The following is a 281,438-nucleotide window of genomic DNA, read 5'->3' on the forward strand; positions in this document are numbered from 1 at the left end:
TTAGCCCTAGTTATATAGTCAAGGCTAGCCTGGACTGTAGAAGAGACTGTTTCAAACAAAACAAAGCAAACAAAACAAAACAAAACAAAACCCTCAAGACCAGCCGAGCTACACATGAACCAGAATAACAGAAGCCAGTTTCAAAAAACCCCAAGGGTGGAGGGTATAGGCCAATGGTACACATGTCCAAGGCCCTGGATCCAATCCCCACCCCCCCCCCCCACTTTTTTTTTTTTTTTTTTTTTTTTTTGTGTGTGTGTGTGTGTGTGAGACAGGGTCTTACCATGTAGCTCTGACTGGCTTGGAATTCACTCTGTAGACCAGGCTGACCTCAAACTCACAGAGATCTGCCTGCCTCTACTTCCCAAATGCTCGGATTAATGGCCTGTGACTCCAAACCTAGTCTTTTGTTTGTTTGTTTTTTGTTTTGTTTTTGTTTTTTTAGCTGAGGATCGAACCCAGGGCCTTGTGCTTGCTAGGCAAGCACTCTATCACTGAGCTAAATCCCCAACCCAAGTCTTATTGTTTTTTAAGAGAGGGTCTCAGGTAGCTCAGACTGACTTTGAATTTGCTATGTAGCTGAGGATGGTCTTGAACTCCTGATCCTCCTGCTTCTACTTTTTGAGTGCTGAGATTACATACGTGTGCCTGTTTATATGATACTGAGGATCACATTCAGGGCATCATGTGTGTTGGACAGACATTCTACCACTGAGCCACATTCCTAACCCTATATTAGAGGTCTTCTTCTTTTCTTCCTCCTCCTTCTCCTCCTCCTCCTCTTCCTCTTCCTCCTCTTCCTCCTCCCCCTCCCCCTCCCCCTCCTCCTCCTCCTCCTCCTCCTCCTCCTCCTCCTCCTCCTCCTCCTCCTTCTTCTTCCTTTTCGAGACAGAGTTGTCCTGGAACTCGCTCTGTAGACCAGGCTGATCTTGAACTCACAGAGATCCACCGCCCGGCAATATATTGGAAGTGTTCATTGGTGTTGGTTAGTGGGTCCTACTCCTACCAAGAATCATTTTGCTGTTGGGATCCACATCAGAAGGGACACTACTCAGTGCCACGAAGTTCATCAGTTTTAAAACAGAATTGTGCATTTCCCATTCAGGTTCCCAGGGCCCTGGGCTAAGAACAGTCATACGACACAGACTCACGATGCCTTAAACCAAGTTCTTAGTCTCTCCCTGCAGCCCAAGATCTGCCTCCCTGGCTCAGCTCAGTGGATGCTAACTTCCTCTCTAGCTGTCCACAGAAACCTTGGAGTTCTAGAGTCTCAGGTCCCGCCCAACTTATCAGGAAGCCCAGTTAGTCTGCTTTCTGACAAATCCACATCTGACCACTGAGGTTCCCAGTCTGGGCCCCATGGAGTCACAATCACCTATCCTCCTTGAACTCCACTCATGTCCTGTGCGTGGCCTCTGCTCACCCTGCTGCAGGCCTCCAGACCTCACGTTCACAGATGAGCCAGGCAAGCGCCTGTCTTAGGGCCTTTGCATTAACTTCTCTGTTGCCTTTGACAACCATACTCTGCCCTCCGGCAAAAGCACTCCCCCCTCTCATCTCTATGACGTTTTTCAGCCAACTGTCACTCCTTCTGTACATCCTATTCTGATTATTCTATTTAAATGTGCAATTGTTTTTTCTAGCCCTCCCAGGCCCCTTCCTCTGCTCGAATGTGTTCTTATCCTTAGTGTGTAAGACCGTATTTGTCCACCATCAACTACAATGTAGGACCCACAGTGAATCTTTACTTTTTACATGTATCCCCTGTGTGTGTCCACACCCTTGTTACACAGCAGAGTGTCGAAGTCAAAGGATAGCTTTTTTTTTTTTAATTGTTTTTCAAGACAGGGTTTCTCTGTGTAGCCCTGCTGTCCTGGAACTCACTCTGTAGACTAGGCTGGCCTTAAATTCACAGAGATCCACCGGTCTCATTTTCTCAAGTGCTGGGATTAAAGGGTGCATCACTACAACTTTTAAGAATTGGTTCTCTTCTTCCACCTTGTGGGGTCTAGGGATTGAATTCAAGTCCTGAGGCTTCTGGCACGCCATCTTATCACATGACCCTGTAGTTTGCTCATTGCTGTATTTCTTGCGGCAAGAGTAAGTGATGGCACAGAGAAGATGCTCGGTAAAGTAAGTTAAGCCCCTGTCTCAAAAAACCAAAACAATTAACAACAACAACAACAATAATAGTGATAAAATAAAATAAGAAAGCAGACATGGAGGTCAGCGCTCGATGCCATGCCTCTGTAATCACTGGTGGGTGTGATGGATCATCTGTAATTCCTGTTCATGGGAGACTGGGGGTCCCCAGGGCAAGCTGGTTAGATGGACCAAATAGAGGAGCTCTGGGTTCAGACACATGCATATACACACAATTGTTTTTAGATCTATTTATTTTATTGTATGTGCACGGGCGTTTTGCTTGCATGTTTGTGCGCGTGTTGCAGGCCTGGTGCCCTCCAAGGTCGGAGTGAGTGTTAGATGCCCTGGAACGGAGGCTGCTTGTGACTATGAGCCGCTATGTGGATGTCGGGAAGCAAACCCTGGTCCTCTGGTAGAACAGCAAGCATTCCACCTCCGAGCCATCTCTGTGGTCACCCCGCCCCACCCTAACCCCACACAAACAGTAAAAGACAAACTGGGATCCCAACTCTGCTGTGAACAGCTGTGCGGCCTGGGCAGCTCACTGTACCGCTCTAAGCTGTCTGTAACCAAGAAGTCACTGAGTGCGTCTCACAGTGTGGGGACTAAGGAAACAGGTTGGAAAAGGACACCTTGTGGGTGTTTCCTAGATGTGCACGATCTAGAAGGAGTCTCTTTCGCTTGTTGGCAGAGTCCCTGGAAACTCCCTTTAGAGGGTGAGGCTTGTGTCCCCTCCCCTGACCTAGTCTCAAAAAAAAAAAAAAAAAAAAAAAAAAAGCTCAGAATCCACAGGGATCCAGGGCTGCCAACCACAGGACCACTTTTTCCTGTCCACTATTTCCCTCTGAGGTGGAAAGCAGTTCCCTGGAAGAAGTTACCCTGGGGCAGGGAAAGGAAAAAGCAGCAAACAGTGTTTTAACGGAGGCACACCATCACAGGCAGGAAAACCCCGCTTCGGGGCATAGGTGCTGATGCGGAGGAGGAGGGAACAAACTTGGATTGCTTTCCGGGCCTTCCTTGGACCTGAATGTCCACCGTCCACCATTCCATCACACATTTTTTTCTTGCCCACAAAATGGGCATTGAAAAAAAAGGTAACAGTTCGAAAAATAGACCATGTAGAAAATGGATTGGGAGGGGATGTTTGAAATGGGTCTCCAGCCAGAGTATTCTTCCTTTTTCACCAGCCAGCTCCCAGAGTCAGGATGGGGAAGGGCAGCCTGGAACACAGGCTTCCCCAGGGAAGAGCTAGAATTTTGGATTACTAATGAAGACAGTTCTGCAGGGCAGCTTTGATCTCTTGCCCAGTGGGAGGCTGGAGACTAGCAAGCCAGGGCTCCAAAGCAAATGATGCTTCAGCAGTCCCCAGCAGCTGTCTTCCTACTAGGGCGTGTGCCTGAAAATCCAGGAGGGCCTCTCATCCAGTCTGGGCTGGTGCCCCGGCTTCCAGGCCTTTGTCCTCAGTGACCAGGAGTCCTGCTTCCTAGCTCCTCCCTGCCCTGAACTGAGCTGAGCTGGGGGCCTGAGCATTAGGAGATGTGAGGCCAGTTGCTCACTGGTTCTTGTTGAGGGTTTGTTTTTGCCAAGCTGCCTGGTGGAGAAGATTGCATTTCTTGGTTATTTTTAAACCCGGGTTTGTGGAATTTGAGTTGGAAAAACGACAAGAAGACAAATAGAAAGTCACGAGAGGCTAGTGGCCCCGGGCATCCTCTTGAGGAGACTCGATGATCCCTAGGACAGTGGAACCAGGGTTCTGGGTCAGATCTGCAAAGCATGTGCCCCGCATCACATCTGCATCCCAAAGCCTCAGCTCTAGCACTTGGGGTTGCTGTAGGATCCAGCTGTGTGCTTGGAGATCCAGCCAGACTCGGTCCTGGGTTAATGTGGGGCTCATGGATTGGACAGAACACTTGACAGTTGCAACATAATTACTACAAAAGCCTCAGAGGGAAGATGCAAAGATTGAAGGAGGGGCTCCAGCCTAGCCGGGAAGGATCCAGAAAGACTCCAGAAAAAAAAAAAAAAATGAGTGGGCTGGGGCTGAGGAAAGGACTCAGTCAATGAAGTGTTTGCCATGCAAACGTGAGTATCTGAATTCAATCCCCAGAACCCACATAAAAGTGGGGCACACCTTTAATCCCAGCACTTGGGAGGCAGAGACAGATCTCTGTGAGTTCGAGGCCAGCCTGGTCTACAAAGCAAGATCCAGGACAGGCACCAAAACTACACAGGGAAACCCTGTCTTGGAAAACCAAACTTGAAAAAACAAACAAACAAACAAAAAACCACAAAACAAAAAGCTGGGTGTGGTGGGCCTGCAGATTAACCCTAGCTCTGGGAACTTAGAGACAGGAGAATCCCCAGGATTGATTGGCCAGCCTAGGTGAACAAGTGAGCTCCAAGTTCAGTGAGAGACCCAAAGACTAAGTGGAGAGCGATTGAGGAAGACACCCAAAGTCAGCTCTTAGCCTCCAAATTGTTTGTGCATGCGCTCGCTCACTGGCTCTCCCCCTCCCTCCCTCCCTCCCTCCCTCCCTCCCTCCCTCCCTCCCTCTCTCCACTCCCCACCCTCTCTCTCTCTCTCAATCTCACACACACACACACACACACACACTTGAGTATATGCACCCCACAACATTTTCATGGAACTTACTAAGTATTGAAGGAGCTGGTCAAAAACTCTTGGGGGATGAAGGGGAAGTCCGAGTACCCCACAGTGCTAATCAGAGAGGGAACGGTGAGGTGAACCTGCAGCAGCTTCACACAGGTTCACAGCTGGCAATGCCGGCCAGTATCCCACACAGGGGTTGACTGCCTTTCATGAGACACACTGTGTGTGTCTATGGACAGGGCTCACTTGTGTCTCTGCCAACGTTGTACAACTTACAAGTAGTTCAGAGAAAATGAAGAAGAGCAGAAAGTGACCCTGACAGCCAAGCTGAGGACAGACACTACATTTCCTCAAAAATGTCCCTCATCAGAGTCATCTCAAAGAAAAATGATTCTTCTAGTATTTGAGATAAGGCCTTACAAGTTACCTGGTTGGTCACAGACTGTCTTCCTGCCTTACTTATTCTACCCATGTGCTAGGGCCATAATCATGAGCCACCATGGGACCATTATTAATTAATTATTTGGTATATGTGCAAGTGTGCATGCCATGGCTCTCATATGGAGGCTAGAGGACAACTTCCAGAAGTTGCTTCTCTATTTCCACTATGTGGATCCCAGGGATCAAACCCAAGCGCCATCATCCATTGAGTCATCCCTCTGGGCCAGAAATTATTATTTTTTTTGTTTTGTTTTGAGACAGGGTCTCACTGCACAGCCCTGGCTGTCCTAGAACCTGCTCTGCCTGCCTCTGCCTCCTTCCTGAGTGCTGGGATTAAAGATGTGTGCCACCACTGTCTGGCTAAAACTGGTCATTTCAAAATTACATTTCTTTGAGGGTGTGTATACATGTGGCTGTGTGTACATGGATAAGCATGCATGTGGAGGTCAGAGACAAGTTGTGGGAACTGGTTCTCACTCTCCATCATGTGGAGGGGGGCGAACCCCGGTCATCAGGCTTGGCAAGCAACTTAACCCCTTCTTACCAGCCCCAAGTTCCTATGTTCTCTGACCATGTTTGTGTGGTATCGAAAGTATTCCCCATCCTAATTTGTTCATTCACAGATCCAGCCACCCCCACCTCCTCCACTCATCAGGGCTTGGTGGCTAGAAACGTGTGTTTCCTGTTTACAGAGGGATATGAAATATGTTGGTTGAAGGGGTTTGCTTCGGTGTTTTGCTGACTTTTCCTGCTCTATGAGATAGACTTCACAGAGTTGCCAAAGTTTTGTTTACCCTTGGAAGCAATGCCTTGATGATGCTTAGAAACTCACAACTTAAGATGTTCCATCGATACTGTTCCCTCCTGTTTGATTTATTTATATGTTCTACCATGTTCCAAAAAGAGTTTACTAAACACATATCAGGCAGTTTCTTTTCTTTCCTTCTTTTATTTATTTATTTATTTTAATTTTTAAATTTTATTTTTATTTTTATTTTTTGTGTTTTTTCGAGACAGGGTTTCTCTGTGTAGCTTTGCGCCTTTCCTGGATCTCACTTTGTAGACCAGGCTGGACTCACAAAGATTCGCCTGCCTCTGCCTCCCGAGTGCTGGGATTAAAGGCATGTGCCATCACCGCCTGGCCTTTATTTATTTTTTTAAGGTGACTGCTGAAGTCAGGACTAAGCAAAAGTCAGGAGAGAAAAGAAATCAGATGAGTTAAGAGGCAGGTTAGGATAAGAAGTTGCCTAAACACCTGTCACTTCAGGAGTCTCGTTGATGGTGGAGACATCTTGCTCAGAGCTTCCAAGCTGGTGAACCAAACAGTAGAACACTTCCATTTGAGGACTTAAAAAGATTGTTTTGGGACTAGAGATGGCTCAGCAGTGGTTAAGAGTACTAATTGCTTTTGCAGGGAACCCGAGTTCAATTCTCAGTACCAGTGTATTGGTGTGGGTGCCCTCACAAAGGTCTGTCATTCCAGCTGCAGGAGATTTGATGTCTCTGGCCTCTGGAGGCATCTGCACATACCCACACACATGCACATACCCACACCATACAGGCACATAGACACATAATTTGAAAACAATTTGAAAAATCTGTAAATAGCAGGGCAGTGGTGGCGAAAACCTTTAACACTAGTACTTAGGAGACAGAGGCAGGTGAATCTCTAGGAGTTTGAGGCCAGCCTGAGGGAGTTCTAGGACAGCCAGAGCTACACAGAGAAACCCTGTCTGGAAAAACAGAAACTATCAACAATAACAGCAGAAAACTGGGGGCTGGAGAGATGGCTCAGTGGTTAAGAGCACTTAGTGCTATTGCACAGGACCTGGAGTCCATTCTCAACACCTATAAGGTGGCTCACAACTACATAAAACTCCAGTTCCAGAGGATATGATGCCCTCTGACCTCCATGGGCACCTGCAAGGACATGGTACACTGGAGCTTCTGAAAGTACACATAAATACATGTAGCTAATAAATACATATATTTTTTAAAGCATAAAAGTTGTACATATTGGTAGTGTATATGTATCCAAGTGTTATTTTCTTTATTTAATGTATATTGATGTGAGGGTGTCAGATCCCCAAGAACTCCTGGAGTCACAGACTGTTGTGAACTGCCATGTGGGTGCTGGGAACTGAACCCAGGTCCTCTGGAAGAGCAACCAGTGTTCTTAACAGCTGAACCATCTCTCCAGCCCCTCCAAATCTTATTTAATACATAAATACATTGTATAATGTTTGAATCAGGTTAAACATACATTTCATACCCTCTAAGTGTTTGTCTCTCTTGTGTTATGTAGCCCCATGTGGCTTTGTTACATACCAAGGATGACCTTGAACTTCTGATCCTCCTGCCTCTACCTCCCAAATGCTTCTATTACAGGAACATGCCAACATACCAGGTTTTTGTAATACTGTGCTCTAATCCAGGGCTTCACACGTGCCAGCAGGCACTGAACCACATAGTTTAATCATGTCCACCAAAGGCCCACTGTGATTGACTGGGAGGCTTTCCTCAGGACAGTGCCGCTGGGAGGCAGAACCTTCAGGAGGTGGAGCCAGATGAGAGGTACTGAAGTCACTGAGGCTGTACCCTCAGAACTCTGCAAGCTGCAGGATTTGACTCTTGGTGGAAGCAACTGGCCACCCCCACACAGCTAGCATGCTGGTGGTTTCGTTGTTTTGCTACACTGGAGATCAACTCCAGGGTTTCACACAAGCTAAGCTAAGCTCCTTAGCACACACTCCTCTTTGCTTTAAGGCAAGGAAAGGTGGTTTCTCTCAGTTTGCAGATGAGAACGACTATCATGGTTGCCCACATAGTACCAAGCAGAGCTCATTTCCTGGGTGTGTGCATTGTTCCGGTTTTCAGGGCCAGTGCTCTCAAGAGAAACTTGGCTCCCCAAAAAGTCTGAGGTCAGCTTGGATGCCAGACCCTGTTCATTCATATACATACATACATACATACATACATACATACATACATACATACATACGTACATTCCTCAAGAGTAGAAATTTGTGTTCATTTTGTTCCCAGTGTGTGGCACAGAGCCAATGTCACATAAACATGCCTATGTGAATGGAGGGATCACATTGGAAAGAGTGGAGTTTGGGGGCAAGAACCAGCATATGGAACACATTGGGCAAGAAGGGCAGGACAGGAGAGGAGGCTCCAGGGTGGGCAGAAGCAGACACAGGGTTAGTCAGGCCATGGAAAGGGAGGTGCTAGAAAGGAAGACCTGTTAAACAAGGGATGATGGCCAGGTGGTGGTGGCACACGCCTTTAATCCCAGCACTCGGGAGGCAGAGCCAGGTGGATCTCTGTGAGTTTGAGGCCAGCCTGGCCTACAGAGTGAGATCCAGGACAGGCACCAAAGATACATGGAGAAACCATGTATCAAAAAACCAAAAGAAAAAAAGAAAAAGAAAAAAGAAATAGCCCCATCAAGAGAGGACAGTAGCTAAGACCTGGGTTCTGTGAGGAACGGAGAGAAGTCTGCATTTGACCGTTGTCTGGGATTCTGGGCTCCTTGTCAGAAACTGGGCGTGGGTTTGTGGACCTATTTTAGTGAGACTTTCCTTAAAGGGCAAATCCAGTTTGCCCGTTAATGTTTCCACCTGACTCTAAGAGGGACGGGACAATGTAAATTAGACCCCAGCCTCTCCAGAAGCGACAATGACCAAACACTTGGAAGACCCACTGCTTCCTGGACTTGGCTTGTGGTCGGAAGCCTTGTATTCTAAAGGTGTCTCTCCTCATTTCCATCCCCAAGGCTACTTCCAAAGCTGGCTGGACAAGTTGTGACAGCCATCTCACAGGCTGTCTCCAGCTTCCAGCTCCAGCCTCAGCAGGGTGGCCTTATGAACATCTCCCAATCTAGACCCAGTCTTGTCTCCTTTCTGCAGAAGCCTTTAGCCATTGCCTGACACTTCCAGGATGGTCCCCAACTCCACACCACAGTCAGCAAGGCCCTCTTCCATTTCATGCTTCCCCCGCCACATGCGAGCTTCCTGGTTAGCTGAGGCATAACAGGACCCTTCCCTTTGCCTAGCAAACCTTCCCTAGCTTCTTGCATGTGGTTCATTCTCCCTCGGTCCCCGCTAGATCTGGTGCTTTGCCTCCAAAGGCCCAGGGACCTGCCATGCTCCAGGTGCTTTGTGCTCCGTTCCTGCCCAATAAGAAACCCACTGCTGGCTGCTCTGATGTTTGCCTGTCTCCTGCAGCTACACTTAAAAAAAAAATACAAATTAGGGCCTGGAGACATGGCCCAGTAGTTCAGAGCACTTGCTTCTCTAGCAGAGGACCAGAGGTTGGTTCCCAGCATCCATGTCAGGACTAAAGGGCCAGGACTTTGTCCGTCCGCTTTTGCGTCCTGGCCTCATCCACAGAGACTAGCATAATGGCAGCAGCTCAAAGCCCGCCAAATTTGGCCCTGGCACCACTGATGTACTCTTCGGCCAGACCAATGGCTAATATGCTTACTATGAAATGAGAATTCCCAGGACAGACAGCATTTTCTTGAGCACACAGGCCTATGGGAGCTTTCTCCTCTCAGTACAGAGGGGATACACGACTTGCTAGGGAACCGACTAGTAAGTTGTTTCCAAAGAAGGCAAAAGGACGAACTCCTGAGGAAACAGCCGGGGACCTGTTAGTAAGGGAATAGTCTCTCTGCCATGATGCTCCTGAAACAGACAGAAGCTTCCAAATATGAGCTACCAATTGGATGGAAGCCTGCTTGTCCTGAGCCTGACTTCTCCCTCCCGGTCCAGTGGAGATGTGGAATACAGACCATGTCAGGAGGCAGCCAACCTGAGATCTTGAAGGGAGGAGGTTCCTAATCGATGACTAGGCACAACACAGCCCCGGTAAATGTCACCGGTAAAGTATGGCTTTAAGGCTTTCTGAACAATTCGAAAGCGACCTTGGAGAACGAACGGAGAAGACTCCATAAGGGAAATGTGTGTATTGCTGTGGAACAAATGATCCTCAAGCACAGCAGCTTAAAGCAGCATTTCAGCAGGGTGGGGTGGCACATGTCGGTGACCCCAGCATTTGGGAGGCAAGAGGATCAGAAGTTCAAGGTTCATCTTTGCTACATAGTACGTCCCAGGCATGCCTGGGTTTCATGAGAAGCCGGTTTTAAAAACAAAAACTAAAAGTACACTTTAGCTTTAGAAAAGGAAGGTCTTCCGGGGCCAGAGCCACAGCAGAACTGAAACCCGCCTTGTCCTGTTCGGGTGGCTGCAACAAAGCTAGGGACGCCTCATGAGCGAGGTTTAGTGTTCATGGACCCAGAGACCGAGAGGCCCGGGCAGGAAAGTCTGCAGATATAGTGTGAGGTAAGGCTGTCCTTTCTGGCTCAGAGATGGCTGTGCCTTTTCCTGTCATGACAGGGGTAGAGGGTGTCTCTCTTGTCTCTTTTTAAATATTTTTTAAAGTCTATTTGGTGTGGTTATTTTGCCTGGACGGCTGCCTGTGCATCAAATGCATGCCCGGTACCCACAGGAGCCAGAAGAGGGTATCGGATCTCCTAGAACTGGAGCAACAAACTGTTGTGAGGCACCATGTGGGTGCTAGGAATCAGCTTTGAGTCCTCTAGTCCTCTGCAAGGGCAGCCAGTGCTCTTAACCACTCTCCAGCCCCCTATTATTATTAGCATCTTTTTTTTTTTTTTTTGATACAGGGTCTCTCCACATAGCCCTGGCTATCCTGGAACTCACCATGTAGACCAGGCTGCCCTCAAACTCACAGATATTATTAGCGTCTTAATGGTGTAGGTCTGTTACTTGCTTGAGGGCTCTCAAGTTTCACAGACTTAACTTATCCCAGGTGTTTTTTTGCGCCCCCACCCCACCCCCAAGCAAGAGCTCCCAGTCTGGGCTCCTTCTTTTTCACTCATTCGACATGGAGTGTGTTCTGTCCTTCTTCCTCCACAGTCAAGGTGGGAGGGTCCCCAGGGACTGGGGAGGAGGTGGGAAGGGGGAAATTACTTCAGAGGTCTGGAAGCTTTTATGAGCATGGATCTCCCTTAGTCAGATGAAGAACCCATCAGAATGCCTCTGGAGGCTGCTGTGAAGGTGTTCTGGAACAGCTGGTGAGTCTGATGAGGTGTTGGCCCCAGGTGCTGTCAGCTGGGCGGCTCTCAGAGCTGGTCTGGTCCCTGCTGCTGTCCTGGTCTGAGGTCAGGTGTGGCTCATCATGCGGACACCTTGTTGAGCAGTAGACTTCATGCGCATTTGCACCTTTGTCCTGCATCCCTGCGGCCACAGGCAACCACGCTGGCTATTCCTCTCATGTGGTGGCAAAGCCTGAGGCCTGGATGGAAGCACTCCTATCTGAGTCCCTGCACGTGGTCTGTCTGTCTTCAAGAAGTTGCCTTGGGATCTGGAGAGATGGCTCAGTGGTTAAAAATACTGGCTGCTCTTGAGAGGACTCAGGTTTGATTCCCAGCACCCACATGGTGGGCTCACAACTGTCTGTAAATTTAGTCCCAGAGGATCTCATGCCCTCTTCTGACCTATGAGGGCAGCAGACTATCATGTAAACACTTACACACATTTGAGCAAACACTTATACATTAAAAACAAATATTAAAAAAATAGCAGTTACCTGGTCTCACAGAGTGGTGTATTGAAACCCAAGGGCTTAGTTAAGGCAATCTTGCCTTTGTGGATCACTTGCTACATTAAAAAAAAAAAAAAAAAAAAAAGAGTGGGTGGGGCTGGCAAGATGGCTCAGCCAATTAAGGTATCTGCCATCAGGCCTGACAGTCTGAGTTTGATCCCTAGGATCCACGTGGGAAGAAGTAGAGAACTAAGTTCTGTTAGTTGTTCTCTGATCCCTACATATACACCACGAACACATGCACACACAACACACACACACACACTCACACACTACACACACACATCACACATACACACACACTCACACACTACACACACACACCACACACTACACACACACACCACACACACACACATATACCACGAACACATGCACACACCACACACACACACTACACACACACTCACATACCATAGCTTGCACGCACAAAAACACTCCAAATAATTTTTTTTTTTGGTTTTTTCAAGACAGGGTTCCTCTGTGCTGTTTTGGTGCCTATCCTGGAACTTGCTCTGTAGACCAGGCTGGCCTCAAACTCACAAAAATCCACTTGGCTCTGCCTCCCGAGTGCTGGGATTAAAGGTGTGTGCCACCACCGCCTGGCTAAAAAAATTTAATTAAACAAAAAATTTAATTAAAGAAGATGGAGCTGTAGCTCAGTGAAACATGCTTACCTAACATACAAGGCTCTGTTTCAGATTCCCAGCACCCCACGAACTGGTCATGGTGGTACACACATATAATCCTAGCACTTAAGAATGTTTTCAATGCAAGTCTCATCGATGATGTGTTTAAGCCCTGGAACCCATGCTATGAAAGGAAAGAACTGCAAGGTGTTTTCTCAGCTGCACAAGCATGCTGTGGCACGTGTACACACACACACACACACACACACACACACACACACACACTCTCTCTCTCTCTCTCTCTCTCTCTCTCTCTCTAATAATAATAATAATAATAAAGAAAAATTTAAAATGTCGAGCAAAACACATTTAAATAGAACCATTTTGTAGGCTGTTGAAAGTCTCATGGGCCCTAGGCCTGCGCTTACTGTGCCTTATAGAGAATTTGGCCCTGGCAGGGGTGAGTGATAGGGCTGTGAGTGCATTTCTGGCAGGAGTGAATATAGGGCTGTGAGTGCATCCCAGGCTACATGAAGATAAAACCACATCACTCGGAGAAGTGAGAAGCATGAGTCCTGGGATAGGACTATCTAGGTTTCAATCCTGCTCTGTGGCCTTGAACAACTTACTCAACCTCTCTGGGCCTCTGTTGCTACATATAAACTGTGGGTCAAAATAATTCCTTCCTCATAAGATTATTTAGGGGATTTGTGTGGAATAGTAAGTAGATGACCTAGGCTAGACCAGAGTGCAGTCAGTGCAATAGGACTCAAGTAGAGCCAGCACCCTGTACCTATTCCATGCTGAGGTCTCTACACTCTCTTTAAGATGTTGGGCTTCTCTGTAAAAAATGTCATTAAAAAAGAACAATGAGGGCACCCCTGTTTTGATCCAGTCTGGTCATCTATAGACAGGAACACTCCTGGGACAATGAATCTTCCTGGAGCCAAGGCTTCTCACCTGAGGAGCGGTGGCTAGTGCAGGTGTCAAAGTCAGGATGGCGGTGTCATCTACACAGTGCCCTTTATTTCCTAGGGAAGCCTCCTGGGTCACACTGAGAAGCTCAGCTTCCTGCCCACTAGGAGTTGAGCTCTCCTGTTTCATGGGTGCTGGAGAAGACTTTTAATGTGGTTAGATGGTATTCCTGGGTGCTAGAACATCTGGTCATTCCTAACATAGATGTCTTTGAGCATCACTTGCTAAATTCTGCTTCATCTTCCTTTACAGGTCTGGGGGTTAGGCTTGGGGAACAGCCAGGTCTAGACCGCTGATGAGTCTGCGTGGTCATAGTAATTCGACTCTTTCCCCAGTCTGCAATGGTAGGTCTGGGCCAACAGGGAATTCATAACATATCCAGAGAGAATTTGCCAGGCTCTTTGTTCTGTTGAGTAGACAAGAAACACACCATTCTGGTTTCTTTTTTTAAAAAAATTACTTATTCATGTATATGAGTGCTCTGTCTTCATGCACACCAGAAGAAGGAATCTGATCCCATTATAGAAGGTTGTGAGCCTCCATGTGGCTGCTGGGAGATGAACTCAGAACCTCAGTCAAGTGCTCTTAACCAATGAGCCACCATTCTGGTATCTGAGCAATGTCCATTTGCAGATATGAAGGAGTCAGCTCATTGGTGGTGCACACCTGTGATTCCAGCATTGGTAAGGTAGAGGCAGGAGAATCAGAAGTTGAAGGTCATCCTCACCTACAAATTCCCAGCCAGTTTGAGCACAAGAGATGCCGTCTCAAAAAATCAACAAGAACTACTGGACGTGGTGGGCATCACTTTGATCCCAGTACTTGAGAAACACAGGCAGCCTGATCTCTGTTTCAAGCTAGCTTGGTCTATGTTGTGAGTTTGAGGTGCACAGAAGTACACAGTGATACCTTGTCTCAACCTCCCTCCCAAACCAAAAGAACAAACCAAGGAGAAAAATAAACAGAAACAAAACCACAAAGAAAAATGAACAACAACAAAATACCAAAAGAAGCTGGAAGCTGTCTAAAGAACCAAATGAAGACTAGATGCAGAGAAAATCCCAGGAAACAAACCCCAGAAGACCTGTGTAGATGTAATTCTAAACAGTCTTATTAAATAAGAAACACAGAGCCAAATGCAGAATTAAAAGCCCAAGAGGTCAGAGCAGTAGGTAGCTGGGAGCTGAGACTTAAAACTGCCTTCTTACCCTTCCTGCCGCTGCTGTCCTTCCTCTCAGAAAGAGGCCTACTTCCTGTGTATCTGCCTTTTTACTGACTTTCTGTTCTGCCTTCTCATTGGTTGTAAACTCAACCACATGACCTCCTTGTCACTGCCTGTCTATACAGACCTCCAGGTCTTCTATGGTTGGTATTGAGATTAAAGGCGTGTGTCTCCACGCTGGCTGTATCCTTGAACACACAGAGATCTGCCTGTCATGTGATCAGGATTAAAGGTGTGTGCCACCACTGCCTGGCTTCTGCTATGGCTTGCTATTAGCTCTGACCCCTGGGCAACTTGATTTATTAACATACAAATAAAATCACATTTCAGTACAAATAAATATCAACCTAGACCTGACCACCCAACCAGGAGCCCCGCATCAGCTCCCTGCTCCTCCAACACTGAAGTCACTGGTGACACATGGCTAAGTGTGATGAGGCCAAACTGAGGTATGCTGAACCTGGACAACACACACCATATCTGGAAGATCCAGACTGGAAGGAAAATTGTAGCCTGATAAGGTAGTGTCATCCCAGGGCTGGGAGGCTGGATCAAGAGCATGACAAACTCTAGCCCACTAGGGCTACATGGAAGCCAGGTCATAGGGGAAGAACATTAGTTGTGAAAGCAAGAGGGACCTGAGTTCGAATCACATAAAATGGCCATAATAAACAAATAAATAAAAATGATAGTAATAAAGGACAACACTTGACTTTTGGTCTCCCACATGCATGCACACGTTACACACACACACACACACACACACACACACACTTACACACACACGTACATACGCGTAAAATTTTTTAAAATATTTACTTTTATTTTATGTGTATTGGTGTTTTGCCTGAACATGTGTCTGTCAGATCCCAAGGACCAGAAGTTACAGACAGTTGTGAGCTGCCATGTGGGGACTGAACTTTGAACCTGGGTGCTGTGGAAGAACAGCCAGTGCTCTTAACTGCTAAGACATCCCTCTAGCCCCTGTAAAACTTTTGAGACAGGGTGTCACCATTCAGCCCTGGCTGTCCTGGAACCCACCACTACTCCTCCTGTCTTAACTGGTCCAGTGGGGCTGGAGAGATGGCTCAGTGGGGAAAAGCACCTGCTGCTCTGAAGGGCCGGGTTTGATTCCCAGCATCCACATGGTGGCTCACAACCACTTGTAACTCAAGTTTGTAGGGACCCACATCCTTTTTGGTCTCTGAGGGCTCCTACATGTATATGCTACACATATACCCCTACAGCTCACACATATGCACATAAATTAAAAAATAAATCTTTTGAAAAGAGAGAGGGGGTCTGGAGAGGTGACTCCGTGGTTAAGAGGGGCGGGCATGGTGGCACACGCCTTTAGTCCTAGCATTTGAGAGGCAGAGGCTTCTGTGAGTCCAAAGCCAGCCTGATCTACATAGTTCCTGGGAAGTTATCACTACATAGAGAAGTCCTGTCTCAAAAACAAAACAGAACACAACAAAAAGCCTGCTGCTGCTCTATCAATAGACCCAGATTCAGATGTGAGCAGCCTGGGCAGCTCATGGCTGCCTGTCTCCAGCTCCATAGAGTCCCCCTTCTGGACTCCAAAGGCACCTGCAACACACAGGGCCATTCACATACACAGATACACATGAATACTCACAAACAAAAATAATTATTTTTCTTGCTTGATAACTGTTTTGTTATATATAATTTTACTATGTTAAAGTAAAAATCTTCCTTTTTGATTAGAAAGAAAAGGGGAAGTACTGTGGAATGTCTTTCTGTATGCTGTGAATATATGTGGCTCCCATTGGATACTAAATAAAGTTGTTTTGGCCTATGGCAAGAAAGCTTGCCAGGTGGTGGTGGCACACCCTGTAATCCCAGCACTTGGGAGGCAGAGGCAGGTGGATCTCTTTGAGTTCAAGGCCAGCCTGGTCTACAGAGCGAGATCCAGGAAAGGCTCCAAAGCTACAGGCAGGAAATCCAAGCAGAGATATAGAGAGAAGGGCAAAGTTGAGAGAGACTGAGCTGCCACCCAAAGAGTAACAAGATACCAGCAGACTGGTAATGTCACGCCACATGGCAACATGTAGATTAATAGGAATAGGTTAATTTAAGATGAAAGAGCTAGGTAGCAAGAAGCTGAAGCCATAGGCCATACAGTTTGTCATTTAAAAAAAATTATTTTTAAAAGGGTCTGTTTTCTCCTTCACTGTGTTGAGGCAGTCTTCTCTTGTGTCTGCTGGGCTGTGTGCTCCACACTGGCCGACCTGTGAGCTTCTAGCTAATTCTCCTGTCTCTCTCTCATTTTGTCTCTTATCTCATTTTGCTGGGTATGGGCCATAGAACTCAGACCTTCAGGCTTTTGGGCTAATGGCTCTGTCTGTCATCTTCTCAGTCCATTGGTCCCTTAATTTTAAAAAAAATGTCATTCATTTATCTTCTACTGTGTCTTAGTTAAGGTTTCTATTGCTGTGAAGAGACACCATGACCATGGCAACTCTTAGAAAGAGTTAAGGGGGTGGCTCGCTTCCAGTTTCAGAGTTCATGACGGGAAGCATGGTGGCATGCAGGCAGGTGTGGTGTCTTAGCTGAGAGTGCTACGTCTTACAGGCAACAGGAAGTCAACTGAGCATAGGAAACCTCAAAACCTGTTCCCACAGTGACACACTTCCTCTAACAAGTCCATACCCCCTCCAACAAAGCCACACCTCCCAATAGTGCCACTCCCTACAAGATTATGGGGCCAATTACATTCAAACTACCACATACTAGTTGACCAATTTCACCTCTATGGTGTCTTTTTTGTTTGTTTGTTTATATAATCTGATCATTAAAACCAAAAGATCTATAATATTGAGCTGGATTTTTTTTGTATTTTTGTGGGGGTGGTGGTCAATGTTAAGATATTGTAATATTGTCTATAATGGCAAGATTTAACTGGCAAGCTTGTTTTTGTTGTTTTTCAGTTTTGCAGCGCACACACAATGGATAAATATAACCACAATGACAACTCCCTGTGGCCTGGTAACATCAGCAAGACTGCATTGCTCACTGTTTGTGGCCAGGCTGGCATGAACAGATCTGCCATGTGTATGAAAGTGTACTACATACCATTATGTTTGGTGACGACCCAGCCCCCTCCCCTGCCAGTCAAGATGGGAGGTGCTGTGGGGCAGGGAGTAGGAGAATCCTCGGCCAAGGCCAAGGTAATCCCTTGGTTTTTCTTTTGTTTAGATTTGTTTGCTTATTTGTTTATAAGATTTACTTTTAGATATTTTCAGTTACAAGCATGGTGTTTCATGGAGGCCAAAGGCATTGGGTCCCATTGAGCTACTGTTACAGGCAGTTTTGAACTGCCTGATATGGGTGCTGGGAACCAAATTCAGATCCTCTGGAAGAGCAATACATGCTCTTAAATGGCTGAGTGACCTTCCCAGCTACTTTTTTGTTTTTAGATTTTTAAAAATTACATTTTCTTGGGTTAAGAGCACCTGCTGCTCTTGCAGAGGACCTGGGTTTGGTTCCCACCACTTGCATGGTGGCTCACAACCATCTGTAACTATCGTTCCAGGGGATCCAATACCCTCTTTTCCCTCTAGGCACCTGTCATGCTCTTGGTACACATACGAACACGCATGTGAAACCCTCATACACATAATAAAACTCACAAAATGTATTGATTTACTCTTTCCCTCCGTGTGTGTGTGTGTGTGTGTGTGTGTGTGTGTGTGTGTGTGTGTTTTCAGAGAACATTGAGCACTCTCAGAATGGCAGGGAAAGCACACACAGGCTGTTGGTTAGTATCAGAAAAAGAGACAAAAAAAAAAAAAAGAAAGAAAAGAAAAAGGGCCGGGAGGTGGTAGCGCACACCTTTAATCCCAGTACTTGGGAGGCAGAGGCAGGTGGACCTCTGTGAGTTCAACAGCCAGGGTCACACACACACACACACACACACACACACACACACACACACACACACACACACACACACACACACACCTGTCTCAAAAAACACAACAACAACAAAGTAGGAAAAGGAAAAGTTGTGTTTTTAAAGTTAGAATTCAGGAATGCTATCAGGCAACATGTGTCACAGTAAAGGTCTGTGAGCGATGCTTCCTGTTACATGATGTAGCCCAGGCTATGCAGTAGTTGACCTGGAACTTCTGATCCCCTTGCCTCTACCTCCCAAATGCTGAAATTATAGATGCTTTGCATGGGCCTGAGGATGGGACCCAGGGCTCATTCATGCTAGACGAACACCCTAATATCTGCTTCTCTCTTTAATTTTCTTTTTGTACTTAAAAAAAAAAATGTAGCCCAGGCTGACCTTCAATTCATCATCCTCCAACCTCAGTCTGTCCAGCTCTGGGATTATGGGAATGTACCCCCATGCCCAGTGTTACTTATTCTACTTAGAAAATGAAGTGTCACTGTTGGGGTGGTGCATGCCTTTAATCCCAGCACTGGGGGAGGGGGGAGCGGGCGGTGTGCGGGTCAGAGCCAGGCAGATCTCTGTGAGTTCGAGGCCAGCATGGTCTACAGAGCAAGATCCAGAATAAGCTCCAAAGCTACACAGAGAAACCCTGTCTCGAAAAACAAAACAAAAAACAACAGAAAGAAAGAAAGAAAGAAAGAAAGAAAGGAAGGAAGGAAGGAAGGAAGAAAGAAAGAAAGAAAGAAAGAAAGAAAGAAAGAAAGAAAGAAAGAAAGAAAGAGAAAGAAAATGGAGTATCACAGGATTGAAACTAAGCCTGAGGGCCAGCTTCCTCTTCACACTCAAGTTCTGCTTCCTGATTCTAGCAGTTACATGTTGTTGGTCACAACTGGAAGCAATCAATGATGAACACTAGCTTTGTGTCATTCCTCAGGGTGTCTGTTGGTGGTGAGCTTCAGGTATCCACGGGGCAGGAGCCATCACAGTAACGTCCTAGCTGCTTTATCCCTCCTTTTTAAAAAGTGATTGACTGATTGAGACAGGGTATAATGTATCCCAGGCCATCCTGGAATTCATTATGTAGCCAAAAAATGACCTTGAACTTCTGATCTTCCCTCCTCTGCCTCCTGAGTGCTGGGGTTCTGAGTATGAGCTGCCACACCTACTTTATGGAGTGTTGTGGATGGAATCAGAGCTTTGTGCACGCTAGGCAATCACTCTTCTAAAGGTTATATCCCCAGCCATTTGGTCCCCTCTCTTACTGCTTCCCACAGGACGAGAGGTAACTAATGGATGGGTGGGAGAGAAGGAATTGAACACTCTACACTTGCCCTGGCTTGGATGTGGTCTGTTCCTGCCAAAACTGTTGAAATTCATTTCTGGTGTCACACCACTCACTGAGAGGCAATAGGGCCTGAAGGAGGTGTTGGGGTTACGGGGGCTTGCCCTCATGAAAGGGTTCTCATTATTCGAGCAGGAGGGGTTATTATGAGAGCCGGTTATCTGACCTCTTTGTCTTTCCCTGTTCCCCACTCTGCACCAAAGGTTGAGCCACCTTATGCTTCTTCCCAGAAGCTGAACAGAAGCCAGGGTCAAGCTCTTGGACTTCTAGAACTATGGGCCCAAATAAACCTCTTTCCTTCATAAATTATATGACTTCGGTATTTTGGTCCAGCAACAGAATGCACACTCAGTGTTTCTCTTCCTTTGTTCTCTTGGACAGTGTGTCTAATGCCTTCAGAACTGTAGAGCAGGCTTGACTTCTGAGGCCTAGGTTGGCTCCTGTCCAGCATTGTTTTGGCTTGAGTGGCTAAATCTGCCTAATTTTAGGATGGGCAATTAGATAGACACCCACAACCTATCTCCTTTTTCTGTCGGATTCAATCAGGAAGATGGGTATGTTATTTTCTGGGATCTTCCCATACTCCAGCAACCTCCATAGAGACACATCCAAAGGTGTTATAATCCAAGTAGAGGCCTGGACTTGACAATAAATAGCTATAACACATAATTGATTTCCATCTAATAACAGAAGCACCATACAGTTCAGATTCTGAGTCTCAAAAAGAGGGATGGGAATCCCCAAAACACCGTGTTCTCAAAATCTATGGCTAAAATATTTACACAGGGCCCCAGTGATCTGTAAGTGGTAATTTAGGTTGCACAGCCTGTTCAGACCAAACAGTACTCCTGATTTTTGGAAACTCATCAAGGAATCCATGTTTACTTAGACAACTTGGGTCCCAAGCAGCTCTTGTGTAGGCTGGATTCAATCCAAGGAGAAGCTATGGCTCTGGGACATTCCTCCCTTTCCCAGGACCACTGGAACAGACCTTTCAGCTCTCAGTGGCCCTCAGGAGGGCATCCGATGGTCTGTTCAACTGTCCAGTTCCCAGGCTGGACTGTGAAGCCCACGGACTGTCTCAGAGTTGGGCCTCCTTGGTGATCAACATAGTGAACAGTCCTGGGCATGAAGGTCTCCTTCATTTAACTCCCAAAGGCAGTGCAGACATCAGGGCAAAAGACTGGCCTTGAATTGAACCAGATCATCTTGCAAAAGGTGAGAAACAGACCATAGAGAAGCTGGGAAGACCAAGTCTGAGCATCCAGAAAATACAATCTGTTTCTAGCCAAAGCAAGAAAACAGCCCAGCCTTATTGAAAAGCAATGGAGGGGGGCTGGAGAGGTGGCTCAGTACTTAAGAGCTCTGGCTACTCTTTTAGTGGACCTAGGTTCGATTCCCAGCACTCCCATGGCTGCTAAAAGCCACTATAACTTCAGTCCCAGAGGATCCCACATCCTCTTCTGGCCTTTGTGTGCACCAGGTGTACAAGTGGTGCACGGACATGCACACAGACAAAAACACCCACACAGATACAACTTAAAAACAATAATAAAAAGGAAAGGAAAGAGAAATGATGGAGGTTCAAGTGTGAGCAGGCACAGGCATGGGGCCTATACCTCCAGTGACTGTCAGGAGTGTTTTCCTTGAGTTAATTCATAAAATGAGGTCGGCATGTGAGCAAGCTGAATGGGTGTAACACTGCTGGAGCTGAGTGGGTGAGTGAACAGCAGGGCTTCCTTCAGTCAGCCTCATCCTTCTCCGCTCTAAAGTTCTTTGATGGTTTGGATGGGACAGTTAGTCACCGTCCCTGTCCAAATTAATGGTAGACCAGGAGCTCATCGGTCAAGTCTGACCAATAGAAATAGCCAGTCTTTCTAGGCCACGTGGGTCTTAAGGGTGACCAATCAGAATCCTTCTCTGAGGCTTGGCATACCCAGCGAGACTGGTCAGTATAACCCAAAGTGCAGGAGCTTTTGTATCTGGAGGTTCAGGATCACGAGGCTGGGCAAGTTTGGAGATTCCTCTGAACGTCAGTATCTTCTTCTAGGGAACACTGTTGGGAATAGGGCAGCCTTGCGTGCTTGTGAGAACCAAGTATGTACAGTGCTTGACATGTGGGACTTCAGTAAGTCTCATTGACGACATTTGACACCAAAACTGTATTTCTTCCAACCTTCATCCTTCCTCCACTGCCTGACTTTTCCAGATAATGTCCCATTATGTAGCCAATTATGGCTTGGAGCTCATTGAATAGCCCAGGCTAGCCAATAACTCATGACCCTCCTGCTTCAGCTTCCTGAGTGCTGAGGTCACAGCTGCACACTGCCGTGCTCAGCTTGTAAAACATTTAAGTGCTTAAAAAAATCACCTGTGCTTGTTTAGAATGCCAAAGCACACGCAAGGGGATCAGAGGAGAGAGGTGGTTTAGCTCTATGGTTTGAGCAGATGCCAAAGGAAATTCACCTATTTGGTTAACGATTTGAAACAGTTCCTGCCAACCACGTGCAATGTGGGCAATGCTACTGGGTTCGTGAAAAGAGGCTCTTAATTTTACTATTTGTTTATTTTGTATTTATTTATTTAGAGACAGGATTTCTCCATGTAGCCCTGGCTGTCCTGGAACTCAGAGATCCACCTGCCTCTGCCTCCTGAGTGCTGGGATTGAAGGTGTGCGCCACCACACCTGCCTTAATTTCATTTGAAAGCTGTAAATTGCAAAAGCTGTTTATCTGCATTACAGCAATATTAGCAACTAGAGAGCGAAATATCTTTGGAAATCTCATCAGATGGTTATGGACATCCTCACGAGTTTCTTCCCCATTTTTCACATAAGCACTGGTCTATTTCACATGCCTGTCGCACATTAAGCGATCCACTTACTCCACTCACGAGAATTCACACAAATATCTGACTATTTACATTTCCTTTTTAGGTGTTTTGAGACAGGGTCTTACATAGCCCAGGTTGGCCTAGAACTCTCTATGGAGACAGACTGACCCTGAACTTCTGATCCTTTAGTCTCTGTCTCCCAAGTGCTAGGATGACAGGCCTGCAGCACCAGGCCTTTTTTAGGCAGTGCTGGGGTTTGAACCCAGGGCTTCATGCATGCTAGGCCAGTGCTCTACCCATTGAACCAGATCTTCAAATGGCTCACTTACATTTCAAATGGATCGCTTTGGTCTGCTGGGATAACAGACATGTGCCACCATGGTTGGCATCAGTTTGTGACATCTTGTCATACTTAACAGACTATGACACCTGCTGGGTGCTGAGGATGGTTCTACATGCCAGGGATTCAGCATGGGATCCCATGGAAGAAGTATCCTCAAGGAGGCTGCTGCACTTATTCACAGGAAGACAGATGGTGCAGGTAGAGCGGGCAAGGAAGAAAAACCAACACACAAAAATGCAACTGGTTTAGGTTTATCTGTGGGTTTTTTGTTTGTTTTTTGTTTTTGTTTTGTTTTGTTTTTCGAGACAAGGTTTCTCTGTGTAGCTTTGTACCTTTTCCTGGAACTCACTTGGTAGCCCAGGCTGGCCTCGAACTCACAGAGACCCACCTGGCTCTGCCTCCCCGAGTGCTGGGATTAAAGGTATGCGCCATCACCGCTATCTGTGTTCTATCTATCTATCTATCTATCTATCTATCTATTTATTTATTTATTTATTTATTTATTTAGTGTGTGTGTGTGTGTATGTGTGTCTGCATGTAGGTATGTGCATGTGAGTGCAGGTGACTGCAGAGGACCAAGGCGTATTAATCCCTGGGGTTGGAGTTATAGTTGGTTATGAGGCTGCCTGACACAGGTCCTTGGACCCTAACTCCAGTAGAGCAGCAAGTGTTCTTAACTTCTGACCCATCTCTATAGCCTCCATGGAAGTAGTGCAGTGTATGTCCAAATGTCAGAGAAGGTTCTGTGGTAACAGAAATTGTACATAGTGCTCAGACAAGAATGTAATCTCCACAAGAATATAAGGTTCTGGGGTTGGTGAGATGGCTCAGCAGATAAAGGCACCTGCTTCCAAGCCTGAGGACCTCAGTTTCATCGTTGGAACCCACATGACGGAAGGAGAGGACCAATCCCTGCATGTACACCATGGCACATGTTCACACACAATTTATTTAAAAATATGACCTCTTCCTGGTCTGACGGCACAAGCCTGTAACCCTAGCTATTTCAGAGGCTGAGGCTGCTTCTCAAAATAAAAAGTTAAACCAGGTGTGCTAGTGCACACTTTAATCCTAGCACTTGAGAGGCGAAGGCAGGAAGATACCATGAATTTGTAATGAGTTCCAGACAAACCAGCGACAGACACACTGAGACCTTCTCCAAAAGAGGTGGCTGTGGAGACAGCGCTTAGTATGGTTGAGGTCCTTAGTCCAACCCTTACTGCTGGAAAGAGAGAGAGGGAAAGGAAGAGCCCAGGATCCTGCTCATCCCTGTAGCCCCATTATTCCTCACCGAGTCCTAGTAGGTGTTCAATACATGCTTGTTGACTAAATGAACAGATAGCCACAGTCACAGGCTTGCTGGAGAAATGTCCATTTAGGAGAGCTGGCTGGCCTGGAACTCACTGACATCTGCCTGTCTCTGCCTCCCAAGTGCTGGGATTAAAGATGTGTGCCACCACTGCTGGCTTGGATTCTGTTTCTATTGGCCAACACAGGACACAGTCTTTGTGTTAGGCTCTTTGATTTAGCAGACTGGAAGAGAAGAGAGCAAGGGGTTAAGTTGGAAGAGGAAGTGATTCAGGGTCAGTGAAGAATTCAGGGTCAGCGAAGAAGTCGGCAAAGCATACTGCCTGGAGATTTTCTTGGCATTATAAACACATAGCTGGTTCTGCTCTCTGGACTGGGGCACGCTGAGTCAGGAATTCAAAGAGAATAGCAGGAGGCCAGGAGTGGTAAAGGAATCTGCAGCAGATGCAGATGCCCCAGAGACATGGTGTGACTTAAAGATGCTTCCCTCCATCACTGCCGCTGGCTCAGGGATCAAGGTCAGAGGCAGGCAACCAAATCCAGTTCCCTGGAGTCCCAGACTCAGCCTCTTTCCCAAAGAACATTAGCCTTGTTCCACCCTTGGACTCCACACAAGGCTCAGCTGAGTGTCCCAGGCGGAGGGTGTGTGAAGAATCTGAGCGTCTGTACCCATTTATTTCAGTTCTTTTGGCTGCACTTTCTGAACCCTGAAGACACTGGGCCGGGGCTTCTTTCTGTGATGTGCCAGACCTTTGTTCAACCTCACAAAAGGAAGGGAGGATGGTTATTAAAAGAACAGTTTCTGCATTCCATATTTACCCCACATGACATTGCCTTGGTCCCTAAAATAACTCTAGATCTCCGGGGTCGATGTTCCTCCCTCCCTTTCATCTGGTTATTTTGTAGCTGTTTATGGAGACCATCGCCATGGTGACAGCATCAGAACAGGTCAGACGGAACACCGAATCCTTGGGTTATTAGTGGTTTTGCCTTTGTACCCGGAAGCATGACTTTTTCACCCCAAACCATGCCTTTCATTTCTTATAAGCACTTACAGTTTCAGCTCCAAGTCACCCCCCCCCCCCTTTTGATGGATTGCCAGCGGTTTTAACCACAGAGGTGGTCCTCTCCAGGAAGAGGGATGGGAAGATTTGGCTTGGGATTCCCAACTGGAAACTGTATTTACCAGAAACCCTCTTTCCTTCAGCTACAACCTGGGTCAAAGTTTCAGGGTGTTGAAAGATGTACTATATAAACTCCAAATCTAAAGGACCTCGGGTGTTTGGTCCATGGACATGGAGATGAAGTTCAACAAATAAACACAGCTGGCGTGGGGTGGCCTTTAGCAAATGCTTATCGTCTTTTTTCCCTTTATTCCCCCACAGTCATCTTCTTTCCCAGGAACTAGTAGTAGTAATTGTTGTTGTTGTTGTTGTTGTTGTTGTTGTGGCATTCCCATGCACTGCGGGTGGAGTTGTGGCTGTTTGTCAAGGGAGAGCAAAAAGACGGACCACATGCTCTTCTTCAGATAATGAGTTATGCTTGTGGGTCCGAAGGAAATAATTAGGATGAAGGGATGCACGTAAAGATGCTCGGTGATGCTCAGAAGAAAACAACAGTGCAGGGGGGGGGGGGTGGGGCTCTACTTTATTATTGTTATGATTAGTAGTAGTAGTAGCAGGTGTGTGTGTGTGTGTGTGTGTGTGTGTGTGTGTGTGTGGAGAGGGAGCGGGCATATCAGAAGACTCCTTTCACTGTGGGCTCCAGGGATCTGAAGTCAGGCTATCGACTTGCAGAGTCCATGCTTTTACCTGCTGGGCCATTTCACCAGCCCCATGTATTGTTTTTAATCAAGATACTCCCATAAATAGACACTGACAAACCATTAAACACTCTGCCCTGGGAGAATCTTCAATGTGTAAAGTAACCATGATGAGTTATTGGCTAAGGAAAAAGCAACTTAGAAACCTGTATTGCTGCATAAGCTCATTATGGTAAATTATGCATATATGTGTGACAGAAAAAGGTTAGTTTACATTCTAAAAAGAAAGCAGCAGTTGTTCCTAGGCTGTTTTTCTTCTTCTTTTTTTTTTTTTTGTTCTTTTATCTTGCTATAAATTCCCCCCTTTTTTTGTTTGTTTGGGTGTTTTTGCTGTTGTTTGTGGCTCTATAGACTCAAATCAGGGTTTTACACACACACATTAGGCAATTGCTGCCTCTTTCACTGAGTTGTATCTCCAACTTCTAGCTATAATGGTTATGCATGCACACACATACATGTGGTGACACACTGTGTGCCCCAATAAAGCTGGCCTGGGGATCGGAGGACAGAGCCAGCCACTAAATTAGACATAGAAGTCAGGCAGTGGTGGCACACACCTTTAATCCTATCACTTGGGAGGCAGAGATCCCTCTGGATCTCTGTGAGTTCAGGGCCACACTGTGCTACATGCCAGGCCGTGGTGTCACACACCTTTAATCCCAGGAAGTAATATAGCAGGACACAGAGAGGTATATAAGGAATGAAGAAACAGGAACTCACTCTCTTGACGCTGAGGATTCCATAGAGGTAAGAACTTGTGGCTGGCTTGCTCTGCTTCTCTGATCTTCCAGCTTTCACCCCAATATCTGGCTTCAGGTTTCCTATTAAGACCTTTTAAGATTAGTGTTACACATACACACACATACATACACATACAAATTCTTTTAAGAAAGGGTAGTTAAGTTAGCCTTGGTAGGCCTGGAATTTGCTATGTAGACCAGGCTGGCCTCAGACTCACAAAGATCCACCAGCTTCAGTCCTCTGAGTTCTAGAATTACAGTTGTGCACCACACCTGGCTTTGCCTATGTTATTGAGTGATGGCTGTACATGGGTGGTCTTGGGTCCCCATTTGATAGATGAGGACACCAGGATTTAGCGGGAGTCTCTGCCGTCTGCTCCATCATGACTGCAGGGAGGATGAAGATGTGATTATGTGGGTAAGAGAGACACAGAGCAGACCGTATCTGCTACTTTTCTGATGCTGTGACAAAATGCCATGACCAAATCAAATTACAAAAGAGTTCATTGTGGCTTAATGGTTCCAGAAGGTAAGAGTTCATCTTGGCAGAAGGAATGGTAGCCGGGGACAGGAATGGGGGCAGGGGCAGGAAGCTGAGAGCTTACATCCTCAATTATGAACACTAAGTGGAGAGAGCAATCCAGAAGTAGGGCAAGACTAAGAACTCTCAAATCCTGCCCCTCGCGAGGGATTTCCTCCGGCACCCAAACAGCGGCACCAGCCGGAATATCACGTGTTTGTATATCTGAGCCAATCAATGGGAGACAGATCTCACTGGAAGCACAACTGACATTCTGAGTGGAAGAAGAAGCTGATGGGGAAGACATTCACAGCATGGTAAAAAGTGGGATTCTAGGACACTGAGATGGCCACCTGGAGAAAATAGTCGTCATTTTAACTGCCCCCCTTTGAGTGCTTGGGGACGATGGGGACATAAAGTTCAAAGGCATCATACATATCTGAAGTCACTTACCACGGGGCGTGGAGGAGGTTCTGCTGTAAGTCACAACAGCCTGGAGTCTGATCATCTTCTAACTACCTCTTCATTTGGGCTGAGGTGGAGAAGCAGACAGTGCTCAGTTCAAAGCCTGGCTTACCGTAAACAGAGCTGCAGGACCCCTGTCCAGCCTCCCCTCTCTACCTACAAAGATCAGTAAAACTACTGCACTTTTATGGCAATCCTAGTGATGTTTAGCATTCCAGACATTTATTGATCCGCTGGGAGCTATAAAGGAGAACAGCTCAGATGTGTATCAGGGAGACACTGGCTGCTGGAATCAACACTCCTCAACACTGGTGTACCTCCCTCTCCCCCAAGCACCATCTGATTGGATCCCTTCCACATTTTACCACTGAAGGGGACATAGGCTTCTACACCTTGGTGGCTTCCTTTGGATCCTCTGCATCCATTCAACTGATGACCATGAGGCAGGACACAAGGGACACATTATGACTGTGCTTTGAGATGGCACCATGTCATTTCCTCCTATACACTACTGGTTAAAAACCAGTCACATGGGGGCTGGATAATATAGACAGTGTGCTCAGAAAGAGGGAATGGGCAAGGTAGCCATGTGACTTGTTAATGCTGACATACATAGATTGACCATAAGTGGTATGAGGTAGAGAGTGAAGCCAAGATGAAGGGCCCAACAGAACTGCAATGGCCACCCAGGCACCTAGGAGAGAACCTCGGGCAGTTAGTCTCCTTCCTTCCTTCCTTCCTTCCTTCCTTCCTTCCTTCCTTCCTTCCTTCCTTCCTTCCTTCCTTCCTTCCTTCTTCCCTCCCTTCCTCCTTCCTTTTCTTTCTTTCTTAAAGATTTATTTATTATGTATACAGTGTTCTGTCTGCATGCCAGAAGGGAGCACCAGATTTCATTACGGATTGTTGGGAGCCACCATGTGGTTGCTGGGAATTGAACTCAGGTCCTCTGCAAGAACAGCCTGTGCTCTTAACTGCTGAGCCATCTCTCCAGCCCAATTAGTTTTCTTGACACACATGTTTCATGCTATGTTGGTCCTACAAGGTCCTAGACCACAGATGTCTGATCCTGTCTGGTAGGTTTTTCTTTTTCTTTTTCTTTCTTTCTTTCTTTCTTTCTTTCTTTCTTTCTTTCTTTCTTTCTTTCTTTCTTTTTTTTTCTTCCGGAGCTGAGGACCGAACCCAGGGCCTTGTGCTTGCTAGGCAAGCGCTCTACTACTGATCTAAATCCCCAACCCAGATTTTTCTTTTTTGTAAGATTTATTTTTATTATTAATTGAGGAGGAAGGACGGTAAGGAGGAAGGGAGGGAGGGTGTCAGATCTTGGAGTTACAGACAGTTGTGAGCTGCCATGTGGGTGCTGGGAATTGAACCTGGGTCCTCTGGAAGAGTAGCCAGTGCTCTTAACCCTGAGCCATCTCTCCAGCTCCAGTTTGCTTTCTTAAAGCATCTAGGGCTACCTGCCTAGAGGTATCGCCAGCTATAGTGGGTCAGGCTTTCCCACATCAGTCATTAATCAAGAAGATGGCCCATAGGTTTGTCTACAGGCCAAGCTAATGGTGGCATTTTCTCAGTTGAGGTCCTCTCTTCCCAGATGATCCCAGTTTGTCGGCCAAGTCGACAAAACAAGCCAGCACAGTGACCCATTTCACCTGCTGATGGCCCTGGACCAGGTATTCATCACTTCTCCATCTCTGAAGACGAAGTCTCATGTAGCACGAATCTTAAAAGGTCTTATTAATAAAAACAAACCTGGAGCCAGGTATTGGGGTTAAACTCTGAAAGATCAGAGAAACAGAACAAGCCACAGCTAACCTTACCTTGCCAATTCCTCAGCTAATCTCGTTTCCTCTGACTGGAAGACTCTGTGTCCTCATCTAAATAGATCTTAGCTGAACTGCTGCTAAAAGCCTAAAAGCTTAACCAGACTTAGTTCCTGGTCCTCACCACGGCTTATATACCTTTCTGCTCCCTGCCATTACTTCCTGAGATTCAAGGTGTGTGTCACCATGCCTGGTGGTTTCCAGTGTGGCTTTGAACTCGGAGAGATCCAGATGGATCTCTGCCTCCCAACTGAAAGGATTAAAGGTGTGAGTGCCGCCATTTTCTGCTCTATGTCTGTCTAGTGGTTGTTCTGTTCTCTGACCCCAGATAATTTTATTAGGGTGCATAATATATTGGGGGACACAATACACCACAGTCTCATGTGCCTTAGACCGACCTTAAACTCCCCATGTAGCAGAGGATGACTTTAAATGTCTGTTCCTCCTGCCTTTATGTCTTGAATGTGGGGCTCACAGTCATGTACCATCCTGGCTGATACACAGTGTTATGAACTGTACCTAGGGCCTTGTGTGTGTTAGGCAAGCACGGTACCAATTTGGCTGCATCTCCAGCCCTCCATATTCCTGTTTTTGCTTCAATCTCAATCTTTGTAACAATAGTGATATCAATGGTTATAGGTAAACATGCTCTCAGGTCTAGTCTGGTCCTAGAAATTGTCAATTTCAACAAAGGTCCACTTACAACATGTGGTCCATAGGTTCTTTTGAATAGAAATCAGGCTGATATATTTTATATTTTTAATATTTTTTTCAAGATAGGGTTTCACTGTATTGTGTATCCCTGGCTGTCCTGGAATTCACTCTGTAGACCAGGCTGGCCTGGAACTCACAGAGATCCACCTGCCTCTGCCTCTTGGGTGCTGGGATTAAAGGCATATGCCACCACTGCCCAGATTTAATTTTATTTTTTTTTAATTTATTTTTATTTTATGTGCGTTAGTGTTTTGCCTGCAAGAGTATCTGTGTGAGGGTGTCAGACCTTGGAGTTACAGACAGTTGTGAGCTGCCGTGTGGTTGCTGGGAATTGAACTCAGGTCCATTTGGAAGAGGAGTCAGTGCTCTTAACCTCTGAGCCATCTCTCCAATCCTAATTTTATTTTTTAAGGTGTGTGTGTGTGTGTGTGTGTGTGTGTGTGTGTGTGTGTCTGTGTGTTTGTCTGCATGTGTATATCTGTGCTCCATGTCCATGCAGTGTCCATGAGGGGGGGGGGGGCTTTAGACAATCTGGAAATGGAGTTACAGAATGTTGTTAGCTACCAGATGGGTGCCAGAAGCTGAACCCTGAACCCAGGGCCTCTGTTAGAGCAACTTTTTTTTTTTTTTTTTTTTTTTTGAGATTGGGTCTCATTATGTAGTTCTGGCCGGCCCAGAATTTGCCATGTAGACTAGGCAGGCTTGAAGTTAAGGAGATCTCCCTGCCTCTGCTTCCTGAGTCCTGGGATTGAAGGCAAATGTCACCATGCCTGGTTCATATATTTTTAATATTATTACTATAAGTGATATTTAATTTTTTTGTTTTTAAGTTTTCGTTGCTGTGAATCCCCAGCCCTGGGTTTTCTTGTTATTTTTAGTGTTTTGTCTTAAGAGACAGACAGGCTAGCCTTGAACGCAAACACTTCAATGACCCTCCTGTCTCAGCCTCCTGTAGCTGGGGCCATGGGTGCTCTCACCTTGTATTCCAGCCTTTCACCAGGTTATGCTCTCAGATCACATACCTCCTAAGCTCTTGAGCAAGTTTTGCATCTGGCTGAGTTTCATTAGGACCACTGCAATGTCTTGTCTGCAGGAGGGATGCGATCGGGTGGAGCTGACCACAGTTTACATCCTGGATGACTGGAGTTTCTTCCTGCGTCACCATTTGGCAGGTTCCATTTGTGGCCCTGGACTGTATCTCAGGAACTATGCTAATGTTAGGAGTGACTCATAGTCCCACCTCAAGGAGCCCATGGAGCAGCAGGGACAAAAGATAAGGGGAAAATAAGAGATAAGGTATACAAAGTGCATGGTTTCCATGGGAACAGAACCACAGCTCCAAGCCCAGCTGTTGAGGGTGTGTTGGAGAATACCACCTGGAAAGACAGGGGCTACTTATCCCAAGCCCAAAGTGAGAATCAGCCTGGGGTATATTGTATAGTACAGCCCAACCCTAGTGGCTGGCTGGCCGGCCAACTTAATTCACCGAACGTGAATTCTCCCCAGATGTGCATATAAAAACTCCAACAGCTGGCCCACATGTGAGAAGCCTTTCTACATCTCCGATTAGGACCCCCCAGATGGACAGGATACAAACACTTAAGGTCCAGCAGAAGGCAGCTGGGAGTTCTCCCAGGTACCTATTAGAAAATCAAAACAAAAACCCCAAGATGATTGTGCTAAACCTCAGAGCAAAGAATCCTCTTGGCACCACAGCCTTGGGCTGTGTTAAACCAGTGGTGCCAGTGCTCTGGCCTCCTCCTCTTCGTTGCTATGTGTCCTGTGAAGATGCTGAGTAGTCGGAGGGTCGATCTAAGCTCTCAAGTCAAGGCTGCCTCTTTTACTACAAACCACAGTTTTCTGTCTTCAAAAGAAGTCAGCGTATTCTCCCCTCCCCCACACTCAGTTCTACTTTATGTCCCAATACCTGGAAGTTTCTAAGACTCAAAAGGCTCTTTTACTCTCTGGTATATGCTTCTTTAAAAAAAAAAAATCTGGGACTGGAGAGTTGGATCAGCAATTAAGTCCTTGGTACTCTTCCAGAGGATCTGAGTTCGATTCCCAGCACCCACATGGTGGCTCATAACCACTCATAGCTCCAGTTCCAGGGCATCTGATGTCTTCTTCTGAACTCAGTGGACACCAGGTGCACATGTGGTACACACCCATACATACAGGCAAAATTTTCATACACATAAAAATAAAATAATCTAAAATAAAAAATTAAAAATGGGGCTATGTGTGGTGATACACACCTTTCATTAGCACTAAGGAGGCAGAGGCAGGTGGATTTCTGTGAGTTTGAGGCCAGCATGATCTGTATATTGAGTTCTAGGCCAGCTGGGATTATATAGTTAGACCCTGCCCCTCCCCCTGCCAAAGGGCCACCCAAGGTCTTGGGAAGCTGAGGCAGGAGGATTGTTATCTTGAGGCTAGGTTGGACTCTACCTATTTTAAAACAAAAGAAAAGCAAGGACTAGGGGGTGGCTCAGTACTTTCTGAGCATCCATGAAACCCTGGGTTTGGTCCCTTAGCACTATAGAAGTACATACATACGAACACACATCTGAACTACTTTAGTAACCCGAGAAGAACACACATTAAACACTTGTCACCGTGACCAAATACCTGACAGAGCAATCAAGGGAAGAAGGATTTGGGGTGCAATCCTTCATGGAGAAGGCACGGCAGTGAGAGCTGAGACAGTGGCATCAGAGGTAGGTTCTGCCCCATGGCACACCTCCCCTAGCCAGGCCCCACAACTTCACCAAAAGGGCACCACTAACTGGGGAACAGGTGTTTGGGCACAGCAGCCGGTGACAGACAGGCCGCTTCACGTTGACACCACCCCATCTTGTGACCTCAGGAAGCAGCGCCAGGCCTGTGAGTGGGAGGTGGTTTAGGATCTAAGCGATGCCCAGTTTCTGGGATAACTGCATTTTTAACCCAGAAGTCTCAGCTGTAGGCCTTGACTGATGAAGGAAAGGCCGCTAACCAGGCAATGTTGAGTAATGAATGCTCAGACGGGTCTGGTATCAGTCGATGATCAGCCAATTCCACATGCTCCTTGTTCCCACAAAGTTCCCTTCCATGTGTGATAACAAATAAGCTGCTTTGGCCTATGGCAAGGCAGCTTAGAAGCAGGCGGGAAATCCAAGGAGAGAGACAGGAAACAGAAAGGTGGAGTCGGGTGAGAGGCCAGCCTGCTGTCCAAGGAGCAAGATGTCAGCAGATCAGTAATGCCATGGCCATGTGGCAACTTACAGATGAATAGAAATGGGTTAAGTTAATTCATATAAGTCTCTGAATGATTTTTTTTATAAGTGGCTGTGGGACTGTGGGCCGGGTGGGACGAGGGAAAACTTTTGGCTATACTGCCGTCCTGCCTCAACTCAAGAGATGCTCATGGGCAACTGCTGTGTGTAAAGGGTTGTGACGAGGGAGGATGGAGCACCCTTGTCTTCTGAGGCTGCTTACAATCTGTCGGGTGGTTCTGCGGACAGGTGAGGAAAGAGTGACGTTAGAGTGGCTTGTTCATTTTCACCTCAGCTTCTTCTGCGATGATGAGGGATAGAGGAATGAGTGAGGAGAGTACTTGACCAGCCTGCACGAACCCTGGATTCCATCTCCCTTCCCCTAACACACTAGATAAACCAGGGGTGGTAGTACACACTGGTAATTCTAACTCTGGAGATGGTGGACAGGAGGATCAGGAGTTCAAGTCATCCTCAGCTACACAATGAGTTTGAAGCCAGCCTATGAAACCCTGGGTTTGATCCCTAGCATCAATAAATAAATAGACCCTATCTCAAAAACAGAAACAGAAACAAACAAACAAAACACCCAGTCAAGACTGAAGCTGCTAGTTCCAAAGATTTACCAGACGCAGGGTCCCAGGAATGGTGGTGCATGCCTTTATTCCCAGCACTCAGGAAACAAGGTGATCTTGGGAGTGTCTACATGAGGAATTCTAAGGCTACATGGTGAGATTGTCTCAAAACAACAACAAATGTACATAGTAAGTACCCATAAAGAACAAGCAGCCAGGGGCTGGAGAGATGGCTCAGTGGTTAAGACCACTGACGGCTCTTGCAGAGGCCCCACATGGTAACTCACAACTGTCTGTAATTCCAGTTCTGGGGGACCTGCCACCCATGGCAAAACACCAATGCACATAAAATAAAAATAAGTAAAGCCAGGCGGTGGTGGTGCACGTCTTTAATCCCAGCACTCGGGAGGCAGAGGCAGGTGGATCTCTGTGAGTTCGAGGCCAGCCTGGTCTACAGAGTGAGTTCCAGGACAGGCTCCAAAGCTACACAGAGAAACCCTGTCTCGAAAAAGCCAATAAACAAACAAACAAACAAACAAACAACAAGAAGCTGCAGCCGAAGCTTCATTGCTCCCAGAATGCTGACTTCTATTCATCTTACGTTGATGCTATTATGTTCATGGACCTTCACTGAGCACCTAGCATGTTCTATGTGTTAATGATATTGTGACTGACTCACATACAGAAAAGATGGGGGTCCCAGAACCATGCCTTGGAAGAGGAAGTTTAGACGGAAGTGAGGTCGTGTCAGGGGAGGTTGCAGCAGACACCAGAAGTAAGGAGTGAGCCTTTTGCTTGATGAAATTTCCAAGTCAGCTTGAGCGGTGTGAAATTGTGGGGAGACCGGGATGAGGTAAAACCCGAACCCCTTAGGGGAATCTAGACTCAATGCAGAATTATCTCTGGCAGAATGTGTGTATGTGTGTGGGTGTGGGTGTGTAGCATGTGCAGGCACAGGTGGTGGTTGGATGCATTTATTTCTCAATAGCTTCTTCACTTCATTAGACTGACTTACACTGTGTATGGGTGTTTTGCCCGCATTCTGTGCACACTTGTGTACTTTGTGCCTGCTGAGGTCAGAAGTTTTGCCCGCATATATGTATGTGCACACTTGTGTACTTTGTGCTTGCTGAGGTCAGAAGAGTGTGCTGAATCTTGCTGAATTGGAGTTACAGATGCTTGTGAGCTGCCATGAGGGTGATGGGAATCAAACCTAGGTCCTCTACAAGAGCAGCAAGTGCTCTTAGTTACCGAGCCGTCTCTCTAGCCTCTCATTTAATTTTAAGACAGAATCTTTCAGGGGACCTGAAGCTCGCCATCTTGGTTACTGCACCGGCTAACCAATGATCCCCCACATCTTCTTGTCTCCAGTCCGTAGCATTGGGGTTATAGATGTGTGCCATCAGACCAGCTTTTCCATGACTGCTGGGGATCTGACTCCGGTCCTTCTGCTTGTGTGCCAAGCACTTTGCCCACTGAGCCATGTCCCCAGCCCCCAGGAACTCACAAGTTTTTATACGGACAGGATCACAAATATGGGGGAGGTGGCTAACAGATGGGGGACCAAGCAGGCTCTGGTTGCTGGCATTATTGAGATATGTTTTATGAGGCTGATAGGAATGAGGGAGTATAGAGGGACAAAGCCCCTAGTATAGAGGGAGAAACTGAAGACCAAGAAGGTTCTGTGTGCTGGGGAGGGGGGGTTCCAGCAGGGACACAGACAGCCCTTCAGTTTATTTTGTTTGTTTTTTCGAGACAGGGTCTCACTGTGTAGCTCTGGCTGTCCTGGAACTCACTCTGTAGACCAGGCTGGCCTCAAACTCACATAGATCCTCCTGCCCCTGCCTCTGCCTCCAGAGTGCTGGGACTGGGTGTGTGCCACTACACCTGGCTAGCCCCTTCATTTTTAAATCAGGAAAGACAGAAAGACAAAGATGGAGACTTGGGAAATGATGGGGCTCCTGTGGGGCTGATTCTTTTGTGTCTGTGGGGTGTGAAGCAAGGTCTTCGGCTTAGGGTAAAATCTGGGAGGAGGACAAAAGAGGAAGCTTGAGAAACCCCATCTTAGAGAGTGAGGAAGAACGGTAGGAGGCGAGGCTCTCTAAGTCTGTAGATGTCAAGGAAAAATGGCGGCAGTCACTGTGAATTCTTAATGTTCCAATGTTCCGATCCAGTGTGTGTGGGGGGAATGACTGAGCTTCACCAGGGTTGGTTAGTTGGAAGGAGAGGGAGCAAAGGTTTCATGGATTTTTTCAAGGAGGTATGACCACTGCTACTAAGGGTGTGTGCACACACTCACACATACATTTTATCATGTGTGCACGGACGCCTGTGTTGTAAATGTGAGAATCTGGCAGGGTCACAGGTATGCAAGCTAGCGGGATGCTCATGTGTTAACGCCATCATGAGGAGGTTAAGGTCAGGCTTGAGATCTTCGAGATCTTGCTGAGTTGGACAAGCCCATAAAAGCACGGGTGTGGGTGTCTGGGAAGAGAGGAAGGAAACTCATGGGGAGAGAGGAAATCAATAAAGGAGAAGTGATATTGATAATGAGCTGTGTTTATTTATAGATGCTGAAATCATGAAAGCATGGTGTGTGTGTGTGTGTGTGTGTGTGTGTGTGTGTGTGTGTGTGTGTGAAGGTCAGTTCGTGACAACAATCAGGAGTGGCAGGTGGAACAAAATCACAGTATGAACCAAATGAGGGTATAGGGTGCAGGCCAGGCTCTCTTCCTGCCACAGCCTCCCGAGTGCTGGGGTTACAGCATGCTCCACCATGCTCGACTAGGTTAGGATTTCAGAGCAGGGGGGCTGTCTGTAAAGTGAAGATCTGATTTCTAAAGTTCTTGCCTCACACGCACAAGGACTGAATTTGATCCCCAGAACTTATGTAAAAAGCAGGCTTGATGGCGTGTACCTGTATCCTTCCCCACTGCTGGGGAGGCAGACAACAGGATCCCTGGAACTTGCTGGTCTGCCAGCCTAGCCTAGTGGGAGAGCTCTTGGCCAATGAGCACCTGTCTCAAAAAGCAATGTAGATTGTAGACGAATCTCTAAGCGGTCTTATTAAATAAAGAACACAGAGCCAAATATAGGGGTGAAAACCTTAGAGATCAGGGAAATAGTGAGAGCCACCAACCACCTTACCTCACCAGCTCTGTAGCTTCCAAAATGCCCTGACTTCCTGTCTACCTAGGTTTTTATTGCCTTGCTGTTCTGCCCTCTCATTGGCTCTTAGCCCAGCTACCTCACTTCCTTGTCACTGCCTGTCTGTACAGACCTCCAGGTCTCTATGGTTGGTACTGGGATTAAAGGCATGTGTCACCACGATTGGCTCTGTGTCCTAGTGTGACCTTGAACACACAGAGACCCTGCCTGCCAAGTGATTGGATTAAGGGCGTGTGCTACCACTGCCTGACCTTTGTGTTAATGGCTTGCTATTTCCTCTGATCTCCAGGCAAACTTTATTTATTAACACACAAATAAAATATCACCACATTTCAGCAAAAATAAAATATCACCACAGTGGATGGCCATCTGAGACCCACAGTTGACCTCTGGCCTACACACACATACACACACACACACACACACACACACAAGAGTGACAACACTCAAATATTTATGGTGCTTGTCTATCCACCCAGAGCTTGTAGGCCATCCGTCCAGTCCAGGCTTCATGCTCACAGCACATGGTAACAGATCTAGAGGTGGGATCTACCATATGGGCAGTCAACCTGCAGAGTGACCTAGTGATCTGGTCAGTGGATCAAAGACGGGCTGGCCCATCAGACTTGGTCTTGGGGATCTGAACTATGAAAGACATAAAGTTGTTAGTTAATAGATGGTACAGAGAATAAAAAGGATAAAGGTCACCAGGATAGGGCCTCATATAGGTTAAAGCATTGACCGCGTATGGCTAGAAGCCAGCCGAGGAGCCCAGTGAGTAGCTGAGGCAAGAGAAGCAGCAGAAATAGGGCCTTGGTGAAATGGTGCAGAGGTACAGCGACCTGGCACCAGGCCTGATAACCTGAATTCAGTCCCCAGACCAACAGAGGCTGACTCCTGAAGGCCCACTCCCACATGCCCACTGTGGCGTGTTTATACACCTGTTTCCCCCACAAATAATCAATGACCTGAAATGGGGCTCAATGGTGGAGATGGAGTAAGTGTCCCTGAACCCTGTGGGGTTCCTGTGCCCTCTTATTATGAGGAATTTAAAATTATGTAAGGTTCGTTGTGTGGTATGTTGTGAACACATTTGTGCATTTGTGAGTATGGGGGCCAGAGGTTGGCATCGGGTATCTGATTACTCTTTACCATACAGATACATTTTTAAGATTGAAGTATTAAAAATGAACTACATTTTATTATATACATGTATATGCCACATGTGTGGGTGTTGCATTCCCCTGGAGCCAGTTAGAGGTGGTTGAGAACTGCCTGACACGGGTCCTCTAAGACAGGCGTTCTTAACTCCCGAACCATCTCTCCAGCCTTTCACCTTATTTGTTGGAGACAGGTTCTCTCACTGAACCTGGAGAATACCAATTTAGCTAGGCTGGATGGCCAGCAAGTTCAGAGAGCCTTTCCTATGCCTCTCCAACACTACGATTAGAGGTGCACGCCCCCACACCCAGCTGTTATGTAGCTGCTGGAGAGACACACTCAGGTCATCACGTATGTATGGCAAGCACTTTACCCTAGAGCCCCCCCCCCCCCCCCCAGTATGACGTACCACTCAAAGGTTTTTAAGTAGGGAAGCAATATGCTTACACTGCTTAAACTTCCGGTTATGAATATGGGCGCTGGTTCTAGACAGCTTCGCCCTGAACTCATGGGCACATTACTATTAGCCCCTCTGGTTCCCTCATCTGTGAGATGGGGATAATAATAGTATTGATCTCTCACTCAAGGTTAAAAGCAAAGTGAGAAACTACAGACAGTGCACTTTGGATAAGGCTTCCTGTCAATCTCTTTTCTAGTGTCATTTACTTCATGCTCTAACCTCTTGGCTTTGGTTTGTTTTTGTTTTGTTTTTTGTTTGTTTATTTTGTTTTGTTTTTGAGACAGGGTTTCTCTGTGAAACAGTCCTGGCTGTCCTAGAACTCACACTGTAGCCCAGGCTGGCCTCGAACTCACAAAGATCCGCCTGGCTCTGCCTCCGGAGTGCTGGGATTAAAGGCCTGGGCCACCACACCAGGCCCGCTCACTGAATTTGGAGTTTGCCATTTGGCTTGGCTGGGTAGTCACCAAGCCCCAGAGATCCTCTTGTCTGTCACATAGCACTGGGTTACAGATATGCCCTGCTGTGCCTGGCGTTTACATGCATCGGTGCTGTGGGTCCTTATGCTTGTACAACACGTACTTTACCCCAAGTGCCATCTCCCTAGCCCCCATGTCAGCAATTTAAAAATTGGTGTCGGGGTTGGGGATTTAGCTCAGTGGTAGAGCGCTTGCCTAGCAAGTGCAAGGCCCTGGGTTCAGTCCTCAGCTAAAAAAAAAAAAAAAAAAAAAAAAAAATTGGTGCGTGTGTGTGTGTGTGTGTACATGTATGTGTGTTATTATGTGTGTGTGTACATGTATGTGTGTTATTATGTTCGCATGCAGGAACGCCTGTGTGTGTGTGGAAAGCAGAGGATAACCTCAGGGATCATTCCTCTGACACTGTCCACGATGATGTCTCACTGGCCTGGAGCTAGATTAATTGACCAGGAAGTCCCAGAAACCAAACTGGCTCAGCCTCTCTAGTGCTGGACTCTTCTACAGGGGTTTTGGGGACCAAACACAGGTGCCTCAGCACACTGTACCAAATAAGCCTTCTCCCTACACACTGCTTTTTAAATAAATAATGTCTGGGTCACACAAATAGCTTCCTGAGCCCTGTTCACGCTATAGACCAGTACACAGTAGGCTCACAGTCTTTTGGGGTCACAGTTTGTTGCTGCTCTTGAAGCTCTCTGCTAACACAATTCAGGATGGCCACAGTGGCCTCCTTGCTATCTATGGATACACTGGGGGTCTCTTTGGATACACCTTGCTGTTCTGTATGCACATGGCCTGCTCCACACTCACCTTCAGCTGTTGGATCAAATGTTTCTTCCTAAGTTAAAGCCCCCTTGGACCATCTTCCAAAATGCCACCACACAGGGCTTATCTACCTCTGCCTACCTCCTCCATCTACTCTGAAGTTTTCCACATCTCATCCCCAAAACTGGCTAGATAGGCTAGATAGGCTAACTGTCTCCTGACAGCATTCAAGCTTGACAGGGCCTTAACTTGGGGCAGGGGCACATACCCAGCATGCAGGAGGCTCCATCTCCAGAACCAAAATCTGACTTACAAGCTCTAGGCTAGCTTGAGATATTTTGCCCAAAGCTGTAATCTCCATAGTTTGCATAGTGCTTGGCCAATAGCTACACAATAAATATTTGTGGAGTAAGGACTTTCTAAGTGCCACTCCCTTTTCTGAACTCCTGTAATACTGGTCTATGTCATTCTTGAGAGACTTACCTGGACGCTTTCTCTGCTGGTGGCTTGTCCCTGAAGGCTTTCACTTGTCTATGAGCTCAGAGGTCTAGGGCACAGCCTGCCAGGGATGAAGTTTACTGATCCCCTCTCTCACGACCTGATTTGGTTTTTAAACAGAGGGTGAACAAGTCTGGTAGGTAGGTATTGTGAGCAAGATTTGCATTCTAGGTTTCTTGCATTCTAGATAACTCGAGAAACATTTTGAAAAGCGAATTTCTAGGGCCGGGGCTTCAGTTCAGCGTAAGAGCATTAGCCTAGCATGTACGAGGCTCTAGGTTCAATCTTCAGTCTGAAAACAAAGAGGGATTTCTGAGTCACTATATGGAGCGAGGAAGCGCCTCATTAGGCAATCAAACTGATCCTCTGCAGATAATGTAGAAAAGTATAACGAAATGGCCAACATTTATTGAATCCAATATTCTAATCTTTTTATCCATGTCTTCCTCACAACTACCCTGTCTGGTAGCCAGGAAGTGCGGGCAGGGATCCTTATGGCTTATCCACCTGTCATCTTTTGGTACCTAAAGGCTGCTTTCTTGGTCGTGATAGCAGGTGTTCAGCAACAGTGGCGGCAGCGCGGACGTCCCACTCCAGGTTCCGCTCGCTCTCAAGGGGCCGGGCCCCATTCCGGCGCACCAGTTCCGGGTTCGGGTGGGGCGCGGAGGGCCGGTCCCCTCCTAGTTCAGGGCCTTCCGCATCCTCCGCCCAGGGAGCCAGTGACCCTCTCCACCCTCAGGTAGCCCGAGTCCTGCAGATGTTAGATGCGAAGCTGGCAGTATGAGGGAGCCACAGGCTGCCTCGGTCCCTGCGGTACGACGCAGCCCAGGGCTTAGAGAACTGTCGCGCCTGGCCCGCGGAGGGCCCGCCCTCCCACACCAGGACACGCCCACCCGACCACAAGCCCCACCCCCAGCCCCGCCCCTCGCGCAGCGCTCCATACTTGGCGATCGCCGCGGCCCCGCGCGCTCATTGGCCGCGAGCTGGCGGCGTGGGGGGCGGGCCGGGCTGGCCGGGGCGGGGAAGGAAGGTGGCGGTGGCTCGGCGCGCGGAGGGGGGGGGGGGGGGGCGCTGACCCGGATGTTCACTCTTGGGCACCCGGGGAAGTGGAAGCGCCGGGCCCTGCTGCGGGGGGGAGAGTCACAGACGCCGGGACAGGGACCGCCGCCGCCGCCACCACCATGGTAAAGGGACCCCCTCTCCCACGGCCCTATCCCGGGACCTCCTGCGGGAGCTCCTGTCCCCTCCCTCGCCGACCCGCCGGCCCGGGGAGGGTGGGGACCCAGGGTGGGGGAGGGGCGGGGTCCGGGACCCTAGGCAGACGCCACCCCTGGGGTCCGGAGGGGGCGGCGGGAGGCTCGGGTGGCCCGTGACCCCGCCCTGGGCTCCAGGTGGAGCCCGGCTCTTTCCCCTTCATGTCCAGGCTAGTCTCGAGGATCCCAGGCTAGACCTCCCTTCCCCCGGAGGCCGGGCCAGGCACCCCTCTCACAGGCCTGTATCCCAGGGTCTGAGTGGGTCCCCTACCTCAGCCCCAGGGGCCAGGCTAGAACGGGGCTTCTCGCTGCTGTGGCCCAGGCTAGACCCCCTCCCCCCAAACTCTTCGCTCCATGGCCTCAGTCTGCACCCCAACAGCCCCTTTCTAGTGGCTCCAGCCTGGGTTTGTTTCCTTAACCCCCATGGAATCTTCTCTCCGTGGTCCTCAAGTCTGGACTCTACTCCTGCTGTGTCCACCTCCTCCACCTCCTTGACCCTGGCCCTAGCGATCCCAGACTTCTCACGACTTAGCTTAGTCTGCGTCAGCCTGGCGCTGTTCTCGCCCTCACCCTCCCATCTACACCCTGCTTGCTCCGTGTCCTGCTCCCGACCCAGGTGTCCCCTCCCCTGTTCCTAGGACGCTCCCTCTTGGCAGTTTGTGGCTAGCGGGGGAGAGCTCCAGTCGGGGTGGGGGTGGTCTGGGTGCTGTGCCTTCCTAGAACTTGAAGCTTTGCCCTTCTGGGGGGGCCACTTTGGTGTGAACTAGCAAGTCAGGGAGAGAAGGGCGGCATCTGTGTGCCCGGAAGGCAGATCAGGGCATTTCCCGTGGCTTCCGCCTGGGTGCTGCCAGTGCAGAGCGTCTTGCGGGGCGCCCTGCCTGAGTGGGGAGCGGGGTGCTGACGGTGAGTAAGCCAAGTGGACAGGGATGAACGCACAATCGCTCTTGTGAGGCCGCACGCGGCCCTGGACTGGGGGACACCAAGCTCAGAGCCCAACATATGGCCTGGACATGATGCACACTACCAGGCGCAGCCTCCCTTTCCCCCTGAACTGTCAGCTTGTAAGGGTGGGAACTGCTGATTATGGAGGTGCTTCGGATCAGGTGAGCGAAACTCTGCAGGCTGAGAGTTCGCTGGTTGAACTCTGTGGTGTTTGTTTGGGTAATGAAGGCAGGCACGGTATGCGAGCAACTTATAGGTGTGTCCCCTTCATAACCCTGCCCCCCCCCCCACCCACTTGTACACTTTTGCAGAGCAGGCCCAGCACCTAGATGGAAGGATCTCACATGGTCAGGGATGCTTGTAAAGTGGACAGAGCTAAGGCCATCCACCTGCTGCATGCGTCACAGCCATGAGGGCGGCTCGCCCTGCCTGATGATGTTTGGGAATGGACTTTGAACCCTAGATGGTTTTGAGGAGCCCTATTCCTTGTTTAATCAAGGGTGTTTCACCTGAATTAGGGTGCATAATTCTGGTTGGCTAGTAAACTTTCTATATATTGATTAAAAATGTAGGCAAGACTGTTTTTCATACTATTGCTCTTGGCTGGCAACTGGCCTGGGGATCTGGACCCTGACTTTAGTCTGCATTGGGGAAGGACTTGTCCAGGGCAGTTTTGAGTGCGACTTTAAAAAGTAGACTGACTTTTTCTGTGTGTGCTCTCAGGGCCAAAGCCAGAGATGATAGTGGAGTGGCCAGAGTCCTCTAGGCTTCCGCTGTCTCCATCGTTTGACAGGTGAAGAAACGCTGGGACATTCATTGAGCCTTATTCAAAGTGTTGCTCACTCTTGGCCAGTGGAAGCGTGCCTGGCAGGCTCCAGGCAGTGGTCTTCCTTGGGTGCTGTTGTATGCCGTATATATAATGACACTGTTTAAGAAACCTGGTGACGGGGGTGCTCACACATGGCAAGGGAGCAGCAAGTATTTATTTCTGCAGACAGAGGGTGGATCTTCCTGGTCGGAAATGTCATAGACGATGTATGGCTTGCATGTGCCTGATCCCGAGCTCTTTGGGGATCAAGATTTTGGTTTTGTGCTTCTGTCTCTGTGTGGGCTCTAGACAGTACCTAAGACTGAAAGATAGAGCTTGGAAGGCTGGCCCTGTAATCTCAGCTGTTTAAGGCATTCAAGGCCAGCATGGGCAACACAGTGAGAGTGAGACCCTGTTTCAAAAAAGAGGTTGCTTCGAGTGTTCTGGCCTGTGTCTGTGGGCTTTAGCCACTTGGGCTTGGTACTCACTCACTCATCGACTTCCTCTTCGTGGCCCCCAGGCTCCTAAGTAATTTCTGCCTATTGTCAAGCTTCTACCATGCTTGAATGATCTGATGTCTGGTGTGGAGTAGTTGGGACAAGCCAGAAGTGGCAGAGTGGGGCTACATCAAAGGTAATGAAGGAAGGTCACCATGGTTTTGTTTTCTGTACACCAGGCTGGCCTATAACTCACAGAGATCCGCCTGCCTCTGCCTCCCTATTAAAGGAATTAAGAGGAAAGGAATTAAAGGCTGCACCACCACTGCCCCGCTGAGGCCTGAGATTTTAAAATGCATTTGATTTTGGAGTGGAGGCCGCTTTTTTCTTGGAGTCCCTGTTAAGAATGCTTAGGCAAATGGAGCTTATTTGCATTTCCTTAGCAGGCTACCTTAGCACTGTCCCTAAGTGCTTCCAGTTTCAAAGCACTTTGCCTTACAGGGCTCTGGCTGCTAATTTAGGGTTGTTATTCTGAGAGTTAGGATGCTTGCCTGGTGGAGGAGCTGCCGTAGTGAAAGGCCAAGGTGGCCTCTCAGGAGCTGCCACTCCAGCTCAGAAGGCATTGCAGACAGGAGCTAGCAGGAGAGGCTCCTTGTGTTGTTAAAAGGGGAAATCATGGAGTAGCCATGAATGTATCTTGGTGGTCTCCTCCTGTAAATAAGATAGAGTTCAGATGCCAGAGAGATGGCTCAGTGAGTAAAGGTGATTGCTGCTGCCGGGCCTGAGGAGCAGAGTTCAATTCCTGGGACCCCTATATAGAAGCCGAGAACCAGGTACTCCCAAGTCTTTCTCTAACCTCCATGTTCGCATAGTCCCTCCCCGCATAATACATACATACATACATACATACATACATACATACATACATACATAAATAACACTGTAACTTAGAAGAGTACATAGTCTGCCCCCAATAACAGATAAACACTGTAACTTAAAAAAATGCAATAATAAATAAATAATAAATAAATAACTACATGAACACCTAATTTAAAAAAAAAATGCATAGTTCAACTCAGAGACCTCATGTGTGTTTGCACCAGGACAGCTAGGGCTACACAGAGAAACCCTGTCTCAAAAAATGGAAAAAGAAAAAGGAGCTTGTGATCACTAGTTTAATGACAAGCCATGCCCACGAAGGTAGGTCTTCCTATTTATAACTTGAAAGCTCTATACTGTTAGATCCTATGGAGGAGGAAGGACAGATGATGGTGGCATGGTGGGCAAGGGACCTGGCATTTCAGCACCTTGCCCATCTGAAGTGACTAGGTACCATTGCTTCATTGTGTATGTATCATGTGGCTGCTGTGTGCTGCTTATGTGCCAGGAAGCAGTGGTGAGCAAGGCTGGCACGGACTTGGGCCTTCTGGCTTCCACTGTTGAGGGGCCTAGAACTGACAGACACAGCTTGGGAAGCTGGGCATAGTGTCGCACACCTATAACTCCAGCTACTCAAGAAGTTCAGGTCTATCCTGGGCAACATGGTGAGAGAGCTACCCTATCACTATTCTCTATGTTAAGGGAGAAAGTGTTTAAGATAACTGCACGCACATAAGCCTGAGTTGTGGAGGAGATGGAAGGAGCGTTTTGACTTGAGCTGGTTCTACTCTTCAGGCTTTTCAAGTGTTCTTGATCTGGTGGTGCCTGCCATGCAGGACCATGAAGTATGTGTGTTTGCAGCCTGTTTCTCCGGCTTGGTGGATGTCCACCACTGTCGCTGAACCAGAATCTGGAAACAGCTGCTCAGCCTGTCTTGCTCAAGGAGGATCAAGCTTAGGAGGTCAAGTGAATGGTGTGAATAGCAGGTCCTCTGTGAGTCAGTGGGTTTAAGTATTGACCCATAAGCCCTGCTTGGAGCAGATACTCTGATTGAAGGTGGGGTATGGAAGCCTGGAAGTGGCCACTGCACGTTCACTGGCTTTGGGAGTGGCTGGTGTAATGCCATTTCAGGCATTCACAGATTAATGTTTCAGTGTAAGGAGATGGGGATATTGATGGGGCTCTAGCCTTGTGCCACACACTGTGCCAGAAGTTGTTGATTTTGCCTTGCATAAGCTCCATGAGGAAGGCTCAGCCTTGGACCACAGACAACAACGTATAAGAAGTCAGACTTAGCGCCAGACATAGTGGTGCACTCTAATCCCGGTGCCTGGAGGACAGAAGCAGGCAGATCTCTATGCATTCAAGGCCTGCCTGGTCTGCATAGCAGCGCTCCAGGCTGGCTAGGGGTACTAAGAGAGACACTGTCTCCAAAATCACCCCTTCTCCCAAAAAAAGAGAGAGAAAGAAATCAGATTTGATTGTGTTGTCTGCATGGGTGGAGTCCCCTCTGAGAGAGAGGACAGGGGACAGAAAGCAGCAGCTCTTGTGCCCTCAAGACCTTATCACTTGTACCTTGCACTGGCTGCCTGGTGCCTGGAGTGTTTCATGGCGCTGAGTAAACCAGAAGTGAGAGTTGAGAGGTGGCTGTCTCTCCTTCGCTGGCTTCAGCATGGGGCAAACCTGGATGGAGTCCTGGTGGATGGAGGCCTCTCAGTGTATGACCTCGGTGAGGACTTCTGCCTTCCCCTCAGTTCCTTGATGTGTAGTGTGAGGGGAACATTTCATAGGGACACAGGAGAAGGAAATGGTTGTGAATTTATGGTGTGTGTGTGTGGAGGTCAGAAGATAACTTTGGGAAGTCAGCTCTCCTCTTCCACCATTGGGCTCTGGGTGTCCAACTCAGGTCCTAAGGCTTGACAGCGGTACCTTTACCATTGGGCCATTTCCCTGGCCCAGAAACAGCATTTTTAATACACTTGCCACACAATGAGTTGGAGCTATGGCTCCTCTCTGACGTATTTTGGATGTGACACAAATGGAAGCCACAGTTGCTGTCCTCTCATCCTGGAGAGGACACAAGGTGTGTCCATGAAGTTTAGTACAGCTGGGAGGGGATGGGAAGGGTCTCCTGTGGGTTGTGGCTGAGTATACCACTACCTCCTCCACTCCTCAGCCAGTTTGGGGGCTGGGCCAGGAGCCCAGGAAGACCTCGCCCAGCCAAAGAGGAAGGGGAGGCTTGGGTGGGGCCCCGTCAGCCTGAGAGTCCGATGTACTGAGTCCAAGGTCAGTGTGGTGTCAGCCCCGTGGGTTTGAGGACCACTGGATAGACAGTGAGTGGTAGTGCTTTCTGCCAGCCGCTCAAGTTGCTAAGCTCAGGGGTTTGTGTTTGGTCTGGACAGCGTGGAGCCAGTGACATTTCTCACAAGGCAGGTGGAAATTTGAGCAGGCTTGTGTAGCAGTGGAATTTTAGCCCGAATTCTCTAGCTGTGCTGTGTATAGAAAGGTTCTGGAGATGGAAGGGGGAGGGAAGAGGGTGCATTGTAGGCATCTTCTCACCACTATGGCTGTGTCTGGAGGGAAGGCATGGTGGAGGAAGGCAGAGAGGCACAGTGAGCTGGAGAGTTGACATCTCTGGTTGAGGGGTACACCTTCCCCCCAGAAATCACCGTGTGGGCCTTCTGATTGAGTGATTTGTCATTTCTGATCAGTTTAAATCCTAGATAATGGTATCCTCAGAACCTTGACAGACGGTTGACAACTGATTGGGCATTTCAGCCTGGCTAGCCCATGCTCAGCCATCTTGGATCTGTTGGTGGTATTTGTTTAGCCCTGTGTACTCTAGGTTCTGGAAACATAAAACTGTCGGAGATCCTCATCTACTGAGAGACTCTACAGTGTGGGAGGCTCTGCAGTGGCTGTAAGAACCATGGGCTGTTTCAGTCAGCTGTTTGAATATCCCACTCAGTGTATGAGACAGGCCTGGGCTACTATCATGATCCAGCGGAGGAAACCAAGGCCACCTTTTGCTGTCCTGATTCCACGCCCAGCGGCCTCTAGTTATCTTTCCTTCTTTTTAAGGTTTATATTTTATGTGTGTGAGTATTTTGCTTACATGTGTGTCTGCATGTCACATGCATGTGTGGTGCCTGTGGAGTTCAGAAGAGAGTGTCAGATCTCCTAAAACTGGAGTTATGGGTAGTTTTGAGCCACCAGGTGGGTGCTGGGAACTGAACCTGGGTCCTCTGCATGAGGAACTACTGCTCTTAACTTCTGAGTCATCTTTCCAGTTCCCCCTCCTCCCCTGCCAGCCCTTTTCCTCATGTATTCATTCTGTGGACATCTACTGAACCACGTCCGAGATTCTGGGTATGCTAGAGATAAGTGAGAACCCGGGTGATGGCCACCACACTGTGACTCAGGCTGGCCTCCTTGCCTTCCTTTACTGTGTTTCCTGCTGCATCCACATTGATTCCAACATCGCTAATGTCCCTGTGGTCCATGTCAGTCCTCTAATCCTGTGTGGGCCAACAGCGGCCGAAGCCTGAGTGGTCACTGTCCCCATAGCCGGGTTATGGTGGGATCGCTTGAGTGTGTATGGAAAGTGTAGGCAGTGCTGGCATGGTTTAAGTGTGAGAGGCGTGTTGGCTGCTGTTATGTGGTTATTTTTATCAACATGGGTAGTTGATGACTGGCTGTTCATGTAACCTCCCGGCTGGCCTGGGAGGCACACGCTAGCCCTTATGAGACGGGAGGTTGCTGTAGTTGGAGTCCCTAGCCCAGAGCTGGCAGGCTCAGGGACCAGCCCAGTTAAACCCCAGCCTGGTGAGAACACCAGTCCAATACTTCTGGCCTCGGAGTTCTTACCACGATGCGGGTCGCTGGCAGCTGTTCCCCCTGGCCCTGACCCTGAACTTCTGCTTAAACTGCTCCCTAAAGCTTCCTCTTCTTGTGCTGAACTCATCAGGCTTCTCCAAAACCGTTATCTGATTGGCCACTCTTCTAGTGGTCTTACATATAAAAACTATGGGAATCATCTTTTCCTTAAAATACAGCCTATGCCTCATGGCTAGGCTCTTCACAGTCACTCTCATTTTAGGGACCACGGTGGCATATGTAGTTGGTCCTTGGCCAGCATGTTAATGTGGTGTGTGACTGTGGTCAAGTTGTGAAAGATACCTTTGCCTGTAGCAGCAATGCAGTGGCTCTTAGGCAGCTTCCAGGTAGCACTACACCGGGTTTCCAGGTGGTTGTGAATGGTGGATGGCGAGAGAGTTCAGCTCTCACTGGCTCATGTTGTGCTGTTGCTCAGGGTTTCTTTACTGACCTTGCTGGGCTATCTCTAATTTACACGTCGTTTCCTGTATTGTAGTTTGAACTGAAAGGCCTGGGAAGGAGCGTGTGTGCACCCTCCCTCTGGTGCAGAGTTGGCCCCCGCAGTTGAGGGGGCCACTCTAGACTTTCTCCCTGTGCCACATGGGTTTGTTTTTATTGGTCCTTTGCACCTCTTTTAATTGCCTGGTGACCTCACCTAGGTTCAGGGTACAGGTTGCTATGGAGACAGAATGCCTTTGAACTCTTGATCCTCCTGCTTCCACTTCCTAAGTACTAGGATTAAAGGTGTGTGCCATCACACCAGCTTCTGTTGAGGAGTGTGTGTGTGTGTGTGTGTGTGTGTGTGTGTGTGTGTGTGTGTAGCTCAAACACAACTCCTTCCACCTTGACATGAATTCCAGGGTTTGAACTCAGTTCGTAGGGCTTGTGCTGAAAGCAAGCGCCTTTCCATGCTGAACCATCTCTTTGGCCACTGTTGAGGATTTGTGCTGTGAACTTTCTCAGTGTGCACCCTGCAGAAAGTCCCTCTGGTGAAGTCTCGGTCAGGCACGAGCACTTCCGTGTGCATGCACATGTCAGTGGTTGTTTCTGGCTGTCCTGTGATTTGAGGTGACAGCTTTGAGCTTGAGGTGTGCACTGATGTCCTGGCAGACTGCACGGTTGATTGTGAGTCTACTCCTGCCGCAGGGGGTGCCCACAATCTTGCTCTCTTATTCTGCCCACCCCAGCCCTAGATCCATTTCCTCCTGTTGCAGATAAAGAAACCAAAGCTCAGAGAGAGTGGTAACTGTGGTAACTCACCCAGGGCCCCCAGCCAGGCACTGCAGTTACCATGGGCTCCATGCCCATCCTACTCAAAAGCTCCTGCCCATTGAATTTTGCGGGGTTGGCTATTTTATTTTATTTTATTTTATTTTATATTTTATTTTTTGTTGTTTTTCGAGACAGGGTTTCTCTGTGTAGTCTTGGTGCCTGTCCTGGATCTGTAGACCAGGCTGGCCTCGAACTCACAGAGATCTGCCTGGCTCTGCCTCCCAAGTGCTGGGATTAAAGGCGTGCGCCACCACTGCCAGGCTTGACTAATTTATAGATGAGAAAACTGAAGCTGAATGGTCCCTCTGTAGGTCCAGCCACAGTGGCTAAGAGAGTTTGGGCTTAGTGTAGAAGGTAGAAGTGTTTTGGGTCAGATGGTTGAAATAAAAGGGAACTGCAGTGTGGTTACAGAAAGACACCTGCTAGCCTGGAAGCATTGGTGGCGACTTAGCCTCCATCAAAGGACCCGTGCCTCAGCACCAGGCCAGGTTTTTCTGCAGGAATGCCAGCATCCCAGGCGTCCAGAGTGACAAGAAGGCCAGCGGCAGGTTGACCCTTCATGGCAGTCCCTGTTGGGAACTGTTGGTTGGTAAGCCCTGCAGGGTTCCGTTGTCTGTTTCCTGTGAAGCACATCTAAGCCTTGGGCACTTGGTGTTGTAGGTGGCTTCGGGCAGGCCAGTTGGTTATTCTTCTGCCTGCCCAGTTTGTTTATTATCCTCGGGAGGGAAATGATACCCTGCCTTGGCTGTGAGTACTGCAGCAGTGTTCCATTGTTCCTGTCATGAGGTGTGGCTCCATAGGGACAAATTGTCTATTTGTCCCTAATGATGTGAGCAGCTTCCCTTTATGAGGGTGAGCCATGTGAGGCTGCCATTTTGGGGTAGGTAAAAATTGGTATCAGTTTCATCATAATGTGTATTATATCATAATAGAGAATACATGGGGAGAGAGCAGGCCGATTTGAGTGGGAGACCCTAGCAGTGTCCAGTCTCCTTGGATCTGTGCCTTCTCTTAAACCTGGCTTTCACAAGGCTCAACCAGATCAGAATAAAGGGCTTGATGGAACCGAGGGACTGAGCAGGGTCTGTCGCCAAGGTCAGGTCAGCTCACTCTTGATAGCCTTGGTGAGAATTACCTGTGATCCTGATAGCAGCCAGTGGGGGATGAACTTGGCCTGCAGTTACTCCAGGTTCTTGGAGTCTGTGGCTGTCTTGAGGCTGTGAGGGCATGTGGTGGAGGCAGAGAGCCCGGGCTGAGGTCCTTTTCTCTGTCTTGGCTCTCAAATGGTGAGAATAAAACCAGCTATTTTCACTGGCATGATAGTGTACGCCTTTGATCTCACTTGGTACTTGGGAGGCAGATGCAGGAGGATCTCTGAATTCCAGGCCAGCCAGGGCTACATAGTGAGACTCTGACACAAAAACAAATAAACAAAGCACCACCAGCAAAAAACCTCCACCAAAATCCAGCAACAAAAAAACAGCTACTTCTGTCTGTAGCTCAGTGGGAGAGTGCTTGCCTAGGGTGAGCATGCTGGGTTCAGCCCCCAGCACTGCAGAAGGGGAAAGCTAGTGCCCGTGGACTCGGGAGGATGACAGTCCGGTGCAAAGCCAGGCACTCAGTCTGCTGCCGCTGCACACTGAGAACTCCATGCTTCCGACACCCGTGAGCTTAGCATGTTGTTAGACCCAAAGGGACCTTCAAGCCAGCTCTGAAGAGGCAGGCTGCAAACCTCACCAGCTCTGAGCGTCTGCCATGCACCTGCGCTCTGTGAACGAGCTATTTGAAATGGGGCTTCTGTTCCAGGTGATCATACAAGCCACTCTGGGAAAATGGATTTTTTTTTAAAAAAGATTTATTTATTTATTATGTATACAGTATTCTGTCTGTATGTATGACTGCAGGCCAGAAGAGGGTGCCAGATCTCATTACAGATGGTTGTGAGCCACCATGTGGTTGCTGGGAATTGAACTCAGGACCTCTGGAAGAGCAGTCAGTGCTCTTAACTCCGAGCCATCTCTCCAGCCTGGACTTTTTTTTTTTAATCTTCTGAGCATGAATGACCACCCTTGGTGTGTCAACTATCCTTAGTACTCAGAGACTTTGAAGGAGCCAAGGTGTGATGCTATTCAGAGCTTCTTGCCAGCTCCCCTCCCCATACTACACCTGTTTCCCAGCCCAGTTTTCCTCTTTACATAGGCACTCTTGGCTTCTAGTCACTGTTGCATTTGTGAAAATTACCACAGACTCACCAGACTTAACTGCTATGTAGACCAGGCTGGCCTCAAACTCACAGAGATTTCACCTGGGATTAAAGGCATGTGTTACCACTCCATGTATGTGATTTAAAAAAAAAAAAAAAAAAAAAAAACAGTTTTATTTCTGTGTGTCTGTGTGTGCTTGTCATGTGTGTTCTTGGAGGCTAGAAGAGGACATCTGGTTCCCTGGAGCTGGAGTTCCAGGTGGTTGTGAGGCACCTGACATGGGTGCTGGGAAAAGGCCCTTCACATCTGCAGCCTTGGGCGCTATGGAACTGTGTGAGCTCCAGCTCATCACCTCATTTCTGAGCCCAGCTTCCCATCCGTGAGCGAGGGTAGAAGATTAACTAAGCATTATCATTTACAGTGCTGTCTCTCAGGCCTCACATGTGGGCACTTGAAGTGTGTGTATCAGGTAGGCCTGTGTGTATCTGCAACCAGCTGATGATTGTCATGTAGACTGTCAGGCTGCTTGGTTCTGAGAATCCTTGGACTTAAATCCTCCTGTAAATCTTCAGGGCAGTCAGGCTCCAGTGTTTGCTCTTGGGCCTCTGAGTGTTATTTCCGGGCTCACTGTGCAAGGGAGCACTGGGCTAGCCTCTGCCATTGCCATGATAGCTACCATGTCCTTGCCATACCTCTGTCTGCACATATGGAAGAGGAGACTTGAAAGGTTATGGGATGTCTTATAAGATCAAATGGCTAGTACAAGGGCAGACATGGCCTTTAATGTAAAATGTATGTATATGTGTGCTTTATGTAATGTTCAAATCCATAAGCTTATCTACTTGGACATTTATGATGAAATCATTCAAAATTCTTCTTTTTCTTCCTGAGACAGGGTTTCTCTGTGTAGCTCTGGCTGTCCTGGAACTTGACTAGACTAGCCTCAAGATCCACCTGCCTGTGCCTGAGTGCTGAGAGTAAAGGCTTGTGCCACCATACCTGGCTCAAAATTCTTCTAGCTCTGTTTTGCTTTGTTGTTGTTGAGACAGGGGCTTGGCAGAGTCTCAGGTAGACTGGGCTGATCTCAAAAGTCCCTATAGTAAAAAATGACCCTAAATCTCTGATCTCCTGCCTCCACTCGGAATCATAGGTGAATGCTACCATGCCTGTTTTGATGTGGTGCTGGGACCCAATGCAGGGCTTCCTGCATCCTAGGCAGGCACTCTACCAACTGAGCCACATCCCCAAACCCAGAAGAAACAGTTCTTGAAAGCATAGGTAACTGGTTGCTAGGCACCCAGGAGGGGTCCTCCCACTCTGTGACTAATTGACAGAAGGTAGATAGACATAGAACCATGGTTGAATCCTCAGATCCTGCACCATTTCTGTTCAATTTTAATTTGTAAAAATTTTGAAATGGTTTTATGTAGCCTGAACTGGCTTTGAATTTGCTCTGCTATCAGTGATGGCCTTGAATTCCTGCTCTTCCTCCCTCTAACTCCCAGGTGCTGGGATTGCAGCCGTACACCACCATACCCTGCTCGGTCCTGTACATTTCTATGATGAACTGGGTGCTTTGTGGGGCTTGGATCTTATTCTAGCACCACTAAGGAGAGGGATGGGGAGGAGAGGCTGAGATTTCCAAGCTTCAAGTGATGGGCTGTGTGTTGGGACAAGTGTGGGTGAGTGCTGATGCCACCGGTCAGCCCTTAGAGTTTTGCGTGCATTGTCCTGCTGAGTTCCCAGAATTCTCCTGTGCACAAGATCCTTTGTTTTTTGGACCTTCACTAGGAGTGGTGTAATGTATATAAATTGTTAACATTGGCTGAGGCAAGACTTGAAGCAGGTCCTCTAACTCTGCTCTCAAATCCTTTGCCTGCAACCTCTGTGAATCTTAGAGTTCAGCTGGTCATATACATTGTGAGGCTTGTCCAGGGACCCAGTCAAAGAAGAAATCCAGTAACAGGCTTGAACTCAAACCCAGGTTCCTTTGACCCGTGGCTCCTGACTTGTTTTCTACTTGGGAAATATAGATTGCAGTAACAGGGTGTCGAAGAAAGTGGAGGGGGGTTGCCTAGCTCGCTCTCACGCTCTCGCGCTCTCTCTCTCTCTCTCTCTCTCTCTCTCTCTCTCTCTCTCTCTCTGTGTGTGTGTGTGTGTGTGTGTGTGTGTGTGTGTGTGTGTGATGTAGACTGTGATGTGGCCTCCAAAGGGTAAGGTGTGAAGACCACATAGCAAGCAGTATGACAGATGTTCATGGCAGTCCTGGAAAAGGCAAAGTAGTCAGTGCTCTGTCAGAGGGGTCATGTGGTTAATAAGTGAAGTTTGTAGGCTCTTTGCTATGTTACAGTAGACATCTGTCTCTCTGTCTGTATTCCACCTGCCCCCATTCTCTTTCTTTTAGGGAAGTGCCCAGGAGTGAAACTGTAGGGCAAAAAGGATAGACACTTTCCCATGTTCTTCCTGGTCATGTAGTGAGTGTTCGCCTAGTGGCCTGAGCCCTGCTGCTGCCCTCTGGGGCCAGTGAGCCGACCTCATCCTACTTGCCTAGAGCAAGCTTCACTTCCTCCGTCTGGCAGTCTGCAAGCCGAGATGGCCCCTTTCTTCAGTGCGAGCCTGTATTCTTTCCTATCTAGCTCCCTGCTGGAGCTGCTGCTTGTTTGGGTTTTTTTTTTTTTTTTTTTTTTGGATGTTGGGGCTCTAACCCAGGCCCTCTCTCATACTAAGCGTGTTCTCTGCCACCGAGCTGTGCTCTCCAGCCCTAGTTACAGTCTTTTTGTTGTTGTTTCTGAGACAGGGTTTCTCTGTGTAGCCCTGGCTGTCCTGGAACTCACTCTGTAGCCCAGGCTGGCCTGGAACTCAGAGATCCACCTGCCTCTGCCTCCCGAGTGCTGGAATTAAAGGCACGCAACACCACCTGACTTGGTCACAGTCTTTTTGACTATCTGTTTAGTATGTCACTCTCTGTGATGATTTGAGTGAGACATCTCCAGTAAGTGTCTAGCGTCCCCTTTTGGTGATTGTTTGGGGAGCATTAGGAGGTGTGGCTTGCTGACGGAAGTATGTCAATGGAGGCGGGTTTTTAAGGTTTCAGTTCCAGATGTGAGCTCTCAGCTGCTGCTGCAGCTGCCTGATGCCTGCTATCTCTGCTACCTCTGCTTGGCCATCATATTCTAACCTGGAAGCAGAAGCCCAAGTAAACCCTTCCTCTTACACGTTGCTTGGTTGTGTTTTTCACAGCAGTAGAAAAACAGCTGAGATACTCTGAGTATTTTTGTGGACTGGCCTTCGAGTGTGATGCCAATGAATTGATAGTGGACACAGCGGCAGTGTAACAGCCTGGCCCTGTGTGCTTAGGGAGCAAAGCATTAGCAGGTTTTTTTTTTAATGAGCAACTCAGCAAAGCAGCATAAGTATGAAAATGCACCACCGAGGCTGTGAAAGGGGCCATTTATTGACGGGAGCCACAGCAGGGACACAGCATCATTTTCCAGCTTGTGCCTGTGAATGATCATGAGAGCATCAAGAGTACAGTCAGCCTTCTTGTCAACAGATCCAACAGGCGGAGCGTACGAAGTATTTCTGGAAAGTACTGTGTCCACGTTGAATGTTCATATATATAAACATTCTTTGGTTACTATTTCCTAAGTAACACAATAACCATGTGCATGTAATTTCTGTTATATCAAGTACTGTCAGCAATCTAGAGTGTTACAAAAACTGTCCTGGAGGGCAGGTGTGGCACACAGCCGTAATCCCAGCACCCAGAAGGAAGAGGCAGGGAGATTTGGGGTTCAAGGCCAGCCTTAGCTATGTATCAAGTTCAAGACTAGACTGGTCTGCATGAGACTGTCTCAAAATAATAAAGTTAAACAAACAAAAAGTGCAACCAGAGGGCTCAGTGATAAAGCTTACTGCTTTATCAGAGGGAACCAGGTGGAGTTCAGATTTCAGATCCACATTGGGTGGTTCACAGATGCCTCTAAACCCAGCTTCCAAGGATCCAACACCCCCTTCTGGCCTCCATGAGCACTGGAGAACACAGACACAGACAGACACACACAAATAAATGAAATCGTAAAAACAAAAATAAAAACGGGTGAATACACTGCGTCATGCTCTGTGAAATACCTGCAGCTGTGGTACCTGTGGGGGCGGCATGTGGGTGGGTGCTGTATTAGCTACTTTGCTGAGATAAAATGCTGTGAAGAAAAGCAACTTCCAGAGGGCTAGGGGTCCACAGTGTCAGGGAAGACATGGCATGGTGGCAGGAGCAGAGAGCTGGCAGAACTTACCTTTATCTATACAGGAAGCAGAGAGCGAACAGCCAGTCAGGGAGGGCTGTAAGCTGCCAAAGCCCGCCCTGCAGTGATCACTTCCTCCAGCAGGGATACTGTCTTTAAAAAATGTTTCACGGCCTCCCCCAACAGCACCACCAGCTGCTGGGGACCATGTGTTCAACCCATGAGCCTGTGGGGCCTACTGCTCCTCCGGATCACCGCAGGTGGGGAGGTGGGTGGTTCAGTAACCAAACCCTCTTGGATACCAAAGGACCAACTGTACTGATTTGGGAGTTAAAAATAAGTTTTAAGGCAACTGTGGTGATGCCTGCCTTTAAAGCTGGCATCTGGTGGGTGAAGCAGCAGGGTCTGAGGAGTTCAGGGTCATCCTTGGCTACATGAGTCTGAGAGTGGCCGGGGCCTGGAGAGTCCCAACCTGGAAATAAACAAAGCTAGATGTGATAGCACCAGCTGTACCCCCCACACTTATGGAGCAGAGAAGCTTTGCAAATTCCAGGCCAGCCAGACCCTGTCTGTAAATAAATGATAAAAATGTTACATGTTGTCCAGATTGGAAAGAGTCTGCTTGTAGCATGTGTCCAGAAGGCTGGCTTGTGCACCTCTTCCAGGCGGAAGTAGATACAGTGGCAGCTTTAAAAATAGAATTGAAAGCTAATCATGACACTGCATGCTTTTCTAATCCCAGCATTTAGAGGAAACAGGCACAAGTTTGAGACTAGCCTGGGCTGCATAGCAAGATGCTGCCTCAAATGAAATAAGATTTAAATAAGAATTTTCTATGTGTTTTGTTTAAAGATTTTCTTATACACTTATTAATTTTGTGTGAGCTGGAGCACACATGTAGAGGTCAGAGGACAACTTGCAAGGGTCAGTTTTCTCCCTCCACCATATTGAGTCCAGGGATCAATTGGTCATCAGACTTGGTGGCAAATGCCTTTACCTGCTGAGCCAGGTCATTGTTTTGTTCATTTTTTTTTAAATTGATTTATTTTATGTACATTTGTGTTTTTCCTGCGTGTATACCTGTATGAAGATGTCAGATACCCTGGAACTGGAGCTACAGACAGCTATGAGCTGCCATGTGGGTGCTGGGAATTGAACCTGAATCCTCTGGAAGAGAAGCCAGTGCTCTTAACCACTGAGCCATCTCTCCAGCCCTTGTTTTGTTTGTTTTAAAGAATCTGCATGGGCTGGAGAGATGGCTCAGCCATAAAGGCTAGGCTCACACCAAAAAATATATGTATCTGCTTTTTAACTGCAGCATTTATTTTTATCTTGTGTGGATGTCTCGGGTCTGAGTGTATATATGTGCACCACATGCATGCAGGTACCCCCGGAGGCCAGAAGAGGGCATTGGATCCACCTCAAGGCACAAGTGCCCTTAACCAGTGAGCCATTGCTCCAGCCCAGTTGTTTTGAGACAGTTTTGCTTGTGAAGCTCAGACTGTCCTGGAAGTGTGTGTCTTGTGTCAGCTCCTCAAGTGCTGGATTGCAGGCCTGGACCACTGTATCTGTTTCTTCCACATACTTTATCTTGTGTTTTGGGGGAGAAGCCTGATGCCTGTAATACTGGACATTTTCCAGTGAGTGAGTGAGGGCCACTTTCTGTCTTGAGGTTTGTGCTTCCACCTCTCAAAGTTGGTCTAGCTCCTCTGGGGTCTCCTAGGGATGCTGAGACCCTGGGTATTCTTGATGGTTTTAGATGAAGGCTCCATTATTGATGGGACCAAGTGGGCTAGCTGGTTCTCTGCTGCTCCCTCTCTCCCTCCCTCCATGGATTCAGGCTCTACCCCATCATTGGATGTGGATGTGCAGACAGACGTGGGGAGCATCATGAAGTATTGTAAGAACCCAAATTGTGCTTCAAGCCAAAACAGCCTGGAAGGTTTGGGCTCTCTGAATGAGGAGGTTTGAGGAGAACTGGCCTCACTGTATGGGAGGTAAAGAAAGCATGTAGCGGGTAGAGAAGTGCCGTGTCATGTCACTGAGGTGTTGGGGTGGGGGTGGACTGCCTCCAGAGGGCTCACCATAGTCCTTGAGGCCACAATCAGGGGCCTCTAGGACTCAGACATGGTTCCACTGACTCGGTTGATGAATGGTGGTTGGGCTTTTGGGTCTGAGCATGTTTAAGGTGTGAAGATCGTTGCTAGGTACGCTAGGGAAGAGGAGGGCGGGGCATATCTGTGTCCACTGCTGCCTGGGACTCCTTTGCTGGACTTCACTCAGTTCCTCTGTTACTTCTCTCTCCTCTTTTTGGTTTTGTTTTACCTGCTGCTAGACAAACTCAGTGTGGTGAGGGATGTGTATTTCTGCAAGGTCAGCCACCAGCGCAGTGCTTGCTGGGTTTGTGTGTGCCTTTATTATTCTCCAGTGTTTTTCTGTAGAATCCCTTTAGCTTTTCCCTGAAGCAGACACATCCTTAGAATGTCCAGTGTGATGCCTGGGTAGATGTATGTATGAGAAGCAGTGATGATCAGGCCTTAGTCATTTGGCAGGCCTACCTGCTATGAACATCCTTCAGACCCCGTGTCTGTCCAGATAGGATAGCTCAGAAATGCCGTGGGGTAGCAAGGACACTGCCAAGAGCCTGAAGTCCATGTGCTGTGTGAGTAATGTTGAACCATCCCCTCTTGTCCCCACACCTCAATCTGTATCTTGGGACATAGGAGCTCTCCAGACTCAAGAGTTGCAGGATGTGGATACCTCTAATCATCCTGTTTCCTTGGAGGGCACCCTGGTGGTGAGGGCCCACAAAACACTGACCCATACATGTAATTTGTTTGCTCAGAAGGAAGAACTTTGGTGTCTTCTCATGCACTACTTGATCCTACATGGGTTAGTGCTCCCTACCTCGGTAGCCAGCAGCTGCTGGAGTGCAGAGTAAGAGTTTTGGAACCAGACAGGGTCTTGACTCCCTCTGTCTCTCTGCCCCTTCCTCCTTCACATTGTGGACTACTGTTAGGGGGTCAGGAACATAGATCTATCTGCTTGTCTCATGTTCCCCACCCTCACCCCCAGCTCTGAATGGGTGTGGCTGGTGGTGCCTCTGCCCCAGCACCAAGGCTGCCCTTTGATGTGTGATCCTTGGCTCTCAAGCTGTGCTGCCTGGGTTTAGGTCCTGCCTCCTCCCCATTAAGGCCAGTCAGATGAGAAGAAGCAGGGAAATGCCTGTGCCTAAACCTAGCATGTAGTGGACCCACATTGGTTTATCAGTGCTGAGGGAGCACGGGTCACAGTAAGTGCTCAGTAAAAGGTTGCTGTCTTCATGTGGTTGTGCCAGGAGGTGTTCGTTTTGTTTCCCCACATTTGAGATTTCTCTGTGCTGTCCTGGAACTCTCTGTAGACCAGGCTGGCCTCGAACTCACCGAGATCTTCCTGCCTCTGCCTCTCAAGTGCTGGGATTAAAGGTGTGTGCCACCATGCACTGCTCCACATTTGATTCTTGTTGGATCCTGAACTGACCCCACCTCACAAGCTGTTCCTGCCAGAAGCACAACAGGAAACCAACGTGACCATACTGCCTGGCTGCATGTACACATGCATGCACAAGGCTCTACAGTTACAAGTCTCAAAAATCAGGGCGTGGTCCTTGCCCGCGTGGGCTGCTGTAACAAAATATGTTTGACTGGATAGTTTATAAACAACAGTCCAGAAGTCCAGAAGCAAGATTTGGTGTCATAGTCACAGAGAAAGCTCTGCAGCTGCCTTGTCGCATCTGATGGGAGAGGCCAAAGGGTCTCCACACTTCTTTCAGCCTCTTTTTAAGGGCTGGCCTCAAACCCACAGTGTAGTGGAGGGTGACCTTGACTCCTCAGATCTTCCTTGGCTCCACCTCCTAACTTGGGGATGGTTGGTGCTCACTGTTGTATCCTGGCTCCGCTGTCTGATACCCAAGTCAGGGTTTGACTGGCTTCTCAAGCATTCCACAATCATTCAGGCCCTTTCTGTGCAGCTTCTTGGGAAGACCCAGTACATCACTGATCTCTGTAGGTATCAGAACCTCTGTATCTGCTGCACCTGGGGACCTGTTCACCAACCTTTTCATCCTTACAGCTGTCTACCCTGTTCCGTTCCTTTTTTGCTGTGTAGTATTGTAAGGTATTTCATGGCATGGTTGTAGCTTTTGGGTTGCTTCCAGTTGGGGGACATTATGAATAATTTAACCATGAATATTCATGGATAAGTTTATGTGTGGACTCTCCCCCTGCATTTCTTTACACATAATAAGCAAATGCAAATTTTATATAGAAAGTGTGTTCCCTGTCCTTTGAACAGGTTTGCTACTGGGTAAGAAAACTGTCATTTTCTCAGGGTTCCAGGAGCTCAGGTGTCAAGTGGCCTCCCAGTTCCTGGAAAGGGTGCCAACCCCGCCGGACCCCCAGAATGGGATGTGACCTTGGTCTTGGGGGCTGTTGTTTCTGGATGGCAACAAGGCTTGCTCCCAGGATTGTCCTGTGTAACCAGGCTTAGCTCTACATGCTGGAAGTGGAGCTGAGGGTGAGATTGTGCTGGCCTTACTGGAGTCATATGAGAATTTTGGCATCAGAGTTTACATGTAAGGGACTTAAATACTGGTGATGGAAAGATGGCTGTAGATGTAACAGTCTTATTAAATAAGAAACACAGAGCCAAATGCAGAGTTAAAAGCCCAAGAGGTCAGAGCAGTAGCTAAGAGCTGACTGAGACTTAAAACCGCCTTCTTACCCTTCGCTGCCGCTGCCGTCCTTCCCCTGAGAAAAGAGACCTACTTCCTGTGTGTCTGTCTTTTTATTGACTTTCTGTTCTGCCTTCTCATTGGTTGTAAACCAATGCTCGGCTCATCCGCTGTTAAGTCTGTCTATGCAACTGCAGTGCCCATCTGAAAAATAGATGCTCCACATCAAAAACTCTGATTTTAAATGTGAAAAATTTACCCTGGCTTGTTTTCTTTTCTTATGCTCGGGTTGGAGGCAGTGGTTTTTTTCTGTGTAGGATTTAGGAATGCTGTAGCAGGCAGGTGGCTGCCCTGACCTTCTAAACATCTCCTGTCCACTGCAAGCCTGCCTCCACTGCAGTGCCCTCTTGGGGGCGCTGCTCAGCACAGGCTGGGTGAGGCTGCTTCTGGGGGCAGCTCCAGGGAATGGCATTGGGTGGGGAGAGAGAAGAGGCTGAACTGGATCTGTCGGTGTTCTCTGGTTCCTGCCTGTCCCTGAGGGGTAGAGACCTGCCTTAAGGCTCCCATCCACTCTAAGACTGCTGGCTTGCTGGTTCAGAGTTGACTGCTCCTCCCTGCTGGCAGGGGACACTGTGCAAGTCACTTGGCTTCTCTGAGCCTGTGAAGATTCATTTTCTCACCTCCCAGCAATCCCTGTGGACACGTGGTGCTGTGCCAGAGCCCCCAGGACTGAGTGCAAGAAGGCAAACGCTCCTTCTTGTAGCAGTGGGGTCCGCAGTGTCAGTAAGCTCTGGGGAAGGTTGTTTTTAGTTACTGTTTCCATTTGCATTGGTGTTTCGCCTGCAGATATGTCTGTCTGTGTGAGGGTGTCAGAAACCCTGGAACTGGAGTTATAGGCAGGTGTGAGCTTCCATGTGGGTGCTGGGAATTGAACCCGGATCCTCTGGAAGGGCAGCCAGTGCTCTTAACTGCTGAGCCGTCTCTCCAGGTATATATATTCTTCCCGCAACCCCCTGACCCCCAGCCAAATGAGGTTTTGAAGAGAATGTGAACCCCTGGCCCCACTGCTCTGGGTTCTCCTCTCTGGAGATGAGCAGTTGGTTCCTGCAGGTCAGTGAGGCAACAGATAACGTGCAGAGACACGGGCATGAATACATGTGCAGCTAGAGGTGCAAGGAGAAGGTGCTGTAGGCGGCATTCATTCGTGGGCCTTTGGATACCGGTGGCCTATGTGACCCTGGGTAGGAACAGGACTCCTAATTCATGAGGGACTGCCAATGTCCTCACGGTTCCAGGCCAGTGCTCAGCCCTGTTAGGAGTCCAGGAGGTGATACTTCTTCCCGCCAACGCTTCACCTTTTGTAGAAGAAATTTTGCACCTTAGGAACTGTCAAATAGGGGCTGGGAGACTGAGGAAGACAGTGGGAAGTTTAGAAACTGTTTCAAAGTGGGGTTCTTTCTCATTTTCTCTAAGTACTGTCAGAAGCAGTGCTGATGGGTTCCGAGCAGCATGTAAACGTGTAACTGGAAAGGTGAAATTGTTCCTCTCTCCCACTGTCAGAGATGCTGTGTGCATGTATGGAGATGCACAGGGCCCTCAGAGTCAGAAGAGGGCGTCAGGATCCCTTGGAACTGGAATTACAGGCAATTGTGAGTGGTCATGTGGGTGCCGGGAACCGACCCCAGTCCTCTGCTAACCACTGAACCATCTCTCCAGTCCCCTTTCACAACTCTAATGCCACCGTTTTGATTTTTGGAAGTGTCATGTCAATTGGAAAAGCCTCCAGCAGTGTATCAGTCTACAGCTGGGTGTTTGTCTTGGCTCCTGGTCCCTGAGCAGGAGACGGCTCCTCATTTTTCACGTGCAGGCCTCTGGTTGGAAAGGTGTGTTTTAATCGACTGCACTTATTGACTGCCGTCAATGCTGTTTTCCCACGCTGGAGCTGTGTGCGTTCTGTGCCTCGGATTAGAGACATGTGGATGCAGAGGCTCCCCAGGTGTACATGGTGGTTTATACGATGGCCTCTGAGTGCCACTGACTGGGAAATGAGAGCTGCCTTATTAGTGGGAATAAAGGCCGGAAGCAAGTGCCATGGGCCTGTCTGCAGTCCCCAGGGTCCTCTGTGATTTCTGTGGCTTCTTCCACTTTCAACTGTTTTGTGAATTCAGTTGAAATTTGATCTGTTACAGTATGACCAAGGGCCTAATTAGCCGGAAACCTCAGGAAATTCATAAATTAAAGAGTCCATTAGTCGCAGCACCCTCCCCTTGTGAGTGACTCTGATCCCTTTTGTTTTGCCTGACTCTCCTGCCACACTTCAGTTCCAACAAGACTTGGCTGGAATGGTGGCTTGCCTCCTGCCTTGCTGGGATGGATGGGTTAAAGAGCTAGGCTTAGTTCCTGCCCAGCTCTTGGGCCTCACCCCATCCCTCAGTCTACACCTCACCAGTCTCCGGGGTTTATGTTCAGTGCTGGTGCAAATCCTGGAGCGGCCCCCTCGACATGAGCGTGGCAGCCCTCCTCAGGGCCTCTCTGTCCTGTGGCCTGGAGGAAGGGTGCCATATGCCAGCATACCCACTTCTGAAGTCGTGCCGAGGCTCCACGCTGGCGCTTTCCCTCTCCCAGTATGATTTCTGTGTTTTTTTTTTGTTTTGGCTCGTGGATTCCCTGGGTCTGAGTGGTTCTGGCCACAGATTCCTCTCTTCCCTTTCTCCATATAGACCACGTGCATCGACCAAGTGGAACAGGTTTCACGTGGCAAGACAGTCCAAAACGAACTCTGCACAAAGTCTTGCAGGAGGAGGGGTGGTTCTGCAGCCTGCCTGTGGGAGTGGATTTGCAGATTAAGAGTACCTGTGGTAAAGAACCTAAGACTCTCTTGCTTCCTGGGATTGAACCCAGGGCCTTGTGCTAGGCAAGTACTCTACACTGAGCCTTGAGGCCACTGTTGTTGGAAAGATATTTCTGCATGCCACTCTCTGCATGAAACGAGAAAGGTGGTGTTTTGAGTTTGTTTTTGTTTTTAAGTTCCAAGTAGAGCAGCTGGCCATGCCTTGGATTTACATCTGGTCTTCTCGTGAGGGTTTTATTAATATCCAGAGAGTTCGTGTTTTGTTTTTATCATGCATTTGGGGCTGGAAAGATGAGTCAGTGGGTAGAGGCGAGGCGTTTGCTGAGCAAGCCTGACTTCTAAAGATGGCTCCCCAGAACCCATGTAAGGTCGGGGAGAGAACAGACACTGCAGTTGCTCTCTGACCTCTGTGTATACAACCCCCCCCCCCCAAAAAAAAAAGACAAAAACATGAGCTACACTAATAACATCATGCAGTGTTAACTTTAAATGCAAAACTTCTGGAGATGGCTTCCACCTGTGGCCATCAACCATCATGTCTGCTGCTGTGTCTGTCCACTTCCTGCCTTTAGCAGGGGTGAGCTCGTTTCTTTTCCTGGAGAACTCTACTGTGATGCCTTTGATGGTAAGAAAAATGTTGGTAAGTTGTTGCTTCTGGCCTTCTTTTGTACCTCGCAAGAGCTAGGGTGTCTCCCCCTGTACCAGCAAACATCTCCATTCTCCCAAGTTAGCACCCGTGCTCACCATTCAGGCTTCCCAGCTAATGGTCATTCTGAATGGCGTCGTTCACCTTGATGAATGAAAGCAAGGAGAACAGAGGAGCCTTGTGCTCATCTTGATCCTTCCAGAAGGGCTGGCAGACTATAATCCAAGGACAGTCACAGCCTGCAGAGTCCATCAGAGTATTCTCTAAGCCAGAAAGTCCTGATTCCAGTGTAAGTTATATAGGTGGGAAGAATAAGGACCAATTCCCTTGCTGGTGCCGAGGGCTTTAGAAAGTACTAGATATTCCTCCTTCCCTCTAACTGTTTCCAGCATACTCAGGCCATCTGCCTCCCTCCCTCCCACCTGAACCCAGAGCCTCATGAATGCTCAGCATGCTCTCTCACATTGAGTTCTCTGCCTCAGCCCTTCGTACTTCCTAGACTCTTTGCTTTCTCTTGGATGGACACCCTTCTTCACCTGACCAGAGGCATTAGCTGCCTCTCTGTACCACTCAGTCGGACTCACAATCTGACTTAGGCTCCAGTCCTCACCCAGGGTGCTTGTAATTGCTCTGCAGCTTGGGAGCCAATAGCTCCTGCCCTGAAACCCCACCACCACCTTGTCTGTATCAGAGTGCAGGCATCTGACTTGCCATTGATGTCTGGGCTCAGCGAGGCCTCAGGTGGCACAGTGCGTAGGGAAATCAAGTCTGCCCACAGTGGGTTTGGTGTGGGATGAGGCTCTAGGCTCCACCTGTGGGAATTACTATCTAGGCAGAAGGAACATGTCTATGGCCTGTAGAACAATTGTTCTCAAGAGCTCAGTGAGGGAATCCCAAGTAGATGGTGAGGTGGGGAGGCCCCCCTAGTCCCCTGAGACCAAGGGCAGGTGTCTTTTTTCCCCAAGGACCCTTAAAGCTCATTAGCACTGAGGACTAACCAAGTCTGAGTCTTGGGAAGCTGGCTCTGACCAGGATATTGAGGAGGGAGAAAGGGTGGATCAGGTGTGTCTCCATCAGGAGACAGCTGTGGTCACTGGTCAAGGGATGGGGGATGGGGAGAAATAACAAAATAATTAGAATAATCAATTTAGGCTTCCTAGTGTTCTTACTGGCATTTAGTATATGCTCAATGAATATTCACTGGTGTTTGCAAATGTAACCCCTGAATTTAGGGTAGTGTTTTCAACTTTCCTAATGCTGCGACCCTTTAATGCAGCTCCTCATGTTATGGTGACCCCAACCAGAAAACTATTCTTGTTGCCACTTCATAACTGATTTTTCTACTATTATGAATCATAATGTAAATATGTGATCTATAGGATATCTGATATACAACCCTGTGAAAGGGTTGCTCTAACCCCAGGGGGTCATGACTCATATGTTGAGAACCATTGGTTAGTGTGTCTTTAAAAAGTTGGTTTTAGTATAGATGTGTTGAGGACAAGACCCTTTCCAGTCATTAGAGATGACAAGTCACAAGAATGAGATGGTCTGGAGATGCACTGTCTGCCCCAAGCCTCAGCTTGTCACTGAATGGCCCTGTGTCCCTGGGCCACTGTTGAGCTGTACCCAGGGACAGCAGGCCCAAGCACTGTGGAGGGGCCAAGCCACTGAGGGGCAGCATGTGCGTGGGTGGTGTGACGATGCTGTGGCTGCCTCTGTGAGCTCCATCCATCCTGCTAGGGAAGCTCACGCACTTGTCAGTTACAGAATAGTTCATTTTCACTCTGGAACTAGCTTGTGTGACTTCTTTGCCCGTGATTTCTTCGGCCAAAGTCTTTCTTCCCTTCCTCTGCCCCAACACTCTTTTTGAGTCCTGCCCCTGGGACCAAACCCCAGACAAACCCTGGGTATTTTGAGCACCCTCACCACCACCTCGTTTGCTGAGTTGGAGGATGTCCTTCAGGCCTTTCAACAAAGCAGAAACAGCTGGTGGTAACAGGAGACCAGCCGCAGCCCTCCTGTGGCTGGAGGCCCTGCAGAGTAGGGTCAGTGATAACTTCTGCCAACTTAGTAGTTCAGCAGTCTCTCCTTGGCTGCAGATGAGAGCAGCCCCCGCAGGCAGGAATGAGTCATGTAACAGCAAAGATGATTTCTACCAATAATAAACATCTTTTTGCCATTCCCGAGGCAAACATCGGCGGTCATGTCACTGGGGCCTGTCCAAAACAAGCACTGTGTCCGTGTCTGGAGCTTAGATGCCTTCTTCAGGACCATAAGATTTTCCACATAGCAGCCTGACTATCAGCCTCGAAAGTGTGAAGGGATGAGATTCAGGGTTTTCCTTCCCAGGACTCCTGCGCCAGCCTCTGCCCTTCTGGGTTCTGTTTTCTCATCTGGGCATATGAGTTACCTATGATGATGGTCTCCGTGTGCCCTTCCTCTGCTGGCACTTTCAAGGACCTGCTTAAGGGGCCTTTTGCACTCAGCTCCTGCAAACATGTTGTGTAGCAAGCTTAGCTGGCATCACATACAGCAGAGCCACACTCTAAGGGGCCCCACGGTGAACTGTTAAGGAATTTCAGAGTTAAGCAGTTCTGTGTCTCATGGATGCTGCAGCAGGAAGTCTGCTTGGGAGTGGAAACAGCCCAAGATGCTCAGGGTCTCCTGCCCTTCCTCGGAGTGCAGGTGTGCCGTGGTGTGCTGTTGTGATCAGGAGACAACTTTGGAAAAGCAGCTCTCTCCGTCCATTGTGGGTTTCAGGGATTGAAGGCAGGTATTCAGACTTGTGTGGCAAGTACTCTTACCTGCTGAGCCATCTCACTAGCACCATGGTCTGGTTTCTTAAGGCAGGGCACAGCAAGCAAGTCCTGCTCCATGTGGCTGGGTGTCAGTCCCTGAGGGTACCTGTTTGCAGGTGTGCTGGTATTGTTTTGCATAGGGACATAGTCTCCCAGTTGTCAAGATTGCCACCCATAGTGGCATCATTTCCTTTACTCTTCTGGGTTTTCTTGGAGTTGAACTTTTGTTCAGTTTGAAAGAGCTGGGACCGGTGGCCCTTTCCCCTGCCTAGATGGGGCTGGAGCCTTGATGATCTGCTGTAACTATGTCCTCAGGCAGCAATGGTGTGTTGGATACAGCATTCTCCTAAGGGGGAGAGAGGGGTGGTGTCTTAAGCTTTCTGATCACAATAAAACAGGAATCACAAAGCTGGGTGTGGCAGAACATGAGGAGTCCCAGCACTCTGGAGACCGAGGGCATTTGGATCACAAATTCCAGATCAGCCTGAGCTGCAGAACCAAGTCTTGTCTTACAGAGGAAACAGAAGAGCTCAGTAGTGAAACTCGGGCAGAGCCCTTGCCTAGTGCAGTGAGGCCCTGGCCTTAAAACCGCTTGTAACTCCAGTTCCAGGGAATCCATTGCCCTCTTCTGACCTCTGGTACCAGGCACACATATGGTGCACATATACACGGGCAGGCAAAACACTTATACACATAAACATAGATCTTAAAAACAAAGGAAAAAAATACTAAAAAGAGAGAGGTGCAAACAGCTGCCATGAAAACTTTTCCTCCTAAGTTAAAGTTAAACTGGTTTAGAGTGTGAGCACCTTGTCCCAGCGGGAGGCGGCTCCCTCTGTCTAGCCTGGGGGTGCTGCAGTGGTGGAGGGGGTGTGGCCCTTGGAGGGCAAGTGGATGAGAAACTGCACCCCCTTCCTCTTGTCCTGCTCATCTTCCCCTGCTGCTTGCTTAGGGGCAGCAGGCTGGTGAAGGACCTGGTGTAGGGCAAGCCTCATTCGAATCTCGTGGTTCAGTCCTTGACAGGCCTTGTGACTCCAAGCAGGCTCCCCAGCCTCTCTTCCTTAGACCAGAGTATCTCCTGGGGTGGGCCAGAGGTGGTGTCTGTTGTGAAGACTCATGTTTGGGACTCCTCAGGACAGATGCCATGGCAGATGGTGTTCCAGGAGCTGCACCAGAGTTACCTTCAGCCCCTAACCATCATGGTGCCGAGGTTCAGTGGTGGCATCCCCATTGTGTGCCTGAGGGGAGGAAGTGAGTTAAGTAACTTCTGTCTTAGCAGCCCTGCCCTGGTCCCGTGACAGGCTGGCCTGCATGCCCAGTCACAGAACTGTTTGCTCTCTAAGGTTTATAAACGAATGCTACAGTCACACCCCGCTTTTGTGGTTGTGGGAAGGTTAGAAACTAGGAGTGTACATACACAAGATAAACCCTGCCTCCTCCCACGGCCTGGACAAGACATGGAGGGTGTTTCTCTGGTCTTTTCCTTTTTATCTTGGAGGTGGGATGTATGCATAGATGCTGTTTCTAATAAAGAATGTGGTTACAGACAGTAGGGCAGGGAAGTGAACGTTGTGATTCTGGGTTCAGATTCCATTCCAGCCCCACCAAGTACTAGCTGCACAGTCTTGCCAGACTTTTAACATCTCTGCCTCAGTCCCCTAGCCTAGGAAATGGGAGCGATGCAGGGACATAGTTTCTAAATATTACTTGGCCTGACTGAGCTCTCCATGAGGTGCCTGCAGGACCCCTCGCCTGCTGGAAGCGCAGCCTGCAGCTCTCCTATAAAATGGCATCGTCGTGTATGTATGTCATGCTTCTTTAAAAAGCATCTGTCAACATGTAGCTCCCATGTGGAGGGCAGAGGACACTTGACTCTTGTACCATGTAGGTCCATCCACTCGTGTCAGTCAGGGTTAGCGGCATGTGCCCTGCCCCTTGAGGCATCTCAGGGGCTGGACTGTGCTTTCTTATGAATCCAGTTTTTCTCTTTTGTACTGTGCTGTTGTGGACATTCGGAAGTTCTCCCTGAGACCTGCTTCTCCTGCCTTGAGCACCCTGGCATACTATGTAGAGGTATCTTTAGTTTGAGACTGGCATGGAGGGCCCTGTCTCCATTTCTCAGCCCCAATCCTATGCCTCCTCTTGCTGGCTGTCATCAGACTCTCCAAGAAGTCCCACTTTGTTCTTGTAGCCCTTCTGGGTTCTGACTGTGGAGTGTGACCTTTTAGCCTGGCTCAGTGGCACACAAGTATGGTTTGTGTGTGCGTGTCAGCCTCCCAGAGACTCCAAGGTCAGGCGTTTCTGTGGCCACAGGGCCGCTGGGGTTTCATCTGCAAATGAAAACCACCTGACCAGCTGCATGGGTCAGATGGGAGCCAGATGGGAGCGGGCGGGCGGGCGGGGCAGCCTGGGGCAATGGCCAGTGGTCTCTTTCCACTTCCTATTGCCTCTGCTGCCTTTCACCCTTGTCTTCTGGAGTGCCAGGTAGTCCAGGACTAGGCAGCCACCAGCCCAGAAGATGTGAACCAGAGCCTGAACATGCTGATGTTCCCCTCGGGTCTTGTGGGAGAGGAGCAACAGGTGGCCAAGGGAGATGGGAGGGAGAGGGAAACAGCAGAGTTGGTGGAAGTCTCACTGTACCTGGCACCAAGTCTTTGGTGTGAGAAGACCCATCGCAGCAAAGCCTCCCCAGGAAACACGGTGGCTGAGTGACAATTTGTTGCCACATTGGGGAGTAAAGTCAGTCTGATCACCAGGCAGGGGGAGTTATATGCGGTCATAGCTGGGTTATCATGCCAGATATCGGAGGGTGGGACACTACATCACCCATCCTTTGGTCTACACGGTCACAATAGGAACCAGGTTTGACTCATGCATGGTCCAAAGAGGAAACGGGGCAGGAGATTTTTTTGAGATTTGTGGATTAAAAGGGTGAGGGAGGCACTATGCTAATTTCTATCTCTGAACTCTCTTGGAAAGCAGAGTACTGGGGCTTCTAGCTCTCAGCCCTCAGCCTTCTGCTGTGCTGAAGGGGACTTAGAACGTAGTGGGGATGCGAGGTCAGGTGATGAATTTTGTTTGTTTTTTTGTTTGTTTGTTTTGAGGGGCAGTGCTGGTCTTGAACCCAGGCCCCTGAGCTTGCTAGGCAAAGTGCTCTTCCACTGAGCTCTAAATGTCCCGCTGTGACTACTGATAGTCATTGTTGGGACAGCACTGTGATGTTTGCAAGCAGCTGGGGCCGTTTTGAGGATTGTGAATGGGGAGAACAGAGGTCTGGTCCTGAGCTTGGGGGCATGTGCTCACCAACTGAGTCACGTGGCTGTGCCACTACATCCCCACAATACTTGGAAGAAGATCCATGGAAAGGTCTACGGTCCTTGCTTCCCCAGGCCTCCTCAAAGACAAGGTCTAAGGTTGCTGACATCCCTTGGCCACATTTAAACTCTTTCCCACATCCTTTCCAATCCTTCACACCAAAGACAACAAAAATTTTGAATGCTCACAGGAAAGGTCTTCTTATGAGGGCTGGAATATGGACCCATTGTAGTCATCAATAAGACAGGTGTCATGTTTGGGACAGTGAGGTTGTGCACTTGGGACATATATTCAGTATTAGAATTTTATCTATGGGCTGGAGAGATGGCTCAGCAGCCAAGAGCACTGCTGTTCCAGAGGACCCAGGTTCAGTTCCCAGCTCCCTCTTCTAGTATCCTCAGGCACTATACACAGACATACACTCAGGCAAAACACTCAACACTTTTTTTTTTTTTAATGTGGCTGAGCTAGGTATGGTGGTACATGCCCTTAATCCCAGCACTTAGGAGGCAGAGGCAGGTGGATCTCTGTGAGTTCGAGGCCAGCCTGGTCTACAGAGTGAGTTCTAGGATAGCCAGGGCTACACAGAAAAATCCTGTCTAAAACAAACAAACAAACAAACAAACAAACAAACAAAAAGTGTCTGGAGAAAAAAGAGCCCCCCAGAGAGGGCTAGGTTGACAAGACCCAATTGACAGATGGATTGTAGTATTTGAGAGTCTGAGCAGTTCTGCTGTAAAAAACTCAGGGTTGAAAAGATATAGAAAAGATGCAAAGAGTGCGCCACATCTTGCCTCCAAACAAAGGGTGCTTTCACTCACTCGGGGTTAACTATTAAGTTCAGCTATTTGCGTGTGCGCTAAGTATTTGAGTGCAGATGTGGTAATGGTTGCAGAATGTGCAGTTGCCTGTCTGTGCTGGGAGGCTGGCCTTCATGTCCTCACTGCAGGGGCAGCTAACCTCTGCCCAGTACCACCTTTGAGTAGAGCACAGAAGGAAGGGAACGTGCCGGGCAGTGGTGGCGCACACCTTTAATCCCAGCACTTGGGAGGCAGAGACTGGCGGATCTCTGTGAGTTCGAGGCCAGCCTGGTCTACAGAACAAGTTCCAGGACAGCTAAGACTAGAGGAACATTCTAAAAGCATTTGATGCTTAATTGCCAGTTATTCCTGAGATTGTGAAGGCGTCCAGTTTGTCTAGCGTCTAATCACCAAGGCCTCTCTACTGCATTATTACATTCCGTCATTAACGCCCTTCACTCCTCCACATGCATTACTGTAGTCGTCTTCATTTCCGCTTTCACCGTCTCCTCCCCTTGACTTGAGCGCTTGCACAGCATCACAGCACATCTCGACCTGGTGGCTCTGCAGTTCCTGTTGGAGAGCTAAGGAGAGCTAAGTGTTTTTAGCTCTCCAGCACACAGTGTGTCCTGAGCTGTGCATAGCACTTAGGCACGTGAGCCGCCAAGGTCTCCATTTCCACTCATCTCTGCAGAGAAGATGGTCTCTTCTATGAGCCTACCTTCTCCCAGGCTATGTGCCAGTTGGAGCTGACCTGGGGATCTGGTGAGCCTTCACATGATGTGTCACACACTCCTGCCCTGCCTGGACTTCTGGCAACAGAGCCCTGAGTCGGTGGCTGCCTCCCTCAAAGCCACCATCGTCTCTAGGCTTGCGATTGTGATTTTGTTTTCTTTCTTTCAAATAAAAATTCCCAGTATTCAGTGTACAGTGCAGTTCTGTAAATTTTTAGTACCTGTACAGAGTTGTATAACCATAACCATAGTCCAATTTGAGAATGCTTCCCTCACCCCGAGAAGAACCTTAGACCATTTCTACTCATCTTCCTTTCCACCCGCCCCAGGGAGTCACTCGTCCATTTCATGTATGTGGATCACGTGGATTCTGTTTTAAAGTAGTTGCTAGCATTTGTGGGGCTGAGAACTGAACCTAGGACCTTATGCATGCTAGGCAAATGCTCTGCCACTGAGCCATATCCTTAGTCCCTAACGTAATTATTTTGCTTTGAAAATAATATCTATCAGAAAACATTTGCAAGCGGTAGGGACCAGGCTGTCAAACTGTATTTTCCACAAGTAAAACACAAACTCTTGCATTTACCATTTTTTCCTGATTGTATGTATGTATGTACGTAATATGTATGTATGTATGTATGTATGTATGTATGGTGTGATCTCTGTAAAAAGTAAGGCATTGCAAAAATATAAACAAACAAATAAATAAATGCAATGCCTCTCACCTTTTTACAGAGATCACACCATACATACATACATACATACATATTACGTACAGACATACATACAATCAGGAAAAAATGGTAAATGCAAGAGTTTGTGGGTTTATTTTATTTATTTATTTATTTATTTATTTATTTGGTTTTTTGAGACAGGGTTTCTCTGTGTAGCTTTGTGCCTTTCCTGGAACTCGCTTTGGAGACCAGGCTGGCCTCGAACTCACAGAGATCCTCTGCCTCCCGAGTGCTGGGATTAAAGGTATGCGCCACCAATGCCCGGCTGGAAGAGTTTGTGTTTTACTTGTGGAAAATACAAAAAAAAAAATAAAATAAGAGATTTGTCAGGTTTGGTGGTGCATACCTGTAATTCTGTCACTGGGAGGCTGAGGCAGGAGGATCATTTTCAAGGTCAGCCTAGGCTATACAGGGAAACTGTGTTGAGGTGGGAGAGAGGAATAATTTACTCAGCATTCCCCTTTATGGGCAAAACCTCTTTTACATTTTGGTGTTTTCCCCGTCTTCTCTGAACCTATTTTTTAGCAAAGCAAATTTTCCACCTCTCCCAACAGCATCCTCTAACAGCCTTGGAAACTTCCTGTTAATGATGGCAGGTTGCAGTGTGTTATGTTATCATTGTACAGTACTACACTTGTTGGAGATCAAGCTTGCCTTCACTTTGGGCTGTTACACATATTGCTGAAATGAACATGTTTCATGTCAGAGCCTCTTAGACAATCTTTATGAATTCCTGAGTCTCAGGGTTGGTGTCCTTACTCTTAAATTGTTTTTCTTCCCAATTGGAAACTTAGTTGCAAAACTGCTTTCTCGCTATCTTGCCTGCATTTCACCTAGTCCTTCAAAAGGCTTCCATGGTGGTTGGCTCCGGACCTCAGGGGCGGCTCTGTTACATGAGGCTGAGGTAGGGAATAGCGAACTGACCTCATGATGCCAGGGGCTGTGGGACGGCAGAGGAGCCGTGCACTGTCACAGAATTTTGCTGTTTAGACAATAGTTTGGCCCTTGGCAGTTTGGTTTTCTAATGTTAAAGATCCTAACACAGTGTCTGACACTCCAGAACCATGTCTGTTCAGTATTGATTCCTCTGGGTTTTTTGTTCGTTTGTTTCCAAGACACCTGGGGAGCGGGTGAAACAGTCCTCTTCAGGTGTCGTCATCCCCACCCCCCAGAAGGGTTTCTTTGCATAGCCTTGGCTGTCCTTGAACTCACTCTGTAGACCAGGCTGGCCTGGAAAGAAGACCCGCCTGCCTCTGCTTCTCAAGTGCTGGGATTAAAGGCGTACACCGCCATCGCCCAGTGGTCCCCTGCAGTTAGAGTTCTGGTGACGGCAGCCGTCAGGCATCAGTGTGCTGCAAGGGCAGACATGCTGCTTTGCCGCCCTCTGTGGTAGCTGCTCAGTGAGTGAAGTGGAATGTGTGTGCTGTGCCCCTCTCCCTACCCCATCACCCTGTCTGCAGGCCGTCACCCTGTCTGCAGGCCGTTCCTCTATGTCTGTCACGGAGGCTCCTCTTCCTGCCCCAGCCTGGGCTGCAGTGACCCTGTGTACACCCTTCCCTCACTTGGAAGCTGAGTCCCCGAGCAGATGGACTCATGTGTGCCACCAGGGCACCCCAGTCCCTTCCCTGCAGGGTCTGGTCGGCAAGACAGGCAGGAGCCGGACGCACTTGCTGCTTTCCTGCTTGTCACGCAGCAGCGCTCTGATTTCAGCGTCTTCAGAGCCTTGGAGTTTTGTGTTTTGTTTTGTTTTGAGGCAGGAGCTCACTGTGTAGCCCCAACTGGTCTGAAACTCACAGATATCTATTTGCCTGCCTCTTTCTCCTGGGGTGGTCCCCAGGTGGCCATCAGCAAAGACCGGAGTGGCCAGTGCTGCGGGGCTGTGTAGGGGACCGGGACTTTGAAGTAACGGAAGTCCCCCAAGAGTCTGGTGCTTTTTAAGAAACAAAGATCTTAACTCAAAATTCCTGCCACTTGATAAGGGCTTTTTCCATTCCACTCCAAGTGTGTGTGGCCGCATCCTACAGGAATAGGGTGTCTGGTAATGGTTTTAAAACTCTGATGTCCACCCATGGGGCTGAAACAGCCCTGCACTTCACCTGTCTTTTCCTCAGGTTGTGTCCACTTCATGTGGGCAGGTAGTCACCACTGAGACCTACCTCCATGTTCCATACCTCCTTGAACTTGCAAGGTCTTGGAGGGGCTCAGTCAAGAATAAATCTGGCCGTGAGCAAAGCTGTGTTCCATCTTTGATTGGAACCGGATTCCTACCCTGCCCCTTGCTCTGGAATTAATCTTCCTGTGTGAATGAGCTAAGCCATGCTCCTCAGCCAGAGGCCACAGGGGAAACCGGAAGAAAGTGAGCGAACCTTGCTGGTGAAGGTGACGGTCTCCTGGGTCAGCCCCACTGGGGACTCAGGCACAGCACCGAGTCTTCTTTTTGGAACCACTCCTGGGTTTCCGAGCAGAGGAACAGACATAGCCCCTGGCATGGTCCTCCGGCCCTGTGCAGAATCTCTCGGGAGACAGCACACAGACAGACCAGGCCCCTGCCCCATAGAAGCCAGGGGCATCAGCGGTGGGAAGCCTAGGGGGGTCATCTTGGGAACCTTCCTCCTTTCCCTCAGCATGTTCTGGCTGCCTTTGGTTCATTTTCTAATAGAATTTTCTCATTACAATCTGCCTTCCCAAAGCTGCGGGGAGCATCACATTGCTGAGGTGCACAGGGGAGGTGAGGGGGCAGTGAGGGGGGGTGCCCCCTCTTCCTGCCTGAGTTGTGCCCAAAGCACTGAGCTGTGCATGTTTCCAGAGTACAGCATCTGCCTGCAGCCTGCATGTCCTGTCAGAGCCTGCTCTCCAGCTTTTCCCCCGAGCAGTTATCCCAGCTGGCAGAGCTGTGACAAGGGTCTCCATAAGTGTTCCCACGATCCTGTAAGTAAGGAGTGTGACCTTGGAGCCATGGGCCTGGTCCCTCTCCTGCCAGGGGAGGTGGTGGGAGGTAAGAACAATACTCAGATGGATGGATGGATTCTGTCTGGCCCTCTGCAGAAAGCTGAACATTTGTTGGCCATACAAACACTTGTTCTCTGGGGAGTCAAGGGTTAGGAGGGGAAAGTGAGTTGCCCTCTGCCTATCCCTGAGCAGAAAGCTGAGGAAACACCCCCATCCACGTTCCTGAACTCAGCCCTGTTCCATCTGGTTGCAGAATTTATGAGCTAACTATCAGACAAACTTGGCAGAGTGAAGCAAAGATGTTTTCTCTTTTTGTCATGAGTGAGTGAGTTTTGAAGCTGACTTTGCTGAGGCCCCTGGATAGCCGTTTATCTGGTTTCCCTGTGCTGGGGTGGGGGTGGAGGGATCCTGGGTAGATGCCTGTCTGATGCTACAGTACTAGGACATCTTTTGTGACAGTAACCCTACTGCCCCTGGTGAGGTGTCCTCTGGTGTAGGACTTGTTCTTCACACCAAGTGAAGTGTTCTTCTCACTGCAGATGGTGTGCAGGCAGCTCGGACATTCACAGGCCCAAGAGGCAGAAACAGTCGAGGCTCTGTGTATTGTCTTTCTTGGAAATCGTTCCAACACTAATTGGGAAAGTATGTCTCCCAGTGCTCTGTGGGGTTCTGTATTTAGCCATCTGTAGGTTAGCAATCTACAGTGTAGAGGTAATCAGGGGCAGCACCCTGGTCTTTCCTTCCAGTCTCTTCCTTTCCTGGCCTCAGGCATGTGGCATTTCTTACCTTTACGGAAAGTTATGAGACTGATGGTCATGTTTTGAGCGGTCAGAACTGGATGGAGGTCTAATCCCAGGGCCTTGTGACTGCTAGAGCTCCAATGATTGAGCTGTATCCCCAGCTGAGGCTGTTTACCTTTAGTGAAAGTGGTCAGATTGGCAGATGCATCGGATGAGAGTTTATCTGCCTGGGCATGGGAAGTGCCATTCTGAGGAACTGAGTGTTGGGATCTGTAGAGATGTGTTCTCCTGGCCTCCCAGCAGTCCCTTCACACAGGTGCACAGAGAGATGCACAGCCCAGACCAGCAAGCTTGTCCAGTCCCCTGTGTTCTGGCCGTGGAAGTGTCCAGGCTCATGGATCTTCGGGCCTCCAGGGCACAGTATCGCCTGTGGTGTAGAGTCCAGTACGGTTCCCTAGAGGTGGCCAGAGAAGCCCTTAGTTTGAAATGTGAGACTTTACCTTCTCATTCTTTTTCTCTCCTGTTGACTCATGGCCCACATATGTACTAGTCACCCCCGTTTCCTCTCTAAAGAATAGCACAGAGCAGAGATCACCACGATCCTTGTCTTCTGGGGAGACCTGAGCTTGAAGTTCAGAGGCTTGCCCGAGGCCATGCACACATACCTGGTGGGGTCTGAATTTGCTGACCACCTCTGTACTGCTCCTCACCTAGGGTGTTGTCTGCTTCCTCTGCAGCTCAGTGGTACCAACCCAGATGTTGAGTAACTGACTACTCCTCCTGTGGAAATGTCACAGAGAGGTGGCAGGGTCTTAGGACAAGGAGCATGAGTTTACTTAGGGCTGTGTGTTACAATCCCAAAGAGGCAGACAGAGCCCTTGAGCTTGCTGGCTAGCCCCCATAGCCTACTTAGTAAGTCCCAAGCCAGTGAGAGGTCTTGTCTAACTAGTAAAGTATGTAAGGTTGTCCTCTGGCCCTCAGTGTACGTTTGTGCACATGCACATGTACCTATACACACACACACACATACACACACACACACACACACACACACACACACACACACAGCTATAGCTATATTTTTGCTGATTTCTCTGTGGCTGTGAGGTGGAGGCTGCCATTTTGGTTTAGTGGAAGCTGCTCTGACCTCACTAGGCTGCTTTCGATGGTAGTCGGATAGCATGGTCCTCAACAGCATTGCCCAGGATTGAGCTTAGTTCCCGATCAGCAGGACATTTTGGAAGTGGGGCAGGGGAGGGTGGGGTTGGTATCTCCCTCTCTAGTTCTTTCTGCCCATTCAGGGTGTTTGACTCCTTCCCTTGACAGCTTCCTTTGAGACACTGCACTCAGCATTCGTTCCAGAACAGAGGGTGGGAGGGCTTCCAGCCTCTGCTGGGGTGGCTTGCTGACGGGCCAGCTCAGATGAGCCACGTCTGCAGATGGAAGGCTATCTGGGCACTTGGTAGAGATTGCTTTGGTCTAGCTGAAGAGGCAAAATGACAGCCTTTGACAGAATGGATTTTTCAAGCCCTTGTTGGAGGCTACCTACTTGTGTAACTTCAGGTAATGTTAACTAGTAAGCAGAGGACAGGCGTGGCTTGAATTCTGCGTAGAGACATTGGAGCCTGGCCTTTGGACATGGTTTTAGACTGTGGATTTCTTTACAGGCGCTTCTTCAATACTGCCTTCCAGTGACCCTGCATGGGAGATACTGTGGTTATTTCCATTTAACAGATGGAAGAGTTAAGGCTCCAGAAGGGACAGACTTGTCCAGACCCCCACTGCCAGGACTTGGCAGGTGCAGGCTTGACACCCTCCACTGTCTTGCTGCTGAGGTCCTGTCTGCCAGCCAGAGATTTGCCAGGCACCTGTCGTGGGTCTAGAACAGTGAAGATAGGAAGTATCTTTTTTTTACATCTCCCTGCCCCGTGGACCCTGGTGTACACCAGAAGAGAGGAGTACCAGGTCTTAGTTTAAATTTGCAAGCATGCCTGGCAGTGGTGGCACACACCTTTAATTTCAGCACTCAGGAGGCAGAGGCAGGTGGATTTCTGAGTTCAAGGACAGCCAGAGCTACACAAAGAAACCCTGTCTTGAAAACCAACAACAGCAAAATTACAAGCATGTCACATGTTGGTAAGATATTGCATTGTAGGTTTCCATCAGCAGAATAGCTTTGGTGACATGGTGGGGGTGGGTGTGAGGGACTGTCCTTTCAGGATTCTGTTCCGCTTTTCTGTACCTGTAGTTGACAGTTCGGTGTGGTGTCTAACCTTCAAGCTGGGACACAGAGAGAGCAATTCGCAGAAGTTGGGTACAGTCTTCCAAACTTTGTCACATATGGGCCTGGGGAGTAGGAAGAAGTCACCGAGTGTAGAGATGCATTTGCCTAGAGCGCCAGCGTTTCACAGCACACAGTACAGCAACTCTACTGTTACCCATACACTCAAAATAGCTAGTAGAGGGGACTTGGAATGGCCCTGCCCGAGAAGTGGTGTGTTGGAGGTAGTAGATAGGCCTTGGTCTGATCAGTACATGTTGTGGGTGAGTTTAAAAGTTAAAATACGTTTTAAAATAGACATATGCTATTGGTTTATTTTTCCTGTGCTGGGGCTTGAACCCAGGGCTTCATGTGTGTTTGGCAAGCAACTTTACTGCTGAGTTACATCCCAGCCCACCCAGTGCTTATTTGATGCACAAGTATTGTGTTCCCTTTAAGCTTCCCTTTGGAACTAAATCAAGAAACAGCCCTGTCCTGTTTGTAGGTCGAATGCTTGGGTTGGTGGAGACTTCATTATCCTTCACCCTCCACATTCTTTACATATTGCTGCTTTGAGACCTTTCTGTTTGTGCTGTGGCCAATTGGACCTGATTTGTCATACCTCCACCCCAATCCTTTGAAAGCTGTGCTGTGCTTTATTGGGGTAAACCCATGTCCAGATATTACAGATTGCATCAGGCTACCTTGTGACTATGTTTAGGAAAAGGTTTTTGTCACCTGGCCACCCCTGCTACAAAAGGCATTCACTTCTCTTGGCCAGTGCACGTGTGGACCTTTTCCAAGCAGTTTTGGAATATAGGGACACTGGATTAATTGTCTGGCTTTTGAGAAGCGTCTTCTTGCATTTCTGGTGGCATTGAGGTGGATGTGGACAGCACACATGCCATTTAGTGAAGAAGTCTTGGGATTGCCCCTAATTATGTGTCTAGCTGCCAGTTGACAAAGTGGAGGCTTAGTCGCTGGTTATATGAAACCAGCCAGGATGGTGCAGAGGAGGCAGCTGGAGACATCTGTGAACCATTAATGAGCAGCCCATAGGTGATGGCGCCCTGTGGACTCTTCTGAAGGGGCCAGGAAACCATCAACCAGAGAAACTGTCTCCAGAAGGCCTTAGTGTTTTCAAGAAATCACCTGTCAGTAGTGGTGTGTGTGAGACTTGGTTGTAATCCAAGGAGACAGATTGGTGAAGGACTGCCCCGGCCCTGCCCAGCCTTAGAGAAGACTCTTGCTGTTGCTGATTGGTTCTGAGCCAGCAGCAGCCTGTTCCTGGAAGTTGATGTACCGAGTGGAGCCTGTTGGTTCGCGGCCTGTGTAGATTGTTCGGGCGTGGAGGCCGGTCGTGTCATAGTGCTCTGGTTCCAGGGCAGGTGGCCTAAGCCTCCTGGCTCCCTTTGCTTGCCTGTGAAACTGGCGCCGCCATCCTCCCCAGGACATGGGCTGGTCATCAGTGGCTCGCCAACAGATGCCATGCTACTGTCTTTCCCTTTTCTTTTGAAATTGGTTTGCACGTTGAATATTAATTTCTTTCTTTCTTTCTTTTTTTTTTTTTGAGACAGTTTCTCTGTGTAGCTTTGCACCTTTCTTTTCTGGAACTCACTTTGTAGACCAGGCTGGCCTCGAACTCCCAGAGATCTGCCTGCCTCTGCCTCCCAAGTGCTAGGATTAAAGGCATGCGCCACCACTGCCCGGCTCCTCGAATATTCTTAACGATGAGCAGTTCACCTGAAAACTCAGAGTGGTCTGAGTCGTGTGCCCTCTCCTCCCCTCTCTAACTTCCGGTGAACCCAGGACCTGCCTTTCAGTGCTGTCCTGGTCAGGGCTCCTGACAGAACTTCCACCATACTGTTGGTTGAGGAAGCAAGCCCAGTCTTGTCCTTCAGTTTCTGCTTATGACTAAGCAGGTGGGAAAGCACAGGTGCAGAATGAAGGGTTTGTATCTGGGTCCCAGTCTTGAGTTGCAGGCCAATCTGGGCCACAAGTTGCCTCATTTAGAAGGTTTGGAGACTCCCGTCAGTGTAACAGCTCCGTGTTTTCAAGCCTGGCCGAAGCAAGCTACAGTGTGGATTCTGCTCCAGGTCAGCCAGCTGGCATAAGCAGGCCCAAGAACATGCTGGTGGAGTCTGGCAGAGCCAAGCACTGACTCGTCTGTTGTCATCTGACCTGGGTGTTTCTCTTCGTTGCCATCCCTGTTGCCTTAGTATGTCCAAGGCATGGAAAACAGACAGCCACCTGTAGAAGTGCTGGTTGGGAGTTGCTTCAGCACACAGGACATATGTGTGGGTACATAGGTGGCCACCGTCTGTGTGTAGAAGAAGTGGAGGGTACAGGAAATAAGGGCAGCTGCCTTCCACTGCAGGTAGAAGAGCCCGAAAGTAGACCTGCTTGCTGAGAGCAGAGTCTACCATTGTCAGGAGGTGCCAACACAGCTGTCGCTCCTGAGACTCTGGGACCTGTTCCTTTCAGAGAACTCCGCCTGTCCACCAGGTTTGCAGAGTGAATTCCAGTCCCCAGGAAGAAACTACCCAGAGTTCTGCAGGTGGAGGCGGAGGCTGCAAATGGAAGCGCAGCTCCAGCTCTTGTGTGTGACTCAGTCCGGGTGCTTCAGTTCCTAAAGGACCGTGTAGGAGAAGGGCCATCCGTGGTGGCTCGGGAGCAAGGCGGGAGCTGTGCGCAGGCTGCTGAGTTTCCGCTGGAGTAACACAGTGGAGAAGCACAGGGAAGTTGCCACTGTTGGGTCAGATGTCTAGGCACCTTGGGACTCTTCTAGGCCTGTTACAGTGGTCCGGTTTAGATAACCTCCCAAGGCCGTGTAAGCACTGGCAGATAGGGAGGTGGTTTCATAGTGCAACATTTCTCAGCTGTAACCTTGGGACAAACAAATGGGTCTAGAAGCTTCAGGGAGCAGGCTGCAGAGTGCAGAAGATCGAGGAGGATTGCAACTGTGGAGTTGGTCCACCCTGTCCTTCTGTCCTCCTCATTGCAGCTGTAGGGAGCTGTTGGTCCTCATACTGCGTGGCACACAGGGCTTTCAGGCCTGTCCTCTATTGGCGCTGAGTGACTTGGCAACTTCAATGACACCCTCCTTCCTAGAGACTTGGCAGCCCATGTGGAAAGCCTGTGTCAAATAGAACCAGGGAAGAATGGGCCCTAGGGTGACAGGAGGGTGTCCTGGCAGAGAAGCCCTGTCATTATGTCCCAGTGAGTTCTATGTGGGAAAGATGTGCCGTCAACATGACATTGCTTCTGCCACCATGCTGGTCACTTTAAATAGTTAATTTTTTTGTCAAGATAAGGCACATGAGCTAGCAGGTCAGGCTGTTCAGGGACCTGAGCTCCTTCCTTCCTGAGGCATCATCATTGTCATGATCTAAGACAGCGCTAGATGGTTCCTGGTACGTCACACGATGTTTGTGTTAGCCTGTTTTAAAAGACGTCAGTGAGCTAGCCATAGCAATGTGCAGTAGACCCCAGGGAGGTACCAGCCAGGCATTGCTTTGACCTCTTTACAGATGGAGACAAGTGCCACCCCGAGGGTACTTTGTTGTGTCTGGCCACGTTCATCAGTGTCCCTCCCAGGGGCAGCCATTCAATAGAAGAATCACTTTTCATTTTATGAAACCAAAATGTGCATTTTTCTAGAGTGACCTGGCGCAGAGGCTGGGTTTGCCCTCAATCTCTCCCAGATAGCCCCCAGTACAAACTGTTCTAAGTCCCAAGTCAGAAAGCAGATTCTGTTTTTAAACAATTGCTTGCTGGGTCACGAGATCATCTGAGGCCAGTCCTGGTTAAGTGAGACATGTCTGTGGTAAGTCAGCCCAGCCTCCAGGCGCCAGCAGCGCCCCCCCCCCCCAAGTGCTGTCTGTGAAGTGAGTGTTCACTAAACCTCCCAGGAATGTAAACCGAGGCACCAGCTCTGCAGGCTCCAAGGCCTCCAGGGTTGTTTACATACAGATCTTCTATAGTCTACATCTGCCCTAACCAGTCAGGGAGACCAGGTCTAATCCTGCCTGGAAATAGTAGAACTGTGAATTTCTGGTTCTCTCTGGAGTCAAATATGCCATGTTTCAAAGGATGCCCAGACCACATGCACTCTGAACTTCTCAACCCACCTCCTGTCTCCTAGACACCACCTCACCCTCTCAGAGTTCAGCAGACTGCTGTGGAAGCAGAGGTGGGGAGAAGGCCCTTTGCTGGTCTTTTCTGCACAAAGCTCATCTCTAGTCAGACTGCCCCCCAGTGGTCAGCACAAGAATCTTTGCATAATACGGTCATCCAACAAGATTGCCCAAGGCCTGGTGTCTCTAAAGTTTCTCCAGCCTTTCTGTGGGTTCTCAGCTCAGGATCATTCTGGCCAGGTCATTCTGGCTTAGGGGCTTGTATTGTAATCATAGGGATAGCCAGTCCGGGGCTCAGGGCCGGTCTGGGGCTCAGGGCCGGTCTCTTTCATAGGGCCTGAGATTCTCATCTGCTCTTACCTATCCTCTGCAGTCACTCAACATTAGTCTTGCTGTAGGATTGTTCAAACAGTCACAGACACACTCCACTTCCAAGAAGAAAGCGGTATGGACACAGTGGGTACAGTAGGGGGCGAGGATCACCAGGCACGTTGCACAGGGTAGAGTGCCTAGTTAGGGCTGATTTTGGAAAATTAGTCTCCTGTGATGCAGGTGTTGACATTTCTCTGTGGAACTCTTCAGAAACTTCTAAACCTACACAGAGCAGTGGATTTTAAAGTTAAGAATCCAGAGAACATAGAGACGAAAACACCACTGATGCAGTGATGGGGCTCTAAGCCAGGGCCCAGGCTAAACAAGCTCTGAGTGGCTTGGGAGTAACTGAGTACAAGTCAGTCACGATAAGGCCCAGTCACCTCCCACACCGGATCCCAGCTGCTCCTCCCCTCCCTGTGCTGTGCTGGCTCTCAGGACAGGAGGGTTCTCATCAACCCTCCCTTCCTTTCCTACTGCCAAGGTGCACTATGGCCCTGCCGGTCCCTCAGGAGCTGCCTGGGGTACAGTCACCGCCCCCCAATGTCCCTGGGAGTCTTCTGGGCTTTATCAGTGCTGGGATAGTGTGTGTACTGTGTTCAGCCGGGGCTTATCACAGGCTGGGACATGCCTGGCGCTGGGTGTCCCCTGCATAGGTACTTATACGCTTTCTTTGTTGATGATTTCCTGGGGACTTTGTCTCTGTGTGTGCTTAGCAGGGCAGGTTTAACTGCAGAGGACTGGATGACACTCTGGTGTCCGTATGCTCCAGGGGATATTTTAGCCTGTGGTATTTTATTTGACTGTTAGTTCTCGTCCATGTGGACATTATTTTTCTTGTTGCCAGGCATGTTAGGCAGTTTTGTGACCTTTTTTTAAGCCATGTGAAAGCCAGCAAAAGCCAAATCTTTCCTACCTCTGCTGATGTCCTTCAGAAGCTTCTGCTCTTACCCTTTCAGACCCTCAAGCTCTTGTCCTGGCTGATTTTTTTTTTTTTTTTTTCCTAATTGATTCTGATTTTTTTACTGCACTGTAAGCTCTGTAAAGACCAGGGTCTTTGTGTTCACTACTTAGCATCAAAAACAGAGCTTGTTTCCTAGGAGACAATAAATAATTATTGAGTGACTAATTGAGTGGGCAGAGAGTTGTGGAAGGTGAAGTGAAGTGGCCTTTCTTTGGCTACTTCCTTTTCATCCCATCCCATAACCACCAGTGTTCTGGGAAGGAGAGCCCAGAAAGCTTGCTTTCTGAAGGAGGGCATTTGGAAGAAGCCATGTTAGTCAAGGGGCTGCAGTTTGGAAAAAAAAGGAAGTAACTGTGGAGGAGGACAGCCTAAGAGATGGGCATGGGCACAAAGGTTAATCACTCCGTTATGCTGTGCCTGTGTCTTCCATGTCCTTTCATGTGCACATCCCACAGCAGGTGGCTATTTGGACAGTTCTGTGATAATTATGACTAAATCTCATATATCAGGCCAAGTTCCGGGCCTGGCCCAAGGTTGGCACTCAATGCCTAGTTGTCGAATTGTGAATCAAGAATGATGGTTTTATAGATGGGCAGGGGAGAGGGACCCAGCCATGTATCTTCATGTAGAATGAGGAAGGAGGGGTAGGATCCATCTAGGAGGTATCTCAGAGGGCAAACAGGCTCAAAGCCAGGCACAGATTGAAGTCACACAAACATCTAGCTACAGGAAGGAGGTCCTCTGCTGCATCTCATCCTCACTTGCTCCTGGGGGTTTCCTCTTAGTACTTCATTTAGGAGAGCTAGAGAGATAGCTCAGTGGTTATGAGCACTTATTGCCCTTCAGAGGACCCAAGTTCAATTCCCAGCACCCACATGGTGGCTCACAACTGTCTGTAACTCCAGTTCCAGGGGATCTGACACCCTCTTCTGACTTTCATTGACACCAGGCATGTGCAGGGTGCATAGACATACATGCAAGCAATATATCCATACACATAGACTAAGTCTAAAAAAATTATATACTTGGGTATCTGCTGACTCCGGCAGTAACAGGTTAGCACAGTTAGAAACTTCACAGCATGTCTTAAGACCTGGACAAGGTCATCTCCATCTTCTGATAGCTGTGTGACTCTTCATCGTTCCCTGGGCTGCCACATTAGTTTGAGGTGCATAAACATCCATGTATGACAGACAAGTTCACTCATACCTTATGAAAGGTATGGACCTTGTAAAAATGGGGGCATCTCCTGGGTTGTCTCCCAGGGATCCCCTCACCTTAATCCTGTTTTCTTCGTGTTCTAGGTGCCGTTTCCCTTAGGACCCCTTGGACTTGGGATGACTCCTAGCTAGTGGCTCCAGTCTGCTCTAATTTTAACTTTTTACAGGCTGTCAGTAGGCTTTCCCATGTTGCTTCACTTATGGGAAGTATTTAGTCATTTCCTAACCTAATGAGAGTTAAACATCCTTAGCCCCAGAAATTTGTTGTGACACGTTTCCAATTAAGATGAATTGGGACGAGCACTGAGTCCTCCTGAGATTGGCGGGCAGGAGTGGTGCCTGCCTGCGGGTGCAGTCTGGCTGGTTGAAAGGAAGGCCTTCTGCAGAGGCCCCTTGGGGTGAGCAGGAATGGCATGCTGGGGTTTTGGGGTACGTGAGGACATGGCAGGTCCTGCAGAAATCATTTCTGGGTGAGAAACACTAGCTTTAATTGACTCAGAGTTTCCGTTCTTTCTTTAAAATTACTGTGTTTAAGTGTGTGCATGTATGTGTATGTATGTGCATGCTCAGAGGCCAGAGGTGTTAGATACATTGGAACTGGAGTTGCAGGCCTTTGTGAGCCTCCTGATATGGGTGCTAGGAACAGAATCAGGTCCTTTGCAAGAGCAGTGTGAACTCATAGCTACTGAGCCATCTCTCCAGCCCCTGCCCAGTCCTTTATTTGGAGGCAGGATCTCGAGTGTCCCAGGCTGGTCTCGAGTTCATTATATAGATGAGGATGACTTGGAACTTCTGAGCCTCTGTCTGCCTTCCGGAAAGTGCTAGAATTGCAGATATGTACCACCATACTCTTGGCTTATGCTGGGAATGGAACCCAGGGCCCTGCACATGGTAGGCAAACACTCTACCAGCTGAGCACATTTCTTGCTCCAGGGTTATCATTTCTGTGAGGGCAAAATGAGATTGAACATGCTGTCTAGTTGGTGGCAGCAGGAAGATGGGAGGAGTATTATAAAATAGTGATGTCGTGTGTGTGTGTGTGTGTGTGTGTGTGTGTGTGTGTGTGTGTGTGTGTCCGTCCCCAGAAGCCATTAGTGTAGTGGATTCCCCTGGAGCTGGAGTTGTAAGTGGTTGTGAGCCACCTGGTGTGGGTACTGGGAATTGAACTTTTGTCTCTGGAAGACCAACACATGCTTGTAACCTTTAAACCGTCTCTCCAACCCTTAGATCAAGTTTTTACATATGTGAGGCCTGAATGATATTTACATAAGATGCTCCAGGTTTTAAACACATACTGCTGCTGTGTGCTGACATCCCGTATTCATTATTACCGAGTCACCATACTGTGACTGTCCCATCTCATGCACACATGGAAGCTGATGGAGGTGAAGAAACCTCCCCAGGGTTCCAAGTCAATGTGTGTGTGTGTGGGGGGGTGCAGACCTGGAAATGGAGTTGGTCAGCCCACCTGTGCTGTACCCTGACATGTTGCAATAGCTTTCAGTGCCTGTGCGCCAAGTCCATACTGCTGTGGCCTTGGCAACGTATCTTGCCGTAAAAGTGGATGTCACAAGCAAGAAGTTCATGAGGACCGAATGCCTCATTAAACAAAAGCAGCCGCACAGTTGGGAGTATTTTGTTTTCTTTTCTTGAGTTTGTTGTCTAAGAATAAATGATCGTGTATAACCATCTTGAGCAAGGGACAAACTTTTTTTTTTTTTTTTTAAACAATCTGCCATGTATGTATATGTGAAAATATAATTAGCTCCAGTTAGCCGTGTGCCAAGTCTGGTGGATACAAAGTGGGCCCCTGCCCCACACTTGCTGTGGTTGGTCGAGTCTGGATGGCAATAATCCTCAAAGGTTGTGGCTCATTCCAGCCAGATGTGGCATTCTGTGGATTCCTGTGTGTGTTTTATGAGACCCTTTGTTCGGCCTGCTCGGGTAGTGCCTTCAGAGGTCCTGAGGTGAGCTGGACCAGTGCAGGTATTTATTAGATAGGAATCAGAACCTCTTCTTGATGCTGGGGACTCCCAGGGCCACCTGCCCTCAGAATGTCCCACCCTCATCCTGATCCTCACCCTTCTCTTGACACACTTTCCTCACTTAGTTTCAAGGTGCTGGAACTTACTTCTCTGTGCTGGAGCCCGCTGTGCACCAAGTTTCCTTTGCTCTACACTGGTCTTGCCTCACTCCTCCTCTTCCCCTCCCCTCCCCTCCCCTCCCTCCCCTCCCCTCCTGTCCCTTTATCATTGCTCTATGTCTACAGTGAGTGGTACACAGTGGCCCTCAGTGAATATAAGTCAGGGGAGTACCAAGCAGCAAACTCTGAGACTTTGGAAGGTGCTCAGTGAGTAAGAGTGGGTTTTACCCTTCAGTACCCTAAGACAGCAGTTGGCACAGTTTATTATATTTTACTGGCTAGAGTGAGCCATTTTAAAGTTAACTCATTTATTTGTGTGTGTGCATGTGGCAAGGTGCACTTGTGGAAGATAGGACAACTCGTGGGCAGTCAGTTCCTCCTTCCGCTGTGCCAGTCCCAGGGATTGAACTCGGGTTGCCAAGCTTGGTGACAGATTCTTTCCCGCTTAGCCATCCTGCCACAAGCTCTTGCCTGTTTGGTATTTTAGGCCTTAGACCGCTTTTCAGAGAGGCCGGGGAAACTCAACAGGCGTTGGTTAACTGACTGACTGAATGACGAGCTTGTCATCTCATTACACACCTTGGCCCTGCCCGGTTCTTCACTTCTTTCTGATGTGGAGTTTGTCGGGGCCTCCCTGGCCTGGCGGTGTCACATGATAATGTTCATCTTTGGCTTAGAGCAGAGGTAACCCGAACTTTCTCCAAGAGCCTGTGGGAGTCAGCACCTGTAGCTGGGAGCTCTGCTGCATCGGAGTACTGAGAGGGCTTGAAGGAGCCTCCATCTTGCCTTCTCCCCTGCAGGATCGCACATAGGCAGGCTGCTCTGGAAAGGGGGCAGACTGTCTGCACAACATCCCTCCGGGCTGCAGACTCAGAAGAGCCTGGCAGAGGGTCCATTGCAGGCTCCTTGGGTCTCAGAGTACCATGAGGAAGCAGCATCAGAAGGAATGAATGCCTTTTTGAAGGAGCTCTTAGTGTTGGCAGGAGTGACTTAGATGCTTGTCTTTTGTTCCTCCACAGAGCGATCAGCAGCTGGACTGTGCCTTGGACCTAATGAGGCGTCTGCCTCCACAGCAGATCGAGAAAAACCTCAGTGACCTGATCGACCTGGTACGTACCTTCTTCATGTGGTTTCCCTCGAGGTCAAGGCGCATACTTGCTTTCTTCTGTACTGCTCTTTGTGTGGAATTCCAAACACAGGAAACCTCTTCCCTCCCAAGCCAGACCCCACCACTGGGCTCTGAGATTCCTTCCAACAGAGAGAAGATGAGTTTCATATGGTGGTCTTTCTCTGAGCCCATCTGTATTGATATAAAGTCCAGAATAAATGTTGGTTATAAAGTTAATTATGACCCCTTCCCTCAGTTACATTGATTACATTTTTCTATAAGCTTGCATGTAGGTCACACTTCTCCAGACATCCACTAAGAAAGCACCCCAGGCCCCCATGTTGGGTGAGCTTCCTCAGCCAGCCCTATACCAGCAGTGTCCTTCCTAGCTTGAAAGGTTTAGCAACAGAAAGTTTTAACACATCTGTTTTTAAAGTATTCAGCTCATTTTTAAAGGTTTTTTTTGTTGTTGTTTTGTTTTTTTTAACGTATAAAATAATTGGCTTTAAGACAATGCCTTGGATGAGCTGGCACTGAAATAGTACATAAAAAATACTAAAATGCTCAACATTATAAACCCCAGGAGTGATTGAAATCAGCTCCCAGGAGCCCTTCCAGCTTACAGAGATGATTTAAAGGGTTCTGGGACCAAGTCTGTTTTTCCCATTGTGTCCCGTGTCTTCCTGGACGTGGAGCAGTGAGGCATCATTTAAAGGGGGTTTTCGACCATTCATCTGCTCTGGTGATTTACTTTTATTCCGTTGTCAGGATTCAGAATGCTTTCACCAGGAAAACAATGCGATAGTAGGAGCTTGCCATCAATCCCAGATAAAACCCTGCTAGCAGCCAGGAAGGTCCCCAGTGCAGCCATCTCTGTTTATAGGGCCAGCAGCTCCAGCTGCGAGCAGGTGTGTGAGACAAGCATGGAGCAGCGGAAGGAGCTGTGAGCAGGAATTGCAAACTGTTCGGGATGTGAGAAGGGGATGATTTCAGGAGGTTAGTGGCCCTGTGAGAAAGCCAGCCACAGGTGCCTTGTGCTGGACTTGAACAGAAGGTGGCTGTGACAGAGTCTCAGGGTGTGTATACATATGTGCATGCCTGCTCGCCGTACATTGGGGTGGCACAGACATCCAGAAGTCAGACTTGATGTTGTCGTGACTGTCCCATCCACCACTCTGAATGTTTCGCGCAGGATGTCCGCTGCCTCTGTTGTGTGGCCTTATTTAGTCCTCAGCAGTCCTATGAGGCAGCTCTGCCAAGTGCAACCTGGGGAGTATTGGCTTTTTCTTCAGCAGTCTATAGCTGACCCTGTGTGGACGAGGCAGGCCAAAGTCAGAGATATGATCGGCCCCCCTCCACCTCCATCACACACACACTCTGCTCAGCTTCGGCAGCTGTCCTTTGAACTCTAACTCTTGTGAAAGTGTGCTTAGCTGAGGTTCATTTCAGTTGGCTAACTTAGTTATTGCTGTAGTTTTGAAATAACCCTAACATGGGAGCACGGGAGGATGAACACATATTTCTCTGCCTGCTCTCGGTGGTTAACGGGCTGTTTTGTTCTTATGGCAGCTGAAGCATCGGATTACAGCTGTTGCTTTCCCCTGAGACCCCATCACCACTGTCTCGGAGACGTGTGTGTGTGTGTGTGTGTGTGTGTGTGTGTGTGTGTGTGTGTGTAGCTGTAGACGCCAGTTTCCCTCAGGTACAGGAGGGAGCCACAGCATGATAGGGAGGGAAGGCGGGGCTGCCAGCTGCCTTGTGCCAAATGCTGGGTCAGGGTGCATGGGCACAGGGTGGAGCGGCACAAACTGCATCTGTCCTGGCACCGGGCTGCACTTCCCTTCCTAGTCTGTCTTCTACCAGGACTGTACAAGAGAGATGTAGAGTTGTTGACTGTGCCCAGCAGTTAGGGTTTGATCTTCAAGGGTTACATACATGGAAGGTTTGATCCCCTTCTCATGGATCTGTTGGAGGCACTGAACCTTTAGGAGGTGGGGTCTAGTGGAAAGAAGTCAGCCTTATGGGACAAGACAGCGGAGGAGGTTCCTGGGACCCTGGCCTCTCCTCCTTTGTTTGTGCTCCACATAAGCTGAGCAGCGTCACTCCACACACTGTGTTTCGATGTTTGGCCTCCTCACAGGCCCAAGAGTCCCAAAACCAACCAGCAGTGACAGAGAGCTCTGAAGACCCAAGCTAGAAAAATGTGACATGGTCTCACTTTAAGTTGTGGCGGAAATTTGGTCACATAATGGAAACTTTGCATGCCACTGTGTCCCTATGTCTGAGCACAAAATTTCCGTTTCTCTATTTGATTTTTTTTATAATGACCTTTTGAAGATTCATGTGCCTAACCCACCTTTTTGAGAAACTGAAGCTGTAGGGAGGGAGGTGGTGTGGTCAGGTGGCATCAGGAATGCTGGTCTCTCCTGCTCTTTTTTTTTTTTTTTTAATTATGTATATAGTGTTCTGCCTGCTTACATGCAGAAAACCAGAAGAGGGCGCCAGATCTCATTACAGATGGTTGTGAACCACCATGTGGATGCCGGGAATTGAACTTAGGACCTATGGAAGAGCAACCAGTGCTCTTAACCCCTGAGCCATCTTGCCAGCCCTCTGCTGCTCTTTACTGGGCTCTTTGGTCACCTTTGAGTAGGCTCACCCTAGCAAGAGATTGAATGTGCATGTCTTTGTGGTGTGCCTCAGCTCCCCTACTACTGGGGTCAGAGGCCTAAGCTACCATGCCAAGGTCTATTTTAAGTTGTCACACTTTAAAAATATTATATGGGGCATGAAGGGATTCCTTTCTTAGAGCTGGGCCTTTCAGGATTAGCTTCCATAGCTTCATGGCATGTCTTGAAAGGTGCCGGCTTGTGTGAAGCCAGGCTTGAGGTCACCTACCTCCACTCTGGACAGCAGACCCCTGTCAGAGAGTGGGTTGGGGATTTGGGGTGCTTACTCCTTTTTTTAATTGAAGCATGATGGATGTCAAGATAGAAATGAGGCGTGACTTCTCAACAGATTAGGGTCCAGTGAAGCATGGCTCGTTAAAGCCACACCACCATGCTGCAGAAGCCATATGTGAAGCATGGCCTGGTTTCAGAGCCCCCAGTGTGCAGTCCATGTGTATGGAGCACTTGGGCTGCCTTTCTGCTGGGTCCTGTGATCGACTGTGGAAGTCATTTTAAATACATCCTTTTCTCATTGTGGTTTTCTCCTGTTGTGCTTGGGGATAACACTTTTTCCCTCTTGAACTAAATTTGCAGAGCCCTCTTACTCTGTAGGAGTTGTTCTGTGTCCTGTTGTGCTTGGGGATAACACTTTTTTCCTCTTGAACTAAATTTGCAGAGCCCTCTTATTCTGTAGGAGTTGTTCTGTGTCCTGTTGTGGTTCTGAAGTCACGTGCAGTTTGAGTTTTTGCCCAGAGCTGTAATTTCAGCAAACTCACACTGCCTGTGGCCACGTTTCCATTGTCTGGAGTCAGGGATTTTAGAGGGGCTCACACAGGGCTCACAGCACTCCTGAGTGCTCGCCTGCCCAAGCCAGTAAGGAAAGGAGCTGTTCTTGAGGTACAGCTCCAGTTTTGAGACTGACGAGGATGTTGAGGTTTGCCTGTGGTCCCCTCCATGGAGCTGTCCCATCTACACAAGGTCGAGTTACAGGGTAGCATCAAAATGTGCCGTGTGCTTAGCAGCCCGGTCACCATGGCAGCCTGGTTTGCCCTGCTGGGTCAGCTCTCTTCTTCCCAGCACCACAGCCTTTGCTGCTGCCTTGGGATTCTGGTCCGTGCTCTGGTTGGTGGGAAGTGACCATTCTCTGCAGATGGCCAGGGCATCATTTCATTACATGCTAATTCCACTGTGCTGGAGGGAAGCCGGCTGCGATTGGTTCCTAAGTGATTTCAAAGATACCTGCACCCATGTGGGCCAGGGGTCGTGTGGTGGGAAGGAGCCAGGGGTCATGTAATGGGAAGGTTTCCCTGGACCTCTGTGGCCTTTCTCTGCACACTAGCAGCTAGAGTCAAAGCCTCTCTGCTGGGGTATATTTTGAGCTCTGAGCTGAGGAAGGAGTTTGTTTCTGCAGATTGGCACCCACCAGGCCATCCGTCCTTTGCCTTTTTAGGACCACACCAAAAATAGCCATTGATCTGTTTTACCAGGCCTGGAGGCTCAGCTCGCAAACATCAGTCACTGTGTTTTGTTTTGTTTTTTAAATTCTTACCTTTCTTCCTTCCTATAGTAAACCCAGAGGCTTCATTCTTGGGTGTTCCCAGACTTACTCAAACAAAGGGAAGACCTCAGAGCTGGGAGAGCTGCTGGCCACCCTGGCCAGGCCTAGGGAAGAGGTAGAGGAGGCATCTTGATACTTCTCCAGCCTGCTGATAACCTGACCAAGTTTGTTCTAGTATATTCCTCCTGACGGCAAGCAGATTGGCCACTCTCCGGAAATAGAAAGGGCCACGGGGGTGGGGTGGGGGAGGGGGGGGGGGGGGGTGGTGGGATGGGCTGGAGTTAGGGGACTTCCACTCCAGCCCCAGCAGTAATTGCACTTGGGACTGCTCCCAGAAATTGTCCAGGTGGCATGAGGTCTGCAGGGGCATGGTGGGACAGGACTGGTCAGAATGGCTGGATATGATTACACCTTAGGGCCACAGAGAACATCTGTGTTTGGTGTTGGGGGCTGTGATGAAGGGGGCCAAGAACCTTCTAAAAAGTATCCTCAAGTATCCTGTGTTACCAGATCCCCTTTGTCACTAGTGGGTAGAATTAAGCTTAATACTGTAGTTACAAGCTAGCGGTCAGCAGATTAGTTGGTGAGTGCTAAACATTGCTACTTTTCACTTAGTTTTGAATAATCTGGAAGCTCCATTTCCAGTATTAGCTGGAGCTCATTCTGTCGCTGGTGCAGAGACCACCCATGCCCTTGGAATCTTAGAGGTCAGGCGTGTTCTGCTGCTGAATCACCATGCTCTGTTGTTTACCTTCGCTACCAGCATGTAAGAGTCTAGGCAGCGATGCGAAACTTTCCCAATGCTGCGACCCTTTAACACAGTTCCTCATGCTGTGTGACTCCAACTGTAAATTATTTCGTTGCTACTTCATAACTGTAATTTTGCTGCTGATATGAATCATAATATACATGTCTGTTTTCCAATGGTCTTAGGCAACCCCCATGGAAGGGTCATTTGACCACTGGGCTGAGAACCGCTGGTCAGGCGGCTATTTTCCTTCTTTTATTTCAAAGACAATGTCTGATGTGGTCTCAGCTCAGGCAGGGAGGAGGTTCACTAGGTGGGTCTCCAGTGGTGGTATCTGCAGTGAGTTCAGCCTGTGCCCTGGAAGGTTGCACTTTTATTCTTGGCTCTTCCTTCCTGGGGGAATTCCACTCGCCATCACTGTGGAGCATGGTCTCTGCGGGTGTCTCCCGGAACACTGCTTCTTCACCTGTTCACGGGGGTGGGTGTTGAGAACTGCTGGACATAATTATTCTCTCTCTCGGGGTTATTCCTTGTCGGTGGGGTGCGGTTGTAGGTGCTGGTGTCAGGCCTTGCTCAGAGCTGACAGGTGGGGGGGGGGTTCTGGGAGGAGCACCTGGCTGTGGTCAGCTTTCACTCTGTGTGTCTGTCAAACAAGGTACACAGCAGGCATGCCTACCTGTGAAGGTGAAGGCTGTAACAGCTGTGCCTGCCTCCCAGATGACTCTGTGCTCCCCCCCCAACCCTCACCACCTTTGAAATGGCTTCTATTTGACTACAGCTTAGTCTCCTCTCTCCCCCCGAGTGTCCCGACAGTACAGAGAACAGATTCATGTTTGGTTTTGGCGGGGGTGGGGGAGGTGGGGGAGGTGGGGGGTTTAAATACCATGTGTTCCAGTGCATACCATGCTCACGTGCAAGGCATCTTAACATAAAAACAATGTTTTCGCCAGGCAGTGGTGGCGCACACCTTTAATCCCAGCATTTGGGAGGCAGAGGCAGGCGGATCTCTGTGAGTTCGAGGCTAGCCTGGTCTACAAGGCAAGTTCTAGGAAAGGCACAAAGCTATACAGAGAAACCCTGTCTCAAAAAAACAAAAAAACAAAAACAAAAACAAAACCCATGTTTTCTCTCTCTGTCAAAGCCCTGTCATTCCTGGGGTTTGACTGTGCCAACCTGGTAGGGGGAGTAGGGGGGTTCATTTCCTTGCCTGGACCACAATCTCTTGTGGCCCTGAACATTCTCTGGATGGTTATACCCAGGTGGGAGAATATGGTGTCCACCTTCCATCCATCCTGGATTTTCCAGGTTGTCTTATCATATTCCTCACTCTGTTCTGGGGTACCAGCCCAGGTTCTGTTGTATTGATATTTCTGAGCTTCCTGTAGGTGGCCTTGCGCTTACAGCCCCATTCTAAGGGAGAGCATTCTAGTTCAAGGTCTTCATCAGTACTTGCATACTTGGAAGGTGTGGGGAGACTTTTTGTGCCGGTTTCTGCTTTCTGCGTCAAGCAGGCAAGCTGCTCCTGGGCTCTGAAGGCTGAAGTGGCCTTGTGTCATCTGCCAGCACCACTCACTACACGATAATGGCCTGTCATGACTCCAGCCTGTCGTTGATACCGGACACTGACACTTGAGGTTTGTGTCAAGAAAAAAATGATAGGATTTGCTCTGAAGAAGAGGGGCCTTCCTGAGGCCCCCTCATCTGCCTTGCTGTCCTATAAATGTGAACGTGAACTGATTGAGTTTGAGTCCTAGTACATGCAAAGTGGGCATCCCTCATTCTATCCAATTTAAAAAAGAAATGAAGGGGGCAGACCTAGTGGTGCATGCCTTTATCCCAGCCCTGCCTGAATGAAAAAATAAGATGACAAGCAGTGGAGGAAGACTCGACACCCAGCCATAACTTCCGGCCTCCACACATGCACACACGCACAAAGAAAATAATTTTCCCTCTTGTGAGTTTAGCCCGAACAGTAAGAGCCAAGAGCCCACAGTGGTACCACAGTCCTAAACAGCTCTAGAGCAGTAACAGTGACTTGGCCAGTGGTCCAGAATATTCCTCAGGCAGGCATTTTATTCACCTTCTCTGTCACCTTTAGTCAACTACCCAGTTCACATTTGTGACTTTTCAGAGGGTCCAGGATTCAGATGGGAATTGTTTTTATTGTTCTCACATTTAGAATTCGACTCTATTCTTGGGGGAAAAAATAAGGAATGTTAGTCGGGAGCCATGAGACGATAAATTCCTTTTATGGCTCTTGTCATGGGTAATCTTCATCGTGTTCTTGTTTAATCTTAAGTCACTCTGTGAGGTGTAGATGCAAAAGCGGAAGAATTGGGGCCAAGGTCTCCTAGAGTCCATGCCTGATGTGCAGTCAGGGAGGCATCACACTGTGTTGATTCCTACTATCTCCTTCCTTAAAACAGAGCCCCACAGTAGACCATTTCTGACAGTCACTAGGCCTGGTGAACGGAAGACACTGTCTGAGCTGCCTCGTTGGCAGTCCAGAAGCTTCATTGGTAGCTTAGGCCGGTTGCTCTTGCTTTAGGCCAATAGGTTTCTGCCAGGTTGGGGCCTGATGGTCTCATTCTCTCAGCCTCAGTTCTGAAAGCAGAGGCCTGGAAGCAGAGGAGCCTCACTGTGGACACCCTTCTGTTGAGGGCACTACTTTCAGGAACCCCTTTTCCTGGCAGAAGAGGAACTGATTTCTCTCAGGTCTGAACCATACCACCTCCCTCTGTGGTAAATACACCTAGAGAGCAGAGCAGGCACCGCCTCCAGCACTGGGTCCCCAGGGCTACTGCAGCAGTGGGGTGTAGGACTAGATGGGGAGGGGGAGGCAGGGGGGGGGGGGGAGGCGTGCCTAGAAGCACTTTGAAATCTTGGGTAGATACTGTGCCTCTGAGTTTCCTCCATTATAAGATGGGGCCACTAAAACCTATCTCATGGGGTCAGTGGAAGATTCAGGAATATGCTTTCAAAGTGCCAGCAGGTGAGGCAGGGAGGTGCTTAATAAATGTTAGTTGACTAGGTGCCTGAACTGGCTTACTCTGGTGGTCAGATGGCTGAATACCCTAACTGTCATCATAGAACCCTCATCCTGTGACTGATGGAGGCAGATGCAGAGATCCACGGCCGGGCACCAGGCCAAGCTCCAGGAGTCCAATCAATGAGCAAGGGACATAGTGATCACGATGGGAAAACCTACAGAGACAACCAACCAAACTAGTGGAAACGCATCAACTGTGGGCCAGCAGCTGAGGAGCCCCCATAGTACTGGACTAGGCCCTCTGGATAAGTGAGACAGTTGTTTAGCTTGAACTGTTTAGGGAGCACCCAGGCAATGGGGTGGAGACCCCTCCCTGGTGCATGAGCTGGCTTTTTGGAGCCTAATGCCTATGGTGGGACACTCTGCACGGCCTTGGTGCAAGGAGGAGGGGCTTGGACCTGCCTCAACTGAATGTACCAGGCTCTGCTGACTCCCCAAGAGAAACCTTGCCTTTGGGGGGGGGTTGGGGGAGAAGTCTGGGGGGCAGGAGGAGGGAGGAGAGGGCAACCTGTGGTTGGTATGTAAAATGAATAAAAATCTCTTAGTAATAAAAAAAAGTGAAAAGAAAATAAATGTTAGTTGATGCTGCCTTCACCAACTTCCTAGAACCTGAATGCTGCCTGCCCACCTAGAGGCTGTGCTTATGGCCCATGCTGCCCAGTTGTTTTCACAGGTGTACCCGACCTCGGCTTCCACAGCAGGGCAGCTCTTGATGACAAGGACTCAGCTTATTTAAGCTGGAGCTGGAACTGGGGGGAGGTTAGGCCCCTCCACTGAGGCCCTTCAGTGGTCATGGGAACAATCTGCCCCCACTCTCCCTGACCTGGAAAAGCAGAGCTCCCAAGTAGGAAGAAACCCTCTGCTCCAAATTGAGTTGAGGATCTGTGGGAGCCAGCCTGGAGCCTGTGTCCACTGAGGGGGCCAGCCTGGAGCCTGTATCCACTGAGGGGGCCAGCCTGGAGCCTGTGTCCACTGAGGGGGCCAGCCTGGAGCCTGTGTCCACTATATTGAGAAGTCTAACTCCAGATTCCTAGCTTGCCCACTGCTCTTTGAGGCTGCAGAGTGGGCACCTTTGTTCTCCCGAGTGCCCTGAATGTAGAAATTGCTCCCAGGGTAGTGACGGGTAGGCTACACAAATTAAATTTTGGTTGGAGAGTCAGGTTGAACAAGGATGAGCCAGGTGATCTTGCCTTTTGGGTCGCTTCATGTCTCAGCCTTCACCCGCAGCCAGCAGCAGTGCCTGGGAGCCAGATCTTCCAGATCTGTTCTGCATTTCACCCTCCCAACACCTCGGATCTTCTGGATCTTCTACTAGAACATTCTAGTCCAGATGCACCTTCCCCAAGTGTGAGAGCCCCCAAGGCTAACCTCCCCTAAGGGTCTTTCACAGTCTCTCAATGACTGTCTGTAGCTTTCTCACCCACCTCTTTGTTCTGTATCTTCCCTTTGAGGCTGTTTGAGCCCCTCACCTGCTAATACCTCATGTCCCTCACACAGAAAGTCCTCATACGCATGTGCCAGTAGCCAAGGACTGCACCAAAGTTCCTAGCAGAGAGTTGTTTGCTTTTGTGCACATCTTAAAAACAAATGTCTCCAGTTGGTGCCCCTCCCTTGCCAGGCCACCTGGGTTATTGTACTTGCCAATCAGGCTCCTGCAGAATCCTTAGCTGGGTATCTCTAGGATGCTGGTCTGAGTTGGGGTGTCTAAAGTATGCACCTAGGTGAACTTAAAAGTGGAAGTCCCAGTGAAGCTCAGCTCTTGCCTCCTCCTGTGGCCTCAGTTCCCCCACAGGGGAGATGAGACCACCTGGTGAGTTAGATGTTATGGGCAGAAAGCTCTTGACATAGTACTTGGCTTGTAGCAGCTGTCTGTGTGGGTTCTGGGGACTGGTTTGGCATGTACTGAATGCCTTCTGGAATCTGCTTTTCACTGGAGAACTGGGCACATAGGCAGGGTTCTGGAGCCTCCCTACCTTGGGTTTAATGTGCATACCACAGGTTGTCTTCTGAAGCGGGGAGACTGCTGTGTAGTTGGTCCCAGACTCTCGGCCAACTGCTGAGCGTCATCTGAGTTGGGATCAGCCCCAGCCCGCATGATTCCAAAGAAAGCCTGCCCTCCTGCACTATCTGTGGCCACTGCTGCTCCCAGGAATACCTTTTTCCTTGTCACTGCAGGTCACCAGCAGATGGCTGACGCTGAATACAGATGCCTTCACAAGAGCTAATGTCAGTAGGCTGTGCTGCTCAGTGTTCACAGTGTAGGGTACACAGCCTATACCTCTGCAAGGGTGTCTGGGCTCCCTCATTAAAGAGGAAATGCTAATGGGGACGGAGCCGGCCTCCACATGACCCTGAAGCCAGGTGCCAACACCAAGCGGCCACACCAGCTGGGGCTAGGGGTGGGCTCCAGACACCCCAACGCTTTGCACTGCTTTTGGCCAAAGTGTTTTGGGAGGTCAGGGCCCTCATCTGGCCAGACACTTTGCTCAGTAATTGGGTGGTTTGCGGCTGCCCACTTGCTACATGTGTTTGTAGGCCTATTGAGCTGGCAATTAAGGCTCATTAGAGACCCTGTCAGTCATAATGTGCACAGAACCTGCCTGGGAGAGGCCTCCTGAAGGGCTGGGGCCATCCAGCCCTAGGCCTCTGTGAAATTGGTCTCTGCAAATGATTCTGGATGCTTAGTGTGCCGCAGAAGAGGTGTGAGCCGCTCTCGTCACACGCCAGACTGCCAGGTCCTGGTGGGCCTATTACCTTTTGTGTAATTGAAACCTTTAAGCTAAGAGCAAAATTGGAGTTACAGATGGTGGGAAAGTATCAGATGGAGGAGGCCCAGACTTGGGGACCGGACAGCAGGCCGCTCTTTCCAGATGCTGAGGCCAACAGAGGAGGCCAGGTTGTCCTTCATCTCCTTTACTTTCTGGATGTATCGAGATACTTAATCACTATTGACTAGAAGCTAAAATAGCATCCCAGTTGAGAACACAGTCCTCAGAAGATTGGCCCCAGGCTGGAAATGATTATCCTTCACTCAGGTCAGTCATATACACCCATCCCCACGTGAAGAGGCATGTGTGATAGGGAATGCTCTAGCAGTGAGCTCCTTCACCCACCTTCCTACAGCAGTCTCTCCGGCCTTCCCCCTGCAGACAGCTCAGGGTACTTGTTGGCAGTTGAATGCTGTAGCTTTCTTTATGTCCCTAGCTCCCACGGAGCCTCCCTCTGGCTCCTGAGAGCCCATAGGAGGTAGTGGTCTGTTTCCTGGGTGTGTAACCTAGTTCCTGGCCATGTGTCAACCATAGATGGACATTGCCTATAAACAGTAACCCCATCCCCACCCCCCAAATTCGTGATGAGAGCTGTACACACTTTGCAAGCTGTGTGGTCAGAGATGAACGGGGAAAGGAAATGCAGATGGCTCCTGGAACTGAGTGGTGTGACTCAGGACATCCGCCCCGGCAGGCAGTAAGTTGATCTAAGTTAGCTGGGTCTTGGTGCACCCGAAATGTCCAGGTGAGTTTATGTAAACTGTCTCAGCCTAGGACCAGTTTCCTCAGCTGCAGGGAAGGGTTTGGAGTGTCCCTTGTTCTCAGGGACTCTGCAAAGTTCCCATGGGGGAGGGGCTGCATGCATTGCAAGGTGCAGACCATCCTGAAGAGCAAGGAGGTGACAGTGTGCTTGATGGGCTTCTGGGCCACGAGAGTGGAGGAGAACCACAGCCTGGGGAGCAGTCAGCCGGTTGCCTCTCCCTTCCCATGCAGCTTGCTGAGAAGTGTGGCCCCTTCAGAAGTGGGGGAACTCTTCTCAGGTGTACCCTCTGCTGGCCTTCCTCTAGCAATAGTGGAGTGCAGGTCACCTCTGGTACTTCCCTAAGGCTACAGGGCATGTGACAGAACTTTGGCGAGCAGTCCAGGAGAGAGGCCAGTATGCTGGAGGCTCTCTGTGCATGGGGCAGACTGCTAGGGGCCATGGAGACTCGTTTCTCATGTTCAAAGGGCCTCCAGCAAGCTGGGCAGAGAGTGTGGGAGTGATGCATAGCTGTTAAGCCTGGGAATTGATCCTGGTTTGGGGTCTGGGTTTGGACTTCACAGGTCCCTTGCGGGTGGCAGGTGTAGGCACATGCTCGTCCTTCAGACTGATGTGCAGTTAGTCACAGCATGCAAGCATGCCGTGAGACTCCACTGCTCTGGGGCCTGCTGGCCTGGGGAAGCCACGCCGGGTCAGGGGCAGTGACCTTGCACTTCAGTGGAGAGCAAGTATTCTTGATGTGCCAGTGTCACAGGGCCTGGCGTTCCTGGTGGGCGAGTACTTCCTCAGCATCTCTGTAGGGAGCAGTCACTGCCCTAGAGGGCACTCAGTCCCCACTTGACACGTTCTGAACTCCCAGATTTTGATTCAGAAGAAGAGTAGGAGTCCAGGCCATCCGTTGTCCCTGATCCTATTAACCCTCCATAAGGCAGCGCTGCACTGTTGGGAGGCAGAACATCCCAGGGAGTCAAGTCAAGTGGCTGGTTTAAAGCGAGCATTGAATTGTGTGACAGCCCAAAGAGAAAGTATCAGAGGAGTGTCAGCCATTCTGAGAAGGCCACTGCCTCTTTCCTTGCTGGTGGCCATATGGCCAGATGTCTCCTTTGTGTGGAGCACAGTGGTAATGCCATTTTTCTGTGCCATTTCATGTCACCTGCCTATGCATAGGGACTTGTGCCTGTCAAGAATCCTACATCCTAGTTTTCCTAATTCTCTTTCTCTTTAAAATACCAGGAGGGTGTCCTCTCTCAGACTTAGGGATACCCACCAGTGGAGAGTGCAGCCTGGCTCCCCCTTGGCCAGGTGGTCCTCTGTTGACTTTAAGGAATCATCTGAGGCTGCTGAAGGTGGCAGGGGTGCTGTGTCCTTCTTGGGAACATTTCTAATAGAACTTGAACTTGGTAGCTGTCATTGGGCCCCATGTTCTTTCCATTCTAGCCTTGCCCAGAGCCCCACAGCTTCGGGAATCTTCCCTAATTAAAGGGGCGCCCAGCTGTGTGCAGGGCTCTTTGGTCACCACTGCCTTTTGTATTTGTGTCTTAGATTCCAGTGGTCCAAAGTGTTTGCTGCTCAGCAAGTCTCCAAAGTCCTCACTTTTGTTTGGTGCAACTTTCCCCTTGGCCTCCCATTGGTTTTGATTCTGCTGTGCATAAGAAATTTAAGTTTCTGGAATTATAGATAGGCTCTGGTTTGTTGTGTTGTTGTTTATTTGGGTTTTTTGTTTTTGTTTGTTTTGTTTTGTTTTGTTTGTTTTGTTTTTTTTGCCAGAGCTGAGGACTGAACCCAGGACCTTGCGCTTGCGCTTGCTAGGCAAGCGCTCTACCACTGAGCTGAATCCCCAACCCCAACCTTTCTTTTTTTGGGGGGGCGGGGCGTGTTTTGAGACAGGGTTTCTCTGTAACTTTGCGCCTTTTTCCTGGAACTCACTTGGTAGGTAGCCCAGGCTGGCCTCAAACTCACAGAGATCCGCCTGGCTCTGCTGCCTAGGTGCTGGGATTAAAGGCGTGCGCTTCCACCGCTCGGCTTGTTTGTTTTCATTAAAGCTTGCCATGACATTGGAAGGGGTTTTTGAGAACCTTTGCTGTTCTTGTTGATGCTTGAAGAACCCTTAGAGAGGGGACCGAGGGCCAGACTGTTGGTTTGTCTCCACACTCCGGGAAAGTGAGGAGAGAGCTTAGCCGTCCTGGGATTTCACTGCCTGGGCAGAGGTGGCTTAGGCAGCCACACAAGTCAGAGGCGGCTCTTGGAGAGAGCTGAGGAGGAGGAGGAAGGGGCTGTGATGGCTGAAAGGGGCAGCTCCTCTGCACACAGGCCCTGGCTTTGACCCGCTCTCCTAAGCTTTTCTTGTTTGGGGTCTGCCTGGCCCCTTCAGTGTAGTGTCTATAAAATGCTGTTGCTGTTGGAAACCAGAGAACCAACTAGCTGGAGAACTTCTAGCCAGGATGAATGTTCCCTTCACTTAGATTCTGTGTTTTGGCTGATAAGGAAAAACAAAAACATAAAAATGAGGTGGAGAGAACTGCCCTCCCCCCACCACCACCACCAAAGGACCAGAGGCAGGAGACAATATTTCTTCTCCAGCACTGGCAGGCCCCGTCCTGGGCAGGGAGTGCCTAGGTTGTCCATAAACAGGTTTGGTTTGGGAGACAGGTAAAAATATTTGGTGAGAGTATAGCATACTCAGTCTCCTTCCCCTGAATGTTTGAACTAGGCCAGGAATGTGGGCTGGGCAGCTGGAGGAGGCAGTTGTGGGAGGAATTTAGAGTTGGGATGCTTGAAGAAGCCAGGGTGTTTGCCATCTTCACATTGCCCCTTTAAAGTCTATGTGGGGCTGAAGAGATGGCTCAGTGATTAAGAGCACTAAGTGCTCTTTCAGAGGATCCAGGTTCAATTCCCAGGACTCACATGGCTGCTCACAACTGTCTGTAACTCCAGTCATGGGGTCTGATGCCCCCCTCTGGCCTCTGCAGGCACTGTATATACATGATATAGACACATGGGCAGACAAAACACCCATAGTCATAGTGGTACATGCTTTTAATCCCAGCACTTGGGAGGCAGAGGCAGAGGGGTGCAGCTCAGTTGGTAAAGTGTTGCCTGGTACACACTGAGTCCTGGCTTCAACTTCCAGCACTTCATGAATTGGTCGTTGTTCTGCATGCTTGTAATCCCAGAATTCAAGACAAAGAAGCAAGATGCTCAGAAGTTAAAGCCATCCTTGGCCACATAGGAAATTCAAGGCCAGCCTGGGCTACACGAGACCCTGTCTGTTTTGTAGTGATTAGGTGCTAGGTACTCAGAGCCAGGAACTAATATTGAGGAAGGCATGTGACGTGGGCAATAGGCAGTAAGAAAACTTGGACCGGCCCCTCCCACCTTCCAAGAGCAGGCTTGGGGAAGATGAGTGTCAGGGATCAGTTGGGCAAGGACTTGAACATGGACCTGGGAGAAGCTGGTGAGACTGTGATGGTCCTTTCTGCCCCACAAGGTACATAGTCTGTACTTGGTGGAGGGCAGTTTGTAACTCACAGATTTTGCTTTATAGAGTATTGTGGGCTTTTGATGAACTCTGAGACCCCTGTCCTGGGTGACAACAGAGTGGATAAATCAGTTAAGCACCAGGTGTGAAATGGTCAAGGTCTGAAACTGACCTGGAGCTTCCCACTGGCGTGTGCTGGTGGAACCCTCCTTCAGACACTGCCCTAGAACTGAGTGTGGACAACACTCTTCTCCCGTGCCTGACACACTAAGCTGCACCCTGAGTGTGTCTTCTCTGCCGTAAGTCCATCTTGATTACCCACTTACATTCTAAAGAGCTGGACCTCTATGGCTTGTCCAGAGTTCCAATGCTGTGTCAGTGCTGGGCATCTCATGCTGTGGGTCCCCAGTCACCAGAGCACTAGCCCACCACTGACAGCCATCCAGGAGCAAGACTGCCTTGCCAGCTGTTTCAAAGCCAGGTCTGTGGCTCACTCGAATTTGGTATGTCAAAAGTTGGGAAGGGATTTCTCACATTCGACATGTACATGTAACAGTGGTAATAGTGCTACACCCTACAGGTCACCATATTCAAATGAGGTTTAGGGATGACTTTCTGCGCAGGAGTCTGGTGTCCAGTGAAGAGGAGCAGAGTAGGGGCTTGGAGGAGCTGGGGGCCACACCCTCCTGGGGGCCACACTGAGAGAGCAGGCCTCCCGTAGCAGTGGGTGCAAACCCTACCACACAGTCCTCTCTTCGCCCCGTCTGACCAGCTTGACTGGGTTGGGACAACTTGCCTTCCTGGCGGCTGTGTCCTGTGTATGCCTCACAGGGATGGTTCTAGCCACATGCATGCCTCCATTCTCACACTTGCCCTGGTGGACTCTTGCTGCAGAGCTGTGTGCTGGTGTACCTCCTCTTTGCACCACACCTGACATTCGCATGTCCCCCCACTCCACCCCAGCCTCACCCAGTGTCCTCAGGTTCTTTTTCTGCCCTGGCAATCCCAAGTGTCCCGTTGGCATGCACTTTCCCACCTGCAGTCTGTTTCTGTGGCTGGCCCATGCTGCCCGCGTCTGCATTATCACTGGAGATGCCTTTCGTAGCTCGTCCTGTGCCTGCAGCAGGCACTCTAATATTGAGTGCATGGGCAGAATTGCTCTGTGGAGTGTTCCTGTCCTCCCAGTTGCTGGGTTAGGAGGCTGGTGATGGCAGACCAGTTTGAACCTGTTTGGTTTCCCACTGTGGGTTGTCTTTCTGACCCACGCCACTAGGAACACACTCCTGGCTTTCGTTGCTTTATTTTATTTTATTTTTTTCATCCTTGGTGCAGTGGGGAGGAGCTTGGACCTGCCTAGGCTCAGTGTGCCAGGCTCTGCTTTATTTTTTTTAAGCATAACTTTGAGGTCTTGGGGAAAACAGGACCCGGCTGTAAGCAGAGCCCTCTGCTGGCTGTTGGGGTTTCCGGCACCCACCCCTCCTCTGGAGTGGGGCCAGCCAGAACTCTCTCTCAGCCATGATTTCACCATCACTCATCTGCATGTGCACCCGAGTGGACAGGGTCTGCTTTCGATCCTTATCTCTCCGGTGGCGGGCTTTCAGCCAGCAGGCAGATCAAAAGATGGAATGTGTTCACTTGGCCATTTTTTAAAAAATCAGGGTCCAAGGGTTCACTTCTGAAAGACGAGGGCGCCGGGGATTAGCTTATCCAGAGAGTTGAACCACTCTGGCCTTTGTGCTTTTGTTTTTTTTTTTAAAGGGTTCATCTCAAGTTTCTTTTTCTGGTTAAACAATTTTTTTCAACATTAATAACTAATGGAGAAGAGGAAGAGGCAAAGTAGAGCCATATGACAGCACACACAGGCTTGCTTGTGGCCGGAAGCTTCTGATTGTGTCGCCTTTCATGCGATCAGCTGTTGGTGTCGATAGTAGGAAAACATGCCACTTGGGCAGGCACAGTGCTGCGATGCAGTTCTTAACCCAGCTGAACTGTGTCCCTTGTGCCCTTCCGTAGGCTGCTGGCTTGTGTGACTCTGGGCAGCTTGTGTCTCAGGCCCCCGTGTGCCCCTTCTTTAAAACAAATAGTCTCTATGAAGACCTCTCGTGGGAATTGGAGGGGATAATGCCAACAGACTTGACCCCACAGTAGCAGACACTCATCTCTTTTATGATTTATCACCATTATCTGGCATAGGGTTTTGTTATGTTGCCTACGCTGGTCTCGAACTCATAAAGTCAAGTGATCCTTCTGTCTCGGCCTCTGAGTAGTTGGGACTACAGGCTCGTGCCACTGTCCTGTCCCTTGTCAAAGTTTTCTTTGCTGTGCACGTACTAAACCCAAAGCCAGGTACCCGGTGGTTCCTGCCCCTTAGCTAGTGGCCACACTCTCGCGTGCAGTAAAGAAAGCTGTGCTCTGAGCTTCCCTCTAGAAAGAGGGCAGGCCCTGTCCTGGCAGCTCCGTGTTACTATTCCAAGTCACTGGAAACTGAGTTGAACTCCCAGCAGCCTGGGTTGACCAACACTGAGCTAGGTAAATGTTCCGTACAAAGGCCGGTGATGGCAGGTAGGTCAGATGTGCAGTTTGGAGAGCAGCTGAAAGCCATTTGTGCTAGCTCTGCTCCTCACCTTAAAGTGGACTCCTAGCTAATTTGACCTGGTTGGGCATTTATATTGCTCCGTAAACGTAGGTTCGCGACACCCTAAAGTGTGGCACAACCAGTGGGATGAGGGAGCTGAGGGGAGAAGCTTTGACTAGTTGCCTGGGTTTCAGAGATGAGAAGCCATCGTACTCCAGCGTGACCTCAGGCACAAGACCTCACATCCGCTCCTGTGGGACCTGAGCATAGATTGAGAACCCTCTGCAGCCAATGGGACGTGGTGCTTGACTAGGGGTGCCCTCATGGCCTCTGTGGGTAGCATTGACCCAGGAGCATTGACAAGGAGCAGGGGAGACTCGTCTACTGGTGGTGTTGGGACAACCAGCTCAGCAGCATTCAGTGTCCTACAGGCATCAGTTACTCCAAGAATCCCTATGAAGAAGTTGGAGTACAGGCTGAGTCTGCCTACATAAAAGGGGAATGTGATAGATTGTTAGTTTGAACAAGTAAAAATAACTGTCCCGTTTAACATTTGAGACAGGGTCAGACTAAAACGGTCTTCGTTGTAAATCTCAAATTCACATTTTACTGGTCATCTTTTATGTTTATGCACCAACCCTCAATGGGGAGGGTTAACACTTGCATGTTGGGGGAATAGCTAGTGGGTCCGTCTTGGAAAGGTGGAAGGATGGCAGGATGAGGGGCAGGACTGGCGGGTGGTACCCCAGCGCCCCCTGGGGCAGTTGCCCCCTGCCGTGCTGTATGGCCTGTTCTTGTTCCCAATGATAGCCATAGTGTTGTTGCTCCGAGATAGATTGTCTTTGATCAGAAGAAGAGGGACCAATGCAAATAGGACTTGAAAATATGGCGCAACTTGAAAACTTATCCTAAGGGACGAGAGTGGGTAGAGAGCCAACTGTGACCCATCCCAGGTGCTCGTGCGCTGTCTGTGTCCTGTGTCTGTGTCCTGTGTCCTGCATGACCTCCATGGCTTTCCACTGTGTGCTGCCATGGCAGGGGCTCAGTTGAAGTGTAAGTGCTTCTGTGGCTGGTTGGGACTTGCAAAAGTCAAGGTCAGCTCTTCAGGGGTGGCTAGTCTCTGGCATGGACTGCCTGTTCTTTCTGACAGATTTTTAAATTTTTATTTTTATTTGCTTATTTTTTATTTTTTAGCAGAGCAATGGCCCATGATCTTCTGGTTGTCTTTCTAACATTGCTGTGACTCTTCAGGCTGGGTTTGGGAGTTTGGTCTGGTGGTGGGGTTCTTTGTTTGTTATTTGAAACACTGAGGATTGAACTTAGGACTTTGTGCATAGTAGGCAAGCACTCTACCACTGAACTGTATTCCCAGACATCTATTTTTTTTTTCTTGAGACAAGGTCTTAAGTTATTCCAGTTGGCTTGAAACTTACTCTACAACCTAGGCTGTCTTTGAACTTAGAATCCTCCTGCCTCAGACTCTCAAATATCTAGGATTATAGGAGTATACCACCAGGCCTGGCCATGCTGACATTGAACTCACAGGCTCAAATCCCTTTTCTCCCTCAGTAGTTAGGACTACAGATGCACACAGCTGTGCTCAGCTGGAAACGGAGCCTCTTTCCTGACGCCTCCCATCATCTTGCCAGACTGGCTAGTAAAGGAAAGCCATCCCTCGGCACTGTCCGAAGCAGCGTGGTGCCTTGAGGTGCAAAGAGGCTGGCAGTGCTAGCCAGTATTAGCAGACAGTATTATTAGCAATATTAGTGGGACATCGGGTCCAAACGAAGAGAAGTCGGAGGTGCCAGGGCTGCCTTGACATACATGTTTTTCCTGTGCCAGGAGTCCCCAGCAGCAGCCCAGTGGCATGGTTGGGTCCTTGGTGACAAGCTATAACATGAAAGGTGGCATGCTGGTACCAGGGTCATTTCATTGGGCCCATAAAAGGCAGTCGGTACCTCAGACTCAGCTGCCTCATGGAAGCTTGTGGCACACTCCCTTCCACAGCCAGGATGTCCCAGGTGGAAGACTAGCTATACAGAGCAGCAGTGGGGGCTGGGAGCAGCTGTGCACCTTTGTGTTTATTGTCCAGAGAGACAGAGTGGAGGATCTCGGGAGCCACCTAACCCTGTATTGGGCTTCTATATTCACTGCTGGCTGTTGGTGTGAACGCTGGGCAGCTTAAGGACTCTGGGCCTCAAATCTGTAATCTCTAACACAAAGTAATGGCTACCTACTTCATGTCCTGGTGTGAGCATTCAGGTAAACAGCATGCTTTGCCATACCTGGCCCAACATCATACACAATACATACCAGGCACCTAGCGGTGATAGAGTGATGTTACGAAAGCTAACTTGGAAAGTAGCCCCACATGGTGGTTGGTTGGGTACATGGGAGCACGTGGACCACATTTATGAAAACAAGCATGCCATACTTTGACTGGAGGCATGTGTTTCTTCTTGGGAGCTGATATATATGCAAAAGAGGGACAATCCCATGAAGCAAGAGATGCTCCAGTGTCAAGTGGTGCTTTCCAAGTAAGCCGAGATGGACCCTAAAGGCAGCAGCATGCAGCATCGGAGTCTGAGTGTCCTAATGTTGCTGGCCTTTGGGATGCAAACTGCTGATAGCCCCCTCTGCTGGCAGTCCCCTTTCCAAGTTATTGGTGTGTTAGTAGCACCTTGCCTGGTAAATGATGAGGTGGGGTCCCCACAAAACCCAGACCCTGAAATGAGAAAGCCAGGACATGGAAACTGGAAGTGACTTAATAGAAAGGCATCCGCTTCTGCAAGGGCTGCCGTTCCTTCCTGGAGTATTTTGGTGGAAACTGATGTTTGTGTTGGGAGGAGGCAGCCCCAGCCTGCTCCCTCAAAGGCGATGGTGGGCATTGGCCGGACCCTATGGTTTGTTCCAGCCACCTGGGCCACAAAGCTGTCTTCCCATCAGCCTCAGCTGTGCACTCAGGTGAAGCTGCAGAGGTGAGCTGGCTGCTCTCTGCTGTGGAAAGGGTATGGACATCCACCTCTGTAGCAGATACAGCTGGCTATGAGCAACCTGGTAATGCTTGGCCAGGGGCCTGGAAAGTGCTGGAAACTCCACCCAGCATGGGGGAGCCTGTGGGAGTTCTCTGGAGCCTGGTTATTCTTTGAGTTCTTTACATTCCTGTGTATTTGAAGTGTTTGCCTTCTTCTCAAGGCCTGAGCTGGTATTTTGTGCACCAGAGACCAATACCCAGCACACACGTCCTCATACTCACAGACTACCCTGGTGGTCAGGTAATTAAAGCCACACCTGGGTTTGGAAAGAAAACTCCACGACAACTCACGACCAGGTTTCTTTGTAGAGAGATACAGTTGGTGTTGGGAACATGTGGAGAGGAACAGACAGACTCAGAATTTTGGCAAGGCACTACTAGCCAGATGTGAAAACCTGACCTCCAGGTGGCGGAACCCAGATTGGAAGTGCTACTTTAACCACATTTCTCCCTGTCCCCTCATTTTGTCAGGTCCCCAGTCTGTGTGAAGATCTCCTGTCTTCTGTTGACCAGCCACTGAAAATTGCCAGAGACAAGGTTGTGGGCAAGGATTACCTTCTGTGTGACTACAACAGAGATGGAGACTCCTACAGGTGAGCTCACACAGCAGCGCTTGCCTCTGCCGCCCCGGGGCTCCCCACGCCTTCTGTCCTCCTCCTCCTCCTCCTCCTCCTAATCCTCCCAGCCCTCCATCCAGTCCACTAACAGGCATGTGTGGGTGCTCCCCTAAGCATTGGACAAGAGGGCCTCAGTGTCTTGCCATCTAATGGAAGAGCCACACTATTTCAAAGCCAGCTGCCCTATGGGGTGGTATGTCCTTCCTTCCTCGCTCCCTTCCTTTGCCATCCACCACATGGACTGCTGTAAGAGGCCACGTTGATATTGGTCCCTGCTCAGGAAAACACATCCAGTAGCTGATGAACTATTTTGTGATCCATATAGCCAGTTCAGAGCTGGCTGGTACCTTGGGGGAGCCCAGAAGAAAGACTTTGTGAAGCAGATGATACTGGGTTAGATGTTTTCAGTAGGTTAACTAACTAACTAACTAACTAACCAGCCAATTATTTTGAGATGGTCTCACTATGTATCCCTTGTAGGCCTAGATCTCACTATGTAGACCAGGCTGTCTCAAACTCACAGAGATCCTCATGCCTCAGTCTCCCAAGTGCTGGTATTAAAGTCGTGCACCACCATGCATGGCACACTTGGGATAATTTCCCTTAAAAATTCCAAGTGTGAGAATCCCCAAAACATTCTAGGATTTCCCTGGGGCTGCACACACTGAGTTTGGGATTAATAGAGACCACACTATGCACTCTTCGGAGAGAACTGGTGTTGGAGAAACAGGGAGAGTGACTGGGAGCAGCAGTGTGGGTTCCAAACCAGCACTGGGACTTTAGCCAATCCCTTGTCATCTCTGCTCTACTGAACAGAAACAGTAGTGGTCATTCATCCAGCAAGCATACAGAAGCATCATTCTCTAAGTGTCACCTGTGTTTCAGATCCTGTTCATGGCTCTTTTCCTGGAGTCTGTCCTGTGAGGTCCAGACAGATCATAACGTAAACACATGCATAAATGATAAAGATTGCAAACATATTGCTAAAGAGAACAGGCAAAGTAGGTAACCAGGGGTATGTAGGCGGAATTTTCTGTCCTGCCAGCCAGCTTCCAAATAACCACATAGAGACTATTAATTATAAATGCTCGGTTGATTACTTAGGCTTGTTACTAACTAGCTCTGACAACTTAAGTTAACCCATATTTCTTATCTATGTTCCACCATGTGGCTCAGCACCTTTCTTCAACATGGTATATTCATCTTGTTTCTCCCTGAGTCTCCTGGCTGGCGGCTCTGCCCTTCTCCATCCCAGCACGCTTTCCTTGTCTGCAAGTCCCGCCTGTTGGTTTTAATAAGCAGGGCTGTTACCATGTAAGAAAGGATAGCTGGAGGAGTGGCCGGAAAACTAACACCACCTAACCTCTTCCTGCCTAGCTATTGGCCATTTAACTCTTTATTAAACCAATGAGAGTAGCACATCTTTACAGTGTACAAAAAGATTCCACAACAGGGACATCTTGGTCACAGTCATGCTCTAGAATGCTAGAGTTGAATCTGAATAGGTGGGGAGTGTTGCAGGAATTTTGTGTTGTGGTCTGACATTTGGTGAAGTCAGACATTGGTTCGAGAGGTGGGGTTTGCATTCAACTGGTAGGAATGGATCAGAGAGGTCCTCAGAACTCAAGAAACATTGGCCTCCGGCAAAGAGGACCAAAAAATGATGCAGGCCCTTTTGGATCCAGAAGCAGATGGAGACTGCCTCAGGTTCTTATCATTGTATTTTGTCCCTGAGTTTTATTTTATAATAGACAGTAAAAGAAATCACAATAGAGGAGCTCCCTGGGCTCTAAGGCCTGGGTAGAGGCAAGCTCACTAACATCTAGAAGGGTGTTGGGGGCAGGAGCAGGGCCTGTAGAATAGGGCCCTTGAAGGCCAGGCTGACCTTCTCACATACGGCAACTCTGGGATGGTGCAGAGCTTGTCCTTTGTTTGAAATTGAGAGATCAGAGAACTGGTTTTGCTGAAGTCCCTTTCCTTCTTCCAGTGGAGGTTAGAGGAAAGCAGGCTGGAAGCTGGGCTGAAGTGAATGGAGAGTGGTCTGTGTACAGACAGGTGGCAGCTGGAAGATGTGGTCACTGTTGATGGAAGGAAGAATCCCGGAGATGGGTGGGTGTGGACGTGCTGTGTAGGTATGAGCTGGAAGGGGAGTTCAGAGAGCTGGTACTCCAGCAAATGTACAGGGGCAACTCTTGAGGAGAGTGCCTTGAAAGTGACACCCATGTCATAGGCCAGGGATTCTCATGAGGCACGGGCTTAGTTAGGGCTTCCTGGGAGAGGTGTCATGGAGCCGATCTCTGTCAGCACTGTTTTGAACGCTCAGGGGAAGGAAGGGATGAAGTCTGGGCTTGTGTGCCCCTCCTCCAAGTCCTTCCAGGGTGCCCAGCAGAACCCACTCCAGCTTCAGAGGCTTGGGGATGAGAGCCTCCAGGGGAGCAGAGGAGGTAAGGAGAGAGCTTGACTTCCCTCTCCCCTTCTGGATCTGAAACTTCAAGGTCCTCTGATTTTCTCCACACATTTCCATCCTGTGTTTGATCGTTTGCTTAAATAAGATCCTTATGACGAGGCCGCTGCCAGCAGCACTGCTTGGAACCTGTTAGCTGAAACAAAAAGCCTTCTGGGGAAATGAAAGGCCTGACTTTTGAAATCTAAGCATTCCTGTCCATCTGTCTTTTCTCAAATGGCCTCCATTTAAGCTCTTAAATGTGTTCTGAGTGCCCCTTCCACTAAGAATATTCTGGGTAATGTTATGATTTTTCCCCCAGCTACAATTACCCCGGCTCCAGGCCTAACGGCATTCGTCTGTGAGGCAGGAGGAATGTGTAACGCACTTAGAGGCTTCTTACTCTTCAGGACCCAGTCTGCATGGGGACGGATGATCCTGTGTGTCCTAGCAGGTTGCTTTGGGTTTTGTCTAGCTTTAAAATTTCTCAACCATGTTTCTCTCTCTCTCTCTCTCTCTCTCTCTCTCTCTCTCTCTCTCTCTCTCTCTCTCTCTCTCTCTCTGTGTGTGTGTGTGTGTGTGTGTGCACACTTGAGATCAGAACCTGAGGGAGTTGTATAGACAAATTTCTAAACCGTCTTATTAATAAAGAACTCAGTACCAGCTATTGAGGTGAATTCTGAAAGATCAGAGAAGCAGAACAAGCCACAGCCAACCTCACCTCTCCGGTTCCTCAGCTAATCTTGTTTCCTCAAACTGAAAGCCTCTGTGTCCTCATATCTCAGCTGAACTGCTGCTCGAAAGCCTAAAAGCTTAACAAACTTAGTTCCTGGTCCTCATGCCTTATATATCTTTTGCTTTCTGCCATCACTTCATGGGATTAAAGGTATGTCACCATGCCTGGTGGTTTCCAGTGTGGCCTTGAACTCACAGAGATCCACATGGATATCTGCCTCCCAAGTGATAGGATTAAAGGTGTGAGTGCCACCATTTTCTGGCCTCTATGTCTGTCTAGTGGCTGTTCTGTTCTCTTACTCTAGATAAGTTTATTAGGGTACACAATATATTGGAGGACATAATATCACCACAGAGTTGGTTCTCTCCTTCCACCATGTGGGTCCTGGGGACTCAACTCAGGTCATCAAGCTTGTCAGCAAGTGTCACCTTGCAGACTCTAGGTTGCCTTTCAAAGTGAGCTATGGGCTGTGTCTTCTGTGCCTATGTGAAGGTGATGGCAGGTGGGGTGGGGTGTGGACTTACCTACTTACAGGTGTGCCAGAGATTCTCCGAGGCGGCAAGGATGAGGGAGATGGGCTTCAGGTCACAGTCCTGGGGTCTTGCCCATTGTCCTGCAGTGGCAGAGCCACACTTCGCTGACTAGTAAGTAGTGGCAACTGCTAGCACCCTTCAGCCGCCCCCTGAGAGCTGAGGAAAGAAGCATTTCTGGGTTCCCTCCCTCCCTCCCTCCCTCCCTTCCTTCTCTTCTCCCCCCCCCCCCTTGTTTTGTTGTATTTTGGAGCTAGGGCGCAGTTAGGTAGCTCTAGCTGGACTCCGGCTTGATCTTCCTGCATCTGCTTCACACTGCCAGGACTCCAGACATGTCATGCCACCCCGGCTCTGTCTTTACCCTACAGTGCTTGTCAGGGTGCCATAAAGGCAGACACCCGCAGGCCTTCTTCATCAAAGACTCAAACTAGTTCTGGTCTTGGGGTGGCCTGGGCTGTTCCTCCTATCCTGTCTGTCTAAGGTCTTCAATTCTATTGGGAGGGGTGGTCAGACTTGAGCTTGGAAAGGAGTTTTCTTGGGGTTTCTTTTGCGGGGGGAATTGAGCCTAGGTACTTAAACATGGACAGGTTTCTAGGGGCCCTGCTCTGTGTGGGCCAGCAAATTTGCAGCCTGGAGTTCCCAAGGGACCACACAACAACTCCTCTCCCTGCACTCTGAGCCATCCCTGAGAAAACTGGAACCCCCCCAGCTTCTACCTTTCGTGTGACTCATGGGCTGGATACCAGGAAGAGACAGCAGTCAGACTTCATCCCTTAACGTGAATCCTAAACTGAAAGGGTGTGAGGGCATATGACCCTGGGGAGAAAGGAGGGCTGTGTGCGTCCAGTGGGTAGCGGCATCAGGAGGGTAGTGTGAGTCCAGTGGGTAGCTGCATCAGGAGGGCTGTGTGAGTCCAGTGGGTAGCGGCATCAGGAGGGCTGTGTGAGTCCTGTGGGTAGCTACATCAGGAGGGTGGTGTGCGTCCTGTGGGTAGCGGCATCAGGAGGGCTGTGTGAGTCCAGTGGGTAGCGGCATCAGGAGGGCTGTGTGCGTCCAGTGGGTAGCGGCATCAGGAGGGTGGTGTGCGTCCTGTGGGTAGCGGCATCAGGAGGGCTGTGTGAGTCCAGTGGGTAGCTGCATCAGGAGGGTGGTGTGCGTCCTGTGGGTAGCGGCATGAGGAGGGCGGTGTGCGTCCAGTGGGTAGCTGCATGAGGAGGGTGGCGTACGTCCTGTGGGTAGCGGCATCAGGAGGGCGGTGTGCGTCCTGTGGGTAGCGGCATCAGGAGGGCGGTGTGCGTCCTGTGGGTAGCGGCATCAGGAGGGTGGTGTGCGTCCAGTGGGTAGCGGCATCAGGAGGGCGGTGTGCGTCCTGTGGGTAGCGGCATCAGGAGGGCGGTGTGCGTCCTGTGGGTAGCGGCATGAGGAGGGCGCGTTCATACTTAAGGGCTTCTCTCCAGTTTGTTACATCTCTTCCTCCTCTTCATTACTCCTTCACTTGTCAAAACGTTTTATTTTGTGTGTACGAACATTTCACTTGATGTATGTCTGTGTACCAGGTGCGTGCCTGGTGCCTATGGAGATCAGAAGAGATGTTGGACCCTATGGAGCTGGAGTTACAGGTTGTGAGCTGCCATGTGGGTGCTGGGAATCAAACTGGGGTCCTCTGTTAGAGTAGCCAGTGGTCTTAACTGGCTGAGCCATCTCTCCAGCCTCATTGGTTAATACTCTTCTTTCTGAACACCCACCCTGTGATCTCCACCTTTGGGAACCAACAAGGAGACCTTCAAACACCTCCCATTGTTCTTGCTGACCTAATGTTCTCCTGATGTGACAGAAGGTGGTTTTAAAATGCAGCAAGTCTTTGGGCCCCCCACCTTTTAATTATGTAAACAATGTTCTGTCTGCATGTATGCCTACAGGCCAGAAGAGGGCGCCAGATCTCATTACAGATGGCTGTGAGCCACCATGTGGTTCCTGGAATTGAACTCAGGACCTCTGGAAGAGCAGCCAGTGCTCTTACCCTCTGAGCCATCTCTCCAGCCCTGGCTGATTCCCTTTACTTCATGGTCTTCATGTGTGCTTAGCCCTGTGTTTTGGGTTCATTGACTATGTTCCCTAAGGAGCCAGGCACCTCCTGCCTGCTTCCATAACTGACAGCTGTCTTCTTAAAATGTGTTGTCTGAAGTCTGAGGAGCCAGTCAGGGAGGTGAGGGATAACAGCCGACCACTTTGATAGTGAACACAGAAAAACACTGTTATTTGTGGCCAAGGCACTTGGCATTCTTTCTCTCTGTTCCTCGAAATAGCCAGAGGGTAGTGAATGGTAGCCTTGTTTTCCACAGGAAGAAATGAGGGTGGAGCTAAGGTGTTAACAACTGCATTAGCCAGTCTGCGACTTCTGAACCTTTGCTCTGTAAGCCTCTCCAGAAAGCCTCTTGGTGACTCGGCCCCTGAACTTCAGGCAGCTGAGCCTGGCTCGCTGTTCACAGGCCAAGCGTCTCTGGAATGATTCATAGGACCATCTCCTCCTTCTTTTCTTCCTTCCAGGTCACCGTGGAGTAACAAGTATGACCCTCCTTTGGAAGATGGGGCCATGCCGTCTGCTCGACTGAGAAAACTGGAGGTGGAGGCCAACAATGCCTTCGACCAGTACCGAGACCTGTGAGTCCCTCTGCACGCTAGCTCTCGGGGCTTCCATGGGCAGCCTTCCTATGAGAGCGTGACTGGTGACTAGGCTGAGCAGTCTCCCTTGGCTCTGCTGCCTGATGCAGATGTGACCGCATTATTCTGTTACCATTCACAATAGTGGGGGGCGGGGGGCACGACCTATGTGTGTAAGACGCAAGGCAGGTGTTTTGCATCCTGCCATCTCAGGTCCTCTCAGATGAATAGCAACAGAGTAAGGTGTTGGATGCTGTAGTGGCACAGTCAGCACATAGTACTCACACTGAGAGAATGAGGAATTTGTCCAAGGCAGGGGCAGAGCTAAGACTCAGACACAGTTAAGATACAGTGTAGCCTGGGCTGACTGAGTTTGTGATCCCAGTGCGGAGGTTACAGAGCACACCAAGGCTCTTAGCTATAACTCCATTTGGACTGGAGCTTGGGGGCTCATGCTGTGATAAAACACTGACTGAAGCCGACTTGGGGAGGAATGGATTTGTCTGTCTTACAGTTTATCATTGAGGGAAGAGGCAGGAACTCAGGCAGAGGCCATGGAGGAATGCTGCACACTACCTTTCTTACACAATCCAGGACCACCTTCTAAAGGGTGGCATTTCCCACAGTGGCCCTCCAACTTCTCCCACATAAATCAGTAATCAAGAAGATGTCCCTGTAGTCTTGCTCACAGCCAGTCTGATCAGGAGGCAATTCCTCAATTGTGGTTTCTTCTCCTTCAGGTAACTCTTTGAGCCAAGTTAATAAAAACTAACTGGGACACATCCTCACCCAACTCTAGAGTCATTCGTGTGTGTGTGTGTGTGTGTGTGTGTGTGTGTGTAAACATACACATATATGTGTGTATATCCATATATGCACATATACAGGCTTACATCATATATATGCACATATGTAGTATATATGTATTATGTATATATGTATGCTTTTGAATACCTCTCATGGTGGGGTATTGAAGAAGAATCAATAGCAGACATTTAAGTGAATCAGGTGAAGATGTTGGTGACAGGAAAGCAGTGACATGCTACTTTTCCAGGAGGTGGCTCTAGAGCTGAGGACTAATGTCCAAAGAGTCTAGGCAGGCAGAGGAGCTTTGGCACCAGTGTCCCCAAGCTGCCACCCTGGATATGCACACACCTTGCCTCTGAAATCAGAAGCCGAGTTGAGTTGAAAGCCTATCATAATTAGCGCCTTCATAGCTTTGAAAATTCCCCCACAGACCACCTTAGAGCATTCTGGGAAGACAGCCTGTCTGTCCCCAGTTAAGTGTCAGATGGGAGTGGGCAGTGCCTCTCTGAAGTGTGTGTTGGGTCTCCACATGCCAGGATCTGGGCTACCTTGTCTGTTACTGCCAAGCCCATAGAGGCCACCCAGCCTCACTGTGACCCTAGGGGCTATATGTTTAGATTTGATGGTGAGGATGGTTCTGAGTACTTACTAGGCTCAGATCTGGGGTGTTTGACCCTCAGTGAAGTGGTTCTGAAGACTTGGTCTGTCATTCAGGGCCAGGTCTAGGTAGAGCGCACAGTGCCCTGCCTCTGCTCCCCTCTGTCTTTCTGCTTGTCCCCTAGCTCACGTGCAAGGACACTGCTGAGGGACTTGGTTGGCCATTAAGGCGGATATCTCTGTTCTGTCATTAAGGGTTCTAAGAAAGGTAACAGGATAGGCCCTTCCTGTTCCGGGTGCACCTCATCCTGGATTCCCCAGACCCTGAGACTCTTTAAGTGTACTGCTAGAAGAGGGGGAGAGTGCAGAGGCCCTCAGGGAGGACAGGGGGGGCCCCCTGCTTGGCCTGCAGTGAGGCCAGCTTCTCCCCATGTGACAGGAGAAGCAGCTCACTGGAGGAAGGTTTGGGGGTTGTCATGTGGGTCACATCATCCATTGTCTTCAGAGGCTAAGGAATTTCCCAGCAACATGTGGGAGGACTTCCCAAACTGAACCGCCCATTTCTGGAGCAAATGTTAAGAAAACAGATCATCTTTTTCTTAACTGTTTTAAGCACCTTGGTTTGATGTTTGGCCCCCATCTCAGCCTCTGGGTGGTGGTGTTTGTATGAGTGTCAGTGGCCTGGAGCCTGAGCTCCTTCCCCTGGGCTTTGGAGTAGAGGTCTTAGGTGTCCAGGAGGCCTTGGTGTGGCACTGAGGGCTATTTCTCATTGTTGCCTGGTGTGTAGGGGCAGCAGACCACGCCCATCTCTCATCATTGCTACCCGTCCCTGCCGTTGACCTATGCCCACAGGAAGTCTTAGTTGTCACCCATGAGTGAAGGCACAGAGCTCCTCCAGGGCTCATGCACTTGTCTCTCCTTCCTGTTGGAAACAGACCAATCACACAGGCCCCTCTGGGAGGAGACATCCTACCCATTGCTAGACTGTTCCATGAGGGTCCCGGAAGACAAGTTGGCTCCAGGTCTGGTGGAAATAGAGCTCCAGGCAAAGCCACCCCTTCTAGAAAGAAAAGGAGCATGTGAACATGTAGACAAATGAACAATACCTCCAAGCAGGCCAGGCCAGGCCCAGGAGGACTGGGTGACTGAAGCTGCTGTGCCCTGTGGTGGGGTGTGTGACAAGCAGGCCCACCTTAAACTTCTGAGAGTCTCCAGTAGTTCGGGATTCTTGGATTATGGTTAACCACAGAGTAGAGCCTATGCTTGCCCTGGACTTAAACCTTCAACCACCTACCTATCATATGAGGAACTTCCAGGCCTCAGACCTGGCGGAGTTATAGTCTCCTCATGGAGAACACTGGGCTGCTGGACTAACCCTCCTTTATTCTAGGAAGGCTCATACAGGAGTTTGACATTCCAAACAGAATGCAGGGGCTTAGATGCCATGGCTTTGCTGCCCATGAGACCATGTGAGGAGCATCATCAGTACACACATGTGGTCGTAGTTACCTGCTGTGACCTTGTCTTTATTGCTAGTTCTCCTTAGAAGATGGTGGAAGGAGAGAGCAGGGAGTATGTGGGGCTGCCTTGTCCCACCCCAGCCATTTCTGAGATGGGGAGCGCTCAGGGCCTCCCTGAGGGTTCTCTGCCAGGAGATCCAACAGAGACTAGATTCTATCTCCAGGCCCTGGCTTTGATCCTGGGTCTGTAAAGACTTTGACTTTGCAGGGAATTGGAGTTAATCACCCGCACATGGAGTCCGTCTGGTTGGAGTGGCGGCTGGGGCCAGGGTGGCTGCCATGCAGGCCCTCTGGCTTATAACTCCCATGGGGATGTAGCACACATGCAGGCCTGTGAATGTTTCTCAATTAGGGATAAAGGACTAGCTGTCCCCAAAGTGGACAAAGGCAAGTAGGATCCAGGGAGCCAAGCTGGGGTCCTGCATGGCTGGCTGCCTTTGAAAGTCCCTTGGTTCCCACTTTCCCTGCTCCCTGCCCCCCTCCTCACTGTACCTCTCCAGCCACCCCACCCCCCACTTCCTTCCTTCATTGCTATTCTGGACAGAAATAATCACAATGATTTTGTCCCTCCTGGGCACCTGTGGCAGCAGGCTTTAGATAAAGGGTTGATTGTGAAGCCGCCCAGGATGCCGGGCATGCTTTGCTTCGGGGACAGACTGTGAGGTACCACCTGCTCCAAGCCCTCTCGGATTCCATCACTTCCACCCTGGCCCTGGAATCCCAGCTGTTCCATCTCTCTCTCTCCTAAGTCCCAGGGTAGTTTTCTGCCTGTACAGCCAGCTCCATCTAGGGAATGTGTGAGGACAAAGGTAGGAGTTGGAAAAGGGAGCAGACAGCAAACTCATAGACTATTGTCTACTCTTTCCCAGCAGAGGCCGGAGTCAGCTCTTCTAGGCCCAGACCTTGTCTAGTTCACAGTCAGAACTTCACTGCCTGGCCTGAGACCCACCTTTCTGGGGAGGAATCTGGATGTAGACTCTCCAGTGCAGGGCAGTGTCTTCCTTACTGCTGGAAACAGGGCTATCTCACCAGCCAGAGCAACCACAGTAGACTAATAGCTCAGGTTCATCACTTTGATCTTTCAGGTTCCAGAGAAGACAGGGGACCTGCCCCATCCAGCTCTCAGTTTAGATCTGGCCTAGCCTCTGGTTCTGTCCCAAACCAGATGTTCTAACTGAAAAGGGGGGCTGGCACCACTCATTTCCAGAGCTGATTACTCCCATCTGCACCAGACATCTTACCCTGTGCTCTGCGATCCCTGGCTCTTAGCTCAGAGCAGATAATACCTTCAAACATGCGGTTGCAATTTATTGCCCTTATAAGTTAATTTTAGGGGGTGTGCAATTGATTGAAATCAAAACTTAATGAAGGCCAGAGTCTGGGGAACCAGGATCAGGGTGGGAAGGAGCCCTGTGTTCTTCCTTGTCTGGGGTCTGAGAGGATCTTCAAAAGCGGTAATTAGCTTTTCTAATCAACCCTGCTTTCCTGAAAGAATTTTACAGAGTAAAACAAGGCTAGCGTTCCTGCGGCAGTCCCAGAAGCCCATGGACCTCTGCAGGAGCAGTTGGGTGCTTAGTGGATGGCTTTTCTGGGCGCCCTAGCTCCTCTCCCCTCTCAGCAGCCATCTCAGAGCTGTGGCTGTTTCTGCTCCTTCCCGGTGTCTGACGCTGGAGCAATCCTGGCCAAGGGAGGGAGGGCAACCACATTTGTGTCTGAAAACTTGTCACCTTGGTGTCCTGGAGCCCTGGAACTACATTCCTCTGGGCTGGGGGCTCTGAGGTACAGCCTTTTTTGGATGTAGGCATTCAGTGCTCACTCCTGTGGACAGTTGGAGGTGGTGGAGAGAGTTTTCCTGGGGAAACCCTGCGGAGATGGGAAGCCATGTCTGAGCTGAGGGAGGCCTCCCCAGCCCAGGTACAGACACCACCTGTGAAATCCCACCTCAATCCATGAGTCACCACACAGTTGGGAGGACCTTGGCTCTTTTCTGCCCTTACCCACTGAGTGCCTCGGGTGTACAAGTTGACTTCTCGCCACACACACTAACTCTGCGTGCAGCAGATGGCTGTGTGGATGCCTTCTCTGTGTCTGAAAGTGGCCTTGGTACAGTGACAGGCTATGTCATCAATGTTGCCGGCCACACTGTGCTCAGCCAACACCCACATAGCAAGGCATCAAATAAATGTCTGGGAACTAGAGTTAATGATTCTTAGGAAATCCTCCCTTGGGGTACAATGAGGACAGAGGCAAGCACCGATGGTTACTCTCATGGCCACTGAAGAGGCCATTCAGCTGTCATTTATAGAGAGGCCAGGACCAGGCTTTGTAGGTTCAGCCAAGAGAGAGTCAGGACCAGCCCTGAAGAAGCACACACAGGACTACAGACAGATGGACAGAGGCCTGTACCATCTGTAACTGCAGAGAATGAGTCACAGCAGATATGGAGAGAGTAAAGATCAGGGACCAGGCTGTAGGAGGTGACTGACCGGTAGCTGGGGTGATTATCAGGTCTGTCTTGTGCGGGGGGACAGCTGGCTTGAGACTGGGGTCCAGAAAGCCTGCTGGTAATGCTAGCCTTGGCTGATGCTAGATCTTCAACTCTGGGATCAGCCTGCCATCCCCTAATGAGGCATAAACTGAATGAATGGCTTGTGCGGGAGCTGCACATCCCTTCTGAGAGCCGGAAGCCTTGGTATCTATTAAAGGAAACAAACTCTGTACACGTGGGTCCACTGGGAATGGGCCAAGAGGAGGAAGGTGTGAGCTTGTACCTGGGTCCCCAGCCTTCTCCCTTTGCTGTTCTGGCTCTGCCCCTCTCTCCATTTTGATGTCTTGGCTGTGAGGACAGCTCTGTGTTGGGTCCTGTGGCCCCTCCTAACATATCCTTGAGTCATGGCATTGTATAGCCATAAACTTGGCAAGGCAGCCCCTGACTGTTTATTTTCTGGACAGTGGAAAAGGCATGGACCTGATTTCAAAGCAGTTCTGGGCAGTTGTACTCCCATAGCCGGATCGGGACAGAGTTTGGGGAGAGGTGCATGGTCTCATAGGCACACGCTTAAGGTTGTGTTCTGAAGGGTTCCATGGATAGGACATGCAGGCTGGAGCAGAAAGGCCCAGGGAAGAAGACTGACTGGTTGGTCCCAAGTTAAGGCTCTTCCCTCCATCTGGCCAGGTGAGGTTTGCAGTTCAAGGCCCTATGCTTTTCACTACCAGGAACATCAGCCCAGGACCTTGGTCTTGGGTTTCCAACTCCTACAATAGGCTGAGGAAGAGCAGGGAGCAGAGTCAGCATGAGTTACTGGAGAATGTGCAAGAAAATTCTAGAGCTGGTGAGACCAGCATGGTACAGTGTGTCCCAAGACAGGCAGGAGGTGAGCACTTAGTGCCAGAGAGAGCAGAGGGCTCTCGATTTGGACTTTGGTCACATGATTAGTATTTGGTTTTAACATGTGTTATCCTATCTTCACCTCTGAAAACACGTCTTGCCTCTGGGGGGCACAACTTACCACCGTCTCAGCCTGTGTGAAGGAGTGGGGGCAGCTAAGGACCCAGGCCCACTGCAGCTGAGTTGTTCTAATTACATATATAGGAAGATGGGTCAATGGGGGTCCCCCTCCATCTTCTGGGAGTGGAATGAGCTTCTGGATCTCACAGCATGAGCTTCAGCCTTCCTGGGAACCTCCCACTCCCCACTCCACCACCACCACCCTACCCCTGAGCCCCACTACTCTGGGCGGGTATCTGCTGCAGTTCCCAGAGTCCCAGTAGAATGGACACATGATGGCCCCAGGAGACAGTGAAGCCCACTGCAGTTCCTGTCATCTGGCCTCCTAAGACTGCAGTCTGGGCATTGGCTGCTTTGGTGTGCACTGTCTGAACTTCATCTACTACAGAAATGTAAATGGAAAACAGGAGTGTGTGGAAAGGCCAATTGTTTGTGAACGCATTCCCCCAGGGCCAGCATCAGGGACTCTGATTCCTTCCGAATTCTGGGTCCCTGTAACCATATGGCACTCAGTCACGCTCAGGTTTCTGTGGCTCTCTGGAAGCCAGGCCCAGCTCCCCCACTGTCAAGCCCTTTGTCTGCAGAGTGCCTTGCTCCCCTGGCTGAGCTGCCTCCTAGGCTGCTGTGATGGACAGGTGATTGCTTGGGGCGAGTGATCAAGGATCCTGTCCTGCAATGCTCCCCGAAGCAGGGGACTTTCCTTTCCACATTCCTTGTAAGAGTATTCAGTGGCATTCCCTGATTTCTGAGCCACCTCTGGGTTCCTTGCCTGCTCTGGTTTTCTTACGGTGGCAGGTTTTCACACATACATGTAATTACAGCTGGAGGTTATTATCACTTCTCCTCACAGCTAGGATGTTCCACAAGGCCAGTCAACCTGGTGTGAGCACAGAATATAAGCAAGCCTTAACCAAGTCACTCCAGACAGTTGTCCCAGCTGTCTTCTTCCCAGCCTGTGACTTGGGTGCATTCCCTGCCTTTCTAGCATACAGTTTTGGTTTGCTTGGGGCCGTGTATATGTGGACTCTCACGTGCACATACATGTATACTTGTGTATGAGTGCGTGCAGGTGTGTTCTTCCTCTGTATGCATGTGTGGAGCCCAGAGGTTGACATCAAATGTCTTCTCCATTTTGTTTTTTGAGACAGAGCCCCAGGGATGATAGTGTCTCTATTTGCCAGTTGCAGCCGCACATTGCCATGGCCGGTTTTTATGTGGGTTGTGTGGATCCCAGCTGACATCCTCATACTTACATAACAGACACTCGATCCACTAAGCCACCCCAGCCCAGTCTCTACAGTTTTCCTAACTGTGGAATCATGTATTCAAAGCTTTGAGCCCAAAATGAGTTTCCCAAAAAAGACAGCTCGGGTCAGTTGAGGTGGTTTGATAGCCCAAGAATCCTGAGTGGTGATTTGCTCAGGAGACAAGCTCCATGGAGCCCACATTTCCGTGTGGAGCGTACAGAGGCAGTGCCTGTGGTGTTGAATGTAGATGCTTCGACAGATCCCCGAGCCCCTCCAGCCACACGGTCTTTCCAGAGAGGCCTTCATTATTTCCCTTTAAGTAAAAAATGAAAGGCTGTAAAGGACAGCCGTGGTCCAGATGTGCACTTCTGAGCATAAAAGCTGGCATTAAAGCTGCACATGCCTAAGCCGATTGGTATGTTTGCTCAGGGGATCACTGCACCTGTGTGTACTGGGAGGAATTTCCACAGAATACCTGTCCTGTGTCTGCGGGCAGACTGAGACATGTTCTGTAAACTGTGGCAAAAACAGCTCTTCACACACAAACAAGGGTGACTAACTAGGGTTCTGCATCATATCTGAACACAGCCAACCACAGCCAAATCTAGCTCCGGGGCCATGGAGGTGGGACTCGGCTCACAGCAAGCAGCACTTTGTGTTTCTGAAGGGATGGCTCCTGGGCAGTTCAGAGCACATAGGGGTCAAAGGGATCTAGCCTGATGCATGGCACCAAGGCTAGGTTCTTGGTCTTGTCACCTTCTCCTGTCTCCAGACATGTATCCTTAAACTGAGCGAGTTTGGAGCCAGTGGGTGCAAAAGGAATGTTGGTTACACAGACAGGAGACGGCTGGCTTCAGAAGCCTTTCCACGTCCACTCTCATTCCTGAGGTACACTGGAGGCTCCCCTCATTCCTGAGGCACACTGGAGGCTCCCCTCATTCCCGAGGCACACTGGAGGCTCCCCTCATTCCTGAGGCACACTGGAGGCTCCCCTCATTCCTGAGCTGAAGTTGAGCTGCTCCTACCAATGAGAAGCAGGTACCCTTCTCATATCAGGAGGATATAAAGGGTGGTCCGAGAAGCCAGCACTGTTGGTGTCTATGGATATGGTAGTTTTAGTCTGGGGAGGGACATGAAGGTACTGTCAGGGAGCTAGACCCTTAGTCCCTGGTAGGATGGCTCTCTTCTGTTTTTTTCTCCTTACCACCAAGTGTCATCAAACCTGAGTCTTGTCTATGTGACCTTGTCCTTGCTCTGTCCACATGCTGGTTCTAGTGAGAAATGTTCCAGTGACCATCATCGCAGTTTTGTGCTACTATTTAGTGAGGTCTCAGAAGCAAAACATGTCTATGACAGGAGATTAAGGAGGCAAGAGGAGATGTTCATAACCTAAGAGCTACTCTACTACCAGGCGCCTGTCAACAGACAATGAAGGGCGCCTACCAGTTAAGACCGCCCTTAGCTAGCTTGGCAGCCAGCCTGCCTTAGCCATTCCCTCTGTCTCTCAGAGGCCTTGAGACCTTCCTTTGTCTTGGTTCTGTCTTCAGCTTGACAGAGGTGTCAGAGGCTAGCCCCTCCAGGTTGACCTCAGTTTCCCCTGCAGGGCCTTCCTTGCTCAGGCCACACTGTACTCTGTCTAGAAAGCCTTGCAGTTCCCTAGTGCAGGAAGCTGGTCCATGAAACCCAGAACATGGTTACTCTCCTGCCTCCCTTCTTCCTCTTGTCTATTCCAAGTCACAGAGACTCCTGTGGGAGGTGACCCAGGGTGGGTAGGAGGCAAGTCACTGGCTGCACATGAGGAAACAGGTGTCATTTGGGGTGACTGCAGCTCAGCATGTGGAGTGTGGCCCAGGGAAACTGCCAGCAAGGCCTTGATGTGGCCTGCTGAGCTATTGGGCTGTGCTCCCCAGAGGTGTGGCTAACACCAGACTCTGGTGTTAGCTTTCTGTTCTCCCACCTTAGGAAGGACATTGGCAACCTGCAGGATGTTGAGGGGTAGGTGAGCAGAGCATGGTGACATAACACCATATCACAGCAGGAACACTGAGGGACTGAAAGGCCAGAACTCTTGGAGTTTATGGGAGCCATGTTCAGATATATGTGAGGAGTGTGACATCCCTGTCCCAGGTGATACTAGAAGGCAGAGGCTCCACTCATATCCAGTGTTTGAAACAGAAATGTTTGCTTTGGGAGGCAGTGTGTCTCTGTTCCTGGAACCGTGTAAGCAGGCGCTTTTGACACATGAATCTGCCCCTGGGACATTCAGGATCTACCCCTTAAGCTGAGAGGCACAGCCCCCAGATCTCAGGAATGGGGCTGAGAGGCACGCTTTGACCGCCTCCCTAATTTCCACATAAAGAAATGGTCTTTGGCAACATGTTGGTACCAATTATTATTCCTGGCTTTGTTTTGGGCTTTATTTAGGCATTTGGGGGTTTCTTTGCTTGTTGTGTGTATGTATGGTGTATGCCTGTGTAAGCAGTTGCTCACACTCATGCAGAGGCCAGAGCAGCCCTTAGGGGATCTTCCCTACTGCTCACCACCTTATGCCCATAAGATAGACCTCTCTGAACCTGAAACTCGTCTTTCAGCCAGGGTAGCTGGCTAAGAGATCCCACGATCTGCCTGTCTTCACCTCCCAACACTGAGGTTACAGACAAGCACGTCACACACATTCATGCCTGGCTTTTTGTTTTTGTTTTCGTTTATTTGTTTTGTTTTTGAGACAGGGTCTCACTATGTATCCTTGGCAGGACTGGAACTCACTCTGTAGAACCAACTGGCCTCGTCTGCCTCTTTTCCCAAGTCCTGGGAATAAAGGGGTACACCACTACATCTGACCTCAGCTTTTCTTTCTTTTTTAACTTACATTTTAATGTATTTATTGTGTGCGTGCATGTGTGTATACACACACATGTGCTGTGGGACGTATGTCAGATGTGTTGCTCTGATTGGTTAGTAAATAAAACATTAATTGGCCAGTAGCTGGGCAGGAAATATAGGCGGGACAAGCAGAGAGGAAAATTCTGGGAAGTGAAAGGCTGAGGCAGAGAGACACTGCCAGCCACCACCATGACAAGCAACATGTAAAGATACCAGTAAGCCACAAGCCCACATGGCAACTTATAGATTAATAGAAATAGGTCAATTTAAGATATAAGAACAGTTAGCAAGAAGCCTGCCAAGGCCATACAGTTTGTAAGCAATATAAGTTTCTGTGTGTTTACTTTATAAGCAGGCTACAGGACTGTGGGGCTTGGCGGGAGCTGGAGAGAAAGTCTCCAGCTATACACATGTGCATGTGGACAGCTTGGGGGGGTCATTTCTCCCCTTCCTCCATGGACTGGATTAAGTCATTAGGCTTGGTAACAGGTGTCTTTACCTGCTAAACCACGTCACCAGCCCATGCCCAGCTTTTTTATGTGGGTGCTGGGGATTCAAACTTAGACCCTCATGTAAGTACTCTTATCCAGCAAGCCGTCTCCCCAGCCCCTCCCCAGCCCCACACTTTAGTTTAATTCAGACAGAGTCTCATTGTGTTGTCTGGATATCACTTGAATTCTTGACCTTCCTGCTTCAGTCTTCTGAGTGATGTGTGTACAAGTATGTTCAGCCATGCTTGTATGGCTTGGTGTTACTTAATCTAGCTTCAGAAGGAAGTCCCACCTAGTGTCTTTGAGGCTTCCTTCCTTAAGCCCCTGATGTAGCTGGGTCTGTGGGCCTAGGTTAGCATCATGGATATCTCAGGCCTTAGTCTACCAGTCTCATGGCCTAAGCCCAGCCAGGTCTGGCTGAAGGCATGTCTCTCTGAGCCACAGTGCTGGAAGGTCAGTTCCCAGCAAGTCTGTCCTGGCCTTGGCCTTGCTGCCCTTTGAAAGGCTGTGTCCCAGGACTCAGTGCATTTAAGACCTTTGTATTCAAACCTGGCCACTGTCCCAGGACGCTAGAGCATGGACCAGCTTTCAGAGCCACTCAAGGCTAGCCAAGACTGCAGATTGGGTGGGTCACAGTTACAGCTCAGATTTCCAAAGCAAGTTTCCATCCAAGATCTCTGCACACCTCAGCATCAAACACTCCATAAAGTTTGACGGCCAGAATACCTCTTTCTACTTCTGTGAAGTGGGTCATTTTGAGTGTATTTTGTTTTTGCTTTTGTTCTGAAGTGCAGACTGTGGGCATGGGCTCTGTGTGTGGAAAGGGGTTTTCAGGGAGAAATCACCTGGAACTTAGAAGAGAAATGATTAAGATCCAGTTAGGATCTTAAGGGGACTAGAATATGCTCACATAGGTGCGTGATTATGACTGGCTTCACTGGCAAATGGCCAGTCCCTCTGAGGCTCTTGCCTTGTGCTTCCTGCCTCATCCAGTGCCAAGGTGCCCCTGTGCCTCAGTCATGTAGTGATCATCTTGTCGTTCTCAGATGGGTGGACTAGAGCCTCCTCCTCTGCCCCCCCATCTCTCTAGAGCATCTTCCTCTGCCCCCCATCTCTCTAGACCTTCTTCATCTGACCTCATCTCTCTAGTCCCAGCATGGGTCTGTTCTCCTTTGTAGACATTGATTTCTGCCTCAGCCAGAGCCACCGGGACTTCTAATGGGACTGATGGCAAAGCTGATGTCACACACACACTCTGGTGATCTGTCATTAAGTCTGCCGTGAGGCTTTCTGGGGTTCTACCCCTTCATGGCCCAACCTTGTCCAAGATAACATCTCTGTGGTCTTTCTGAGAGGTGGCTCCTGTCTCCTAATCTGAGCAGCTCGGCTGCCATGTTAGCCATACGTAGTAACTCCGCCCTGTTGTTGCTTCCCCTCCACTGAGGCGGCAGCCCTGAGAAGAGCTCCTGCATTCCTTTCTTTTTTTCTTTTTTCTTTTTGGTTTGTCAAGACAGGGTTTCTCTGTGTAGCTTTGCGCCTTTCCTGGATCTGGCTCTGTAGACCAGGCTGGCCTCGAACTCACAGAGATCCACCTGCCTCTGCCTCCCGAGTGCTGGGATTAAAGGCGTGCGCCCCCACCGCCCAGCCTGCGTTCCTGTCTTAAGGACCTTTCTCCTGTTTGACCAGACAGCTCGCTGCAGGAGCCCTGTGGTCTTTTTGTCCTGTACCCCTTCTCACTCCTGAGAAAACTGGAGCTTTTGAAATTGTCAAAACATGAGTGGTATCGCCTAGATCCCCCAGCCTCTCATGCCTGGCCATGTTGCTCCCACAGTCTTGTTGACATGCAAGGCCCCAGAGCAGGCCTGGAACGATGGCAGAGCCACCTCATTGAAAGAGCATGTTAGCATTTAAACAATATTAATACTATTTGACTCATTAAATGTACAAAGGCCAATCAAAGTACTTCCATGTGTGTGCTGTTAGTTCTGGCGCGCAACGCCTCCTGCGGCTTCATGTGGTTCCAAACAACATTTTAGCACATTCTTAAAATACCCACAAAAGCCTTTATGTAAAAGCTCATAAATGTGAACCACATAAAATTATTTTTTTCCTTGATTCATGTCACTGTGATCAAAGTACAGTAGGTAAGAATAAATTTTCAAAGCCTTGTTGAGGTCCTTCTTTAATTAATGTTTCACGCGCAGAGTAAAACCATAAACCATATAATGGGGGTACAACTATTTCTGCACCCCACGGCCGCCTCCCACCCGACAGTACAAGGAGCCCTTCTGACAATGCTTGCCAGCAAAGCTGAGGTTTCCGGGTGATTCCAGAATGGCCCTTCTAATCACCTGGGTTTCAGTCCCTTTGTATTGGACCATCGTGTTCAGACTTGCAGCTACTGTGAGTTCCCAGAAGTCCCTTTTGGTCTCTGGAATCAAGTCCGTTCTTGAATTGTTGTGGTGTTAGAGCCCTTTCTGAGGAGCAGAGTCTCGCTTTCCTCCCTGCCCCCACAGAGAACACCCCAGTTCATGGAGAGAGCTGGCAGCGTGGCCTCTGCCCTGTGGCCAGCAGATCCATATGGAAAGTCAGATGGCCAGTGAGGAGCCACAGTGGAAAAGGGCTGGGGATGAACTGCCTGGTGAAAAATGCCACACTCGGCCTGGCACCATCCTTCATAGTTACATAAAAATTCAACATCTCAACAAAGACTGGAAGGAACTTCGGAAAAATCAGATTTGTGGGAAATGTTGATTTATGGTATTGTGGGCTAATTTTTAAATTTCCTTTTTTATGATGGTCTCCAAAAAGTTGTTGGGTTTTTTTTTTCTTTTGTTTTGTTTTGTTTTAATTCAAGGAGGGGAGCCCACAAGGAGGTCACCCTTGGGCTTGCATTTTTTGCCTCCTTCAATTCCAGCATTTTGAAATTCTAGACCCAGCCTGTGTGGCCTTCAGGGGAAGCTGAGGGTACCTGAGAGAAACTGCCCAGAGCAGACCAAGCTTGGAGCCTGTCCCACCTCATAAATGCTGTTGTTTTCTGTAAGAACATGCAACACTAGGGTGGTCCTGAGGGATTCACCTTGGCTCATCTAGTGCGATTGAACTGGTCACTGGCTAGTGTTGACGAAAGCTTTCAAGGCACCAATATTTCTGCTGATCCCCGCCTAGGCAGCCTGAGCCAACACCCGGAAGAGTGTCCTGTGACAAGAACAATACTGCAGCATCAGGCTTTGCAAGCCGTGGGTGGGGGAAGGGTGGTACTGGCTGGGCTTGGGGCCTGTGCTCTACAGGGCCAAGTGGGCAGGCAGAAAAGAAGCGTCCAGCACCCCTAGCATAAGAGCATCCTCGGTGCTTTCTGCTTTTGCTGTGGGCCGCGCCTCCTTCCTTGGCTCACAGCTGAGGCCACAGAACATGAGAATACGAGTCAGGAAATCTGTTGCTACCTCAAAGCCTCGTCCAGCTTTGACCTAGAGGTGACTGGTCCATCTTCGCACATTCCAGAAAATTCCAGAATAGCTTGGTTTGTACTGCACACCTTATGAGATGTGGCTCCTAGAGTCCCACATCACAGTTTCCCTCATGCCAAGGGGCAAAGAGTGTTTGCAGGGAGTTTCTCAACAAGAGAAAGAATTACTGCCCTAGAATGAGGTCCAAGAGCCCCTTGCTGGCCATCATCCTGTATTCACCAAGTGATGTCCCTGTGCACCAGTCCCACGTTTGCCCCTCCATGCCTGTGAGCAGCATGTACTCTGCCCAGCACTTGGACACTTAGTCAGCAGACACTCACAGATGGCTACTGGGCAGGCCTGCCATGTCCCACCCTGACTGGTGGGAGACATGACCAGTTTGATCCCTCCACAATAGAGGCACAGGAAGTGAGTGGTCTTGTCACCAAGGGCTGGGCCCAGTCTCAAGGGATCATGGCAGTGGTGGTGGCTTCGAGGATACAGGATCAGAGTGGGGGTGCCTCAAGGAGTTAGGAGTGAAAGATAGACCAGCCATGGTGCCTGTACTTTGTGGATATGGGGGAAGGTTTGTGTCCTTGGCAGGAGGGGAACTTTGGTTTCATCTTCTCAGTTCGACTCTGTTATCTTATTGGGGGGTATTGTTGGTTTGAAATAGTTTTAGAGTCAAGATCAAATTGCAGAAACAGGCTGAACAGCATTTGGGAGGCACAGGCAGGGAGGCAGGCAGTTCTCTGTGAGTTCAAGACCAGCCTGGTCTATAGAGCCAAGTTCCAGGACATGCTCCAAAGCTACACAGAGAAACCCTGTCGGGGGGGGGGGGGGGGGGGGGGAGGATTTGTAGAAACAGTATGGCTGGCCTGCCCTCAGTGCCTAGTGGATGTCAGAGTCCTTGAATGCGCAAGACCTTCATATAAAATGACAGAGTAATTACACAGGGCCTACTCAACTCCTCCCATGTATTATAAGTCATTTTAGATTGCTTATGATACCCTTTGTTGCTGTGAGACAGAGCCTTGTTCTGTAGCTCTGGCTGGGCTGGAACTCACTGTATAGTCTGGACTCAAACTATTGCCAATCTTGCCTCGGCTTCTCAGGTGCTGGGATGCCAAGCATATGCACCCACCCCGCAGGCATGTGCACCAGCACTGCCGAGATTACTTGGACCGTGAAACTCGATGCTAAGTTAGCAAAGCAGAAGATGAGAAAGTCTGTGCATATTTGGTACACATGGCCTTTTCATTTTCTAACCAAAGCCTAAGGATGTGGGGCTACAGGTAGGGAGCCGACCCCCCCCCCCAAAGAACTTGTGTATTTCTCTCTCCCTCATTCTCTAGCATGTGGCTTCTTTTTAATTATATAACAACTTTATTGTGACCTAAACAACAGGTACTTGATAATTTTGGATATATTTCATTTTACTATCAAAAACAATAATTTTCACACCAGTAACCCCAGCACTCAAGAGACCAAGGCAGGAGGATTGTGAGTTCAAGGACAGGATGGCCTGGGCTTGGTAGTGAGAGCCTGTCTCTTGCCAAATAATCATTTGTTGGGTATCCACTCAACTTTTTTTTTTTTCTTCAGTGTCCTAGTGTTATTTCTGTGGCTCAGATTTACACAGTAGGCCTGTAATCACTCTCCTTAGCTTATTGTTCCTGACTGCATGAGCCATAGGCAGAGCCAGTCAGAGGGCTGCTGGCACCAGCCCATGTCTGCCTGAGGCCCACCATGTATCTGGTGTGGGTACTGAGGCCCTGTTCCCATGGTGCCAGCCCCCTGACCTTGAGAGTGTGCCTGTGGTTACCTGGGCTTGAGCTGAGGTTAGTGAGGCACCGGACAGTATGAGGGGACAAAGCTGACCACAAGGATGGGAGTTCCTGGAGTTGTGTTGGTTGGTTATCAGCAGAGTCTCAGGTCATAGCAGCTGCCCTCACAGATCTCAGCGGCCATCTCTCTGTCACCCTTGATCTGGGACCCTAGTGTACTGGCCTCTGCATTCTTCCCCTCCTGTGTTTCATCCCATCTGTGGGTTTTCAGTGTTGACTTGGACCTGAGGAGGAAGCACGGTCCCACACACTGCTCTTCATTCTGGTAGGTTCTATAGCAAGTCACTCTGAAAAAATCAGCACGATTCCTGGTATATGTGGGGTGGGGGGCAGGCTTGTCAGGCAGCCTTCCTGACAGACAGAAATGTTACATGAGGTAACAGATGATTGCAGAAGCAACGTTTCCCAGTGATGGCCAGCTCTGTCCTGTGAGGAGGGACGGATGTACTGTGCTGGATCTTGTACCTGGGAGGAAGCCGACACCCAGAGAAGTTCAGTAAGGTTGCCAAAGACACAAAGCTCAAACTCAGAGACTGATCTTCAATCTTCTTGGCCTTCATCTAAGCCCTTGCTTTTCTGCCTCTGCAGCCATGGGATGGTCAGGCCATGTCATAAGGTCAGCCTGGCACCTTTCATGGATGCTTCTTAACCCTAGACAGGTGTTTAGGGCATCATCTGAGTGCACCATTACTGTCAACAGTCTGGGACCTGGGCCAAAGGCCCAGAGCTTGGCTCAGCATCTAACGGTCCATGGGTGTTGTCTCTTGCAGGTATTTTGAAGGTGGCGTCTCATCTGTCTACCTCTGGGATCTGGATCATGGCTTTGCTGGAGTGATTCTCATAAAGAAGGCTGGAGACGGGTCAAAGAAGATCAAAGGCTGCTGGGATTCCATCCATGTGGTGGAAGTGCAGGTACAGATGACCCCCAGGGCATGTGCCACACCCACAGGGCAGCCCTGATCTCCACATGCTGTCACAAGGGGCGTGCTAGGGTATGCGCCCCCACTAATTCCTAAAAATGCCCAAAGCCATTTGGATAAAGATAAGTCAGGGCGACAGTATTTACTGATGCTGAGCTCCCCAAGGTACTCAGGGCACTGTGGCAGGTCTGCCTATAAAAACCATGGCGGTTTTATAAGGGAGGAATGGCCTTGGCATGGGTTAGGAGCTCCGAGTCTCCCTCCTCAGCTCCGGTCCACCTGATGTGATGTTCTCCGTCTCCTCCCCAGGAGAAGTCCAGTGGCCGTACCGCCCATTACAAGTTGACCTCTACAGTGATGCTGTGGCTGCAAACCAACAAATCCGGCTCAGGCACCATGAACCTGGGAGGCAGCCTGACCAGACAGGTAGAACGTGTGTTCCAAACTTTTGCCAGTGCCCACTAGTGCCAGAGCAAGTGAGCACTTTGCCCAGGCTAGGGAGCGTGTATGGCCGGCTGCCAATCCACCAGCTAAGGGGGACTTTGAGTTCACACCTACTGTCCTCTGAGCTGCGTGTGGCTGTACACCAGCTGTTTCACAGCCGGCTGCCTACTGTGGTAGGAATGAGTGGTTGCCACTTGTCACCTACCAGGGCTTGGTGTCTTCCATGCTCATATCTTGCCTAGTTTGCCAGCAGTCAGACTGCGGACTCCATGTGAGCTTCTCCCCACAGTTCAGTCCTAGCTGCCCATGCCCCAGACTGATCTCAGTCCCCTTTGTTGGACATAGAAGATTCTTGGGGAACTCTCCAGCTGTGCACACATGAAGGTTTGCCAAGTTCTACCTATCTATTGCTTACCTGTCCTTTGCTGGCAGCCATATGCCAAGATGTACCTTCAGGCCGTAAGCAGAACGTAGAACTTGGACTTCCTGGCGCTGCATGCTCTGGCATAGGCCTTTCTTAGCATCTACATCAGGAACTGCTAGAGGCACCTAAGCAGGTTTCAGACCCTATGTGCTCCATCCAAAGTTTCGTGTTTATAACCTTGACACCTTCCGGACCCTTTCCACACCTGTCGTCTTAGGAGAGGGCTTTCTGACACCTGTGCATAGGGGCAGGGAGCCTTGTGCACAGGGAGCACAGAAGAGCAAACTAAACACAGTAAAGGGTCTCAGGAGCAGAGTGCTATGAGCCTGCTCTACAGGGCCCTTCCTGTTCTTGAGAGTCTGACTGCAGAGGAGTCTCTTCTCCACAAGATGATTACACCAGGGGCTGGGATGAGGCTTGGTGGTAGAGTACTTGTCTAGAAGACTCATTTCACAGGACCAGAACCACTCAAACTAATTTTCTTTTTGATAGCTCTTAAGAGAAAAATATTGCAGGAGAGTTAGGTTAGTAACTCTTACGTAGGTTTGAATTCTGCAAGCTTCAAGGCGTGTGCATGCATTTGAAAACAACAGTGCAAGGCAGTATAGCTGGTACCAGCCTGCACATCGGGGGACTATTGGCGCCTTAGAGTCTCCCAGGCAAAACCCTCACCACCTCCGCTGTGTTAAAGGTTAGAGGCCTCAGGGAGCCTAGGTTCTCAAGACAAGCTGTCCCAGGCCCATCTTAGAACCAAGCACTAGTACCCAGGGCAGAACCCACCCTGCTGTGTGGACATGGGCCCTCAGCTTCTGGGGCCTTGACTTAGGTGGACCAGGCAAGCCCTCGGGCAGCCAGCTCCACTGCGGCCTCCCTCCCCTTCTCCCTGCCACCCAGGGAATGGTGAGAACCCCTAAACCCATCCAGAGGCTGTTTCCTGCCTTCCTTGTTGCTAGGAACTGTCTATAATTACACCTGGTGTACAGTGACCTGCACAAATATTTAATCCTCCATCTTCCTGATAGTTTAAATCAGCTATCGGCCCAGGGCCAGCATCTGGCTCTGGAGTGCCGTGCTCGGCATGGCTGCATGGCTGTCTCCTTTAACTACATTCTAGACAGTTGCTATTCCCATTTAACAGGTGAGAAAGCTGAGGCCCACACCATTAAATAATTAACTAGAACAAAAGTGACAGACCCGGGATTTGAGCCCACATGTATCTAACACAATATCCTTCCTCCCAAATGCTCTTTGAGTCAGGGCTTGGGTGACCTCCAGTTGTGAGTGGTGGGGTAAGAGGGTGGTCCCACACACACACACACACACACACTATGCAGAGTTGCCTTCCTCTGTCACTCCACAGTGTCAGAAAGGGAGGCCCCTTGGTTGTAGAGATGTCTCACCAGGCCTGTGGTGCCAGGCACTGACCCTGCATGCCATGCTGTCCTGCTTCTCAGGAGAGTCCTCCTCAAGGATGAGCAGGTCCCCATTTCCCAGTGTTGCTCTCTCCCAGCAACCTGACCCCAGGCTCTTCCCTCACTCCCCAGTTTCCCAGGCCCATGTACAGGAAGGCCAGCGGCTGTCTCCTCAGGGGTAGTTGAGGATGCTTCCTGCCCTCTTTCCCTCATGGCTTCTGGGGTACATCGAGGGAGCTGAGAGCCCCTCTTGGTGGCGCCTTTCACTGTGATGCATGGCCGCAGCTGCATAGCCCCGCTGGTCGGACACCCTGCTGGGAGCTGTCCCTCAGCTCTGCCTCACCCTCCACTGTGTCCTTTTGTTGGCTCCACTCAGAGCTGTCCCTTGGGGCGTCAGTTAGATGGGAGATCGTCTTTTGGCAAATCCCTGCAGCTGTGGGGTGGTGGGGACTGCAGCTGTGGCCTTCCTGGAAGCTCCCTGCAACCTCATTGCAGCGGCCTGCCAAGGCAGAGGCCACAGTGGGGAGGTGGCAGAAGCTGCCCCTTGGCAGGCTGCCACGGAGGCCCCAGTGGGAAGGCCAAGGACCAAGTGAAAAAGTGATACATGCCAAGTACTAGATATGAAAAGGAAGCTGTGTGGAGAGGTCACTTCGCCTGTGTGACAGCAGAGACGTGGGAATGAGGCGGGCCATAAATCTCTGGAAAGAGATCCAAGGACTCCCATCCGGGGCAGGGCTTTGCAGATGTTCGCTTAATTTTCTTTTTAGATTCTAAATATTTAGACACGAAGGTGGAATGTTGTGTTGAGTGGCGAGATTGGCCCATCGGTCGTTTGCAAGCAGACCTCCCTCCTCATGAGCCACTGGCATTCCAAGGTCTTCAGGGAAATGCCTCTCTGACCTGGGCTTGGCAGTTAGGCCAGGCAAGATTTTTTTTTTTTAAGATTTATTTATTTATTATATATACGGTGTTCTGCCTACATGCATGCTTGCAGGCCAGAAGAGGGCACCAGGTCTCATTACAGATGGTTGTGAGCCACCTTGTGGTTGCTGGGAATTGAACTCAGAACCTCTGGAAGAACAGCCAGTGCTCGTAACTGATGAGCCATCTCTCCAGCCCGGGGCAGGATATTTTTGTAAGAAGACAAAGCCCTTAGGGCCAGCTTGCCTTGGGGACACAGCTCCCGGCAGCAGGCTCTGGTCCGTGAGGTGGCCTGGACGGTGCCTTTGAGTGGTGTGTCTTCTAAGAAAAGTTGAGTATTTCCTAAATGACCTGGGACACAGTAAGCCAACTGAAAGCCTGGCCTGGCTGTGGAAGGCAGGGTAAGGGATACAGGGGCTGGGGTGCTGAGCCTCCAGGAGGCCGATGACATTGGGGTTGGAGTAGACCCATCTCAGACTTCTGAACCTTGGGTTGTGGGTTTTCCTTGGCTTTTCTGCTAAACATTATACAAAATCCACCTCAAAGAAAACTGCCTTCAGAGTCCGCCATAACTTGGCCCAGGCTGTGGCTCTGACGCCTCCCAGCCATGTGAGCAGACAAACCCTTTCACTTATCTCAAACTCCATGTGTCCCTGGAGTCGATGGTGTCCATTGAAAGCCTGTGCCACGCTGACCCTTGATCTCCACTCAGTAAGAAGTAGCTAATTCTGCAGCTCCCCGTGTCTTCTAGAATATGCAGCTGCCAACTCAAAGGTTGGACAGTCCTCCCTTCCTCTCTGGCTTGGTGGCAGGTTTGATACTGGCCTGACGCAGCCTCATGTCTATGGCACAAGCTGAGCACAAGCCACAGGGTCCTGGGCATGGTGCTTCCTTAACAAACAGTATGTGCTGTTAGGCCTACACTGGCATTGCACGTGTGTTCACTCACGGAGTGTGCAATAGAGGCAGGGCATGGAGGCTGAGGCATGCCACCTTTGCTCCTAGGTATGAGCTAGAGGCAGATGCCATGCTGCTGACCAGGCCCTCCCAGTAACCGAACTCACCCTCCACCCTGTGCGAAGACAGCAGCCACCAGATCCAAGCATGCACTTGTATCTTCCCTGTCTCGGCCGCAGAGAGGGAGAAAGGGTCTCACTTGGGACAGGCATGCTAGGCCCTGACTCCAGACTCGGTTGGAACCCTCTTGTGGAACATCTGTGCCGCCACAGAACATAAAATGTTTTCCTTCTGGCAGCTTCTTTTATGAGGGTGTAATAATATATGCATTACAAAAATAGTTCTGTTCCCGGTGGGTCAGCGCTGCCAGCAAGCTGACCCCAGCCAGGTGTGGAGAGGAGGGAGGCGGGCAAGGGGGCTATGGAAACTGCCTGCATGTGCCAGGATCTTGAGTTTAGAGGCCCCCTGTGTGCTCCTGGGGAGTCTATCTGCTCCCCCTATACACTCTTCCTTTGAGGGTCTAGTGGTTTCAGCCTTTCTCTGCTGGAAGGTGACTCCTGATTCTGAAGCACAAAAATGAGGACAAGGCGTTGAGGTGCTCACGAGACTCTACTCCCCCAGAGTCAGAGCCACTCACCCCGAGCACAGGGCTCACCCCAGTGCTGTGGGGCTCACCCGGGCTGCCAGCACTCACTGAAGTGGCCCTTGAGAGACCTCAAAGCCCTCATCCCTTCCTTTCGTGGGGTGGGGACAAGAATCTCCCTCTGTGTAGACCAGGGGGCTGAGAGAGGATGGGGGAGGGTATAGTTTGCTGGGTCAGAACCACCCACCAGAGCAGCTCCAAGCAGTCCTGAGGCTGGACACAGCAACCATTTCCATGTGGGATGTTGCTTTCTAAAAACTCCTTTTAAAATGGGTGACAGAGCCGGGCAGTGGTGGCACACACTGTAATCCCAGCACTGGGGAAGCAGAGGCAGGTGGATCTCTGTGAGTTCAAGGCCAGCATGGTCTACAGAGCTAGTCCGCTCCAAAACTACAGAGAGAAACCCTGTCTCGGAAAATAAATAAATAAATAAAAGGGTGACAGGCCCTGTCCTTTCTCTTGGGTGTGCTCCTCGGCTCCATTCAACACACACACTAACCACAACAGGCTTCTGCTCAGGGCAGATGATGCTCCTCCGGTGTCATGAAGAGCTGACACACCTGAAGTGGGACCTCGGCCGTCACTGCGGTCATGAGCACTGTCACTACTCCAGTCTTGTCCCCACGGTTCTCAGTCTCAGGAGCAAGCGTGCCCAGGAAAGTTCAGGGCCTAGCGTGAGCAACCACGGCACCGATGACTGGAGTAGTCCCACCACCACCAGCCTTTGGGCAGCTCTTAGCCAAACCCTTTGCCAGGACCAGAACTCTAGTCTGCAGTGAGTTGCAAGGCTCTCACCTTGCAGTAGATGGCTGCCTTTCCTCGTTCTCCTTGGTGGTCCAGAGCTAACTGGAGTGTGAGCATGTGCCTGTTGTGGACAGTTCTGTTAAAACCCGCCAGACCCACCTCTGCCATACACAGTGCCAGTGCCAGATCGCAGGCTGCCCCAGCCCTGCTGGCATCCTGGGGTCCCTCCCACACACCTGGCTTCACTGGCTCTCTTGTCCTGAGTTCTGCTGCACCGTGACCTATCTTTATAGCCCATGTCTCATTCAGGAGGAAGGAATTAGAGTAACCATCATGTGGGTCCTAGGAATTGAACTCAGGACCTCTGGAAGAGCAGCCAGTGCTCTTAACTACGGAGCCTCTGCAGCCCCAATGTTGAGCTTGTAAAAGACTTAATACTCTCCGGGTGCCCTGTGAAACAGAGATAGGCTGCTCTTCCCTTTGACTGTTGCTCACCTTGGGGAAAACCGGAAGTCAAGAGCAGAGCCTCACCCCTCCCTGCCAGCGCTGGCTCTGTGGTGAAAAGAGGGGCCCCTCCACATGGTTTGTGGACATGTCACTGCATTCTGCTCGCCCGAGTCTTCTGACAGGGCTATGCGTCCCCCAGGCCAGGCGACAGCTGACAGTGTCCCACAATGTGACAGTGTTGTAACGCAGAGCACCAGGCCTCACTCAAATCTGGGTAGCTGCCTGTACCTGTGCCTGCCAGGAGAGATGTGAAGATGGGCGTGGCCCAGAGTGACCTGGCCCATACGGCCCTCTGCCCTCACTGTTGTGGCCCTAGGAGCTGAGTGGGGAGTCTGTTCGCAGAACAGCATCAGGAAAATAATAGGGCTTCAGGATGTCTGCCGACTGGACTGTTTACAACCGAAAACCTGAGTCATTTGTGCTAGCAAAGTGGCCTTGTAACACAACTCCACAGAGCCACCCGAGACAGAGGACTGACGTGCAGGGCAGCAGTAGGTTGGCCGCATCCTGGAGCTGCAGCTTTCTCTGACTAAACGTTTGTGTCTTCGCAGATGGAAAAAGATGAAACAGTGAGCGACTGTTCCCCACACATAGCCAACATCGGGCGCCTGGTGGAGGTGAGTGGCCCTGGCTCACCCTGTCCTGGTGCAGCGTAGAACCAGCCTGCTGCTCAGCAGCCGCTTCCCTGCTGCAGCTGCTCCTGCCCTGCCTCGGATTTTTTCACTCGGATGCAAGTAGAGCTCGGCTCCAGGCCTACCCACCCCAGCCTCCCTGCTCAGGCTCTGGCCCTGGGAAGTATGAAGCCATGTCCCCTGACCACTGGGTGTGAACAGTGATCTGAACTCAGGGTGGAAACAGATCTCTGGAACACCAGGGGCCTTGGAGCAGCTTCACTTGTGGCCGCCGCCGCAGCCTTGCCTGTCACCACGTCTCGTTTGGAAGGGGGGTGGTTTGGACTGGAGACGTGTTCTCTGGTTTCACAGAACTGTTCACAGAGTTGGTGGCCAGGCAGTACGCTGGTGATGTGGTTTAGACCTGCTCCCAGCAGTGGTCAGAATTGGCCATCAGTCCTTAGATGTTGGCTTCCTCCATGCCTAAGGACGAGAAAGACCCAAAACAAATTATAGGTGGGGTTCTGACAGCCTGGCCATGGCTCTCAGCACAAGGGAGCAGCCTCATACCTCCCCCCTGTGGCCACAGAGGGGACTGCAGGGTGGATGGTGGCAGGTGGGCGTGGGCCTCAGGGTTCCTGTTTGCCATCTCCACTGACTCACCTCCCTTCCCAGGACATGGAAAATAAAATCAGAAGTACACTGAATGAGATCTACTTTGGAAAAACAAAGGATATCGTCAATGGGCTGAGGTAATGTACCAGAACTCTGAAGCTTCCGGGCCAAACATGGGGCTTAAATCCTGTCTACTTAGCACTGTGTGGTCTCAGGCCTCCTGGCTCCTCATCACAAGATGTGGTCAGGGATCGCTGTGCAGTTTGAAGGGCTCAGAAGCTGGTCCAGCACTTTCTGTGACCTCTACCAGCTCTGTCCCCTGGACTCATTCACCTCAACAACCTGTGGTGCCTTCACCTTGTAGTTAGCCACTGGCCATCTAGAGAATGTGCCCAGTCCCTTTGGCGTTGGGGTCTGGGAGCCCACACACAGATCCCAAAGGCACTGAAGAGAGCTAAGGAGCCTGGCTTAGAGTTCCAGTTGAGGGCCCCAGCCACTGTCTCATGCTCTGGGTTCTGCAGAAGCAGGCTGGACTCGCCGTGGCCTCTGACTCTAGTGTAGCAGAAGTGGGAGGCAGAACTCAGCTGGGGAGAAGGGAGGTGACTAAGGAGGGGTGACTGAGATAGCATTGGCCTGGGAATCACCTGGATCCTTCCCCACACCTTTCTCAGTGGCCCTTGTCCCATTCGGGAGGCAGGGTGCCAGCAGGGTAAGGAGAGCCAATGGTTGGGAAGGGCTCTGCATCCCAGCTCTGTTGTGAGTTTGTGGGTTCTGCAGTGCCTTTGGGGCCCAGTCCTCCTATGCCATTCCCTGGCCCAGGTTTCATATTGCAGCCCACAGAAAGGCAGGGTGTAATTTGGGAGTTTGCCCAGCAGGCTGATTTAAGTGAGACGGCATCCCTCCTGTTCCTCAGTGGTCCTGGGTCTTCGATCTGGCCTGACACTTGGGGTCTGTGGTACCAAATGCACCATACACAGTCTCCTGCCTGGCCAGCCTCCACCATTCCCAGTAGTGACAGAGAAACAAGAGGAACATCTGAGCCTGTGTGGAGGCAGGTGTGAACCCCTAAAGACCGAGGCCACTGCCAATGCAGACCTCTGTGGTTGAGACACGCTCTGCCCCAGTGCCATGGTGGCCTTCTCCTGTCTCCTTTGCCCATGGCTGCCGGCCTCTGGTTCTGCATTGCTCTCTTGCTGTGGCTTTATCCTCTCCGAACACTCTCTGTAGATCTCTTGATGCTATTCCTGACAACCACAAGTTTAAGCAGTTGCAGAGGGAGCTTTCTCAAGTGCTGACCCAGCGCCAGGTCTACATCCAGCCTGATAATTGAGCCGACCCAGGTACCCTGCCTGAAGGCTGTGAGACTTCCCCACTAAACAGGACTCACCAACCTGCCAAGACCTTGCCACTAACCCGTGTCCGCTCACAGCTGGTGGGTAGCCACATTAACTCATAGCCTCAGCCCCACATAGTGTGGACATGTGTGTGCGGTGTGTGTGCTCTGCACCTTGGCAAAAGCCGGGTTTGGGCTTTTTGCTCCTGACAAAGCTCAGTCTTTGGCACAACCGTGGCCTCTCCAGCAGAGGGTGCGGTGTTCACCCATCCCACTGGCTAAGGAACAGGGTTTGTGTGTCTTGCCTTGTGCTGACTCACACACCTCCTGACTGATAGAAGCACAGCCAGCTGCTCCTGCTTTCTCTTCCACTGGGACCCCACAGGTCCCCATCTCAGGGACCCTTGGGCTGTTGACTTGGAAAGCATGGCCTCCCTCTGAGTCTCTGTGAGTGACTGAGCACTCCTCCCCAGGCCAGGTCTCCTCCTGGCCACTGCTGGGCACTCTGTCCCCCTGCTGCGTGTGCCCACACAGCCTCCCCTTAATGAGCTGCAGCTGTCCTCCAGCAGGCCATGCTGACGGAAAGGAAAACAATCTTGCTTGTTGACAATGGCCAAGAACCATGACTTGGCTTGTGACAAATACAGATGTGCAGACACAGTCAGCATCTTGGAGAGGAGGAGGGTTTTAAAACAAGGCTCTTGGGAAGCTGCAGGCCCCAAGGCTGGACACCAGAGGCCCAGCCCAGACAAGGTCCTGTGGGATTTACAGTGAGGCTCCAAGTTGGGGACTCCCCTGCCACTGTGGTCTGACCCATGTGCTGACTTCAGGTCCAAGGCAGCCATCAGTTCTGGCCTCAGTGGCATCTCCAGGCCTCCCGTGTCCCAGCTGAAGGAAGCTCTTTTTGGTTTTTCGAGACAGGGTTTCTCTGTGTAGCTGCGCCTTTCCTGGAACTCGCTCGGTAGACCAGGCTGGCCTCGAACTCACAGAGATCCGCCTGCCTCTGCCACCGGAGTGCTGGGATTACAGGCGTGTGCCACCACCGCCCGGATAAGGAAGCCCTTTTAAGGGACACCGCTGCTGCCATTCTCTGGCAAAGCAGCTGGAGGTATTCTGAGGGGAGCCTCAGCCTATCAGCCAGATGTGTTCACACCCCCTACTCTCACACCACCACCCCCCATTCAAGCTCTGCCTGAGCTCTCACACGACTTGATGCTACACAAGTGTTGGCCCCTGGTGAGAGTTGGGGATCCTGAACGCCCCAGAGGAAGCAAGTGTACACTGGAGTGGTGGCTGCTCACACTAGCATCCAGTGGCTTCTTCACACTCAGGTCCTGTCCTTTCTGTCTTGAAGACTCTTCTCGGGGGTTTTACGGGTCGCCTCTCTGGGTCCTATTCCGTCTCGCCTTGCCCCTTGTCAGCACTTGAGGGTGGACTTCTGACAGTGCCTCTCACAGTGTGTACTGGAAACACTCACCGAGCATGCGCCCTGCCTCTTCCACCGCTTCTGAGCTCTCCACAGCTGCTTCAAATAGTTTAGTGTGCTCTTAATTAACTGATGCATTGGGGAAGGACCTGTCATGGGGGGCCTTTCTCCGACTCTGAGTTGTTTCCTGACCTGGAAATTAGGCTTAATGATGAAGATCCACCCTAAGATGACTTCTAAGAGTTGAGATATATATGTGAAAAGCACTTTGCAAATTTTAATTTTCTCCCAGGCTTCGTTGCTCAAGCTCTGATGAAGAGTGCTTCACCGTTTAGACTGCAGGCTTGCAGGGGTTTGCTGGGCTGGGTTCGCAACCAGCAGCACTGATGGAGAGAGCCTCTGGCTTGATCCCAGTGGCTTAGCCATGCAGAGGCTGGATCCTAAGCATTTGGTGGGGTCAGGGGTAGGAATAGGGATTGCTTCATCTGTTTCTACAGGGTAAGGAGCCAGCCTCTGCTGCAGGTGGCGGGGGTGGGGCAGATGCTTCATTAGAAGGCCCTCACTGCCCAGAGTCTTCACCTCAGCCAGAAACCTGGGCTGTGGGTCTGGGGTAGATGGTTCAGGCTGCATGGTTCCTGAAAGCCCCCAACAGCTTGAGGCCTGCACTCTGGTGTGGACCCAGGGACCTAGTGGCCAGGTCACCCACAGCCTAGGCAGAGATGACCTGCCCATGATGCCCAGCAATGTACTGAGGTGCGGGCCCCACTCTCCAGGGTAGGTAGTGCATCCTGGCACCCCGTGACGGCCCCAGGCTGCCGCCTCCTCTCTCTCCCACCTGCTGATGTCGTCTCTCTTCCCTGCAGGTCTGTGCAGACTTTTGCAGACAAATCAAAGCAGGAAGCTCTCAAGAACGACCTGGTGGAGGCCTTGAAGAGAAAGCAGCAGTGTTAAGCCTCCGCTGCACGCTAACCGGACACGCCATGCACTCGTTAGATTCCTTTCTTAGAAACTCGTTTCCTGCTCCTTCTCCCTCTTCCTCTCCCTCCTGACGGGTCACATAACAGTTTGCATCGACCACGCAGCGCCATTGCTCCCCAAGAATAAAGCCCCATAACCACCCTCCTCTGGCTCCAAGGCCTGCTTCCCACGACGTTTCCATAGAGACCGTGTGGTTCTTGTTCGCCTGGGCCCCCGTCTTCCTCCCCTCTCCCATTTATAAGCATAAATACACTGTCAGCCACTGCCCCCTCCCATCTTTTTGTTACATTGGTGTAAAAAATGTAAAACAAAAAAATTTTATGAACTAACTGGTGTGTGAAAGAGAAGAAAAACTGGAAATCTGATTCCATGTGTGTTTGGGAGTTGCTTGGAGTTGGGGGCCGGGGGACGGGGACAGCTCTGGAGGACCGAGAGATGTCCTCAGCACTGTCCTGTGCAGATGTGCCCATCCCAAGGAGACCACAGTGGGGGTGGGGCTGGCGACCGGCTGCTCTTCTGGCCAGGTGCTTTTCTGTCGATTTTTATGGAATGCAAAAGGAGTTTTTGTTTTATTTTGTTTTTTTGTAAAGCTTAAACAAACAAAAAAAAATCTACATCTTTACTTGAGCCTCCATACTTAAAAAAAAAAGGAAAAAAAGAACAAAAAAAGTAAATAAAAAGAAACTGGGACACAGTTGGTGCTGGCCTTGTGTTCTTTCTCACCTCCTCACTCCTGGAGCTCTTCTCAGCCCACACTGCAGCACATCTGGCCCCTGCTGTCTCCTCAGTCACCCCTTCACCTTCTTAGCAGCCAGCCGCTCCTTGCCATGTGCCATGTGCGCCGGTTCCTGTCTGCGGTCCACACTGATGGGAGCCCAGGCACTGAGCTCTTCAGAGCTTGGCTGTCCCCTCAGTGCTGCCCTCAGAGACTGAAGCAGGGCCCAGGCAAGGCTTGCCTAACACCTCTCCTGGCTAGCTGGTCTCCTCCCCTGGGTGTGGTGGCTGCGTGTTTGCCACACCATCTTCTGTGATGTCCCCATTCCTTAGTCCTGGTTTCTCTTACTTGGTTCTGTGGGGAGTGCAGAATTTCATGGGAGATAGAGAGCAGGCTAGGTGCCATGCATGACTCATGCCTGTAATACCAGCATCGAAGCTGAGGCAAGAGGATTGTGAGTTCAAGGCTGACCTAGCCTGAACTATACAACCATATGTTGTCTCAACTAAAAAAGAAAATTGGCACACGCTTTGTGATTATAGCACTCAGGAGGTAAGTGACTGGAGGATTGCCCCAACTCAAGGCCAGCCTAGTCCTCATGCTTGCTTGGCCTACATAGTGAGACCGCCCCAAAGTAAATACTGAAATTAGAGACTTGGGGCCAGCAAGATGCTGCCTCATAGGTAAGGGTGCTGCCAAGCCTGCCCCCTTGAGTTCAGTCCCTGGAATGGAAAGGAAAGAACTGGCTGGCATGTGCACACATGAAAACAAGTGATGTAAAAATAAGCAACAAAATAGAGAGTTGAGTGCGGATGCAACTCTGCGGCCAAGCACTCCACTCCACAGGCCACCCCACAATATGCTACTTTTAGTGCCGTATAGATGGAGCTGCTTTGAACTCAAAGACGGGGGATGCAGCAAACAAACACGAATCAACTAGTTTTTTTGTGGGGGGAGGTTGTTTATTTTAATAAAGCAACCTGCAAAGATAGAATGATGGGGGGGGGGGGCTGTGAGTGGGGCCAGCACAGCAAACTTCCCTCTGTACAGTGGGGACGCCATGACCTACCCAGGGACAAGTCAAAGAATGCTTGCAGCCTGGCTCACTCGGCGGCCCTCTGCTCTTTCCTTGCATGCATCGGTGGGAGAGCCACGATGGCAGGTGGAGCCCCTGGGGCACTCCTAAGAAGGACCGTAAGGACTGGAGGTGTAGGAGACAGTGCTTTCCCAGCATGCAACAAAGCTCTGAGGTGATTTCTGGCACCACACAAACTGGACACCGTGGTGGACATCTGCAGTTCCAACAGTGGTACACACCTGAAATCCTGGGACTCAGGAGATAGCACAGGATCAAGAGTTCAAGGTGATCAGGGCTGCAGTGATGTGGTTCAGTGGTTAAAAACACTGGTTGCCCTTCTAAAGGAGCCAGGTTTGACTCCCAGCACCCACATGATGGCTCAGAACTGTCTAGCCCCAGTTCTAAGAGATCCAAAGCCATATTCTGGCCTCTGTGGCTGCTGGGCATGCACACATGTATGTAGGCAAAATATTCTTTTTTTTTTTTTTTTTTTCAGAGCTGAGGACCGAACCCAGGGCCTTGTGCTTGCTAGGCAAGTGCTCTACCACTGAGCTAAATCCCCAACCCAGGCAAAATATTCTTATACATTGTTTTAAAAGTTCAAAGTCATCTTCATCTTTAGCTAGCTCTTTGGGGAGATCCTGTCTCAAAAACTCCCAACCTAAGAGCTGGGTGTGGTGTGGTACACACCTTTAATCCCAGCACTCAGGAGGCAGAGGCAGGGGGATCTCTGTGAGTTTGAGATCAGCCTGGTCTACAGAGCAGAATGCCAGGGCAGCCAGGCCTACACAGAAAAACCCTGTCTCAAAAAAAAAAAAAAAAAAAAAAAAAAAAAAGCAAGCCTCTTCTTGACCCAAAATACCAGCTGGGGTAAGGGTTGACCAGCTGTTTGAGTTCAAGAGCTAGGTTTTGTCATGTGTCCCTTGCTTTCTAGATAGCACTGGGAAGTTCCTCTGGTGTCCATTCACGGAACAGAAAGGAATCTGGATTAGAAAGCCATGGCAAAAGCCCAGAGCCAGGAGTCTGTCTTGGTCTAAGCCCTACCCGCACGTGTCTCTGCAGCCTCTGTACATAGTGGTGTACGCTCCAGCCCTACACATCCTGACCTAAGATTTCTTCATTCAATAGCCCAGTGACCAAGGACTTCAAAGCAGGCCCTGGGCTGACTTCCACACACACACAACCACACCACTGATGGTGGAGTGTGCCAGGACAATAATCCTTTCATACCGTTTCACCCTCACATAGCCTGAGTGCCACACAGGCATGGTAGTGCTTCCTCCCCACCATACAAGGAACAGCAGTGATGGGCTGGTAATGTGCAAACTGAAAGACTTCACCAAGACAAAAAGGCAGTGATACAGCAGCAATGGGCAAGAGAGCAGAGAATGTAGCAGGCCCTTTACCAGCTCCTCTCATGGGGTCCTCTGTGCAGGCTGGCAGTTTAATGCCACTCAACAGCTGTTTAGGTCTTGTTTTTCAAGATAGAGTCTCACTGTGTAGCCATGGTGAGGAACCTGCTTGACTCCATTTTGAAGGCAGGAGACATTATGTGCTGTATTTTTAAAAATAAGTTTCTATTTATTGTGAGAGCTGAGTTGCTCTGTGTTTCCTGGAACCCGGCCTTCCCCAAACCCAACCTTGATTTGTTTTTGAGAATACCCTGACCCTCCCTATTCACATGGTGACATTTTTTTAAACATAAAAACAGGTTATAATTCAAAAGTCCAGGGTTATTTGAAACTGGAAAATATTTTCTCTGTAGTAAATAGTAAAAATGATAACATTTCCCAATAAGCCCTTTTAAGCCAAATAATAGCTGAATTATACATATAATTATTGATTAGATTTTGGGATACAGAAAAAACATATCTTCATCTGCTCAGAGAGCTAAGTTTTACTTAAGTTGTACAAGTGAGATTCCTATTCATCTCCTTCACTGTTTGATTTACGGTAGACATTTTTCTATAAGGCTAATCCATCATCTAAAAAGATTTTAGCCTCCCCTCCTGAAAGTACAGCCAGCATATTCTTTCATCAGCTTGATACAGTACTAATTCTTATCCTAATAGTGAAATGTTTCACTAATGCTTGCCCAGTGATTGGGCAAAACCAAAATTTATTATAAGCCATAGTCATCTTAGGGTCCTCGCTGCTAGGTGGCCTCCCTGGATCTGTGGGTTGCTGTAGTTGGAGATCTTCTCTCCAGGTGCCACCAAGCCCCCGCGGTCCCATAACCCATGTTAAAATAATCACTCAGATGCTTATATTACTTATAAACTGTATGGCCGTGGCAGGCTTCTTGTTATCTAGTTCTTCTATCTTAAATTAATCCATTTCTATTAATCTATACTTTGTCACTTGGTTCCTGGCTTACCTGTACCTTACATCTTCCTTGTCATGGTGGTGGCTGGCAGCATCTCTCTGCCCCAGCCTTCCACCTCCCAGAATTCTCTTCTCTCTTGTCCCGCCTATACTTCCTGCCTGGCCACTGGCCAAACAGCATTTTATTTATACAGAGCGATATCCACAGCACTTCCCCTCTTTTTTTTTCCAAAGGAAGGTTTTAACTTTTACATAGTAAAATTACATATAACAAAACAATTATCAAGCAAGAATTATAGTTACAATATCTAGTCTATTTGTTTTGGCAAAATTAAACAATATTTTATCAATCCTATATTTATGAATCTAAGGTTTTATATCTAACTTATCTTTTATCATAATTAAAGAAAATTATACCTATCTAGTCTTTAACTACATCAAAGACCTCAGAAGAATATAATATTACCTGAGAACCAGGAGAAGGATGCAAGCAACTTTCGGGAGTCTTGCAGGGTAGACAGAGACAGCTGGCAGCCTGGACAGTCACCTAATGTTCCTTTGTAAAGTTGGGGCATCTGTCTTCAGCCCACAGGGCTAGAGTCTCTTGGTCACTTTTCTCAGTGTCCTGTAGAATGTCTGGCAGTTTCCTCTGCAAAGCAGCAATCTGAAAGGACCATTTTGTCAAGCAAAGTTCAGTGATCACCTTTCTATGGGTCCTGCATGTCCAGTTGATCAAGCAGTCCAGGCAAGAACAATTTCTTGCTCAAATGGCTATTTGTGCCTAGGTGAAGATAAACTCCATATGAAGTGTCTTCAATGCCCATCCTCCTCTCTGAAGTAAATCAGTGCTGCCAGGAGCAGACATGTCTCACTGTCCAGAAAGTCTAAATTTTTGAAAAATATTTTAAATGCCATATTCTGTAGGTCTTTGAAATATTTGAAGATTACCCATCTATCTGAAATATATCTATGTATACCTAGAAGTCTTAACTAACATGGCTATGAGTATGATTATCATAGATGACTAAATTATTAATCTATTTTTTAATTATCCATTACAATTTTAATGAGCTTTACAAACATAATACCTTAAACAAGAGTAGAAATATACACACAGTATAACAAAATTAACTTTAAGTTTGTATCAACAGACTAAAATCTATACCAATGTAAAACATTTTAAACAAGTTGTTGCTCTTTAGAAGTAAGTTCATTAATCTATCCTTTCATCCTATTATATCTACATCATATCCCCTTTTTTTCTTTAGAAAGAGATTACATTTATAATGAACCTGATTTAAATAAAAATATTGGGTTTTCTCTGTCCCACATCAGAGGGCTCTTCTGATTTGGGACATAAGAATCTCTTAACCTTTTCTTTTAGCAATATGTCTGGGTTTAGAGAAGGAGTGAGCCAGTTCCATCTCCAAAGCCAGCTTGATAATTTTGGGAAATTGGGCGTAGTTTCTCTTACTACTTCCTGCTGGAGGGGGGTGCTGTATCTTGTGGGGACACAAAGAAAATTTTATGATCATGGAGTAGTCTGTGAGGGTAAACCTCCGAGCCAGTTGCCTTGAAATCCTTCTGGATGTTGGATCATCTGGGCCAAAATGCTTCTGTCAGATGTGGGGTTGGTGAAGATCTTTTCCCATTCTGTATGCTGTCTTTTTGTCTTATTGACTGTGTCCTTTGCTCTACAAAAGCTGCTCAGTTTCAGAAGGTCTCATTTATTAATTGTTGCTCTCAGATCCTGTGCTACTGGTGTTATATTTAGGAAGTGATTCCCTGTGCCAATGCGTTCAAGAGTACTTCCTACCCTCTTCTATCAAGTTCAGTGTCGGTGTAACTGGATTTATGTTGAGGTCTTTGATCCACTTGGACTTGAGTTTTGTGCGTGGTGACAGATATGGATCTATTTGCAATCTTTTACATGTTGACATCCAGTTATGTCAACATCATTTGTTGAAGATACTTTCTTTTTTTCTATTGTATAGTTTTGGCTTCTTTATCAAAATCAGGTGTTCATATGTGTGTGGATTAATGTTAGGGTCTTCAATTTGATTCCCCTGGTCCATATGGTGACCACATTTTTGTTTGTTTGTTTGTTTGTTTTTTAATGTTTCCCTTCTGTAGAACTACTCGTGATTTTACTCCTTAAAAACGGACCAAAATGGGGGTGGGGGGGAGTATCAGATCTCCTGGAGCTGGAGTTACAGGAAGTTGTGAGCTGCCGGATGTAGGGGCTGGGAATCTGAATGCAGGTCCTCCGTAAGAACAGGATGTGCTCTCAACCACTGAGCCATTTCTCCAACCAAGTTTAGTTTTCAATAATTACTTTTAAAAGCATGAAATTCAGAATATAAACATATAAACTCACAAAACTCTGAAATCTATCTAAATTGCTTTTTTTTTTAAAAATGAGGTGTATTTTTTTGTTTGCTTTTGTTTTTAGGGTTTTTTTGTTTTTGTTTTTTTTAAGACAGGGTTTCTCTATGTCATTTTGGTGCCTGTCCTGGATCTCACTCTGTAGACCAGGCTGGCCTGGAACTCACAGAGCTCAGCCTGGCTCTGCCTCCCGAGGGCTGGGATCAAAGGCGTGTGTCACCACCGCCCAGCTTTTTTTTTTAAAGATTTATTTATTACATATACAGTGTTCTCCCTGCAGAACCAGAAGAGGGCACCAGACCTCATTATAGACAGTTGAACTCAGGATCTCTAGAAGAGCAGCTGGTACTCTTAACCTCTGAGCCTTCTCTTCAGCCCCAGATTGTTGTTTTGGTGCTTATTTGCACTTGCTATATTTAGGTTTTTGTTGTTCTTAAGACAGGGTCTCAGCATGGTGGCGCACACCTTTATGGCAGAGGCAGGCAGATCTCTGTGAGTTTGAGACCAGCCTGGTCTATGGAGTGAGTTCCAGGACAGCCAGGTCTGCTGTTACACAGAAAGAAAGAAAAAAAAAAAAAAAAAAAAAAAAACAAAAAAAAAAAAGACAAGGTCTCTGACTGGAGAGATGGCTCAGCGGTTAAGAACACTGGCTGCTCTTCCAGAGGACCCAGGTTCAGTTCCCAGTACCCACATGGTAGCTCACAACTGCCTGTAATTCCAGTTCACAACAACCTCACACAGACATATTTGCAGGCAGAACATCAGTGTAGCCTAGGCTGGTCTCACAATATTGTAAAGGATGTGATGGACACCTGCTTCCTCGGTTCAGGTCCCAAAGAGGATGTATGGAGTCTGTTAGGAGAAAAGAGGAGACACGATCTGAGGGCGAATGGGGTTGGCTGCCCTCGAGTTTATTGAAAGAAAGAATACATCTTTCAAATGGTATACTTGCACAGAGGACCGTGGCAGAAAGGAGGCATGCAAGCTGGGGTATGGCTTGAGATCAGGGTTTGAGGAAGCAAGCATGGACCTTGACAAGTTAACAGGATCCAATCATTTGTTTTTGGAAGGGACAGGAGTTCCTCTTGCTGGACTTAGGAATTTGTCTCCCTTTTTAGCAAGCAGGAACTTTCTTCAAGCCCCTGAGGAAATGGGGACTTGCCTAAACGCCTGACTTTGGGAAAAGGACTTTCTTGGGGGAACCTGACACTCTACTATAGAATATTGTAGTTTCTTGTATGGCTTAGTTATCCAATTAACTAAAGCTTAAAAGTGAGCAAAGAGGGGGCTAGACAAATATTATCGTGAACCTGAATAGACCTTGTGAGTTTATAAATATTGATTTTCAAATATCAAGCATATGTTACTTATCTAAATATTCTAGCAGCTTGGCATTAACTTGTGTGGGAGTAGGCAGTTATCAGCCTGTATGGTTCCATGGTAGAGGGGATTTTTTTTTTCCCCAAAGAATTATTTTGTTTAGAAAGGCTACCATTGTACACATTTTCATCCTTTGCCAAAGCCAGCACAAAATTTCCCAAAGGGAAAGGCGTAACAGTGAGAATCATCGAAAATGAAAGTCAAAGGGTGCTGGAGAATTGGGATCCACAAAGTTGAAATCTGCAACTTTGTCAAGCCATGTGGTCCAAGCCAAGGATAGTTGCTAGTGACAGGCCAGTCTCCTCCACTGCCAGAGTCTCAAGATGTTTTATTGAGCATCTACTGTATCCTGAGGACACAGTGGTGTAGAGACAGATGCTCTTTGCCCAGTTTTCTGATGGGGGTTTGGAAGTGGGGGTAGCTGTATCCTCAGAGCTGTGTTAGGTGTGTCTGGGACAGAAGCTAGGAACTTATCATTTGAGCCCATGGGGAAAGCAAATCCTGAAGCCACTTCAGAAGGAGTGGAGAAGCATGATTTGGGACTCCCCCTCCAGGAGAATAGATCTGGAAGCCATACTGTGCTAGTTAGTGCTAGCTGTAGTGAGGGAGAAAAATCTCAGGTCTGATTAAATAACCAATGAGAATCCTAGTCTGGGAGCTGATGTGAGCTATAGTAAGACCCTATCTCAAAGAAATAAAATAAAGCGCTCTCTCTCTCTCTCTCTCTCTCTCTCTCTCTCTCTCTCTCTCACACACACACACACACACACACACACACACACACACCTATCTGACTCACTAAGCACCCCACCACTCCTTGACCTGTAAAAAGCAGCAGAGGTGTGGGTGAGGGAGGAGAGGGAAGCCAACTTCTTGTTAGTCAAACTGGCTGTCCCCTGGGGAGCCTGAGGAGATGTGAGATGGCTAAACTCCCTTGGATGGGGTGATGGGGACACTAACATAGTTATCATTTTTTCTTTTTTTTCTGAGACAGGGTTTCTCTGTGTAGCTTTGTGCCTTTTTCCTGGAACTCACTTGGTAGCTGGCCTCAAACTCACAGAGATCCGCCTGCCTCTGCCTCCCAAGTGCTGGGATTAAAGGTGTGCATCACCACCGCCAGACTAGTTACCATTTCTTCACCCATGTGCCAGACACCAGGACATAAACCCAAAAGCAAATCTCATGCAGTCAGCACAAATAGCTTCTACGGTCAACAACACTGTATTTTGGCATTGTGGGAGAGGGTCACAGGCTGGGGAGTTGGCCCAAGTCACAAGGCTCACCAGTGGCTGAAGCAGGCTTGAGATCCTGAAGTCCCTGAACCACTAAGCAGGGACAGACCTGGCAAACATAACCAGGCTCTGCACACCTCCTACTCTGGCTCCTACTGGGGCAGTAGAGCAAGCCTCCAACTAGAGGACTCAGGGTTAGGTAGGCTGCATGGTCTGTGCCTGAGTCAGACAGGCATCCCGCAGCAAAGCACATCTCCCCGTGAAGAGGTGTCACCCCTACCGGATAAATGGAGGAGGGCTGTTCGGGCGGGACTGCCATTTCCTTTGCTCCTGCCCACACAGCTTCAGTTCACGCCTGCACCTGAGGTCATGTGCCATGTGGAGGCCCCAGATCTTCAGACTTGGAAAGGTGCCATCGGGGCCCAGGAAAGTAGCCGAGAGCCAGGTCTCGGGATGGGTCATGTCTAGACATCCAGCTGCGGCTAGCGGTCAGCTGCGCACACTGCATACATGCCTTGCCAAGGTCTGTGCCAGGACCCGCTCTCTGCAGCTGTGGGCAGAGAAACTAAAGGAGCACTCTGAGGTGGCTGCCCTCTGTCTGTCTGTCTGTCTGTCTGTCTGTCAGGTGGCCCCTGGCCCTGCATCTGGCTTTCTGGACCTAAAATAATGTATGTGAATAAGCTGGGGCTAAGAGGAAAGGTAGCTAGTTCTCTGTCCCCAAGTCACCCAAAGGTGGTGGCCCACAGGAGGGAGGAATGAAGTGAGCTGAAAGCAACCTTTCTCCCTGCCTTTCCGCCTTTGTCACTTGTGTGCCCCATCTCCTCCTGTCCTCTTCCACCCACGCTTCCAGTCACCACCTTCTCCAGGAAAGCACTGGTGTGCCCCTCTTTTCTACCTCCAAGGTGACCTTTGCTGAGTTGTGACTCCAGGACTCCTGACCACATATGGCCTCGCTTTGGGCTAACCACCTCACCCTATGCAACCCTGGTGAGCACGTAGAGAAGCATGGTCAGGCCGAGCCTCTGGAACTGTCCAACCAAACCCCACCTAGTTATCTGCCTCGCAGGGATGCCCACTGATGCACTGTCACACCACCACGGTAGGGCCCATCTATAAGAGGACATGGATGCTGGACATGGGATCCCCATCAGTCTGGACTTACTCTAGGTCCCTGCCCAGACCCCAAGCACCATGGGAGGGAGCAACAGAAACAGGTCCAGCTGAAAGGTATCATTTACTAAGTTGTATCCAGTCAGAGGACAACCCTGGGTCCCCTGGATATGATGCAGCCTGGGGTACACAGGCAGATTGAGGTAGGTGGATGGGAGGTAGCCACACCAGCTTCTGGGGTCTCAGCTACGGGTCCCCTACAGGCTCCTTGAGAAGCTGTCTTTATAACTGAGAGGTATGTCCTGGCATAGCATGATCCAACTCCAGACCTGTCTAAAAGCCAGGCATGGAGGGGAGGCAACCAGGCCCAGAGTTCCAGGCCTCCCTCAGGCCACCTCCGAGGCCCAGTCCAGGGGCAGCAGGATCACTGCCCACACTTCGCTCTTCCTGGGATGGCAGCTGAGGTTCCCATCATCTAGGGTACAGGTCAGCTTGGGAGGAGAGGCTCTCGCTCTGAGGCGGCAGCAGTGGTGTGGCTCCTGTACACCAGGAACTGGACGGAGATCTGAGGACGGCGTTAAGACCACAGCAGACACCCTGGGCTGGAGCTGTTCCCACCACTCTTCCCTGTTCTGCAGGTGACAGGGGCCAGCCAGAACCTCCTAGCCTTGCTCTTGCACCACCCTGAGGGCCATCCCTGATCCCCCAGCTCGGCCACCAGGAACCCTGGAATAAGACCATCTTCCTCTCTACAACACTAAGAGGCTGGGCCACTTTGGGCCTTTCTCTCTCACTACACCCCATGGGGACTTAGGAAATGTTGAAACAAGGGCCATGTTTACTTTCTGTCAAGTGAGACCCAAATAATATCCAGTTGAGCCACTTGGCAAACATTGACAGAGCACTCACTGAGTGCTGGGTGGGCCACATGGGGAGACAGTGCCTATTAACTCAGATGAAAGGAGAGAAACACTGAGGGGCTGATGCTTTCCGTCCGCTGTGTCCCTCAGTGAGGAAGCAGTGGAGGTCAGGATCTGAGCCCACTCACGCTTGCCTTCATGATCTAGCTCTCGTTTCCAATGCGTGGGTGCACTGACTTTTCTATTCCTCAGGGCCTTTGCACAGGCTGCAGTTGGACTCTGCTCCCTTGCTTTTCCCTGAATAACTTCTCCCCAATCCAGGTGAGATGACACCTGTTGAGGCCTCTGTTTACCCCAAACCAGGGCAGTCCAGTGGTAATACATTCCTGCTGTCTTTCTCTGCAGCACTTGGTACCACTGAATCGAAGTAACTACCTAAAACACCCGGTGCTTCTGTCCTTGCTCACGGATGGTGCTGGTCCTGGCTAGGTGCCTGACACACAAAAGAGGTGCATACTCTTGATGAACAGATGGACTGATGGATACAGATGGATGGATGGGGGTGGGTGAGTAGATGGATGGATGAATAAATGGAAAGTTGAATGAGTGAGTGGGTGGTTGAGTAGATAGGTGGATAGGGGGGTTGGATGGGCAGATAGATGGATGGGTGGGTGAGTGGGTGGATGGGTGAGGCTGGAAGGGTAAACAGGATGAATACAAGGTTGGATTGTAGATGGGAAGATAGGTAGATGAATGGATGTGTGGATGAATACATGAATGGATGGGTGGATGGGTGGATGGACAGACAGGTGGAGGGGTGAGTGTGTGGACGGGTCGTGGGTGGATGAATGGATACATGGATGAACAGGATGATGTTGGATACAGGCAAATGGAGGAGGGATAAAGGGCTGGATTGTAGATGGAAGGATGGGTCGATGAATGGATGTGTGGATGAATAGGTGGATAGATGGATGGATGGATGGATGGATGGATGGATGGATAGGTAGATGGATGGATGGATAGGTGGATGGATGGATGGACGGATGGACATGTGGATGGAGGGGTGGACTGATGGGGTGTGCATCCCGAAGCAGAGGCTGCCTTGCCCACATGCCTTTGCAAACACCACACACCTTAAAGGATACAACGGTGTCAAGCAGCAGCACACCCAGACTGCCCACGAGCCAGGGCAGGTGGTGCAGCAGGTAGCTGCCCTCACTCTGGCCCGCCTCAGGGTTCTTGAGCAGCACGCTCAGCCCGTACAGCGTGTTCCCCAGCATCACCAACGCAAACAGTGAGTAGGAAATACCTTGGGTTGACTGCCGTAGGAACTGGGGGAAAAGGAGGTGATGTCAGAGACCTCAGAGGGCTCTTGTCTACAATAGCAGCACTTGGGAGGCTAAGGCAGGAAGATCATGAGTTCAAGGCCAGGCTTAGACTATATAGCCAGTTAGGGGTCAGTCTGGGCTACAGAGAGAGCCCTGTCCCTCAAACCGGAAAGGGCTCTTATCACTCTGGATTGTATCTGTCCATGTGTATGTGCCCTGTGTGGTATATACTCTGAAATAGTTTTTCTTGGCACCTAAAATGGACCTATTTAGGGCCCAACTCCAAGCACTTCTCCAGGACCCCAGACATCATGGCTGCCTATGCCTGCTGGCCACCGGCTCTGAAGTCCTCAGGTACTCTTCATGCTGGGCAAGCCTCCAGTGAGGGTCCTCATCATCTACTGTCCACTCTCTGGCTTCTCAGCTCAGCATCTCCCTGGCACCTGACCTCCAATGTTGCTGAGACACAGTCTCATGCACTCCTCCACAGCAAGTGTCATGGGGCCAATTTCCCAGAGGCAGAAAGAGGCTCAGTCAGCTGGGTGACTTTGCCCACATCAACAGCTGCTGTGGTCAAGATCTTCTGAACAAAAACTCCTGCACCATACCATGGCTCAACCGCCAGCCCTCCTTCCGTGTGACCCACACCCCTACCGAAAGCTCACATTGGTGCGGATCTGAGGCAGCCTGGAGAGCAGGTACAGCACGCTGGAGACGGAGCCAATGACAAAGCCGATGACCTCCTTCTTTGTGAATGGCTGGGGGGCAGAGAGGCGGAAGGGGGCACTCACTCTATCTGGTGGGAGTTTTAGGGAGCACTCTCTCCAAGAGGGTGAGTAGCCCCCACAACTTAATATCTACATGATCATGCAGGGGAATGAGAGTCAGCCCACCCATGTTACCATTACAGACCCATCCCCTACCTTATTGCCAGACTCCACAGACAAAAGCGTCCGTCCCCGGAAGCCTTCCCTGGGGAGAGCCACAGGATCAGCGATGCTTAACAGTGGTGTGATACACACCGTTCCCAAGATGAACAAGAGCACAGAATTGATAGGGGTAGACACTGGATTGAGGCAGGAGAGAAGCCAAGATTAGGTATCTAGGTGACAGCAGACAGCCTGGGATGGGAGTCCCAGCCTTGCTTCTCAGTAGCTCTGTGATCTTGGACAAGTGACCTAGCCTCTCTGTGCTTCAGTCCTTCATCTGTAGAATGGGGATACAACAGTACCCTTCCCCTAGGGATACAAAGGAAAGACAGTCAGGGCAGAGGGGTCAGCACTCTGCCCTGGAACCTGCTCAATGACTCACACTCCTTTCTGGCTCTCAACCAGAGAGAGGAGGGAGCAAGTGGGACCCCTGCAGCTTCATATGTACGTGTCTCCATCTCAGCCTGCTTCAACTCAAGGTCCCGGGCCTCCCAAGGCCAGCAGAGCCTGACCTAGAGTGACCCCTGGACTCACATGGAGAAGGCCGGTTCTTGAACTTGTAATGGAAGTACAGGGTCAGCATCACAAGGTCAGCCAAGACATAATACACAGCCGTGTAGGTCTGGGAAAGAGAGACAGACCGGGTAATGGCTGCTGTCCTGGACCAATGCAACCACCCCGGCAGCCCTCCACTGCACCCCAGCTGGTGACCAGCTCTGGTCACAAGGCTCCCTGTTCCTACCTAGGTGAATGAGGGGTCAGGTGGACAAGGGGGGTCCTGCAAGACTCCAGCCTGGACAGTCAACAAAGCACCGAGTGCCAAGAGTTGAAACAAACAGCCAAGGCCTTCCTGACTGACCCTAGTTCTGTTGGCCATGGAACGTCTGTGGTTCCCAAGGAAACCCCCATTTGCTACTTTGAGGGCCCCACGCTCAAAATTTTTAGTTGGGACCCCAAACTCCTCAGAACCACAGACTTATGGTGTGGTATGCCTACATGGCAAATGGGGAAACAGACTTGAACAGAAACCCTGACTCAACCATGATGGCCATGGAGTGGCTGAGAGACATGAAGCCCCAGCCTCTCCTCCCACAGCTGTTCCCACTTGTCCTTAGCTGCCCTACTGTGCCTGGGACCCACCCACCTGGGACCCACCCACCTGCAGGGGTAGCTGGTCTGCAAGGAAGGAGCCAATGAGGTTGCAGGAATCTCCACCGATCCAGCCCAGGAGGAACCAAAAGGACAGGGCCTGGTCCATGTTCCCTGTCTTGCAGGCCTTGATGTATTGGCTGAGGAAGAGGAGGGGACACGTGCTCAGAGGCTGAGGCCTAAGAAGCCACTTTAAAGGGCCAATAAGAAGACCTTAACAGTAGGACTGTGGCAGCGATGGGCAAGAGATGGCTCAGGGCTTAGGCTGGAACCCAGAACTTCAAAGGCAATATCCTCAGAGCATTTCTTTGATCTGTGGAGGAATTTTACCAGTGGGAACCCTTACTAGCCCAGGAGCACAGCAGCTGTGTGTCTTTCCAGACAGGTCCACAACCTTGTTCAGATGTTCCCCTACTGCACCCTGGCATCTCCAGAAGGGACTAAGGGTCTGTACAAGTTTCTGAAACATGTGCCCGGCCTTGAGAAACAACTTGGCTTATTTTTAAAATCTGGTTGGTGGGAGTTGAAAGCATGGGTAGGGCAGCTGAGGTGGGTGTCACTGTAAGGACACAGCAGAGAAGGGTGGCCAGACTCTGGTAGCTGTGTCACAGGCTTTTGGTCCCTTGGCTGTCTGCCCTAAGGCCCTTTGTGCTATGGCTGGGTTGTGTGTGAAGCCAAACGTGATGTAAGCTGCTGCTGCTAAGGGGTCTGAACATGGCCTTAAGCCCCCTGTGGGTAGTGACTCCTTGAGTCCCAACACAAGGACAGTCAGGTCTATGAGGACACTGCACACTGGGGGCCCAGATGGGTGTGCCACTCCTAAGATCCACCCTGGCCAGAGCTTCTAGCCTTGACGCTCCGTTGCTGCTGTCACTATTTGTTTGGGACAGGCCTCAGACAGTCCAGGCTGGCCTCAGACTCTTCTGTAGGCCTCCACTCCTGGGTCTCCAATCTTGCTCTTGACTGTTACACATGGTGGTTCACTCCAGTTCCAAGAAATCAGACACCTTCTTCTAGCTTCTGAGAGCACTGCACACATGTGATGCACAGACATGCATGCAGGCTAAACATCCATACATACAAAAGAAGAAGAAAATTAAAAACTAATTAAAAAAAAAAAAAAAGAAAGAAACTCAGAGCCAGGTGCAATGGCACAAGGGCTTTAATCCCAGCACTCGGGAGGCAGAGGCAGGTGGATCCCTATGAGTTCGAGGCCAGCCTGAGCTACACAATGAGTTTCAGGCTGCTGGGAACAGACAATGAGCCTCTGTCTCAAAATTAATTAATAATAAATAGCCAGGCAGTGGTGGCTCATGCCTTCAATCCCAGCGCTTGGGAGGCAGATCCAGGACAGCCAGGACTATGTAGAAAGACCCTGTCTTGAAAAACAAGACAAAATAATAATAATAATAATAATAATAGTGAAAATTTTTAAAAAGAAATTCATGAGACTAGAGAGACAGCTCTATAATTAAGAGGGCATGCTGCTCTTGCAGAAGGCCAGATTCGGTTCCCAGCACCCATATGGAGGCTCACAACTATCTGTAAACTACAGTCCCAGAGGACCCAGATACTGTCTTTGGGTAGCAGGTACCAAGCACACATGTGGTGCACTTAAATACATACAAGTAAAATAACCAAACGCATAAAATAATTTTTTTTAGAGAAAACGAAAGGAGAGTCAGGAGTGGTTGCTACATGTGTAATCCCAGCAATTAAGAGATGGAGGCAAAAATATCAGGAGTTCCGGGTTACAGGGTCTTCCTAGGTAGCCCAGGTTGGCCTTGAACTCATGATCCTCCAGTCTCAGCCTCCCAGGGACTGGAACGGGGATGGGGTATTACGGGACACATGGTATGCATATGGAGGTCAGAGGACAACCTCTGGTATTAGTCCTCACTTTCCACCTCATTTGAGGTAGGATCTCTTGTTCACAGCTGTATATGCCAGGCCAGCTGCCCACAGCTTCCAAGGATTTTCCCGTTCCTGCTTCCTACTTCACTGGGAGCACTGGGATTACACACATACACCACCGTATCCATCTTTACATGGGTTCTGGGGATTCGAACTAAGATCCTCATGATGAAGAAGCAAGATTTATTTTTAGTGTATAAGTGTTTTGCCGGCATGAATGTATGTGAACCATGTGTGTCCCTGGTATGGAGGCCAGAAGAGGGTGCTAGATCTCCTGAAACTGGAGTTAGAGGCAGTAATCATATGGGTGTTGGGAACCAAACCCAGGTCTTCTACAAGAGCAGTGAATGCTCTTAACCCTGTCTCCCCAGCCCAAGAGCAAATTTTTTTGTATTTTGAGACAGGGTTTCTCTGTGTACTCCTGGCTATCCTGGAACGCTAGAGACCAGGCTGGCCTTGAACTCAGAGATCCGCCTACCTCTGCCTCTTTTTTTTTTTTTTGGTTTTTCGAGACAGAGTTTCTCTGTGTAGCTTTGCGCCTTTCCTAGAACTCATTCTGTAGTCCAGGCTGGCCTCGAACTCACAGAGATCTGCCTACCTCTGCCTCTTGAGTGCTAGGATTAAAGGTATGTGCCACCACACTCAGCCCAAGAACACAACAGCCTTGGATGACATAACCCCTGCCTGCCTCACCCTCCCACGATGACCAGCCAAGCATGACAGTAGTCGTCCCTTCTCTCACACACCTGCTGTTCCTGGCCACCTGCTTCCTGCCTGCTAGTAGCTCATACCCCCAAGTTCTTCCTGGCTGCGGCCCTTCCTGCCTCTGCTGAGTGGCCAGGGGCTCTCTTTCATGCTTCACCTAACTGGACACTGGCACTATGCCAGCTCTCCAGCTTGTGCACATATTGGGGTAAGTGAGATCTAAGGCCCAGAGCAAGGCAATGTGACCTGGGTCACAGCCAGGAGGTGGCAGAGCTGAGTGTGGACACTCTGGACCCCTATGCAGTCATGTCCTTATCCCCCAGCCCAACAATAGCCACACAATTTTGTAGTCCCACTTCCATCTTCACCTGAAGGACACAGCCATGTCTAATGCATCCCAGCCCTCCCATTCTCCAACCCCATCTCTTTCCAACTGAGCAACAAATGAGCGACAAACAGCACCTTACCTAGCCCTCACCTTGTCTGGAAAACAGGGAAAGGAACTCTGCCTATTTCACCCGGCAGTTAATGAGGATCAAAGGAGGTAAACCCCACAGGCCGAGAACACAGTGGGGGTTCAACACATGGTAGGAAATGTTTCTATTTCAGCAGCAGCAGCACTCAGTGTGAGGTCTGGCCTGTGAGGACTCCATGCAGCGTCCCATCTTCAGAGCAACCTGGCCTGGAATCTAGGGCAGGGACTGCTACCAACCCCAAGCTCCACCTGCTCCTGCCACAGAGGCATATACTCACGGGAAGGTAGATGCAGCAAAGCAGAGAATGGAGACCAAGCCCAGGCCCACACTGGCCTCATCCCAGCCATCCTGAGCACATTCACCAAACACATCCCAGATCCACTGGATGGAGCCGTTGGGGCAGAGGGAAAAGTTGCTTGCACCCAGTGTCCTCCAGACCATGGCTGCAGAGGGAGGATCCCAGCAGGGAAGGCGGCAGAGGTGTATGGACACAGTTCAGAGGCTGTTGAAGATTTGTCCTACAAAAAGGGAAAGAGGTCTTCAGCCTTGGGAAGTCTAGCCCTTTCCACGATCCTGTGATGTCAACTGGCCCTGTCTTCTACACAGTGAGGATAATGTCAGGCCCTATTTCATATAGCTGCTGTGAGTTGAATGAGTTCATATGTAGAGGGGGCGGGCCTGTATGCCAACAGCAGCTTTGGATACAACTTGTGAACATGTAGGTATTTTTTTTCTGTTTTAGAGGTCAGATCCAGAGCCCTGCATGTGCTGGACAAGATGTCAACAACTGTCTTGTGTCCTCAGCATTTTTTTTTAAAACTTTGTATCTCAAGAGGGTCTCACAAATTGCCCAAGCTGGCTTTAAACCTTCAACCCTCCTGCTTCAGACATCTGAGTGCTGGGATTACAGGTCTGAATCACCAAGCCAGGCTTCCATTCCTGTGTCATTTCTATACTTGGACAAGGTCTCTGAGGCCAGGCCTCACTGGAGGGAAGACTACCCTTGGCATCTTTCATGTACGAATGAGAAGGTGTTTCCTAGGCTTGCCCAGGTACCCGGCCAGATAGGATGCTGGGGCCCATGTTCCTCACAAAGCCTGGAAGACATGCATGACACCTACCTGCAAGGAAGCCACAACCCACACCAGAGTATGGCTGGTGGAAGGGTCAGGAAGAAAGGGGTCCTCCCAGTTCCTTGTACCTGCACAGAGTAGGACACTGTCACTCCTGCATGACAACCTAGAGAGGGAAGGAGAGCCATCTCCTCTAGTCCCTGGCATGCATTCACACATTCTGTCCTCAGCCTGACTCGAATGGAACACTACTGACATATTCTGGAGGAACCTGAGACCACAGTAGGGAAGTCATCTGCCAGGGCCACCCAGCCAGAAAGCAAAAGAGTCAAACCCCCAAGGGGGAGGCTTCACTGGGGGCTGCCATGGCTTCCCCTTTTGTCACTGTGCTAAGAGGGTGCTTCCTCATCCAGACGGACTCACTCCTGGACTTTCTTAGCTTCCACTTAGGCCAGGGAGGCCTGACTGCCTCACAAAGCTCTGGCTGGACCCAGGACTGCTGAGCTCACGATGATCAGGCTAGGGAGAGGAAGCAAGGCAGCTCCTTTTCTCAGGAAGCCCAGACTCTCAGAAGACCTCACGTGACCAGCTACCAGAGCTGGGGGTAAGGGTGCCCCAGGACACTGTGTTGCCAGCTTATTGGGGTAGCTCCAGTATGGGGCAGAGAATGGATGGAAGGTTCTTCCCTGGTCTCCGTGGCTGGTGCAGATGATATCAGCATAGCCAGTTTTGAGAGCAATTACCTGACACCTTAGTTCACATACAGTCCAGGTAAGAGCTGTGCCTAAGAAGCCCTCTTGTTTATCAGCCACACACATCCTACTGGCCTCCCTGCTCCATGCTCCCATGCAGGTTCTGATTAGGCCTCTACAATTCACACATCCATACACTGTCATCCTTCAGGCCGGGTAAGGAACACTGTCCCCATTTTAAAGGTAGGGTTGTATGGCTTTGGGCAAGTGAGTCAGCCTGTCTGAGTACAGCTCTGAGCCCCACATCTGACCCATAGTAGTGATGGTTTAAAGATGAGAACCCAGTATCTTGACCACTGTGGAGCCTCTCACTCCCTCTCACCAGGCTAGGAAGGAAATGAAGTAAGCTGCTTACACTATGGGTGTAAGCAGCTCTCTCAGCTTCTTTGAAGACTCTTCCCTTGATACCAAAGTTTAAGCCTAGGACCTCATGCATGCTAGTCACGTGCTCTACCACTGGGCTACATCCCTCAGTCTGAAGGATCCTGACTCTCATGGTTCATTTCCAGAAAGGCTGGCCAGGAGACAGATCTCCTGAAATACCCCACTCTTCGCCAACTCCAGGGAGGTGCTTCCCACCAAAGCAGATACAGGTTCCATTTTGATACTGGATCAAGTTCTAATTCACAGAGACAGGGTCCCAAGCACCCCCAAGAACTGTTATCCTAAGTTCATTTCCTACCCCAGGTCCTCAGAGTCCCAGCCACCTGAATTCGCTGTTTCTTGCTCTAAGGAATCCTTCTCCACCACAAATTCCCAGTAGAGATACCATGACCCATTTCTAAACTGTCCTCTCCAAGAGGCAATTGCAGTGACCTCCTCTTGTCCCCTGGAACACACTTCTGGAGAAGATGCATCCCTATCCTTGTTAAAGACTGCTCTTCAAACAAGTCTCTCTCCTCCTCCCTGTTTGTGTATTTCCTATTCTCCTGGTCTGGATTTACTAGCTGCACAACGAAGGCTGAGAAAATGCAAAGGGGGGGGGGTAGCATGGTAAAGAGGGGGAAAAGGGAGGAAAGGAAAAGAAAGGGAAGAGGGGAGGAGGAGAAGGGAAGGGAGGAAACTTGTGAATTTCGAGGGCGGGGCGGGGGTGGACTGAGAAGTCCCTCTGAGCAGTGATGGAGCTTCAGCGTTCTGATGCATATAATAAAGGGAATCATGAAAGGTACTTAACTCCTAGACTGACTGAGACTTCAATAAAACCCAGTCCAAGCCATGATAATGGCATGAGCCTAGGAACTCATACATGTCGGTCAAGTGCCCTACCACTGAGCTACAATCCCCCAGTATTAGGAAGGATTCTGACTCTCATGGTTCATGTCCAGAAAGGCTAGCCAGGAGACACTATCTCCCACCACACCCAACTCCTCCAACTCCAAGCAAAGCCAGAAAGATGCTTCCCACCGAAGCACATTTGACACAGTCAACAGTAACATTCTGTTCTTGCTGTAGGCCCCTGGGTCACATAGAAGCACACAGTATACACTAACTGAACAAGATCTGAGACTACAGCAGCCCTCACACTTCTAATCAACCTTCCTTGAAATCCTGCCGTGAGACGGGGCATTCTGGACTCCCTACCTGCATACCTGGGAAGACTGTGTCAGGAGATCCCGCATTGGCTCCGGGATCCTACCCACTCTAGGCCTCCAAACCAAGACTCTAACTCCTTCCGGTGACTCTGCCGGTTCCGAAGGATAATGACAGGGCAGCCGCTGGGGCAAGCGTCGCAAGGCCCCCGCCCAGTCCCGGGAAAACAAGGTAATCAGAAGCCAAGAGACCGGAAGGCGGGGACCGGCAGGTGAGACGTGGAGCCAGACCCTGACTCGGATCCCAGGCCAGACCGGGCATCCTGCGCCCCCAAAGGGGACCGGCGCCGGGGGCTGTGCGGGGCTGGGGGAGTGTGTAGGAAAGAATTGACAAGGCGCCCCTGGAGTCCCGACCCTTAGCCCGGCCTGCCGCCAGCCCCCTGCAGTCTCACCAGATGAAGAACCACAGCCGGACTCAGCTTCAAAGTCCGGAGCGCTCCTGGGTCAGCTGATCTCCGCGACGCCCCGCCCCGCCGCGCGTTGTGGGCGGAGCCTCAGGCGCCCGGGCGCGCAGGCGCAGTCTCCATGCTGCGTGCGGCTTCTCGAGCCGTGGGCCGCGCTGCGGTTCGCTGTGCGCGTCGCTCCGGCCCTTCCGTAGCGCGTCCTCTCGCCATGTCCCGGCCTCCGGCACCCGGCGCCACCTCGGGCGCCCCTCTCCGGCCCGCCACGGTTCTGGGTACCATGGAGATGGGGCGCCGCATGGATGCGAGCGCCAGTGCCGCCACAGTCCGCGCCTTCATGGAGCGCGGCCACAACGAACTGGACACGGCCTTCATGTACTGTGACGGCCAGTCCGAGAGCATTCTGGGCGGCCTGGGGCTTGGGCTGGGCAGCGGCGACTGCACAGGTAACCGCTACACCTGTCCCCCACTCCCTGCACCGAGTAGAGCTGAGCTGGTATCCGCACTCGGAGTGCGCCGCCCAGGGTCTGCACCCGGGAGCTTCGTAAGCTCCCATATCCACAACTTTGTCCCGCCTCTCCTTTGAAGCTTCTGGAGTTGCAGCTCGGGGGCCGGTGCTAGGAAGCTCCCTAGTCTCACCTTGAGCCTGTTCTGGCCCCTTGCTTCCTACCTCGGTCCCTGCCTCCCAACTCTCCATTTGCCCCTTAGCCGCCCCCTCCTCCCAACCAGGCTTTGTGCTTATGCCCTCCCCTCTTGCCCTCCCCACCCCTGCGCTCCAGGAGCGTGTTTCTCATTCCGGCCTTCGGTCATCTCCTAGACTTTGTCCTATGCAGTTGACAGTGGCTGGGCGTCTCAAGGAGACCTGTGGCAATGCCAAGGGCCCTAGGGGGCAAGGGTGGAAAGGTAGCGTGGGGAGAGGGCACTTCCAGCCTTTCTATCCACGCTGTGCCCGGTCTTGCAATGGGGAGTGACTAACCCACAGAGAGGGTACCAATGCAGCGTGGAAGACTGAAGCCGTGACTGCTGGGTAGCTTATAGAGGCCCCAGGGAGAGCAGTAAGCAAAGCTCATGGAGCACTGAGGCTAGACCTTCACAGTGTAAGTAGCACCGTGCTGGGTAGAGAACAAGAGAAAGGCACCGGAGGCTGAAGGCTTAGCTGTTCCATGAAGGAGCTTGAGAGTGCAGAGTACATGTATGTATGGGGCAGGATGGTCAGTGGCATGTGTCCCTTGATGGAAGATGAGGGGAACCGTCCCTCATTTGCTTGAAGCCATTGGAAGTTTTAGGAGTGTGCCTGATATATTGTGAGGTCTCTTCTTTGCCTTCCTGAGACTTCTCCTCTCAGTTCCTGTGCAGTGGTCCCCTCTCCAAGGCCCCTTAGACTCACCTGGTACAACTGGAAGGACATAAGTAAGTCCGTGTCTCAAGCCCAACACCAGAGTTTACCTGGCTGATTTGTTTATAATGACTTTCTTTCTTTCTTTCTTTCTTTCTTTCTTTCTTTCTTTCTTTCTTTCTTTCTTTCTTTCTTTCCTTCCTTCCTTCCTTCCTTCCTTCCTTCTCTCTCTCTCTCTCTCTCTCTCTCTCTCTCTCTCTCTCTCTCTCTTTTTCTCTCTCTTTCTTTTTGGTTTTGAGAGACAGTTGTCCTGGAACTCCCTCTTGACTCACTAGAGGCCAAAGTCCCCAGGTCATTCCTGTGGCAGAAGTTCACATGAGAAGGCCTTGGGGGGGGTTGGTGTTGTAGCCAGGAGATGCTGCGGTCTTCTCTATCCTGTGGGATCAGAGGGCTCCCCTTTGTCTTGCTGAGTCCACATAAGCAAGTATCAGAGCACAGAATCCATCTGTCCACCATCAGGCCAGGTAATTGGAGTTCCCGCTCTAGGAATAAACAGTGCTGAGTCGGTGACTGGGGAGACTCTTCAGTGGATTGGAGGTGCAAGCTTCTGGGGGTCTGAAAAATTGATTGCTGCCAAGGAACACATTCAAGTCCCTGTATCTCGTCCCTAATTTGGTGTGTGTGGGGGGGGGGGGGTGTTTTGTTTTATTTTGATTTTTTGAGACAGGGTTTAGTTTTGGCTATTCCAGAACTTATTTTGTAGACCAGGCTGGCCTCGAACCTCTGCCTCCAGGTATTAAAGGCATGCACCACCACTAACTGGCTTTTTTACATTTTTTTTATACTTTGTTAATTTATTTGTATTTGTGCTTTGCTTGCTTGTATATGCACCCCCAGAGGCCAGAAGAGAGGGTTGGGTATCCTGGAACCTCACAGATGATTGTGAGACCAACGTGTGCGGTTTTGGGAGTTAAACCTGAGTCCTCTGCAAGAACAATAAATGCTGTAAACCACTGAGCCATCTCTTCAGCCTCCATTGCATAAATTCTTACATAGTACTTAGTGGTCTCCCTGCTTTCAGGCCTGTCTCACTGAGTTCCTTCTCTATTTTATGGCTAGAGGGAGTGAAATGATGGACTCATATCATCCTGACAAAACTTGGAACATCAAGTCCAAAGATGGGATGGTGTTTGAGCACCTTTGGGATGGAGTCTGTACTCTTATGTATCAAATCCTATACCCCCTGCCCTGTGATATATATAGTTTTAAAATTCAAAATGCAGCCTTGTGTGGCAAGCACCTTTATCCACAGAGACAGCTTGCCAGCCAACTTTTAATGTCTATTCAGGTCCTTTGCTCACTAAAAAAAGATTAAATCTTTTAAAGATTTTTTTTTTTATTGTGGGTGTACAAATGTTTTGTCTGCAAATATAGATGCGTGCCACATACCATGTAGCTTGTACCCAAAGAGAGTGTTGAATTCTCTGGAACTGAAGTGATGTGTGGTTGTGAGCTGCCCTGTGGGTGCTGGCACTCGAACCTGGGTCCCCTGCAAGAGCAACAAGTGCTTTTAACTGCCGAGCCAGTTCTCCTGACCCTATTTTGTATCTTTCTTAAAAATTATTTTTAAAGCTCCCCTAGTTCATAGATAGCATGATTGTCTACTTATAAAATCTGAAGGATTTTAAGACTACCTGGAATTTTAAGATTTATTTACTTACATATTTCATGTGTGAGTGTTCTGTCTGCATGTGTGACTGCACGCCAGAAGAGGGCATCAGATCCCATTATAAATGGTTGTGAGCCATCAGGTGGTTGCTGGGATTGAATTTAGGACCTCTGGGGGAACAGCCAGTGCTCTTAACTGCTGAGCCATCTTTCTAGCCTCCTACCTAGAATTTAAGAGAAAAAAAAAAAAAAAGATGACTTAATCCCTGTGCCCTCCATGTGAGGACAGTTCTATTATTGTCACTTTATTTATAGATTAGGGAATAGTGAACAAATTAAGTAATCTAGCCAGGAACATTTACATTTGCATGGCCAGATGGCCAGTGGGTAATTCTAATAAGGTTTTTTTTTTTTTTTTCTTGTTGTTTTGGTTTTTTTGGGGGGAGTGGGGGTGGGGCAGACAGGATTTCACTGTGTAGCCCTGGCTGTCCTAGAACTCACTCCGTAGACCAGGCTGGCCTCGAACTCACAGAGATCCACCTGGCTCTGCCTCCTGAGTGCTAAGATTAAGGACATGCACCACCATGCTTGGCCTTTTAATACATTTCTTAATCATTATAATCTTCCTGCAAGTGAAAATTGCCACCAAGGCCAACCCTTGGGATGGGAAGTCATTGAAGCCTGATAGTGTCCGGGCCCAGCTGGAGACATCACTGAAGAGGCTGCAGTGTCCCCGGGTGGACCTCTTCTACTTACACGCTCCTGACCACAGCACCCCAATAGAGGAGACGCTTCGTGCCTGTCACCAGCTGCAGCAGGAGGTGAGGGTGGCCCTTGAGCTCAGAGGGGTGATCTTTATACCTCTCATCCTGACTCTGCCATGACAGTGAAGATTACTGGGCACCCAGAGCAGAGCTGGGCACAGACTCCACTACCACCCAGTCCATTTTCCCTTCCTGGTTCCCTGGGCTGAGCTGAGTCCTCTCCCCTGCAGGGCAAGTTTGTGGAGCTTGGCCTGTCCAACTATGCCTCCTGGGAGGTGGCTGAGATCTGTACCCTCTGCAAGAGCAACGGCTGGATCCTGCCAACCGTGTATCAGGTGAGGGGAACTTGGTGGGCTGGGGCTATTCAGACCTCAGGGCTCAGCTGATCCCAAGTTGTTTTGTGCTTCAGACCCCTCCTTAGACCTCTCCAGAGTAGCCTCCTCAAAGCCTGTGGGTACCACCTAGTTTCTCACCAGCCTCACTATGGTGCACCCGCTTTCTTACTACCTGAGCACACACATTTTCATCCTTTCCTGCCATTCTGAACTACAGACTAGAACTTACCTCCCCACGTCCTAGAAGAAGTACTCAGCTTTGACCCAGAAGGCTCTTTCCTGGGAATCCCCTCCCCACAAGCCCTCAGGAGCCTCCAGGCTCTGAGAGCCGTCTTCACACACTGAGCCAACCGGAGTACCTCCTTCATCTTAGAGCCCACCTTTACTGCATTCTCTGTGGATTTTTGTTATCGTGGTGTGTGTTTCCTTTGTACTGGAAATTGAGCCCAAGATCCGATACATGTCCTATACACCTCAGCCTGCTGTCTGTATTTTTAATTTTATTATTGCATCTCTTGGAAGCAGAGAATTTGCTAAACTTTTGAGTGGTTGTGATTTCAGCATCCAGCCCATAAAGGAGGCTGTAGATTGATAACCCAGGCCAGTTTCCCCTCCCCAGTTTCCCCTCAACCCTACTCTATACTACAATCTCTAGAATTTAAGAAAAAAGTATTATTTAGTCCCTGTGCCCTCCAGGTGAGATTTGAAATAATTGAACCTGGGAAGGTATAGATTTAGAATTTAGAATTTTCAAAGTAGAAATTTTCAAATCTGGGCATAGTGGTGCACAGATGGATGTCTGAGGCAGGAGAATCACTATGAGTTCAAGGTCAGCCTGGACTACAGAGCAAGACTATTTCAAAAAACAGAAACCGAGTTGGTGTGCAACCATGAGGACCTGGATTCTCATCCCCCGGTTCAAACACAAAGCCAGGTGTGATTGCCTGGTTCACACAAAGCCAGACATGATAGTGCTATGAAAGGAGACAAGCGAATCATTGGGGCTTGCTCAGTTACTCACCCAGCTCTAAATTTGGTGAGAGGCCCTGTCTCAGGAATAAGGCAGAAACTGATAGAGCAGGACCCCCAACATCCTCCTGTGGCATCTGCGCCCATACACATATACAACACTTACCTGCAGACACACAAAAATAAGTAAAAAGTGGAGGGCTAGCAGGCATAGGGTACAGGCCCCTCACCTCTGCTACTGGGGAGGGTTAGGCAGGGGAGGTCACTTGAGCCCGGGAGCTTAAGAACAGCCTGGCCGATTTACCAAGACCTATTCTAAAAAAGATAGGCTTCCAAAATAAATTATTTTTAAAAAGAGGAAAGCTGAGTCCCTCTCCTTGATACATCCACACTTTGCAACAGGCCCGTCTCCTTCCCTGCAGGGCATGTACAACGCCACCACCAGGCAGGTGGAGAAGGAGCTCCTCCCCTGCCTCAGACACTTTGGATTGAGGTTCTACGCCTACAACCCCTTGGCTGGTATGGGCTGCCATGGGGACAGGCCCTGTAGGTGGGTGGGCGTGTCCAGCCCAACTCTGTGGATTACTGCCCTATTGATGTCCTTTCCAGGCTCCCTCCTGCTCTTCAGTTAAGAGCTGGATGGGACCAAGCAGCCTCTGGGAAGAGTCTGGGCCAGGGTCTGACCATTGCCATCCCACAGGGGGCCTCCTGACAGGCAAATACAAATATGAAGACAAGGATGGCAAGCAGCCTGTGGGCCGCTTCTTTGGGAATAGCTGGGCTGAGACCTACAGGAACCGGTGAGCTGGGGTTCTCTGCAGCAGGATGGGTAGGGGTGGGATTTTTTTTTATCTAACATGAAGTTCTTAGCTGTGCTTCTAGGGATAAAACCTCCTACTGCCCACCCACACCCCACACCCCCGCCCTGTTTCTTGATTCCTTTTTTTAAAAATTTTTTTATGGTTTTTCTAGACAAGGTTTCTATGTGCATCAGCTCTGGCTGTCCTGGCATCCGCTTTGCTTTGTAGACCAGGCTGGCCTCAAACTTACAGAGATCCACCTGCCTCTGCTGAGTGCTGGGATTAAAGGCATGCACCACCACTGCCCAGCTTTGATTCTTATAAGAAATAGCAAATCCTAAGGTTTCTCTTTTTCTTCTACCTCTGTGAGAAAATGAGGAAACCCCACCTTCACACCCAGACCTTGTGGTCACATAAGCCACTGCTACTCTGAGAAGTGCCCTGCCAGGAGGGAACCTTGGGCGGAGGCTTGGGAGGCCAGCGCTAAGTCTGGCTTTATAGCGGCTCCTCTGTTGCACTAGGCAGAGTTACAACAGGTCTAGGAGTTACCAGTGAGGCATCCAGGGAGTGGGCAGCCCAGGAGCTTCTTAAGCCCTGTAAAGGAGGAGATCTCCTCCCGGGGAGAGACCATCCTTTCTGTGCTACAGATGGGGTGGGAGCAGAGCCTTGACAGGCTCTTTGGCTTTAGTCCCCAGTGTGACCCAAGAGTCTCACCCCTGGCCACTCTCCCCACTCAGCTTCTGGAAGGAACACCACTTCGAGGCCATCGCCCTGGTGGAAAAGGCCTTGCAGGCCTCCTATGGCAGCAGCGCCCCCAGCATGACCTCGGCTGCCCTGCGCTGGATGTACCACCACTCACAGCTCCAGGTAGCCCAGTACCAGGAACTCATTTTCTGCCCCTTTAGGGGATCCAGAGTTGCCTTTAAGTTGTTTTTAGAGAGAGTACTTCCTCCAGAGCTAGAGAGGTCATTTGGTGTATAAAGTGCTTGCCAGGCAGGCATGAGGCAAGTGTCTTATAAAGGGAGGGTGGGTTTTTATTTAAGTCTCCCCAGGGAAGAGCTCCTGTGACAAGGGGCAAGAGCGGAATCACATACACTGAGCTGTCAAAGACCTACCCCTTCAGATCTTCCTGGGTGTTCAGGACAGATATTCACAAAGATCCCAGATCTTACCAGGGGACAGGCAAGGAGGGGCATGTATGACAGGACCCACCAAGTAGCAGAAAGGTGCTGAGATCAGGCTGTCTCCCCTTGCAGGGCTCTCAAGGGGATGCAGTCATCCTGGGCATGTCCAGCCTGGAGCAGCTGGAACAGAACTTGGCCGCCACTGAGGAAGGGCCCCTGGAGCCGGCTGTCGTGGATGCCTTTAACCAAGCCTGGAACCTGGTCGCCCACGAGTGTCCCAACTACTTCAGATAGACTGTCCTGGCTCAAGCTGCCAAGGGCTTTCCCGCCACCTCTTGGGTTCACACCCTGGCCATTCCTTGCCTTATGCTGACTCAGTGGGTCCTCTGATCTCCACCCACACAGTCTTCTAGACTGTGGCCCTGCTCCCTGTCACCTTCATGGTGAAGAAAGGCTGGGCTGAGTCCAACAGCAGCTCTTCCTGTCTGAATAAAGCAGGCATCTGGCCTGGCTGCAGCCAGGACTGAACCTCAGACTGTCTCCTCTACTGCTCAACACCTGCTCCCTCCATGCTGCCTCGGGACCCATGAGAAAGGGTGGGACCAGGAGCTGGGGCTCCAGAGAGCATAAGCACGGGAGTGTCTGACACTGCCTGGCGAGGGTCCCCTCACCATGTCCTGATCCAGCCTCACCCCTCACTCTTCTGCTACAGGCCAAAGCAGAAATATGAAGTAGAAATTCAGCTGATTATGGCAAAGCTGATACCTGGAAGAAGCCAAGGGCCTTCCAGAGGATTAAGCCAATCTCAACGAGTATTTGGTGTTATTCGGCTTTTAATATATCAGCTGTTTCCTGCTATGAATTTCTTGTGTGCTTTCATACCTTCCCCAAGAACTTCTAACAGTGTATTTATCTGATGTAGTTCTCTAGTATCCAAAGTCAAAAGGCAGACAGGACAAAGCATTTCAGACCAACCACTGAGTCTCCTGAATTAAGGTAAACACTCTTCTGACACCTCCTGTCTCCTAGGTTTAGGAGGCAGGCGAACTTAGGTGCATAGCTTTGTTTCTTGTGCAGATCAAGTTCAGACCCTCCTTTCTCTCACAGCCCAAATGGCATTCCAGAGCAATTGACTCAGAACAAAAGGGCTTTTTGCATACCAGGTTCAGTGTAGCTGTGAGGCAGGTTTCCTAGCTGAGTAGAGTCACGCAGCCCTGCCAGTGTATGGTGGCATAGGAAAACAGGGGCAGTTTTACTTTGGTGACTCTTTCACCTAACCACCTGTAAGATTGTGGTTTGAGCACATTTATGACAGACACATAACATTTCACCTAACCACTTATAAGAATATATTTTGGGGCTGGAGAGATGGCTCAATGGTTAAGAACACTGACTGCTCTTCCAGAGGTCCTGAGTTCAATTCCCAGCAACCACATGGTGGCTCACAACCATCTGTAATGAGATCTGGCGCCCTCTTCTGGCCTGCAGGGACACATGCAGGCAGAATACTGCATACATAATAAATAAATAAATAAATAAATCTTTTTTAAAAAAAAAAGAATATATTTTGAGCACACAAATTCCCTTTCTGACTTATTCCAGGCTTTATCTGATCCTGTCTCCTCTATTCACTCCCCTTTGGGGCTGCAAATGAAGATGGCTACCACAGCTCTTGTGGGGACCTTGGACGCCTTGCATTGGATTGTAAGAGCCGGGCAGCTGGTAGGTCTGAGACGGTTCTGGAAGAGGAAGGGAAAGGAACCACAGTGGAGAAGGTTCTGGAAGAGGAAGGGAAAGGAACCACAGTGGAGAAGGTTCTGGAAGAGGAAGGGAAAGGAACCACAGTGGAGAAGAATGAGGATGGCAGTGAGGACTGAGACGGGAGGTCGGAGTTATGAGAGGACAGGAGGAGAAGGGACAGAGAGGAGCTGAGCATAAGAACAGAATGAAGGTGTGCAGAGAGAATGTTATCTCAGGAGTAAAGGGGACCGACGAAAGAGCTCCATGAACTTAGATTCCTTTCCCTCACATTATTCTCGCTGTTAGTGTCTCCTCTGGGGCGCTGGGAAAGAAAATAAAGAGGCAGACCTCAAACTTTTCAGAACTTTCTACATGTGACACAATAAGATGGACGTGGGTATGCACACTTGTTAATTCAAGAGACTGAGACAGGAGGCTTGCCCCCAGAGTGAGGTCAAGACTGACCTACATAGTGAGTTCCAGGCTCCCCGGGGGCACTTAAGGAGACCCTTTCTCAAAAGCAAACATGACGAATTTAAAAGGCATGGGCCTCTCCTTCAGACTTGTCTTACTAAATCTCAGAAGAATTTAGATAAAATGTATAATTACAGTATAGTGAAAAGGATAATGTTAAGCTGGGCAGTGGTGGTGCATGCCTTGATCCAGGAGGCAGAGGCAGAGGCAGACAGATCTCTGTGACATCAAAGCCAGCCTGGTCTACAGAGTGAGTTCCAGGACAGCCAGGATACAGAGATGAACTCTGTCTCAGAAAACATTAAAAAAGAAATTAAATGAAGAAGAAGAAGAATGTTAATATTTACCAGGATTCTTCTGTAGACTTGGTTTTGTTTATTTGTTTTGAGAGAGGGTCTCAAGTAGACCAGGCTGAGGATGACCTTGAACTTCTGATTCTTCTATCTCTGGTATGTGATAGACATATGCCAGCCACTGTGCATGGTTTATGCAGACGTGGGAGTCAAACACAGGACATAATGCATGCTGGGTAATGTAATGCAGAAGCTGTTTTTTGTTCCTTGATTTTTTTTTTTTTTTTTTTTTTTTTTTTTTTTTGAGATGGTGTCTCTGTGTTGCCCCGACTGACCTAAAATTTCAGGGTTCTAGTGGTCTTCTAACCTAACCTCCACAAAGAGCTGGCATTACACAGGGCACCCACACCATACTGAACCTGGGGGCATTTCTAACACTTGTCATCTCGGCATTGGATTTAGTCTTAGCTGAAACCTCCTGCCTCATCATCCCTGGGTTCCTCAGCTTTGATCTGGGCCTCCTGGTGGGAGGAGGTATCTAGAGTGGTCCAGGCTCATGGTAGAGGCTTGGCCCCCAGCTGCTGCTCATTTGTGAGGCAGGCTTAATAGGAGGAAGTAGGTCACTGGGATCCATACCATAATGTTCAGATTTGCTATAGGGCCACCACCAAGGCTGAAGCCATGAGCCAGAATTAACCCTGTGCCCTTCAGCTCTTGGTCTCTGGCATTTTGTCACAGCCGCTGAAAGCTAACTAGTGCAGGCAAGCATGTCTCCATTTTCTTCCCCAAATTCCTTGTACAAACTTGAAGCAGGAAGGGCTAGTGAAGGGAAATCCCGGGCCTGATGGTTGCTGCTTGCCTGTTCCCATGGCAGCTGAATACTAGCATGGGGTTTGCTCAAGGCAGCAATTGTTGGGCACCTGCCAGCCACTAGCACTTAGTCCCTGGGAAGCAGGTAAGAGGCTCACCTTGGGATCCCAGATGAAGCCAACACTCTACAGGACTGTGTCTGAGGAGGAACCTTGCAGACAGATTTGTGTATACTCAGACACAGTCCTGTGTCCTCATCTGTAACAGAAGCAAAGCTCCTTCCACTAGGCTGATGGTCCAGCTTTTGTTGCACAATAGGTCACCCCCAAGGTAAGTTGTCACATTGTAATTACTCAATATGAAGGGTCAAGGTACTGTCTGTTGAAATCCTACCTGTCCATGCCAGTCAGTATGCCACAGTAGCTCCTAGGCTCAGGAGGCTGAGGCAGATTTCTTTTTCTTTTAGTTTTTATTGATTTGTTTGTTTGTTTATTCAATTATTTATTTAATTTTAGCTTTTTCCTTTCTTTCATTTTTTTTTTCATTTTGCATACCAACCCCTGTTCCCCCTCCCTCCCCTTCTCCCATTTGCTTCCATCTGCCCCCATCCCACCCTCATCCCTCCCTCATAAGTAGTAAGGCTTCCCTTGGGTAGTCACCACAGGCTGGCATATCAAAGTGGGGCAGGTCCATGCCCCTCCCCTTTGTATCGCACCATAGGAAATGGGCTGTAAAAATCCAGTCCGTGTACATGGGATAAGTCCTGATCTCATTGCCAGGGGACCCACAAACACATCAAACTACACAACTGTCACCCACATTCAGAGGTGTGAGTGAAGAAGCATTCAGTTAGCTGTCATCATGTAGATCTTAATTCATGGTGATCTCGGGTGTCTGTTCCTTGAGGGAACTGAGAAGGCAGGTTGCAGCAATGATGCTCCAGGAGCTTGGGGGATGGCACATCAAATCAGGACTACAGGAGCCATCACATCTGCTGTTTCTCTGGAGGTAGAAATACCTCTATTCATCCTGTAAAAAGTGTCAATGAATTAGGAGATAACAGAGTTTTTATGAGTGGGCGTGTGGGTGAAGTTAACCTGTCAGTATTCTCCCAGTTGGCATCCTCAGTTGGTGGTCGCCATCCTTGGAGCTGGTACAGGGGCTGGCCTATCTGGAGGACCCTCTGTGGATTGGCCCTGGCGTGAGTCTGGCAGGAGGCGTGAAACTGCAAAATATGCTCGAAAATGGGTGGAGTCAAAATGGGCTCTGGAAACTGTTTTCATCAGACCAGATTTCTTGATACAGTAGCAGAACATTTCCCAGGAATCTGCAAGTATCTGTAAGACAGCTGGAACAGATTTACATCTTGGTGTCATAGCAAAAGGCATGAACATTTTTAGAAGACAACCAGAGAAAAGTTAAGACTCTGAAATTACATCTGAAACCTGTTAATCCTGGACTATGAGGCACACCTGTCTGCACTTCCAATAGGAAAGTTGGGGGAGATTTGTAAAACTGGCAAATCCTGGTCATCAAACACCATCAGATCTGAGGATGAGTAAGTGAACAGAACTGAGACAGGTTTCTATCTTCACATAAACCAACCTTAAAGCTGTTTCCTTTTATCTAATTCACCAGGGGACACAGAGAACAGTCAATAGTAAAAAGTGACACTGAAGTCTGTTCTGTGAGTTTATCTGATCTGGTAATGAGGTAAGTTGTATCTAAACCTAGTAGTAGCTCCAGTAGAGGGATACCTGTAAATTCTGTATGGAGAGCTGAGAAAGCATCTGAAGCAAAGCCTGGTCAAATGGAATATGAGATCTGAGAAGGATAAATTATATCTGAGTGCAGACTAAGCAGCTTTTAAATCTATTAAAAATGACAGGGACCAGACCATACCCAGTTAGCCATACCCAGGTCTCCATATTGTTGGAGGGAGAAGTATCAGAACAGCATCGATCTTTGGCCGCCAGACCCATAAGGTGGGAGTTTTTCCCATGGAAGCAGGACATAGGGAAGACTGACTCTACTTTGTCTAGACATAAGGGGTGCAATCAATTCTCTGGTGTCCTGCTATATTTCCACAGTCTGGGCCAGGTCCTGGCAGCAGGTATCTTGCCCAGAGGTCAGCGTCGCCATAAGCCAGGCAGAGGCATCATGGTGCCCCAATCTTCTTCGGGGACCTTGGGTCTCCTCTAGGATCTGGGAGTCTCTGTATTTTATAATAAGCTTTTTTATCAACATTTTAAATGCCATATTCTGCACATCTCTAAGCATTTGAGGACTGCCAATGTCATAAGGAAGGAAGAAGGAAGAAAGTGGAGAATTTTTTCTCTTTGCTGACTATCTGGCCCAAGAAATACTGAAGCCATTCTCACATCCAGATGTGAGATGGTCAAAGGTGGGTAGCTGCACCAGAAATCCCCGAGTGGCAGTATTGAATGGAAGGCAAAGCCACTGGTGAGCAAGAAAGCAGGCTTGTTACAGGTGGGAGGGAGCAGATCTGCCATGGGTGGAGGGAGGTGAGTAAGTGGGTACCTTTGTTGGGCTCTGCCAAGGTATGCCACCAAGCCAACATGCCACACACAGCAGTTAGTGGAAGAGGTTTGAGGGAGGAGGAAAGCAAGAGTGAGAGACTGTGTCAGAGTGAGGGCTTGGGAGGGGCAGGCCCTGATCGCTTGCAGAAGTCATAAATGTCCCCCCAAAATCACAGTTCCTGTCGGGCCTGCCGACAGTCAGCTGGGTAGCTGGGTAGAGGCGTGAGGATTGAAGAGACAATGAAGAAGACAGAGAAGAGTCGAGAGGTCTGCCAGTCAATGCCAGACAGCCCCGAGTTTATTTCACAGCCAGCTTATATACAGTTTTGAAGCACAGAGGTAGAACAATGCACAGCACAGGCATTCAACCACTATCTATCCTGCCTTGCACCAAGGAACAGACCGTTTCTTTTTCTATCTCAATGTACCTCTGGAAGGCATCAGCAGCCTGCATCTAGCTAGATAGTATGTTCCCTCTAAGGGCTAATGAGTACTTTCTCACAACCCTTCAAGGAGACTCTGGGCTAATCAGAACTTTCTCACAGCCTTGGAGCAAACAAGCTTGAACTCTATTGACTCAGAATAGACTTCAGATTCAAACTGGGAAACTGAGTCAGTTGTGGGCTCCCACAAGTTCCCATGGATGAGAGGGGGGATAGGAGTCATTATAGCCTGTAGCCAGGGGTGTCCCCGGAGCTAGAGGGAGGACAGAACGAGGGACAAGCCATCACTGTCACCACACTCAGTGGGGGCAGACTTAGCTTGGCTAAGCCGGGAGTCTCAGCACTCACTCAGTACCAAGATTTTCAAGGAGGCCAGCCAGAATGAAAACCCAGCTTTGGGAGGAATCTCATCCATAGGAAAAGGTCAGGGATGATGTCACAAAAGCAAAAGGGCCTAATGGGACTGTGGGCAGCTTCGGTGGGGGTGTAACAACCCAATTGACGCTTATGTGATTGCTCTTGATGGAGAGAGTGACTGGGTAAGTCAGAGCCTGTTGTCCTAGGAGACTGGGGTCCTGGAATGTGAGGAGCTTCCAGGAGGTCCTATGCAAGCCACAGAACCAATGTAAATGTCATGGAACAGCTTGAGAGGCTTTGACATGCCATGTGGATGTGATAGATGGCAGTGTGGCACAATGGAAAGTCACATGGCAGACACAAGATCCACATGGAAAGTTCATTTTGGGAGAAAGAAAAAGAGTTAAAGAGACAGTTGCGCACTAACTGGCAAAATGAGGGAGAGAGAGTAAATGGGGAGGATTTTTTTCTTTTTATTTATTTACTTGTTTATTATTGAAAGATTCCCGGGGGGGATCTTCCCTCAGGAGAGACCCCGAACCCAAGGAACACATCGAAACCATCCATCAGATGGTTGCAAACAGCAAGAGGGTTTATTTGAATACACAGGTACCTGGGGCGACAAGTCTCTCGGAGGACTTGCACGCCTTCCTAGGGAAAGGGGGACTTTTTATAGGATCCCAGGGGCAGAAGCGCAGTTACAGAAGCGAGAAGCATAGTTACAGGGTTCCCATTGGTTGATTCAAATAAGGCCAGGGTGAACTTGGGGACATATTCTTAATTTTCGGAAATTTGCTGTGTGTGGCTGACTTGGCCTTGTCTAGGGCACAGTGGTGTTTTCCTAGCCCAACTGTCTATTCCCCAAGGCCAGGTGGCCCACCATAGATATCCTGTTTTGACTCAATGGTTTCTCTCCCAAGGCCGGGTGGCCGACCATAGTTATGAACTCCTGTTTGGCCTTCTTCCCCTGAACCGCAGATATCCTGTTCTTTATGTTTAAGCCTTGCAAAATGGCATTACAGCAGTCAAGCTAAAGCTATTGTAGGGGGTCTTTCATTATGTATACAGTGTTCTGTCTGCATGTATCTCTACAGGCCAGAAGAGGGCACCAGATCTCATTACAGATGGTTGTGAGCCACCATGTGGTTGCTGGGAATTGAACTCAGGACCTCTGGAAGAGCAGCCAGTGCTCTTAACCTCTGAGCCATCTCTCCAGACCAGGATTTTTTTCTTTTCTTTTTTCTTTTTTTGAGCTGAGGATCGAACCCAGAGCCTTGTGATTGCTAGGCAAGTGCTCTACCACTGAGCTAAATCCCCAAAACCAGGATTCTTTTCTTAAAGGAGACTTTACATAAGATGACATCAGGATGCTGGGCAGGTCCCCCAAGGGCAGGTCAGAATACTAACTCATACAGCAGGCATTAGAAGAGACACCCCACCATACCTTGTGGGGCATTTCTAACACTTGTCATCTCGGCAGTGGATTTAGTCTTAGCTGAAACCTCCTGCCTCATCATCCCTGGGTTCCTCAGCTTTGATCTGGGCCTCCTGGTGGGAGGAGGTATCTAGAGTGGTCCAGGCTCATGGTAGAGGCTTGGCCCCCAGCTGCTGCTCATTTGTGAGGCAGGCTTAATAGGAGGAAGTAGGTCACTGGGATCCATACCATAATGTTCAGATTTGCTATAGGGCCACCACCAAGGCTGAAGCCATGAGCCAGAATTAACCCTGTGCCCTTCAGCTCTTGGTCTCTGGCATTTTGTCACAGCCGCTGAAAGCTAACTAGTGCAGGCAAGCATGTCTCCATTTTCTTCCCCAAATTCCTTGTACAAACTTGAAGCAGGAAGGGCTAGTGAAGGGAAATCCCGGGCCTGATGGTTGCTGCTTGCCTGTTCCCATGGCAGCTGAATACTAGCATGGGGTTTGCTCAAGGCAGCAATTGTTGGGCACCTGCCAGCCACTAGCACTTAGTCCCTGGGAAGCAGGTAAGAGGCTCACCTTGGGATCCCAGATGAAGCCAACACTCTACAGGACTGTGTCTGAGGAGGAACCTTGCAGACAGATTTGTGTATACTCAGACACAGTCCTGTGTCCTCATCTGTAACAGAAGCAAAGCTCCTTCCACTAGGCTGATGGTCCAGCTTTTGTTGCACAATAGGTCACCCCCAAGGTAAGTTGTCACATTGTAATTACTCAATATGAAGGGTCAAGGTACTGTCTGTTGAAATCCTACCTGTCCATGCCAGTCAGTATGCCACAGTAGCTCCTAGGCTCAGGAGGCTGAGGCAGATTTCTTTTTCTTTTAGTTTTTATTGATTTGTTTGTTTGTTTATTCAATTATTTATTTAATTTTAGCTTTTTCCTTTCTTTCATTTTTTTTTCATTTTGCATACCAACCCCTGTTCCCCCTCCCTCCCCTTCTCCCATTTGCTTCCATCTGCCCCCATCCCACCCTCATCCCTCCCTCATAAGTAGTAAGGCTTCCCTTGGGTAGTCACCACAGGCTGGCATATCAAAGTGGGGCAGGTCCATGCCCCTCCCCTTTGTATCGCACCATAGGAAATGGGCTGTAAAAATCCAGTCCGTGTACATGGGATAAGTCCTGATCTCATTGCCAGGGGACCCACAAACACATCAAACTACACAACTGTCACCCACATTCAGAGGTGTGAGTGAAGAAGCATTCAGTTAGCTGTCATCATGTAGATCTTAATTCATGGTGATCTCGGGTGTCTGTTCCTTGAGGGAACTGAGAAGGCAGGTTGCAGCAATGATGCTCCAGGAGCTTGGGGGATGGCACATCAAATCAGGACTACAGGAGCCATCACATCTGCTGTTTCTCTGGAGGTAGAAATACCTCTATTCATCCTGTAAAAAGTGTCAATGAATTAGGAGATAACAGAGTTTTTATGAGTGGGCGTGTGGGTGAAGTTAACCTGTCAGTATTCTCCCAGTTGGCATCCTCAGTTGGTGGTCGCCATCCTTGGAGCTGGTACAGGGGCTGGCCTATCTGGAGGACCCTCTGTGGATTGGCCCTGGCGTGAGTCTGGCAGGAGGCGTGAAACTGCAAAATATGCTCGAAAATGGGTGGAGTCAAAATGGGCTCTGGAAACTGTTTTCATCAGACCAGATTTCTTGATACAGTAGCAGAACATTTCCCAGGAATCTGCAAGTATCTGTAAGACAGCTGGAACAGATTTACATCTTGGTGTCATAGCAAAAGGCATGAACATTTTTAGAAGACAACCAGAGAAAAGTTAAGACTCTGAAATTACATCTGAAACCTGTTAATCCTGGACTATGAGGCACACCTGTCTGCACTTCCAATAGGAAAGTTGGGGGAGATTTGTAAAACTGGCAAATCCTGGTCATCAAACACCATCAGATCTGAGGATGAGTAAGTGAACAGAACTGAGACAGGTTTCTATCTTCACATAAACCAACCTTAAAGCTGTTTCCTTTTATCTAATTCACCAGGGGACACAGAGAACAGTCAATAGTAAAAAGTGACACTGAAGTCTGTTCTGTGAGTTTATCTGATCTGGTAATGAGGTAAGTTGTATCTAAACCTAGTAGTAGCTCCAGTAGAGGGATACCTGTAAATTCTGTATGGAGAGCTGAGAAAGCATCTGAAGCAAAGCCTGGTCAAATGGAATATGAGATCTGAGAAGGATAAATTATATCTGAGTGCAGACTAAGCAGCTTTTAAATCTATTAAAAATGACAGGGACCAGACCATACCCAGTTAGCCATACCCAGGTCTCCATATTGTTGGAGGGAGAAGTATCAGAACAGCATCGATCTTTGGCCGCCAGACCCATAAGGTGGGAGTTTTTCCCATGGAAGCAGGACATAGGGAAGACTGACTCTACTTTGTCTAGACATAAGGGGTGCAATCAATTCTCTGGTGTCCTGCTATATTTCCACAGTCTGGGCCAGGTCCTGGCAGCAGGTATCTTGCCCAGAGGTCAGCGTCGCCATAAGCCAGGCAGAGGCATCATGGTGCCCCAATCTTCTTCGGGGACCTTGGGTCTCCTCTAGGATCTGGGAGTCTCTGTATTTTATAATAAGCTTTTTTATCAACATTTTAAATGCCATATTCTGCACATCTCTAAGCATTTGAGGACTGCCAATGTCATAAGGAAGGAAGAAGGAAGAAAGTGGAGAATTTTTTCTCTTTGCTGACTATCTGGCCCAAGAAATACTGAAGCCATTCTCACATCCAGATGTGAGATGGTCAAAGGTGGGTAGCTGCACCAGAAATCCCCGAGTGGCAGTATTGAATGGAAGGCAAAGCCACTGGTGAGCAAGAAAGCAGGCTTGTTACAGGTGGGAGGGAGCAGATCTGCCATGGGTGGAGGGAGGTGAGTAAGTGGGTACCTTTGTTGGGCTCTGCCAAGGTATGCCACCAAGCCAACATGCCACACACAGCAGTTAGTGGAAGAGGTTTGAGGGAGGAGGAAAGCAAGAGTGAGAGACTGTGTCAGAGTGAGGGCTTGGGAGGGGCAGGCCCTGATCGCTTGCAGAAGTCATAAATGTCCCCCCAAAATCACAGTTCCTGTCGGGCCTGCCGACAGTCAGCTGGGTAGCTGGGTAGAGGCGTGAGGATTGAAGAGACAATGAAGAAGACAGAGAAGAGTCGAGAGGTCTGCCAGTCAATGCCAGACAGCCCCGAGTTTATTTCACAGCCAGCTTATATACAGTTTTGAAGCACAGAGGTAGAACAATGCACAGCACAGGCATTCAACCACTATCTATCCTGCCTTGCACCAAGGAACAGACCGTTTCTTTTTCTATCTCAATGTACCTCTGGAAGGCATCAGCAGCCTGCATCTAGCTAGATAGTATGTTCCCTCTAAGGGCTAATGAGTACTTTCTCACAACCCTTCAAGGAGACTCTGGGCTAATCAGAACTTTCTCACAGCCTTGGAGCAAACAAGCTTGAACTCTATTGACTCAGAATAGACTTCAGATTCAAACTGGGAAACTGAGTCAGTTGTGGGCTCCCACAAGTTCCCATGGATGAGAGGGGGGATAGGAGTCATTATAGCCTGTAGCCAGGGGTGTCCCCGGAGCTAGAGGGAGGACAGAACGAGGGACAAGCCATCACTGTCACCACACTCAGTGGGGGCAGACTTAGCTTGGCTAAGCCGGGAGTCTCAGCACTCACTCAGTACCAAGATTTTCAAGGAGGCCAGCCAGAATGAAAACCCAGCTTTGGGAGGAATCTCATCCATAGGAAAAGGTCAGGGATGATGTCACAAAAGCAAAAGGGCCTAATGGGACTGTGGGCAGCTTCGGTGGGGGTGTAACAACCCAATTGACGCTTATGTGATTGCTCTTGATGGAGAGAGTGACTGGGTAAGTCAGAGCCTGTTGTCCTAGGAGACTGGGGTCCTGGAATGTGAGGAGCTTCCAGGAGGTCCTATGCAAGCCACAGAACCAATGTAAATGTCATGGAACAGCTTGAGAGGCTTTGACATGCCATGTGGATGTGATAGATGGCAGTGTGGCACAATGGAAAGTCACATGGCAGACACAAGATCCACATGGAAAGTTCATTTTGGGAGAAAGAAAAAGAGTTAAAGAGACAGTTGCGCACTAACTGGCAAAATGAGGGAGAGAGAGTAAATGGGGAGGATTTTTTTCTTTTTATTTATTTACTTGTTTATTATTGAAAGATTCCCGGGGGGGATCTTCCCTCAGGAGAGACCCCGAACCCAAGGAACACATCGAAACCATCCATCAGATGGTTGCAAACAGCAAGAGGGTTTATTTGAATACACAGGTACCTGGGGCGACAAGTCTCTCGGAGGACTTGCACGCCTTCCTAGGGAAAGGGGGACTTTTTATAGGATCCCAGGGGCAGAAGCGCAGTTACAGAAGCGAGAAGCATAGTTACAGGGTTCCCATTGGTTGATTCAAATAAGGCCAGGGTGAACTTGGGGACATATTCTTAATTTTCGGAAATTTGCTGTGTGTGGCTGACTTGGCCTTGTCTAGGGCACAGTGGTGTTTTCCTAGCCCAACTGTCTATTCCCCAAGGCCAGGTGGCCCACCATAGATATCCTGTTTTGACTCAATGGTTTCTCTCCCAAGGCCGGGTGGCCGACCATAGTTATGAACTCCTGTTTGGCCTTCTTCCCCTGAACCGCAGATATCCTGTTCTTTATGTTTAAGCCTTGCAAAATGGCATTACAGCAGTCAAGCTAAAGCTATTGTAGGGGGTCTTTCATTATGTATACAGTGTTCTGTCTGCATGTATCTCTACAGGCCAGAAGAGGGCACCAGATCTCATTACAGATGGTTGTGAGCCACCATGTGGTTGCTGGGAATTGAACTCAGGACCTCTGGAAGAGCAGCCAGTGCTCTTAACCTCTGAGCCATCTCTCCAGACCAGGATTTTTTTCTTTTCTTTTTTCTTTTTTTGAGCTGAGGATCGAACCCAGAGCCTTGTGATTGCTAGGCAAGTGCTCTACCACTGAGCTAAATCCCCAAAACCAGGATTCTTTTCTTAAAGGAGACTTTACATAAGATGACATCAGGATGCTGGGCAGGTCCCCCAAGGGCAGGTCAGAATACTAACTCATACAGCAGGCATTAGAAGAGACACCCCACCATACCTTGTGGGGCATTTCTAACACTTGTCATCTCGGCAGTGGATTTAGTCTTAGCTGAAACCTCCTGCCTCATCATCCCTGGGTTCCTCAGCTTTGATCTGGGCCTCCTGGTGGGAGGAGGTATCTAGAGTGGTCCAGGCTCATGGTAGAGGCTTGGCCCCCAGCTGCTGCTCATTTGTGAGGCAGGCTTAATAGGAGGAAGTAGGTCACTGGGATCCATACCATAATGTTCAGATTTGCTATAGGGCCACCACCAAGGCTGAAGCCATGAGCCAGAATTAACCCTGTGCCCTTCAGCTCTTGGTCTCTGGCATTTTGTCACAGCCGCTGAAAGCTAACTAGTGCAGGCAAGCATGTCTCCATTTTCTTCCCCAAATTCCTTGTACAAACTTGAAGCAGGAAGGGCTAGTGAAGGGAAATCCCGGGCCTGATGGTTGCTGCTTGCCTGTTCCCATGGCAGCTGAATACTAGCATGGGGTTTGCTCAAGGCAGCAATTGTTGGGCACCTGCCAGCCACTAGCACTTAGTCCCTGGGAAGCAGGTAAGAGGCTCACCTTGGGATCCCAGATGAAGCCAACACTCTACAGGACTGTGTCTGAGGAGGAACCTTGCAGACAGATTTGTGTATACTCAGACACAGTCCTGTGTCCTCATCTGTAACAGAAGCAAAGCTCCTTCCACTAGGCTGATGGTCCAGCTTTTGTTGCACAATAGGTCACCCCCAAGGTAAGTTGTCACATTGTAATTACTCAATATGAAGGGTCAAGGTACTGTCTGTTGAAATCCTACCTGTCCATGCCAGTCAGTATGCCACAGTAGCTCCTAGGCTCAGGAGGCTGAGGCAGATTTCTTTTTCTTTTAGTTTTTATTGATTTGTTTGTTTGTTTATTCAATTATTTATTTAATTTTAGCTTTTTCCTTTCTTTCATTTTTTTTTTCATTTTGCATACCAACCCCTGTTCCCCCTCCCTCCCCTTCTCCCATTTGCTTCCATCTGCCCCCATCCCACCCTCATCCCTCCCTCATAAGTAGTAAGGCTTCCCTTGGGTAGTCACCACAGGCTGGCATATCAAAGTGGGGCAGGTCCATGCCCCTCCCCTTTGTATCGCACCATAGGAAATGGGCTGTAAAAATCCAGTCCGTGTACATGGGATAAGTCCTGATCTCATTGCCAGGGGACCCACAAACACATCAAACTACACAACTGTCACCCACATTCAGAGGTGTGAGTGAAGAAGCATTCAGTTAGCTGTCATCATGTAGATCTTAATTCATGGTGATCTCGGGTGTCTGTTCCTTGAGGGAACTGAGAAGGCAGGTTGCAGCAATGATGCTCCAGGAGCTTGGGGGATGGCACATCAAATCAGGACTACAGGAGCCATCACATCTGCTGTTTCTCTGGAGGTAGAAATACCTCTATTCATCCTGTAAAAAGTGTCAATGAATTAGGAGATAACAGAGTTTTTATGAGTGGGCGTGTGGGTGAAGTTAACCTGTCAGTATTCTCCCAGTTGGCATCCTCAGTTGGTGGTCGCCATCCTTGGAGCTGGTACAGGGGCTGGCCTATCTGGAGGACCCTCTGTGGATTGGCCCTGGCGTGAGTCTGGCAGGAGGCGTGAAACTGCAAAATATGCTCGAAAATGGGTGGAGTCAAAATGGGCTCTGGAAACTGTTTTCATCAGACCAGATTTCTTGATACAGTAGCAGAACATTTCCCAGGAATCTGCAAGTATCTGTAAGACAGCTGGAACAGATTTACATCTTGGTGTCATAGCAAAAGGCATGAACATTTTTAGAAGACAACCAGAGAAAAGTTAAGACTCTGAAATTACATCTGAAACCTGTTAATCCTGGACTATGAGGCACACCTGTCTGCACTTCCAATAGGAAAGTTGGGGGAGATTTGTAAAACTGGCAAATCCTGGTCATCAAACACCATCAGATCTGAGGATGAGTAAGTGAACAGAACTGAGACAGGTTTCTATCTTCACATAAACCAACCTTAAAGCTGTTTCCTTTTATCTAATTCACCAGGGGACACAGAGAACAGTCAATAGTAAAAAGTGACACTGAAGTCTGTTCTGTGAGTTTATCTGATCTGGTAATGAGGTAAGTTGTATCTAAACCTAGTAGTAGCTCCAGTAGAGGGATACCTGTAAATTCTGTATGGAGAGCTGAGAAAGCATCTGAAGCAAAGCCTGGTCAAATGGAATATGAGATCTGAGAAGGATAAATTATATCTGAGTGCAGACTAAGCAGCTTTTAAATCTATTAAAAATGACAGGGACCAGACCATACCCAGTTAGCCATACCCAGGTCTCCATATTGTTGGAGGGAGAAGTATCAGAACAGCATCGATCTTTGGCCGCCAGACCCATAAGGTGGGAGTTTTTCCCATGGAAGCAGGACATAGGGAAGACTGACTCTACTTTGTCTAGACATAAGGGGTGCAATCAATTCTCTGGTGTCCTGCTATATTTCCACAGTCTGGGCCAGGTCCTGGCAGCAGGTATCTTGCCCAGAGGTCAGCGTCGCCATAAGCCAGGCAGAGGCATCATGGTGCCCCAATCTTCTTCGGGGACCTTGGGTCTCCTCTAGGATCTGGGAGTCTCTGTATTTTATAATAAGCTTTTTTATCAACATTTTAAATGCCATATTCTGCACATCTCTAAGCATTTGAGGACTGCCAATGTCATAAGGAAGGAAGAAGGAAGAAAGTGGAGAATTTTTTCTCTTTGCTGACTATCTGGCCCAAGAAATACTGAAGCCATTCTCACATCCAGATGTGAGATGGTCAAAGGTGGGTAGCTGCACCAGAAATCCCCGAGTGGCAGTATTGAATGGAAGGCAAAGCCACTGGTGAGCAAGAAAGCAGGCTTGTTACAGGTGGGAGGGAGCAGATCTGCCATGGGTGGAGGGAGGTGAGTAAGTGGGTACCTTTGTTGGGCTCTGCCAAGGTATGCCACCAAGCCAACATGCCACACACAGCAGTTAGTGGAAGAGGTTTGAGGGAGGAGGAAAGCAAGAGTGAGAGACTGTGTCAGAGTGAGGGCTTGGGAGGGGCAGGCCCTGATCGCTTGCAGAAGTCATAAATGTCCCCCCAAAATCACAGTTCCTGTCGGGCCTGCCGACAGTCAGCTGGGTAGCTGGGTAGAGGCGTGAGGATTGAAGAGACAATGAAGAAGACAGAGAAGAGTCGAGAGGTCTGCCAGTCAATGCCAGACAGCCCCGAGTTTATTTCACAGCCAGCTTATATACAGTTTTGAAGCACAGAGGTAGAACAATGCACAGCACAGGCATTCAACCACTATCTATCCTGCCTTGCACCAAGGAACAGACCGTTTCTTTTTCTATCTCAATGTACCTCTGGAAGGCATCAGCAGCCTGCATCTAGCTAGATAGTATGTTCCCTCTAAGGGCTAATGAGTACTTTCTCACAACCCTTCAAGGAGACTCTGGGCTAATCAGAACTTTCTCACAGCCTTGGAGCAAACAAGCTTGAACTCTATTGACTCAGAATAGACTTCAGATTCAAACTGGGAAACTGAGTCAGTTGTGGGCTCCCACAAGTTCCCATGGATGAGAGGGGGGATAGGAGTCATTATAGCCTGTAGCCAGGGGTGTCCCCGGAGCTAGAGGGAGGACAGAACGAGGGACAAGCCATCACTGTCACCACACTCAGTGGGGGCAGACTTAGCTTGGCTAAGCCGGGAGTCTCAGCACTCACTCAGTACCAAGATTTTCAAGGAGGCCAGCCAGAATGAAAACCCAGCTTTGGGAGGAATCTCATCCATAGGAAAAGGTCAGGGATGATGTCACAAAAGCAAAAGGGCCTAATGGGACTGTGGGCAGCTTCGGTGGGGGTGTAACAACCCAATTGACGCTTATGTGATTGCTCTTGATGGAGAGAGTGACTGGGTAAGTCAGAGCCTGTTGTCCTAGGAGACTGGGGTCCTGGAATGTGAGGAGCTTCCAGGAGGTCCTATGCAAGCCACAGAACCAATGTAAATGTCATGGAACAGCTTGAGAGGCTTTGACATGCCATGTGGATGTGATAGATGGCAGTGTGGCACAATGGAAAGTCACATGGCAGACACAAGATCCACATGGAAAGTTCATTTTGGGAGAAAGAAAAAGAGTTAAAGAGACAGTTGCGCACTAACTGGCAAAATGAGGGAGAGAGAGTAAATGGGGAGGATTTTTTTCTTTTTATTTATTTACTTGTTTATTATTGAAAGATTCCCGGGGGGGATCTTCCCTCAGGAGAGACCCCGAACCCAAGGAACACATCGAAACCATCCATCAGATGGTTGCAAACAGCAAGAGGGTTTATTTGAATACACAGGTACCTGGGGCGACAAGTCTCTCGGAGGACTTGCACGCCTTCCTAGGGAAAGGGGGACTTTTTATAGGATCCCAGGGGCAGAAGCGCAGTTACAGAAGCGAGAAGCATAGTTACAGGGTTCCCATTGGTTGATTCAAATAAGGCCAGGGTGAACTTGGGGACATATTCTTAATTTTCGGAAATTTGCTGTGTGTGGCTGACTTGGCCTTGTCTAGGGCACAGTGGTGTTTTCCTAGCCCAACTGTCTATTCCCCAAGGCCAGGTGGCCCACCATAGATATCCTGTTTTGACTCAATGGTTTCTCTCCCAAGGCCGGGTGGCCGACCATAGTTATGAACTCCTGTTTGGCCTTCTTCCCCTGAACCGCAGATATCCTGTTCTTTATGTTTAAGCCTTGCAAAATGGCATTACAGCAGTCAAGCTAAAGCTATTGTAGGGGGTCTTTCATTATGTATACAGTGTTCTGTCTGCATGTATCTCTACAGGCCAGAAGAGGGCACCAGATCTCATTACAGATGGTTGTGAGCCACCATGTGGTTGCTGGGAATTGAACTCAGGACCTCTGGAAGAGCAGCCAGTGCTCTTAACCTCTGAGCCATCTCTCCAGACCAGGATTTTTTTCTTTTCTTTTTTCTTTTTTTGAGCTGAGGATCGAACCCAGAGCCTTGTGATTGCTAGGCAAGTGCTCTACCACTGAGCTAAATCCCCAAAACCAGGATTCTTTTCTTAAAGGAGACTTTACATAAGATGACATCAGGATGCTGGGCAGGTCCCCCAAGGGCAGGTCAGAATACTAACTCATACAGCAGGCATTAGAAGAGACACCCCACCATACCTTGTGGGGCATTTCTAACACTTGTCATCTCGGCAGTGGATTTAGTCTTAGCTGAAACCTCCTGCCTCATCATCCCTGGGTTCCTCAGCTTTGATCTGGGCCTCCTGGTGGGAGGAGGTATCTAGAGTGGTCCAGGCTCATGGTAGAGGCTTGGCCCCCAGCTGCTGCTCATTTGTGAGGCAGGCTTAATAGGAGGAAGTAGGTCACTGGGATCCATACCATAATGTTCAGATTTGCTATAGGGCCACCACCAAGGCTGAAGCCATGAGCCAGAATTAACCCTGTGCCCTTCAGCTCTTGGTCTCTGGCATTTTGTCACAGCCGCTGAAAGCTAACTAGTGCAGGCAAGCATGTCTCCATTTTCTTCCCCAAATTCCTTGTACAAACTTGAAGCAGGAAGGGCTAGTGAAGGGAAATCCCGGGCCTGATGGTTGCTGCTTGCCTGTTCCCATGGCAGCTGAATACTAGCATGGGGTTTGCTCAAGGCAGCAATTGTTGGGCACCTGCCAGCCACTAGCACTTAGTCCCTGGGAAGCAGGTAAGAGGCTCACCTTGGGATCCCAGATGAAGCCAACACTCTACAGGACTGTGTCTGAGGAGGAACCTTGCAGACAGATTTGTGTATACTCAGACACAGTCCTGTGTCCTCATCTGTAACAGAAGCAAAGCTCCTTCCACTAGGCTGATGGTCCAGCTTTTGTTGCACAATAGGTCACCCCCAAGGTAAGTTGTCACATTGTAATTACCCAAAGTTAAGTGTCAAGGTACTGTCTGTTAAAATCCTGCCTTTCCATGCCAGTCAGCATGCCACAGTAGCCCCTGTGTTTAGTAGGCTTAGGCAGGAGGTTTTTTTTTTTTTCTTTTAGTTTTTATTCATTTATGTTTATTTATTCACTTATTTATTTAATTTTTGCTTTTTCCTTTAATTTTTTTTTTCATTTTGCAATCCAACCCTCCCTCCCCTTCTCCAGTCCCCTCCACCTCCCCCACCTCCTAAATTGTCCTGAGCAGTTTGTAGTCCAAAGCTGATCTTTGAGTGGTATTGGTGTCGTTGTCATTGTGCATGTGGAGTCATTGTTGTGGGAGTGCATCATCTTTTCAAAGACTTCAAAGCTTGCTAGAAGGTGTGGCCATTATTCACTGCAGAAAGTCTTTTTTGTTGGCTATTTTTTCTGGATGATTTGTCTTTTTTCTTTAGATGTCTCATTCGTTCAGTGTTCAAATTCCTTAGCCTTTATTCTCCCGAAAGACAAAACAACACCCTTCCCCAAACCTAACTTTGGGGAGTTTCCAAATCTAATCTTTATCAATTTTGATTTATGATTTCACCTGAATTTTTTATTTTCTCTACTATAGCTGTTCTATCATCCAGTATGGTTTTTTACAATAGGAATTAAGTTCTTTAATTGCTCTGGGAAGGGGTTTCTTCCATGATGGCCGGAAAGGACTGAACCGAATTTGTCATGGGGACCTGTGAGATGCCCCTCAGGGAGTTTCCCAATGGCAAAGGCAAAGGATTACCTTGTCTGTCCCTTGTTGATCTACATTCATTAGTCCAATGTCTGCCTTTGCTACACCTTCTGCATAATTCAGAAAGAAAGGGCATTCTGTTGGGATTATTCCTAACAAAAACATTATTTCTAGGAATGGTCTGTTTATAGTTCCTTTTTAGGTGACCTTGTTTACCATAATTGAAACATCTGACATTACTATATTTCTTCAAACTTCTGGAAATCACCTCTCCTATCCAAGTATCATCATGGTCATGAGATTCAATATTCATTGTATCTCAGATCCACTCTTCCAAGGGTGCTGATCTTGACATTAATGGCCTAATTATCCTTTTGCATTGTGCATTAGCATTTTCAAAAGCCTGAGATTCAATTATTATCTGTCTAGCTTCTGAATTTGGTATCATTCTATTTACTGCTAAAGACAGCCTTTGTAAGAAATCAGTGAAGGTTTCTTTTGGGCCCTGCATAACTTTTGTAAATGACTCAATTTTCTTTCCTACTTCTTCAATTCTGTTCCCAGCATTAAAGGCTGCCATTCATCATAAAGCCAGGGTGAGGTCATCATATAGAAACTGCCTTTCTATATTAGCATAATCTCCCTCTCCAAGAAGTTGATCTTGGGAGATTTCCATACCTCTATCCCTATTTTTTGTTTAATGGTCTTAGCCTCATCCTTCTACCAGGTCCTCCATTGTAATTGCAGACCAGCTTCTAAAACAACTGTAACCAAATCTTTCCAATATTGAGGGATAATTCTATTACAAGTTGACCATGAGTTTAACATCTGCTTCACAAAAAGGAAATGCATTCTATATAATACTATAGCTTCTTTGAAGCTCCTCAAATCTAACATTTGCACAGGAGTTCAGTCAGCTCTTATATAGCCTTTAGACTTGGCAGTTCCTGTAAGGTTACTGGATAGATTAAGGTTGGCTGTTTGAAAGCTTTAGGCTGTTTTTGTGACCATATAATGCAATGCTGAGATTGGTTCACTTTTAAATTCCTCTGTCTGGGTCTGAATATCTCTATGATATGTTTTTACAAGTTTTTCTAAAATTTTTATCTTGGCATTCAACTTTTTTTTTTTTTTTTTAGCTCAGGATTAAACCCAGGGCTTTGTGCTTGCTTGGCAAGTGCTCTACCACTGAGCTAAATCCCCAACCCCATTAACCAACTTTTTAAATGATAAAACATACATGATCAAACAAATAATATTTATAATTGACATTACATACATTTAATTGTTTCATTTTCAGACCATCAATTGTATTATCAAACAGAGACCAAATTCCCTCCATTGTAAAAATGTTTTCCCTTTTTTAATGTGGGAAAAAATTATTTTTTAACTAATTTCTCCCTTTAAGAAATCCCAGCCAGGCATTGGTGGCACACGCCTTTAATCCCAGCACACTCAGGAGGCAGAGGCAGGCGGATCTTTGTGAGTTCAAGGCCAGCCTGGTTTCCAAAGCGAGTTCCAGGAAAGGCGCAAAGCTGCACAGAGAAACCCTGTCTCAAAAAACCAAAAAAAAAAAAAAAATAAAAAAAAAATAAAATAAAATCTATTAAAAAAAGAAATCCCAATTGGGGCCTGGAGAGATGACTCAGTGGTTAAGAACAGTGGCTGTTCTTCCAGAGGTCCTGAGTTCAATTCCCAGCAACCATCTGTAATGAGATCTGGCGCCCTCTTCTGTATGCCTAATAAATAAATAAATCTAAAGGAAAAAAAAAGAAAGAAAAAATAATAAAATAGTACTATTTAAAAAAAAATAAAAGAAAGAAAAAGAAATCCCAATTGTCTCACCAGATCTGCCGAAAATGATGATTCAAATGTGAGGCTGACTGCTTCTGTGTAGAACAGTAGAAGCCCAAACAGGTTTCAAGGCAGCTACCTAGTGTGGTAGCAGCCCTGGTTGGGAATCCAGGGGGAGCCCACAACCCACCAGGAAAGAAGAAGCCAAAGAGCCAGCCATCTGCACGAGGGACTGTGAGAAAGTGGCTAACTCCTATGGTTTTTGGAGCCAAAAATAACTAATGGAGTTTGCAACAAAAAACTTAGCCAGCAGGTTAGGGAGTCTAGCCCAGCCAGCCAGGGGGAGATTCCAGACACATGCAGCTCAGGTCGGAGCCAGGGCCTGCAAGGCCACAGGCAAGAAACCTTTTCATTCATTCATGCCCCACAAGTTGGACACCAGATGTTGTTTGAATCTAGAATGGTCTTTTAATAAAAAAACCCAAAGCTATATATCGGGGTGAAAGCTGAAATATCAGAGAAGCAGAACAACCAACCACTAGTTCTTACTTCTATGAAATCCTCTGTCTAAAGAGAGTGAGTTCCTGTTTCCTTATGCCTAATATATCTTTCTCTGCCCAGACATCACTTCCTGGCATTAAAGGCATGTGTGCTTCCCAGTACTGGGATTAAAGGTGTGTGCCAACACTGCCTGACCTCTATGCCTAATCTAGTGGCTGGATCAGTCCTCTGATCCTCAGGCAAATTTATTAGGATATACAATATATTATCACAGCAAACAACTTCCCAAACTTTAGAAATGACAGAGACAGCTGGCTGCCTGGATAGTCACCCAAGGTTCCTCTGCAATATCCAGCTTCAGCCTACAGGCCTAGCATATGTGATAGACACTTCTGTGAGGCAGAAATTTTGAAGGCCTGTCCTACCTTGTCTTGGCAATGTTTGGCAGTAGCCTTCTTTTGCTACCTGCTTGCCCAATTTGGACAGCATACTGTCAGCAGTTGAGGCAAGAGCAGTTTCTTGCCTGGTGGCAAACTTCTCATAAATGAAAGGAAACTCCAAATGGAAGTTCTTCAATGCCCATCATCTTTTCTGAAGTAGATTGGTACTGACAGGAACAGATGTACCTCACTGTCATGAAAAGCTTTATGTTATTAAAACATCCTATTATGCCATATTCTGTAGTTCTCTATCTAAAATACATCTCTGTTTGACTTTGAAAACATACCTAATACAACTACAAGTTGATTGTTATAGATAAATAACTACTAACCTGCATTTCTTAATTATCCTAAATAGTTTGTAATAATAGCTTTCAAGGACTAGAACTTTACATTACATTTTTAAATGAGCAGCATAGGTATAATAATTTAAATAAGAGTAGAAACATATATATATATATATATATATATATATATATATATGTTAAAACAAAAATAACCTTAAATTTGTATCAATATACAAAAATCCATACTAATATAAAATAGTTGAGACTAGTAGTTGCTTTTTAGTCTAAACGTAGATTCAGTAACCTACCCTTTTATCCTATCATTCCTACATCCCCTCTTTTCTTTTCAGAAAGCAATCCCTGAATCTAACTTTCTTTGCTTAGCTTTCCCTGGCTATGACCAGTAACAACTTGCAACCCATCCCCCTAAATGTTGACAAACATTCATAACTCATCAAACAACCAAAAGCCACCCACCCCACTACTTCCTGCTGTCTAGGGGACATCTCTAGGGGCCCCTGAGAAAATTGGGAGAATGGTCCAGTCCTGGAAGATCCAGCTGTGTCATTTGTTGTCCCCTCTCTGTGTGATGGGAACGTGCAGGCTCATCTGCAGTCCTCGCTAAAGTAGTCTGTGAGGCTGGACCTTCTCAGTTACCAGCTTTGAAGTTGTCCTGAGCAGTTTGTAGTCTGAAACTGATCTTTGGGTGGCATTTGTCGCCTTAATGGCATTACTGCAGTCCTGGTAGCTTTGTCCTTGCAGGGCCCCATAACCTTTAGGAGACCTTAAAAGTCACTGTTAGGAATGGCCTTGGTTCATTGCAGAAAACTTACATGTTTTAAGTGTCATATACAGCCAATCTCTAAAAGGTTAGAAGGCCACGGTCTATTAAGTACAATCAGGGTACACAAACTTAGTTCCAAATTACCTGCTTCAGACTCAAACTGAAAACATGCACAGAAAGCTAGATGAAGCTTATTTCTAGAATTAGTTAGTACTCTGTATGACCATTAATATCCCGAGAGAAAGTTTATATATACACATAGTAAATTTGTGGATTTTGAGATAATACTGGAGTTATAAGTAGTTGTAAACTGCTGCATGTGGGTGCTGGGACTTGAACTCAGGTCCTCTGCAAGAACAATACATGTTCTGAACCACTGAACAATCTCTCTGTGGGTCCTTGGACTTGAATTCTGGTCCTGTACAAGAACAATACATGTTCTTAACCACTGAGAAGTCTCTCCAGCTCTCTTGGGCTCAGTTTTTGCTGTTGTTTGTTGTTTCTTGTTTGTTTGAAGAGAGAATCTTACTATGTAGCTCTTGCCGGCTCAGAACTCACTCTGTAGACCAGGCTTGCCTCAACTCACACATATCCAACTGTCTCTGCCTCCTTGAGTGGTGGGATGACAGGTATTCACCACCACACCCAGACCATGCTCAGTTTTATGTATTATTTTTTATAATAATCCATATGAGAGGCTGGGCACACAACTTTTATCCCATCACTCAGAAAGCAGAAATCAGGTGGATCTTTGTGAGTTCCAGGCCAGCCTAGTGTACATATTGAGTTCTAGGAAAGCCAGAATTTCAAATAATAGTAGTAGTAGTAGTAGTAGTAGTAGTACTAGTAATAATACTCTCAAATAATAATAATAATACATGTGAAAAAGGTACAGATAACCAAAATGATCTAAGTCTTTTATTGGCCAGTTTCCAAGAGCCGGTTTAGATTTATGCCTCTGAGCCTTTTGGTGTGGAGCTCAGGGTACAATGTTTTTAAAGGCAAAACCCACAAAGACCATAATTTACTTCAATGTTAGATGAGGGTCAGAGTAACCTTGAAACATTCATTTCTGACAGAGCATATTAATTTTTTCCACATTATGTCATATTATTTCAGACATATCATGATGGTTATTTGCTGGTGGTCATGTCACAGGAGAAGCAGAGAGTGTCAGCCCACCAGGAGGAAAATCCCTGATAGTTGAATCTTGGTTAGGCAAGGCCCTGAGACCACAGACCCCAAGTGTCTTTTGCTTCTGCTGTGCCTTTACATGTTTGCCCCTGCCATCTTCCTCTGGTATCTGTCATGGTGTGAATGGGTGTGGGGAGATTCCCACTGCCTGTAATGTATAGTGTGTTTATATCATGGAAACATCTTATTCTACTGGGTATTTTTACCTGTAGATTAATATGAAGACGATTCCTTTCTAAGCTGAACTGTTTAATTGATGATGATAATAATAATGTTAATAATAATAATAATGTTAGTTTAAATAGAGTTTTGTTTGTTTTTTTGTTTTTGTATTTTTCGAGACAGGGTTTCTCTGTTTCTCTGTGTAGCTTTGCCCCTTTTCCTGGAACTCACTTGGTAGCCCAGGCTGGCCTTGAACTCACAGAGATCCAACTGGCTCTGCCTCCCAAGTGCTGGGATTAAAGGGTGAGCCACCACTGCCCGGCCTTCAACTGTCTTTTTAAAAGATTATCATGAGAAAAGGTCTTGTCCAGTTACTGTCCCCCCACCATGTCACAATTTCCCACAGTCTTCATTTTGTGTAAATCCAAATTCCCTACTGCATAAATGTTTTCAAAGATTGCCTGTCATGAACGTTTGCTGCGTGTGATTCTCTCCATCTGTTATTCTCTCCATCTTCGATTCTCTGAACAGTCCGGACTGCCTTAAAGTTTGAGACGACAGCAGCCTGCAGTTCCCCCAACTGCTAAACTTCTTCCAGGAGGGTACAGAGACCCCAGCGCAACTCAGGAATGGGCCAGAGAGGCAGGAGCCTAGAGGTGTCTGCAACCTAGCTTATGGGGATCTGCCACCAAGCTCCGGATGGCACATATGCAGAGTTCTCAGCTCTGCCAACATGTTCCTGCCTTTCCTCCATTAAGCCCCGCCCCCAGTGGGAGTGGTCACTGAAAGCTACTTAATACCATGGGTACCTGTGCGCCCGCTACAGTAGCAGCTACTGACTTCTATCTTTATAAAACAGTCTGCATCTTTCCCTTTCTTTCCCTTCTTCCGCACCGCTATGTTCCAGTCCCTGTTGCGGGCTGTGCCCGCCACCGTGTTGGGTGCCATGGAGATAGGAAGCAGCTTGGATGTGACCTCCAGCAGCGCGGTGGTGCGCGCCTTCCTGCAGCGCGGCCACACGGAGATTGACACCGCATACGTATATGCAGACGGCCAGTCCGAGAGCATCCTGGGGGACCTGGGGCTTGGGCTAGATCACAAGGACTGCAAAGGTACGGGTCACGCCTGTCATTCACCCCCATTGAACATATCTGATTCCTCCCCAGTACAGCTTCCTCCCACCCCTGAGGCTCTGATCTTACCAAGTCTGCCCAAGAGCTCTGAGAACCATAAACTCCTCAGGCTATGTTTGCACAGCACCACAGTGGTCTCCTCCCCTTCTTCCAGAAGAGTGGCCTAGGACCTTCTTTCCACAATACACCAACCATGGTTCAGCCAAATCCCATGGGGCTAGCTTGTCTCTGGGACTTTGAACATGCTGGGACTCCTCTCCCACTGTGCAGCCTCTCCCACCTAGTCCTTGACAGGTAGGTGCCTCTGTCACACCTCATCAGCTGGACTCCCTGGTTTTGCAGCCACCACAGCCCCAGCACAGACTTTGGACCAGGCAATAGATCTGCTTTCTGTCTCAGCCTTGTTCAGGGCTCTAGACTTTGCTTTCTCAAACTCTGGGTGTCTGTTGGCTTACCAGTGGTTTCAGCTTTACCAAGGAGTAGCCCCTCAACTGGCATAGGGAAATAGAGTCATGTAAGCCTGTGAGGGTCTCTTCCACCACCTTGACCAGCAGAGTAACAATCTGCGGGAGGTAAGAAGGCAGTATGGTTCAACACAACTAAACAGCCAGTGTTGGATTTTAGGTATATTGAAGCACAGCACAGTTTGGTGGAAACTTTCCTGATGGTAACTGAGTCCTGTATGCACAATAGGGTACATAAATCTCCTTGAGGGACAAAGTAAACTAAGTGAAGCTTAGACACAACTACCAAGCTGCAGAAAAAGAATGTAGATTAATAGAAACAGGTTAATTTCAGTTATAAGAGCTAGTTAGAAACAAGCCTAAGCTATGAGCCAAACTTGCATGATTAAAAATAAGTCTCAGTGTCATTTTATTGTGAACTGGTGGCCCAAAGAAAAATCTGTTTACACCCCCAGGCCAGTGTCCATCTCCCTACTATGGAACCACATGCTCTTCCCTGCCTCTTTTTCCATATCCACCTGTCCCCTGAGTAATGGTCATAGTGAGGACACCAACTGCTTGTATTGTCCCCTGTCAGCTAAGCCTGATCAATTCTGGGGACTTTTCTGTAAACTGTTATTGGTTTTACTCCCATTTACAATTGACAGTATTGTGAGAGGAGGGTAATTTAGTCAAGGTCACAGCTACTAATGGCAGAGGTAGATTTTGGCAGAGCTGGGCTCCCCTACTCCCCCCCAGCCCCAAATCACTGCTAGCCCAGGTTAGTCTCATATTCAATATACAGCCATGGATAGCCTTGCAATTCTGACCTTTCTGTGTCCCCCCACCAAAGGGTAAAATTATAAGAATGCACCACACCTGGGCTAGCTCTATTCCTTAACTGTTGCAGTAAAGTAGCCTGAGTATCATAGTGTGTGTGAGTGTGTGTGTGTGTGTGTGTGTGTGTGTGTGTGTGTGTGTGTGTGTGTACATGTGTCTTTATGTTGGTCTGTGTGAGTTTGTGCATGTGTGTGTGCTCCTGCCCATGATGACATGGATGTTGGACCAGAAACATGTATGTTCTTCTGTCGATTCCACCTCTTTAGTTTTGTTTTGTTTTCTGAAACGGTTTCTCTGTGTCGCTCTGGCTGTTCTGGAACTTGCTCTGTAAGACCAGACCGATCTTGAACTCACCAAGATCTGCCTGCCTCTGTCTCCTGAGTGCTGGGATTAAATGTATGTGCCACCACTGCCTGACTACTTCATTTTTTTTGAGACAGGGACTTTCCAGCTGAACTTAGAATCCACCGTTTCTATGAAACTGCTAGAGAGTGAGCCTCAGGATCTGCCTATCTTCTCTCCCTAGCATCTGGGTTCTAGGAAGGCCCTGCCAAGCCCTCCTTTTTCATGTGGCTCACACTTGCACAGTGAGCATTTTCCATACAAACTGGTCCCCCACCTCTTAACTTCTATTGTTCTCTCCCAAAGTGAAAATTGCTACAAAGTCTATTCCAATCCTTGGGACATCAAGGACACTTGACAATATTCGGTTCCAGCTGGAGACGTCACTGAAGAGGCTGCAGTGTCCCCGGGTGGACCTCTTCTACTTACACGTGCCAGACCACAGCACCCCTATAGAGGAGACACTGCAGACCTGCCACCAGCTGTATCAGGAGGTGAGGGTGGTCCCTGAGCTTGGGGAGATGCTCTCTGACCTTTTCAACTTGACCCTGCCAGGCTAGTGACTGCTGGGAACACACAGCAGAGCTGGACACAGAAGACCTCACTCCAGGCTCCCCACCCAGTCAGTCTCCCTTTCTTTGTCTCCTGGCCCAAGCTGGGTAGTGATGGAGTCTCTCCCCTACAGGGCAAATTTGTGGAGTTTGGCCTGTCCAACTATGCCTCCTGGGAAGTGGCTGAGATCTGTACCCTCTGCAAGAAAAATGGCTGGATCATGCCAACTGTGTACCAGGTGAGGGGAATGTGGTAACCAGGACCATCCAGACTTTGGGGTCTTTGAGCATCACCATGACATTTGCCACCAGCACCAGGTGAATGCCCTGGTTGTGAAGGTCTAGGATGGTTAAGGACTAAACAGAGGGACTTAGGTAGATACATTTGGGGTCCCTTAGCATGTACCCCTCTTCAACTGTCTCCCTACAGGGCATGTACAACGCCACCACCAGGCAGGTGGAGAAGGAGCTCCTCCCCTGCCTCAGACACTTTGGTTTGAGGTTCTATGCCTACACCCCTTTAGCCGGTATGGGCTGCCATGGGCACGGGCCCTGTGGATGGGTGGGTGGACATGCCCTGTCCTGTGTTTGCCTATTGATGCTCTGATGGATGCCCAGTCCAGGCCCTAGGAGGTGGGAGGCTTTGAGAAGGAGATGGCTTGTTGCCCTTTCCGGGCTCCCTCCTGTTCTTCAGTACCTAGCAGTAACCTGGCTATCTGTGGAAGAAGTCTGGGCCAGGTTCTGACTGCTGCCTTCCTGCAGGGGGCCTGCTGACTGGCAGATACAAATACGAAATAGAAGATGAGATGCAGCCCTTGAGCCGCCTCTTTGGGAAGAAATGGGATCATTTCTACAGGGACTGGTGAGCTGTGTTGGGGGCTATGTCTGGCTGGAAGTTCATACCCCAGCACCCACACAAGCAGTCATTCTCTGTTGCTTGCATGCCTATAGTACAGTGTTGAGCTGAGACAAGATCACTGGCCTTACTTGCGTCTGAGCCTAAGCCCGGGTTCAGTAAGAAACCCAGCTTGCTTGTTTGTTTGTTTGTTTAATGTGTTTTGCCTGCATGCATGTCTGTGTACCACATTCATGCAGTGCCTGAGGAAGCCAGAAGAGGGCATCAGATCACGCTGAAATGGGAGTTGCAAAAGGTTTTTAGCTGCCATTGGAAGAACTGGTAAACCATGTCTCCAGCCCCCAAAGGCCCTGCTCTAAAGATGGGCTGTGATAGATCAGGACACTGACATTTTTTCCCTGGCCTTTGTGTGCACACAACTGCACACATTTGTATGTGCATATATGCATACATAACCCCAATACATAAGTCAAATCAGATGAAATCAAGTAAGATGGAATGAGAAAAAGTGGGGTTGGAGATGTAGCTCAATGATAGAGCACTTGTGTAGTAAGTGCAGGATGCCGGGTTTGAGTTTAGTCCTCAGTTCTGAGAGAGAGAGAGAAAATGAACTAAGAAAACATAGAAAGAAGAAAACTTAGCAAGATTGTCAACTATAACACATGCACAGTGGTAGTTAAAAGGGAATTGTTTCCTGTCCCTTTCTCTTTTTCTTAGACAGGGCTCACAGTGTAGCCCAGGCTTACCCATAACACACGCTCTTCTTTCCTGTCACAGCTTCTTCAGTACTGGAATTAGATGTGTGTGCCACTATGGACTACCACTTTGTAAATAAAAAAAAAAAAATGGTACTGGTATTGAAAATAGATTCTTCTTTCATACACTACATCCTGACCACAGCTCCACTCCCTCCACTCCTTCCAGATCCGCCCTGTAGTGTGTCTTTCTCTGTCCTGTCAGCCAGCTCTCAAACCATATGGAGACTTATTACTAATTCTGAAAACTCAGCCTATAACTTAGGCTTATTTCTAACTATCTCTTATCATTTAAATTAACCCATTTTTATTAACCTATGTGCTGCCACATGGCTCGTAGCTGTTACCTCTCCTCCTGCATGTCTTGCTTGTTCTCCATGTCTCGGAGTCCCCTTGTGTCTCTGCCTTCTTCCCAGCATCCTCTGTGCCTGGAAATCCCACCTAGCTATTGACCATTCAGCTCTTAATTACAGTGACATATCTTTACAGGGTAAAGGAATATTCCAGAACACATCCCCAGATCCACTCCCCCTCTGTATTCCCTCAGGAAAGAGCAGGCCTCCAAGAGACAATAACCAAACATGACAAAAGAAGACACAATAAGACAAGGCCAAAGCTCTCATACTGAGGCTGGACAAGGTAACCCAATAGGAAGAAAAGAGTCCCAAGAGCAGGCAAAACTAATTTTTGAGACAAGATTTCATATATCCCAGGCTGGTCTTGAACTTGCTATATGGCTGAAAATGACCTGAATTTCCAGTCCTCCTGCCTCTACCTCCCTAGTGCTGAGATTAAAGATGTGTGCTGCCACACCCATTCTATGAAAAGGCAGTGACTGAACTCAGGGCCTCCTGAATGGCTAGACAAGCATACCACCAAATGAGCTACCTCTCTGCCACCAGCCCACCAGGCCTTCAAGGAGTCGACCACACTCAAAGACACCAAGCTACTAACCCCTGCACTTTCTTCCCCATGCAATCAGGTTTTGGAAGGAAGACCACTTCAAGGGCATTGACCTCGTGAAGGAGGCCTTACAGGCCACCTATGGCAGCAGCGCCCCCAGCATGACCTCGGCTGCCCTGCGCTGGATGTACCACCACTCACAGCTCCAGGTAGCCCAGCCATCCCTTGCCTGTTTGCTTTCCCCCCTAGGCGGGACCCGAATGTGCCTTTAAGTGAATTCTCAAGAGCGTACGTCCCCCATCTTCTACAATTCTTGTCTTCTACTTCTCATGATACGTCTGCCTTGCTCTCCCTAGTCCTCTGTGCCAGGCTTGGCCCAGAATCTTGCACCATGGTTTAATGTCTCTCTTAGGCCTTAGGCATTATGATTAGCGCTGTTGACAAGGAGCCTGGAGTCCATACAGTCCTACTAAGGGAAAAGGAATCAATGTAAACTTATTTGCAGCATATGTAAGTCCTGTTCCTCGGGGTGGGAGCCATTCTCCTCTGCTCTGGGAGTCTGCATCTTGCCCATGAGGTCTCTTCAGCATCAGCCTTAGGCAACAACATAGTGTCCGACATGCTTCCAAAGGATGCTCCCTAAGTGGAGCTAATGAACAAGAGGTAAACTACCTCAGGCATTTTTACAAATGGAAGAACTCTTCAGTCTACACAGATGAACACAGTGGTGGGGCCGGAGGCAGGCCGGGTCTGTCAGAGATAGTTAGTTTTCTCTGGGTGTGTAGGATGTAAACATACCCAGATTCCCAAATGTTAGCAACAGATAGGCAAAGAGGGGCAATTGACAGGAGCCAGAAGGGTGCTCAGATGGGGCTGTCTCCCCTTGCAGGCCTCCCAAGGGGATGCAGTCATCCTGGGCATGTCCAGCCTGGAGCAGCTGGAACAGAACTTGGCCGCCACTGAGGAAGGGCCCCTGGAGCCGGCTGTCGTGGATGCCTTTAACCAAGCCTGGAACCTGGTCGCCCACGAGTGTCCCAACTACTTCAGATAGACTGTCCTGGCTCAAGCTGCCAAGGGCTTTCCCGCCACCTCTTGGGTTCACACCCTGGCCATTCCTTGCCTTATGCTGACTCAGTGGGTCCTCTGATCTCCACCCACACAGTCTTCTAGACTGTGGCCCTGCTCCCTGTCACCTTCATGGTGAAGAAAGGCTGGGCTGAGTCCAACAGCAGCTCTTCCTGTCTGAATAAAGCAGGCATCTGGCCTGGCTGCAGCCAGGACTGAACCTCAGACTGTCTCCTCTACTGCTCAACACCTGCTCCCTCCATGCTGCCTCGGGACCCATGAGAAAGGGTGGGACCAGGAGCTGGGGCTCCAGAGAGCATAAGCACGGGAGTGTCTGACACTGCCTGGCGAGGGTCCCCTCACCATGTCCTGATCCAGCCTCACCCCTCACTCTTCTCATGTGACAAAATGAGGTGGGCTTGGGTATGCACACCTGTTAATTCCAGCATTCAGGAGACACAGGGAGGAGGTTTGCCCCCAGAGTGAGGTCAAGACTGATCTAGTGAGTTCCAGGCTAGCCTGGGACTATCTCCAAAGGACAGAAAGTGAACCCAAAACCACCACCTGGTGGAACTTGTTTTTTTTTTTCCTTTGGATTTTCAAGATAGGGTTTCTCTGTGTAGCTTTATGCCTTTCTTGGAACTTGCTTGGTAGCCCAGGCTGGCCTTGAACTCACAGAGATCCTCCTGGCTCTGCCTCCAGAGTGCTGGGATTACAGGAGTGCGCCACCACATTCTGCTCTGTGGAATATCTCAGCACTTGTAGTGTCAGCAGTGGCTTTAGTTTTACCTGGAGCCTCCTATCTCATCGCCCCTCAGGTCCTCGGCTCACTTTCTCTCTCTCTCTCTCTTGTTGAAGTTGAACATCTTCTCTCCAGGTATAACCAAGCCCCTGAGGTCCCGGTCCCACAACCCACATATAAAATAAACATATAGACACTTACATTATTTAAACTGTTGGGCCATTGGCTCAGGCCTACCATTGTCTAGCTCTTACTCTTATATTTAGCCCATTTCTATTCATCTATACTTTGCCACATGGCTCGTGGCTTACCAGTACCTTACATCTTGTCATGGCGGCAGCTGGCAGTATCTCTCCCTGCCTTCCTGTTCCCAGCATTCTCCTCTTTCTTGTCCCGCCTACCTTATCCTTCCTGCCTGGCTATTGGCCAATCAGCACTTTATTTATTTTAACCAATCAGAGCAACACATTTGACATACAGAACATCCCACAGCACTTCCCCTTTTCTTTTTTTCAAAAAGCAAGGTTTTAACTTTTATATAGTAAAATTTCAGATAACAAAACAATTATCAAGCAAGAAATACAGTTATAATATTAAAGAAGATATCCTATCTATCTTATATTTGTGAGTCTAAGGTTTTATATCTAACTTATCTTTTATCATAACTGAGGAAATTATAACTATCTAGTCTTTAACCACATCAAAGACCTCAGAAGGATATAATATTACCTGAGAACTGGAAGAAGATGCAAGCAACTTTTGGGAGTCTTGCAGGGTAGACAGAGACAGCTGGCAGCCTGGACAGTCACCTAATGTTCCTTTGTAAAGTTGGGGCATCTGTCTTCAGCCCACAGGGCTAGAGTCTCTTGGTCACTTCTCTCAGTGTCCTATAGAATGTCTGGCAGTTTCCTCTGCGAAGCAGGAACCTGAAGGACCATTTTGTCAAGCAAAGTTCAGTGATCACCTTTCTATGGGTCCTGCATGTCCAGTTGATCAAGCAGTCCAGGCAAGAACAGTTTCTGCCCAAATGGCTATTTCTGCCAAGGTGAAGATAAACTCCATATGAAGTGTCTTTGATGCCTATCCTCCTCTCTGAAGTAAATCGGTGTTGCCAGGAGCAGACATGTCTCACTGTCCAGAAAGTCTAAATTTTTATAATATTTTAAATGCCATATTCTGTAGGTCTTTGAAGTATTTGAAGATTACCTATCTATCTGAAATATATCTATGTATACCTAGAAGACTTAACTAACATGGCTACATATGATTATCATAGATGACTAATTATTAATCTATTTTTTAATTATCCATTACAATTTTAAATGAGCTGTACAAACATAATACCTTAAACAAGAGTAGAAATATACACATAACAAAATTAACTTTAAGTTTGTATCAATAGACTAAAATCTATACCAATGTAAAACATTTTAAACAAGTTGTTGCTCTTTAGAAGTAAGTTCCTTAATCTACCCTTTCATCCTATTATATCTATATAATATCCCCTTTTTTTCTTTAGAAAGAGATCGCATTTATAATCAACCTGTTTTAAATAAAAATATTGGTTTTTCTCTGTCCCACATTAGAGGGCTCTTCTGATTTGGGACACAAGAATCCCTTAACCTTTTCTTTTAGCAATATGTCTGGGTTTAGAGAAGGAGTGAGCCAATTCCATCTCCAAAGCCAGCTTGATAATTTTGGGAAATTGGGCGTAGTTTCTCTTACTACTTCCTGCTGGAGGGGGGTGCTGTATCTTATGGGAACACAAAGAAAATTTTAGGATTATGGAGTAGTCTGTGAGGGTAAACCTCTGAGCCAGTTGCCTTGAAACCATTCTGGATGTTGGATCATCTGGGCCATGGTGTCATTGGAGACCTTTTAGGTGGTCTTGGCTGATCAAACCTGATGTATCTTAATCTGGAACAAATCCACAGCCTCTGGCTTTTTGTGGAAACAAAAGTAGAGACTCTTTTCCAAAGCAACATATCCTTATATCCAAATTTTGAAGTCAAGGTACAGCTTTTACAATCAAATCTTTTTTTGTAGTTAAAAATCCCAAAGACATCATAAACCAGATTCTCTGTATAATATCTATCTTTGTAAGACTGAAACACCACTGTGGCTGCTGGCTCCGCCCACCTCAGCTTCCCAACATGGTGGTGGTACAGTTTACTGCCAGCTCTGGGTCTGGAGCCATGTGTACTATCAACTATCAGAAGCAGTTCTATCAAAGTCGCGCATAGCCCAGAAACCTCTTTTTTTTTTTTTTTTTTAAACTAGCAAAGGCTAAATCTACCATGCAGCAGAGTCAAGTGCCGCTTGTAGACTCCTCATTCCCGCCACACTGCAGGTCAGACACACAAGTCAGGTACCCGCCATAGTAGCTCAAACCAGGCTGTCGCTAACTTGAGAGAGACAACTAGGAAGCTGTTTTTAGTTCCGTTCAGAATCTTTTTTGTCAGGTTTTAGGTGGAAACTCTTGCCAACACGTTAGGCACCATTTGTAGTTGAAGATCTTCTCTCCAGGTGTAACCAAGCCCCCAGGTCCAGTCCCACAACCCACATATAAAATAAACATATAGACACTTACATTATTTAAACTGTTGGGCCATTGGCTCAGGCCTACCATTGTCTAGCTCTTACTCTTATATTTAGCCCATTTCTATTCATCTATACTTTGCCACATGGCTCGTGGCTTACCAGTACCTTACATCTTGTCATGGCGGCAGCTGGCAGTATCTCTCCCTGCCTTCCTGTTCCCAGCATTCTCCTCTTTCTTGTCCCGCCTACCTTATCCTTCCTGCCTGGCTATTGGCCAATCAGCACTTTATTTATTTTAACCAATCAGAGCAACACATTTGACATACAGAACATCCCACAGCACTTCCCCTTTTCTTTTTTTCAAAAAGCAAGGTTTTAACTTTTATATAGTAAAATTTCAGATAACAAAACAATTATCAAGCAAGAAATACAGTTATAATATTAAAGAAGATATCCTATCTATCTTATATTTGTGAGTCTAAGGTTTTATATCTAACTTATCTTTTATCATAACTGAGGAAATTATAACTATCTAGTCTTTAACCACATCAAAGACCTCAGAAGGATATAATATTACCTGAGAACTGGAAGAAGATGCAAGCAACTTTCGGGAGTCTTGTAAGGTAGACAGAGACAGGGCTCTGCTTGAGGAGACACTGACTTCTGTGTCTCTCCCCGACCCATTCAGCTACTGGAAGGAGGAACACTTCAAGGGCATCACCCTGGTGGAGAAGGCTCTCAAGTCCACCTATGGCACCAGCACCCCTAGCATGACCTCGGCCACCCTGCGATGGATATACCATCACTCACAGCTCCAGGTAGCCCAGCAGGTCCTGTCTTTGCAGCGAAGTCAGATGGGAGGAAGGGGAGGCAGGGAAGTGGTAGTGGGCTCCTGCTGAGACTACATCTTCTCTGGCCCAGCTTCTTCCAGGGTGGTGGTGACCCATGTTGGTGCTAGCTTACCTCACAGTTACAATGTCTGTGTGAAGTCTACTCATATTAATATTTTTCTTTAAGATCTAGTTATTTTTATTTTGTCTTTACAAGTGTTTTGCCTTATGGGCACCATGTTAACATAGTGCCCTCAGAAGCCAGAAAAGGGTGGCACATCCCCTGGAACTGTAGTTACAGGTGGTTGTGAGCTAGCACCATGTGGGTGCTGGAAACTGATTCCAGGTCCTTTTCAAGAGCAGAAACTGCTTCTAACAGTTAGGCCATCCCTCCCGGTCTAGTGATCTCAATTTTCATATGGAGAAATTGGTTCAGACAGGCCGGTTTACTTGCTAAAGTCCCACAGCTCCATATTGTAGGAAATAAGCATAGATTTGACTCTGAAAAGTACATTTAAAAAAGTATTTATTTCATCGCTTCCATTACTCTCTGGAGAGAGAAATCAATTCTGTGTCCCTGTGAGTGTGTCCCTCTCTGCCTGCTGTCCCCACTTCCTCCCCCTAACCCTTTGCTCCAGTGTGGGCATACTGGGGTAATGTGCCCCTTCAATACCTGGTAAACCTCTGGCCTGAAGCTTAGTGTTCCCAGCCTGTCCTGCAGGGTAGAGGAGCCTGGAGGATGCTGGCTGTGTGAAGGCAGTGGTTATTTCTCTCAGAAGCAATACTTAAGTGAAATCTTAGCAATCCCACATCTTAGCAAGCCATAGGCAGGAAGGGGTGGGTGATGAGAGCCATGGGGTGGCAGATGTGTGCTGGAATCTGTATCTCCCTTGCAGGGCACCCATAGGGATGCAGTCATTCTGGGCATGTCCACTCTGCAGCAACTGGAGCAGAACTTGGCCTTGGTTGAGGAAGGGCCCCTGGAGCCGGCTGTTGTGGAGGCCTTTGACCAAGCCTGGAACCTGGTTGCCCATGATTGCCCCAACTACTTCCGCTAAGCTGGGTCTGACCTGGGGAGTTTTATCTACCTCTACCCTGGCCAGTCTGGGTCTTGAGCTGATTCAGCTGGTCGTTCCCTCCTCATCCAGATCACTGCTGATTTTGTTTTGTTTCTTTCTACTGCCTTGCTCTACACCGAGTTGCCTTCAGTGTGAGAGCTGGCTGAGCTCTGCCCCAGTACCTCCTGTTGAATAAAACGGTCACCTGTCATGGCTGTGGCCCAGGCTGCAGCAGACTGGTGGCCTTCTCTTGAATGCCTGTGGCTTGTTCTTGCACTGAGGGCCCAGTGGAAGTGGGCAGGAGTGTGCCTGATCTTCAGAAGTTAGAGGCCCTGGGTGGCCTGTTCTCTAGCAGTGGGGCTTGGTGGTGGCCCAGTACTCAAGTAGGAAAACCCTCCAGATTCCTTCTGGCACCAGGTTGTGTGTCTTCCTCCCCACCATGAAGTCCCACAGCAGTGGACAGCTGTCTGTCCCAGCTGAAGTCTTATCGTTCCCCTACAACATCAGCTCACACAGCTTGTAGGTCGTGTGATGTCCACAACCATCCTTCATGCAGAGTATAGGCAACAAGAAGCTGAAAGGTCACCTGGTCCACCCAGGCTCGCCCAGGTTCAGCTCAACACAGCAGGAGACAGGGCCTTAAAATCAGATCCCAAGTGCTACAGGATAGTTGGTTGCATAGTGACACTGTTACTGTATTACAAGTTTAACCTTGAATCAGGAGGTGGAGTTAGCAACTAGATGACCACAATTAGTCATAGAGAGTTTGGAGGACCCTGGATACATATAGAGAGCAACAGTATGTAGCAGGGAGGGGTTTAGAAAGATTCTCAGGCTTTTGGACCTGGGAAGGAGAGACAGAGGAGATCATTGGTTACATTTTTGCTGCTTCTCTTATCAGTCAGGTTTTCACCCTGATATTTGACTCCCGAGTTTTTATTAATAATATAACAATTAGATAAACTCTTCCTCTGGCATCCAACCTGGGCAAGAGATACCGAGGCAGCCCCTCTCCTGGCTGTGCAGCTGCCTGAGTTGCTGCTTTCAGCAGGCTGTTATTCAGGTGGCCCATGACCTTGCTTCCCACTATTCTGGTTTCCCCCAAAATGCATCCTTTTCATGTAGCTCTCTCCCTCTCCCCACGGGTTGCAGGCTTTCCCTGGTCCACTTCCTAGGCTGCAGCCAGCCAGCTCAGCCACTTGAACATGCTCTCTGGCCTTGACATTGGCTTCCACCTGCTGGGGCTTCTGCTGCTGGTGCAGCTGCCTCCCACCCTCAGCCCTGGCTACTTGCAAGCAGCTGCAGGTGCCTGTTGTGGGATGTTCTGTATGTCAAATGTGTTGCTCTGACTGGTTAATAAATAAAACACTGATTGGCCAGTAGCCAGGAAGGAAGTATAGGCGGAGACACTGCCAGCCGCTGCCATGACAAGTGAGATGTAAGGTACTGGTAAGCCACGAGCACCGTGGCTACTTATAGATTAATAGAAATGGGTTAATTTAAGATATAAGAACAGTTAGCAAGAAGCCTGAGCCATTAGGCCAAACAGTTTAAATAACATAAGCATCTGTGTGTTTATTTTATAAGTGGGCTGTCGGACTGCTGGCGCTTGGCGGGACCAGAGAGAAAACTCTCTAGCTACAGGTGCCCTCAGTCCAGCCTGTGCTCAGGTGCAGAGGCAGCCCACTGTGACCCCATCATTCACTGGGCTTACCTGGCTGCCTAGGCACTGTGCCAGGCCCCAGCCCTCATTGCCAAGTACCACAGCAGGAGCTGCCTACCACAGGCCTCCTCACCCCACCACAGAGCACTGCAGTTGCCTTTGCTGTAGCCCACAGGATACAGGGAGGGGTGGGGGAATATTGAGAAGGGTTTGGTCAGGCTTGGTGGCAAGCCCTTCCATCTGCTTAGCCATCTAACTGGTCTTTTGTTTTTGAGACAGAGGTGAGTATACCATGTTAGCCTTGAATTTGCTACATATTAGATCTCCTTGTCTCTAGCTCCCAGTTGCTGGTGTATATATTATTGCTGCCTGGGGTGGAAGTGGAGGGGCAGGCTCCAGGAGCAGTGCTCAAAGGGAAGCCAGAGAGTCTATGACTTTTTCTATCTGAGGGGCTCAGGGAAAAAACACTCACAGAATTTCTTGATGGTTTCCTTCTGATCTTTTCTTTATTCTTCTTTTGCATTCTCTTTATTTTCCTGATGATTTCCTTCTCTCATTCTTGATGTTTTCCTTCTAACCCTCTCATTCTTAGTGATTTCCTTCTAACTCATTTTAACTATCTTTTTCTTGATGGTTTCCTCCTAAACCATTTTAACTCTCTCTACCTCTAGTCTTCCCCTTGTAGCTTATATACCCCAGAAAAATCTTTCAGGCAATATAAAAATTACAATGCGGTTACATTCTGTTTTTTAAGTTAATCATTGTAAGTAAACAAACAAAACATGTTTTCCGTATCCCTTACATGATTAAACATTTTACCTATTATAGCTGAAAAACAAATTATCCCAAGAACCCACACATTCATACCCTAGCAACTTGTCATAAATTAACTGTGTAGGCAAGCAAGCTATTCTTCTGTCAGGTCTTTTCTAGCAGACTGTATTTTGCAGTTACAAAGGGTCAACACTTTATTACTGATCTTGAAAGGTAGATAAGGAATATTAAAGGAATCACAGATCTCAATTTTTATATGTGGAGAGAATAAGTCTGCTCTACTTTAGATTTTTAGGGTACATACCCACTCATCAATAGTTTCTTCTATCAGGAGATTGAGGGCAGAAATGGGCACAAGAAATTAATCATCTTTGACCACCACCCAAACCTAGCAAGGAAAGTATATCAACTAGCAACTATTGGGTAGCTTTATATTTTTGATCCTTAACCTAATGAATCTCTAACTCAGTTATGTGTCCTTGTGAATGTTAGATTGTTTTCTGGGGTTTTTTAATCTCAACGCTATTATCAAAACATCTGGTCTAACTTGAAGTTATTTTAAGGCTTTGTTTCAGCTAATGATGAACACTGAAACCTGTGACTGGATCCTTCAGCATTAAGAGAATTAGAGCCAGCCTGGCTCCTCAAACTCAAATTATTTTCCTTAATCATTAACCTGAACTGAAGTCTATGCAGCTTTTTAGGTGAAACTCATAGGCCCTAACTGTGACATTTGCTTGTATTTTTTAATTTAAACTTTTTATAAACTAACATTATTAAAATCAATTAGACAGTACAGGTTAAGGAAGCATCTTCATAATCCACAGATAAAAATGCCCATAGAATGGAATGTTTCCATGAGATAAACACACTACATTACAGGCAGTGGGGATCTCCCCATATCCAATCACACCATGCCAGATACCAGAGAAAGATGGCAGTGGCAAACATGTAAAGGCACAGCAGAAGCCAAAGACACTCTGGGGTCTGTGGTCTCAGGGCCTTTACCTAACCAAGATTTACCCATCAAGGATTTTTCTCCTGGTGAGCTGACACCTTGAAGTCAACTGCTATGTCAGTTCCTCTGACATGGTCACTGGCAATATATACCATGCCTGGCTTTTTCAGTCATAGAACAGACTGGCATCAGAACTTTTTTTTAAGCCCCCGGTGGGGGACTAAATGTGTGTTATCATGTCTGGCTTGACTTCAAACTTTCAATCCTATCTCAGCTTCCTGAAGTGCTGGGATTATAGGTATGAACACACTGGCTTGTCCTGGGTTTTATGTTTATGTTCAGTTTTGGTAGTCTCTCTGCACTTGAAAATTTCCAGGGCAGAGGTCAGAAAATCTGAAAGGGTCTAGAGGCCAAACAACTTACATCAGTTCCTGTGTGCTGCTAGGGGAGAACCTGGGTAAGCATGGCAGTCACATGCTTTACCACTGAGTCAGTATAGCTCTCCCCTCCTGTGGAACACAGCTAGCCAGCCAGGTGTGGTAGCACACAGGTGTAATCCTAACACTGAAGGGGCAGAGGCTGGAGTATTGCTGCAAGTTCAAGACCTGTCTGTGGTACATAGTGAGGGCATCTGAGTTAACAAAACCACTTGCTCCCAATTCCAGCAGTGGCCTTCCCCTGCCTTAGGGACAAGCCCTTGTTCCTGGCGTGTCAGGCTTAGCCCTGGTTTATGGCGTCTCTGTGTGTACATGTTTATGTATAAGTGATGAAGCTGTCAGGGCACTAAACTTTCCTCAGTAAATCCATTCCAGACAAAGGGCTGGAGAGGACACCCAACTCTGCAGGCTGCTGTCGGCTCTCTGCAGTGCTGTGCTGTGAAGAAGCCAGGCCGTGCAGGCCCCAAACAGATGCACAAAGCTGAAGGCCTTCTTCCTAGGAAAAGTCTCTCGCTGTCCACAGGGAAAACCTGTGGACAAAATTTTATTCTTTGTAGAAACAAAGTCCTGCCCCAGCACCCACCCTTGTCTTTATCCACAGCAAATCGATAGCTGCTCCCTCCAGAGGGGGCAGCAGTCCTGCGGTCCAATGGAGATGAAGAACTTGCTAGAAAGCCTTAGTCCCAGGTCCTGCAATCAATCAGCTGTCATCCTCTTCCTCTGACTCTCCCTCAGACTCAGGTGCGCTCTCAGGCAGGTCATCGAGCATCTGCTGGAATCTTCCCGAATGGGCATCCCACATATATTTGATGGTCACTTTGAATTCAGCCATCTCATACCCAAAAAGCTTCTGTAATAGGTGGAGGAAGCAGAGAGAGGAGCAGCAGCTGTGAACCATGTCCCAGCAGAAGGTTAATGACAATGGCCTCTCCCCCAGGTTGCACGCCCAGACTCACCAAGACACGAGCCTGCTCTGGAGTCAGCACATCGCCCTCCTTGCATACTTCATAGTCAGATAGCAGGGTCACCACACCTGTGGGAGGGCAGCCCCAAGTTATCCCAGCAGAGGCTCACATGGCACTTGCTGCTAGCTCTCTGTGCTAGGAAGCATTTGGCCTCAGACTGTCTTCTGTGCAGCTCAGCACCCACAGGGACAGTGGCTGCCTCCTCCATGTCCTGCAGGAGGCGAGTGCACAGCCCTGCCTTCACGGGGGAAGCTGGAGAAGTGGCTGGTCAGAGGGGAGAGCCTGTGGAAAGTGGTCCTGAGCTGCTTTTCCTTCTGGACTTCCCATACTGTCTTCCTTCATCTTTTTCCTTTCTGAGACAGGGTTTCTCTGTTTAGTCTTGGCTGTCCTGAAGCATGCTATGTAGACCAGGCTGTCCTCAAACTCACAGAGATCTACCTCCCTCTGCCTCCCGAGTGCTGAGATTAAAGGCTTGCGCCATCACAGCCTGGCTCCTTCCTTTCTTCATTTTCTAAAAATTATTCTATGTATAGGGGTGTTTTGTCTACATTTATGACCATGGTAGCATGTGAATGCATGGTCCCTGTGGAGGCTAGATGAGGGTGCTGGGAACCAAACCCACGTCACTTGGAAGAGCAGCCACTCCCCTTAACCCTATGCCACCTCTCCAGCTCCTACCTTTCTTGAGTGCAGTGGGCAGGCCCAGCTGCCTCAGCTGTGGCTCCATGGAATGAGGAAACTGCTTCAGGGGCCCTGGATCCAGGCTCACGGTTAAAGTTGCTTTGTTTCCAGCTCGAGCAAAATCCATTTCTGTATACTTTGTGAACCACCTAAGGAAGAGAAGGAGGGTAAGGGGAGAGTTCCTGGCTATGCCACTATTCAGGAGAAGCCCCCCCACCCCCCACAGGATGTGGGGACTCCTGTCCCTGTCCATTTCGGCCGTGAACCTGCAGCCAGTGGGAGGACCAGAAAGAATGAGAACCCCGGTTACAGAAGCCCAGTTTCAATAAAAGGCTCCCAGGAGTCAGCCCCAATATAATGTCACCACAGAAACCACCCTTCCATCTTTCTCTGGCCCTCAGCTTCCCTCCCTCCATCTTTCAAGACACTCACTCGTTCACCTCCTCCTTTGTGCGGTTGGTAAAGAGGAGCCCAACTTCACCTCGCAACTTCTTGCTGACCTGAAAAATGAAAGTGAGCATCACTGCTCCTTCACTAAGGACCCTGTATGCACAGGGGACACCTGTTATCATCTAAAACCTCTTCTGATTGGTGGAACTCCTAAGCAGGGTAGGAGGACATAAGGGGAACAACTCCATGGGTCTGCAGATTTGCAGATAAGGAGAACACAGATTTAAGCTGAGCTTGGCTCTTGAGACTCACTCAGCCAGGGCCAGTGACCTACCTGATGTAGGTTGTCTTTGTATTCATCAGATGGGCTTCGACCCAAGGCCACCATCATCACCTTGTTTTTGCCAAAGAACATCCTATGAAAAAATGGGTGGCTGTGAGTCAGTGCCTAGGCGTCCAGGGAGCCCAGAACCAGACAGCCAGAGGCTCTGTTCTCTGTACAACCCACCCACTGTCCCCAGGATTCCCGTTTTCATCTTATGTGCAGAACCTGATCTTGCTAACAGTTTGAGTCAGCTCACTGCAAGCATCAAAAACCACCCATCATGTCTGGCTGTGGGGAGAGACATGTTTAACAATCCCTAGTAGAGTTGGCCCAATGGTAGACTGATGCCAGAGCAACCTGCCCAAGTACTACAACTCATCAGCTCCTGCAGCCTGCTTTGGGGTCAGTCTGTGGATGGACAAAGTGGCATTCTAGCAAACCAGTAAGCCAGACCCCAGGGGCCACTTTTCTGAAGGAACCAATCTTGAAACATCTCAAGTAACCACCAAGTCCTGTCTCCCAGAGCTCAGGAAAAGCTCATCTCTAACACAAATGGTGCTCTCCGGTACGTGACCTGCAGACCCAAAGGGTCAGTCCTGATGCTGTGCTCTGAAGGAGCCAGCCCAGGCCTCCTGCCTGGTGCCCTGTCCACTTCCCACTGCCCGCTCACCGGCTGTGTTTCCAGGCATTCCGGATGTCCTTCAGCTTGCTGTTCCTCATGTTGGCCACAGAGAAGATGAAGAGGTACTTGTAGGTGTCCACACATTTCCGCAGCTGTGGGACAATTCATGAGGCACTGGAGTTGAAGAGGCAGCATGGGTCGGACAACCCCAGCCTCATGCTAGAGAATTACCTATAGGCCTTTAATCTGGTCGTCTACCACTGACATGACTGGCACCAAGGTCACCCACTATAGAAGGTGAGCAGGAACCCACACCTTATAGTCTTCTATAACCAATATTTTCCTTTGTCTACTTACAGTTAATCTAGAAACATCTACCCACTGTGGGAAGGCCCCCACTAAGTCAAAACACAAGGACCTCATCATTTCTATAAACAAGGGGAGACACCTCATCCACACTGCCCTGCCCAGATTGCTGGCTAGAGCCTCTCTGTGGTGAAGCTCCACTTCCAGGTAATTTATGCACCAGGAGACTGGGCTTCCCTGGTCCTCGGCACAGGGCTAGCAGGTCAGCTGCAGGTGGATGGCTACAGTCACCACCCCTGGTGATTTCCAGGCTTCTGACACTAGGCGGCATTACAAACTCACTAATAAGCTTCCATCATGATCTGGAGTGCACAAGAGCAATAGCATCACCTGGTCCTGTGTCACAGGGATGCTTGGGGTGCGGTGGGGGGTTGTGTGGAAAACCCATTTACTGATGTGGGAGGTACACTGAGCTCAAGCAGAGCTGGGAAACTCTAGGGCTGCTGGTTTTAAAACACCGCTAACATTCCTCCCCCAACCCTATCAAGCAAGCACTAGAAACATAAAGGAGCAAGCACCTACCTCTTCTATCAGGTTCTGCTTCAGTTCCAAGCCTTTCTTAGCAGTCTTTGTTAAGGAAACTAGAACCAAGAAACGGAGATGGTGGTGAGTGATGAATCTGGATGCTTCAGAGATTAATTGTGCTTCGTTCTTGGGAGGCTTGGTTGAACTAAGCCAATATGAAGAAGGCAGCAATGGATCCTGTCATTTCTGGCATTCAAGGTTGGGAGAGTGCTTGCTTACCTAACTTCCTGGACCCAGAGATCCCTAAATACATCTCCTAGCACAATCCAGGCGCCCTTATCCCCTTGGGCTGACTGCTGGATTTACTGCAGTGTGGCAGCAGGGTTCATACCTGCTGACAGAGTGCTCTCAGTGGTAACCCTAACAAGCTGGCTGAGGCAGGACCCTTTCCTGCTATAGGGCATGGTGCACAGGCCATCAATGGCTAGATTCAGCTATGGGATAAAAGCAACAATCCTTTTCTTTTTTTTAAAGGCAGGACCTTGCTACAAGGCTGCCTGAGCTGGCCTTGAACTCAAGATACATATCCTTGTTTCTGCTTCCTAAATGCTGGGATTACTTGTATGTATCAACTCATCCTGTTGGGACCATGTGTTTTCTATTCTTACTATACACCTGCATTTCAATTTTGCATCTGGACCCAAGAATACAAGAATGCTGGGGATGGGGAGAGGTGCACATGAACCTCTACTGAAAAGTTACCGAGGCTCTATTTATCCCACTTCTAAGAGAGTTTCTGGCATCTGCTACATCAGACCAGGGCTTACTCTCCAAAACCAGTGACTTCATAAGGACTTACCAGGACTTCAGCTACAAAGCCCTAGGTGTCCCAAGCAGGTGACAGGGCCTTTTATCTACCCTGCCTGCCACTGACAGTCCCTCTTTACAATACACATAGTCAATGGCAACCACACTGAGCCAGCCATTCCCCAGGCTCTCCACTGCTAGGATTTTGGTCCAACTTGGCACTGTCCAGGTGGTTACTGGCCTTGCTGCTTCCATCTTGGCCCTCATATTCCCCAGGCTATCAATGTGGCCAAAGTGGTCCTTTTAAAGTAAAGCCACATCAACGGCCGTATCCTTTTCCCTCAACCCGTTTTGTCCACTTTACTACAGTCACATTGGCCCCTTGTCCCACAGTATGTTAACCACAGACTCCTTTCACCTTGTGAACAACGACCTTTTCTCAGATAGCTGTACAGGTTGCTTACTTTCCTTTCCCCGGGTTTCTGTGGTCTCACCACTGAGACCTTTCCTGACTACACGATACAAACCAGTAGCATATCCACCTTCTGTATACTCCACTTTTAACTACCAAACTATACTTACTTGACAGGGGTATAAAAGATACACACACACACACACACACACACACACACCCCATGATTAAAGCGGTAAGCTTGATGAAGCCAGACCCTTTTTGTTCAATTTCTTGTCTTCTAACACCCACAAAAGTGCCAGTCCACTAGCTGGATGTGGTGCCCCAGTTTGGAATTTGGGGTCAAGGCAGAAGACGGAGAGTTCAAGGCTCCAGCATTGAAAAAAAAAAATTGTGGCAGGAGCCACACAATCAGGTATGGTGATGCATGCCTATAAAATCCCTACATTCTGGAGAAGATGAGGTAATGGAAAGCCCTTGAGTTTGAGACCAGCTTGATCTACATAGCAAGTCAAAGTTACATTCCAAGATCCCGTCTCCATCACACTCGCGCGCGGGGCAGGGGATGCAGCTCAGTGCTCAGCTGCTAGTGCCTTCCTAACAGGCATGTACTGTGGTCCATACCCAGCTCAGCATAAACTAAGTTTAGTGGTGCGTGCCTGTAACCCCAATAAACGGGAGGTAGGATCAGCAGTTTAAGACTATCCTCGTTGGCGAATTCGAGGACAGCCTGGGATACAAGACTGTCTCGGGAGCTGCCTATCGGTCCGGCCCAGACTCCAGCTCTCCGGGTCACCTTCAGACGCCAACTCGCCACCCCGGCCGGCGGATCTCCTCGGAGAGGCCTCAGCGTCCCACCCGTGTCCCCGTCGCCCCCAAGATGGAAGTCCCCCAAGCCCACCTTTCTTGTCTCGCTTGGATTTGGGCATCTCGCTGAAGACACGTGCGGCAGAAGACCGGGCGGCCCTTCAGGACCCGGGCGGCGCAGGGGCTTCTGGGACTGCGCTCGGGGCTGCCTCTCGCGTGTGCCTGACCCGAACTGAGGCGGGCTGTCTCCCCGTTTGCACCCTGCCCCGTGCCTGGAAGGCCACTTCCTGGCCCAGGCTTCAGAGCTCTCCAGTCCCTCCAGTCCCTCCAGTCCCTCCACTCCCGGCGGCTCCCGAGCCCTGGGCGCTCCAAGTGCCTCGCTCACCGCCTCCTCTCTATAGTTCGCCCCGGGGAGGGGCTTGAGGCCCAGTGCATGCCGGGATGGCGGCGGGCGGTGCTTGAGCTTCAATCATGGCGGCCGCTGTGGCGTCCGGGTTCTGGCTCTGGGCTACGCTGCTTCTTCCTGCGGCCGCGGTCTACGAAGACCAAGTGGGCAAGTTTGACTGGTGCGTATGGGTGACGCTTCTCCAGGAAGTAGGTGTCTGCTTTCCAAGCACCTGTCTTCCTCCTATTAGCAGGAGGGAGATTGCCATGGAGCAGGACCGAGTTTATAACTTCCAGCCAGGCCTTTAAGGGAGAGGTGAATGAATGAGTGCGGCACCCTGTGCAGAATGAAAACGCGAGCGTCCCTTCTTCAGATACGAAGAGTTTGAAGACGTCGACCCAAGACCATTAAATTAAGCGCCCAGGGAACTCTTCTAAGCCGACCCGTATATGACTGTGCAGATTGCTCTGCAGTGGAGCCAGCCCTGCCATCCAGGCATAGTTTAGGGTTTTGGTCAGAGGTCACGGATTCCCTCCTTTCCTGTCGTATCCGATTCTGGGGCTGTCAGGGTTGTGATCTCCTGGGTGTCAGAGGTCACTAGCCCCCAGGGAAATTTCATCCTTCTGGAACTAGCTGTTTTCTCTTAGCCCTCCTGCCTTACAGGTTCTAAAGTGAGTTCTCTTTTTCCCCTCTAAGGGACGCTCTGGGCACAGTGTCCTCTCAAAACGTATCAGCCAGACATTCATTCATTCCCCTCTTCCTTCTGGCCATGCTTGCTTCTGTTTGGCTGCTTAACTGTTGCATGCTCCTGGGGAAATTGACATACAGCTGAACAATAGTATTTTTAAAAGGTCTTCATTTTGGGCCCTTTAGTTTCCTCATCTGTAAAATGAAGGCAATAACATTTGCCTTACACACTTGATAGGGTTGTTCTATTCTGGCTACACGCAGAATAAAGTCACATGAAAATACACATAGAAATGACTGAGTCTAAACTTGACTCTACTACCAATTTAGCTCGTTTAAAACAAACTAAACAACACAATGGTCTAAATGAGAGATGCAGTCTAAATGCTATGTTTGCTCAGTGTGCTCCAAGACAGCAGTATTTCTCTTTGCAGCATGTGTACCTGGAAGTCTGTCTGGTGCAGCTAGAAATTAGTTAGGACACTTTGGGATGTTACTTGAGTAATGGGTGTCACACTTCGCTCATCCATTTGGTGGTAATTCTTTCTTGTCGTCTTTGCTTCTGAGTGCATTGCACAGAAATCGTAGGTATGGTCGGAGATCTTCACTTGCCCACATTTCTTGTATGTGATGAGGGAGATGTGCTAGTGTGAGCCCAGCAGTTTTTCTCTTTGCGACGATGACTTTGCCCTGATGTGCCCCTGCGCCCTCCCTCAGGAGACAGCAGTATGTTGGAAAGCTCAAGTTTGCCTCCTTGGAATTTTCCCCTGGATCTAAGAAGTTGGTTGTGGCCACAGAGAAGAATGTGATTGCTGCGTTAAATTCTCGTACTGGAGAGATCTGTGAGTGAGCTGTGGAAACTGGAGGGAAGCTAGTCCAGCTAACCTAGGGCTTACCGTCTCCTCCCTCTCTTCCTCCCTCCCTCCCTTTCTTCCCTTTTTTTTTTTGGTCTTCTCTAGTCTTATCTTCTTTCAAGATGTATATTTGTGTCACTGCCCTTTGTAATGTCCTCAATCCTAAAGGTCCTTAATAAGATAACACTGTGCCAGGCGGTGGTGGTGCACGCCTTTAATCCCAGCACTTGGGAAGCAGAGCCAGGTGGATCTCTGTGAGTTTGAGGCCAGCCTGGCTACAAAGCGAGTTCCAGGAAAGGCTCAAATCTACACAGAGAAACCCTGTCTCGGAAAACCAAAAAAAAAAAAAAAAAACCAAAAAAACAACAAAAAAAAAAAACCAAAAAAACCCAAAAACCCCCAACACTACAAAAGCTATCCTATTTTGCAATAAAGGCTTGGATGACTGCCATTCAGGTATCCCTGCTGGGATTGTTTGTAGGAATTTAGATTGTGAAAAGAGAATTCATAAACTCTTTTCTTATGAATTGGGTAGATTGTGTTAATTACAAATTTTTTTTGTTTTAATTTTTATTTTATGTGTATTGCTATTTGACCTGCATGTATGTCTGTTTGAGGGTGTTGGATCTTCTAGAACTGGGGTTACAGACAGTTGTGAGCTGCCATGTGGGTGTTGGGAATTGAACCAGTCTGGAAGAGCAGCCAGTGCTCTAACCACTGTGCCATCTCCAACCAGAGTTTGTTTATCTTATTGTTGTTCCTTTATATGTTTCATGGGGTGGGAGTGGACCAGAGGGGCAGTGAGCCCAGATGGGAAAAGCAATACCTCTTGAGCCCCTCCTCCCTCACTCTCCAGTCTAGGTCTAGGCACTTGGTAGTATCCTTGCTTCCTAATTAAAGTTAGGTAATGCAATCTATGTCAATGAAGAGCTCAGTCCCTTTCTAGTCTCATTGGGTCACAGTTACTCACAGCAACGCCTGACTCTTTTTTTTCTCTCAGTGTGGCGCCATGTTGACAAGGGCACAGCAGAAGGAGCTGTGGATGCCATGTTGGTCCATGGACAAGGTAAGCAGAGGTCCCCCAGTCTCCATTGTGGGGTCAGCACCATCTCACATTGCTTGGTTCTTTGCTTTGTTTTAGGGTCTTGATGGGGAAAGGAGAAGGGGGGCTTCCACAGTGAAGGGCAGGCACCTGCTTCATACCTGTTTGCATCCATGAGCTAGAGGAGGGGTCATGGCACGTGGCTCTTATGAGACAGCCGAGGAAGCGTGGGAAATGACAGTGGTCTTTGTCCTTTCCAGATGCAATCACTGTATCCAATGGAGGGCGAATCATGCGTTCTTGGGAGACTAACATTGGGGGCCTGAACTGGGAGATAACTCTGGACAGTGGCAGGTAGGCAAGGAGTGTGCTTCATTGTGGCTGAGTGAAGGAAGTACATAGACAACAACTCTGGGCCTTTGGGCTTTTTTTTCCCCTTCCTCAGGGACCACTGAAGAGGGTTAGCACATCAGATGCCTATTGTTTTTGAAAATTTTTTTCTTATGTGTATGGGTGTTTTGCTGCTTGTATGTTTATGGATCACATGAGTGCAGTACCAGTGGAGGCCAGTAGAGGGTGTTAGACCACCTCCTCACCCCCACTGGATTATCAGATGGTTGCCCGCCACCATGTGGGTGCTAGGAATTGAATTCAGGTACTCTGGAAGAGTAGCCAGTGCTCTTAACCACTGAGCCTTCTCTCTAGCCCCAGGTGCCCCCCCCCCCCCCCAGGGTTTCTCTGTGTAGCTTTGAGCCTTTCCTGGAACTCACTTTGTAGACCTGTCTGCCTCTGCCTCCCAAGTGCTGGGATTAAAGGTGTGTGCCACCACTGCCTGCACCACCACCACCACCACCACCCACCCCGCCTTTTTTTGAGACAGGATCTCTACATAGCCCTGGCTATCCTGGAAATTCTTAGACCAGGCTGGCCTTGAACTCTGGAGAATCTTCTTCCTTTACCTCCCCAGTGCTAGGATTTATGTGCCACCACATCTGGCTTAGATGCCCATTCTTAATTTACTTGTTATAGCACATATGTGTTTATTTACTGAGATTTCTGTATTATTTACAAATGGGATTTGCTGTGAATTGGATGGATTTTGTTAACCGAGCACCTATTAGATGAACAGTTCTGTACTAGATACAATGTTTATTCTGTTTTTAAACACTGTCCCAATCTTACCATAATATATGATCTTTGAGTGCTGTGTTCTAGGTAAAAGAACATAGTACAAAGCTTTCCATGTTCCTTATGTTTGTTTGCTTTGAGACAGGTCCATGTAGCCCAAGCTGCCCTCAAAGTAGCTATGCTGATGAGGCTGACTTTGGTGTGTGTGTGAATGTGTGTGTGTGTGTGTGTGTGTGTGTGTGTGTGTGTCTGTCTGTCTGTCTGTCTGTCTTTCTGTCTGTCTGGGTGATGTGTGGGGAGGGTGTGCATGCTGTAGTGCACATGTAGAGGTTAGTGAATAACTTCCTGGAGTCATTTCTCTCTACCTTTGAGTGGGTTCTGGGGATTGAACTTGGGTTGTCAGCCTTGCTTAGCAAGTGCCTTTACCTGCCAAGCTATCTTGACAGTCATGGCCTTGAACTTCTGACACTCCTGCCTCTACCTTGTAAGGGCTAGGATTGCAGAGCTGTTCTCACCACACTTGAAACTCCATATTTTAGTTATCTGTTATTGAACAGCTTGGACCACTGCCTTTATCTTTGCTGAGATGAATCTATGTGCTTGTTAGCTTTAGCTTCCACACGGGACGATAACAGTTCACTGGTTACTAGCATTTGGTAGATCCCAGGTAATGAGAACACTGTCCATGTGAGACAGCTCTGTCATCAAGTTCTTGCCCAGTTGTGGACATAGTCATAAGCCTAACAGTGATAGCATTTCCTGAGTCTTGTGGAATCCCAGGGAAAGGGAGAGGTAACTCAACGAAGATTTGGGGGCTTGAGGGCAGTGTGCCTGAATGGTTCTTAGGCAAGGCAGATTCTCACATTGGTAGAGGCAAGATTAGACAGACCCAGCACTGGCATCCAGGTGTATTTGTTTTCTGATCCAGCAAGCAGCATCGACAGTAGTGGGGCCAGCCACTCTAGCCGAAGGCCCTCACTCATACCTGTGCTTAGTTTCCAGGCACTTGGGCTGGTGGGCCTGCAGGAGTCGGTGAGGTACATTGCAGTTCTGAAGAAGACAACTCTCACTCTCCATCACCTCTCCAGTGGGCACCTGAAGTGGGTGGAACATCTCCCAGAGAGGTAAGGCAGTCTCCTCCCCAGTGATGACTATCTTGTCCCAGTCCCTACAGCACTCTCTATCTCCTTGAGGGTGCTTGGCCAGGTGCCCTCCTGTTGGCGTCACATGGGAGTGTATACTCTCACATGTGGGCCTGAGTGGAAAGGCTGTGGCGACATACTTGGGGTGTACTTGGTAGGGCAGAGAAAATTCAAACTGGGGTGCTAGAGCTGCCACATAGGGGGCTGCTCCTGCTCATGCACACAGTGCTCTGGGCCTTTCAACTGCTGCTTCACACTATTCTGATTCTTTCTTCATGGTAAGAATCAGAATGACTGGGAGGAGCTGAGGAGGCTCAAAGTGATTTCCAGAGGTCCTGGGGGTTGGAAGCATGAAAGCTAGGAAGGAACAGGGTGGCTAGAGGGTCAGGCAAGAGTTGGCTTCAGCCACTTGCAACTATTTCCAAAAAGTTTAGGGTGGAGATCAAAAGTTAAATTGCTAAAGTTAAGGTGGAGACATTGACCAGACAGACCAATGGTAGAGAGCCTACCTGGCATGCACAAGGTCTTGCATTTGATTCTTAACCTTGCTGAAAAAAGAGCCACAGTGCTAGCTGAGCATGGTGGTGCAAGAAAAACAAACAAATAAAAACGCCAAAAAGTCAATAGCCTACAGAACCAAGAACAGAAGCTCCATGAGTCTGGCCTACCTGATGGGGCCTACAGGGGAACCGCAGGGGAACCAGGTGTCCTACCTCTACAGCCTTAGTCAGACAACTGGTGTGGTGCCCCACATACATGTAGGCATGCTACATCTGTCACTTAGGAAAAGCTGGCAATCTGGTCAGTTTGAAATGTTGATGAGCAATTCAAATTAAGGACAAAAGCCAGGCTTGGGACGGAACTGAGTAGTGGAGCACTTGCCTAGCATTCGTGAGGCCCTGGGTTTGACCCTAGCTTTGCAAACAGCAACAGCAAAGAACCTAGAAGCAAAGTCTGTGAGCCAAACCAACTACCTGGGATTTCTGTGGCGTCTCACTAGGAAATGGCAGCTTGGTTTTGGAAGCCCCTGGGAAAGCTCAAGTCTAAGGGCTTGGTGGTCCTGTCCTCTGTCCTCTCTTTCCTTTCGTAGTGACAGCATCCACTACCAGATGGTGTATTCCTACGGCTCCGGGGTGGTGTGGGCCCTTGGCATCGTTCCCTTCAGCCATGTGAACATTGTCAAGTTTAACGTGGAGGATGGAGAGATTGTTCAGCAGGTACAGAGGGCAGCTGGCTCCGGGTGGGAGGGAAGGAGTTGGTAGAGACCTTCTTTGCATGGGGGTCCACGGAACTTGGCAGCCACATCCGACGCCCCCCTTGAGCCCTCAGGCATTTACCGTTATTGGGTGTATTTTCCCAGTGACCAAAAAGAAACCCCAGAGTACTTCTGGTTTGGAGGTTGATGGAGGTGGGTGAGGACAGGAAGAGCCTCTTTGGAATCAGCCTTTTTTTTTTTTTTTTTTTTTTTTTTTGAGACATGGTCCTATGTAGCCCTAGCTGTCTTGGAACTCACTCTATAGACCAGGCTCGCTTCCAACTCAGAGATCCACCTGCTTCTGCCTCCCAAGTGCTGAGATTAAAGGTGTATGTCAGAGTTTGAGGCCAGCCTGGTCTACAAAGCAAGATTCAGGAAAGGCGCAAAGCTACACATAGAAACCCTGTCTCGAAAAACCAAAAAAAAAAACCCCAAAAAACAAAAAACCAAACCCAAATAAAGACGTGTACCACCACCACCCAGCCAGCCATGCATTTTGAGCTTGGGATCCTCTGTGGGATTCCAGCAGCAATTCTGTTGATTTGCTGAGAGGGACCTTATTGATCTTCATGAGTCTGTCATGAAATGTCTCCACAGGTCAGGGTTTGGACTCCATGGCTGCAGCATCTCACTGGGGCCTGTGGTGTGGTTGACGAGGCTGTCCTGGTGTGCCCTGACTCCAGCTCACATTCCCTCCACACTTTGGCCCTGGAGACAGAATGGGAACTGCAGCAGATCCCCCTGCAGGTGAGAGGTGCTCTCCTGGTTACTTTGGGGCGGAGGGAGCTGGCATGATTGCCTATGATGTTGCTGCTGCTTTCCTGAGCTGTGACAGCCATGGGGAGAGGTTAGGCCTCTGGCTGAGCTGTTGTTGGGGTACAGACCATGGTCTTTGGAGCTGTCTACCCTGGTTTAGTACTGCTTCCAGGGCAAAGCATGACAGAGGGTCCTGGTCTGATGGTCTGGGAGGGGGCAAGTATCTCACCTTTCTTCTTGCTGCCCCCAGTCTCCTGACTTAGAGTTTGGAAGTGGATTCCAGCCTCGAGTGCTACCCACGCAACCCAGTCCAGTGGCTCCTTCTCGGGCCCAGTTCTTCCTACAGTTGTCCCCAGGCCACTACGCTCTGCTGCACTACGACCATGGTGCCGTGACTCTGCTCAAAAACTTCCCCCAGGTAACTGTAGGCAATGTGCTTGCTAGGACCAGAAGGTCTTGACGGACAAAGCTGGGAGGAGGCAGAACTTTGAACTGGGACACATTTGCCTTAAAACCCATTGTCTGGGAGCTGATATCTGACATTCCTTACAGGCCACTCTCGTGAGCTTTGCCACCACCGGAGAGAAGACAGTGGCTGCAGTCATGACCTGTCGAACTGAAGTGAGTACCATGCATGACAGCTAGGACCTGGGACTTCTTATCTCTGCTGGGAACCCTTATAGTCAGAAGTCAGGGTACACCCACCTGTTCACAGGGGTGGGAGGCTGCAGAGAGATAAGTTCTCTTTCCATACAGTCTCTTCCTCAGTAGGAATGGGATCCTAGTGTGGCTACCCTTCTCTATATGCAGAGTGTTAAGGGCTGCTGGGCTTGTGAGGGTGGGACACGAGAGATAAGCTTTGCCTTATCTCTTCGGACTGGAGAAATGTCTCAGTGGTTAAGGGCACTGGCTGCCCTTCCAGAGGTCCTGAGTTCAATTCCCAATGGTGGCTCACAACCATCTGTAATGATCTGGCGCCCTCTTCTGGTGCGCAGGCAGAACACTGTACATAATAAATAAACCTTTAAAAAAGAAAACAAAGCTGTGCCTTCTTCTGCCTGTGCGGAAGAGACAGAAGCATCTGGGAGTAACCCGTGGTTGAGTGTCCTCATGTCTCTTTCCTCTAGCAAAAACCTGGCAGTGCTGGAGATGGGACTATGGCCAGCTTTCCTGAGACATCAAAGGCACAGGTAGGGTATGGCACTGGGCGGGCAGGGTGTGTTCCTGGGTGGAGTGGCAGACCTGGGGACCCAGGAGGCCACCCAAGAAAGCCAAGATCAGCTGAGGCTAGCAGGTCCCCTTGAGTTCCCAGCTTCAGGAAGGGTCTAAGTTCTGTCAGTTAAGTGGCATATCTTGTCCTTTCTCATGGCAAGATGAGGAGGCAGACTCCTGGAATCTGTCCTCCTCATTCCCTTCTCTGAGCCTCGGCTTCCCCACTCCTGTGGGGTCTCCACAGCTGGCAGAGCCAGGTGGCATTCTACAGTTCACTTGGTGGCAGTAAAGGCCCTGACAGGAGGCACAGGTCTTGGTTGTGGTCTCATGTCTGGAGCTTTTCCCTTCTTTCCTTATCCACAGTCAACGCAAATCTGGGAACTCTCTGCCTCCCTGTACATGGTTGCTGTGCACACTGTCTCCCTTCCGAGATGTACACGGTCTTGTACACACTGTCTCCCTTCCGAGATGTACACGGTCTTGTACACACTGTCTCCCTTCCGAGATGTACACGGTCGCTGTACACACTGGCTCCCTTCCGAGATGTACACGGTCTTGTACATACTGTCTCCCTTCCGAGATGTACACAGTCGCTGTACACACTGGCTCCCTTCTATGTGTATTCAAAGATGTACATGGTCTTTGTATCCACATAGTAGTTATACATAGCTGGCTTTTTGTTTTTTTTTTTTTTTTTTTTGTTTTTTTTTTTTTTGTTGTTGTTGTTTTGATACAGGGTTTCTCTGTGTAACAATCCTGGCTATCCTGGATCTTGCTCTGCTGACTTTTTTATTTTCTATTTTGTCTTTTGAGATAGTGTTTCTCTGTGTAGCCCTGGTTGTGCTGGAACTTACTTTGCAGAGTTCCACCTGCCTGACTGTTGTGATTGAATCTGTGTGCTGCCACACGAGGCTTCAGGCTCCCTTCTGGAATGCACACTGTAGCTGTGATGTCATTTATTCATTTAGAAACCTTGTTTTTCCCGTAGGATTTGGCTCTCTTTACTTTCTTATGCATGTTTCCCTTCCGGCCTAGTCCCTTCTCTAGGGGATTTGCACTGTCCTTAGACACGCTATAGGGGAATTTATTGTTGACCTGTGCTGTGTGTTCCTCTAGGACTCTCTGGCTTGCTTCAACCAAACCTACACCATTAACCTCTACTTAGTGGAGACAGGTCGGCGGCTGCTAGACACTACAATTTCCTTCAGCCTGGAGCAGAAGGGCACTCATCCTGAGCGGGTAAGTGACAGACAACCTTGGCCTTCTCACCCTGTTCTGTGGGCTTCGTCTCCTTGGAGCTGGGCCATAGCTGTGGCCCTGGATTAGGGCTTTCAGAACAAGACTCCTAGTTCCTCCAGAGCCACTGCCTGGTTATAAATTACAGCAAAGCGGCTGCTGCTGCTATTGTTGAGATTTATTTATCATTTTATGTGTATGAGTGTTTTGCTTGCATGTATGTGTGTGTACCATGTGAATACATGGGACATTTGATCCCCTGGTACTGGAGTTACAGATAGTCGTGAGCTGCCGTGTGGGTGCCGGGAATTGAACCTGGGCCTTCTGCAAGAGCAGTAAGTTCTCTGACTCTCCAGCCTACTGCTGATGTTTTACCCACCTGTCGGTGTGCACGAGGCCCTTTTTGTTTATGCAGTAATCCAGAGCGCATCTTGGCAGTCTTGTGGATTGGTCTTTACTGACCTGGTTTGTGAATGGTGGCCCAGGACATTTTGAGTCATAGAGCTAGCAAGACATGTTGCTGGGGTTCAGATGCCAGACTGACTCCCCGTATGTTCTTCTGGGGATATTGAATTGTGTCCCTCAACTTCTGGGCTGGTTCTGGCCTGGCCTCCTGCTCACCTTTGGGGTGCAACTGAGGCATGAGAGGATGACAGTCCTGTCAAGTACTGCCCTTCGTGGACAGATCAGAGAGAGCCTGAGCTTATTGCTCTGTTGGCTCTGAAGAATGTGTGTTTTCTTGCTGGTGTCCAGATGATCACTGTATTGTCTAGACATCACATCATGCCATGACCTGGACCTCAGCTGACTCCCAACCCTTTGAATTTTGGGGTCCGATGCCTTGGAGCCATTTGGCTTCTTACTGTTCGGCTTATAGCTGTACATCCAGGTGTTCTTGAAGAAGGATGACTCGGTGGGCTACCGGGCCTTGGTGCAGACACAGGACCACCTGCAGCTGTTCCTGCAGCAGCTAGGTGAGTGCCCCATACAGCCATTTGTGTTTCTGCCTGCTCTGAATTCCAGTCATGTGTGGGAGAGGTGGGGGTGTGTTGGGTGAGGAGGCTTGGGAAAGATTTGAGCAGAGTGTACCCTGAGAATATTCTTAGTTCCTGGGGGCATGAAATGAGATATAGAATCTTCTTCACTTGACTTTTGACCCCAGCCTCATGAGATCTTTTACATAAGTCTGGAACTCTGAGCCCCTCTAAGAGTCTTCTCAGGGCTAGGGAGCCAGGCTGAGCTTTTGCAAACTGGTTTCCTGTAGCTGGGAAGGTGGTGTTGTGGAGCCGAGAGGAGTCCCTGGCAGAAGTGGTGTGCCTGGAGATGGTGGACCTCCCCCTGACTGGGGCACAGGCTGAACTGGAAGGAGAATTTGGCAAGAAGGCAGGTATGAACCCAGGGAGGCTGCTCCCGGGAGGGTTAGCTGGGTTTATGGACCTCACTGTGCCCCTGGCTTCTGATTCAGCCTGATGGAGTCCCATGGCTAGTTTTCAGTGCATCAGCAGCCTGGTGGTTTATGCAGCTACAGTTTCACTGAATCCCTCTAGTGAGTGATCCTGAGACAAAAATGTTTTTACTTTATATTAGTTGCAAATGCCTTGCCTGGGGACCTAATAATTGTCAGGCTCCATGTCAGATACTTCTCATTGTCTCAAATGCAATAGCCACATGTGCCTAGAGAGACCTGACTGGACATAACCCTGTGTTCTCTAAGTCAGCAATGGCTCCACTGATGGTCATCTGATAAACTTGATTCATTCCTCTCTAGTCTAGGTCAGTTCCCCCACAATCCATTCAGCTATCCAGTAGGCAGCTGTTGAGGGCTTCTGGGTGAGGTACACTGCTAGGTGTTGTACGTTTTCTTAAGCTGAGAATTAATTTGACTTTACTATCTATTTCTGCTGCTGGACCCAGCGATTCAAGGTAAATCCTCTTCTTGCTGCCTGTTGCGTCTTGCTTGCCCACATGGCTAGTCTGTGGTTCATTGTTTTTTTGACTTGCATCGGTGAGACACACACCGTGTATGTGTGGACTGCTCTGCCTGTGACTTGCTTCTCTGCCTCTCATTGAGTTGAGGATGGTAGAAAAGAGATGAGCAAAGAGAATACTCACAGAGACCCACCTGTTTCTGCCTCCTGAGTGCTGGGATTAAAGGCGTGTGCCATCACTGCCCAGCTAAAGATAATACTCTCAAGGAGCACTGCTCACGCACTGGGCGCCGTACACAATCCTGAGTGGATGTCATAGGATCTGTTCTTTGTAACAAGCCTCTGAGTTGCATGCCATTTAATAGATGAGGGACCAAAGGCACAAAGGTTAAGCACATTTTTTAGGGTTACACAGCAGAAGAGGTTAGAGCCTGGATTTCATTTCAAGCCTGTCAGACTCCCAAGACCCTTCTCCTTACCATGGTATCACGCACCTGTCACATCTCTGTTGGAGGACACTTTCCGGGAAATGCCTCACCAATGGAGTCAGGGGCAAGGGAGAATGATGGCCTTAGGAATGGCTTGCAGGAAGGGATGCTGGGAGCAGGGTAACAAAGTAGAATGAAGCAATGGGAGATGGAAGCACCATTCATGCATACACCTGCTCCCACTGCACTGGAGACCCACACTTTGGCTTGGCTGTGGCACAAGATGGTCATCCCAGCATGGCTACATCCTGCATGGCTGATTCCTTACCTCTTAGTCTCCTATTACAAGATTCTAGGCAGGTGAAGTCCTAAGAGCCAGGTAAGGAGGTTTTGGAAGCTTGTGCATGGCTGTACCAGAGTGTGGGGCTGCTGACATTGTACACAGACTGCCCCTTGAATTTGTGGCCTGGAGTGTGAATGACTGGAAGGTTCTATAGGAGAGTGCTCCTGGGAAAGCACACATCTTCTTGCTGGACTCCTAGTCTGATGGGAGTGCCTTCCTTCTTCCCCAACACCAGACGGCTTGCTGGGCATGTTCCTGAAACGTCTGTCATCTCAGCTCATCCTGCTCCAGGCCTGGACTTCCCACCTCTGGAAAATGTTCTACGATGCTCGGAAGCCCCGAAGCCAGATTAAGAATGAGATCAACATTGACACATTGGCCAGAGATGAGTTCAACTTGCAGAAGATGATGGTGATGGTAACAGCCTCAGGCAAGGTGAGCATGTGAACCCTAGAAAGCAAACCTCAGATGCAGTCACAGGCAGCAGACTTATTTTGTTCCAGTTTGCAAGGGTTGAATCAATTCTTCTGTTTCTTTCTAGTTGTGAGTCAAATATTTGTTTCTCTTCCAGCTCTTTGGCATTGAGAGCAGCTCTGGCACCATCCTGTGGAAACAGTATCTGCCCAATGTTAAGGCAGACTCCTCCTTTAAGCTGATGGTCCAGAGGACTACTGCTCATTTTCCCCACCCACCTCAGTGCACGCTGCTGGTGAAGGACAAGGTGAGGCAGCCATGCTGACTGGAGCCACCAGGTGTTGCCTTGGGCATTCTGTGAGAAGCTCTTGGGTTAGAAAGAAGTCTTGTTCCTGCCGTTTTCTGGCCTGGGTGGAGGAACCACCCAGCTCTGATGTGGAACTGGCTGGGAACCCTCTCCTCCTTCAGCTGGTGCTTTCCCTTCGTAGCGAGGCTGTCCCTGAGAGCCAAGTGGCTGTTTCCTCTCTATGAGAGCAAACGGGGCACAAAGCTATTGTGATTTCTGCCTCTAGAATTTGAATGGATTTGCATGGATTCATTCAACTAGCAGTGTTGTGAGGTGGGGTTTGGCAGATCCTTTTTTGAATCCAGCAATCATGAGACTGCTGAATTATGCTTGACTTGTTCTTTGGGGGAGAGGGTCTCACTGTGTAGCTCTGGCTGGCCTGAAACTAGCTATATAGACTAAGCTGGCCTGGAACTTGCAGAGATCTGAAGGTGCTAGGATTAAAGGTATGCACTGCTACCTTGGCCTGGTCTTGACTTTGATTTGCTCTTTAGCATGCCCAGTTCTTAGCTAGAGTTGGAGCCAGAACCAGTCCAGGCCTTTCCCTTTTCACATCAGCCTAGGGACCAGTCATCTGCGGTCAAGAGTTTACTTTCTACTAAGATGCCAGAAAGCAGGGAGTTCCTCGTGGTCCTCAGCATCCCAGGGCTACCTGTAGGATGTTGTTCCTTCTGTGTTGGAATCTGACTGTTTTCTGCCCATTGTAGGAAACAGGAATGAGCTCTCTGTTTGTCTTCAACCCCATTTTTGGCAAGTGGAGCCAGGTGGCTCCCCCAGTGCTTAAGCGCCCCATCTTGCAGTCCTTGCTTCTCCCAGTCATGGATCAAGACTACGCCAAGGTGCTGCTGTTGGTGGATGATGAATACAAGGTGCTTTGTCTTGGGGGGGTGGAGTCTTCTGTGCAGAGCTGGGTATGGGATGGGTGTCAGACATACCCTGGGACAGAGGTGGCCCACACACCACACAGCACATGTTGTCATTAGGCCACCCTCAGAGTATGACTGCCCTGGTCAGCACCTAGGTTCATAAGGAGCACACCGCTACACCTGGCCAGTATCTTTTCTCTTTTTTTAGTTGAATCATGTGTTTGTATGTGCACATCAGTGCAGGTATCTGTAGAGGCCGGAAGCATCAGATCCCCCTGGAGCTGGAATTATAGGTGGTTGTAAGTCACCCAATATGCATTCTGAGAATTTAACTCATGGCCTCTGGAAGAACAGTCCATGCTCTTAACCACTGAACTAACTCTCCAGCCCCTAACTCTGAAGTTCTTTGGTTTGTTTGGCTTTTGGTTTTTTGGTGCTTGGTTTTTGAGACAGAATTTCTCTGTGTGGCTCTGGCCGTCCTGGAACTCACTCTATAGACCAGGCTGTCTTTGAACTCACAGAGATCCTCGTGCCTCTGCGCCACCACCTCCCAGCAACACTGAGGTTCTTTTTTTTTCTTTTCTTTTTTTTTTTAAGACTTATTTATTATGTATACAGAAGAGGGCACCAGATCTCATTACAGATGGTTGTGAGCCACCATGTGGTTGCTGGGAATTGAACTCAGGACCTTTGGAAGAACAGACGGTGCTCTTAACCTCTGAGCCATCTCTCCAGCCCAACACTGAGGTTCTTAACAGAGCCTTATTTAAGCCTTAAATGAATCCAGTGACTGGTTTTCTGGTTCACTGTTTGATGCTCAAAGCTTTCTTTAGTGGGCAAGCACTAATGGCTCTTGAGAAATGGGCTTCAAGGTTTCTGCACTTGCGTGTAACACTGCTGGGCTATCTGGGTTTTTCAAGGTCACAGCTTTTCCAGCTACTCGGAATGTCTTACGACAGCTACATGAACTTGCTCCCTCCATCTTCTTCTACTTGGTGGATGCAGAGCAGGGGCGGCTCAGCGGATATCGGCTTCGGAAGGTAGGGAAGAAGCAGCTGGCTGTCCTCGTGAGGCACTGTGGGTCTTTGCTGTTGTTTGGCTAAACAGTGGCCTGATGCCTGATTCAAAGGCACCCATTTGTTCACGCTGGGTTGTTGTTTTAACTTCGGCACAGTGGCTGAACCTTAATCTGTTTTAGCCAGCAATTGCCACTCTGCAGTTCCTGGCCGCTCAGGCTGCAGCCTGGTGGGAATTCTGTTCCTACAGGCACTGGCTCGGCCTTTGAGGCTAAAGGTAGCTTCACCTAAATCTCTATTGTTTATTTATAAATACAACTTGAGATTCAGAAGCTTGGGTGAAGCCTAGCTAACCTTTCCTTGCTGGCATTTCTGAAAGAGAGCATCCTTTCACTCCACCAAACAAAACTTTGATACTCCAAACCCCTTCCCTACCACTATCTCCAGATGCCCTCTGATGCTGTATGATTACTTTCTGTCAACTGGTTGCTAACTCTGCCTCCTGACCCAAGGTTAATTTGATTTAATTAACGCAAATGCAGACTTGGGGTTCACAATACGATCGAATATCCCCCAACACTGGGTGGGCAGGTTCTTTGTGGTGGACTTAGTCCTCAGTGCTTTGGGTAGAACAGTGCAGAGTGGTGTCCCACAGACCCTGAAGTCTAGAAAGGGTGCGTCATGCTACTCTGACGATGGAGGCAGGGGGCACGGGTGAGGGTTGAGTCGGGCATTTATACAAAGGCAAATTTCAACAGAATATGTGCTTTGGACTCTTTCCAGAAATGGGTCAGTTGGCTCTGAAGGGGTTCAGCCTTTGCCAGTATCCATGCATGCTGGCTCTGAAGTTCACGGTGGGCTGGCCTTGGTAGCAGGGCTACCTAGAGAGAACTTTGGGTGGTGTTTGGTCACCAGAGAGCCTTCCTCTTCTGTCCTTTAGTATGTCTTGAGAGGTAAAACAGCAATTAGCAGCTTAGACTCAGCTGCTGGGATTAGCACTTCAGCCTCCTTGCTTGCTAACTTTGTAATCTGGCACATACTATGTCAACAGCCTGTTTTCATGTCCACATGGGTAACAACAGGGAAAGGCACTCACTGCAAAGCTTGACAATCTTAGTGTTGTCTCTCAAACCCACATGCTAGAAGGAGAAAACTAACATTCACAGGTTGTTCTCTGACCTCTACATGCATACATAAACAAACAAATAAATACACAAATAATAAATAGATAAAAATAAATAAGATCATGATACTTAGCCTGAGAAACAATTAAGTTTTATTTTTATTTTTTATTTTTTTGCATACATATATGTCTATGTATCCCCTGCATGCCTGGTTCCCTTAGAGGCCAGAAGAGGTTATTAGGCCTTGTGATAGGAGTTCAGATTATTGAGCTGCCATGTGGGTGCTCAGAAATGAACCCAGGTCCTCTAGAAGAACAGCTAGTCCTCTCACCCATGGAGCCACCTCTACAACTCTGCTGTTATTTTTAATTATGTGTATATGTGTTCATGTAAGGGCATGTGTGTAGATGCCAGTGGATGTAGGAAGAGAATGCTGAGCCCCTGGGCATTGGAGTCACACTACTGTGAGCCTTCTGACATGGGTGTTAGCAGCTGAACTTGGGTCCTCTGGAAGAGCAGTTAGTGCTTTTGCTTCAGATAGTGGTTTGCCACTGAACCATTTCTCCAGCCCCTATTAATAAAATTTTTATTCAAAATATTAGAGGGGCCAGAGAGATGGCTCAGTGGCGAAGAACACTGGCTGCTCTTACAGCAGACCTGGGTTTGTTCCCCGCACCCTCATGGCAGCACAGCCACCTGTGGCTCCAGCCCCAGGGGAATCTAACAATCTTCTGATCTCCTGTGCTGCACAAATATATATGCAGGCAAAGCACCCACATGTGTAAAATAACCTGGATGACTACATAGTGAGTTCCAAGACAGCCAGCATATGAAGAGAGACCCTATCTTAAAAAAGAAAAAAAAGAAAAAAGATCCCCTGAGCAAATATACACACCCCTGTATCCCATTCCGAGCTGTCCTTGCCAGCTGTTTGCTATGTGTTAGTGATACTGTAAGCATAGCTGTATGGACACATGTATCTACATGTCTCATAAAATTATGTCTTTCTCAAAGAGAACAGATCTATATTTATTTTACTTATTTGCATTTTCACTTAATGTCTTTTCTGCTTAGATCTTCCTTCCTTCCTTCCTTCCTTCCTTCCTTCCTTCCTTCCTTCCTTCCTTCCTTCCTTCCTCTCTTTTTTAAAGTTTTTTTGAGACAGAGTTTCTCTGTCTAACAGCCCTGACTGCCCTGGAACTCGCTCTGTAGACTAGGCTATCCTAGAACTTGTTCCGTAGACCAGGCTGGCCTCGAACTTACAGACATCCATCCGCCTGCCTCTTTCTCCTGAGTGCTGGAATTAAAAATATGCATCGCCACTGACTGCCCAGCTCTGCTTCATTATTTTTTTCAGAAACCCTACTTACTTATTTGTTTATTTTGAGGCAGGATCTTACTGTGTAGTTCAGGCTAGCCTTGAACTCATGGTATCCTCTTGTCTCAGCTTCCTGAGTTCTGGGATTATAAATTGAGCTCCATTTCCAGCTCCTTGCTTTAGTGTTTTTCTTTCTTCTCTTTCTTTCTTTCTTTCTTTCTTTCTTTCTTTCTTTCTTTCTTTCTTTCTTAAAAAAAACTGTCTGTCTGTCTATCTGTCTGTCTGTCTGTCTGTCTACCTATCGATCTAATGTGTGCTAGGGTTTTGCCTTTATATACTCTGTGAGAGGGTACGGGATCGCTTGGAACTGGAGTTACAGACAATAGTGAGCTACCATGTGGGTGCTGGAAATTGAACCCAGCCAGTGCTCTTAACTGCTGAGCCATCACTCCGGCCCCTCTTTTTTTTTTTTTTTTTTTTTTTTTAATAATTTATTTTTACTTTATGTGCATTGATGTTTTACCTGCATGTATGTCTTTGTGAGGGGTGTCGGGTCCCCTAGAACTGAAGTTACAGACAGTTGTGAGCCACCATGTGGGTGCTGGGAATTGAACCTAGGTCCTCTGGAAGAGCAGTCAGTGCTCTTAACCACTGAGCCATCTCTCCAGCCTCCCTTTCTTGTTTTCTTAATTAAAAAAATTACATTTATTTATTCTGTATGAGTATAGGGAAGTATGTATGTGTACATGCGTATACAAGCATGAGCCCACATGCCATGACACGCATGTGGAGATCAGAGCTCAGAGCATACCTTGCAGTAATTGTTTCTCTCCTTCATCATATGGGCTTCAGGGATTGAACCCTGGTTGTCAGGCTTGGTGGCAAGCCCCTTTCCCAGCTGAGCCATCTTACCAGGTTTAGTATCTTTCTTTGAGATAAGATCTTACTGTGTAGCCCTGCCTGGCTGGCCTGGAACTTACCATGTAGACCCAGCTATATCTTTTTTTTTTTTTTTTTTTCTAAACAGAGACTTCCAAACTTCCTTACAAGTCTTGCTTTTGTGTGTGTATACAAGTGTGTGAGGGTGTAAGTGCACATGTATGCATATGTATAGTGGCCAGAGGACAATGTTCATGGCATCTCTCAGGTGCCAGCCACCTTGTTGTTTAACTTTGTGGGATTTCTCACTGGTCTGGAGCTCACTGAGTAGGCTAGGTTGGCTCGCCAGTGAACCCCTGGGGACCTCCTGTCTCCACCTTCCCTGTACTGGGATTACAAGTGCAGCCAGCAGCAGACTTCTTTATCTGAGTGTGGTAGTCCAACTCAGCAGGCACATCACTGACTTACCTATCCATCCAGCCTAAGCCGAGTCGTCCCTGATCCTTCTAGTCCACAGGACTCAGATACCACACTGCAGGCTGGGCCAGCTGTAGGACGCCTGACTCCCTATCTGGCCCTGGCCTATCTCCCACTACAAAGTGCTCTTGCTTTTCCCTAGGATCTCACCACAGAACTGAGTTGGGAACTCACCATTCCCCCAGAAGTGCAGCGGGTCGTCAAGGTGAAGGGGAAGCGCAGCAGCGAACACGTGCACTCCCAGGGCCGGGTGATGGGGGATCGAAGTGTACTCTATAAGGTATGCCACAGCCTGGCAATGGGGAAGGCCGGTTTTTATTTATTAATGTGTATAATTTTTAGATTTATTTTTTATGAGACAGAGTTGCATATAGCCCTGGCTGGCTTGAAACTCACTTTGTAGACCAGGCTATCCTTGAATTCATAGAGATTACCCTGCCGCTGAGTGTTGGGATTAAAGGCGTGCGCTAACATGTCCTACTTATGATTTTGTATATGTGGGGATAGGGCATGCACTGTGGCATGTATGTGGAGGTCAGAGAACATCTTGTGGGAGTGGGCTGTCATATTCCACCATGTCGGTCCTGGGGTTTGGACTCAGGTTGAGAGGAGGCTTGGTGGCAAGTATCTTTATCTGCGGAGGCATTTCACTGGCCCAAGTAAGGCTTTAAGGAAAGTTAGTGTTGAAATTCTGGTCAAGTTATTTGATTCCTGTGTCTTGATGTCTGTGAAATGTGTGTGTGTGCTGTAGATGTACTCAAGGCTTCTGGCATGCTAGGAAAAGTACTCTGCCTCCCAGCTATGTACCGAGCCTAAACAGATACAGCTTTCTCTGCTGGTTGTGGACATCACGTGAGCTGTTCATCTTCTCCCAGTGCTTGCGGTGTGGCCCTCTCAGCTAGATGCTAGTTTTGTTAATAGCACAGATATGACTACAGTCTTCTGGGGTTAAAGGTTAATCAGTCCATCAGGTGATTTGTGGGTAACCAGCTACCTTAGAGAAGGGTGGTACACTTTAATTCCATCACTCAGAAGGCTGAGGTGGGAGGATTGTAACTCTAAGGCCAGCTTAGACTGCATAATGACATTCTGTCTCCAAAGAAAGGGGTGGTGGTGAGCTGGATGGCCCAGCACACACGGCACTTGCAGCTGGCTTTGGTCCTAAGCTCCACTGTGTGGGGTGGCTGCATCATAAGGTTTTGGAGAGGATTAAGGGACACGCGAGGCATGCAGTGTGGCCCCAGTCCTCAGAATATTTAAAGCAAGCACTGAATTGAGAAACTACATAGGGAGCTGTTTTGCTCTGCAATGCTGGTTCCTTTGTCAAGCGGCTGAGCTCTGTATTGGCCTCAGGCCCCAGGGCTCACAGGAGATCCAAGTTATCCATGCTATCATGGCTCCTAAAGTTTGTCATTGTGGTTTCCCTCTCTAGAGTCTGAACCCCAACCTGCTGGCTGTGGTGACAGAGAGCACGGATGTCCACCATGAGCGCACCTTTATCGGCATCTTCCTCATTGATGGTGTTACTGGCCGCATCATCCACTCCTCTGTGCAGAAGAAGGCCAAGGGCCCCGTCCACCTCGTGCATTCAGAGAACTGGGTGGTGGTAAGGAGTCACTGCCAGGGACACAGATGCTCAGAAGGTCCCCGAATCCTACATTCTTTCTAGCAACAGCAGCCACTTTGCTTTCTCAACGTCCCAGCTCCCTGGAAAGTAGCAGATGGGGTGGGACCTGGGGGTCAGATCTGACTGCTTGGTCTTGAGCTCTGCTCTTCCCATTCCTGTCTGTAGAACCTTGACCTAATCTTGTGAGCTCTCTGGTTGCTTTGTGAAATAAGGACAGTAGTAGTCTCCTCCAGGCTAGCTCAGAACAGTGCACCTCATAAGCTCCCAGAGGGTGGCTGCTGTTACTATGACTATGGCAGAGAACATGGGCAGTGCCTGTGTCATGGACAACGTTGGACAGCCTAGACAAAGCTGTCATGGAAGTTAGTAAAATTGCAACAAGGAAGAGCTGGGGACAACTGGGTCTTTTCCTCTCTGGTCTGCAGCTGCTGTTAATGGCATCTGTAGTGCAACCTCCCTCTTCAGTTGACTCAGCACTAAACCCAAATTGCCTCCTTCTGCCCACAGTACCAATACTGGAACTCTAAGGCTCGGCGCAATGAACTGACCGCCCTGGAGCTCTATGAGGGCACTGAGCAGTATAATGCCACCGCCTTCAGCTCTCTAGACCGTCCCCAGCTGCCCCAGGTCCTCCAGCAGTCCTACATCTTCCCCTCCTCAATCAGTGCCATGGAGGCTACCATCACCGAGCGTGGAATCACCAGCCGGCACTTGCTCAGTGAGTGTTGGGAGGAGGGCTTCACACTGAAGTGAGGATGCACTGTCAGCAGAGACAGGTTCACACTGAAGTGGGGATGCACTGTCAGCAGAGACAGGTTCACACTGAAGTGGGGATGCACTGCCAGCAGAGACAGTTCACACTGAAGTGGGGATGCACTGCCAGCAGAGACAGGTTCACACTGAAGTGGGGATGCACTGCCAGCAGAGACAGGTTCACACTGAAATGGGGATGCACTGTCAGCAGAGGCAGGTTCACACTGAAATGGGGATGCACTGCCAGCAAAGACTAGTTCACACTGAAATGGGGAGCACTGCCAGCAGAGACAGGTTCACACTGAAGTGGGGATGCATTGCCAGCAGAGACAGGTTCACACTGAAGTGGGGATGCACTGCCAGCAGAGACAGGTTCACACTGAAATGGGGATGCACTGACTGCCAGCAGAGACAGGTTCACACTGAAGTGGGGATGCACTGCCAGCAGAGACTAGGCTCTCTTTCTCTTTGCTTAGTTCAGCTTTGACAACCTTTGCTCAGTCCTTGATTCTCATGGACCATTTCCTTTCTTTGGTGCTTTCTCACAGCTTAGAGAGCCATCCCTAATGTCTATTTGTTTTATATATATATAAGATTAGCATACAAAATAATGTGTCATTCTTTGTTGTTATTTATGCCCTCCCCCACTCTCCTTCCCCCTCTGTTGATCTCTTCCCTCCCTCTACAAAGTCCATCTTCTACTTCCCTGTAGCCTGGCGTTCCCTAGGCTCTCTTTCTCTTTCCTCTACCATCTAGTATGGAACTTGTCCTTCTGTGTCTGACTTTCCATGTCATTCTTTGTTGTTGTTTGAGACTGGATCTTACATGACCCAAGATAGCCTCGAACTTCTATTCTTCCTGCCTCCCCCCCTTGAATGCCCAGCATCCTGATTTGTTTGTTTTTGAGATAGACATAGCCCTGGCTGTCCTAGAACTCACTATGTAGACCAGGCTGGCCTCTAATCCCTGAAATCGTCTCTCTGCCTTCCAAGTGCTGGAATTCAAGGTGTTCATCACCATGCCTGACTCTGATACCATTTTTTTAAACTTTAAAAAACTATTTTATGTGTATGGATGTTTTGCACACATCTATATACCACATGTGTGGCTGTTGCTCAGGGAGGCCAGAAGAGGCCATTGGATTTACTGGAACTGGAGTTACAGACAGTTACAAGTAGTTGTGAGAATTGAACCCCGGTTCCCTGGAAGGACAGCCGGTGAGTGCTCTTAATCACTGAGTCATCTCTCTCCAGGCTCTCCTACCCCATGTCATTCTTAACACAGGCTGTACAGACTTGAAACCAGAGAGCTTATTTGGTAGAGTCTAAGATTGGGACTCAGTGATAGTCTAGAGTTTATCCAAGGCATTTGGGACTCTTAGCTTTGACAGGCACTGGTTGTTATGTCAAGTAGGAGGGAGCAAGCTCTGGACATCACAGGACCTTTGGTCACCATTTGATTATGAAACTGGTGTTGTCTAATGGTTAGTTCTCTGCCTTCCTGGCTGCATTACCCAGCAGCCCACATGCCTCAGGCCTGCTAGAATATGTGAAGAAACCAGTGTCTTCAGCACCAGGCACCTTCACTCATACCCATGGGAATTATGGTTTACTGTCCCCTTCATTTTTTTTGTTTTTGATTAATGGGACATTGATGACCTGTTTTTTTCTTTGTTTATTTTAAACTCTTTTTTTTTTTTTTTTGGTTTTTTGAGACAGGGTTTCTCTGTGTAGTTTTGGGGCCTGTCCTGGCTCTCGCTCTGTAGACCAGGTTGGCCTCAAATTTACAGAGATTTGCCTGGCTCTGCCTCCTGAGTGCTGGGATTAAAGGCATGCACCATTGCTGCCCAGCTGTTTTAAACTCTTAATTGTAAACTTCTATGTAACCCCAAACCAGGAGGTAGCGAAGAAAGCACCAAGTACTTGTATCCTAGGTCTTAAGGGTCCCACCCCAGGGGTATGTACCTCAAGGTCATAGGCAGGTGTACCGGCTCCCTGCTACCTCACTACCATGCTTCAGGGCATGGCTCAAACAGCCACCTATGGCCCTCATTCAGGATTAGATAAATATGAACCTTCCTTTCTTCCTGTGCAGTTGGGCTGCCTTCTGGAGCGATCCTTTCCCTCCCCAAGGCCTTGCTGGATCCCCGACGTCCTGAGATCCCAACAGAACAAAGCAGGTGAGACAAGTCCTGACTGTCAGGAACTTAACCCCGCTGGTAATGTCAGTACTCAGTCTGCCGTGCCGGGGCTGAGGTGCACAAATGACCGTGAGTCTACCTCCTGGTAACAAGTGAGTGTGTGTGGGAGAACTGGAGATCAGGCCTGGGAAATCCTTTGGGAAAGGTGATCTGAAGGTGGTTGGTGTAGCTCCTGCTGTGTGGTACCTGAGGGAGACTGTTACAGGCAGAGGAAGCAGCACCAAGGTCCTGGAGTCCTGTCTGTTGAGTAAGAGGGCGCACACCTAGGGCAGTGAAGGGTGGAGAGAGGCCTAGGGAGGAAGAAGGTGAGGAAGGGGCAGGCTGGGGAGGAGGCCTGAAGCTCGTCAATTGTTCACCATTAGCGTGAACGCTTCCCTACCATCTGGGTCTGTCTCCTCTCCTATGTTCTGAAGTCTTTTCTCTTTGGGACACCCAGAAGTGGACAGTGGGAGGAGGAACAGAGGAGGATGGCTTGGAGCAGGCAGGGTGACAGGCTTTCTGAGGGTGAGTGGGACTGAGGACTTCACTGGTGTGAAGAGCATGAGTCGTCAGTGGTCCAGCATGCTGGTTTGAAACAGCTTGACTTTCCTCTCTGGTATGCACTGCTGGGCAGCTGTGTCGTGTTGCCTTTGTTTGGTTCTTGAGATGGCATCTCACTAGTCCAGCCTGGCCTTGAACTTGAGGCAGTCCTCCTATCTCAGCCTCCTAAGTGCTGGGATTTATGGGTGTACAACTCCATGCCTGGTTTGTGTTATATGTTCTTTTTTTTTTTTTTTTTAAGATTTATTTATTATGCATACAGTATCCTGCCCATGTGTATGCATGTAGGCCAGAAGAGGGCGCCAGATCTCATTACAGATGGTTGTGAGACACCATGTGGTTGCTGGGAATTGAATTCAGGACCTCTGGAAGAATAGCCAGTGCTCTTAGCCTCTGAGCCATCTTTCCAGCCCGTGTTATATGTTCTTATCAAATTGGTGCTTAACCTCGTTCTCCTACCGGCCTTCCGTATAGCCCTTCACCATTCATTCAGCTGCTGCGTTTGTGCGACCTAACCCAAGTACTCCTCAAAGGAGATTCAAGGTTTGATATGTGTCCTGGAGCCTTCCTAGGTCCCAGGAAGGGCAGCCATGAAAGAGATCCCTTTACAGCAGCTTTTAGAGTCCGTGTCCCTCTGCTGTGTTTTGCAGAGAGGAGAACCTGATCCCATATTCTCCAGATGTCCAGATCCACGCAGAGCGATTCATAAACTATAATCAGACAGTCTCTCGAATGCGAGGCATCTACACAGCACCATCAGGCTTGGAGTCCACTTGTTTGGTGAGTGGCCCCATGTGGCATCTGCAGTGTGGCTTTGTGCCCTGAGGATCCTGTCTGCTTCCTGACTGAGTCTAAGGTGCTGGTGACTCACTGTCTGCCTGTCTTTCCCAGTTCTCATTCTGTTCTGTCTTTCAGGTTGTGGCCTATGGTTTGGACATTTACCAAACTCGAGTTTACCCATCTAAGCAGTTTGATGTTCTCAAGGATGACTATGACTACGTGCTAATCAGCAGTGTCCTTTTTGGCCTGGTTTTTGCCACCATGATCACAAAGAGGCTGGCACAGGTGAAACTCCTCAATCGAGCCTGGCGGTAAAACAGGAGCTTCCTGCCAGCGTGGAGAGCCTTGGGGAAGAGGGTCAGCTAAGGAGCTGTGGCCGTGGATTGGGCTCTCATCTCACTGAATCTGGGGGAAGAAGATGACCTTCATGTAGAACTGCTGGGATTCAGTGACGCACAGTCCTTGTGGGACGGAGAGCCACCTCAGCGACCATCTCCATGCATCTGACCCACTGCTCTGTTTCCTTTATCTGCCCATCCATGGATATTCTGGGCCTTTTTGCTCTTGTTTTTTCCTTTTATAAGACCCCTGGTTTTTCTCTTTGGAGGCTGTTTAAATTGACTTTAGTTAGCCTTCTGTGTCTCTAGTCTTACTAGAAATCCTCTGACAACTTGTTCTCCATCTCTTGCTTCCAAGCCTGATGGGTCAGCTCTGCCTTAAAGGTGCACTTGGCTGCCTGACCCTGATGGGGCCGATGCCAGAGCCATTCTTAGCTACAGTCTGAGGACTGATCCCACCCCATGGCTTCTCTCTGAAATCACAGAAGTTGAGGGTTCCATACATGGAGTCAGAACTAATTTTAACTAAGCTTTTGTCCCATGCTGTCATTCGTCTCAACCTACCAAAGCCAAGTAATGTGGCTTCTCACCCACAGCCTGTGCTTTTCTCTTGAGCTGTACGAGGGCTGAAGTCTTTCCTTTTTAAAAAAAAAATTAAATATTTTTTGGTTTTTCAAGACAGGGGTTCTTGTGTAGTACTGGCTATCCTGGAATTCAGTCTGTAGACCAGGCTGGACTCAACTCAGAGATCTGCTACCTGCCTGTGCCTCCCGAGTGCCAGGATTAAAGGCATGTGCCACCATGCCTGGCTTAGCACTAAAGCTTTTTAAAGCTGTCAAATTATCTGAGCCTAGATGAGATGTCCCAGCATTCCATATCTCATTGTTCCTGCTGGCCCCACTAGACATTTTGTCCCCCTTTTAGAGAGAGGGGCCTTTATTAGAAAAAGAAAACTTATTTATTCTTTTTTTTTCTGGTCCCCCATCCCTTCTTTCCTTTTCTGTTTTTAAGGTTTGTTTTATTTTTAATTATGTATACGTGTGTACATGGGAGTGCAGATATCTGCAAAGGCCAGAGGCATTGGCCCTCTGGAGCAGGAGTTATAGGTCACTTGATATGGATACTGGAAACCGATCTCAGGTCTCATGGAAGAGCTATGCACTCTTAATCCCTCAGCAACCTCTCCAGCCACATCTGCTTCGAGACAGGGTTTCACTATCTATTTATTCTTAATTTATGTTTGTTTTGTTGTTCTGAGGTAGAGTTTTGCTCTGTAGCTCAGGCTGCCCTCAAGCTTGCAGCCCTCCTGCCTATCCTTCTGGTGTTGGGATTACAGATGTTTGCCATCATGCTTGGCACTGTGCAAATTTTGAATCTCATTGGTATAATTTTCTGTGTGGTATTAGGGATAGAATCCAGGGTCTCTTGCTAGGCAAGTTTTGTGCACCGAGCTCTCCATAAAGTGAGCCATGTATCTGTTATTTTTCCTAAGCAGTTTTTAATTTTTACTGATTGAAGTTTTTGGGGGCTTGCAAGGAGGATGCTGGGACTCAAACCCAGGGCCTCACATGTGTTAGCACACACTCTGCTTCCACTACTAAGTTACAACCCCAAACACATGTAACCTTTTTACTTATTTTATTTTTTTGAGACGTGGTCTTACTATACAGCCCTGGCTGGCCTGGAACTAGCTATGTCTACTAGGGCTGGGCTTCTATGTAGGGTGTGTGTACACTACTGTCTGGGCTCCTGTATGAGTGTGTGTGCACTCCTGGCTGGCTCCTGTGTGGGGTGTGTGTGCACTCCTGGCTGGCTCCTGTGTGTGGTGTGTGTGCACTCCTGCCTGGGCTCCTGTGTGGGGTGTGTGTGCACTCCTGTTTGGCTCCTGTGTGGGGTGTGTGTGCACTCCTGTTTGGCTCCTGTGTGGAGTGTGTGTGCACTACTGTATGGGCTCCTGTGAGGGGTGTGTGTGCACTACTGTCAGGCTCCTGTGTGGGGTGTGTGTGCACTACTGTTAGGCTCCTGTGTGGGGTGTGTGTGCACTCCTGGCTGGCTTCTGTGTGGGGTGTGTGTGCACTCCTGTCTGTGCTTCTGTATACTACACATGGAAGAATCCTAAGTTTTCCCCTGCTGTGAACTTGGGGACTGATTGTCCTTCTGAAGAAGGGAAGACAGTGCAGTTGACTATGCTCCCTGGAATAAAGCAGTGATCAGTGGCTCTGGCCTCAGCTCTGTTCTGTGTCTTCTTAGTTCACTTTGAGGCTGCTTTTGCATTAAAATGGGGGAAAAAAACAGCCACATGTAGAGGCACACCCCGATAATAGTGCATTTGGTCATCCTCAGCTATATATCAGCCTAGGCTATATGAAACCTTGTCTTTTTTTTTTAAAAAAGGAGGGGTATATGTGGGGAGATGGCACATTGGTTAAGAGTACCTGTTGCTTTTTCAGAGGACCCAAGTTCTGTTCTTAGTACCTGCACTGGGTGCCTCACAAGCACCTGTAACTCCACGTCCAAGAGATCCTCTCCTGGCCTCCGTGAGCGTAAGGCAACATGCCAACTTCCTTGTGGGTGGTAACCAGTTTCCTCTATTTGAATTGTCCAGCTGGTGTTAGTAAGGGGTGAGCATCTGATACTTCTAACAAGAGGCCTCTGTCCTTGCTGATTTTGTGAAAAGCAACCTGAGAGGAGACAGTGATGCCCATTACATTTTTCTGCTTTAGTTTTTGTTTTGTGACAAGGTCTTACCATGCAACTCTGGTGGGCCTGGAATGCACAGAGATATGCCTGGATTAAAGACATATACCACTATGCTCACCCAGTCTGCCTTAGCTTTGAGATAGACTGGCTTGAATTTTGTGTAAGATGGCTAAGTGACATCACATTGCCATGTTTTGTTTGTTTGTTTGTTTTTTGTTTTAAGATTTATTTTTATTTTATGAGTTTTCCTTGCATCTATGTGAGTTCACTGTGTGTGTGGCTGGTACCCATGGAGGCCAGAATAGGTTGCTGGGTTATTGTTGCCTGGGGGCCAGCCCCCAGATAGCCCAAGGCTCAGAAGGAATCCAGGGCATCTGCATATACTAAGACTTTTCTATCTGAGAAGATCAGGGAAAAAGACTCACACACTCTCTTGATGGTTTCCTTCAGACCTTTTCTTTATTCTTTTGCATTTTCTAGTCTTTATTTTCCTTCTCTCGTTCTTGATGTTTCCTTCTAACTCTATCTTTATCCTTGATGTTTCCCTTCTAGTTCCTTCTAACTCTCTCCTTCTTGATATTTTCCTTCTAGTCCATTTTTACTCTAACTCTATCTCTATTCTTTCACTTACAGCTTATGTACCCCAGCAGAATCTTTCAGGCAATATAAAAATTGCAATGTGGTTACATTGTGTTTTTTCAAGTGAATGATAGCAATGAATACAAAACAAACAGTAAAAACAGCATGTTTCCCATTCCCTTACATGATTAAACATTTTACCTATTACAGGTGAAAAACAGGTTATCCCAAGAGCCCACAAACATTCATACCCAAGCAACTTGTTATAGATTAACCATGTGGGCAAGCAATATATTCTTCTCAGTTAGGTCTTTTTTTTTGGCAGGCTGCATTTTACAGTTACAAAGAAAAGGCCAATCATTTTATTACTTATCTTGAAAGGTAATCTTATAAGGAATCTTAAAGGAATCACAATTCAAAATTTTATATGTGAAAAAGAATCAGTCAGCTCTACTTTAAATCTTTATCAGTTAGTAATAATTGGGCTGTTCTTGTTCTCTGACCATGAAGAGTTCCACATTCAACTATGTACCTTTCTAAAACTTGAGATTATCTTCTTGGGTTTTTTACCTCAAAGCTATTTGACAAAAACATCTTAGTTTAACTTTAAGTTATTTTCAAAGCTTTGTTTCAGCTATTAATGCACTCCGAAACTTGTGAACACATCTCCCAACATTAAGGTTAAAAGAATTTAAGCTAGCTGGGTTACTGGGACTCAGTTGTTTTTCTTAATCATTAACTTAAGCCACAGTCTATAGGGCTTCTCATTGTGTTCTAGCTGTGTGACGCTTCCTTGTATTTATTTTTATTCATCAAAGCTCTTTATAAGCTATCATTATTATTATCATCAATTAGACATTACAGCTTAGGGGAGAATCATCTTCAAGACAGTCTACAGATAAAAATGCCTAGTCGAATGGGTTGTTTCCATGAGATGAACACACTACATTACAGGTAGTAGGGATCTCTCCACAACCATTCACACCATGCTGGCCACCAGGGGAAGACAGCAGCAGCAAGCAGCAAACATGTAATGGCACAGCAGAAGCAAAAGACTCCGGGGTCTATGGTCTTGGGGCTTTGCCTGACCTAGATTCACCCATCAGTTTCCTCCTGGTGGGCTGACGATTTGAACTTCAGTTGTCACCTACAGCTCCTCTGACATGGCCATGGGTAGGCACTGAATCCCTTGGAACTGGACTTATGAGTGATTGGAGCCACCCTTGGGGCCCTGGGAAGTCTACTGAGTCCTCTGGAAGAGCAACCAGTGCTCTTAATGGCTGAGCCTCATGTCTAGCCCCATATACTGACTGCTGTGTTTCCATAGTAGAGTTAGTCTACAAGACTAGTTTTCCCTGCCTAAGTGCCAGAAGCGTAAAGTAGCTAATGGTCAGGCAGTGACCCATCCTTCATAGAGTTCCCTGTAGTTCACCTTTTAACCTTTACCATTTTACCAGAGTTGCTCAAAACAGGTGATTAAAATATCTAAGGCTAGAGTGAGGTATAACTTTTCTTTATTGTTTTGTATGTGTGTTTTTTTTTTTTTTTTTTTTTTTGAGATGTGATGTCTCTGTGTATCCTTGGCTGTCCTAGAACTGGCTCTGTAGACCAGGTTGGCCTCGAACTCAGAGATCATATTTGTAGGGTGGTTTTTTTTTTTTTTTTTGCTTTTGATACAATGTCTTTCTATGTAACCCTTACTGTCCTGGAACTTACTGCATAGACCAGGCTGGCCTTGAACTCACAAAGCACTGCCTGCCTATGTCTTCTGAGTGTTGAGATTAAAGGAGTGTGCCACTATGCCTGTCCTTATATTTATTTTTATGTCCATGTGTGTATTGCCTGTGTGTATGTGTGTGCACCATGTATATTCTTGGTGCCCAAAGACACAGGAGAGGGCATCAGACCCCTGGAACTAGAGTTAAAGACAGGTTTTTTTTTTGTTTTTTTTTTTTTAGCTGAGGATCGAACCCAGGGCCTTGCGCTTGCTAGGTGAGCACTCTACCACTGAGCTAAACCCCCAAGATAGTTGTGAGCTGTCATGTGGGTGCTGGGAGCTGAACCTGCGTCTTTTGTGAAAGCAGCTTTTACTTTGAACCCCTGAGCTACCTCTGCGTTCCTCCCCTTGGTTTTTAAAGCAACTGCCATCCTTGGTTAGCTTGTGTCATTTCTGTGGATGAGGTGCTGAGCTACAACCAAGATACCGGTCACTGCCAGGCTGGGTGGGCTGGAGATGGTCCTCTCACATGGGTGCCAAGTTGGTGCTAGTTGTGACTTGAAGGTGCCCCGGGAAGTGGGACTCTCACTGCAAGTACCCTAGACAAAGTGGAACAGTGGTCACCCTACTATTGGAGGCTCAGTTCTTTCTAACCCGGGCCTCCAGGGCTGCTTCTGTGCCCTTCCAACAAGGCTGCTTATCTCAAGACAAGCAACATGAGAGGATGAGCCAGCCTCCCTCAGTCAGACAGCAGTTCCCACCTAGTTTTTGAGATTGCATTTCTTCTCTCAGTTCTCTGATCCATTTGGGTTCTTTTCCTCTCTGAGTATCCCATGAGCCCTTTCTCCCCATATCTTCATTAATTTGATTTATTAGTCCCTTACAGTTTCTCTTAAGATGGGTGATTCTGTGCCAGTTTCTGTTTGGTTTTGAATAGGAAAGGCGTTCAAGAGGACATCTTCAAGAGGAGATGAATTACTGGTAATAAGGTGGAGACAAGAGGGTGTTTGTGACAAAACTTTTCCTGGGAAGACACTACACACCCCAGTTAGGGAGCCTATGACAAACCAAAGGATAGATACCACTGATCATTTACATAGTTTTGATTTTTGTTATTTTGAGACAAGGTTTCTCTGCAGCCTTGGCTGTCCTTGGAACCTACTTCATAGACTAGGCTGGCCTTGAATTCAGAAATCCACCTGCCTTTGCCTCCTGATTGCTGGGATTAAAGGTGTGTACCACTACTGCCCAGCTTTTAAATTTTATTGAAAAGATTTTTAAAGGACTTATTTTATGTGCATGAATGTTATGTCTGCATGTATGTGTGTACCATTTTCATGACCAGTAGCCTCAGATCAGAAGGCATCACATCCTTTGGAAGTGGAGTTACAAATGGTTGTGAGTTGCCATGTGGGTACTGAGAACTGAATCTGGGCCCCCTGAAAGAGTCATTTCTCCAACTCCCTTAAAATTTGTTCTTATTGCCAAGCAGTGCTGGCTTACAATTTTAATCCTAGCACTTGGGAGGCAGAGGCAGGTGGATCTCTGAGTTTGAGGCCAGCCTGGTCTACAGAGTGAGTACTAGGATAACCAAGGTTAGTTACACAGTAAATCTGTCTCAAAAAACAAAGTATAAAAAAAAGTTCTTATTTATGTGTACGTGTGTGCCCAACTACTAACTCTAGCTCTAGGGGGAAGGCCGGAAGAGGATGTTAGAGGCCCTGGAGCTAGAGTTACTGGTGAGTTTAGGTGCTGGGAATTGAACCTGCAGCCTCTGGAAGAGCAGCCTATTCCCTTAATTGCTGAGCCAACTCTCTAGCCCCTACAATTGGAAGGTTTCCGAGCCCTCCCCAGCCTTTCAAGGTTAAAAGTCCTTCATTTTCATTTTTAGTTCATAAAATATTACTATGCTGTAATTCCTATCTTACTTTTTCGGTCAGAATATTGATGAAACTTGTGCTTCATCTAAACTGCTTAGTCTTGTATATTCCTGGCAGGCTTGTAATTTGCTATGCAGACCATGCTGAATTTGTGGTATTCCTCTGTCTCCCCAGTGCTGGCTCTACAAAGCATTTTAAAAAGATTTACTTTTAATTTATGTGCATGTGTGTGTGTTGGGCGGGAGGGGGGAGGGGATGTGCACGTGGGAATGCAGGTTCCTAAAGAGCCCAGGAGGGGGCATCAGATCCCCTGGAACTGGAATTACAGGCCTTAGCTGCTGAGAATGGAACTCTGCTAAACCATGTCTCCAGTCCCCTCAATCTAAATTTAGAACATAAATGTTATCCTAAGTCTTTGAGACAATACAAGAACAAATCACTACGGAAATGTATTTGATTTCCTATTACTGCTGATGGCCGGATGTGGTGTAGCAGTATTTGGGAGGCTGAAACAAGAGGATTGTATAGTGTTCCTGGCCAGCCTGGGCTACAGCGGAACAAAATAACCCCTCACCGTCGGAATTATAAACCGATCTGGAGACCCCCACCTGTAATTCCACCGCTGTGGAGATAGGGTTGCTCAAGTCCGAGGCCCCTGAGGACTGACTGTGACAAGCCAGCACTCTGGAGCTGAGGAAGGTTGAGAGCACATTTCAAAAACCTAACAACTTTCTCTCATGATTATTGCTGAAGGGTCCCCAACATTCAAAGAAGTGACAGCAAAAATAGGAACTCGTGAAGAAAACCATTGCTGTGAGGTGGTGTGCGGAGAAAGCTTTGTGAACTGGGAAGCGCTAGTGTCTGCTCGTGTGGTACACTGGGCAGAGGAAGCGACTAGCAGTGAGCAGACTTTGGCCTCCTCTTCTCGTCCCTAACCGTCCCAGGATGGCACCATTACGTTGCCTTGCACACCTCTTCCGAACCCAAGCCACAAAACACATTTTCCTCAGGCTGGAAACCATATTTCCGCTTAGCGCTAGCCCCGCGCACTCGCAGTAGTTAGTGCTCCCTGAGAGCATGCGCAGTGGTGCGCGCACTTCTAGCGCACGCGCAGAGGACATCTCTCGAGGCTCTCACCCTGAAGCGCTCAATGCTGCGCAGGCGCACTGCCTCGGGTCTTGCCCTGAGCAGTCAGAGGCGGCACAGCGCCTTGCGTTCTTGTTGAGCGACCTGTGGCGCGCTGTCTGACGCGCACGATTGCGTCACTTCCGCCCCCTCCCGGGAGGCGGCGCTGGGCCGGTGGCAAGCCCCCGGAGGGAGCCGCAGTAGTACGACGGAAGATGGCGACGAGCGGCGGCGACGAGGCGGCGGCAGCGGCTCCAGCGCCCGGAGCCCCGGCGACCGGGCAGGACACGACTCCGGGCTGGGAGGTGGCGGTGCGGCCCCTACTGTCCGCGTCCTACTCCGCCTTTGAGATGAAGGAGTTGCCGCAGCTGGTGGCCTCAGTCATCGAGAGGTACCGGGCGGCTGTGCCGCCGGCGGCGCTGGGGGGAGGGGAGGACCTGCGGGGTCGTGAGTCCCCGCTGCCCTGCAGCCTCCCGCGGGGAATCCGCCCCACGCACGGTTTCGGGGCTCCCGGGCTCTGGGGACTAGAGCTCCCAGGTTTCCTCCCCTGGCTGGCGTAAACCATCCCTGACTCGATTTCCCCTCCAGAGCAAAACTTTTATGGCTGCCCTTGCTGGAGGGCGTGGCCTCCAGCATTTGAGAACTAGTTTTCCAGATGCAAGGTGCTCCTTGGCGGGTGTCTCCCGGGCTGCCCCTCTGTGTTAAGGTCAGGGCGTGGATGAGTTTGCATTTCTCCCTGCCAGCAGAGCCCGAGATTTACTTTGGAGATAGATCTACCACATAGTTTAATAACGGTCTTTCTTTGGTGTTGTGATCACTGGGGGCACGTGCTGTTTCTGTGACTGAAGCCACTAAATTACCACTGAATACTTTAGTTTTACTTTGCATCTCTTGTACTTTGCACTTTAACTGCGTGTGTCCGAGAGCCGAGTCCTTCTCTTTCTCAATAAAATACTTTCAGCCTCTCACTTTTGGGACTGTTCGTTGGCTTGCTGTTATGTGCTCATACCTTTTTGTACCGATTGTCAGATTGCAGGAATCCTATTTCTTCATAGGAAGGCGGCGATCTTAGTGTCTACCTTTTCCTACTTTGCTCAGCAGTCTTTGATGAGTTTAATAGTAGACTCAGGCTTTTAAAGTCTGTTTTCTCACTTTCGTTTTCCTAACCACACCTTGCTTAGTAACTCCCTGAAATTGCTAAGCGGGTCATTTTAGCTTGTTGGTCAACAGAGCATATCAAAATGTTATTTGGGAAGTTAGAGATCGCAGTGTGTTATTCAAGGGAGGCTCATGGTTTGGCACATTATTTATCACAGTAGTTGTCACTAACTGTGATGTTTTGGATGAAGGATCTTTAACAATTTATAATAAAACAGTGATTAGATCTGATAATTTAAGATTTAACAGGTAGATTTTCCTGCTTAATCATGTCCAATAATGTTCTGAAATTGTAAACAAGTACCAAAAAGTATTACACTCAAAATTATGCAGCCTCTTTTTATTTTAACTTTTTCTTTCTTTTTTTTAAATCTATGTGTATGTGTGTATCATGTACATGTGAATGTGAGTGGAGGCAAGAAGAGGGCTTCAGATCCCCAGGAGATGGAGTTATGGGCAGTTCTGAGCCACCTGACACTGGTGCTGGGATCTGAATTTGTGTTCTGGAAGAGCAGGAAGTGTTCTTAACCACTGGGCCATCTCTCTACCCTATTCTGCTGTTTGTTAATGAATCTGATTATTTCAGTCAGTGTGTGTGTGATGTGAGCATGAGAGTGCGTCCTACTGGACTTTGGAGGACAAGTTTTAGGACTTGATTCTCTCCTTCCTTCCTGGTTTCCAGGGATTGCACTCAAGTTTTCAGATTTGGATGCTGGACACTCTCCCCACCATGCAGGCTCCTATTTTACTGTCTTAAATGTTTAAATTACTGATATTTTCCCTGAATCACACTTACTACTTATAACCAACAATGTTCACTTCCTTTTGGAACATTTTCTTTTGTATTATGGATGTGAACTGAGGTTATAATGTCATTTGTTGACACTCGTGTATATTCTATATTCTTGTACATCCTATTTTTTTTTGTCTTTTTAAACTTAGAGCACCCCCCCCCCCCAACCTGTTAAATCCAAAACAGAACTAGATTTGAATTTTGCTAAGCACTAGTCACCTCTCCACATTTTTCATTACCTGAGAGAACCAGGGGACTGCCTGTGTTTGTAGACAGGAGTTTGAGGAAACGTGATGTGTATTTAGTAATACTGTGTTTTGTTGGAAATCTGGAGTTTTGAACTCCATGTTCTGGTTTTTATAGTTTAGTGAAATCCTGTTCTGTCTTCTTGGGAAAAATTTGATCACACAAAAAGAGTAAACCTCTGGTTCATAAGTTCCTTACACTGTAAAACAGTGTTGAGTTGAGTGTAGGGCCTTTCTCTAAAGGGTCAGGTAGTAACTGTAGGTCTGTGGACTGTGTGGACAGCTCACTTCTGCCATCTTAGATGAAGGCAGCCATGTGTGATATTATCCAATTTTGACCACACATGGTGTGTTCAACTTCTAACAGGCTTTGAATACAAATTGCAGAAGATTCAGCCATTAAAAAATAATAAATCCCCTTGCCCATAGGCAACTATCTGGGTTTAGACTATGGGGCTGATTTTGCTACCCCTCCTAATTATACTCTGTTACCTGTTTCTCAAATGTTTTCTTTCCAGAAAAATGTAGTAGGGGACCCAGAAGTGTGGAAACATTTGTTGCCTAGGGTGTTAAAGTGTCAGACTTAGCCCTGGTTTCTGCTGGGGTGGGCATTGTTTCTAGCTGCTGTGAGGTTCAGGGGCCCAGGCTGCCACTGTGGTGCTTGTGGGAACGGTCCTCTTTTGCACTCCCTTGTTTCCTTCATGATTACAGCTGCCCTCCTTTTCCCTTCCCCTCTAGGGACCCCTGTTTTTCTGTGACAGTGTGCTGTCTTCTGCGTCCTTTATCACTGCAGTCCTTAGTCCTTGTCTGGCGGTCACTCCCTCTTTGAATGTCTCTTGTGGCTAGGTCTGACCCTGGCCCTGAGAGATTCTTCTCAATTTTCCATTTTACCCCTTGTGTCAAGTCAAGCTTTATAATTGACCTTTTGAGGATAGACTCCATTGAAAACTCTTAGGATCTGATCTTAACTGTGTGATAAGATTGCTTGATGCTAAGATCTCATTGAGAAACAAAGGGCAGTAGATTAGCATGGATGAACCGTAATGTGTACCCTCAAAAGTGTCATTTGATCTTTGAAAGAAAATTATTTAATTGAGTTCAGGTGGCTTCTATTGTCCATAGCCCGCAGGTCTTTTAGTACACACTGAATACCTTTTAAGTGTTGAGTACAGCCCTCTGTGTTACATGGCCAAAAGAATTCCTTTCAGAGTTCTACCAGACATGGTTGGGAGCATAGCTGACATTGAGTCTACATAGATTTTAAAAAAACATCCCCCCTTCCTGAGTGTCCTCTGGCTTCTTTCATGATAAGCATCTTTGAAAAAATTCTGTCTCCCAGGTGTTTTTTGGGATTTAGAACAGGGAGGCTGTTAGAATACTCTACCAGGGAATGCAGGTCCTTCCTAGAAGTCTTGAAGAGAGACAGTGCTGCACTATTGTCTTTTGACTTTACATACTGGAGTGACATAGTTGACAGTTGGGCCACAGCAGGGAGAACCCATTACCAAAAGATAGAGTGTGCTTGGAGGTCAGTCCTGGTCTTAGTGTCACAGTCACCACTGGTCAGTCAAGAGCATGGGAGAAACATTGGACAGAACTCACAGTTCTTGGATTAAATGAATAGGTGTATATATATCTGCCTGTGTGTGCATGGATGAGTGTGTGTGTGTGTGTGTGTAAGTAACATGAAGGAAATAACATGATGGATTTTGTATTTAGGAGTTGAAGTTGATAAAGGGGTAGGGAGTTGTTGGGCTTCCACAGTCTATGAAATCTTAGGGGAAAGAGTGAGGTGAACCCTTATCTTTTATTATGCTCCCCTCCTCAGATCCCCCATTCTTTCTAAAATGAGCTAGATATTTCCAGATGCTAGCTAGTCCATCTGCTTGTTCTCTTCTTCCTTCCTTTCTCTCCTCTCTCTCTCTCTCTCTCTCTCTCTCTCTCTCCCCCCCCCCTCTCCCTCTCCCTCTCCCTCCCCCTCCCCCTCCTCTTTAACTTAAACATCACATTAGATTCTCTGACTTGGCTGCCTTCTGTTCTTCTCTTTCCATTGACTAGGATAGAAAACTCTCATGGTCTTATTTATTTATTTATTCACTCACTCACTCACTCACACATTTATTTATTTATTTGCTTATTTAATTTAATTTATTTTTTGGTTTTTCGAGACAGGGTTTCTCCATGTAGTTTGGTGCCTGTCCTGGCTCTCACTCTGTGGACCAGGTTAGCCTCGAACTCACAGAGATCCTCCTGGCTCTGCCTCCTGAGTGCTGGGATTAAAGGTGTGCACCACTGTCGCCCCACCTCTCATGGTCTTTGTCTAACAGTTTTAGATGCTGTGGGGACATTGCAAAGTTTGTTAGTAATGGTGTTTCAAGAAAGTAGTTGACGGGCTGGAGAGATGGCTCAGGTTAAGAGCACTGGCTGCTCTTCCAAAGGTCCTGAGTTCAATTCCCAGCAACCACATGGTGGCTCACAACCATCTGTAATGAGATCTGGTGCCCTCTTCTGGCCTGTGGGGTTATGTGCAGAAAGGACACTGTATACATAATAAATAAAATAAAATCTTAAAAAAAAAAAAAAGTAAGTAGCTGACATGCCTTCAAGTCTCCTCATTTTTCTTGTGATATCTATGTTCAGTTTCTTTGTTCTCCCTCCCACTGACCCTTCTGCCCTTTGTTCCTCTTCTCTGGTTTTAGCATCTGCTGGGATGTTTGTGTTTATAGATTTCCTGGGGGAGTGGGTGACAACAAATCGTTATTTGGTGACATTTTTCCAAAAGCAAGAGATAGGAGAATGTGTCTGTTTTTCTTTCTAGCCCTTTAAAAGCTCTTATTCCTGACCTCCCTAGTTACCCAAAGCATATTATTTTATTTTTATTTAAAAAAATTTGTGTGTGTGTGTGGGGGGGGGCATTTGTGCTCTGGCACACATATGGAAATCAGAGGACAACCTTTATGTGGATTCCTGGTATCAAACTGAAGTTGCCAGGCTTTTTGTAGCAAGTACCCTTAACCATTGAGCTGTCTTGCTAGCCCACCATAAACAAATTATAAGGGGAGCTGAATATAGTACCATTTCTCCTTTGCCAATACCCATCTTCCCTGCAAGGTCCATTCTTGATACCTTATTGGAGTAAGGTTGCTGTATATTTCCAAGGGAGGGTGTAGGTTGGATTTCTAATATGTCATAGTGGGATCTATGAGGCTCTGGGGTAAGACACATACACACACACCACACACGGGGTGGTGTAGAGAAAGAGAAAGAGGGAGCACAAGCACGGGAGCTGGGAATGTAGCTCAGTTAAGAGAGCAGTTGCCTAACATCCACATAGCCCTGGGTTCAACCCCTAGCAGCACCCAAACCAGACATGTTTTATGCCAGGCAGGGTGTACTTGGCACATTCCTGTAATTCCAGCACCTGAGAGGTGGAGGCAGAAGGATCAGACATTCAAGGTCCTTTAATCAGCCATATATTGAGTTCCATGCCAGCCTGAGATATATTAGACCAGTGGTTCTCAACCTCTAAGTTGTGACCCTTTTTGGTTTTCAAAGGACACTTTCACAGGGTGTCCATCAGAAGACCATCAGAAGACATAGATATTTATATTACGATTCATAACAATAGCAGATTTACAGTAATGAGGTAACAATGAAAACAGTTTTATGGTTGGGGGGTCATCACAGCATGAGGAACTGTATCAAAGGGCCACACATTAGGAAAGTTGAGAACCAGGCACTAGATTCTGTCTCAAAACAACACCAAAGAGTGGGTGGGAGAAACAGCAATCCACCGACTCTCACATCACACCTCTGACTGAGCCAGGCAACTAGGTAAATTTACTTATTCGTGTGTGTGTGTGTGTGTGTGTGTGTGTGTGTGTGTGTGCGCGCGCGCGTGTGCGCGCACACATGTGTTTATTTGTTAGTAACTTTATGTTATTACCAGAATGTGCAGAATAAGTTCATCCTTTGGGTGAATAGTTTTTCTCTAATACTTGGCTGAAAAGAGTGGAGGTAAGCAGATCTGAACTTTTGAAATACAGCAGCGAAGGGCAGTGACTCAGCAGACTACATGGAATTGAGGAGAAGGAAAAACGGGCAAGCAAGAAGATAGACAAGGACAACTCAAGTGTGTTGGTGAATGGAAAGGTGTAGTGGGGAGCCTTAGACTCGGGTCACTAGGTAGAGCTTGCTGCTTGGAGCTAGGTTTCTGTTTCCCTTGCCTTTACCTATCATGACAAATAGAGGAGTGTGACCCTGATGGGCAGGTGCTCCATGACTACTTTTCTGATAAGGGTCTCATTTTTGATACACACTCATTTAATCCTCAGTCAGCAAAGCACTTGCAGTGCCAGACTCCTGAGTGTGGTTTGAAGTGATTCATCACTTACATTGGCACTTTCCAAACACAGACATGGCAGTTTGGCTCTTGTATTTATTTGGCAAGAAGATAAGCCTGCTGGTGAATGGATCAGCTCTGTTTACATTTCTCTTGCTGGGTGGATACTTCTTGCTAGGGATTAATTCACTGAAGAAACTATTTAACCATCTCTCTGCTCTTTGCATCTAATAAGATACATTTTATTCTTTTCTTTGCCTGTATTAGTTCATGGTTTGTGCTTTAGCTTCTTATTTGATAAAGTAACTTAAATGTATCCAATCTTTAGAGTGAGTTGGGCTAGAGATTTTTGCAGAAGAGGACAATTCCTCAGCTGAAGACAGGGATGAGGTTTGAAAAGGGACTAGATACTCTGTTGCCATCTAGTGTTATCCTCCAGCAAGGGGCCTGCACTTGGAGGAGGATGTTGCTCAGGCAGTGGGTGTTGGCATTAGGGGACTTCTTACTGTGAGTTGTTGATTTTTTTTTTCCCCAAGTCCCTGTGCTCTCTGTTGTAGTTGGTCTTCAGAATGGATTAGTTTCATTTGCTTCTGCTACCAGTAGGTATTGTGAGTGTCCTAGTCTGTCCACTTTTGGTGGACAATTAAGGTGTTTTCTAATCAGTAATATAGAAGAAATTGGAAATGTATTTTGGGATATGTGTGCATGTGTTCTAATGCTAGGGTGGGGTTCTGCAGCTGAGCCATAGGCTCAGCTTTCTGTTGTATTTGCACTTGGGTTTCCTTACTTCTCTTTTGTGTTTGTGGGGAGTGTTGGGGATGGAATGCAAGACCCCACACATTCTTCTACCGAGCCATATCTCCAGCTCCCTCTTATTTTATTTATTTATTTATTTATTTATTTATTTGTGTATGTTTTTTGAGTCAGGGTTTCTCTGTGTAGCTTTGCACCTTTCCTGGAACTAGCTCTGTTGACCAGGCTGGCCTCGAACTCACAGAGATCCACCTGGCTTATCTCCTGAATGCTGGGATTAAAGGCATGCGCCACCGTCGCCCGACTCCAGCTCCCTTTTAACTTTATTTCTGAGATAGGGTTTCACTATGTTGACCTGACTGGTCTAGAACTTGCTATGTAGACCAGGCTGGCCTCAAGCTCACAGATCTGCTTGCCTCTGTTTCCTGATACTGGGATTAAAGATGGGTGATATCATGCCCAGCTCCAGCCCCCTTTTAACAACTTTTGAGTTTGAAAATGGTTTCTCACTAAGTGGTAGTGGCTCATGCCTTTAATACCAGCACTTGGGAGACAGAGGTTGGTGGATCTCTGAGGCCAGCCTGGTTTACAGAGAGAGTTCCAGGGCAGCCAGGGATATACAGAGAAACCCTGTTTTTTTTTTTTTTTTAAATGTTTTCTTTTCATTAGCCTTTGCTTCTTACTAAATCTGATTTCTTTTCTTTTTTTTTTCTGAGACAGGGTTTCTCTGTAGCTTTGGAGCCTGTCCTGGACTAGCTCTGTAGACCAGGCTGGCCTTGAACTCACAAAGATCCACCTGCCTCTGCCTCCCAAGTGCTAGGATTACAGGCGTGCCCCACCACCGCCCGGTCTAAGTCTGATTTCTTAAACAGGATAATTAAATTTTAGTCTCTGAGCTTTTTGTTTGTTTTTGTGGTGCTGGGGTTGAACCCAGAGCCTTGTTTGTGGCCCTGTGTCCCAGCACTATCCCCAGGCCCCATGTTGAAGATAGGAAAGGAAAGTATAGCAATTTCCTTTACTTCCTACCAAGTAGGTTGCCAAAAGGGTGGAATAAGGCGATTTCGTTGAGGGATATGAGGCACATGATAGTTGGTGACATTGTTTTCCTTGCAGTGAGTCAGAAATCCTGCACCATGAGAAGCAGTATGAGCCATTCTACTCATCCTTTGTCGCACTGTCCACACATTACATCACCACGGTCTGTAGCCTCAGTGAGTATACCTGCCCTTTTACCTGGTGAGGGCTTGTGATGGGCGGGGACGGTGTTATTCTCTCCTTGAATAGTTTGTTAATGGAATTTTGTTTCAGCAACTCCCAGGCTGTTTAGCTGTGAGTGGGGGCAGCTGTTGATCTCCCCTACTTCCCTATCCCAGGAAGGAGTACAGGAACCTCCTTGCTTGGGTCAGCCACAGGAGCTTGAAAAGCTGCTGACTTTGTACCTGCCTCAGAACCGTGAAGCCAGCCCTATTTTTCTTCTTAATCAAGACCATTTTATTTTATTTTTATATATTTTCTTGCCATTTCCATTTTAATTTATGTGATTCTATGCTTGCTTGCTTTTTTTTTTTTAGGTTTATTTTCATTTTTAATTATGTGTATAACTGTCTGTCTGTGGGTATGTGCACATGAGTGCAGGTGTTCTTGAAGATGAGAAGAAGGCGTGGGAACCTCTGAAGCTGGAGTTACAGGTGGTTGTGAGCTGCTTGTTCCAAGTGCTGGGAACCAAACTTGGAACTTATGCAAGAGTAGTACCACACTTGGATGCTAAGCTGCAGCTTTCCAGCCTCTCTCTCTCTCTCTTTTTTTAAAAAGATTTATTTATTTATTTTATGTATATGAGTGCTCTATCTACTTGTATGCCTGCACACCAGAAGTGGGCACCTGATCTCACTACAGATGGTTGTGAGCCATCATGTGGTTACTAGGAATTGAACTCAGGACCTCTGGAAGAATAGCCAGTGCTCTTAACCTCTGAGCATCTCTCCAGCCCATTTCCAGCCTTTTTATATATAATTTTTTAATATATATTTCTTTGAAACCCTTACACACATACACACACTCATACACTCTCACACACATTGTTTTATTTATATCTGTCTTCTACTCCCCCCTTCAACCATCTGTCCCTGGATCTCCCCCCCCCCCCACACACACCCTCCCTTCATATTCTCTTTAAATTGTCAGTGCTACCTGGATGCACACAGGTGTGGGTCCATTCAATGGAGCATGGGCAACCTGCCAGAGGCCCCATGCCCAAAGAAAAGCAGCTCTCCCTCATCAATTATCAAGGATTCTTCAGCTGTGACTGGGGCTTTGTGAGCCCTCTCCCCCACTCATATCTTCATTCATTGAGATTTGTGGCCCAAGCTGGCCTTGAACTTGCCTGGTGTCAAAGAATTTTGTTGAACTTGCATATAAATGTACCTGCTGGCAGATTGATTTATTGAGGGTGATGCTGGTAGGTCATGACTGTGTTAGCACCCTCTAAGGAGGTTTCTGCTTCCTGGTTTTGATGCGAACTTGAGTCTCTTACGTTCTTTGGTATGTGAAGAGATTTGATCTTTATTCCCTGTTTGCTGAAATTTTCCACCTTAAAAGTGACCAAGTCCTATTTTACATGACTTCAGAATTTCTGCAGTTTTCAATTCTGATGAATTGTAATTGTTTACTTGAATAATTTTCTCAGCAAGTAAACTGAAAGGACCCTGTAAAGTTGCTTCTGAATAACTCTTCCAGTCCAGTGTTGTTTATTACAAGCTCTGGCCAGCTTCTGGAAGCAACTGCAACCTTTGTATAACATCACTTAGTGCCTGTGACAAGGAGAGGTCGTTCTCTAGTGGTCAACAGCATGAACTTGTGAGGCAACCCTCCTGGACTTGATTATAGTTGTGTAGCTCTAGACAAGTCGTTTAACCTGTGTGTGCTTCAGTTTGCCCATCTGTTACAGAGGTAAAAGGAGGAAGGGCGTGCTGGTGTGTTCTACATTCCCACCATTTGGGAATGCAAGGCTGGTAAACCAGGGATTCAGAATCAGTCTGGGCTACATAGTGAGTGAGACCAGTCTGAATGATATGTTGAGACTGTCTCAAAAACAAAAGGAGAGGGGCTAGAGAGATGGCTCAGTAGTTAAAAGCAATCGCTGCTCTTGCCAAGGATCTAGGTTTGGTTCCCAGCATCCATGTGGTGGCTCACAATCATCTAACTTCAGTTCCAGGGGATTTGACAAATTCTTCTGACCTCCATGGGCACTAGGCATGCATGTGGTGCATATACATATGTGCAGGTGAAACACTCAAAAACAAAATAAAGATATGGTGGGAGGGATGATAATATCTCCCTTACAAAGTGGCCTAAGGATGAGCTGAGCTGATGCATTTGAAGTTTAGGAAGTGCAGTGTGTTTCCTGTTAAAGGTATTTTAGTATCTAGTAAACACTAGGTAAATGGATGTATGGGCAGTTGGCTTTTGTCTTCCGGGGAGATGGCTGCTGAGAATGAAGAACCTATGAGCTCAGTGCTTGTTCTACTACTGTGGTGAGTGTGAGGCTGAGCTGTTGACAATTAAGTGAATCTTTTTGCTTTCCCAGTTCCCCGGAATCAGCTTCAGTCAGTGGCAGCGGCCTGTAAAGTCCTCATTGAGTTTTCTCTCCTTCGTCTGGAGAACCCAGACGAGGCCTGTGCCGTGTCCCAGGTAAGAACAGAGTGTCCATTTCTGATCCTTATTTTCAAGCCAGCTGTAAGTGTGGGAACTGATGGGTGGATAAACCTTTCCTGAGGTTGGCCAGATCATTACCTGTGGGGTGTACTTTGTCTATTGCAGCCTGCTAGCACAGTCTTTATGCCGCAGACACATGAGCAGAAATGAATATGCAGAGCTACAGCCCATTGAACTTGAGCAGTGGCTCTAGTTTGCCAGGCTATAGACAGGCTAGAGTCTTTCCAGGATAGCAAGTTTCTTTATGTATAAGCAGGTAGCAGTGAGAAGGGTGTGCTGATGGACAGGTTGGCAGGCTTGAAAGAAAAGGGACCAGGCTTACCAAACTCTGACTTTGGCTCATGGTTGCCATGCAGGAATGGAGGCATCAAGCTACTGTGCTGTGGATAATTGAGACTCATAAGGAATCGAGTTTGTCTGAAGGCCTCTGTTTCTATAAAAGTTAACCACAGCCATAAATTGAAAACAGAAAACAGTTATACACTCTGTGAAAATAAGACAGATTTGCAAACTGGTTAGCTCTTGATGACCATCAGTTTGAGATCGCTGCTTGGGTATTTTTCACTGAAGTTATATTTTTTTCCTTTCCTCCCCATTCTGGAGGCTTCAGGGATGAACCCTGGGCCCGGTGCTCCAGCACTATACTACATTCCCAGCCCTTCACATGGCAGTTACTTGTATGAACCTAAATCTGACCCCATACTAGCTAGACTCCCAAAGTGTAGAATCTTCTAAAAGATATATGTGGATATGTTTTGTTTTCAGAAACACTTGATTCTGCTGATCAAAGGCCTGTGCACTGGCTGTAGCCGACTAGACAGAACGGAAATTATCACCTTTACAGCAATGATGAAATCTGCCAAGCTTCCACAGACAGTGAAGACGCTTTCAGATGGTGTGTGCCCAACACACCTGGTTACATGACCACCTCCGTGGCCATTGTTGCCTTCTGCTGGCACTCTCCTCATTCTGCCCCCCTTTTTGTTTCTGAATTTTATAGTGGAAGACCAGAAAGAGCTGGCCTCGCCAGTAAGCCCCGAGCTAAGGCAGAAGGAGGTGCAGATGAACTTCTTGAACCAGCTGACCTCAGTTTTTAACCCGAGAACCGTACCATCTCCTCCCTTTAGTCCACAGGCTCTGGTTAGTTCTTTTGCTCAAATATCCTCATTTTCATGAAATGTGTTAAGATGATAGAACTGGGAGAAGATTGTCTTTTATGTTTCACTTAAAAGATACAGCCAGCCGGGCGGTGGTGGCGCACGCCTTTATCCCAGCACTCGGGAGGCAGAGGCAGGCGGATCTCTGTGAGTTCGAGGCCAGCCTGGTCTCCAATGTGAGTTCCAGGAAAGAAGCAAAGCTACACAGAGAAACCCTGTCTCAAAAAACCAAAAAAAAAAAAAAAGTCAGGCAATGGTGGCACATACCTTTAACCCCAGCACTTGGAAGGCAGAGCCAGGCGGGAATCTCTGTGAATTCAAGATCAGCCTGGTCTACAGAGTGAGATAGATCCGGGACAGCCATGATTACATAGAGAAACCCTGTTTCAAAAAACAAACAAACAAACAAACAAAAACAAAACAAACAAAAAAAAAAAGAAAGAAAAGAAAGATGAAGTATACCATTTTGGTCAGGAACAGAGCAAATATACATTAGGATTAAACTTTATTGTCTAGAGACCTTGTAGACATCTTGGATTGTGTACGTTTACTCAGATAGTTGTCCAATGATAGAATCATTCAATGAGGCATTTCTTAGATTTTATTTCCACTGTTAAGTGACATGGCTTTGGCGGAAAAATATACAAAACAAGTCATACAAAGTGAAGCAAATCTGCCTCCCATCTTCCTTTGTGCGGTTTGTACCGCTTATGCTTTTCTCAGTGGGGTGCCACAGAAGCATGTGCAGTTTTCCTCACAAGGCTTCCCTCTGTGTTTGATGTAAAATAGACAGTTTATGAGCTGTCTGTTTTGCTTCTCTTGTAGTTTCTCCTGGATCAGTAGTTTTCCATGTGTAGCTGAATGTCACAGCATGTCCAGGGAGCTGGCTTGTACCCAGCAGGGTGCCTGGCAGCAGGCAAGTGGTTGTGACAGGGCCTGTATTTCTCTTTAGGTGGAAGGAGAAAATGATGAGCAGCCATCCACAGATCAGGCCTCTACTGTCAAGACCAAGAACGTGTTCATAGCTCAGAATGTGGCTAGCCTTCAAGAGCTTGGTAGGAGTCTGTCTACTGTTAGAAAGCTGGTCTGTTTACCAAATGTACATAAGTTTACCAAAACATCTTACCTGTGCTTCTTCTGAGTGGAGGAGAACCAGGTCCAGACAGAGGCCTGTTGGACAGTGTGCCTTTTTGTTAATCCAGGTGGCTCCGAGAAGCTGCTCCGAGTGTGCCTGAACCTGCCTTATTTCCTGCGCTACATCAATCGGTTCCAGGATGCAGTGGTAGCCAATTCCTTCTTCATCATGCCTGCAACAGTAGCTGATGCTACTGCTGTTCGCAATGGGTAAGGTGTTTCTTGACCTTGTACTACATTCTAGTCAGAAGGGATGTAACTGGCTAGTCTTTATCCATCAGACTGTAGAAGCCAATGGTTCTAGGGACCTTGCCAATCTTCTCTTGTTATGTTTCAGTTTTCACTCACTGGTGATTGATGTAACCATGGCCTTGGATACTCTTTCTCTACCTGTGTTGGAACCCCTCAATCCTTCTCGTCTGCAAGACGTGACAGTCCTCAGCCTCAGCTGCCTATATGCAGGTGAGAAGTTATGTCTGTTTTCCTTTTCTTCAGTCAAACATGGATTTGATTTGAGGAAGTCATGAGAACTCCATTCTCCTTCCTTGGGGCCTTATCCCTGAGACTATCTAATATCACATGTAGGCCAAGGGAAATCATTATAGGCATCAAAGCGATCCTGCTATTTTAATTGCTGGCCTCGATGTGTGTGTGTGTGCATGGGTGCGTGTGTATGCACAGATGTGTGCCTGTGCACATATATGTGGGTGCATGTGGAGACCAGAGGTCAACTTTGAGGGTTGTTCTTCAGGAGCTGTTCACCTTTCTTCTTTTTTGAGATAGGGTCTCTTATTGCCTAGGAGCTCACCAGATAGTCCAGCAAGCCCCAGGGACCCACCTGTTGACCTCCTCAGTTTTGACGTTACAAGCATGGCCCACTTAGGCCTGGTGTTTGAAAATGGGTTCAAAGGCTGGAACAGTTCTCACAGAGAACCGTGGAGAGCAGAGGGCTAAGAGGATGATATAAAGCAGAATGCAAGGTGCTAAGATGTGGACACTATTTGGACACAGGTCAGGAGAAGTTGAGTCTTGCTGTGAGATTGGATTTGAGGGTGGCTTCATGGGACAGGTGGCATCTGTGGAGATGAAGAGTGTTATTCATGTTTCCATACAGCCCCTTTCCTACTGTTAGTCAGGCTGCCTCAGAAGTGGGACCTGATACCTGGTGAGAGAGAGAGAGAGAGAGAGAGAGAGAGAGAGAGAGAGAGAGAGAGCGTACATGCTGTTGTGAGCACATGTAGAGGTGTCTGATCTCTTCCTTTATTGCTATCTACCTGTTTATTTATTTATTGGTTTTCTCAGGCAAGATTTCTTTGTGTAACAGCCCTATGTGTCTTGGAGCTCCATTTGTAGACCAGGTTGGCCTCGAGTGGGTGTGCTTATCTGAGCTTGTGTCTGTAGGGCTTGAGGTTATTTTAATCAAGTGTGTCTTCCTCTGTCTACTTGTGTAGTTTTTGAGTTAGGATCTCCCAGTAAACCCAGAACTCTTTATTTTTCATAAACTAGTTGGCCAGTGAGCTCCCAGGGTCTTCCTGTCTCCGTTCTCTCCAGCTCGGGGTTTACGGACAGCACTGCTGTGCCGGCTTTCCGTAGGTATTGGGGATCTGTATTCAGGTCCTCATGCTTGCATAGCCAGTGCTTTCCCTCCTGGGCTATCCCCCACTCTGTAGGTGTGGCTCTGGGTTCTCACAAATGTATGATAGCATGTTTTACTGTTATCATAACAAACAGGATAGTCACTGCCCCAGACACCGTGCCATCACCTCTACTGCTCCTTTTATCTTGAACTCCTCTCCACCCTTCAGGAACCATTGGGCTTCTTACTGTCCCTCGTGTTAGCTTTTCAGAACGTTGTGTCATCACTGTTATATAGGATGTGCCCTTTTCACATTGGCCATTAAAGTTCCTCATGGCCGCCAGGCGGTGGTGGTGCACGCCTGTAATCCCAACACTCGGGAGGCAGAGGCAGGTGGATCTCTGTGAGTTTGAGGCCAGCCTGGTCTACAAATCGAGTTCTAGGACAGGCTCCAAAGCTACAGAGAAACCCCCCCCCCAAAAAAAAAAAAGTTCCTCATGGCCTTTCTGTCTTTGTAGCTAATTCAGTGGAGGTAGAGAGATAGAGAGATAGAGATAGATAGATGTTGGGGATTAAGCCAATGGCCTTACTCATGCTAGGCCTAAATGTTATACTTCTGAGTTTATATATAGACCCTTCTTTTTAATTTTTATTTTGAGACATGGTAGCCAAGTTGCCCATGCCGACCTTGAACTCAGTCTGTAGCCTAGACATGACTTGAGCTTGTGGTCTTCCTGCCTCAGACTCCTGAATGTGTGGTTATAAGTGTGTATTGCCAAGCCTGGCTTTGTCTGTCAATCTTGAAGGCCGTCTTGCTTGCTTCCACTTGTTTGCAGTTAGAACTTCATCAAATGTTCATTTGCAGGTTCTTGTGATGTGAGTGTTTTCTCATTTGGGTGAGTAGCTCGGAGTGTGACTGCCAGGTCATGTGGCAGGACTGCATTTACACTTACCCTTTGGAGTTCTTTGAGAAATCCAGCTATGGAGTTGTTTGCAGCTAGGGAGTTCTGTCTTTGTGTCTTGGGTTTGAGGCAGGTCCCCAAGACTGGAATCTGTGTCTGTTGTTTTTCAGGTGTGAGTGTGGCCACTTGCATGGCCATTCTTCATGTGGGCAGTGCCCAGCAAGTGCGGACAGGGGCCACAAGCTCCAAAGAAGATGACTATGAAAGTGACGCAGCCACTATTGTTCAGAAATGTGTAAGTCAAGGGTCTGGTGACGTGGAAGGAAGCCTTGACTGTTAAAATGTGGGCGTGTGGCTAGTTCTACTTTTTTTGATGAAGAAAAGGCTTGGAGCATCTACAGTCTCCACACTCCTTCCCTGGACAGTGTTTCTAAGAGGGATTCAGCTAAGGTATTCTGCATATTTGCTTCTATAGATGCTGCCCCTTGTTTGTTGTATTGGTCCTGTGGAAAACACAGTAGGTTTGTGGCAAACCATAAGCCTTGGGAAGGATTGACATTTACGTAAACTGTTTTGGGCTTACTGGGTGCTGATGTACTTTTAAGCAGGACGTAGCGAACACAATTTCGCAATAAGTGTATAGAAAGCATTAGTTGGGATGGGAAACTGGCTGATGCAGGGCTGGGTGTATGGGAACACCTAAGAAGGTGTCACGCACTGAGAGATACAGGCAGTGCCCCATGCGGTCAGAAACTGATGGCAGTTGGTTACCGAGTGACCTGATGACAGTTACATTTCTTCCAGTAAACTGGCTCAAGTAGTAGGGTTTAGCTTTGTGATGACGACCTGACCTGCTCAGACTGTATGTCCATTTGTTCCTGGGCAGCTTGAGATCTATGACATGATTGGACAGGCGATCAGCAGCTCCCGCCGTGCTGGTGGTGAGGTAAGAGGCCTCTGGGCTGCGGTTACCTTCTGTCGGGTGTGAATTTCCACCACGCTGATGTTTGGTTTTGTCCTTTTTCACCAGCACTTCCAGAACTTCCAGCTGCTGGGTGCATGGTGTCTGCTGAATAGCCTCTTCCTCATACTGAATCTCAGTCCCACTGCCCTGGCTGACAAGGGGAAGGAGAAGGACCCGTTGGCTGCCCTCCGAGTCAGAGACATCCTTTCTCGTACAAAAGAGGGAGTAGGCTCTCCCAAACTGGGGCCTGGCAAAGGGTATGTGTCTGCCTCTGACCTCCACTCCTGGATGCTGGACCGTGTTGTCCTGTTTCACCAGGGAGATGAGCTGCTGACCTCACACCAGAGCTTATTTATTTGCTTTGGTTCTGTAGATTGTAGCCAGGGTCTGTACATGCTGAACACACTGTACCAAGGATTCAAGCCAGCCTCTTGCTCCAGCATCTGGATAGGTCATGGTTGGTTTTCATCCCATTTCCTCATTGAGAGGCGGAAAGAGTGTCTAATGTGTGTGTTCAGAGTTTTCAACAAGTTCAGATCAAAAGATGAGATGTGTGTTGGGCGGTGGCGGCACACACCTTTAATCCCAGCACTCAAGAGGCAGAAGCAGGCTGACTTCTATGAGTTTGAGGCCAGCCTGCTCTACAGAGTGAGTTCCAGGTCAGCCAGGGCTACACAGAACCTTGTCTAGAAAGAAAAAGAAATGATGACTGGCACTTGCTGGGAAGGAGATGACAATGAATGTAATGTGGTGCTCAAGGCGGTTCCTTAAATTTGTCTGAGTTTGGGTGTTTAGCCAAAGGGGTACAGGTGGAGGTCAGAGACAAACTATGGAAGTCAGCTCTCTTCCCTCCACCATGTAGGTCCTAGAGGTCAAACTGGGGTCTTTGGGCTTGGTGGCAGGTACCTTTACCTAATGAGGCATTGCTGGATTTTATTTATTTTTTTTATTCCTTTTATGTGCTTAGTTTTAATTATTACTTTTAAGATTTATTTGATGTATGTGAGTGTTTTGCCTACATACATATATGTATACCACACACATGCTTAGTAACCACAGAAGTCAAAAGAAGGCATCAGATTCTCTGGAACTGGAATTATGGATGGTTGTGATTCACAATGTGGGTGCTAGGATTCAAACCTATATCTTCTGCAAAAGCAACAAGTGCTCTTTATTGCTGAGCCATCTCTCTTTATTTGTATGGGTGTTTTGCATATGTGTATGTATGTATGTGTGTGTGTATGTATGTATGTACCTATGTACACCACATACATGCCTGGAGCCCAGAAGAGGGCTTCAGATCCTCTTGATCTGGAGTCACAGATGTTACGTTATATGGGTACTGGAGTCCCATCAAACCTGGGTCCTCTGTAAGATCAGCCAGAGCTCTTAATTACTGAGCCACCTCTCCTGTCCCTCTCTCTCTCTTCCTCTTCCTCTTCTTCTTTCTCTCTCTCTCTCTCTCTCTCTCTCTCTCTCTCTCTCTCTCTCTCTCTCTTTTAATTCTTTGAGACGGTCTCTAATAGCCCAGCTGGCCTCACACTTGCTGTGAGGCTGATGGCCCCAAGCTCCTGGTCCTTCTTTCTGCATATCCCTCCAAGTACTTGGCTTTACAGGAATCTTCCATCACACCCATTTTGGATTTTTAAGTGGAGAAATAGCAAACAGCAAGTCCATTTATGGATTGTCATAAGTCTTGTGAAGAAAGGCCAGGGCAAGTGGTTAGCAGGCATTGTGTTGTGTTTGGATAGGAATTGTTGAGGTTGAGTTGGAAGTAGGATGAGTGTTAGCATCAGCAGACTCTGTGCTGTAGCATAAATCTTAAAGGGTCTTATTAATAAAAACAAACCCAGAGCCAGGTATTGGTGTAAATGCTGAAAGATCAGAGAAACAGAACCAGTTGCAGCTAAGCTCACCTCGCCTCAGCTGATCCTGTTTCCTCAAACTGGAAGCCTCTGTGTTCTCATCCAAATAGATCTCAGCTGAACTGCTCAAAAGCCTAAAAGCTTAACAGACTCTAGTTCCTGGTTTTCACGCCTTATGCACCTTTCTGCTTCCTGCCATAACTTCCTGGGATTAAAGGCGTGAGTCACCATGCCTGGCTGTTTCCAGTGTGACTTTGAACTCACAGAGATCTGGATGGATCTCTGCCTTTGGAATGCTAGGATTAAAGGTGTGTGTGCCACCATTTTCTGGCCTCTATGTCTATGGCTGTTCTGTTCTCTGATCCCAGATAAGTTTATTAGGGTGCACAATATTTTGGGGAACACACTATCATCACACTGTGCCATCAAAAGTGTTTGGTCTGGAGCTAGGGAGCTAATTCAGCTGGTTGGCTTGTTGTGTAGTCATGAGGACTCTTGTAACCCCAGCACTGGAGAGGCAGAGACGGGCAGATCCCTGTCTGTGGCTTGCTGGTGTTGTCCTGAGGAACAGCATCCAAGGTTGACCTTTGGCCTTCATGCACATAGGTGTGCTCACATCCGTTTTGCATGAGCAGCTGGGTTGTATTGAGCTGAGGAGTACTTGGTTAGAAGCAGATTGGACTGGAGAAAGAGAGAGGAATAGGATTTTTCTCTTGTTTGTGGTGAGTTTAGCTGATGGCTGGGACTTTGTTTATGAGACATTGTGTTCACAACCGGGTATGTGAACCTGGGAATGAAGAGATTAAATGCTAGGCTTCTGTGTCTCCTCTGCTTGCACTGTGGTTCTGTGGTGCTGGGTAGAGTTAAAAAAAAAATTCTCAAGAGATAAGTAGAAACTCAAGCAGACATGCCAGCTTGTATCTGGAGAGTACTATGTAGAGGCAGTTGATTTGGCTGGGGATACTAAGGCAGGCTTCCCTGACTGACTGTGAAGTGGGTGTCGAGACGGTAGGCACTCAGCAGTAGGCTGCTAGGGAGATAAGAAACTTCCATAACAATAAGTGGCTTATGTTCCTATGAAGGCTTTTACCTGCTGATCCATCTCCCTGCCCAAAGTTGGTACTTTTAATTTTCTCAAAAAATCATTCTCTTAAAAAAAAAAAATTATTCAGGTGGATCTCCAAATTTGAGGCCAGCCTGGTCTACAGAGTGAGTTCCAGGACAGAGAGCTATACAGAGAAACTCTGTCTCAGGGGGAAAAGTTATTTTAGAAAAGTTAATTGAGAGAGAGAGAGAGAAAGTGTGTGTGTGTGTGTGTGTGTGTGTGTGTAGTGGTGTATACATGTGCGGTGTGTGTTAAGTGGTGTGTGCATATGCAGTGGTACACCTGTGGGAGTCAGAGAACAACTTAGGAGAGTCTATTCTTTGTGGTCTGGGGCATAGAACTCAGGCTGTCAGTCTTGGTAGTAATCACCTTTACCTTCTGATCCATCTTGCTAACCCTCAAAAAAATTAATTCTTTAAAAATTTAACTATCCAGCAACAATAAACACACAGACACAGACACAGACACACACGCACACGCACACGCACACACAACATTGTTAGTCTGGCAGTGGTAGCACATGCCTTTAATCCCAGCACTTGGGAAGTAGAGGCAGGAGGATCTCAGTGAGTTTGAGGCCATCCTGGTCTTAGAGCAAGTTCCAGGACAGCCAGGGCTACATAATAAAATACTGTATCTAGAAACAAAACAAAACAAAACAAAACATCATTTAAATACTAGCATTTTTGATCCAGTAGTTTTGAACTGATGTGAAATAGTTTTATTTGGAAGCAGTTCTTACTCTGAAGTATTTAGATCCTGTGACAGTCAATACCTGGGCTTTGATAATGAGCTGCAGGGCTAGGGGGAATTTTCTTTTTCTTTTTCTTTTTCTTTTTCTTTTTCTTTTTCTTTTTCTTTTTTTTTTTCAGAGCTGAGGACCGAACCCAGGGCCTTGCACTTGATAGGCAAGTGCTCTACCACTGAGCTAAATCCCCAACCCAGGTTTTTTTTTAATTAATTTTTTTCATTTATTTTACATACTAACCAGTTTCCCCTTTCTCCTGCCTTCTCATTCCCTCCTTCCTCCTCCCATCTATCCCCCATCCACTGTCTCCTTCGTTCAGAAAGGGACAGGCCTCCCATGGGAGTCAACAAAGCATATCATATCAAGTTGAGGCAGGACCAACCTCTCTCCCTGCATCAAGGCTGGTTGAGGCATCCCAGCATGGGGAATAGGTTCCAAAAAAACCAGTTCATGCACCAGGGACAGGTCCTGATCCTACTGCTAGGGTCCCCACAAACAGACCAAGTTACACAACTGTCACCCACATGCAGAGGGCCTAGGTCGGTCCCATGTTAGGGTGATTTTTTTGTGTATAGTATTCCCTGCTCGGTGGAAAAGTTGTAGATCCTTAAAGGAGTCTAGGATGCCAGAATGGCGATAATGGCCATTCTTGAGGTTGTGCTTCATTGCTTATGATCTTAAGGTCTATGTTTCTGTTTTCATTTGTGTAGGCATCAGGGATTTGGGGTGCTCTCGGTGATCCTGGCAAACCATGCCATCAAGCTGCTGACGTCTCTGTTTCAAGACCTGCAGGTGGAGGCACTCCACAATGTGAGGAGGCTGTTATTTGGAATCTGCAGATCAGTTTGGGGTTCACTTAGAGCCATCAGTGATGGTTCTTTCTTACCAGTGTAATATAACTAGTGCGCCTCTGGTTTTGTTATCTTCAGGGCTGGGAGACAGATGGTCCCCCTGCAGTCCTGAGTATTATGGCCCAGAGCACCTCCACACAAAGGATTCAACGGCTGATTGACTCTGTACCGCTGACAAACCTGCTCTTGACTTTACTTTCAACTTCATACAGAAAGGTGGGTAGGAGCCAAACCATTCATAAATTGGAGTAAGGTCCACAAGGGCGTGGTTTTTATAAATGCAGACTGTGGTAATAGTTTTGGAAAGGAACCTACCATAGAATTCCTCTCTCCTTCCTTCCTGCCTCCCTTTCTTAAGGCCTCTCTGTTGTCTAAGCTGGGCTTCCTGTACTCAAGTGAGCTTCTTGTTTCAGCATCCTTGGATTAAAGGCACATGCTGTCATTGTACCCAGCTTGACAAAAAGAATAGTTCTTGGAACACTGGAAGCAGTTATTGATTGCCAGTATTAGATATATGCTGACCCTTGGTGACTTGTGGTGACAGGTCTGAAGCAGAAGCATGGTGGACACTCCAGGAATGTTCCTTTACATTCCTTGGCTATGTCTCTGGTTGTGAGTGCTTATGTAAGATAAAGCAGTGAGAGTCCTGCATGGGGGGCATTTGGAGAAATCTGATTTGAAAAGCAACTGAGACAGAAAGACACTTGGAGGTCGTCAAGGAGGTTAAATGTCCCAGCTCTGTTTTTGGATTCATCTGTTCTGCAACTTTGTGGTTTCCCTAGGCGTGTGTCCTGCAGCGGCAGAGGAAGGGCTCCATGAGCAGTGATGCCAGCGCCTCCACCGACTCCAACACATACTATGAGGATGACTTCAGTAGCACAGAGGAGGACAGCAGCCAAGGTAGCCAGAGATAGCCCTCTAGTTCCTTGTCTCTGTCTCACCTTCCTGGTTGCCTTTGCATTTATGTATTCTCAGATGATGTGCTGTTTAAGAGTAGCTTGAAGGTCAGGGAGTGCAGGGAAAATGTCTGCCTAGAGTGTGTAACGCCCTGGGTTGGATCTGCAGTCTGGTAAACCAGGTGTGGTGCACACACCTGTTATCCCAGCACTAGGGAGACAGGAAGAGGGTTAGATGTTCAGGGTCATTATTAACTGCTTTAGTGAATTAGAGGCCAGCCTGGGCTACATGAGACCTTTTTAAAAATAAGAAGTTGAGTGTAGAATACTAAATGATAAATACTGCTTTCAACCAAGCCCATGTAGCTTTTCATTTCTGCCAGAATCAAAATACATCTCAGTTGCTCATGTTTCCTTCTTTGTTGACCCATGCTGGGACTTCTGCCCTCCCTGTGCAGGTCAAAAGGCCATGTGGCAGGGGTTTGGTTTTACCTTGGATTTGTAGCTTAGGGATAATAGGGCAGAGCTGAAGACTTATGTAGAGGGGATAATTCTCAGTTTTCCTTTCACGGTCAAGTTTGGGGACAGTGTGGAACACCAGAGGGTGTGGTCCTTAGCATCTTGGGTGTGCAGCTGGTGAGGCGAGCTTGCTTTGGTGAACGTTTGGCTTCTTTCCAGACAGGCAGATAAGAGGGAAGGGTTCTCCTCTTTTGTTGGACTCTTAAAAAAAAATCAGTTTACTGCACTATAACTTGTGTACAATTAAATGGAAGCGCGTTATGTATTCATTTGGTTGTCTTGGCAGATTGACAGGATCAGTCCCCATCTTCCGCATCAGCGTGCCCTGTGGTCTTTTGACTTGAACACTTTTAGAAAACAGGTTCACACACACAGAGATGGTTATTTTTGTGACTTTCTCTTTCTCTTTAGATGATGACAGCGAGCCTATTTTGGGGCAGTGGTTTGAGGAGACCATCTCTCCCAGTAAAGAGAAAGCTGCACCTCCACCCCCTCCACCGCCCCCTCCCCTGGAGAGCTCTCCTCGGGTTAAAAGCCCCAGTAAACAGGCTTCTGGTGAGAAGGGCAACATCTTGGCCAGTCGCAAAGATCCTGAGTTGGTAAGAGTTGATTTCTGAAGTTCTGGCGGTGGAAGGAGGGCAATTTTTTCAGTCAAGTGGTTGAGTTGAGAAGTAGACCATCTGAGCTAAAGCAGTTCTAAGCTGGATAACCGGTACTTAGATCTGCCTCTGTGTAGGACTTCCAGGGAGTAATTATGCATCATTGAATAGCTTGCTTCCAATGCTGCTGGTTTTTAGCCCAATCTTTACGTTTAAATAGAGGTTGATTTGAAGCTTGCTCTTAATGGTTCTGGGCCAGAATCTGAATGTCTCCTTGTTTGGGAGTGATTGCATCGCCCCAAAGGGCTTTGTGAAAGTGTTTTCAAAGCCTGTAGCATAGGTTTGCTGCATCATAAATGCTTACTTATTGATTCAACCAGTATTTATTGATTATCTTTTATGTTTCAGCCCCTGTTCTAGTAATTTACCAGTAAATGAGTCATGTACAATTCTTTCATGTAGCCTTATATTATAGTTTCCTACTTAAAGGTTATGGGCATAAAACATACTCATTTAATAATTAGTTTTTTATAATAATGGCAAATCAGTTAAATAATAGAGAAAGATGAGGATGTATCTATGTGTAATAATCATTGATATAGGGGTCAATCTCCAGTATGTTACTAGTAATGTCTTGAGCTGGACAGGGTGGGCTCTGGAGGAACAGGGGAAAAAAACGAATGGGTGAGCTCGGAGGTTCTGCCTCACAGTGTTTTTTGAGGTCTACACCAAGTAAGTGTACTGTTCTGTGCAGCTGTTTCTCATTATGGAGTAGTCCTGCTATAAGAATTAAGTGATAGCCTTCAATTTTGGCATGGGGGCTTCTGGCCTTGTATAATAGTAGCTTGAATTTAGGGTTGGTAGCAGTTCATACCCCATGACCCTGATCTGAGTTGTTTTCTGTTCCTTTTAGTTCTTAGGTCTGGCTTCCAACATCCTGAACTTTATCACATCTTCCATGCTGAACTCTCGGAACAATTTCATCCGGAACTATCTGAGTGTGTCTCTTTCAGAGCACCATATGGCTACCCTGGCCAGCATCATTAAGGAGGTGGACAAAGATGGACTCAAGGGTCAGTGGAGAGGCTGGGTGTTGTCACAGGGCACTTATGGCTCCACGTTCCTGAATAACTGTATTCCTCTGTCCTAAGGGTCATCAGATGAGGACTTCGCTGCTGCCCTCTATCACTTCAACCACTCCCTGGTAACTTCCGACCTACAGTCCCCGAACCTGCAGGTTGGTGTGTACTGTGGCTGCCTAGGCAGGAGCGCATCACATTTTCCCTGGGATGTGGTGGCTCTCAACACTGAAGGATGCTTTGTTCTTGCTCTGCTGGGCAGAGTTTTGCTTGGGTGTTCTGTGTGCCCCTGTGCAGTGGTTGTGATCATTGAAAGAAAAAGATGTCCTTTTCCCCAAGTCATGAAGTTTAAAGAAAGGAAGAAAACAGCTAAACAAGCTCCCAGTGCTTCTCGTAGTAGACCAGTAGATGGAACTCACCAAAAGTTATTTACAAAGTAAGAGTGACAAGTGTTGGCCAGTCTGATGGGGGAAATACAGAGTTAAAAGCACTTTAAAAGTGGCCATCAGGTCACAGCAGACATGCTCGCTTTCCCTTACAACCCTATCACCAAAACTGACTCTCGGACCTTGACTGAACATGTAACTGCAGGATTCCCTCCCTCCTGAGATAGGTGGAGGTTTGAATCCTGAGTCTCACGTGTGTCTGTACTCCTCAAACCGCTTTTAGCTTATATTGAACGGCATTATGTGCTTTACTTTTCACTTAGTACTCATCACATCATGTCTGTTGCCAAGACCCATCTGTAGTGTTTCTGCAGTCCTTACTGCACTGCTGTGTGATAATACTGTGCTTGGCTGCACCGCTTGATCCATCTCCCCTGTTCCCACTGAGGGACATTTGAATTGTGTCCAGGCTTATCACATTCCAGATGTTGCTATGGTCTTTCTTACTCGTGTTCCCTGGTATGTGTGGAGGAAAGAGGTTCTCCTGGTGCTATCACTTGGGGTAGAATTGTCAGGTTATACAGTGTGAGTGTCGACATGGTGACTATGGTTTTCATTCCCACCAGCAAGGGGTCAGATCATGTGGATTCATATTTGGCAATATCATAGTTTGATAATAATTTGGTTGTTGTTATTAAGACTTCTCTATCTCTGGCTGACTTGGGACTCTAGCCTAACCTGACTGTAAACTCTTGGCAGTCTTCCTATATTAGCCTAGGATTCCAGGCATGGGTCATTGCATCCAGTAGGTAGTTTTTCTTTGTCATGGGCAAAGTTAGTCTTTCCTAATCTTTAATGTACACAGGGATTCCTGAGGAGATGGTTTAAAATGTGGAGTCTGGGTCAGGGGTGCAGCTCAGTGGTATAGCACATGCCTATTCATGCAGGGCCCTGGCTTTGATTCCAGCACCACAGACAAAAGGATAATTTCTTTTGGACAGCCTTCCCTCAGTGCCATTTAGTCAAGTGGATCTCCAATTTGACCTGAAACTATTTAGAAAGTTTTTCTGTTACTGTTAATTATTTCAGTACCTGACTCTCAGAGGCTGAGACAAGAGGATTGAAAATTCAAGGCTATCCTTGGCAACATAATGAGACTTTCATCTAAAAAAATTGAAACAAAAACTATCACTTCAGCAGATAGCAGTATTTTAGAGGCTTGTCAGTTTCTTCCAAAGGGATAAAATCTAGGAAACAATTGGAAGAAGTAAGATTCTTAGAATCCCAAACTGTTGGAGAGAATCCTTGAAGTTTTCTCCTGTTTAAAAAGGTGGTTGTGAAATGTATTAATACCTGCCTGTTATTAAGGGAAATTTATTTTGGCAGGAAGGAAATAGAAGCTGTTCAGTGTTTGGCCTCTGCGGCAGCTTCCCACCCTGCCTGAAGCTGGTCCTGCACAGTGCTCAGCTCCTTCCCCCAGTCAGTTTATTTAGGGACCCTTCAAAGTTCATAGTCTGTTCTGCCTAAACTCGTCCAGAGAACAAAGACGAAGTGCTTTTCTCTGGACTGGAGTCCCTAGTCCTCTTGTCCTGATGTTGCCCTCAGCATTTGAGAGGGAACTGCCAACTTGCACAAACTCCTGACAGAGAATTCCCAACCTCTTTTCATCTCTGCCTGTTTGGGGGCTGTAAGTTCACTGGGAAAGTGTATGCATTGCTGATAGTGCAGTGCTTGGCCTGGAGTAACTGCCTGGTGCTGGAAACAGCCCTTATGATCTATGATGTTGAATTCCAAGGAGTTGAATTATCAACAATATTGAAGAATAGAATTTAGTTTGTCAGACTTAGAAATTTCTTCTAGTTACCGGACAGTGGCAACTTTTAATCCCAATATTCAGGAGGCAGAGGCGGGCAGATCTCTGTGAGTTGAAGCCTAGCCTGGTCTACAGAGTAATTTCTAGGATAGCGCTGGAGTTATTTATGTCTTCAAAAGCCATATGGCAAACCAGGCATTTGTGTTGGTGTTCCAATGGCACCTGCTTACTGTGTGTGTTTTCTCTTAGTTCCTAGGGAGGGATACTCAGCTGGGAGCAAGGACAGCTGTGGTTCTTCTTCTTCTGTGAAGGGGGAGGAGACAGAAGCCAGTAAGCAGGGTCAGATGGCTTCTGAGACAGCTCTCAGAGAGACATTTTAAACGTTACAGCTCTAGTTTATCCCAGAACAAGAGGGGCATATAAATGTAAGACTGGGGACAGTGGCTGAGGCATCACCTACTTTGTATTAAACAACACACCCCTATCATAAAGTACAAGACATAGTTACTTAGGGGCAGCAGGGGGAGGGGCTCTAGCAAGGAACTGTGCCAAGGGTCACACTAGAGATAAACGAGGCATCCAGGCTTAGGGACAGCTTTCAGATAAGGTCAGGCCTTCAGGCCTAGAGACCTTCTCCAAATAAGGGCAGGTAGAGAGCAGGAAGTCTCACTGGGAAGGGAGTCCTCCATGTTGCTGAGCTCTGAGAGAGTTGCCAGGGCATGGTAGACAGTAACCTCTGACCAGCGTGGGCTGCCAACAGACGGCCCTGCTGAGTAACGCATGCTGGCTTCTCACGGGCGTCATTTCTCTCTTAACATTGTCTACCACTCCTCAGATGCCCAAGTTGCCAACTGCCTCTGTAGATGTTACTTGTCTGAGGTAACGAGCTGTAAATGAAGTCCGCTCAGCCAGGTATGCTGGCACATGCCTTTAATTCCAGCACTCAGGAGGTGAGTCTCTGTGAGTTCAGGGCCAGCCAGGGCTACACAGAGAGACGCTGTCTGAAAAAAACAGTCCATCTGCTGTGACGTCTGTTGAATTTCCTTCTGAAGGCACCAGCTGTTCACTTGCCAGCCTTCTTGAAAACTGCCTTGATTGCAAGGTCTCCAAGCACTTGTCCTTTCCAAAGCCTGCTGTAGACACTAAGTAAGCTACAGCTGTAATTGGGCTTCATCGTGTTTATCTCAGTTGTTGGACAACATGATTTTTCTTCAGGTTTCTTGTAGAAATACACTGCCAAGTTCTTTTGTTCATTAGTCAAAAAGGGAACGATAATGAATGCATATAACCTTTGATTTGTGCTGTCTCTGTCCTCCAGAACACACTACTCCAGCAGCTGGGAGTCGCTCCTTTCTCCGAGGGCCCTTGGCCCCTGTACATTCACCCCCAAGGTCTTTCTG

The 281,438-nt window shown here is 48.4% G+C and overlaps 7 protein-coding genes and 1 long non-coding RNA gene across 17 annotated transcripts in view; 5 read left to right on the forward strand and 3 right to left on the reverse strand.

Annotated features, from left to right (window-relative positions):
• Positions 1-27,017: 27,017 nt before the first annotated feature.
• On the reverse strand, positions 27,018-41,707 carry LOC118578227. Its single transcript, XR_004944237.1, has 3 exons — positions 40,830-41,707; positions 27,942-28,020; positions 27,018-27,049 (listed from the first exon to the last, which is right to left on the reverse strand). It is a non-coding gene; the product is annotated as an uncharacterized LOC118578227 (long non-coding RNA).
• Positions 41,708-41,924: 217 nt separating this feature from the next.
• Capzb (capping actin protein of muscle Z-line subunit beta) lies at positions 41,925-145,479 on the forward strand. Its single transcript, XM_036178625.1, has 10 exons — positions 41,925-42,028; positions 88,262-88,342; positions 89,130-89,244; positions 110,354-110,475; positions 116,756-116,869; positions 133,986-134,127; positions 134,445-134,561; positions 140,739-140,804; positions 141,474-141,550; positions 145,036-145,479. The coding sequence occupies exons 1-10, from the start codon at positions 41,925-41,927 to the stop codon at positions 145,121-145,123; spliced, it is 1,026 nt and encodes a 341-aa protein (XP_036034518.1). The 3' UTR covers positions 145,124-145,479.
• Positions 145,480-154,101: 8,622 nt separating this feature from the next.
• On the reverse strand, positions 154,102-166,604 carry Slc66a1 (solute carrier family 66 member 1). Of its 3 annotated transcripts, none has more exons than XM_036178279.1 (9): positions 166,543-166,604; positions 163,858-163,937; positions 163,014-163,254; positions 159,652-159,781; positions 159,027-159,114; positions 158,487-158,629; positions 158,229-158,321; positions 157,381-157,566; positions 155,490-155,940 (listed from the first exon to the last, which is right to left on the reverse strand). In XM_036178279.1, the coding sequence occupies exons 3-9, from the start codon at positions 163,175-163,177 to the stop codon at positions 155,863-155,865; spliced, it is 882 nt and encodes a 293-aa protein (XP_036034172.1). In that variant the 5' UTR covers positions 163,178-163,254; positions 163,858-163,937; positions 166,543-166,604; the 3' UTR covers positions 155,490-155,862. The 3 variants fall into 3 exon arrangements, with proteins under 3 accessions (XP_036034174.1, XP_036034172.1, XP_036034173.1); XM_036178280.1 differs by lacking the exon at positions 166,543-166,604 and adding an exon at positions 166,151-166,497; XM_036178281.1 differs by lacking the exon at positions 163,858-163,937 and having other exon boundaries at positions 154,102-155,940.
• Positions 166,605-166,644: 40 nt separating this feature from the next.
• Positions 166,645-174,080, forward strand: Akr7a2 (aldo-keto reductase family 7 member A2). The gene is made up of 7 exons (XM_036178278.1): positions 166,645-166,997; positions 170,189-170,376; positions 170,550-170,654; positions 172,046-172,142; positions 172,324-172,423; positions 173,161-173,290; positions 173,680-174,080. The coding sequence occupies exons 1-7, from the start codon at positions 166,676-166,678 to the stop codon at positions 173,839-173,841; spliced, it is 1,104 nt and encodes a 367-aa protein (XP_036034171.1). The 5' UTR covers positions 166,645-166,675; the 3' UTR covers positions 173,842-174,080.
• Positions 174,081-199,531: 25,451 nt separating this feature from the next.
• Positions 199,532-205,746, forward strand: LOC118578274 (aflatoxin B1 aldehyde reductase member 3-like). The gene is made up of 7 exons (XM_036179084.1): positions 199,532-199,745; positions 201,698-201,885; positions 202,077-202,181; positions 202,373-202,469; positions 202,705-202,804; positions 204,536-204,665; positions 205,346-205,746. The coding sequence occupies exons 1-7, from the start codon at positions 199,532-199,534 to the stop codon at positions 205,505-205,507; spliced, it is 996 nt and encodes a 331-aa protein (XP_036034977.1). The 3' UTR covers positions 205,508-205,746.
• A 9,279-nt stretch (positions 205,747-215,025) lies between these two features.
• Mrto4 (MRT4 homolog, ribosome maturation factor) lies at positions 215,026-220,783 on the reverse strand. The gene is made up of 8 exons (XM_036178724.1): positions 220,459-220,783; positions 218,396-218,454; positions 217,556-217,659; positions 216,895-216,976; positions 216,603-216,670; positions 216,168-216,319; positions 215,481-215,557; positions 215,026-215,374 (listed from the first exon to the last, which is right to left on the reverse strand). The coding sequence occupies exons 1-8, from the start codon at positions 220,484-220,486 to the stop codon at positions 215,225-215,227; spliced, it is 720 nt and encodes a 239-aa protein (XP_036034617.1). The 5' UTR covers positions 220,487-220,783; the 3' UTR covers positions 215,026-215,224.
• On the forward strand, positions 220,602-246,115 carry Emc1 (ER membrane protein complex subunit 1). 2 transcript variants are annotated; one of them, XM_036178722.1, is made up of 24 exons: positions 220,603-220,930; positions 222,154-222,278; positions 223,291-223,356; positions 223,593-223,686; positions 225,456-225,584; positions 226,693-226,819; positions 227,455-227,604; positions 227,864-228,031; positions 228,166-228,234; positions 228,741-228,803; positions 229,942-230,064; positions 230,939-231,035; positions 231,326-231,448; positions 231,976-231,984; positions 232,996-233,195; positions 233,332-233,481; positions 234,228-234,389; positions 235,307-235,426; positions 239,343-239,480; positions 240,633-240,806; positions 241,335-241,545; positions 243,675-243,759; positions 244,971-245,100; positions 245,236-246,115. In XM_036178722.1, exons 1-24 carry the CDS (start codon positions 220,836-220,838, stop codon positions 245,413-245,415), a joined length of 2,988 nt encoding a protein of 995 aa, XP_036034615.1. In that variant the 5' UTR covers positions 220,603-220,835; the 3' UTR covers positions 245,416-246,115. The 2 variants fall into 2 exon arrangements, with proteins under 2 accessions (XP_036034616.1, XP_036034615.1); XM_036178723.1 differs by lacking the exon at positions 231,976-231,984 and having other exon boundaries at positions 220,602-220,930.
• A 7,453-nt stretch (positions 246,116-253,568) lies between these two features.
• The window catches only part of Ubr4 (ubiquitin protein ligase E3 component n-recognin 4), a 117,064-nt gene continuing 89,194 nt past the window's right edge, over positions 253,569-281,438 (forward strand). For 5 of the 7 annotated variants that reach the window (XM_036179315.1, XM_036179317.1, XM_036179321.1 and 2 more), the window contains exons 1-18: positions 253,569-253,830; positions 261,844-261,941; positions 264,317-264,420; positions 265,210-265,339; positions 265,445-265,584; positions 266,554-266,656; positions 266,804-266,945; positions 267,073-267,197; positions 269,384-269,508; positions 270,100-270,159; positions 270,244-270,434; positions 274,606-274,705; positions 274,825-274,962; positions 275,529-275,646; positions 276,573-276,760; positions 277,674-277,833; positions 277,912-277,997; positions 281,357-281,438. The exon at positions 281,357-281,438 is cut by the window's right edge and continues 88 nt beyond it. In XM_036179315.1, coding sequence (XP_036035208.1) covers positions 253,655-253,830; positions 261,844-261,941; positions 264,317-264,420; positions 265,210-265,339; positions 265,445-265,584; positions 266,554-266,656; positions 266,804-266,945; positions 267,073-267,197; positions 269,384-269,508; positions 270,100-270,159; positions 270,244-270,434; positions 274,606-274,705; positions 274,825-274,962; positions 275,529-275,646; positions 276,573-276,760; positions 277,674-277,833; positions 277,912-277,997; positions 281,357-281,438 — 2,266 coding nt within the window. In that variant the 5' untranslated portion in view covers positions 253,569-253,654. The remainder of the gene's footprint in view (positions 253,831-261,843; positions 261,942-264,316; positions 264,421-265,209; positions 265,340-265,444; positions 265,585-266,553; positions 266,657-266,803; positions 266,946-267,072; positions 267,198-269,383; positions 269,509-270,099; positions 270,160-270,243; positions 270,435-274,605; positions 274,706-274,824; positions 274,963-275,528; positions 275,647-276,572; positions 276,761-277,673; positions 277,834-277,911; positions 277,998-281,356) is intronic. The other 2 variants (XM_036179320.1, XM_036179322.1) reach the window with 1 other exon arrangement.

The sequence above is a fragment of the Onychomys torridus genome, chromosome 2, assembly GCF_903995425.1.
Source record: "Onychomys torridus chromosome 2, mOncTor1.1, whole genome shotgun sequence".
Lineage (NCBI taxonomy): Eukaryota > Metazoa > Chordata > Mammalia > Rodentia > Cricetidae > Onychomys > Onychomys torridus.

What these genes read in the sequence shown, in the direction of transcription:
- Mrto4 (XM_036178724.1), bottom strand. Translation starts at nt 220,486, where the DNA reads ATGCCCAAATCCAAGCGAGACAAGAAAG. An exon ending in ACAAAGACAACCTACATCAG is followed by an intron (nt 216,671 to 216,894) that starts GTAGGTCACTGG and finishes TTCATTTTTCAG; the next exon opens with GTCAGCAAGAAGTTGCGAGG. An exon ending in CAGAGCAGGCTCGTGTCTTG is followed by an intron (nt 215,375 to 215,480) that starts GTGAGTCTGGGC and finishes CACCTATTACAG; the next exon opens with AAGCTTTTTGGGTATGAGAT.
- Capzb (XM_036178625.1), top strand. Translation starts at nt 41,925, where the DNA reads ATGTTCACTCTTGGGCACCCGGGGAAGTGGAAGCGCCGGGCCCTGCTG. An exon ending in GAGACTTTGGAAGGTGCTCA is followed by an intron (nt 88,343 to 89,129) that starts GTGAGTAAGAGT and finishes GGAGTGACTTAG; the next exon opens with ATGCTTGTCTTTTGTTCCTC. An exon ending in TCAGTGACCTGATCGACCTG is followed by an intron (nt 89,245 to 110,353) that starts GTACGTACCTTC and finishes TCATTTTGTCAG; the next exon opens with GTCCCCAGTCTGTGTGAAGA.
- Emc1 (XM_036178722.1), top strand. Translation starts at nt 220,836, where the DNA reads ATGGCGGCCGCTGTGGCGTCCGGGTTCTGGCTCTGGGCTACGCTGCTT. An exon ending in TGCTCAAAAACTTCCCCCAG is followed by an intron (nt 228,032 to 228,165) that starts GTAACTGTAGGC and finishes CATTCCTTACAG; the next exon opens with GCCACTCTCGTGAGCTTTGC. An exon ending in TGGTGGATGATGAATACAAG is followed by an intron (nt 234,390 to 235,306) that starts GTGCTTTGTCTT and finishes GGGTTTTTCAAG; the next exon opens with GTCACAGCTTTTCCAGCTAC.
- Slc66a1 (XM_036178281.1), bottom strand. Translation starts at nt 163,177, where the DNA reads ATGGTCTGGAGGACACTGGGTGCAAGCAACTTTTCCCTCTGCCCCAAC. An exon ending in CTGTGGAGTCTGGCAATAAG is followed by an intron (nt 158,322 to 158,486) that starts GTAGGGGATGGG and finishes TCTGCCCCCCAG; the next exon opens with CCATTCACAAAGAAGGAGGT. An exon ending in TGCCTCAGATCCGCACCAAT is followed by an intron (nt 157,567 to 158,228) that starts GTGAGCTTTCGG and finishes CTTTTCCCCCAG; the next exon opens with TTCCTACGGCAGTCAACCCA.
- Akr7a2 (XM_036178278.1), top strand. Translation starts at nt 166,676, where the DNA reads ATGCTGCGTGCGGCTTCTCGAGCCGTGGGCCGCGCTGCGGTTCGCTGT. An exon ending in CGCCTACAACCCCTTGGCTG is followed by an intron (nt 172,143 to 172,323) that starts GTATGGGCTGCC and finishes GCCATCCCACAG; the next exon opens with GGGGCCTCCTGACAGGCAAA. An exon ending in ACCACCACTCACAGCTCCAG is followed by an intron (nt 173,291 to 173,679) that starts GTAGCCCAGTAC and finishes CTCCCCTTGCAG; the next exon opens with GGCTCTCAAGGGGATGCAGT.
- LOC118578274 (XM_036179084.1), top strand. Translation starts at nt 199,532, where the DNA reads ATGTTCCAGTCCCTGTTGCGGGCTGTGCCCGCCACCGTGTTGGGTGCC. An exon ending in GATCATTTCTACAGGGACTG is followed by an intron (nt 202,805 to 204,535) that starts GTGAGCTGTGTT and finishes CCATGCAATCAG; the next exon opens with GTTTTGGAAGGAAGACCACT. An exon ending in ACCACCACTCACAGCTCCAG is followed by an intron (nt 204,666 to 205,345) that starts GTAGCCCAGCCA and finishes CTCCCCTTGCAG; the next exon opens with GCCTCCCAAGGGGATGCAGT.